Here is a 230,118-nt window from a genome sequence, read left to right as displayed (position 1 = left end):
TGCAGCTGTGTACATCTGTGTTAGGTGTGCAATACTTTCCACAAAGTCACATTGCTGACAATTTGGCCCAAGTAAAAAGGGCCATGATGGAGGACTGGGCTATAACAAATAAAGTAAAGTGTCTTGTGACTGACGCAGCACCAAACATGATTGCATGCGCTAGACAACTCCAAATTCGGCACTCAATTTGCATTGCACATAGTCTCAATTTAATTGTTAGAAAATCATGTGATCAGATCCCCACTCTTACATCCATCAGACACAAAGCCAGGCACATTGTCACATACTTCAGATCGAGCACCACAGCCAAGGAGAAGCTTGCTCAAGTGCAGCAACAGATGGGGCGACCAACCCTGAAACTTATCAATGAGGTGCCAACACGCTGGAACAGCACGTATGAAATGCTGTCAAGGCTGCATGATGAGAAGGAAGCAGTGTGGGTATCTCTGGCCTCTCTAAAAACAGATTTGACTCCACTTACAGCTGATGAGTTTACCATCATAGGAGAAACACTACTTGTGCTTGCTCCTTTCCATCAAGCTACAGTGGAGTTGTCTGCAGAGAGGCGAGTGTCAGGATCAAAGGTCATCCCAATGATGAAAATGCTCTATATGGCACTTGAGCGTAATGCTTCAACCTTGCACACTGACACAGCACGACACCTACATGAACACCTGAAGCGTCGAGTTACAGACACTGCTTCCAACCTGGAGTCATTAAGTGTGTTGACCCTGGCAACACTTCTAGACCCCAGATTTAAATCACTTGGGTTCCACAGTTCCTCTAAGTGCAATGAGGCCCTCAGCAGACTGCGGACAGAATGTGCCTCAATAGTTGGCAGCTCAAATGAGCCCCAGCCGGGAACATCTTCACAACAGCTGTCTGCCCCCACTTCAGGCATGATATTGAGCATCATTTCTTTGTTGTTTGTAAATCATGTACTAAAATACCTTTTTTTTTTTTTTTTTTTAGATGACCTTTGGGAACATTTTGATCTCGAAGTGGGGAGGCAGACCAAAAGTGCCACAGCTGATGCCATCCTTGAGGTGCAGAGATACATGGCAGAGGGCAATATTGCGAGGTCCCAGGATCCTCTTTTATATTGGAAAAACCAAAGGACGGTTTATCCAAACCTCTTCCGCCTGGTCTTAAAATTCTTGTGCACTCCAGCTTCATCTGTGCCGTGTGAGCGGGTGTTTTCCACAGCTGGAGAACTAGTATCAAAAAAGCGCAACAGACTGAATTTTAAAACGTTGCAACAACTTATTTTTTTGAATAAAAATTTGTAAAAAAAAATACCAGTGAACAAGCATCTTCATTTACTACATGTTTACTTGGAGATTATTACATTATGATGCAGGTTCTCATTATTCATTGACTGTGTCTAAAATATCAAATATGTTTTAATAATAATACAATGCATCATACAATGAATTGCATTATATTAGTGTATATAATAGGTCATCAAATCAGTGTCAGTTAACTCTGTCAACTAGGTTGCCTGTAGGGATTTTTAATGTCCAGCAGGTGTCAGTATTCAGTGACACAGTATCGACACTGTATCAATACAGTTTGGTAATGTGTCGAAACGTTTCATGACGCCTCATCAACCCATCACTACTAAAGCCCTCTTTCCACTGGCAGCTAGGATCCAGGACATGAACCAAATAAAAACTGAACAGAAAGACTGACAGAAAGACAAGCAATGATCTGGCACTGAATGCTCAGGTTGAACTGAATATAAACCAGAGGAAACAGGTGAGAGGAATAAATTATAATTGAGGCAGGGAAGGAAGAGGGCAGGTGAGAGGAATTACTAATTAAGGGAGAGCAAACAGGCCAGATCATGACATTTTATTTTATTCCTCCTGAGAAAAAGCTGCACTACACTTAAATTAAAAAAGAAAGTTGCAATAACTAGTTTTACTCTTTAATCCCATATCCTTCTAGATTAGTTGTAAGATTTTTTACTCTCTTTAAATTATGTTTTTCTTTTTTTGTTTTGTTATTGTTTCAAATAAATAATAGTAGAAAACCAGCTTCAGAGATTGTATTTGTGTTTGTTTCCAGGTTCATCTGCCCAACAGTGTAGAAAATTCAGACTCGAAGTAAATTCAGAAAAATAGACTACAGACTTATAGATGATTGGCGCTGAACTACTGAGCTGTTAGTCTGCTAATCAAATTATGTTTTAGTTGTTAAGGATAAAAAAAAGCCATCTTAAAGATATTTTACAATAAAGTCTTTCATAAGGTCTCTTTAAATGTGGAAAAGGACAAATCTGTGGTTAGTCCTTAATTGAAGCCAAACTGATTTTATGTGGTGTACAGATAAGCATAAGTCTAGTCATAAAAATCCTCTCAAGCACCTTAGACATAGAGCTTGCCATGGCTATAGGTATTTAGTTATTCATTACACTAAGTTAACAATTATCCTTTTTTTAAATCGAACCAATGAAAACTACAGAAGGGACTCTGGCAGGAGGCCATGAACCAGAAATTCTGTTAAAAAATAATTGACCAGTAAAGGATAAAATCTAGAACTGGTTATTTTCAAATGTTCAGGTTTGATGAATAAACCCATAAAACAGGGTGGCCTGTGCAATGCCCTGCAGGCACCACTGTTTAGAAGCCATTTAGACGCCACTGGCCTTTAAACATCTGTAAAATCCTTGGAAGTGGCATAGCTGAAGGTTCCACTGTACTTTGTTTCAGGTAAAAAGTCAATACTTATACCAAATGTACTACTGTGTAATCATCATTTAAAGCTTATTTTAAACAAGATTTAAGCAGGCCCGGACTGGGAATGATTTTCAGCCCCTGGTATTTTTCCATCTACACTGCCCTCCGCCAGCGCCACCGCAGTTCTCGCGAGTTCCCAAACAGGCTCCCCCTTGCGCTTTGGTGGGAAACTGCTGTTTGTTCCTAGAAATGCCTGACCGACGTTGCAGAAGCATACCAGGAAAACTAGTCCAGACCCTAGCAATATTTGATGTGTGCAGTTGCAGAAGTATATCTGCCATTAAGTGTTGGGGCCGGTATGATTTAAGGAGGGCCGTCCCTCGCACGCTGAAATTAGGACCGGCCCACCCGGCAAATGCCAAATATCATAGATTACCAGTTTGAGCCTGGATTTAAGTAAAGTTATTGTTTCGTTTGGTAGATTTGCAATAATTTGGGTTATGTGATTGTTTGATATGAACAAAATATGTTGTACTTCCTGTGTTAAAAAAGGTAATAGCCAGATGAAAGCTTTATTAAGATTAATACAGTGTTTGTGTTTTAAGCCTTTGTGTCCCTTCAATGCTGCATCTGATATAAACCCCAATTTTACAGAAGGATTAAAATGCAATGCTTCAACAAACTTATATATTACTGACCCATGTGGACGTGAGATACTGACATGGCTAAAACATTATTGAGGTTGTTTTATAAATTATTATATAAATGTAGAAGGGACGAGAGTATGCCTAATCTATTAGTGAACATTTAGTCCTCTGTGGGGTTCTCCTGTGTATTTGTATACTTTAATGGTTGATCTGGTGGATGAATTATTTTTGTAGTTCATAGGTAGGTTACTTCTTATCACTAGACAGTGAGATGTCACTCCATCAGGCAACATGACATTCAGCAACACTGAAAGAATTCAATGCTTTAAAAAGAAGATTCAGAGATAAGCAGTTTTACAGCAACCTCGAACTTTCTTCTTATAACAGCTTAAATATTTAAGCAATGAAAAAACAGCTGTCATCGACGACTTTATCTGGCCAGCAGCTGCGTTGAAATGATTGATGACACTTTCTTGGCAACAAACCCAAGTGAGTTGATAACGAAAGCTTACTGGCACCACTGTCAGTTAAAAAAAAAAAACACAGCTGACCGAAATACATGTTTGATTGTCAGTTTTTCTTAGGTATTTTTGTTGCATGTCATCTTTGTGGTTCCAATTAATCATATGAAAAAACCTGCCGAGAAAAGTCTTATCCTGATAAATCAACAGAACGTTTAGCTTAGAATGGCTCAATAAATAATGGCCATTCAGTTCAGACTCTTAATAAAGTATATGGCCTTTGAGAATGATTTGTAAGATAGTAACCATTTAAGAAAATGTATTGTATTTTTTTTTTTTTCTCTGAGAAACAAGAAAAGTGTAAAAAGTTTAGCTGCATATAAAAAAATGTTTTCTTTTGGAACAAAACGTGATTAAACTACAGTGAAACCGATCTAGAGTCATTTTTTAGTGTTTTAGATTTTCTGTGTATGCACATGGAAGTAAGAACAGTACGAAATTGATATATAATGTGATTTTTTTAAAGAAACTTTTGAAGTTTGTTCTTTTTTTGCATTCAGAAAGAGACATGTGCAAAGAAAACCACACAGGTGTCTTTAAAATCTGTGACATTTATCTTCACGTCATTAACACAGATCATTACCTTTAGGATATTCAAAGGAAAAAAAGCATGAAAATTGTATTTCACTTTATTTAAGTAACTGGATGATTTTAAAAACATTAAAGCATAACATTGTCCTTTTTTCTTTTACAATTTGCTCCAAAACTGAGGTTAGTAGCTTTCATTCATTCTCTTCTTGTTGTGTCAGTCTCAGAAAGGAATTAGAAAAACAAAGCACTAACTCAACTGAACGATGCAACCTGATGTGTTGATTAAAATGTTCTTTGATGATGAAAGCATGAAGTGTAACATGCTGGCTCATTCCCAGCAATCGGGGCCTGATCGTTGTTTCTTATTCTGTGTTCCTGACTTGCAGATCATTGTCTTTAAGTTTGAACTGGATGCCATAGTTCATGTTCTCATTCTCGTGGCCAGTGGTGAGAAGGTTTTTTTAAGTATTGTCATAGTGTTCTTGATCATGTCCTGTCTGTTATCTACTGAGCGTGCCCTGTTCATTTTTTGGGCTCAGTGGAAGGAGCTAGTTTTAATGTTCCATAGTTTTCTTGATATCATGCCTTGTTCTGCCTACTGAGCTTGCCTGATCCCATCCGAATGGTATGGACCAGTCTTTTCCTGTTCTGATCGGAACCCCTGACAGGGCTACGGACCCCCTGGTCTCAAAACTTTCCTGTTCTGAACTGTTTCCCTGACCTGGCTTGGATTCCTGCTTGTTCTCTGGGGCTGCAGCATCTGGTTCACTCTTGGCGGCTACCACTGCATCTCGTTGGCAGTCTACTGGAAGGAAGTTGTAGGGAAATGGTTCCAACCATTGCACTTCCGAATTCCAAGTGGTGCACGACTTTACAAGAGTGAATAAAGTGAATCTGATTGGTTGTTTATCAAGAGGGAAGGATTGTTGTAGCAGAAGGTTCCCAAGCAAGTTAGATTGTGGCCGGATTCTCGTAAGCATCTTGCTAACCAGTTAGCAAACTTAGTGGTAGTAGGTCCCAAATGGGAAATTACATTGGGACCAAGTAGCACTTAGAAACGACACTGTCAAGGAACGCTATGGACAGCGGAAACATGCAAGAAGAGGAGAGTTTTGTGTCGGAGGTCGTGAATGAGTCTCCTCCGTCATACATTTCTATAACTTATCTTAAGGAGGAAAGTTGGGACGAAGTTGTTGTGGAAGAGGACGCCTGGGCGGCAGAAGCTTGGTTTGGTGTAGAAGGCTTACAGCCGTACATGTTATAACGGCTTTTATAAAATCACTGTCTCGCCTTTAATATTGGGTCCTACCTCAAAGGCACATTGTACAAACAGATGTTTTCAAGGCTTAAGAGGCTTTCAGAGCTAAAAAAAAAAACGTGGACACTAAAAAGAATGTGTAGTAAGGTTTAAACTCTTTCACATAGAAATTCTATATAATTTTACTCAAGAGATCTAAGTTCATTTTAATTAGTAAGAGGAACTGATTTAACAAACTAAATTACTCTTGTCAAAAGATGCTCTTTTGTTTGCCTTATAAATTTTACAAAACTTATATTTTATTCGATTCCAAAACTTAAGTAAAATTTTATGATTTTTTCTTCGCTTTTATATTTAGTATTTATGTAAATTTCACTCTGATTATCTAAATCTCAGCTGTATAATATTTTCACTTTTTTTTTATTTTCAATATACACAAGTCATTCAATTAAAAAAAATTGGTATAACATTACACACCGTGCTAAACTATATGGAGATTCTTTATATCAACTTGAAACTGTTCAAATCAGACTGCATTAAAATAAATTCTCAATGAAAAGAAATCTGGTCAGATTCAGACAGTTACTATGCATTTGCTGATTAAGAAAAACAGGTAAACATCCATTCATCCGTCCTCTCCCACTTATTCCATCAGGGTCACAGTGAGGCCACCGCCTATCTCCTACAGTCTATAAGTGAGAGGCAGTCATTTACAGGGCAAAAGAGACACTCAACCATGCACACCTGAGGAGAATCTAGAGAAGCCAATCAATCCAACAGTCATGTTTTTGGACTTTGGGAGGAAGCTGGGGTAACTGGAGAGAACCCATGTAGGCACAGGAAGAACATGCCAACTCCATCCAGAAAGACCCTGGGCCAGATATTGAACCCTGAACCTTCTCACTCAAGGCAACAGTGCTACAAACTGTGCCACAATAATTAACCAATTTTTCTATTAGGCAAAGAAAAAACAATAAGCTTACTTAGTGCTTACTCCTAATATCCAACTATATTTTATTTGCACCTCTTAAATTTGGAACTTATTTCAAATGTTTTGTTAGTACTATTTGGTAAGATGGATTAAATGTACTTGTCTTTTGATGGATATAGATTTACAAATTAATTCTAAGTAACACATTAGATAAAAGGTAAGTTAGAAGTAAAGGCCTTTTACATGGCAATTTGCAGTACTTTTTAAATAAAAACCGAGGTCATATTTACAGGACCAAAAAGTTCCTTTTTTTAGGGTATTCAAGAATAAAATATTAAATGTTATTTTTAACAGTAAAAATACATTCATACAGAAAAGTGAGCTTAATAGCAGGTATGTCTGATACATGCTTAAAGGTGTCATTTTCTAAACTTACCTTTTAAAGAACCTCATGCTAATGCATATTTTAATTTACTAATAATCATTCCTCTAGTAATGTACAGTATTTACAAGACTGAAAATACTTGTTAGAAGAATCATTCTTTTATCAGTTTCACATCTTTTACACAGTGGATTTTTTTCTGATGAAATACTTGCCTTGTCTGTCAGTTTACATTCTGTTTAACATAATGATTTAAATAATATAAACTCATCAAATTCTTGGACAAAAATGATGGTTCTTCTAGAAAAGACTGAAAACAATGTGTCAAAGGGACATTTTAAATTAGGGTGTGTCCACTAATTAGCCTCACAAGTGTTTACAATCTAGTAATCAATTAGTCAGCCTTTATACAGGGCTACAGGTAGTCACTGTGCTGTTTGGTGACATGGTGTGTACCACGCTCAACATGGACCAGAGGAAGCAAAGGAAACAGTTTTCTCAGGAGATTGGAAAGAAAATTAAAGATGAACATGTTAATAGTAAAGACTATAAGACCATCTCCAAGCAGCTTGATGTTCCTGTGTCTATAATTGCACACGTTATTCACAAGTTTCAGAACCATGGGACTGTAGTAAGCTCCCTGGACGTGGCTGCGGGAGAAAATCAGATGAAAAAAAAAAAAAGATAGATGAAGATGAAGATACAAATATTAGAAAAAGAACCCAGAAATTACAAAGAGATTAAAGATTAACTTTGAGCTCAAGAAATATCAGTGTAAAATCGCCCCATATGTAATTGAGCCTACATGGATCTGATGGTAGACGACCAAGGAGGGATCCATTGTTTAAAAGACATCACAAAAAAGGCCAAAGCATCTATTAGAATGTCCTATGGACAGATGAGACAAAACTGTGAATCTGTCCTAAATTGAAATATCAGCTGTGCTGCTGACATCAACATCTCTGTTTATAGATGTTGGAGCTTGGTCTGATTTTTCGCTGTATGTAGTCCTGTTTCTCTGACTGTGACTAACTGTATGTGCTCTCTTCATCCTCTGACATGGGAGCTGGCTTGGAGCTCGACCTTTTTGGCAGTGTGTTTCCTGGACGGGGCCGTCTGTGGAGCTGGTTTACAGTTGCCTTTTGATTCTTTGCTTCTTTCTGTATGTCTCCTTGAACCCCAGTCAGCCTCAGCAAACGGCTGCTCACACTGAGCCTGGGTCTGCTGGAGGTTTCTTCCCTTTAAAGTAGTTTTATCCTCAATACTGTTGCTACATGCTTGCATGTTGTTAGGGATTGCTGAACAGTTAAGAACAAAATGGAAGCGAAAGTTTGTCCCTGCCAGCTCATCCAGAAGGAGCTTGTCTTGCAAAACAATGATTGGATGCAATTGACTGGTTTTCCTAACCAGTCTGACAGTATTGTCTTTGTAAAGGGCCTTGAGACACACAAATGTCAATGTGTTGTGAATTGGCACTTTATAAATAAATTGAACTGAAGTGAATTGAAAACGTTCGCTTCTGTTAAACAAATAGGAGGCTCTGCTATGTTTTAGGGTTACTTTGCTTCATCTGACACCAGACATATTGAATCTATGCTGGCTAAAATGTGATTTCAAGACTATCAAGGGAGAGACATGTGCTGCCAAATGTTAGAAAGCTTGGTCTCATATTACTGAAATGTATCTGTGGTTCTATATCAGTTAATTGTGTTGCTCTTTCTACATCTTTCCTTGCAAGTGATGAAGGAGACGGATGAAGTTTGGCCAATATCTCTCTTTTTCCTTCTCTTTCTTTCACCTTTTCTCGCTTTTTTTGTGGTGTCCGCATAAAAGGAAATATTCCCTACATATACCAAAACAAAACTATTTACATATGTAAATCAAGCAGAGCACTATGGTGGAAGCGATAATGCTTCACTTGTGAGAGTAAAACCTGTTTAGCTCTTTTTTGCATTAAGACAACAACTACTATTGCCACAATGCCAGAAAAAACACACACAAAAAAAGAAAGCTTGGTCTCAGCTGAAGGTCACAGGTCATGCAACACGAAATGACCAAAAACACACAGCTAAAAACAGCCAAGAGCAAATCATTGGACTATTCTTTAATGGCCTCCTATGAGCCTTAAACTATGTCATATTTAGCATATTAGGAAGGAGCTGAAACATGTAAAAGGCTCCCTTCAAACCTGAGACAACTGGAGCAGTTTGCTCATGAGGAGTGGGCCAAAATACCTGCTGAGAGGAGCAGAGGTCTCATTGACAGCTACAGGAATCGTCTGATGGGAGAAATTGCTTCTAAAGGGTGGGAAACAAAATATTAAAGTTCATATAACTTTTTTCCTCTCATGAGTTAGTTTTTTTAATGATTCCGTGGAAGCAAAGTTGAAAATCAATGCACATGCACAACCCTGTACCCACTCCCGAGGGGGAACGCCTATTTAGCATGTGCGAGAATCCTTGGAATTATATTTTGGACTTTATAGTTAACTCATTTAACTTACCGTACGGACACACACATCACTATTTTTTGCTCTGTTGGTCACATAACTCCTCCTCCACAGCGCAGTGCCTGCGCCATCCTTATTATTAGTCAATGCTGTCGGGTAGCGACAGCCTATGGCGACAGCGGGCCACTGTGACAGCAAATCCCATAATGCTTTGCAAAGGTAGCTCTGCGCGCAAAGCATATATCTGCCTCTTCTGAGGCCTTTCTTTTCTTCTCATTAACTTCGTAGACACTTTTTCTCTTACGACCTTTTCAAAGAAATGGTGGTGAGAAAGGTGAGCTTCAGTGACTGTCTGAAAGTGACAGAAAAAGATGGCTAATGGGGCGAGCACATAGGACGGCTTACTTAATCATATCACCAGAATGATTGACAGTTAGTAGGACCACTTATTTAGATGATCCACCCAGAAATAAAAGATCATCCTCTAAACCGTTAAGGGTATTGGTTTTGTACTTTTCTCTTTGGTTTGGTTCAAACACAACGTGCATTGTGAACATGTGCTGAAGGTAAATCAGACTCTCAGACTCACGTCTTTAAAAAAAAGACACTGTTAACTGATATGAAGTCTGAGCATATACATGCAGGGCTCTCTAGTTTCTTTTTGATTGTTTGTCTAAAAGAAAAAGAACACTGGGTGTTTCCTAAAGCGAAAGTTCCAGGAAACAATGATGTGAAAATATGAAGCCAGGCCAGTTTTTCACTTCTGCATCTTTAAAAAGAATCAGCCAGCAGGGTAATTTAACAAACACTGGCAAACATGTGTGTGCCAATGTTTCTTGTGTAGTTTGATAAAGATCTGCAGACTTATGGTGGATATTTCCAGGCTCCATTTCCTTCAAGCATTCTATTACACTTTAAACCTGAATGACACAAGTTAATTACCAATACTGCTCTTTTATATGGGGCAGCAGTTTATTTTATTCAAACCACATATTGGAATATTATCCTCATAACATGACAGTCCTGGTTTAGGAGTGAATTTTGGGGAATAAACTGCTTGAACTAGATTTATATTTCTAACTGTGCTTTCAATTTCTGGTGTATAATAATCACTTCAAAGATGTTTCCAGGTGGCATTCTTCATGTGATGAGTTAAATGTTGCTGCTCCAGTTCATCCATGGTCTGGCTAGCAACCTGGACCGGATACTTGAGGACCACATTAAAGCCATTTTCTGTGTCTGTGTTGCGTATCGCCCGTAGACAGCTGGAGATATGCTCCAGCATCCCTTGCTACAACTTATGATAAGCTCAATGGAAAATGGATGGATGGATGGATGGATGGATGGATGGATGGATGGATGGATGGATGGATGGATGGATGGATGGATGGATGGATGGATGGACACACCCAAAACACAAAACACAAACCTGTTCAATGTGCTATTCTATGAATAAAGGTGGGTAGATACTGGGTTACTTTTATGCCCAATGCACACTGCATCCACCTACTCTCCAGTCCAGTACGAATCCTTCAGTAAAGACAGAGAAAAGCCCTAAAATTGTCTTGTATTAACATATTCTCTGCAGGGCAGCCTCATCTGTTCATCAGATACAATTTCTACCCTGAAAACAAGCCTGTTTGAATGGTAAGACATTTAAAGGCTACCTAAACTAAAGGTTAGGATGATGTCAATAATGTAAACGTTCAGAACCAAAAATTGCTTTTAAAGCAGTGCTGGTGATAAAGTGTTACTGTGAATCACTCAGGATAAAAGTACAACCAGAACACCCCCCCTCCCCAAAAATACATGTTTTCAGTGAGATGATAAATAACCTCCTCATAACGTGCAACAATATCAGGCTTTTACTGAATACCAGATGCATTTGATGTTTTGATTCTCTTAGTATTCCTCATTGAGGTTGGATTGGAAGTGAAGCACGTCCTATCAATGTGTCTTTACAGCTCCTCCTGGGTGATTTTTGAAATCAGAGAGCTCTGGCTCTGCCCTGAGGGCAGCCAGACTTGCCTGATCCTCTCAATGTTTGTCATTTGATACTGTGCTTAGTCTCCCAAAATATGTAGCATTCAACAAAAGAGACATGACTCTGTCTAAGGATATTGAAAAAGAGAGAAATCAACTTATATGAACCAGGAAGTGAGTCAGCAGGTCTGTGAGATGGCCGTTTTTATACCTCATATTCACACAGTGACATCATGGGGTCATTAAGCTGCCGTTAGAAGTCATCTACATACAAACAAATTGGGGGCCATATTTATCAAACCTCTTAGAATGCTTTTTTACTCCCAATTGCTGAGAATTTGGAAAATGTACTGCTGCTGTCTAACTAAAGAATAAAAAGTATTTATCAACTTTCTAAAGTGTAAAAATCTCTCCTACTCCTCCAAATATTTAGAGACTTCCAGAGGTGTCTTATTGAAGAGGGTAGGAGACGCATGGACATGCAGGAGCTGAAGACGTTATGCCTGATCAAACTGTATTGTTTGGACAGAAGGAGTATAATTTGTGTTACTTAATAAAGGATGAAATCTACCAGTATCCACATGCAGCAGTGCTTCATGCAGGAATTAAAAATCATTACAATGCTCTAACAGGAAATGGAACATGGACTGCAATTCCATTACAGCTTCTGACAAAATAATATCTGATAACATCGGTTAGGATACAAATAATGCATCACTTAAGCACGTTTACAAGATTGGCAGTGGCCGTTGAAATCCTTGACGGAAGTTAATGAAGGTTGTAAGTTACAAACAGCTGAAAAATACATAAATAACTTGTGGTCCGTTGGTACTAATGGATGAACTTACAGCATGTCTGCACCTTGTCCAAAAGGAACTCTAAACCTGTTTTTGGAGAGGTTTTTTTATAGTCCTATGTGACTGATAAAACTTTTCCAATCACTCTGATTCCAAAGTTAATGCTCATAAATGAACATCATAATTAAAAAGGACAAACATGTCCATTCCTTTTGTAAAAAAGTGTTTTCAGTGATGATGTTCATCAAGAGGTCTTTCTTTCATTTGGGTCTTGGGTCGTAGGTCCTGCAATTCTGGAGATAAAACTGGGCCATCAGTAATCAATTCCATTTAGCAATTGATCAAATCAAAGGACTTAGAAGTGACATCATCTAAAACTCCATTTATGGCACCAGATACTGTTGCAACCCAAACTGAGAGTCACACTTAAGATCTTGTCCTACACTTTGCCAAAAAGTGTGATTGAGACACTTGATAAATAACTTTAAAGTCCAGTGTTTAACGTTTTTTGCTCTTAAGTCCACTCTTAAAAGTAATCCTTGCATTCATTCTTAGAAGTTTGATAAAAACAGTGTTTTTGGGAATCATGTAAAAATATATATATCTTTACCCCTACAATCATAAAAAAAGAGATATTTGAATTGTATTTTTTGCTTAAATTAGATTAAGTTTCTCTGTTTGGCAAAAAAAAAAAAAAAACTACATTTCATAAAAATAAACATTTCCAAGCAAAAGTGCCTTATACCTACTTAACTGAATCTACGTGCATATGGGATTCTGTATGCCTGTTTTCCTTTTTAAAGACCGAACAAAAATGTGTTGCAATGCAAAGCATCATCATCACTTTAAAATGCCAGCTTTTTATGTGAAAGCCAAGTGTCATCTCCTGTAGAGTGAAAATGTGTCATCACTGGTACTTTAAGAGGAAGAATAACCAGTAAGCAATGTTAGAATCTGCTGTAAAGGCTGATTTTGAATGCAAAAACAAGGAGTTTGAATATGGTTTGCTATGATATCATAATTAACAGCAAAAAACAACAATCCCACCATATGACAATTACCCTTCAAGGGGTTAAGGAAAAAAAAAAAAGCAGTACTCACGTTTATACCTTTTTGTTTTAGTTTCTTGTAATTGGATAAAAAGAGGAAGTCAGGTTGTAGTCCTGCAAAATTATTAATTGTCCCAACAATGTCTAAGTACTCCTGCTGTCAGACGTTTATTAAGTTGAACAGAGAGACACAGCCAACTGAAAGAGCCTGTACCTGAAAGTAATGGTTTGAAACTCTAAATTAGCAAAGAAATGTTTCATCAATGTTTCTAAGCAATATTCCTCTATGGCTCATCAGTCCTTAAGTTTGACAGAAAACATACCATGAAAGTGGAAGGGACGAGTGCATACTTTTTTTAATCCTTACCATTTGTTCTCTAATCTCCTTAAATGTTTATGTGACGTCCCTTATGTTTGCACCACGTTCAAGAATCTTTATTATCATATTAGGGCAATTGATTCCACAATTAGATTTCAGAAATAAAATTTAAAAAAACTGATGTGAAAAGCATTCCCTAAAACTAATCCCCTCCTATTAAAAGCTACTGAAACAATTTTGTTTGTCAGTCTTTTAGTCCTACATTTTGTCAGCAGATAACTGCCCTCCAATAGAGGCAAATGAACCTGATGGCACTGCTGGTCGGCTGATCTAAACCCACCAGAATCACCATGACTAATCTAATTTACCTCACCTTGTAAAGTTGAGTCAAATCATTTTATGATGCACCGCAAACTTTTATCACAAGAGCAATTCCTATCAATTTTTTGTTTTTTGGACATCAAAAGCCTGAACATGGAAATAAGGAGTATTTGCAGTGTCAGAAAAAAAGTTTTAAAACCTTTTTATAACTGTTAGGGGTTGCTTAATATGAATAGATATGTTTATCCCACCTCTTGCCCATTGACAGCTCGCGACCCCGCTTGGGAGTAAGCATGTAAGAAGATGGATGTTTATCCCATATGACACAGAAATTCAATACATTATCTTTTACATTCTGTATAAAAAAGAACAGTGGAATTATCCGGATGCATTCTATGTTCTGGTATCAGCAAGCTCTATGACTCATCCTGTCCTCTGTACCCATTTTACCATGAAAATCAGCTCAAACAATGCAGGCATTATACCCCTAATAATTAGAATAGATGATTTATTTCCTTTTATTGATACATTCTTTTCTGTAAATGGAAAACCCAAATGATAACACAGCTTTGATTTACTTTTACAACGGAAAATCTTTTAAATGTGTTCAGCCTAAGAGGAAACTTCCAACTGAATAATTGAACTATTAAACAATGCACAATATAATCATCCTGCTGGTGTGCTGAGGCAGAAAAAAATCTCCCTTCATACCAAGCTATTAAAGTATGAAGCCCAGCATGTTTTGCAACAGAGCAACAGACAAAAACACAGGGTGATGACAACATGCCCAGGGTAATTCACATGGTCGTGCGAACATGTCTGTTGACCTATTTTTTTTTTTTTTTGATTAGGATCTAAAGAATTAGCTTTCTTCTTCCTTATGGCTGCTGGCTCACGGTTAACATTTCTTTTGACTGAATACATTTGATGTTGCGTTCCAGGAGTTCCAGGCTTTTGGTCACAATCATTTTGCTGAACTTGTATAGTCCAAATGACATTCCCATGTTCTTCCTGTACATCCTGTTTAGACGGATCCCTGAGTCGATCCCTGGCATATTTATCACATGCAAGTAGGTATCATCCTTTTAGAGGAAGTGACTAATTTTATTATTGCAGATTATCTGACCGTGGAGGATAAGACCTTGGCACAACAGTACCGGAGACAGAGCATCACCTTATTATAAGCTTGTTTATAGCTTGGACCAAACCCTTCCAGTAAATATAAGCTTATCAGTCTTGTCCAAGGGTATAATTCTAGACTTTCCATTGTAGTAATCATAATGGTTTATTTTTCATTCCAGTTACCTTTTTTTCTTTATGTTCATTTGATAACAGATTAGAAAAGTAATCATTCTAAACGATGTGTTGCATTTTGTTCCTTTGAATGTAATAATAAAGGCTGCATCATTTCAATCTTTCTCTCTTATGTCACCGTGTCTGTTGCCTTTGTGGCAGAAGGGGTAACAACTGTATATTCAGTACAAAGCTTCCATATTTATATATTTTACAGCTTCTTACAATTACTCTCTGTTTATATATAACATTTATTATCCATGCATTTATAAGTCATTGTACACATGTAAATGAATATCAATATCCTGTGTAGCACTTCTGCATAGATACAAACTACATTTTGTTGCTTTGTACTTGTGACAGTGTAATGACAATAAAGTTGAATTATATTCTATGGAAATGGATGCAGTAGGCTCTGATTATATTGTTTTTTGACTTTGTGTACTTGGTGCAACCTGCCGTGTGCAAAATCTGTTGCAATGTCCGTTGGACTGCACTGCTATAGGAATTTCTCAACTTACAGTTTGGTATAATCTTCAGTGATTTTCTTACCATTCAGGTTTTATACCATTGTGCTCAGAGGCAGTAGAAAATATGCAGATCACTTCAGATAGTTTGGATTGTTGGAAAAACGTAGCACTGAAACTTTTTGCTAATCACTACCCATGTTTGTTTTTGCTGGTAACAAGGTTTGCTACCCGCCCTTACTAAAAAATGCAGGAAGGACAGCTGAACAGTCCAGATAGTTTACTTTTATCTTGCAGCAAGAAAAAAAAAACAAGTAAAGCTTTTTCTTTTCAGCTGCTGAACCCAAAAATGTACTTATGACTGTGTGTATGCTTTCCCAGTTGTCACATCTACCCTTACACTCTTAGCCTAAATGCTAACTCTTCCAGCCTAAACACCAAGTATTAGGAAAAAAGCAGGAGTGGGAGTTGACCAACTTAGGCCCCATCCATATGGAAGCGTCTGCATGCATCTGGCATAAGACTGTGAATGATAATATTTTAAACCAACTTCTGGGGTGGAAACATCTCCAATGACCAATTAAATGGCATGGGTGAGTCAGTCGTGGGTGAGCGGTTAGGGTGTCAGACTTGGATCTCAAAGGTTACCGGTTCGACTCCTGACCCGCCAGGTTGGTGGGGGGAGTAATTAACCAGCGCTCTCCCCCATCCTCCTCCATGACTGAGGTACCCTGAGCATGGTACCGTCCCGCCACACTGCTCCCTTGGGGCGCCATTGAGGGCTGCCCCCTTGCACGGGTGAGGCATAAATGCAATTTCATGGTGTGCAGTGTTCACTTGTGTGTGCTGTGTCACAATGACAATGGGAGTTGGAGGAGTTTCCCAAAAAGGGGCTTTCATGTACTTATATAGCGCCTTTATTCAAGTCAGGAGACTTGACCAAAGCTCTTACACTACATTCATTCACCCATTCACGCACACACTCACACACTGATGGTGGCAAGCTACATTGTAGCCACAGCTGCCCTGGGGCTCACTGACAGAAGCGGGGCTGCCGTACACAGGCGCCACCGGGCCCGATCACGATCAGTAGACAATGCAGGTGAAGTGTCTTGCACAACGACACAACGACAATGAAAGTCGGAGTCGGGGCTTGACCCGTCAACCCTTCGATTTCAGGGCAAACTCCTACATCCAAAGCCACTGTCGCCCCACTAAGGCGATTAAGTAATTTTCATTTGCACCTGCAAGCCGTGTGTTTTCTTATAAGATCCATCTCGCTCTATAACCTCACTCCTACAATAACAACAAACATGGAGCCTTCTGGTGTTGCGTCAGCACTTGGGCACATATTGGCTTTCCTTTTTTAGCTGTTAGAAGCAAGCATGTTCTACGTTACATGTCTTTTGCTAATCTGCTTGAAAGTCAGGTTTAACAGGCATTAATGTTTGTGTTTGGTTCCCCACCATTTTGTTGTGTTAATTTATCAACAATTGTCTGTGTGCATTTTTTTGCATGTTCCTGTGGCAGTGTTAAAGTGCCACGATGGGCCCAGCGTACATACAACAGCCTAGGTAATGGTGTTGCGTCCACACATGTGAACACAGTTTTAATAATAGTTTGAAGTTCTTCATGTTAATGTTTGATAGAGCAGATCTGTGGGCAAGTTTGTAGCTCTGAAAGTTAGTTAAAGGTGTATTTAGATTTTAGCCTTAGCTAGAATCTAGCTCTGTCTGCGTGTCACAGGACTATTTACAGAGCTGCCTTTAAAGTTGCATATGATGATATGATTTTAAAATACACAATCAAAACAGTTTTAAACCCATTCTGACAACCATTAATAGCAATCAACATTTTAAGCCCTGCTAAATGTAAAAGAAAAGTCAAATTATTTTCCTGATGGTACATATCTGTATTAATGCTCCAATTACATTTGGAGGTTTAAAGCAATTCTGAACAATAAAATAACACTACTTTGTTCCACCAAGGTCTGTTTTCACTTTTCTTTATACAGTACAAGATATATTTAATATTTTGAAACAGTAATTGACATCTACCTTTAGATTTTTAGGGTTTGTTTTTAACAATAAAAGAATTTATTCCAGGCGATGCTGAGCAGTAAACTTAATGTCCGGTTTACATAACAGTGGCTGTTTTTAATTTGGTGACTTTGTCATAACCAATTAGTTTTGACAGCATCTATAAACGTTTTTTTTTTCCTCACTTTGCAAAGTTTCAGTTCAGTTTAGTTTATTTATATAGCGCCTATTTACACTACATGTCATCTTAAGGCACTTCACAGTTCACCAGATCATACAGTCTAATTGATTCAAAGTTTTCTATCTACAGAAAATCAGTTGATTGCATTGACTCAAATGCAATCCCTCACACTAAGCATGCTTGTAGCGACAGTGGAAAGGAAAAACTCCCTTTTAACAGGAAGAAACCTCCAGCAGAACCAGGCTCAGTGTGAGCGGCCATCTGACAAGGCCCGCTAGGGTTCAAGGAGACAGAAGCAGAGATACAAAAGGCAGCTGTAAAAGGCGGCCCCGTCCAGGAATCACACAGCCAGGCAGACGAGCTCCGAGCCAGCTCCCATGTCAGAGGCTGAAGAGAGCACATCCGGCCAGTCACAGTTAGAGAAACAGGACTGCACTGACAAAACAGGCCGATCTCCAACATCTATAAACAAAGGTGTTGATGGCAGCAGCACAGCTGATATTTCTGTCCAGGATGGAGTCACAGTCAAACAGGAACAGATGAGGCGAAGCTACTATGAGAAACGACAGAGAGCAGAACGTTAGAGATTAAAGTAACAGATTCTGCAGAGTGAAAGAATAGAGATAGAATGAAACAAAATGATGAAAAAGGGGTCCCTATGTCCTCCAGAAGTCTAAGCCTATAGCAGCATAACTATAGAGATAGCTCAGGATAACCTGAGCCACTCTAACTATAAGCTTTATCAAAAAGGAAAGTTTTAAGCCTACCCTTAAAAGTAGACAGGGTGTCTGCCTCACAGACTAAAAAGTTTTAGTCCCATATAAACAATAAAATATAAAGCAAATGTCTCATGCTATTTTACAACTATGTTTATAAAATTGATAAGCTTATGTCCTATGGATATCTCAGTGTGATTATTTTCAGGGGCGTCTGAGGCAGGAGTTTGGAGGGTTGTCAGTTCAATCCGGCTTTCGGTGTCCTTTTGTTCTGGGGCAAGACATTTCGCCTTCATTGTCTACTGATGGTGGTCAGAGGGCCCAGTGGCGGCAGTGTACAGCAGCTTCGCTTATATCAGTGAGCCCCAGGGCAGCTGTGGCTACAGTGTAGCTTACCACCAAGTGCAACGCTCTAACCACTAGGCCACCACTGCCCTAAAGCTCTTTGGTTAAGTCTCCTGACTTGAAAAAGCACTATACAAGTACAGGCCATTTACCATTCGGTTAAAAAAAAAACTTTTCTAATAATAAATCAGCAAATAAATTTTCTATTCAATACAGTGTTATATCTATCTTTATTGCTGCATGAAAATGTTGAAATTCACAAGTCATTTCCCTTGTCAAAGTCAATCCTCAATTCAGTAGAAAGCATCAGAAACCCTTTAGACACAGCATTTGGTTTTGAATAAAATAATATACTAAACTGAAATGTATTTTTTCATCCCATACCAAAACATACAACTTTATTTATAAAGCACTTAATGCTGTCCAAAGGACAGAACAGTAAATTCAGTGAAGATACGCCTAATAACCTAAATGACCGCTAGATGGAGCTAGAGTCTCATTTTTAACCACGCGAGGAAAACGCATGTCTCCTCACTAGTCTATTAATCTCTATATAATTAGATTTTAATAGACAAGCTACAACCTCTTTGATTAAAAATAATAACTGCTACACAAATACTTGAAATAATGCAAGAAGAAATTGATTTATGATTTATAAGGCTTTAGCAGGAAATTACTATCCTCTGCGACATTTTATAAACATCAAATGTTGAAGTTTTAAAAGCTTTATTTTGGTAGATATGTAACTTCTACCCTTAAAATGACCAGATTACATGTTAAAAAAAAAACTAATATTAAATCACATGTAATAATTGGTATTATTATGTTCCTCGTGGGGCTGAATCAGCACGAACATAAATAAAACAACTCGACATCCCGCCTAAATCACGTGTGCTGCTTTTAGAACGAGGGTTTTGCGAAAAAGTGCTCCGGCGCTCAAAGTGAATAAGCGTGTACTTCCTGCCAGATTATGAGCCAGTGGAGCAGTAGATCTCTACAGCGTGTTCTCTAGCCGCTGAGACCCTCTGGCAGCTGGTTTAGAGAGACAGCGGCACTGCTGCTGGTTTAATCCACGGTTTCCAGTGAATATCAGTGATCGCTATGACACATTAAACCTAAACATCACATTCCAACTATAAACGCGCTGTGGAAGACACTGACCCTGGGTCCATATTGGGCTACGCTGTCTTAGACCCACTGCCACAGCAGGTAATTAAACATTTAATTAAGTCTTAATTGAGCAATTGTGTTTTGTTGTTTTGATTACAAGGAGTTGAATGCATGAAATCTGAAGTCTATTTAAAGGTGTATCAGTAGATCTTGGTCTGCCATTGTTCTCTGCAGTATCTTATTAAAACTGTGTTACAATAACAGCTGTAATCATACATTAAAGTTGGCGTTATTCAAGGAGCTCTAGTATATTTTCCCAGCCTTTGACAACAAATATTTTCAGCTGTTAATTTTTGTTTTGTTTTAAGTCAGTTAACTTAATTTGTAGACATTGCAGAACACAAAAACACCTTCATATACAGGAAGACCACTTTACTCTAGTTTATTCCAAATGATCTTTTCACAGCTCAAAGTCTTTCACTCTTATATAAGTTGAGGCAGTGGATATGCAAATTAGTTGAGATGCTCTTTAGAGTAAGAAATTATGAATAAATGTTTTAAGGCTGTTTAACATTAGAGAAAATAGGTATTTGCTTTGCAGTCTTTCCCATCTTTGGGATGATTTCATTGCTTTGTGGCCGTTGGCATTTTTTAGTATGGATGCTCCTCCAGGTCCTGCATAAGTTTGGCCTTTAAAAACAATCTGAAGCTAAAGTGTGACTCTAGAAATGCTTGGCCTAATGGAGTAGTGTTAGTTTTAAATAATGCACTTTTTATTTAACAAAGTTTTTTTTCCTTGTTTAATAGCAAATCATCAATATTAGTTAAAAATACACATTTTCTGAAATATTTTTTAGCAGCACATAAGTACAAAAAAAACCTATTTTAATAAATGTTTCAAAATTAGAAGGTAGTCGGGCTGTTTTTGTCAGAAATCTAATTTGTGATTATTTTTGACCAATATCACGATTGCGGTTTTATTCTGAATCTTTTTTTAACTCGGCACAAGTATGTAGATGGTTCACTCCAGGATTTCAGTTTTGAAAGCTTGCTTGTCCAGAGTCTATTGTTGCAGGATTTTCTTGTTACCTTTGCATTAAAGAGTCCTTACTTCTACTGTGCTGTATGGTTCTGCATCCTAGCTACAGCTCTCTCTTGCCTTCTGTGTGGCAGCGAGCCAACTTTAATAGCAGAAATTAGTGGGTTAACACAGGCTTCTCAAATATGGGTTGACCCGCTAACAATCAGCATTTGGCTTTCTTCCCATTTGCCAAAAAACGCTGGGTCTTACCCCCCGCTGGAAAACTGCTTTGCCTCTGTCCCCCTACTGCTGCATGTCTGGTGACGCCATCAAACTGGGTTAGCGTTGATGATGCCAACATTGCCACAGAAATCAGGAAAGTAAACAATGGAGAGCAACACAGAATGAAGCCTGGGTGAAGTGTTATTTATTGTTTCCTCCATCTGAATTAGTCTCACCAGTGCTGCACCATGTTAACTGAATGTAAACAGATTTTTGTCTGCTTGTTAGATCATACGCGACCGGCGCAGTATGTTGACATTCGTACAGTACACTGCGCACAATGTTATCATGTAAATTAGCAGGTCGATTCAGGTCTGATGTTTTCCACTGTATGCTGATCAGAGCCAAGCTGTTTATGGCAATTTTAACCCGGGTCGCTTAACTAGTTGTTTGACACGGGTCAGTGAGGCGTTCTCTCTGTCACTAAAAGCTGATTGGTATAATCCACATCACTGCAGTGTTATCCGCAGACTAGATAGACTGCATTTGATCTGAAAATATTCAGTTTAGTCTTAAGATAGTTTCACTTGTCTTGGATTTAAAAAAAAGAAACATCTTTGGTTTGGATCAGAAAAGGAATTTACCAGGGAAATGTGTTTTATTTACAATCTTGGACAGAACTTTGTTGTTAAGCATGTAACGTGGTTTCATAAACTGGAAAAACAATGAGCAATTGAGTTTGGATCTGTGACATTGGCCTAAAATCTGATCCAAAAATGATGTTTAGATTAGACCATTATTAACTTCCCTTTCAACTAGTGCTTCTTTAAAATGGACATGATAGAAATAGAAAAAAATTAAAAACTGTTAGTAATTTAAAGTCTTATTTTAAGTTTGGTTACTAAAGCAGTTTTTACATTTTAAAGCAGGCAAGTTGTTTTGAGAAATGTTAAACTTGGGGTGTTTAAATGGTGTTGTGGAGGTTTTAAATCCCTTCTCAGTAGATGCACACTAGCTTTGCTCTAGTCTGTGGGTATCTATAAATACAGATGTGGGAATCAAAGACATGTTAATAAAATCAAGGGGAATTGGCTGTGCTACACATGCCGTGAAAAACGAAAGAAATTTATGTTTAGCGACAGAATGAAGGCTGAAACAAAAGTCAGACACCTCTGCCAACCAAGTGACAGTGGGACTTTTTATGCTTTGTTATGGATTATTTAGCTTTTTCAAATCTCAGTGAACTCTGGCCATGTTTTATTCTCTGGAGGTGAAACACTTTGTGCAATTAGTCATGTTTTGACACATTTGCAGTTTTGGAGTACATGGGAATAAAACTGATCAGCTTTGAATTTTTTTTTTTCTCTGTCAATTTTCAGTCTTTATGTCCTTTTTTGATCTCTAGAATTTTATTTTTGCCCACTGTCATAGCTTATTTAGGATTCTGAATAGTTTTGTTAATTCTGTCTTTTGCCTCTAGATGTCCTCAGTAGTCAGGACATCTGCTTCCACCTTTATGTCCCTTTTATATTTTACATGTTTTTTGTTTTTCAGTTTGCTACAGATTGATTAAGCAAAGAACAGAACCCCTGTGGTTCTGTATCTTGGTTCTTTTAAGTTTTACCCTTCACATGACCCATAACTAATTAAATAATAAAGAATGCAATATTCTGAAAGTCAACTTAAAAGACTTGTATTGAATGAACAGAATAAACAGTTTTCTTTACCAAAAAAAAGACATAAAAAAAAAGACAAATAATTCTTCATTATAAAGGCAGAATAGTTATCCCAAGTAAAGAGACAGAAACAAACAGGCACATGTATAATGAAATAATGTCTTTAGAACTTTGTATTTGTATTCGCTTTGAAATATATTTGTTTGCCTCCAACCCTGAAGAACACTAGTCTCCAAAGCAAAGCGGCCTATTCCATCTAGTGCCGAATATTTCATGATGTCCCTACATCGAGGCAATTCTAAAAACTGAACAAAGTCTGACACCCCTCACAGCCAAAACACAGACCTACATGAATAAGACATTAGATAAAAAAGAGAGGTTGATGCTCTCTGCAGAGTAGCTTTTCCTAACTTTGAGCCAGAATAATCACACTCTGCCTCACATCCTTACTTATGAGGATTATCCAGAGATACATGAATCAAATGAAATAACAGTTTTGATGTATTATAACATAGTTAAAAACTCAAAGTTGATTTTTTTTATTATTACATAGGCCCTTTTAGATGTATTTTGAAAACCAGTAGTATGTCTAACATATGGTTTCTGAGGTATAAAGCCATTTTAAGAAAATGACAGAAAAAGCTTCTTTTTTTTTCATGAAAAGTGTTGTAGTTCATATAGTGATCTAAGACAGATCCTCTCCCATCTTTTGCTGTCCTCAGATGGCTAGCTGGCTGAAAGAAGGCTGTTAAACCTTTTCATTTTGCTTCAGAAAAATACATTTTGATTGTTGAAAGTATTTTTTTTTTTCATATAAAAACACCTCACGTTATTACAACGGAGTATTAGGGTCACGCTAGAGATTTTTTTTTATTTTTTTTTATTTTGAGAATTAAGTCATAACATTACAAGAATAAAGTCGTAACATTACACGAATAAAGTTGTAATATTACCAGAATGAAGTCATCATACAACAACCCCATTTCAGAAAGAAATTCTGAGCTCCGACCAGCATATGATGGCCGACCAGAACCACCAATCAGCAACTTGAGTCCACTTTGACCTACTGCCCAATTTGATGCTGGTGCTAAAAGATTTCCTTATTTGTCAAACCGGAGCCAAAGTATAACTTCACATAATGCTCGACATTCCTCATTTTGGGGAAGAAAGTGCTTCTGGTAGGAGTTACCAGAAAATACAACTTGTTTCTTGTAATTTTAGGACTTTATTCTCTTAATATTATTACTTTATTCTCTTAATTTTACAACTTTATTCTCTTAATATTATTACTTTATTCTCGTAAGGTTACGACTTTATTCTCATAATCTTACTTTATTCTGGTAATGTTACGACTTTATTGTCATAATGTTATGACTTTATTCTCGGAATTTTACAACTTTATTCTCGGAATTTTACTACTTTGTTCTCATAATGTTACAACTTCATTCTCGTAATTTTACGACTTTCTTATTTTCGAAATAGGAGAAAAAAAAAATTCTAGCCTGGCCGTTATACTTCGTCATTCGTTATCTATCTGAAAAGTAGGTCACTGAAGGCTGGGTACCCTAACAGGTAGCCCAACTAAGAGATAAGCTAATATTGGTTTGGTATACTTTTGCTACTCTGTAAAGAGTAAGAGGGTTTATTTTGATCACTTGAAAAATAATTTAGTAGTTGCAGTGTTTTATACATTGCTTATATGTAGAATAAAAATAAAAACAGAAACCAACCATTGTTAAGGCTGCTTAATATTTTAGCATATCTGTTTCCCTCATGGCTAGCATGCTATTTTCCTACAGACCTAATGATAAAAATTCACAATGGTTAAAGCTCTTTAGGCCGTGGGTGAAGATAACTAAAACTTTGAAATGTCTGAGTTACCTCAGTAATGCTCTCTGTTATGACTTAAACACTTTTAACACTGTTGATGGGGGCTGAAAATGATAATGTGAGGCCTATAAAAGAAAATTTTAAAATAGATGAAAAAAATCCTGTTTTGGAGTCATGTAATCTTAAGAGACTTTTACCCTTTAGAAAACTTGGACAATGCTGTAATATTCTTATGTTGAAAAATGTCAATATCTGATATTTTGTAACTAACTTGTGTACGACAGTCAAATGTACCAAGGACTTATCCAATCTGCTGGGATATAAAGTGGCTTATACTGATGGCCCATCTATCTTTTTAGACTGTTTTCCCTTATGATGAAGTCCATAAAAAAGGCATGTGTGCATCTGTGTGACTGAAACTATTTAACATACGCCCAACGCCTTGAATTTGAACCTGTCCAGAGGACACAGATGACTTCATCATTACCTCACCCTGCACTGTTAGAGGACTTATCAAAAACATGTGGCTCCGTTCTCCCTGCACACTTCAATTTGATGAAGCCTTGGAGTCTGTTTTCTGTGTTTGAGGACACAAGTTCAAAAGCAAGTGGATTCTATATTCTTGACTTTGATTATTTAAATGATCAGATTTAGGTTTATATGGTAAACAAGATATACTGTTTACCATATAGCTTTTTGTTTTTTTTTAATCAAAGCTTTGGAGATTTCTTGTGATGTTTTTCGGTAGTGATCTGTCCTGCATCGAAATGGACCAAAGTACACACTTTGGCTACAGTACTTCATACACTGCTCAACAAAATTTAAGGAACACTTTGAAAACACATCAGATCTTAATGGGGAAAAAAAACATGCTGTTGATTACTTATTATTATTATATACTGATATGCACTGGGTGATGTGTTAGGAACAAAAGGATGCAACATCATTTGATGGAAATGAAAATGATAAACCTACAGAGGGCTGAATTCAAAGACACCCCAAAAATCACAGTGAAAAAATGATGCGGCAGGCTGGTCCATTTTACTGAAATTTCATTGCAGCAACTCAAAATGGTATTCAGTAATTTGTATGGACCCCACCTGTATGCACGCCTGACAATGTCGGGGCATGCTCCTAATGAGATGACGGATGGCGTCCTAGGGTATCTCCTCCCAGATCTGGACCAGGGCATCACTGAGCTCCTGGACAGTCTGAGGTGCGACCTGGTGGCATCGGATGGATCCAAACATAATGTCCCAGAGGTGTTCTATTGGATTTAGGTCAGGCGAGCGTGGGGGCCAATCAATGGTATCAATTCCTTCATCCTCCAGGAACTGCCTGCACACTCTCGCCACATGAGGCTGGGCATTGTCGTGCACCAGCAGGAACCCAGGACCCACTGCACCAGCATAGGGTCTGACAATGGGTGCAAGGATTTCATCCCGATACCTAATGGCAGTCAGGGTGCCGTTAACTAGCCTGAATAGGTCTGTGTGTCCCTCCATGGATATGCCTCCCCAGACCATCACTGACCCACCACCAAACTGGTCATGCTGAACAATGTTACAGGCAGCATAACGTTCTCCACTGCTTCTCCAGACCCTTTCATGTCTGTCACATGTGCTCAGGTTGAACCTGCTCTAATCAGTGAAAACCACACGGCGCCAGTGGCAGACTTGCCAATTCCGCTGTTCTGTGGCAAATGCCAGTTGAGCTCCACGGTGCCGGCCAGTGAGCACTCTAGAGGACGTCGGGCCCTCAGGCCACCTTCGTGAAGTCTGTTTCTGATTGTTTGGTCAGAGACATTCACACCAGTGGCCTGCTGGAAGTCATTTTTTAGGACTCTGGCAGTCCTCCTGCTTCTCCTTGCACAAAGGATCAGAAAGCGGTCCTGCTGATGGGTTGTAGACCTTCTATGGCCCTGTTCAGCTCTCCTGGAGTAACTGCCTGTCTCCTGGAATCTCCTCCATGCTCTTGAGATTGTGCTTGGAGACACAGCAAACCTTTTGGCAATGGCACGTATTGATGTGCCATCCTGGAGGAGTTGGACTGCCTGTGCAACCTCTGTAGGGTCTAGGTAGCGCCTCATGCTAACAGTACTGACAATGACCCTAGCCAAATGCAAAACTGGTGAAAAACAGTCAGAAAAGGTGAGGATGGGAAAAAATGTCAGTGGCCTCCACCCGTAAAACCATTCCTGTTTTGATGGTCGTCTCGTTGTTGCCCCTCTAATGCACCTGTTGTTAATTTCATTAACACCAAAGCAGCTAAAACTGATTAACAACCCATTCGAAGTACCCCATTCGAAGTACACTTCGCTGCAGCAAACAGAAAGGGGCGGGGACGGACCACTGTCAGTCTCATACCTTATATGGAAATGGGACCATTTCATTCCGGAACTGACGGGGGCGCTAGTGACACTATTTCCTGTACCGACCGTTTCATAATAATTATAATAATAATAATAACGTATTTTATTTGACAACGCCTTTCAAAACACCCAAGAACACTTTCAACCTGAAAAATACTAATTAAACAGTAAAGAAATGGCTACAAAACGTGATATGTCACGGGGCATGTCTGTCACGTGGTATGTCCCTTTTTTATTTTGAAATCTTTATTTAAAATTATATTAGTAACAAACAATCTAAAATAAGCAACAATAAGGAATCATTATGGAGATGTATTTATCTATCCTTACACCCTATATATGTCTAACAAAAGTCATAAAAAATAAAATAAAATCAATATTTTGGAGACAAATGTACATTACATTAAGAGCACATTTATCCATCCATTAATTTTTATGAATTATCCTCAAGTGGGGTCATGAAGGCTGCTGACCCTGGACAGATCCCCAGTCCATCGCTGATTAAGAAAACAGATATAAACAAATACATGCTGGTGCTGAAGTTCAAATAATATATTTTGATGTTGTGAACGGTACTCTTAAAATAAATAAGTTAAAATCTAAAATATAATAGCCTTTGGCTTATTTAATAAGAACTAGATGGAAAGAGGTTTGGTCTGTAAAACATTTAGTCATTCACGGTGCACTTTTGTTGTTTATTTGCCAAATATTTTTTCTTATTATTCTCATTGTGAATATAATTTACAAACAAACCAAAGGACTTTTGAACTTTTAACAAGTGCCATTCGGTAACTAGAATATACTTGGTTGCAGGTGACCTGGCTCAATTATGATCATTATTGACCATAATGTCTCCTATAAGGACTCCAGCTCAACTAGTAAACTGACTGGTGTCCCACTATTCCATTTAGAAATACCATATAAATTTTATCAATTGTAATAAATTCATAAACTGCACTCCAAAAACATGAATATCCAATTGTAGCAAAACCCAAAGTAATTAATTAAAACCTTAAATGTAGCTTCAACCTGGAAAGACTCGCACAGAAAGTAGGTTTTAGAAAGTTCATTTGACAATAATCTTCAACTTTCTGATCCCGGCAGTAGACACTGTACTGGTAACCACCAGAGAATTATCTTTTTTCTACATGAAAACCTTTTTGAATAAAGTCTGTCTTCATCTCACCTGCTCAACCAATCACCTGCTCAAGTGCCTCCCTCCCAGCCTAACGGCGCCGGTCTCAAGTCCTTCACCCTTCATAAAGTCCAGCTTGATGTGTGCAACTGCTCCTCACCTGAGCTTCCATCACCTCCACCCTGATTACACCTTCGCTTTGCTCGTTTAATCTTATGTTTGTATCTGAACAATATGTTTCTGCAACTTATTTTTTATTACATAAAACAAGTTGATTCTAACTGTTAAAACATAAACAACTTGTCTGTATGTCAGGTTTGTAAAGAAAATTTGTATTGATTCCAGTCATTGTTCAAAAATGTATAGGAAACATTGTATATTGCAAGTTATTAGCTTTGCTTGCATTTAAAATTTTCCAACAAGATTTTCCAATTGTTAAACAACGCTGTTACAATATATTTACAACTACTTTATTGGTTCTACTGTCTCTCCAACAAATTACAGCCACAATGGAACTTTGTGGAAACGACACCATTTCTATGAAAACTAAATTATGTAAATCAACTGAGCTACAACAAAAGGAACTTTCAAAAATGTAAATATTTTTGAAAGAACACATTATGAAAAAGGAGGACTGCACAAGTCAAAAGGTAAATATTCTTTATCAGAAACGATTTCAAATGGCATGTCACAAAAAAAACTAACAATATGTGACAGATTGTGGAAAGCAACTTATATTTTCTTTGAATTCGATGTTGGCACTCAGGGCAAAGTCCAGGTATGCCATCACAGTAGTAACGAGGGTACTCTCCTCTCCTCCGCATCTGACAATAAAAAAACAAACAAAATAAAAAAACAGGTGCATTGCAAGACTGTCATACAGGAAGAATGGATGATACATATGATTATGAATGAATCTTACCTGTAAGATTGGCGGTATCCTTTCTACCTGCATGGTGAAGAGCATTAAACAATAATTAATACTTTATATCTCTCAGTATCTTATCCTTTCATCTCTAATGATATAAAAAAAATTGTCCAAATAATGAATTTTAATTTAAAAAAAAATAATCATTTAGGGTTTTAGTCTCATTTGCACATAAAGATACACAAATCAAAATTACTTGTTATGTGTAAATTAAAAAAATGAACCTCAATTTGTGCCTCGGCTCCTTTGGCATAGGTGTGGTCATCAGCACACAGAGTCTGTAAAAATACAGATATGTTCTAAGTGAAAGATGAATGCAAATCTAAATAACATCAAAACTGCTTCAACCCTTTTAATTCTTCTATCCTGATTTTCTTTCAGACTTAAAAAAAATAAGCATAGAACAAAAGTACACTGTGAATGGACATAATACAAATTCTATGACTTAAAACAACAAAGTGATGAATTTTAGCTACAGCTTACCTCACATTTTGCCCTCTCATCAACTTTTTTCCGCTTTCTCTCCTTTTGTAGTTCTTCTCTGGACCTTTTAAAAAGGACAAATTGAAGGTTTTGTTAAAAAACTGAATCTAGAAAAGCGTATTAATTTACTATGTGAAAAAAATTTTAAGAAGGTAAAATTACCTTTTGTTGATTTTGTGGGTTTTGCATTATGGATCGTGTGCCGAACACCAGTGCAAAAACTTTTCAAACTTCTTTCTTTCTTCTTCCTTTCCTCTTAACCTCGCGTCTTGGCATTTATACTAGTGATTATGAAAATAGCGCCCCCTTCATTTCCGGAATGCAATAGTCCCATTTCCAAATAAGGTATGGGACTGACGGAAAGGTCCGTCCCCGCCCCTTTCTGTTTGCTGCAGCGAGGTCCTTCTCACCCATTCTGCTACTTACCTGACCAAATCAATATCCCAGAAGTTTAATTAACTTGATGCTATACTCTGATTACAAAGTGTTCCTTTAATTTTTTTGAGTAGTGTATGTTTTGTAGATTAAGGGGTGGACTGTATGCATTTATTCTGGTATAACACCCTACAGTAATGATACCACAGTTCCATGGGGTTTCCATTAAAGTTTAAAGTGTACACTGTATGATTTAACTGCATTTATTTTAGTCCAAAAAGCAATCAATTGTTGTTTTGCTGTTAGAATAAGAGCATTTTGCAACAGGCCTGCACAATATACGGCAAATTTGCTGTTATTGCAGTATCAATGGACTGCTGTGATAATTATGTTATGTAGGTAGCATGGATTCAGGTTCTCTACCATAGCTGTTATATTTTTGTAATATTGATTTACCGTATGTTTTAATTCTATTCATAGTCTACAGCAAAGGCACGCTATAAACAGCATGAAAAATTATAGTTTTCTTTTGATTTTATGCAGTGTTTTATACCTTATATTTATTTGTATAGGGTTACACACAGGTATTTCTAGAGCTTCAGCCTGCAGTCATCTGCTGATAGATTGTGGACTGTAGGAATTAGATTTTCCCTCAGTCAGGGTGATGGTTGGGCCTCATCTGATGTTCATACCCAGATGATCTGTGTATCTGAGACAATTTTTTTTCTTCCAACAGAAAAACATGTCTGTCTAGGGAAAAGTGTAGGAGCCTCTGTCCTGCCAGCTGACTAACTGTGGTAAGTGACACGTGGGAGAGGAGGCAATACTGTGTAAGTCTATCCAATGACACTGTAAGGCAAAGACTTTGGACTCAAGAAATCATAAGCATTTTAAAAAATTAAAAAGTCCAATGATATTGCACCTATGGCTGCAGGATATCAGGAATATATGCGATTGTGAGACAACTGTTGAACATTAAACTGACCATAACAATTACAATTAACCAACCTTTAACAGACCTTTTCTTTCTTTTTATCACCATTTTCTTTAAACTTTGGTATCTCAGCTAACAGCACATACCGTTGTGTGCATCAAGGGCAGATGCAACCCATTTTTAATATCCAGCTTGCAAAGTTTATTGTTGGCATTCATAGCAATGATGAAAGGCAGTTGACATATAAACCTTAAGCAAATGCTGCATGCATGTGGTCCTTTGAAATTCTAACTTTACAAGGTGAACTTCTGTAATTATGATTTTAGCAATGATGAAATATTTTTGGCTCAGCTCCAATAATGACAGATGTGAGCAAAACATGCACTGTTTTATCTATCCATCTCTCTCTTCATTCTAACATACTTTGCAAAGAACAAATCAGAATATGAGAACCATGTCCTTGAATTCAGAGGAGCCAACTCAACACCTTAATCCGGTCGAGGTATTTCATTACTGCTGTGATCCTGGGAGATATGCTTTGCCCACCACTTGCGTCAGGAGGAGACCAGGTCTTACGCCATGGGAGCTGGATGGAAGGTGAAGGTGGAGACTAGGCCTGAACAATTAATGCCGTTGTAGGTACCAGATCTGCTCGGGGCCCTGCGCTTGATGATGACGTCACTTTATGGCAACACCACTCAGAAAAACTGTATCGCACTGGTTTCTTAAGAATCTAATCTCTTCTGGAATTTCAACTTATTATTATCAATATTTGCTATTATTTTATGTTTCTTTAGTGATCTAAGGTAGCTGGAAGTAGAAAACAATCATTCTTAGTCTTGAAGGCAAGTACTGTGTTCTAAGACAGACTGAGTTCTGCCATTTGACAAGGTGACACAAAATGTCTCAGTGCTTCTTTTTATTTTTCATAATCAGGTCTGAGTCCAGAGGAGGACAAATGGAACATCCTAAAAAAATTATTTTCATAGAGATTTTAGGCAAAGGAAAGTGATATTCTACTTTTAGTTTTCTACTTATACAGGTGCTGGTCATAAAATTAGAATATCATGAAAAAGTAGATTGATTTCAGTAATTCCATTTAAAAAGTGAAACTTGTATATTATATTCATACATTACATACAAACTCATATATTTCAGATGTTTATTTTGTTTAATTTTGATGATTACAAATGACAACAAATGAAAATCTCAAATTCATCATATCAGAAAATTAGAATATTGTGAAAAGGTTCAAAATTGATGGCCCCTGGTGCCACACTCTAATCAGCTAATTAACTCAAACCACCTGCAAAAGCCTTTAAATGGTCTTTCAGTCTAGTTCTATAGGCTACACAATCATGGGGAAGACTGCTGACTTGACAGTTGTCCAAAAGACGACCATCGACACCTTGCACAAGGAGGGCAAGACACAAAAGGTCATCGCTAAAGAGGCTGGCTGTTCACAGAGCTCAGTGTCCAAGCACATTAATAGAGAGGCGAAGGGAAGGAAAAGATGTGGTCGAAAAAAGTGTACAAGCAAGAGAGATAACCGCACCCTGGAGAGGATTGTGAAACAAAACCCATTCAAAAATGTGGGGGAGATTCACAAAGAGTGGACTGCAGCTGGAGTGAGTGCTTCAAGAACCACCACACACAGACGTATGAAAGACATGGGTTTCTGCTGTCGCATTCCTTGTGTCAAGCTACTCTTGAACCACAGACAGCGTCAGAAGCGTCTTGCCTGGGCTAAAGAGAAACAGGACTGGACTGCTGGTGAGTGGTCCAAAGTCATGTTCTCTGATGAAAGTAAATTTTGCATTTCCTTTGGAAATCAAGGTCCCAGAGTCTGGAGGAAAAGAAGAGAGGCACTTCATCCACGTTGCTTGAAGTCCAGTGTAAAGTTTCCACAGTCAGTGATGGTTTGGGGTGCCATGTCATCTGCTGGTGTTGGTCCATTGTGTTTTCTGAGGTCCAGGGTCAACGCAGCCACATACCAGGAAGTTTTAGAGCACTTCATGCTTCCTGCAGCTGACCAACTTTTTGGAGATGCAGATTTCATTTTCCAACAGGACTTGGCACCTGCACACAGTGCCAAAGCTACCAGTACCTGGTTGAAGGACCATGGTATCCCTGTTCTTAATTGGCCAGCAAACTCTCCTGACCTTAACCCCATAGAAAATCTATGGGGTATTGTGAAGAAGAAGATGCAATACACCAGACCCAACAATTCAGAAGAGCTAAAAGCCACTATTAGAGCAACCTGGGCTATCATAACACCTGAGCAGTGCCACAGACTGATCGACTCCATGCCACGCCGCATTGCTGCAGTAATACAGGCCAAAGGAGGCCCAACTAAATACTGAGTGCTGTACATGCTCATACTTTTCATGTTCATACTTTTCAGTTGGCCAACATTTCTATAAATCCTTTGTTTTTATTGGTCTTCAGTAATATTCTAATTTTCTGATATGATGAATTTGAGATTTTCATTTGTTGTCATTTGTAATCATCAAAATTAAACAAAATAAACATCTGAAATATATGAGTTTGTATGTAATGTATGAATATAATATACAAGTTTCACTTTTTAAATGGAATTACTGAAATCAATCTACTTTTTCATGATATTCTAATTTTATGACCAGCACCTGTAGCTGTTGACATGAAGGTAAAATAAGTGCAGCCCTGTCCTTTATTACCATGGTCTTGCAGTTACGTTGTTCAACGTAAACATATTTTTTAAGTTTTGTTGTCAATCAGGTCAAACTTCATCGGCCTTTAAACATGCTTACACTAAAGATATTCCTGACTCAGCACACGAATGCTGCATTATGTTATTATCGTTGTCCAGGCAACCACAGTGTCATCATGGCAATGTTCAGCCAATCATACAGTTTAACATCTCTAGCATGTGCAGGGCCAGAGCTGATCTGGTTTTAGCTACCGTATCATTCGAGTGAGCAGCTTTAAACCTGCTCTCTTGTCTGAAAATCATGTTCATTAATTCATATGTAGACGCAATGGTGTAACGACACAACAATAGGCCAGTAAGCAACATTATCTGGGTGGGCCCCATCCACGTTGTATTGTACAAAATAAAATACTCAAATACATTGTTCTTTTAAGATCTTTATTGTGGTTTGAAACATAGAGAGTATTTTTTACCAACCGTTTAATGAGCTATACACAGTTATTATCATAGTAATTAAAAGTACCACTGTCTGCTTTGCTATTGGTGTCGCGTTTAAAGGGCTCACCGTCATGTTAAAATCTGCCATGTGTTGGGTTATAAATAAGGTCCGGTCAGTCAACCTATTATCAGGTGGGTTTAAGAGGAATTTTTTTGCACCATTACATCTGCAAAGAGACGTCTTAGTCCACAGTTGCGTAGGGGGCTAACCAGGTGTCAGTGACGGGGCCCCTAAGAGGTCCGGGGCCCCTAAGCAACTCCACTCTCTGCTTACCGATAGTTACGCCATTGCGTAGACATTCTATTGTTCTCACAAGTAGCATGACTCTGCCGAAGCCATTGTCTGTCTAGCCATTTGCCAGCAGTGATTCCTCCCAGGCAGCTTAGAGGGTCTTGCATAGATACTAAAGTTGAGCAGCCAGGGTAACGAGGTCAAGCTCTCACTGCACTAGAAGGAGAGGTGACAGATTTTTGGCCAAATCATTTCAGACAACAGCGGTTCTTTTCATCCATCAACTCTTCCCCTATTGTCTTCTTATTAAAGTGTCTCTGCGACTTAAACGTTTCTCATCAAAAAAAGCCGACTTGGGAATGTTGACCAGGCTATACTTTTCTTAATCTCCTGGAGTGGTAATGATTGATTGCATCTTAGCTGTAATTACAGTTATTATCAAGTCAGCATTCTTTATTAACTTGAGCTATTATAGGTTAAAAGTCATGAGTTTTTCTTTTCTTTCAGCTTGTTTAAACTCTGATGGTTGTGATTATATAACCGTCTAATAATTCTTTATATGGTTAGATCCAGAACTATTTGAGACTTTAATCAGTTGGATTAGAATGTAAAGTACTGCGGATGAGGAGGGAATGGCACTACTCTGTGTGCTTTTTTGCCAGGATTGTTTTCCCATCATGCTGGTGAGTGTTAATTACTATCAATGTGCCAAAAGGGCCTACATTAATATGCAGATTAGATTAAAACTTCCAGGTCACCAATCCTTTCAGTTCTCAGTTCTCATATTTAGTGGCACAGCCAGATTACTTGCATGTAAAATATGTGATAAAGTACATGTATTAGTCAGGAGTTAATTTTTTTACAGTCTGCTGATGTGAGCTTTACATAAAGCCAGACATTTCTAGACCTGGGTTGCTTCATTGACGTCTGCATTATGGGTGTTGATCCCTCCGCTGTTTGGGAATGCATGAAGGGCTTCTATTTTTGAAAGTGATAGAAAGGTCCAGCTGCATCCATGCAATACACTCGTTGTAATTTAATACTTTAATCTCATTTCTCTATCATGTATCAGCCTGGCATGTTGAGCCAAAACATAAACAAGACAGTTATTTCACAAGAAATTGAAAAAAAAAAATGTTTTACGATGTAAAAGGTTGATGAAGTTACCACTCTTGGCAAAGTGGAGCTGCAATACAAAACACATGGAGAAAAGCCAATTTAAAGCGTTAAAGTGTTATGCAGCATTCCTTAGTTTGAAAGCCAACATCAGTTTCAATTTTATTCTGATAATAGATCTTAAGGCAGCCAATTTTACCTCAGAAAGCAAGAATATAAATAAAAAAATTCAATGAATTGATTAAATTTAAGTTACTAAATCATTCGTAACACAAAAGGGCCCACGTTAGAAGATTCATGAGTTTATAAGAGACAATAATATCAATCTACAGTGTGAGTGTTGCAGAAATTTCTGGTGAACCTTTTCTAAAGTTGCAGGAAAGCTCAATCTGTTCTTCCTTTAAGGACTTCCAGGACAAACTAACTACGTAGTTGACAGTTTTGCCCTTAGAGAATAGAGATTAGATAACAATACAATACAATGAAAAAGTATTGGTTTCACGGATTTTTATTTTTGAATCACATTTGATTAAACCAGACTGGCGACTTGTTCTGGGTGTACCCCGCCTCTCGCCCACTGACAGCTGGATTTATGCACCAGCATCCCTCGCCACCACTGTGGGCATAAGCGTGATGGAAAATAGATGGATGGATTTGATTAAACCAGACATTCAACATCAACATGGTGAATTCAACCATTAAAATTAAGCCAACGCTTCTTACAAGAATTTGCTTCAATTTGACCTTAAAGAAGCTTTTTTTCCCCAAGCATAAGGGTCGGGCCACTGAACCTGAACAGGATTTTAGCCCAGACTTTGACTAGGCTGCTCCAAATCTTCTTTTTCTGGAGCCATTCAGAGATGGACTTGCCGATGGCCTTTGGATTTATGACCCCAAACTGACTCTTCACACTCAAAAATCTCAAATTTTAATGAGTTTAAATATTTTTTCAAAAAAGGGTAGGCTAAAAAAATTCATCCACAGTGCTTCAGAAAGGACTGTGGGTGGCACAATCATGTTAGGCTCAGAGAGCACTGACTTTTTCACACAGATAGCCGGGTTAATTTTGATTATTTATGTTCCTAATAATTAGAATAATACTTAGAGAACTTATTTTGCTAATTACTCAGGTTATGTTCATCTTGTATTAAGCCCTGAATCATTAAATGGGGCGACCCTCAACCCCCCAAAACAGAAAACAAAAACAGAACAAAGCTGGGATTAATCAAATCTTTTTTCATAGGACCTTAGCAGAAATGTCATATTCCTCTTGTCCCAATTTTATTTTAAATTCATTATATTTTTATATGTATTTTCTGTCTGAGTAGTTAGCTAAAAGCTGTTTTGTCTCTTATATTTATTTAACGTAATGCTGATAATCCACTCAGAGTTTTGTCATTTAAACCATGTTTTCTTTTCTCTGTTGTGTGGTAGAAGTTTTTACCGTTGGCTCTGGAAATATTTGACTAAACACTAACAAAAGGGGAAATGAAAATCTTTGCTTGTTTGTGAACTTTCTTTCAACTTTCATGTGTCCAGGAAACACTCTCTGTTGCCTCTGTGGCCAAACAACTCTATTTACCAAATCATCTGCTGGGCACACCCATCTATCTGTTTCTGGATGTTTGCATACTCGCACACACACCAAGCTATTGTTAAATCACGTACTCTGTGACCAATCTCAGCTGGCAGCACTCGGCTCAGCAAGCTGCTGATTCCTGGTGTCAGAGTAGATATGTGCTCTTTAAATGGGTTGGCTTATTAACAAAACAGTCATCATGTTCATCACCAAGATGAGCTGCTGGATGAGCACTGCCTTGATGTTTTTGGTGTTTATTTGTTGTCCTGACTGATTTGGTCACGGGTTTTATTTTGATGAGCTGGGTTTGAAGGCTGGATGGGAAGCATATCTGAACTTTATCTTTAAAATCAGTGCAGACATTTAAGTAACAGTGAAAGTTATTTCATCAAGCCTTCGGTGGGCTGTTGCTGCTCTTTTGGGAGTCAGATATAATTTTTCATTCAGTTGTATTGCTGTTTATTATACAGGAAATACCTTTATAGGTTCCATTTAAGGTTAATGATATCCCTTCCAGAGAAGGGAGCAAACGTTGGTGGGCGGACAGGTAGACTAGCGTTGGGCCCGGAGGAGCAAAGGAGCGAACTGTCACTCAGATTTCCGATGGGTACTTGAACGGAACATATGGAGGTTTTCCCCTGCTCAGTGTAACTCGTTTTTTTCCTTCCAGGGGAGAGAAGGTCCAGGAATCCAGTATCACAGGAAAGCTTCCTGACGGAGAGCAAAGACAAAAACTCTTTAGACTCAGAGAAACAAAGCTAGGTTCGACTCAGCTAAACTCAGCTTGGTACCCAAAACTGGCAAACACTCTGCAGTCGAGGTAGTGACAGTCCACTGCTCAAATACTCCTCCACATAATGATCCAACGAGCCGCAGGTGTGCAGGGAGGGACAGCGAAGACAGGGCACCGCCTGGTGGTGGAAAACAGAGACACACACAGACCACACAACTGGATTCCTAAAAGTATAATGATGATCTGTTTGGTTGGGTCTTCCATTGTATTAATTACTTGTTTTCTACTTTATAAGTTAATGTTACAAGTAAATGTATTTTCCACCAGTCTCCAGTGTTTCATATTGAGGTCAAAGTATCAGTTTTTGTCATAAACAGTGCAATGATGCACTGAAAACTTTTTAAAAAAGTAATACCACCATTATTGGACAAAAGGATCCGTACAAATAAACCCAGCCATAAAGGATTAAAGGTGCCTAGTCGTGTACTATTACTTTGAAAAAATGTAAAAGAGCTTTTCCTATAGTTTGTTCTGTTGTTTGGAGTATTAGCAGGTATTGAAACGATGGTGAATTGTTATTTACAGTATGCTAAGCACACATAAAGCAGCTCCATCTGTCATAACTCCCACAGCTTACCTCTCACCCTCTTCTGCTTTGCCCGCACATCATTCTTTTTACATTATAAATATGAATCCAGTGAGCAAAAGCAGATATAAACAAGCTGAAGCATTATTCAAGCTGTCACACCCAGTGTTCCCAATGTGTTTCATGTTTTAGTTACTCAAGATGAAACATTGCATTACATCCTGTGCATTCAGATCGCAACAAAGCAGTTAGTAACAGAAAGATCCACCCTAAAACTGTTTCATGAACAGAATAAAAAAAACAAAACAGTTTGTTAGTTGTTGGATTTACTTTAGCTCTTACTCATAAGACATAAGAGTTTAGTTTGAAAGTTTTTTTTTTTTTCTCTTTATAACAATTTTATGATCTGTGAACCTTATATTTAGCCTGATAACAATCCGAAACTTGAATGTTTTTATTGGGATATTATGCAACAGCCCAACTAAAAGCAAGGAATAAATGAAAATTTGGAGGAAAATATCAACTTGGTTTTAGTTTTTTGTTTTCCAGATAAAAAAAAAAAAACTACATTTGTCCAGCTTTTGGTTCTAGTAAATACTTGCAGACTTTGTCTGCGTATAAATAGAGCCTGCTGCACAGACTCCCATACTGTAGATCCTTTTTTGTATTTTCCAGCTGTTAAGATATGCTGATCAGTATAAAGCCTCCTTTTAATGTTTCATTTAAAAAACAAATTAAAGGGAAAGAAAAAAATATTTTTAAAGAAATACTCTTCAGTTGGATTTTGAAATTAAATTTAAGTTCAAATCTTGTTATTCTTATTTAATTGAGGCACATTTTCATCCAGCTGTTTACAGGATAAGTTCACGGTCCTTTGAAAGACAGACAAAGTTTCCACTGAGGATGTGTCTGGTTGGGGCCAGGGAGAGATACCCTATCAGATGTGCATGGTGTTGTGTCACATGTCTTGGACCCTTGTCTCTGTATGGGAAGTATGCAAAGCCAGAGTTTCCTTTAGCTCAGCAGAAGAAATCATGGGATGAGATCCAACTTTTGTTTCGTCTTTTCAGGATGGTCACGGATAGATTTTGTGTTGGAGGTTAGAAGAAAATACATAGAAAGGAGGCAGTTAAATATCCAGCTTGCCTTATTTCTACATGCTGCATTAACCTCTGTCTTTGTAGGGTATTTCCCTTAAGGTTGGTTTCAGCTTTGTTAAGTTAAGTCGTCAATCTAGGGATCAGCGAAGCTCTGCTACTGTGGCTTAGAGTTGATATTTTGAGTTTCCAATGCTATACTCTGGAAAATTTGTTTCGTGGCCTTGGGGTTTAACAGACAGGGGCAAGAAGTAGTAACAGACTTGTTTAAGTGTAGGCGGTTTTTAACGTGCAATAATTTAATCATGGGCCTACCTTTGGTGGATCCAATCCCTCAGTTAGGTTAATTGTCATCACAGTATGAAAATCAGGCTCTTAAATATGTATAAATTCTTCCTCAACCACCGCCGGCAGTCTCCCTTTTTTCCTCCAAGCACGGGTCCTCTACCAGAGGCCTGGTAGATTGAGGGTTCTGTGCAGTATCTTTTCTGTTCGTAGAACTGCACTTTTCTGGACATATCTGATGTATTTCCAGTGATCTGCCGTAACCACTCCTCCAGTTTGGGGGTCACTGCCCCGAGGGCCCCAATGACCACAGGTCCCACTGATGCCTTGACCTTCCAGGTTTTCTCCAGCTCTTCTCTGAGCCCCTGGGTTTTCTTTAGTTTCTCGTGTTCCTTTATCCTGATGTTGCGGTCACTTGGTATTACTATGTCAACCACAACGGCTTTCCTCAGTTTTTTTCTCCACCACCACAATGTCCGGTTGGTTTGCCATTACCATTCGGTCCATCTGTATATGGAAGTCCCACAGGATCTTGGTTCAATTATTTTCTACCATCTTTGGGGGTGTTTCCCACTTTGACCTTGGGGTATCCAGCCCATACTCTGCACAGATGTTCCTGTATACTATTTCAGCCACTTAGTTATGGCACTCCATGTAAGCTTTACCTGCCTTTACTTTGCACAGTCTGCACCTGGGGTGTTGTCTGGTCCTCTATTTTTCTGGTGCTTAGGGCCTACTCCTGTGCAGCCATGGTGAGTGCCTCTGTGCTGTCCTTCAGTCCGGCTTTGTCTAGCCATGGGTAGGATTTCCTGATATTCGCCACTTTGGTCATGTTTCAGTGGTACATCCCTTGTTTGGGCTTATCCTACCATGACAGAGTCTCTGGGCTGCTCATTGGCGCAGTGGATAGCACTGCTGCCTTGCAGCAGGGTTCGATTCCCGGCCCAGGGTCTTCTTGCATGGAGTTTGCATACCCTCCCTGAGCATGTGTTGGTTCTCTCTGGGTACTCCAGCCTCCTCCCACAGTCCAAAAACATGACTGTTAGGTTAATTGGCTTCTCTAAATTCTCCTTAGGTATGAGTGTGTATGTGAATGGTTGTTTGTCCTGTTTGTCTCTATGTTACCCTGTGATGGACTTTTGACCGGTCCAGGGTCCCTGCCTCTCGCCTGTAGACAGCTGGAGATAGGCACCAGCACCCCTCACGACCCCACTTGGGATTAAGCGTGTCAGAAATGGATTAATGGATATTCATGGATGGACTGGCAACCAGTCACTGTCACAGATCCAATTAAATCCATAGATTTTAATGGTATAAACTTTAAAGTATGACCCATTCTATAATATCAAATCAGTAATAATTCAAAACAGACATAAACACAAAGAATGCATGTTGGTTTTATGTAGTGAGGTCCAACTGGGTCATGCTGGGTAGCTGGACAGTCATATCTGCCAGATCACCAAGGCCAGCACAATGGTCAGCAGAAAACTTGTTGTGTAACCCTGCTTGTTTTTCTCATATCCCCTCAGATTAGACTGACAGCATGTAAGAAAAAACTCCCCCAAAAATACATTTGTGCAAGAAACTTACAATTTTAGTCAATCTTCTATGTCTTGTGCTCATTGTAGAACAACCCTGGCCCTCAAACACCGCCGTCCTGCAAGGTTTAGGATTCTCCTCACTGACACACACCTGACTTATATTAGGTATGATTAAAAGGCTTACCAAAGGCATGAAGATCTTCTACTTAACTGTTTTTCTATGACCATCAACTTGAAGTGTTGTTATTGTAGACCTCTATTTTAAACCTCCTGGAGTTTTTCCAAATATTTTTGGAGTGGTATGACGGATTCATGCTAAAACTCCCACGGACCAGTTATCATCCTAATGGGATTAATGCGCAGTGACCTCAACAATAACACATCTCAGGTGTCATCAGTCAGCTCTCGCTCCCCCATGGGGCTTCCTGGTGTTTATACAGTTGGTGTTTTTGTAGATGACATAGATGATCATTGAGGGAAAACTGATTCCTATGGGCTTCCTGCAGTGTGACGTTACAGAAACTACAACCCACTTCCATCCGTGGAAACCATCACTAACTCTTTCACGAACAAACAGCGAAAGATTTTAGAAAAACAGTGGTGCAAAAGAAAATGTTAAATATTATTTTTCATACAAAATATTAGTACAATCAACACTCCTTATCTAAATTAACATGAAAAAAAAATCTGAATCCACTGAGCTTCTTAGAAATCCTCTAACATTAGTGCCCCACATATAATTCATTTAAATTTAAGTAATATACCATAAAGTAGTAAGGAATTGTCATGTTAGCAGAAAATTATACATGATTTTTTATTGTAATCTTTGAAATCGACTTTGATAAAAAAAAAAAAAAAATCTAAAAAGCCATAAAAACAGCGAAAGCATCTAAAAACTACAACCTTTTGCACAGTTAAAGATTATGGTACAAAAACATAGATTAATGGTTAAAAGACAAAAATCTAAAAAGTCCCCCTACACCTGTATATAATTACTCTCTGGTATGGCCAGACGACCAAGAAATGCAGCAGATAATGCATGGGAAAAATGGTTTTATAGTTGGCAATTAATTGAAAAATGAATGGGCAGATTAAGCATTAGTTACAAACCTTACAACATGACAATCATATACCATTTCCTTTACTTGCCCCAATTTTTATCCGTTTTTATCATCTCTGTCTTAAACTTTTGTTAAAGAAGATCAAAGCTTATGATGGTGTTGAAAAATTAATTGGGTATAAAAACTTATGGTTATGGGAATTAAAATCGTCTTATTTTTAAATTCGAAATTATTCTGGCTTAAACATGTATATAAATGTACTCTTTATCAGACCATATTGTCTCAAAAGTTAGAAAATTTCAATAAAAAAAAATCCTGTCTTAAAATATGTTTTTTTTTTCTCGTTATATTATATATGTCAGCTTTTACACTAACCATTTCCCTATTTGTGTTTCTTTTCCTCTGTATTACAAAAGTCTGAAAACACAGAATGGGCGAACAGTATTTAAAGTAAATACTTACTTCTGTCTAAAGTTTTGTCCAACCTCTTAACCTTAGATGCTCACTGTGGTTTAGAAATGTTAATGTTTGGTTTCAAAAGTCCTTCAACCCTGGAAAGCATGAGCAAAACATTTTTTTCTTTTTTCTTTTTAGCTGACAAGTCATGAATAGGAGGACATGGCAGTCTGCTTTTCATGCATCTTATCACACCAATTAAGCTTTCATACCTGTTGATGCTGCTCTGTTAAACATGTTGTTTTAAATTTACCAAGCAGAGCAGGATGGAAACATAGTAAAGGAGGAAAAGTTGAGACGAAGCGTTAAATGAAATGGAAAAGTTTGGCCTTTCCTCCCTCAGCCTCCTCTGCTCCTTTGTGGTTTCTGTCAAGGACACAACAGCCAAAAGCAGAGCGTGTTGGATTCTTTTTGAGAAAAGCCTTGAATAAATGACAAAGCTTTAACTAGTGGTTTACGTAAAGGCAAATTATTTATGTGCAGAAACCAGCTTCTTTTTAAAATCATTTCGATATCGACTCTCTCATTCCTAATATACTTTTAGTAAAACAGATCGACAGAATCTAAGCTTGTTAGTTTTAAATACTGCAGCAGAGAAAAGTATGTTGTGGAGAAAAATAATACATAAAATCCCATCAGTGGAATATTTCCTGCTGCAGCTTTGCTCCTTTTAAGGTTTCATCTTTTCATTATTTTCAGCTCAGATGTTTAAAAAAAACACTCATACCTAAATTCACCTTTCAGTGGTTGAAATCCAGTATTTTTTTCTAATAATTCTATTATTGGATAAAAAAACTAGTTTAACAGGAAAATTACTCGACTTTAAGTTAATTGAAGAGGGGAGAAGGGGGTATGAATAGTAAGTTTTACTTTACTTAGTTTTACATTAATCTGCGCCATTTCTCGGGCTGTATGTACCTACAAGTTTATTTCTTGGAGGATTTTATTTCTATTTATGTTCAGCTGAATTTAGTTTGTTTGGAAGTTGGTGTTTGGTTTGGTTGACATTAACTAGTCTCTTTTGTGTGTATTTGGTTGATTCTTTCATTCTTGTTTGTCAAATTGTCTGAAATAAATTCCCATTCATTCATTCATTCATTCATTCATTCATTCATTTTTCTAAGTTGTTGCATTAACTTCCAGGCTCAAATAATGCATCATGTTTTGTTTGCTCAGGGTTTCTGCGGGTCATTAAAAATCATTAAATGTCATTAAATTATTATTTTTTAAATTAAGGCCTTAATTGGCATTAAAATTCATTAAATGTGTTTATTGTTGCATTTAAAAACAATTTCGTCAAACATATTATATCACGATATATTTGTGTGGAAATGCTTCCGGTTGATCGCAAAGCCTTATGTTCAGAAAAAGCTAGAGAATGGGGGGAAAAATGCCAATTTCAACAAAAGGGGCTGGAAAACGAGGAAATTTAGACATGGCTGCAGCCTGTCGACGGCTACCTGTTGGTGGCATTAAAACTATTTCTAAGAGCATTAAAAGAACATTATAAAGGATTAAGTTAGTTATTCATTCCTGTATAAATCCTGTTGCTTTGGCCTAAAATACTCCATGTTCCCTTCATGCTAGTGAAGGTGAAGAGTATTTTTTTAAATATTTGTTTGTCTTAAGGTTTGGATAAGACTGTCATCTCTACCTACTGAGTTTTCAGTGGAACTTGCTCCACAACATGCTGCTTTATGGCTGGCAAACACAGAGCTTAATGCAGCAACTGATCTCACTCATCCAGATCAGAATGGATTTTTATCTTATATATTAACAATCACCATGGCTGCAATGAATTAACTCATCAGCATGTGCACTCAGCTGGATTCATGATTTACCTTGTTACACGGTGAAGCTTACATATTTAGGATTTTGGGCTTGTTTCCCATTTTAAATGCAAACCACAGCTAAGCTGCATTGCTAAGCCTCTAATGCTCCAATTTATAAATTACCCCACAACAGAAAGTGGATTAGCAGCTGTCGATGTAATCCCTTAATGAGTTTGATTGCTATTGTTCTGTTCAGTTTATCCTCTGCTGATGGCAGAAATTTAGATGTAATAAAGACTAATGAAACAACTCAATCGGCTTGGCTTTTGGCATGTTCCCTGTTTGACTTAGTAACTGTTTCTGACGTCTTTTTTCTTATTTCAGAATATACCATATTTTCCAAAATAATACATTTATAATGCAAGATAATTTATTCTCTGAAGATTTGCTTGGGAAAATTATTTACAAAGATTTAATAATGAGAATTTGTTATAGGTTTGTGAGGGATCGGACATTAGCAGCAGTTGTTTGTGAAATGTCTTTGCCTATTCCAAATAAGTCTTTCCTTTTTCTTTTTAGGGATTTCAGCACAAAATTGCACAAATTGCCAAGGCAGCGCATTTCACTCTAGTGAGCTTCATATTCCTCTTCTACTCATTAGGCTTCAGGATAGACGAGTCAGAGTAGCGCCATCTCACTGTGGAGCTGAGTCCGACATGGTTTTAAGACTTACAATGTGAGCATGTAGATCGCATCAGAGTGTCATGCTGCACATGCATCATGAGCTGTGCAATCACACTGACTTCTGTGTGAGCTATAGCTGCGTGCAACGACTGAAAAAACCGCAAAGTGTATGTCCGGCTTAAAGAATGCTACTGCACATCTTTAAAAAAATGTTTTTTTCACTTTTCTGAGACAATTGTGATGACTTTTACATTTTTTCCATTAAACTGCTTTTGTGACGTCATCATGGGACATGCTCAGAGAACTCTGGCAAAATATGATTAAACCATGTTTATCAGCATTTTAGTTGTTTCTTACTTTAGATTACACACTATATGCCATAATGTTAACACGAAAGGAAGAAATACAACTCAAAAAGACTAGATTTATGTTTAAATCCAAAGCACAAAAACTTAGCTGCAGGGATTAGCATAGGATCCCATTTCTGGTACAGATCGGGCATAGACCAGTGATAAAGGATTTTAAGGCATTCGTTTTCTCAGGAAATCCATAATTAACCTTTAACACATTATAGTTTAGTACGTTTACTATTTTTGGGAGGGGAAAAAACTTAACTTAGGTTTTTTTTACAACATAAAATCGAGGACAACCGGGAAGTATATCTGGTTGCGCATGCGCAAATGAGCCGATGGTACGGATCGTGCTTCCGTGACGAATCAGGTAGTGGCAAATCCAAAACTACATGAACATCTTCTGCAACAGAACCATAAATGTGAAGTCTACCGCTGCTGTTTGTGTTCAATCTTCGGTCTTGTATTCGATCGTTTATCTTTCCTGCATTCGCATTTTTTAAATTCTGCTTCTTCTCCCTTCTTTGCTTCTGTAGCCGTATTATTGCGCTACCCACTGGCATGGCATAAGCATTACCACGCCTATCACATCTCCTCCTTATTCAGCTTGGATTTAGCCAAAGTCAGGATAAAGTGACCAAATGAACGGTCAGATGAATTCACTTGTTCATTTAATGATCATTCTCTCAGTTCGACTGATTCCCACTGACCCATTCAGCTGATTATTTATGGTTTAAGCCTCCTTTCCAAGAACTGACTCAACACTGCTTCTCAGATACAAATTGTTTTAATTAAACTCTGAGTTGTGGGAGCTTTCCTGATAAGTAACAGCTGTCTCCTCTGTGATTCCTCCATGCTGACTTGTGACAGATTATGCTTAAGTGTGTGCGCTTGTGTTCATGTACTGGTTTGTGTTAGTGCTGTGAAGCCACATCTGATATGATTTGCTGTCTAGAGCTTGCTGTTGTGTTGAGATTAAAAAAGAAATTGTTGTGATCTTGCCGACTTGACTTCAAGTCCTCTGGTTCGTGGATGCATGTATGCGTGCGCGCGTCTTGGTTTTGTCGTGGAGTTTCAAATCGCACTTTTGATATCATTCAGTAAGAATGTAGGATCTCTGAAAAGAATGGACTTTTCTCCCTATTAGAGAACAGAAAAGCAATAACTAGCAGATTTAGATGTTCATGTAAGAATGCAGGCATGAAGACAGATTTGGACTCTCTCCTAATTTCACTTTCAGCTCTGGTGGCCTTGGGGGCTTTTGGTGAGCAGAGACGCAACAAATGACAGCTTTGTATTTTGGGAGGCTGGGAAAGTGGGGTAACACTGACACACACATGCATACACACAATCTGACAGTGTCAAAGCCAATGCACAGTTGTGTTCAGCTCAATAGGCTGATTCATTGAAGCCTCCTCATGACTCTGGAAGAGAAAATGGAGTTACGGTAAAGGGAGGATGGGCAGTCAGGAGCGATGCAGCTCAGCTCTGTGAGGCTGACATGACCTGACAGTGGTCAGTCTGTGTTAGATAGTCGACAGTAATGACCTGACTTTGTCTGCATGAGGAAAAACACACATTACAGAAGGTTTTTGAACTACAAATAATGGTTTTAATTGCATAATTGTAACAAAATGCTGGAAACTTTTTATTGGAAATCATTTTAATAGTTAACATTTTCCATAAACATGACATAAATTATTCAAACAAACCATACTATTCTCAAAAACAGCAGTGAATGTTTTGTGTTGAAAGGTATGATCTGAATACTTCATTTGATGCAGCTGGCACTCTACGGCACCCAGGAAGCATTTGGGAGCCGGGGTCTTTCTCAGAAACCCAGAGATTTGAACCAGGTTGCCTGCAGCCTTCCCTTTATGCAGGCCCTGAGCTCTAACAAACATACTCCTACAAATTAAATTTAGGTCATAAAAACCTTTCTGAATGTTATAACCTTAATACATCATGTACTTGCCTTTCTTATGGCAGCAAATCAAAGTTCCTCCCCACTGTGGGCCTATACATTAGCAATGTACCCATACAAAAGTACACTTTGTTGCCATAAACAAACCACTTTGCATCCATGTAATGTAACATTGCATAATGCTTTATTCCCCTCTTATGCACTAAAATAAGTCTATTACATAAATGCATTAATCCTAGAAATGTTTATATTTCTAGAATGTTTTATTTTTATTAGTAGGTGATATCACAACTATTTTGGACAATCAGTCTCTAGTGAAATATAAAAATGTAAGTCCATAAAACTAAAATTACTCTGCCTGACCTTATTTGATTAATATTATTCATTAAAGTACCCTCAAAAGACAAAGAAGACAGAAACTCTTATGTATGAAGTGAACATATGACAAAATGACAGGAATGTAGCAGAAAGACTAACTTCTTTAGGAAAAAGGAAAGTTAAACAAATAAAACTAAATGCTTTGTTGTAGTAATATGTTTATAAATATTCAAACAGGAGAGTAGTCTTAAGAAAACACAGCAAACCAAAGAATGAGGAAGCCTAAAGCAGTGAACTTCAGAAGGCAAAGCAGCTAAACCAGTTTCAAAAACGCACATAATTAAATCAGGCAGCAGTAAATATGAAATCTTTCTCAGATTTGCACAATCCTTAACAAGTATTTAATACATTTGCTGTTTTTTTTATGGAACATTTTTAACCAGATTTAATTTAAATTTGGTAATCATCCAGATCATGTTTCACACTTTGGGGGAAAATTAGCTGCTTGGCAGAGGTCTGTGCTCTCTGAGTGTTTTCTAGTTTTATATCATTGTCAGAGATGCTAACTAAGCACACCAACAACTTAAAGGTGGTATTTTTAAACCTCACAGATATCTGATCTTTCTCTGTGGCTTAGTTCTCCTTTCTTCATTAATAATTAAACTTTATTTTAATTGATGTTCTAACTAAAAAGGCTAAGAAATACCTTCTGTTTATTAACTTGTTGTGAAATGTTTTATTGAAAAAATCATCAACTTATTTCTAATCAGTTAAATGCTAAGTGGTATACAGAAACTTTAAAATACAATAACCGAATCATAGCAGAAACTTTGACAAAAAATTGACAAAATAAATATATATTTTGCATTTAAGGTGCACAACTTTCTTTTTTTATAGATATGCTGCCTCTAGAACTCCTTGGGTGTTTATGTTTAGCTAAACATCTCCTAGAAAAAATACCTTTTGCTTGTCTTGTTAGATTAAGTAAACGAATAAAAAAACAAGTCACTTTAGAAGAATTTAGAGGATTCTTGCAGTCACGATACCTTACTATCAGACCATTAAAGGATTAAAAAATGTTCCCTGCTGCTGGTTCTTGTTTACTCATTATCAAACATCTTAGCTTTTTTTAAATCTCTCATCTTTAAGTCATCTGAAATCTGTCCGTTTGGCTGCAGAACGCTGGAACCTACTCTGTACTATTGTTGTAAGCTGTTTGTCTGTATTTCTATTTGACTTGATCTTTTTATTTGTGTCTTAATGTCTCCCTGTGGACCGCCCTGAGATGAAACAGAATGTCGCTCACTTTAACAGCCTGTTTTAAATGAATCGAAAGCTTTATTGTTTGATTTGACAACAGTAACATGATGCATTATGTTTTTTTCATCTTTTTCCAATTGGTTTTTGTTTGAGCCGTTCCTTTAATAAAACGATCTGTTAGATTTAAACCAAATTATGGATTTAGAAATTCTAGATTTTAGGATAGTTTTATGAATCTTATTTAATGTTACTTCATATCACATTAATAAATACCTCCCAGCCTTGTTCCAGACAGAAACTGATTAGGGGAACGATGTTATTTCCTGCTGTCATAAAGTGTCACTGTCAACACTGAGAGTTAAAGCTACTGATTGGTCCAAAATGTAACCTCGCCTCAGAGTGATGGACAGAAAAATAATTGTTCTATTTGATTATAAAAGCCAGATGCTTGGGGGCATTTGCTGTATGAAATAATTGCTACAGTCCATATTTGCCCATGAATATTTCATTAGGGGCAAGAGATGTTAACAACTTTATATATTAAAAAAAACCTTTACGAGCTCATTAATTGATGTAATGAATAATCTAAAAATTATATCTAAATTGAAGTTTTGAATTTATTCCTGAAACACTAATTTTAACCAGGTTTGTATATTTTCTTAATTGTCAAAAACTAAATCCTCTCTTAGTCTCTTCATAGTAAAAAACAGATTTACTTTTGATTACAAAGTGTAGAGTTGTACAGTTAAAGGCACTTCTTTATCTGTACTCCTTTACTCATAGGATCACACATCAGCCAAAGTACAACACTAAACAGAACGGGAGATTGTTTTTGTTTGTTCATGTTTCAGTCTGTAACCTTTTGGTTGGATCCATATGGTAAAATATTGTGTGCAAGGGAAACAAGAAATCAGTAACTAGCCAAGATGTCATGTTGGTTTGTAGGTTTTTGAGCCACATGCAGAATCACAGGGAAAACCGGTGAATTTTCACGTCTTATTTACAAAAACTACAAGAATCTGGAAATGGAGAACTGCAGGAAGTCAGTTGAACTTTGTGGTTGGTCTGAGAGGAGAAAGCAGGCTGATCAAATAGGAAGCTCACCAACACCAGAAAAAAAGCAAAACCACACAAGAATTATGGCAGAAAATATTGGAAGTTTGATATTACATTTGAAAACCCAAATAAAATTCAACCCAAGAGAAAAATAGTGATTGTAAAGGACTCTAATGCTGAGTTCACAATAAAGCATGATTTAACCCCCTGGAGTGATATTATCCCCATATAGAGGGCGGCTAAGGAGCTGAGCGAAGTAACACAAGGTGAAGAATGAACTGAACACATGGATGCAAGTCTGAAACCTGATTACAAGCACTGCTAAACTGCATAGGTTAATCCCACTCACAGAGAAACTGCAAGATGGCAACGCTGCTGCAACGTGTGAGGTGATTTGCACACATTTGAAAACTCTTGAAGAGAAGTTGTTATTTTAGTTCTCTTTAGTTTTCACAGAATGCCATGACTGGGTTAGGAACTCATGCAGCTCAGTATCAGTTGCTGGAAAGGATCAGACTTTGAAGGAGCAAGAGGAACGCATTTAACTGAAAAAAGATTGTGATTTAAAGCTAAACTTTGCTGAACTTCCTTTGGACAGTTTTTGGTTTTCTGTTGCCAAGGAGTTCCCAATTCCGCCAACGAAGCTATTTTGACATTGCTCCCATTTTCAACCACGTGTGAGCTGAGCTTCTCAAGCTTGACTGCGATAAAAACTAAAATCAGAGACTGAGAAATGTTGAGGAAGAGTTTTATGTGCGTCTTTCTTCCATTCCTACCAGGATATCCCTTTTGTGTTCATCTAAACAAGACCAGGTTTCACACTGAGTATAAATACATATATAAATACATATATATATCTATGATATGTACTGTGTTACAGTGTCATTTTGTGTTATTTTAGTTGGTGGTGTGCTCGGATGTGTTTCCTTGCCTCCAGTGACGAGCGTGGCCTGGAGCTTCTGGCCAGTTCTGGTACTCTATCTGTTGGGGTTTTGCTCTGATTTGAGGCTGCTTTTGTCTGAGCATCAGAACCTTGTCTCACCTTACCTTTACTGTCTGGGTGATCCATCCTCAAAGTGTTAAGGCAAGGCAAGGCAAGGCAAATTTATTTGCATAACAAAATTCAGTGCAAAGACAATGCAAAGTGCTTTACATGATTAAAATATAGGAAAATAAGACAGAATCAAAGCACGTAGAAAAAAAATTAAATAAAAAATGCAGAACCCAAAAAAGAACATTAAAAACAGTTGGACTAAAGAAAATATAAAAGTTGAACTATGTTGTTCAGTTGAACTGTTTAACTAGAACAGTCGAAGGCAATCCTAAACAAATGTGTTTTTAGTCTTGATTTAAAGGAACTCAGGCTTTCTGCACTTTTACAGTTTTCTGGAAGTTTGTTCCAGATAAGTGGAGCATAGGAACTAAATGCTGCTTCTCCTTGTTTAGTTCTGGTTTTAGGTATGCAGAGCAGGCTGGAGCCAGAAGACCTGAGTGGTCTGGAGGGTTGATACACTGATAGCAAGTCTGTGATGTATTTAGGTGCTAGGTGCTCTGAGATACAGGGAGCCAGTGTAAGGACTTTAGAACTGGGGTGATGTACTCTACTTTCTTAGTCGTAGTGAGGACATGGGCAGCAGCGTTCTGGATCAGCTGCAGCTGTCTGATCCACTTTTTGGGCAGACCTGTGAAAACACTGTTGCAGTAATCAATTCGATTAAAAATAAACGCATGGATTAGTTTTTCCAGATCACCCTGAGACATTAGGTACCACCATTTCTTTTGAACCACCTTAAACCGTTGAAGATCAACTGATAACTGAGGTTTAGTTAGTTCAAGTTTGTGGTCCAACTGTTTTTATTTGCTTTACTACCCACTTTGATCATGTTTTTATTTTCATTTGCTTTTATTCTGCATTTTCTTCTTCTATTTTGTTGTTTAATTCATGTAAAGCCCTTTGAATTGTCCTTGTACTGAATTGTTCCACACAAATAAACTTGCCTACAAATAAACACACATTGCTTTCCTTTTTGCTAAGTCATGTTTTGTTTAAAGACCTGGCTCCTGTCCAGCTGGCCAATGCAGGCTTCTGCAGGTGAATCCCAGCAATAGCTCTGGGTTTTTAGGGGATTTTGGCTTGCATCAGCATTTACATGCTTTACTATCCCTGTGTGTTTGCTGGTAGTAAATCGAATGAATCATTGTGCATGCAGAACATTTCTAGGTGTTGAACTTTTGTGTGTGTTTTGCAATAAATACCAATGCAAATATTCATGCATATTTTGTTCTGGTTAAATAGGAGCATATCCTGAAAAAAACATGCTCTTCATTTTCTTTTATGTTGCAGCTCAGCATGCGAGAGTGTTTCTGAGTCTGTGTTTGTTTCTGTTGGCTTGACTCTGTATTTTCTTGATTAGGCAATGCTACAGATTACTCACATGTACCAGTGGAAAGAACCGCTGATTATATCCAAGAAACCTTCCCGGTTTTTCTGTTCTAGCTCGGGGACCATAACACATTAAACCTTATTCAAAATAAAAAGTGCTAATAATTTATAGAGGCTCTTTAACCGATCATTGATCAAAACAAACAAACAAAGCAGTTTTTAATGTTAATTTTAAAGACCTTTTGAAAGTAATAACGGTTTACCATAGCCCTTTACTCTCACAGGCAGTTGGATCATATCAAATTTAAATGATGTAACAGTGGTTTAACCTTTTGTTATGAATTAGAGCTGAAATATTTGCATGTGAATAAAGCTATCAACACATACAGTACAACATTCAGTACAACTTTTCTACTTCTGTTATTTGCTGTTGTTTCTAAAATAAAATGCATAACGATATTACAGCTTTCATTGATTTATTTCAAATTTGAAACATTGTCTAGCTTGTAAGGTAAAAAAAACAAAAAAAAAACAATTAATTGAATCGAATCGTATAGTGGTGTATTCTTAAGTATCGGAAATAATCGAATCGTTGGGTCAGGAAATTGATACTGAATCAAATCGCCATAATGGGTGTGATTTACACCCCTACTGACCAGTGGTGAGTCTCAGATAGTGGAAAAATTGCAAATCTTCCTTTGGAAAGTTAGCTTGTATAAGTGATGCAAGAAGCAAATTGTAAACAGAGCATGCACATACAGTTTTTTTTTTAAGTTGAGGAGGCTGGTCTTATCAAAACTTTGCGAAAATCCTACACTATACCTTTAACAATGTGAAACATAATTGATCTGGGACTGCTCCCAATGAATCTATTCCGGGAAAGGAGGGACATTCAACTAAACCATTTTGGCTTGATTGAGCAGAGCGACACATAGTGCTCTCCTACCTCCTTGGTTAACTGTAAAAAATAAAAAAAACAGCAGATTTCATGAGCAGCTTAAGCTTTTACTGTTCTTTTTTCAAATATAATATCACCGCTTCTTATAAGACAGCTGTAATAGCAGCAGCTTTGTGCACATTAACCAGCGCTGCCATGTTTTGCTTTGGTTGTGAGCTTGGCAGCTCTTATTTTTGTTAGAGCGATATATCCCGCTATCAGTTACAATACTGAAACGTGATTGGTCAAATGTTTATAGACTGGTTCTGAGCAGTTTAAGTTTGAGCAGTACAAGATGGATTCTTGTGTTTATGAATGCAAAGATACCGCTAGAATTCAGCCAACAGACAAGATTGGGATTTTGACTTGTGAAAAAGTGGAGCGACCTTAATGAAATATGTTTGAACATATGAGAGGCTGCTTTCTTAAGAAATAGGACCTGTATCGCAACACAACACATTATTAAATAAAAGCCTTTGCTTCTACATCCCTTTTACAGCAAACATGAGTGAGCTCAGTGGAAGTAAAAATATCAGATCTCTAACCTGACAGCACCATGTATCAGCATAAAGCTTAGGTAAGACTCATGTTTTTTATTTCCTTGAAGTTTCAGTATAACACCTCTGCAAATGTCCCAGATCACTTTAAATGAGCCTCCTTCATGTTTAGCTCCAGTAATAACATTCTGTATTCATAGTTTATCTTCCTACAAAAGCTTTCTGGTTGGATTTCAGCATTTGAACTCTTCTATAACCACACATGTAGCATTAGTTTGATAATAAAGGTTACCTTGCAGGCAAGATGAATTGTCGTGAGATTGGTGAATTCACAGACTCCTTAAAAAATACATCTTGCCAGAAGCCAACAGATATGTTAGCCTCGATACAGAAATGTTTCGGACCAGTGAAATGCATTGACGTGGATGACGTAAATGCGTCTATTTGACGTCAACACGTCAAATAGAGGTGGAAAGTTGAAGGAAAAAACATAACTGTGCCGGTAATGGCTGGAATAACCTCTATTTCCGTTTGAAGAATGAGCAAAAGAACAAAATTTTTGCCTTTGTGGATGGGAAAATGTTTGCACTCTCCTCCCGACTTGATTTGGTAAGAGTTTGATTTAGCAATTAAATCCACTTGTTGAGAAACAAATCATGAATTGTATTCGGCACAGCTGCTGCTGCTGTGATTGGATGAAAACTCTGCCACTCTCTGTGTTACCCAGTCAGCTGGAAGAACTGTACTGCATGTCCCTCCCTTTTGTGAAAACCTTCCACATCAGGCTTTCCAGATAGATACAGTTTATGCCAGGTTAATAAAGAGGCTTTTTTTTTTTTTATAGAAAATAGGTTTCTGTCTGTAAAACAATTTGGGACAAACATCTGTTCCTCCATCATCGTTTGAGAGCTACGATACTGTATATTATACAGATTAAAGAAAAAATACTGGATAGCTCAGGAATCATCCATACGTAAAAATTATTCAGGTTGTTTTTGAATTACAGAAGTGAACATTTTCCCTCTATTTATTTCTTTCAAATCCCTCTAGGGTGCCAGTTTATTAGATTTTCAAGTAAATTTTCTCATACAATTGTTCTCCTAATTTCGTCTCGCCTCACTAGATAACTTCCCATATTGTCACTATATTAATTAATTTGAACGAATGAAACTGATATACTTTTGTTAGCTTTAATATGGTCATTGAATTAATGCCCCAAAATCTAAAGTTAAAGTTTTTTCTTTCATGCTTCCTGCTCAACATATGTCTAGATTTTGGTCATGAAAATTAATATAACTATTCTAAATTACAGACTGAATCATGACGAAACATAAAAATATCCCTGTCTGTCTGGTGTTGAAATTCTCTTTTCCCTCTAGCAAGATCATCTACTATATATTGTCCTTTTTTTTTCTTCACAGAGCAATTATTGATAAAAATTGATCACTGGTGATTTTCATATTTAATAGAGATGTGCATCCTTTTGCTAGCAATGAAGACTGCAAAGTCCATGCATTATTTCTCAAAACTATGTGCTATAGTTAGACCAGGCATTTAGCTGTAGCTATGCTGCAGGAGGCCAGATGGTGAGGTTTATTCTGGGGCAGGTATGCTCAGTCTAAAAAAGTATGAAGACACGCTGTGAGAAGGTCTCTCTGTGGCTTTCTACGGGGAGCAATATGTTATTTAATGAATTCCTTTGTGTCTGACAGGAAAAAAAATGTTTCCCTGGGTTTTTATTTTTTTCAAACATATTTCTTGCTAACTACAAATTAGCAATGACAAGGAGTTCACTCTAGTTGAGCATTAACACACCACAGCTCTGGACAAATAGTTTCCAGCGTGGGAGATTCACTTGCTTTCAGGGTTGATGAAAGATGAATCCTCTTCTCTGAGACATAGGTTGACAAATATAAAACCACACTTACCTCACAGACAAGCTAGACTACTAGGGAATCCCTGCTACTAAGAAGCAAACAGCGGGTTATTCAGCACATCAGTGATCCCCTGTCTTCCAGTAATCCTAATTTCTGATCTGACATAAATATTCAGATCACAGCGTTTGATTATGGGTAGTGGGATGTTGTCTTGATTCTCATAAATCTGTCTGCTTTGCCTCTGCTCTAAACACTGATAAATTAATGGTTGACTCCCTAAATGGAAACATTTATAAAGGAAGCAACAATTAAAGACTCATTTCATGGATTTACTTGCATCTTTGATTGACACCAGCAATTTAGGCTTTATGTTACACAAGCTGAAGGTCAAGCTTCTCTTCATTTCTCCACTGACCTTTGAGCAAACTATCATGCATGAACAATAACATCTTCAGTCTTTTGCGGTTAGTTAAAGCCCAGCTCACAAAGGTCTATGGAAATGAGTGGGGGTGCACATGCTCATTTGGTAGGAGACGAATTTGGTGTCCATTTAACCATAAATGCTGTTAGATTTTATGCCAGGTACAGTTTTTAGTGATATAACTTGTTAAATTTTTATCATCTTGCCGGTGCTGGGCTTGTTAATACCTCTATAAAAGAAAGAAGGACGACGATGGAAAAGAGCGAGGGAGTAAACTGAAATCCCAAGTATGAGAAATTAGATGTTTGGATCGACTAAGAGCAAAACCAAACAGATATGCTAGAGGAGTAAAATACTTTGGTGTAAAATAGAAAATAAACAGAATAGCTTCTGAAAAACTACAGCAACTACGAATTCCACCGCTGTTGTTGTTTATGCTTGAGGATGGATTTTAAGGGAGAGAGAAGTCCGATGTTGGTTCGCTCACTCAAACCTACCAGTTTGTAAACACTTATATTGTTCGAGTTGTCCAGACAATGGATGGCTTCAAACTCTGGGAGCAAATTTTTTAAATTTTCTGTTACTTCGTCTAGATGGGTGCCTGTGTCCATCCAAGAGGTTAACCCAAGGTTCTCCTTTAAGAGCTCATAAAAAAAAAAATCTCAATTTTCAACCATTATTGGAACATTTAAATATTTAATATGAACTCAAAAAGGGGGACAGTAAAGTCTGCAACTACTAAGCTGATATTGAAAATCTGTCCATTATCAGCCAGAAAATGACTCTATCAGCCTGCATCTAAGATCTCCGATATCAGGAAGCTGATTGAAGCTGATTAAAGTTTAAGTAGCCCTTTGGTTAATAATAAATGACTTAGTTGTTCTCAAACTATTGTCTGTTTGAGTATAAACACTTGATCAGGCCTTTTCTAACAGGCCACAGTAGAAACCAAGTATTAAAAGTATATATGATTCATGCTGATATCTATTATGTAAATAATGGTATCAGAACTGAAAATGTTGTATCAAGACATCCTTACAATAAAGTTCAGAATAACAGTTACTGTTCTTAACTCTTATTTAAGATCTTTGCTCCTCATTCCAGAGCTCAGAGGAATAGAGAGGTTCAAGAGAGGCACATTTTGACATCTTCATTGGGGCGGTCTAACAAAAAGGGCCCTGTCACCTCACACTGTGTGATGAATGTGTGAATTTAAATCACCCCTCCCCCCTTTCCCCTCTCAATCACCCCCCTCTCCCTCATTCCCGGCATGCTGACCAGTCCATTGCAGTGCCTGCTGCAGATAACGCCGGGTTTTCCACCACACATACCAGGAGAGGCTGGTGCTTTGGAGAAAAACAGAAGAGTGTGAGAAGAAAAAAAAGAAGCTAGAGTGGGAGGGGCGCAAAGGGAAAGAGGGCAGCAACAGTTTTCCCTGAGTTCTGGCTGAATGGGAGAGGCGTGCTAGAGCCAGGACTCTCTGCAGTGCAGGTGGATCACAGCTGTCTGCTGAAGAGGAGGGATCTCTGTTTGGCCGTCCTGCAGGTTTGTTCAGAAATCCTCTACGTTAATGCATGGAAGTCGCCTTTCTGAGCATTAATCTCAATGAATCGAGGCTGTATTCCCAGCTGTCAGGGCTGCTGTGGCTTAACTGGCTGGACTGGGTTTTTATTTTATTTTATAGAGCTGCAGAACTGAAGAAGAGCTGTAATAGGACTGTTATAAACTCTAGCACCGTTTCAGCAACTCAGCATAAGTGTAATGTTTGCCACACCAGTCAGTGTGGTCAGTTAAAAAGGCTCTGCTGGTTTTTTGGGTCTGGCTTGCGTAGTGCAGCAGAGGCCATTTTCCCTCCTTTCAGACTGAGTTCTTTTACTGTGGAGAAGAATAGAGCTGGGAGCTTTGAATTGCTTTCACTATGCATGTGAGAGGTGCCGCCTTCTCAAGTAACAGCATGCTGCTGGGGAGGAGTAGGGGTTTGCAGGGGGGCTGGGCTTTATGCCACTATCTCCCACCCATAGCAGATGAGTTGTTACCTGCTTTCTTCCTTGTACATGTTATAAAATCAGTGATTAAACATTAGAGATAACTGAAGCTGCCTGGCTACTGTCCCAATCTTTAACTGCCACACAAAGGGGAGAGGCGATACAGTGAAATCATTTCCAAAGCTGTTTGTTATCTGCTGACTGAGTAAAGATAAGGACACTTTTATGAGGTGCAGGTTTCTTTCTGACAGTTGTTTTCTGCTTTCCCTCAAAAGAGCCCCTTAACTGGCTGGATAATTAACCCACTGATGGGAGGACTGGGCTGCTGTCCCCAAATGGCCTCTTATAATAAACTTGTTGTGTTAGAATTGTGATTTGTTGATCGACGTTGTTGGGGAAAAATGTATAAAGACAAGATTGATGTTTTCTTTTTGTTGAAACAGCGTCTTAGTCTTTGCTAATTAAACATTTCCATAACAACATGTTTAGCTTCCCCCCCACAGAATACAACGACTCCAGAAATTGCATAAACTGTTTTAGATCCAGTATATGTGATTTCACATCTGGGCCAACGCAGTTTGCCCATTTCTGCTGCAAACAGTTCATCTGACTAGGAGCCAGAAAAAAAAAAAATAGAAAAAAACCCGGCAGATTTGGGGCCCAAGTTCAATCTTGTTTTTCCTGGAGTTGTTTTGTAGGTGGCATAAAAGATCGACTTACAGCAAAATGTTCTGCCTTCAGAACATCCAAAGCACATCCTGCACTCACATTAAAATCTCTTCATGCCTGTAGGTTCTTAATAATGGATTTAAAGTCAAATAAAAGTTTTTATTTATAAAATCCACAATGATGCATCTCTTATTTGAGAGATTGATTCATTCCTCATGACTCATAAGTCATAATAGTCTAAATGACCATGAAATATAACTCATGGTGTAATAAATACACCTATCAGGGGCATCTAAACCATCAGTTAAGGCCTTAACCCTCCTGTGTATGTTTTGTAGATCCAACACCCAGACAGAGTTCCTGATGATTTCCTTATTAAAACAAAAGCATACAATTGGATTTGTTAATGCTTATGGTCTTGAATTTACTGTAACATATAACTGTAGCATGTAGGAGATTAACATGTGTTTAATGAAGTTTTTTTTTGTTGAAAAATGGCACAATCTGTGTTGTTCTTTCTATGGGATTACAATCTAAAGTCTAAAATAAATGCAAAATTAATAGTAAAAAAAAAAAAATCTAATTGTTTCATTTGGAGGGGTAGTTTCTCACTATCTTATTGCAGGGAACCACAAAGAATTATTCCAAGGGCTCCCTGGCTTTGCTTTGCTCGTCGTCCTGCAGGTTTTAGATGTGTCTCTGCTTCAATACACCTGAATCAAATTATTTAATTTCCTCCTCAGCAGCCTCCAAGGGCTGAAGGCCTGTTAATCCGTTCGTTTAAGTTGTTGTGAGGAAGGGAAACACCTAAAACACGCTGGACCGTGAGCCCTGAGGATCAGCGTTGAAAACCTCAGCTATATATCCCACATTTAAATCCACTACAATTTGCTAAGTGCAGAGGTAGAATTTCACGGTCACTTTTCCTCACATCTGATGTAAATCTTATATAATACACCTCTAACACAGAGGTGAGGTCATTGGGATGATTAGTAAAATGAGAGCATTGATTTGAAATTATTATTCATCAACATTCTTGCAGTATTGCGTCTCCCTGTTTGAACTAATTTTAAAGTTGTATGCTGCGTCTGATCTCTGTTTTCCCTCCTGGTTAGTACAGCTGGAGTCTTTCCTGAGCTGCTCTCAAATAAAATCAACGTTCTAAAGAATTTGTCAGATAGAAAACCTTTCAGTTGTACTAATTTCTTCTGTTTATCATCGTCTTTAGTTTGCTTTTATTTTATTCTCTCTTATGATGTCATACTCTGAAAGATCTTGCTGAAGTGAATTTTAATAACTTCATTTCTGAACACGGCAGAATTAGCTCCCAGATTCAGCCTTAAAGTACGTGCCTTGCACTCATTGGCATGGTGACGGCTTCACGCTTTTACTAATTTCAGCTCGTTTCATCAAATATTTGTGCAGCTCTTTTGCAAAGAAGCAATAAAGCCGGACTCTTGCTGCAGGCTTTGTTTGTTCTATTCGGAGCTTTTCACATTGTTTCATGAATGGCTCTGCATGCTGAGCTCTTGAAAAAAAAGATGTTGCTGCCTCAGGCTAAATGATTTGCAGTCCCACTGGCCTTGATATCATCTCCTGAGGTTCTCTACTATCCCCACTAATCTAACTCCACATGCCTGCTCTCAGGTCAAGGGTTTAAGATCAGAATACAGACCCGTTTTTCTCTGACTTATTGGAGTCCAGCTCTTATAGTTTGGATAAAACTGAAGAATGTGCTCTCTGCAGGCTGAGGGGATTATTCAGCAAATATTGAATGTTTTGATGAAATACAATCGTGGTGTTTAAAGCACCCTCAGTGCCTCTAGTGCCAGTTTAGTTTCTCCTTCTTATTTTTGAATTTACAACACTTTATATTTACTTAAAGTTTTAAACCAGTGTCCTCAAATGTGACACTGTTGATCACTGTTTCGTCAGATTTTTAAAATTCTCTCTGGACTTTATTTCAATGCTGTAATACAAGTAGAAGGGATTGTGTTGAATTGAAATGATGAGGTTACTATTTTTTGTTTTTTTTTACAGTTACACTTAGAAGTGATGGTTTTATGTAATGAGGCTGTGGTTATATTGTTTGTTGCCTGTCCATCCCATCATTATGTCATCACCATGGTTTCCAGATGGGCTTTTTTATAGCTTCTTCTCCAACCACTGACTGGGTTAGCTTGTGTCCCGTGTGTATGTGAGTGTGAACATGATCCATGGGATTTATCATTTTATTATAATATCATCCTGAGAAAGTTGACCTGTTGGACCAACAATAAGAGGAAATCTGTTTCATCTGAAATGCTTTTGTGTTTTTTTAGCTTTTTGTTTTTAAAAATCTGATTGGAGGGTTCTGACGAAGGCTCCAAATAGCTGGTTCGAAACCCAAAGACTAATCTGGGTCCCTCATCAAGACCAGAGATGCACTATTCCAGTTTTTTCCAGTTCAATTAAATACCTGAGCGTATCTGTCAATATACAATGCTGATCCAACTGTTGAATTAATTATCCATATGTCTGGCGATGTGAATGAGTGCTTTAGACTTGACATAAACATTGTTAAATATTGTAACAAATTAATACAGATATAAATGTACATTATTTATAAGCTAAAGTTTATAATAGCAGAAAAGGGAAAATAATAAAGTTTCATGTGAAGAGCACTGGATTAGGATTCTGATATTTGATCGACATTATCTGTTCGAGCTAAATAGTCGATATCGGAGCCAATATCCAATCCAGGTATCGGATCGGTGGATCCTCAGCCCAAGGTCCCCTCCCAGAGTGACATTTATATGTTTCAGAAAAATAAACCAAATCTTTTTCAGGTCCTTCCACAGCATCTCTGCAGGATTCAGGTCAGGACTTTGACTAGGCCACTCCTAAGTCTTCCATGTCTTTAGCCATTCAGCCGTGGACTTTCTGATATATTTCGGATCATTGTCCTGCTGCAGAAGTCGTATTTGTTTCAGCTTCAGTCATTAACACAAACGTGGCCGGACATTTGCAGAGAAATTAAATTCAGTTTATTTCTACAGCGCCAATTCACAACACGTGTCATCTCAAGGCACTTTACAGTCCACCAGATCATACAGTCACATTGATTCAAAGTTTTCTATCTAAGAAAAACCAGCTGATTGCATCGACTCATTGACTCGGATGCAATCCCTCACACTAAGCATGCTTGTAGCGACAGTGGAGAGGAAAAAACTGCCTTTTAACAGGAAGAAACCTCCAGCAGAACCAGGCTCAGTGTGAGCGGCCATCTGCCGAGGCCGACTTGGGTTCAAGGAGACAGAAGCAGAGATACAAAAAGCAGCTGTAAATGAATGGTTCCATTTATCACAGCAAGTATTGCAAGTCCTGAACCAGCCAAACAGTCCCAGACCATAATGCTACCACCGAGTAGAGTTGGATTTAAATATAAAGTAAGATAAAAATAGGAAAAATTCACTCAGTTTCACAAAGTTTGTTGTTTCTCTGCAAATCATTTTTCAGTTTTGAATAACAAAAAGAACTTTGTCGCTTTTGTTCTTCACATGATAACTGAATTTTTCTCACTTAACCAACACTCTATAGTCACTGTTTGAAAGAAGTCAATAAAAGCTGAAAAAACAAGTTTAAACTGGGTTAGAAAAATTGTTTTAGGCATAAATAATGGAGGCAGTTGTTAGATTTAGTGCACTTCTAGACCTGCACTGCTTTCTCCTCTCTGCTTTCTCTTTGCTCTCAGCTCTGGAGAACTAATTAAGAAATAATTGAGAAATAAATAATTTATACAAATCTACTTTACACCTCTGCCTTCAAGGTTTCCAAGGATTACTCATGCTAGTTACCCAACATTATACTCATGACACTGACACTTTCAAAGTCACAAAAGTGGTATTTTAGGAAATCAACTTTCCAGACTTCAAGTTGCAATTTGTTTATGAGTTTTAAATCTATCAGATATTTGCTGTTATTTAGATATTTCCTGATTAAAATAAACACTGACTGCATACATCAGCACATAATGAGGTGAAGCCAGTGGCTCCCTTCCAGCCTCTACAGCAATGAATTTAATCTTCATAATAGAAAAATGATGCTCCAAGTCCTTCAGGCAACTTTTACAGACTCAGCAGGTCATACTTTTAGTTTCTAAAAACATTTTTTGCTATTTAATCAATCGGATGAAGTAACATAACTTACAATAAAATGTTTGCTTGAACCAATTGTTGAATCAACTGTTAATGCATTAAAGATGCTGAAGTTGGGGGCACTTATATGCCGTAATGAAAGTGGAAGTGCTTTAAAATCCAGCTGCTAGTTTTGGCCATATGACGTATATTTATTTATGCTTTTTTCCCCCTGAAATTACACGTTTTTGCATTTTAAATATAGTTACGAGGACAAGATGTTGATAATTTATAGGTCAAAAAAGAAAAAGAAAAACGGCTATAATTTTATTTCAAACTTGAGTTTTTACCTGCGTCCTTTTGAAGTTTATACAGCTTTTAACTGTTCTAAAGAGGTTATATCAGTGGGACTGTGATTAAACCAGATAATGTTTTTGAAGGAAGGATATGTTTAAACCATTTAAAGTAAATCAGTGTTTGATTCTGCTGTATCGCTCTGCATCAACCTGATGCCATTCTGTTCATCTGGATGCAGTTTGTAGAAAAAAGAGAAAGATCACTTTGAAAGGTGTTTTATGGGCATTTTAATGCTTAATGGCTCGTTGGCTTTTACTATAATGTATTTCTAATGTCTTAAAGGAGCGCTAATTTCTCAATTCCCTGGGTTACTGCACTGTAAAGGAAAAAATAGGTTTTGAAAAACATAAAACAGACAATAAAGGCTAAAGGTGCAATTTAAGCCTGCGTTCATGGAGGATAATAATAGTTTTTGATCAGGTCTTCTTAAACTTAGTTTACTCAGTATAGTTATTAAAAAAATTTGTTGTAAAGTAATACGAAATCAGCTAATAAAGTTTATGATACATAGGGCTGAAACTAATAATCAATTGGCTAATCAATTAATCTGTCGATCTTTTTTTTTTATTGATCATAAATCCATTGGCTAAAGGTTCCTTGAAGGTTTTTTTTTTACAGAATTTAAACCAGATGAAACTAAAACTTTTCCATTTGAAGAGTTCTACATAGAGCACATTGACAGACAGTTTTTTTTTAATGATAAATCTAAAATATTTATATATATATTTCTTTTTTTAAGCAATTTTGGCATAATTACTGTTCTAAGTGGGTTGCTCTGTTGAATAAAGGCATGTTTTAGAGTCTCTGTACTCCAGTTAACGATTAACCGATTACTGAATTAGTTGACGATTATTTCAATAATTGATTAATCACGATTAATCCAATTGATACATTTTTTCACCCCTTATGGAATGGTGTCAAAATAAAAACATATTTTTTTTTATTCATAGGCAACAGTAATATCCACCTTCAGAACTCCTGCCTTGGTATTTATACCTTATAATGTTGCTGTCATTTTGTTTTTATAACCACAAACTTAATTGTATTATTATCATTTTTTTTATATGACAATTAGTTTTTTCGAGCTGAAAAGCAGCATCCCCACAGCATGATGCTGCCACCACCATATTCACCATGGGGTTAATATGTTGTCTTTCTGATGTGCAGTTAGTTGTAAGTACTTCCAAACATGTGCTCTTCGCCAGATCTATACCAACCAAAATCTTGACAGGATACATTAAGCATCATGATTATAAAGCAGGAAAAAAAACATGTTTTTACACAGTATGGATAGTTTTTAAAGCCACTATCAAGACAAACTATAATCATATCCTTAGCTTTAACTACAATTTCCCCCAAACCAGAAACTTCATCACTCAGCACAAGAGCCTTTTCCTCCTGTCAGATATTAACACTGATTTATACAGTTTTCTTTATAATGTGTCCTTTTCTACTTTACTTAAGCCTGGATGTCATTTTTGGAGTAAGAACTGGGGTTTTATCCTGTCCAGAAGAGATAAATAAGTAGACCTCATTGGTTAGACACTCCAGCTTAAAGTTCCACTCCCATTTAGGGAATTACATCAGAGTCGTGGAGAAGAGCTCATCGCTGAACCAGCTGTGGTTGACGTTTGGCTTAAACCAGATTTAGTTACTACAGCGGAGAAAATTTCCACCACTGCCTGAGTATTTCATATGGGACAACCCACCAAAAAAAAAAAAAAAAAAAGCTGGCAGGACATTTGAAGGAGAATGAGCCAATGGTTCATTCACATTTTACTCATTTTAGCTCCATTTATTGTAACTCACATCATTCAGGAAAGGGCAGTCAAGAATTTCCAGTGAAACTAAAGGGAATGTTGTTGCTTTGTGAGTACATGGAAAATGTGCAGGCTGTCCCCACAGAAACACCTGCAGAGCTATGGTTTGAACTGGACACCTTCCTGCTGAGTGTAGTGTGACATCATGCTACCATTGCGGTTTTTATGGTTTTTGTGGAAACGCATTTAGAGGAAAAGGTCTGGGGTTTCATTTATCAAGCTTCCGTCAGCTTTAAATCGGGCCTGAAACTGATGTACGCCACCGTCTACGCAAAGGTTGTGATATAAAAAAAATAGATAAATTAATAAATAGCAGCATAAACAAAAATGTTAGATTATGCTGTTATTTTCTCATTTATTTTAAAAGCAAACAGAATGACAATGTGCCGTACTTCGACCCATGCACACGGACAACGCACCATTTAGAGACAGAGCTGGTTGGTGAAGTTCATGTAGGGAATTGAAGCTAGATTGCATCATCATTTCTGCATGACATTTAATTTCACTCCATATAAAACTCTAATCATAGATCAACTTTATCAGATCTGAACCCTGAGTGTGATATATATCAGCCTGCATACTATTCTCACCATCTATTCCTCCCCCAGTTGATCAGCTTGTCATTGATCAACACATAAATCTGACAAGGTGTGAGGCGTTCACACTGATTGCTGTAAACATTTAATGTGACGCCCATGCGTCATGGTGGGCAGATGGCGACTGACAGCTGAAAAGGATAAAGTCAAGTTATTTTTTATTATCCAGTTAGCCTTCCTGTGATCAGACACTTTGTGTTGCTCCTACTGAAGCACAGTTCAGCTTTAGGTAATAATTACTGTTTAATTTAGAATATAACTTTCAGCTGCCTTGTTTTCATCTTAAAAACTACAATATGTCCAGAGAAGGCAGCTCTAGGCTAGTTACAGGCTTCTTTAAATTGGATTGTTGTCTTTTGTTGTTCAAATTTCCAAATATATGTGACCTGTGTGATCTCCTAAGTGAACTTTCATATAACTTATGAATGCATGCACAGTAGAGGATGAAGTAACGTCATGTGTAGCAAGTGTGTTCTGTGTGTACGGAAGTAAACATGGATGGTAGTGTTGGAGCACGTCTTGCGATCATTAATTTCTCCAAGCGAAGCCAGTACATGAACAATGCAATCTTTTCAAGAATGTCAAAAAGAAAGACCTCCACATTATCCTTCATGGTTGTTTTTCCTTCCTGCTGCTGCACATGCCGGTCATGTTGGGGGCGTGAAAAATTCACACCTGATTCTGATGGTGGCTGCACTCAAATAGTCGCCTGAACAACCATGCAGGTAAATTAAGACTTGCAATGTGAACATGGCCTTAGTCTTATAGGTTCATCTTTATAAGTTTGAACGGGTTTTAAAATCTTAAATCTCAAAGTCTGCAAATTATCTTGAGCTAAAGGCCACATCCGAGATTCTTCTTGCATGAGAGAAAATTTAGTCCAGAAAGGGAAAAGACAGAAGGATCCAAATCTGCATGAGTGTGTGAGCCTAGAGAGCAGCGTATAATTTTCGTGGGTCAAGGGTTACTACATGCAGCTGAACCGAAGAGACGTGCGAGATTAGAAGTAGGCAGGGGGTGTAGGGTGAGACCCTCGCAGTAAAAGAGCAGTTTTGCCTAGATAAGAAGAAATGAGCGAGGAAGATTTGGAGTTTTTTATGGGAGGAGATGTTATAAATATCTGTCCCCCCCAGTATTGTCATTTCCTCTGCAGCTGGTTCTGGGTTGAGGGGGGGGAAATAAAAACTTACTGAGGAGATCTTAAATCTAAACATTGGCCCCACCAGTGGGCTGGGTGTTCCCACCGCTGACATGTCTGTAATAAAACACTATGTCTGATTTTAGTAATGTGTTGCTAATGATGGAAATAAGCTGCCAAGGGGGGAGGAAAATACAGATGCAGCACAAGTTTAGTGTTTGAAGAATAGTTCTAATAGTTAAGCAGGTGTACCGGTATATAGACATATACCTACATTAAGGAGTAATTTAAATGTTGTCAGGTCAGTTGTTTGCTACTCTCTACCTCCCCGTATATGTGTCTGTATTTAGTCTGACAGCAGTAATTCCATTGATTTATGACCTCACGTGAGGCTCTGACAGAAAGCTCAATCAACCTCCTGTCTATTCCCCAGGTCAGGGGCTGACAGTCTGGAGGTCATGACCTCATTAAAACGTACCCTTAGCTGGGTTGTACACCTGCATCTACAGAATGCAGGTCTTTAACATGGATTCTAACATGTAAACATGTCAAAAATGGACAAATCTAGCACAGATACTGGAAAGAAAAGTGCTGTGTGTGCAGCCCATTGCTTTTTATTAATAGCAAGAGGAAAGAAAGGCTGAAGGATTAGGGTAATGGTAAAGAGACCTGTCCATCTCACTAACAAGGAAGAAAGAGTTTGATTGTTGTAATGCAAAGCAGGATTTTTCCTTTGCTTATTGAATATGATGTTTCAGCGTGTTAATTTTTCAAACAATAGACTAAACGTAAGCTCCATTTACACTACCCTTTTTAAACTGTGCTGAGAACGATCCAAGCACCGATCCAAGCATGGTAACCGAGACTGTTGAGTGTAAATGGAACACAACTGAAAGGACCCTGCGAGACAAAACCCAACTGCGCTAAATCTGGTACTAGTTCAACAGTAGGGCTCGGCACGGTTCAGTTGTGGCTCAAAGAGTGCATGAGCAGACCACGTCATCTCCTATTTACAGTCAGCTGACTCATTTTGCGGGTTTTCCAGTGTGTCCGGCTTTGCAATTAGCAGATCTCCTCACTTGTTCACAACACGAACCTCTTCTCAGCCTATTAACAATAACTGACATCAAAAGGGCGTGGTGCGACCTGGGATGAGGCTGAGACCTAGGCTCTCATTGAAATTCGGGCGGAGGACGCTATCCAGGCACAAAGTTCCTGAATGTTTTGGACACTGCCATTTATGTTTGCATAATTGCCGCCTTGAGAACTGTAGTATTGTGGACCGCCGATAGCAGGCGAGAAACCGTGCTAGCATGATGAGTAAATGGTCGTAAGAACCAAGCTCTGCACGGTTAACTGATCCAAGCTCAGCAAGTCCAAACTCAGCACAGATCAGTTTCAGAGGGGTAGTGTAAATGGGGCAATCGAAATGAAATACAGTTTTACATCTTTCGACAGATATGTCTCACCTCTGATAAGAAGGTAACTAACAAATAATTTGACATCTAAATTTGACGGAGTATCAATTGTTTTGGGTTTAGCTGTTTAATCGTTCCTATTTTAGCTCTTTCTAATTATACAGTCAAGTTCTCTAAGCACAGATGAATGAAATGTTTCACTATTGTGATAGCTGATGTGTCACACCTCTTTCCTCTCATCAACATTACTTCTATAGTAGAGTTTCCCCCGTATGTTAAAGGTGACTAGACAAATTATGTTGTTTTTCTTTGGTTCTTCATTTGCAGTTTGAACTTTCGCCCTCTATATCAGCTGATAGGCTTGTCCATTTGGCATCTCACTGATCAGGCCTCCTAGAAAGCTGCTCAGATCTCCAAAGGACGTGTTTTGGCTCAGGTTCACAAAGCTTGTCATGAACGCTGCTGAACAGCCTCATTCAATGTCCACCGCTTCCCTCGCGCTGCCTGGAGTTTGGCAGGTAACGAACCCAGAGATATGGAAGTCATTAAAATTCCTCAGGAACCCGTGGACACTTGTTTATTTTTCCGCCCATGCGGGAGGATGGAAAGCTGCCAGGAGGCTGCTCTGTCCTTCACTCAGCGAGAGGCCGCGAGTCCTGAGGAGGACCAACGAGGTGAAAGATGGATTTAAGTATAGGAAGAAAAGAGTGAGTGAGTGAATGAAGCTGTGGAAATGGTAATGGAAGGAGGGGGAATTGGAGGTGGGGGAGTGGGATTGGGAGGAAGGGACGGGACAGAGGGAGACACCCTCTACTGGATCCCAGAAAAAGAATCAGACAAATGAACGCTGAGATTTCATTCACCCGTACAGGATGAGGATTAGAAATGGATGGATTCACACAGACTGCTGGCAAAATAACAGAGCGGGAGGACAAAGGTGGACATTGAAGACCAAGGGAGACCAGATCAGGACAGGAAAAAGACACCCACAGAAAGTCAGATTTATACAACAACAGATTTTTTGTCCAAATATTTTTTCAGCATCTTTGTTTTTTATGTTATCTGTGTTTTTAGTATACTTTAAAAGTCTGACTGGGTCACTGGATACTTTTGTTTTCCTATGGTAATCCTGGATGGGTCATTTCTGCTGTTGTCCTCTGTTATTGCCATAAGCGCTTTGGGTCTTTAACAAGATTAACATGTAGTCTCATTTTCTGTGACGAGTTATTTCCTTCTAGTGCTTTATGTTGTCCGACTCTATCCACCTACTGGCCATAAATCTGCAGAGCTTTCCTTATAAACGTGGAGGCGTCCCTCAGTGCTCATTTTTAAACGGTGCATTTGAGACAGGCCTGCTGTGAAGGAGGGAGGGGTTGTGATTGGTTGAGCAGAGAGGGGGACTTGAAAGCCATACTGGTGCAGAGCGTGAACCCTGAGGACTCACAACTGTACTCTGCTGTGATCTAGCAGCTTAAGTGACTGGCCTGTGCGTTCCATCAGATGGCCAATAAATCAGCTCAGATTACAGGCTCTCCTGCCCAGAGATGGTGCTCTAACAGACCAACTATGATGACATATCTTATTTCTGTCTGCAATTTTCTTCTGTCGTTAAAAAGACAAAAGAAAATTGAAGGACATGGGGGGGGAAGTTAAAGGAGTCAGTGAACTGTCGGTTAACAACAAAGTTGGAGGTATTTAGTTCAAACAACTATGAATTTAACTTGGGAATACGGCACTGCATAGATGTGGTATAGCCTTGCAGAGCTAAGAAAATATATCACCTTAATCTCTCTCTCCGTCAGAACCTCCAGGAGACAGAATCTCACATAGCAGCCTGCTTTCCTGTGCTTGATTACGCCGGTTTGAAACTAACTGTGAAGCGTGGAGCCTCGGGGTGATCCTTGCCTTTTTCTGCCTCTTTGACAAATTGGTGGATAATCAACATGAAACCTGAGACTCGCTCTCTATAAAAGTTGTCTCCTGGCCTTTGAAGTCAATCAGATGGGGAAATTACAATTTGGTGATTTAGTTCAGTGTCTGGTTGTTAAATCTTCAGGTTAGTGAACATTAGTCACTCGATAAACATACAAATCTAATATATTGTAATTTCATACCCTGATTTTCTCTGTTTTTAAAACACATTTTGATAAAACCACTGCTTCAGTGGATATTTTCTACCTCAGTTCAACCACTAATTGTGATCTGCAGCTTAGATTATGGTTTGGTTTGGTTCTTTAGGTAGTGCTGTATTCTCTTATTTTTGCCATTTAGGGTTTGCCATATTTGTTCTGTTTGCTTACTTTTTGCCAGGTGTTTTCTTTTTTTTTAGATGAGTTTTTCTTATTGTTCTTCTGTGTCATTTCCTCCTGATTTAGTAATTTCTCCTGCAGTCAGACTCATCATTTAAAGGAGAAGTTCGTTTTTTTACACTTTAAGCCCATTTTCTGTAGTGTCCAGGATGAAATCGAATGATCGACACCAAAATTTTGACAATTGGTCCTGTCTCTGCTTTTTGGCTCATTTAGAATCAACCCCTGGCTGCTTTAGAATGGCTTGCATAGAGCATGTCCGATAATGTCCTTAAAACAACCTTAAACGTTCTTTTTTTAAAATATGCTACTCACCGGGTCGTCAGCGCTGTTCAATGACGTTCCAAAAAAAGTTTCGTAAAGAAAAAACGTTCCTGTAGTGTTTTATTTAGCATTTTGTAAATCCCATTGAGTTCTGTTGGAATAGTCAATATTCCGCTGCCACCGGAAACGGAAATGGAGCCTGTTTACACAGTTGTAGTCTTTTCGCTTCACTCTGTGTACTCCGACGTCGAGAATCAAGAATCCACCTTTCGTATTCCATTTTCAGAGTTTTTTAAAGTGTTTAACAGAGACGTTAGCACCTCGACGTCGGAGTACACAGAGTGAAGCGAAAAGACTACAACTGTGTAAACAGGCCCCATTTCCGTTTCCGGTGGCAGCGGAATATTGACTATTCCAACAGAACTCAATGGGATTTACAAAATGCTAAATAAAACACTACAGGAACGGTTTTTCTTCACGAAACTTTTTTTGGAACGTCATTGAACAGCGCTGACGACCCGGTGAGTAGCATATTTTAAAAAAAGAACGTTTAAGGTTGTTTTAAGGACATTATAGGACATGCTCTATGCAAGCCATTCTAAAGCAGCCAGGGGGTGATTCTAAATGAGCCAAATAGCAGAGACAGGACCAATTGTCAAACTTTTGGTGTCGATCATTCGATTTCATCCTGGACACTACAGAAAATGGGCTTAAAGTGTAAAAAACCGAACTTCTCCTTTAAGAAGAAGATTCTGTTCACCTGTGTTTCCCCACTGTCTGCACCTGTGCCCTGCTCCATTTCTTTTAGGTTTTCATGCTGCTGTTAGTATCCATTGCAACCTCAAATTGTTTCTTGTCTCTATGCCTGAGTTCTGTTATTTCGCTAAACTTTTTTATTAAATATCATAAACTCACCACTCACTCATAAACCGTCCAAGCCAGCGTCTGCTTTCTGGTTTAAATCAAAAACTTGTGACTCTAATTATTCTTCCGATTGGAAAAAGAGACTAAAAATGTTCCATTCATTAGGTTGAATAAAAAGTGTTTGAAAATTCAGCATATTCTTTTGTTGCTGCAGTGTCAAAGCCTAACAAACCCAAACACTGCTCTAATAATAATACTCATTAAAAAATGACTTAAGCAGTGCAACTTAAGCGCAAGGCGATCTCACAAAAACTTTCCAAAACCATATTTATTACATTGCATGTTTATGGAAGCACCATTAGACAAAAAGTTTAAACAGCAAAAATAAATGATTAAGACTGCAAGCTTTCAAGGTCTGCAGACAATATGGATTGAAGTTTACCTCATGATAGATCCCAGTACTTATTACAGCTTATTTACTGAGCTATGGCGAGACTAAAATATATCCTCCCCAAGATTAGTGTGAAGCTAAGGAGGTATTTCACTTTCAAAGAGCTTGAGACCAAAGATAAATGTTTAGAATAAAAGTGGAAACATCTAAAGATCTGGTTCATTGTTGCCATAGAAATAAAGATTTTTCCATTGACTATAAATCTGACTGTAAATCTCTGCTAAGGTGTATATTTGACATCTACAAAATCAAGGGCTCTGTCCGAACGTCCACCCTCATCCCTAGATCCCTCAATCACTTTATAGAGCGGGGGCTATATAGTGGTGTTTATATTGCACTCAGTTAACTGACCGTTTGGACAGATGATCACTACTTTCCTTTTTCCATTGGTCAGGTGACTCCACCTCCCTGCACCATCTTTTGTATTAGTTGCCGCTGTCGGGTAGCAACAGCCTATGGTGAAAGCGGGCCGCTGTGACAACAAATATCATGATGATATCATTCCGGGAAATATCTGCGCGTCTAGTGACCATAGATGATCACTACTTATCAATGTACAATGTGGGAAATTTTGTCCATCCGCTCATCCACTAGACATTCTGACACTCATCTAAAATGGCGTACTTACTATATAGTGCCCTATATAGTGGTTAGGAGGGACATTTGGACACAGCCTAGGTCATCACTCTGCCGTAACCAACTGGGAACTGACATGACATCACAGACCCTGCTAAACACATAGACAGAAAACCAGTTGTGGTTTTAGAGGGAAAAATAAGACCGTAAGACAGTTCATATATTCAATTCTAGCGATAACCTCTAATTAATGGCGCACTGCAAGATACAAGATACAGAATCAATGGTATCCATAGTGGAACAATTAGTTGAAAATGTCTCTCCTACAGAGCTATCCAACGCTGTGTGGATACGTTCAGAACGGTTTTCTTAGTTAGGCTGACCGATGTAAAGCTGGGGCGCTGTTGTTGCAGCTTCATTGTTATGCTTTTGTACCACAGCAGAAATGGAGTTAAGCGTGATGTTTTGGCACAAAGCAGAAATCCATTAAATAAATCCCAGCGGTGTTGAATTTTCTCATTAAACCACTCCTCCTCAAAACATTGTCTGCCTTGAATGGTTTACTTGTAAAAGGTGGAGGTGGCTTAAAGAAGGATTTTTCTTTGGAGCCATATTGCGACACCTTGTGTAAAGACCTGTTGTTAATAGTAGCGGCGTTGTTGCACCTTTTAATCTATGCTTTTTATGTCATGAAATGAACTAATTTACAGTGAGATTTTCAACTTTTAAAAACCTTTAGAGCAGCAAGGTATTCCTCTGTTTAACAATAACTTAAAAAAAATAGAAAAAGCTTAATATCTGTACTCTTAATTATTTTTCTATTGTTTCTACTGTAAAGTTTTGAATTTATAAGGTTTATAACCAAGTCTGTTAATCTTAAGTCTCACTAAAAAGTTTAGGTAACATTTCAGCACAAGTCGGCTCAGCTTGCTAATGCTGATTCATAGTGACGTGCTGTAATTCCAGGTAGCCATTAATTGGCGAGACTGTCTTGTTTTTCCAAATTAATGTCTTTAATCCTCATCCTTGCGGGGAAATTATCAGACATTTGAGTCTGAATGTCTTAAAGATAATCCCACGTGCTTTATGACCTGTCATAAGTTGTGTAATCCTGCCTTTACTGCTGCTTTGTTGCTCTTCTTCTACATTTTTTAAAAGTTTTTTTCCCCTCATTAGCTGTGGCGCTATCAGAGCTCTCTTTAGCTCCAGTGGTATGCCTCTGACTTTAAACTGACAGTGACACATGCAGTGGCCAGGCAGGCATCCTGTGAATTCAATGTGTGGAAGCTAAAGATTCTTATGTCAAGATGCCAATGAATGCAGCAAGTAAGCACAAACGTGCTGCCAAGCCTCCAGCTGCTTCAGCAGCTAAGATGTGAACTATATGATATCTTGAGCCGAGCGGCGAAGAGGATAAAACTTTAGAAAAGAAACACCTTTTAAGAATGATAAGTAAAAGCAGTTAGACATAAGAGTTTTTAATAGTGATATTCATGTCATCTTAGGTGTTTTATTATGTTTGGCCAGACAGAAAGAATGACAATGTTCCTAAATGGATAAACTGTTGGAAATGAAGGAAAGCTGCAGGAGTTTTCTTTCAGTCAGCTGGCTGGCACTGAATAGCCTCAGAGGAGAAGGGGGACGGTGCTGTGTGACAATAGCCCCATTTACGGTACCGTTTGAAACCGTGCCGAGAGGGGTCCGAGCACTGTAACTGAGATAACTGTTGAGTGTAAATTGCACGCAGAACTGAACCGGACCGTTCCAGACACAACCGAAGCGTGCTAACATGGTACTAGTTCATCAGTAGGGCTCAGCACGGTTCAGTTTAGGCTCGGTTCATCTTACAGTCAGCCCCCGTAATCAGGAAATTTCAGACTTTCATAAAAATAATGAATTCCCTACCATGCCACATGATTTCCAGTGATGAACCTCAACTCCTGTTTTTGTTTCCTGCGTCTATAAGCCCTGATTAGACTAATGTTTGTCGTATTCACCTCCCAAAATCCGACTCTGTTAAGTAAATTCACCAAAGGCTGCCTTCTTCACCTTACTCTCCGCAAACAATGAAATATCCTAATTATAAATCAAACTTCCAGAGTGTTTTGGGCACCACCATTTTGATTTGCTTCATTCCCTTAGAGGGCAGTAGTACCGTAGATCGTCAATAGGAGGCGTGGAACCGTGCTAGAGTTATGAGTAAATAGTCGTAAGGAACTGAGCTCGGCACGGTTAACTGATCCCGGCTCGGTCCGAACTCAAGGCGGATCGGTTTCAGAGGGGTAGCGTAAATGGGCCAAATGCTTTCTACAGCTGGGTCATGGCTGCTCAGGAATTAAAGAAGGGATGTCTCGATCCAACGTATAGATATTGCAAATTGGTCCATTATTAACTAGAGATTAAAACTTGAAATATATCGGCCTGCATCTAAAATCTCAGATAGAAGCAAGCTGATAGGAAAACTCCTCTTCTATCTGCTTCTGAGTAAAGTTTTCTAACCTGTTGTTTATTAATAAATAGGTTGGTTGTTTTCATACCCATTGTTGACTATTGTTCTATGTTTTAGTTATATCAGTAAATGAAGTCAAACAACAACATAAATAAAAGTATGCATGATTTGTGCTGATATCATCAAAGCTGCAACATTGTCATTGTGTTGGAAATGAATAAGTTGCATTGGGACACCCCAAATTAACAGCACCTTAAAAAATAGAATTAGTTTATAAAGTCGGTTTCTGGCACACATATTGTATGTGTAAGCAAACCTATACCTGTGCCTGTTTTATAAAACTCCATAAGCAGAATTCCTAAAAAATTAGTTTCCATTTGTGTTCAGCTGCCTTTACACTCATACCTTCCAATGAAGTGTAGTGTAACCAAATGCCTTCAAAAATCAAGTAATCAATCCATGGAGTCCACCTACGTATGTGAATCTCATCATGCAGTAAATGCAGCTCTTCTATGCAGGGTTCAGAGTTTTGTCAGAGAATGCTTAAAAACAAATGGCATTATTAGGACCAAGAGATACAACAGAAATATTGAAAGTCGGGTTTGATTCTAAAATAAAATCTCATCATCTCTAAAGGAACGAATATGAGACAGCTGCAAACCTACAAACACATTCTACCTAACTGGGTAGTAGAAATCATTATCCAGTCACAGTTTAGCTGGCCTTAGAATTAAGCTTTTAATAGAAATAAATCAATAGAGGTCTAATACAGAAGGAACAGCAATCACTTGCCAAGGTCGCTATCACATCTTGATGATTTAGCCAGCATATGTCGACATCCCAGAATCTCCTAAAACGCTGCAATACGCTTACGTTTCTAAGTATTTTTTCTTTCTTGATTGTATACATAGTGTATTTGTAACGAGTCCAGAACTTATGTCCAATGACAGCCTAACTTATGCATAATGCACGGCAGCGTAATGCCCATGAAATGTCACAAGCCAGTGTCCAGCAATGCGCCCATATTCGGCCTGCTTAAAAAGCACAAGAAGATTTCTCTAAGGAGTTCCACCATCAGATGATCATACATGCCAAGGTGCCATCCTGATCCATGGTCTGACCCAGTCCCTTCACCGCTGTTAATCTCTTCTTCTTCTGGCTCTATAAGCACACAACTGGAACAGAATCAAATTGATGAGATCATGTTGATGTTGGACGACAGCTAGTATGTATTCCCATCTCAGCCTCGCTGGATCCTCTTTTGGAATGTCTGCTCACCGTGAAGTCTGGAGGAGTACTGACGTTTTCCTCCCGTGAAACCCCTGTTATACCAAAACACTAGGTTTTGGATAAGCTAGAGACCACATCTTATTAGTAACTTACAGTTAACGTGTATCAATAATCTAATAACTTACCTGTAACTTCTGGCATACGCTCATATGTGGGCGTAATCGCCGTATGTTGACGTGTGACAGCATGCTTCAGCGTGCTTATAACTTATAGAAAACATACTCATAACTTATAAAACATACGCCAGCGTTTTTACCAAATTTTTCATACGTCTGCATATGGTGGCTAAATTGTCAAGGTGTGACAGTGCCATGAACCCAACAAATTTTTGTGTCACTCTCTCATTTAAAATCCCAGTAGAACACATTGAAGTTTGTGTTTATATTGAGGATGAATGTGAATAAGTAGAGCATGTACAAATACTTTAAGGAAAACACTGTATTTATTGTTTTTAAGTGCACCATTTTTTTCCTTTAAACATCTTTTGCGCTCTTAATGTATCTAATGTAGCAGAATCCAGTGTTGGCCTGTCATCTACCTAAAAAAACAACTGCAAAACTAAAAAACATCATATGAAAATGCTTGGGGCCTCATGTGACCGTGGGGAGATTACAATGTTCTTTACTTTACAAGTGATCCTTGCTTTCACCATCTGAGATTGTAAACAGTGTTTCTTTTTAACGCAAGATAAAGAGATGGACGTAACAGGCTAGAAATGAGGCCAAAGATCGAATGGATAAAAAGTTTCAGGGCCCTGATTCTAGGAATTTCTATTAGCCTTTTTATTTGTGATTCACCCTAGATAGTTGCTGTAAATAATATTCATGTTAGGTTCACTCTGTGGAAAAGATTAGAACTACCTTAACTGAAAAAATAACCGCTCTTAGAAATAATACATACCATTTAAATTAGTTGTTGACACTTTAAAGCAACATGGAGCACCAGTTGACTCAAATTATCTGGCATTCAAACCCTGAAACAGTTGATTCCAGCAGAAACTTGTGACCCCGGGTCTTGAGCCATTGCCCCTCTGCCGGACCACACATCCCGGCAGGAAGTTTGTCTTCCTAGCAAAAAACAAACACAAGACCCTGTGACTGTAAGAGAAAGGAGGGGATGTGGGCAGCCAGAAAATCACTGTGATAAGGCGACAGAGATAAAAAAGGAGGAATGAAGATAATAACCAAACCACAAATTAGTAAAATTGGGCCAGCAAGGGTGAGAGCCACAGATAATTAACATCTGCTCTCCTTATAATAAAATAGGTGCAAAGAAAAACTAACTATACATGTAATTATGGCCTGAAAAATATAAATTATAGATTACAGATTAATTACAAGTATAGGTTGATTTAAAAAGTTATATTTCTATCTTTTGCTTTTAATGACAGAACTTCAGTATATCAGCTGTTGAAAAGAGAAGAATCAGTCTGTTAAACTGCTATTGGTCTGGCCGGACCAATCACAGCGCAGGATGAAGGACTTTACGATGCGCAACTCTCTGCACCAGAATTACCCATTATGCATTATGGATAACAGCGCTTTTCTGCTCCGTAACAAGCTGGTTACTGTAATGTTTAAAATTAAGAAAATAGCAGAGAGCACATCTTATATCCTCAGATTTTTTTTAGACAAAACTGAAAGAAATCGTTTGCTGGAGAGTTTCTTCGATGGCCTGTTATGTTTTACAGACTGAAAAATTACAAAAACAGAGCGAGTCGCTTTGAGTTTTTCCTCACATTCGTAGTTATCTGATTGGTTCTAACCTGATGAGGCTAACAGGGTCAGCCTCATCAGGTTAGAACCATTTAACAACCAGATTAACTACGGAAAGATAAAACAATTACATATCTAGTACAGATACTTCTGCTTTTTATATTGAAAACTTATTTTAGCTGAACTATGAAACAGACTTCTAGTGGGCCTATTAGCAGCTGATCAAGCAGTGATCGTGATTTAAAATGAAACGCCTCATTCCTGCAGGAACTACACCCAACTTTCATCAGACAACATTGTTGGGATTTTAAATAACGAACAAAGTCATAGGTATCTAGTGAAAAAAAAGGCACAAAAAATAAGGTTTTGCATTGTCAGTGGTGAGCCTTCAATTCAGACACACATTGCCCTGAGCACATAGGGGGGTAATACAGTGCTAGAATATGGAAAAAGGCCTGTGGCTGACCTCTTGAGCAGCTGAACACAGCAGTGATCTATGGGACCACATGTTGGTCCGTGCAAAGGAAACTGCTTGCAAGTTTTCACATTTTTTTCATATTGACATGGTGTGTTAAAGTGGTCATAGAATGATTCTATAGGGTATTTGGTGCTGATCTTTAAGGTCTCTAAATAGGGTTTGTAACATTGGTTAGGATAAAAAAGGTATATTTGCTGTTCTATAAGCCGTAATGCAAGCCTGGTTAAAAGCCCTAGAATGAAACGACAGGTTTTCTTCCTTTTATGGTATGCTCATGAATATTTAGATGGGTTGTGCACTGCTTGGTTAGTTTGCAACGAGCGAAGCTGCTGAGCAAAGACGCATCATAGCAACAAACACTCACTCACTGAAACATCGAGATTGTTGATATGATAGGGTGACCAGATGTCCCCTTTTTCCCAGACATGTCCTACTTTTCATACCTAAAAGTGTTTAACAGTTTTTATAATACAAAGCTTTTTTAGTCCTAGTCCACATGACTGTGGCCATTAATCTTCCTCTGGCAGTAGAAGACCTTAGCCTTACACATTCATTTGTCTCTGGATGGCTTTAAATAATGCAACTGTCCTAATATAAGACATGTTAGAACATTGTTTTTGCCCGTCGGCTCTGCCCTAATATTGGCCGGTAAGGTGTAAATACCTCAGAAGCACTGTTTTGCTATCACCACCAATACAGCTATTGAGCTATTGAAGGTTAGTTCACCCCAATTTAACATCAATTTTATAACTCGAATCATGTTTATCGGAGGATTAAAAAGGATATTCTGTCATGATTTATTTAAGGATCTGATCCACAATGCAGAGAACCACTCAGAGAGCAAGGCAGAGGTTTAACAGGTTTATTGTGGTAAGGGTAGAGGGGGTTGGATCTGGAACTCAGTGTACTCAGAGGGCTGGTGAACAGGAACTAGAAGGTCTGGAGAGGGACCATGGGAATCTTGGATGCCATAAGGATGATGCTAGTTAGGGACTCACGTTTGGGGGTTCTTCTCTCGCATTGAATCCAGTCAGTGTGGGTTGATCTAGTGAAGAGGGGACTCGCTGGAGAGTGGACAGGTAGTCTTTCGTTGGACCCAGAGGAGCATGTGAGCGGACTGTCACTTGGAAATCCAGGAGGATTTGAACGGTACTTGTGGAGTTTAATCCCCTGTTTAGTGTGAGACTCATACAATCCTTCCAGGGGAAGAAGGCCAAACATCCAGCTTGCAGGATGGCTTCCCATAACTGGCAAACACTCTGGAGCCGAGGTAGTGACAGTCCACTGCTTAAGTACTCCTCTTGATAATGATCCAACGAGCCGCAGGTGTGCAGGGAGGAACAACGAGGACAGGGTGCCACCTGGTGGTGGAGGTAGAGACAAACACAAAACAACAGACCATACAAACTGGATTCCTGACATATTCATTAACTTTGTTAAGACTAAAATTTAGATAAGAGCTTTATGTCTTTTTTTATATAAGTTTCACTTGAATTGCTGACTGTTGATCTGAAATAACCATGATCAACACTATTGAATATATTTCTTATCAAATATCCTTTTATTTTAAACAATTGTTAATCTTTTATAGAGTACATAGAATAGAGGGACATTCTCTTTTTCCACATTTCTCTGGCAAACAGCAAAGACACAATTTATGTTGACAAAATGGCCAAAGTCCAAGTGGCCAAAAGTTCTTTTTCATCCATCATGACATCTAAACACTATGCTTTTTTTAAATCTGCGGATGTGGGCGTTTTCAACCTTGACTGAGCTGAGAGGTCACCAACCTTCAATAACCGGCCTTGACTTTGATACAAAGCTGTGCGTCTATTGTTAAAGCGCTCCCCTGTCTGTTCCTGTAGTACGAAGTTGAATGAAAATGTCAGTTGGGAGGCCGGTTCATGTGCAGTCTCTCTGTGTGCTCCGTCTTCGACCTGTGAGGTGGAATAACATTAGAGGCCTGTGGGATAGTGGTGGGATGAGGAAGTTTCACAATTTCTCAGCCTTCTTGTGAAATGAAGACTTTCTAGTGGGCTAAACAAAAGCATATGGTTTCAGTACGAAACCTTTTGAAGTTGAAAAATATAAAGATGGCTGTAGAAAGATGGATGCAGGATTAAAAGGGTTTCTTTTTTCTGAGTCTAACTGAAAAAAAGGTCTGTAGAATGAATAAACCGAAGCACATGGAGCTCCATATGTTTTCCTTCAGTGCTGCCTTCGTCTGCGCTCTCACTTTCTGTTTATTCCTTCTCTGTCTCGAGTCTTCTCCGCTTTCTGGCGGGGTGGGGTCATCGCCCAAATGGAGTGTTTGTTTGGAGTTTCTATAGAAACTCATGTGAGCATTTAGTTATTTGCGTCTTCCAATGTGTGCAGAAAATGGACTGCAGTTCTGCTTTGTGCACAATGATCTCATCCAGACACGGACTCTGACATATTGTATCCGTCTGTTTCCTCGGATTGTGTAATGGATAGTCCCAAAACACAAGGCTCTCTCTCTCTCTCTCACACACGCACACCCATACGTACAGGTGCTGGTCATAAAATTAGAATATCATGAAAAAGTAGATTGATTTCAGTAATTCCATTTAAAAAGTGAAACTTGTATATTATATTCATACATTACATACAAACTCATATATTTCAGATGTTTATTTTGTTTAATTTTGATGATTACAAATGACAACAAATGAAAATCTCAAATTCATCATATCAGAAAATTAGAATATTGTGAAAAGGTTCAAAATTGATGGCCCCTGGTGCCACACTCTAATCAGCTAATTAACTCAAACCACCTGCAAAAGCCTTTAAATGGTCTTTCAGTCTAGTTCTATAGGCTACACAATCATGGGGAAGACTGCTGACTTGACAGTTGTCCAAAAGACGACCATCGACACCTTGCACAAGGAGGGCAAGACACAAAAGGTCATCGCTAAAGAGGCTGGCTGTTCACAGAGCTCAGTGTCCAAGCACATTAATAGAGAGGCGAAGGGAAGGAAAAGATGTGGTCGAAAAAAGTGTACAAGAAAGAGAGATAACCGCACCCTGGAGAGGATTGTGAAACAAAACCCATTCAAAAATGTGGGGGAGATTCACAAAGAGTGGACTGCAGCTGGAGTGAGTGCTTCAAGAACCACCACACACAGACGTATGAAAGACATGGGTTTCTGCTGTCGCATTCCTTGTGTCAAGCCACTCTTGAACCACAGACAGCGTCAGAAGCGTCTTGCCTGGGCTAAAGAGAAACAGGACTGGACTGCTGGTGAGTGGTCCAAAGTCATGTTCTCTGATGAAAGTAAATTTTGCATTTCCTTTGGAAATCAAGGTCCCAGAGTCTGGAGGAAAAGAAGAGAGGCACTTCATCCACGTTGCTTGAAGTCCAGTGTAAAGTTTCCACAGTCAGTGATGGTTTGGGGTGCCATGTCATCTGCTGGTGTTGGTCCATTGTGTTTTCTGAGGTCCAGGGTCAACGCAGCCACATACCAGGAAGTTTTAGAGCACTTCATGCTTCCTGCAGCTGACCAACTTTTTGGAGATGCAGATTTCATTTTCCAACAGGACTTGGCACCTGCACACAGTGCCAAAGCTACCAGTACCTGGTTGAAGGACCATGGTATCCCTGTTCTTAATTGGCCAGCAAACTCTCCTGACCTTAACCCCATAGAAAATCTATGGGGTATTGTGAAGAAGAAGATGCAATACACCAGACCCAACAATTCAGAAGAGCTAAAAGCCACTATTAGAGCAACCTGGGCTATCATAACACCTGAGCAGTGCCACAGACTGATCGACTCCATGCCACGCCGCATTGCTGCAGTAATACAGGCCAAAGGAGGCCCAACTAAATACTGAGTGCTGTACATGCTCATACTTTTCATGTTCATACTTTTCAGTTGGCCAACATTTCTATAAATCCTTTGTTTTTATTGGTCTTCAGTAATATTCTAATTTTCTGATATGATGAATTTGAGATTTTCATTTGTTGTCATTTGTAATCATCAAAATTAAACAAAATAAACATCTGAAATATATGAGTTTGTATGTAATGTATGAATATAATATACAAGTTTCACTTTTTAAATGGAATTACTGAAATCAATCTACTTTTTCATGATATTCTAATTTTATGACCAGCACCTGTATATTATAACCCACATACACAGAGACACACACTCTTAGATCTCCATGGGTGACACTGTTTTGCCTCTTTGCCTGACCATGGACCAGTCCCCTCAATTTGAAATCAGGATAATTCCATAATTAGATTTCTTCATTTTGACATCACTAGACTGGAACCACAGAATGTATCTGATAAGAAAAGAGGAAAGACGCTCATGAACTCTCCATGAACTGCAGGATTTTTTTGGTTTTTTGAAGTACTTTGCCGTATATGAATGCTTTTGGAACATCTTCTCTACTCCCACTTTATCTATTGAGATTTCCTGGGATGCGGCAGCTCAATTGCAGTGATAGCCTGACTGCTGATGTGATTCTATTTTAGTTATGAGCCAAGCCACATTTTCTTCTTGAATCAAAAGAGAACGTTGCTGTGTTTTTTTCCACAAAGGTAAACATAATATGCTTTGAACTTCCTACTGTTGTTGTTTATTTTTGTTATCTGCGATGGTGCTCTTCCCATACAACTTGCATTTACGCGAATTTACGTACATTTTGCCTGCTTTTTTTGAAGTCCTCCTTTGACCAAATCAAATAACTTTTTTATGTAAAACGCTTTTTGTTTCTGATGCTCACATCAAGTTTATTCACTTAATATTGTGTTCTTAGGGCCAAATTCATGCATTTTTCCTCATTATTTTCTTGGCAATTGTAGCACAATAATACTCCTAACAGAGTAACTTTACTATGCTTCCTCACAATCACCGTTTTTTAGACTAATAGAAGTTTCTGCACCTTTACCATTAAGTTCAGTCTTGACATGGGAGAAGGGGTGTCATTCCTTTTATCGCATAGCAGCAAACTAATCATATCCAGGTGTTTAGTGGGTGCAACTCACATAATTGCACTGCAGTTTTGCACAAAGATTCTGCTGCTGCAAATCTTCTAAAGAGCTCTATAACTATTCCTTGATGTGTACAGTTGGAAGAAATCAACATCACAGTCAAAGCGTGCTTTTTACTGATCTCTTTCAGCTGATCGGATTCAGAGTCTGAAATCTGAAGTAAATTTTTAGTTTGATCTAATGATCAAACTGCACAGGACCACAGTTCATGTATATGCTCAGGGCCGGAAATTCAATGCGGGATAGTAGGAATAGAGCATTATCTTATCCATCCCCAAAAGTCGCGTTTTTATAATGCAGTGAATTCCCTCTTAAAAATCTTGGCAATGTGTAGCTACTGATGTGGACATTTTTGGATTTAGACGATGAAGAAAATCTCTGCTACTCACTGGTGCATGCTCCTGTTCTTTTCTTTTTTCTTCTTCTTCTCTTAAAGCGCATTTTAGTTTTTGGCGAGCAACCCAGTGGTTATCATATTTAATGTCTTTAAAGGTATAGCGGAGAGAGTGTTCTTTTTCTGGGTGGATCATAGAAGTAAGTGGTCCTCCTAGGGGGTTCAATGCAAACAGCAACATTTAAATAGAGCTTTCACAAGGAGAAATGGGCTCGTGCACGCTCTCTCACGTGATTTTCTTTTTAAGTGGAGAGGGCGGGTTTTTTCAAAAATTTGCAAAAATCCTCCACTATACCTTTAAGGAAAGACAAAACTACAAAATCAAAGAGCATGAGTGTTAGTAAAAGTCGATAAATGATCTTTGATAGCTCTCTAAAGTCAACTCTTTTCTTCCTCCTCTTCCTACTAAATATCTTGGTCACTTATTTACCAATGGTCAGTTGTTGTTTTTAACTAATTTTTGAAAGAAAAAAAACATTTGAAACTCAGTATATAGGCGTTCCCCTGTTGAAATAATCACTAGACTGTAATAGTTTATTTCATTGCAACTAAACTAATTGTAAACACTGATAGATTGGGAGAACATCTGGTGTGGATTGGGAGAGCGTTTAACACGGAGTCCATAAAAATGATGTGTGTGAAACTAGTGGTAATATAACATCTGTTTGCAGGACCAACCAGATAAGCTCCATAAACTGTAAATAAATGGTGCCTGTGTGCCAGGATCCAATATGAAAGAGAGGGAGGATCAAACAAATACTGAGGAGGTGTTTTAAGTGACACGATGACCTGGAACAAACCTTTTCTCTGCCATTTTCATCTTTTATTTCTTGCATCACAGCAGAGCAGGCTCTGTCATCAGCTCCTATCAAAGCGTCAAAGCTCTTTGAGGAAAACAAGCATGTCGTGTGACTTTTACTCAGCCTGGTTTCTGTTTTCCCTTTATAAAGGATCAGCATTACTACCCCAGAGCACTTATCAGACTGTAGATCATTGCTGCTTATTATTACAATGTGTCTCTGTGGTTATTAGCGTATAATTTTGCTACTTTAATAGTGTTATAAAAAATAATCAGTAACAATTTCAAATACAAATCTTTTATACCTGTTATTTACTTGTTGATTTTATTTGTATTTGTTTTTAATTTTGGTAAGTTAGTTTGGCATTTCCCCTTGCTAAATCTCTTTTATGTGTTAGGTGAATTTTCTTTGTGTTAATTAGTTTGTTCCCTCAGCTTCCTTTCATTTTGTCGCAGCTGTTCCACATCTCCCCAGATTATTTAATTTGGTCCCTTTGTCGTCGTTCACCTCTGCCTCAGTATTAAAGCTCCTGCCTTTTCATTGTGTTTATGTAACTCTACCAGTTTCTGCTCCATGTCCTGTTGTTATTTTCAGATATTAGATGTATCAGTTCTTTCAACATTGTTTTATTTCAAAGATCTCCTATAAGTTTCTCCACAGCCTGATCCTAGACCTGTCTGCTGTGTTCTTTGATCAAATCATAGAAGAGTTTAGTATAGAATTGAAATAAATTGGACAAAGATGGACTTAATTTACAAATAAAGCGACTTCCTAAAGTAATTTGTTACTCTAGACTTCTTTTAGGGACGTCTGAGTAAAAGAGGCGAATATGTACGGCAAGCATTTCAGATATTTACTTTCAACTAATTTTTAAAATTATGTTGTATTTTCTTCAAATTCACTGACCTGCACTTTGTTTTTTAATAACACAAAACACCTGATAAATAAGTTAGTACTTTTAATGTGACAATTAAAAAACCAAATAAACTTCTAGGGGTAATTACACTCCCTCAAAGCACTGTGAATAAGTCATAGCTCATCACCATTAATATAAATCTTCCAGTGTGGTGGTTGCTGATTTTCCTACTTACGGTATACTTCATTACAGCTGTCTAAGTGTTTGTTCTCTTAGCTAAAGTGGCAGCATGCTCTGTTACTTCAGTATGACTTAACTGCAGTGACTGCCTTACACTGAGTCCCTCTCAGTGCCTCTTTCTGCAGCTGCCCCTGAGATTTCCAGTTCTAAAATAGTTCTTTTTTTTTGTCTGAAATGTAGGACAGGGGCTTGTTCTTGTCTTCTACTCATTTGTATCTTTTTTTTCAGTAATGACATCCATCCGACAGCCTTTCAGAATCTAAAATAGGTTGCTCGTTTTAAGGCCAGAGACGTGGTTTTGACTCACAATGACTTGGTCTTGATTACGTGGCTCCAATTGATTTGAAATGTTGATTGTGTATGAATGAAAAGACAAACAGAGGAATATGAAATTGAAGCTTTACTCAAGCAGCCTTGTTTAGGGCATGTTGTCAGATGGTCAAACAAACCTTTCCACTGGCCCGTCTGGAGACTGTTTTTTCTGACCGATTTGGAAACTTCAGAGACAGTCCGACACTTTTGAGGTCCGAGACCACCAAGAAAGCTGTTTGATTTTGTTAAATTGTGGAGAGGAGGAGATAAGGATGCTGAAATAAAGAGTGATGCTTCAAGGAATCAATGCACTTTTCACAGAATCCTAAGGCGCTGATTTCAGAACGATTTTGGAGGACATGTCTAGTTAGCACCGACGTTAACTCAGCGTGCAAAATGTGACGGCGGTGCTCAGTAGAGGAGCAGCTCGGTTCACTTTGGCTGCTTCACAGTGGGACTCAGGCATTGAAGACATACGGAAGCAGTTAGCAGCTGAGACACCCGGGAAGGAACTGTTTTTGTTTGCGTGGTTGAAGCAAAGTGGGACTTTTTCAACTGTGTCTGTGACTCTCTCATTACCATCTGTAATTACAGGGTGATTATCCTGAGCAGCCACCAGTGTGTTTGGGCCTGTGTGTTGAAGGTTCATTCTGGTTTCATTTGGGTTTATTTGTTTGTGGGTATCTTTAAACTGTCACTAATTGCTGAAACATTAGCCTATAAGTGACTAAGTAACATAAAAAAAAAAAATATATATATATATATATAGTGCTGTCAAAATTATCGCGTTATTATCGCGTTAACGCGAGGCCATTTTAACGGCGATAATTTTTTTAACGTGAGATTAACGCTATGTGGTTTTATGGTACAATTTTCCAAGTACATCCCGCTGCAGCCTGCGGGAAGGCGGGGCTATTTTCCCCCAGTCTATGCATTTCTCATAGGCTTCTAGAGCGGAGCTCCTCAAGGAAAAAAGACGCTCATACACTGGGTGACGCTAGTGCCTTTTCTTTAAGCCCCACCACCAACAAACAAGTTGAGTGTCTGGTAACTAGTAGCAACCTGAAATACGCTGAGAAAACAGATTACTGAGGTGAAATGGAATCTGCTACGGCACTATTGCTGTCTGTGTACGCCACAGGTCGGTATCGTGTGTGTGGGTGGGTGGGTGTGTCTGTGTGTGGGTGTGTGTGTGTGTGTTCTCATTTTTGTTAAGAGGCTGAAAAGTAACTTTCTAGAGCATAGACTACCTCCATCTAGTGATGTCGGTCTATCGATTTTGATGTATTGATTGAAAATTGTTCATTATTATCTTGGTTAATTAACATCTTATGTTAACTGTACTACATTTTATAGCAGTAGGGTAAAATGCTTGTCTTTGTTCAAAAGACTGTATTAACTGTAAAGACTGTCTTTTACATCAGCCTGTTTTCAGGGCCTTTTTTTTGGCTACATATTTGTTATTTTTTGCTACATGCCTCCCCATCTTCTTGCCATATGTTTCTATGGCATAAATCAGTGTCTGTGACCTGTTTTCATTTTAAAAAAAGAACATTGGCACAAACCTAGCCTGTATGTATTTTTTGTATGTCATCGAGAGTATTTAAATGATTTTCAATCAGAAAAAAACTTTGCGATTAAAATGCGATTAATCGCGAGTTAACTCAGGCATTGATGCGATTAATCGCGATTAAAAAAATTTAATCGATTGACAGCACTAATATATATATATATATATATATATATATATATATATATATATATATATATATATATATATATATATATATATATATATATATATATACATATTGTTATGTGCTTCGGGCACATTATGATTTTTGTCCATTTCTTTTCTTTGTTTCTTATAAACTTTAGTTGAAGGATCTTTTGTTAATATATTTTGGGATTCTTTTAGCAAGTTAATTATGTTAATTTGTGGTGCTGTCGTCCGCCTATAAATAGGCTGGCCTTCAGCACGTTAGCGCGTTCCTTTTCCAACCTCGTTTGGACGCCACTTCCCACCTGCTTCATTTGCTCCATCGTGCGCGGTGCGCACTGGTCTTGTCGCTGCGGCCTGCAGCGGACGTTCCAGCCTGCCATGTGGTATTTTTGTTACCTTTTTCTTACTTTTTTCTTGAGGTTTTTGGCCTGGCGGGACCGGTAGTCCTGTTTTCGATTTTTCTTTCGCTTAGGTTATTTTTTGCCTTTAGTCCAGTACCAGTAGGGGCTTCGACGGCCCTGTATAGGGTTGGCCCCCTGCTGTACCGTTTTATTCTGTTTGATCGGCCTGCCAGGTCCAACTTTCTGTTGTTACTTTGGGTTTCTTTTTTTATTTTTTTGGGGCACGGGATTTGAGGGCCGTTAACTATTTTTTCTCTTCGCAGAACATCTGAAGAAGCCGAACAAAGAACAACTAAAACGGAGAGAATTTATTAATAAAATATCTTTTTTTGAACCCTCATTTTTGTCTCGTGTCCTCAAATATGTTGTGTCCTTGGTGGGCGTAACATATTTTTGGGGGCTTGTTTAAACAAAGTGTGCCTTTTAGAGACAGGTCGTGTCCTACGGTTGGTTCTTGTTTGTTGGCGGTTGTGCTGGGTTTGTGTGTATTTTTGCGCAGCTGACGCGCGTTGCGCTGATTAGTTAGAGCATTCGGTTCTGGTGGTGCTGTAGCTTCATTTTTGCAGAGGTGTTCCTGATTTGGTGTGGCTTGATTCCAGGGGTAGACATGGAGTTTGACCTGGATGAGTTTGTTCGAGGGCCCACGTTGGATACTTTGCGTAACTGCACAAAGGATCAGTTGCTGTTAATAGCCGAGCATTTCAAGGTTACCGTAGATAAACGCGTTAAGAGGGGAACAGTTGAAGCTGAGTTGTTAGAAGCGCTGGTGCAGATAGGAATTTTTCCTGCTACAGTTTTTCCGAAAAGTCCTGTTGGATCGCCATCGAAGGCTTCGTTGAAAGATGACCCGGTGCGTTTGAAGGAACTGGAAGTTGAATTGGGTCGGCTTGCTTTGAGAGAAAAGGAGCTGCATCTTGAACAGCGACGATTAGAGATACAAGCCGAACTGCGTTTGAAGGAACTCGAGCTTGGTGCTGAGTCCTCACAACCCAAATCGACTGATTTTGACGTGAGTAGAAATGTTCGCCTGGTTCCTCCATTTAATGAGCGGGATGTTGATAAATACTTTACTTTATTTGAAAGAGTGGCACTCACACTTAAGTGGCCCAAAAATGTGTGGACTTTGTTGTTACAGTGTGCATTAAGTGGCAAAGCGCAGGAGGCGTATGCGTCTCTTTCTGTGGCTGATAGCCTTGATTTTGAAAAAGTTAAAAGTGCTGTTTTGAGGGCATATGAACTAGTACCAGAGGCTTATCGTCAGAAATTTCGTAAGTTAAAAAAACGCTACAATCAAACTTATGTGGATTTTGTTAGAGATAAGGAAATTCTCTTTGATCGTTGGTGCGCTTCTAAGAAGGTTGCCGATTTTGCGCAGCTTAAGCAACTTATTTTGTTGGAAGACTTTAAAAATAATTTGCCTGAGAAAGTTACCACCTACTTGAATGAAAATAAAGTCTCAAATGTGTCAGAAGCTGCGGTGCTCGTTGATGAGTACATGTTAACGCACAAAAGTAATTTTGAGCGCTCACATCTCTTTAGTAAGTTTGACCACTCTGAAAATAATGGGAAGGAGTGGGCCAAAACTGCCTCGCTTGTTGAAACAGATGTATCTGCTGCGCTCGGTGGCGTGGGAGGCAAATCGGATAACAGGTTGGAATTAAAAACTAATGGGACATGTTTTTATTGTAAAAAGGGTGGACACGTTATAGCCAATTGCCCGGTTTTGCAGAAAAAGAACACTAAGCCCGTCGCTCTAATTAAAACTGTGAAAGGCGATGTTCATCCGCTTTCAACACAGCCTTGCGAGTATGCTGATTTTAAGCCTTTCATTATGGATGGATTTGTTTCTTTGTCTCTAACTGGTGAAAAGATCCCTGTAAAAATATTACGAGACACTGCTGCCTCTCAATCTTTTATTATGGAGGGAATCTTGCCGTTGAATAACGACACTGCGATTGGCTCTGATGTTCCAGTGCGTGGTTTTGGCATGCAAGAAATCTGCGTTCCTCTGCATAAAATCGTGATCCAGTCTGAGCTGTGGTCTGGTGACGCTGTGGTTGGGGTGCGTCCTAGTTTTCCAATAGCGGGCGTCTCCATGATCATGGGCAACGATTTGGCTGGGGGTCGAGTATTGGTTACCCCAGAGGTTACACCTGTTCCGGTGTTGAGCGACTGTCCAGATGCGCTCGCCCGTAAATTCCCAGGTGTTTTCACGTCATGCGCAGTTACGCGTGCAGCACTTAAACGTCATCAAGCCGAGAGGAAAGATGAGTTTGACTTGAGTGGAAGTTTTTTGTTCAACGCTGAATCCGAACATGTTCCATTGAAGCGAACTGTGGAGGATGACATGTTGGATGTGAATACGCTATCATGGTCTAGGAAGCAGTTGATCGAGCTCCAGAAAAGTGATAAGAGTTTGGAGTCATTGTTCGGCGATGCATTAACTGATAAGCCTGACTCCATTTCTACTGGCTATTTTTTGGATGATGGTCTTCTGATGCGTAAATGGACCCCTTTGAATGTGTCTCCTGTTGAAGAGTGGAGTGTGGTGAAGCAGATTGTTGTTCCATCTCCATATCGTTCAGAAATTTTGCGGTTGGCACATGATAATCCGTTAGCGGGTCACCTTGGCATCAGAAAGACCTATGATCGCATTTTGCGTCATTTCTTTTGGCCAGGATTGAAGAGCGATGTCGTGCGCTATTGTAATTCGTGTCACTTTTGTCAAGTGTCTGGAAAGCCAAATCAGACGATTTCTCCTGCTCCTTTGTATCCCATCCCAGCCATCACTGAACCATTTGAGAGAGTATTGGTTGACTGTGTGGGTCCGTTGCCTCGAACCAAAGCGGGGAATAAATTCTTAGTAACGGTGATGTGCACCTCTACTCGTTTTCCAGAGGTTTTTCCGGTGCGTAAAATAACTACGCCCGTAGTGGTTAAAGCATTGACAAAGTTTTTTTCATTGTTTGGTTTACCTCGGGTTGTGCAGACTGACCAGGGGTCTAATTTCATGTCTAGAGTTTTTGCACAGGTTTTACGTCAATTGGACATAAAGCACTGTCATTCCAGCGCTTATCACCCAGAGAGTCAGGACGCACTCAAGCGTTTCCATCAAACTTTAAAAACAATGCTTCGCACCTACTGTTTGGAGTTTGAAAAAGACTGGGATGAAGGTGTACATTTACAAATGTTTGCTATTCGGGAGGTGGTTCAGGAATCTCTGGGGTTTAGCCCGTCGGACTTGGTTTTTGCTCACACTGTTCGCGGCCCTTTAAGGCTGTTGAAAGAGAAGTGGTTGTGTGACAAATCTGACCTGAATTTGTTAGACTATGTTAGTAATTTCCGGATGAAGTTGAATCGTGCGTGTGAGATTGCTAAAGAGAATCTTAAAACTGCACAGGCTAAAATTAAGTCCTTGTTTGACAGAAGGGCAGTTTTGAGAGTTTTTCAGCCTGGGGAGAAAGTGTTAGCGTTACTTCCGGTTCCTGGTTCCAGCTTGCAAGCGCGCTATAGTGGGCCTTATACAATCACGAGAAAGGTTGGTAATCGTGATTATCTGATCTCTACTCCTGATCGGAGGCGCACTTCACGCTTATGTCATGTGAACATGCTGAAGCCGTACGTCGAACGTGCATCTGCTCTGCATAAATCTATCAGTTGTGTTTCCAGTGAACGAGATGACGCAGATGTCGGGGCAGCTGCAGATGCACGGGAGGAGCTGTCCGGTGCTGAACCTGAAGATGATGTTTTCTCCCCGGCTGTTACTGAAGGGAGGGTTCCAAATTCAGCGGTGTTGGGGAACTTGCCTCTCTTGTTGTCACACCTTGATTTTTCCAAGCAGGCTGATGTGGTTCATTTGATCCAGTCTCATAGGTCTCTGTTTGCAGATATTCCCACTCAGACTCGTGTGCTCAGTCATGACATTGACGTTGGTGATTCAAGGCCAATTAAACAACACCCGTACAGAGTGAACCCAGACAAACGGCGCCGTTTGCAGACGCAGGTGGAGTACATGGTGGAACATGGACTTGCTGTTGCCAGCAGTAGTGCGTGGAGTTCACCATGTCTCCTGACTGTTAAAGCCAATGGGGAGGACCGTTTTTGTACGGACTTCAGGAAGGTAAATGGGGTGACTAGGCCGGATTGCTATCCACTCCCTCGTATGGAGGATTGTGTGGACCATGTGGGGGCTGCCCAGTTCGTTACGAAGCTGGATTTGCTAAAGGGGTACTGGCAGGTGCCCTTAACGGCGAGAGCCCAGGAGATTTCCGCCTTTGTCACACCCGATGATTTCCTTCAGTACACCGTGATGGCTTTTGGGATGCGTAACGCCCCAGCGACGTTTCAACGGCTAATGAATGTTGTTTTGTCGGGTTTATCATTCTGTGAGGCTTATTTGGATGACGTGGTGATTTGTTCTGCTACCTGGACTGAGCACGTTGACCATTTAAAAACTGTTTTTACGCGTCTGAGTGAGGCTAATTTGACGGTTAATCTTTCTAAACGCCAATTCGGCCACGCGACGGTGATCTATCTTGGAAAAAGGGTCGGGGGAGGTCAGGTGCGCCCCGTTGAGGCTAAAGTAGAGGCTATTCTTTCTGTCCCGGTGCCCACCACTCGTACTGAGCTACGCCGCTATCTGGCGATGGTTGGCTACTACAGGGGGTTTTGTAAAAACTTTTCCTCTGTGGCTGCTCCGTTGACAGACCTACTTAGCCCTAAAGTGGCTTTTATTTGGTCTGATCGGTGTCAATCTGCTTTTGAGCAAACTAAGCATTTGCTGGTTAATGCTCCTGTGTTGTCTGCTCCTCGTTTTGATGTACCATTTAAGTTGGCTGTGGACGCTTGTGATTCTGGTGTCGGAGCTGTCCTGCTCCAGGATGGTACTGATGGGGTGGAACATCCGGTTTCTTATTTTTCTAAGGAACTGGATAAGTATCAGAGATGGTACTCCACCATTGAGAAGGAGGCATTAGCGTTGATCCTTGCTTTGGAACATTTTGAGGTGTATGTTGGAGGTTCTAGCGGATCTGTGGTTGTTTTTACGGACCATAATCCGTTAGTTTTTCTGGCTCGCATGCGGAATAAAAACCGCCGCTTGATGAACTGGTCTTTGCGACTCCAATCCTTTAACATCTCTATACAGCATGTTCGTGGTAAAGACAACGTAGTGGCCGACGCACTCTCGCGTCTCTAGTCCCGTTTGTTTTTTTTCTCTGAATGGGTTGGGGTTTTTTTTTACTTCAGACCCCATTCAGAGTCTTTGGGTGGGGGTGTTATGTGCTTCGGGCACATTATGATTTTTGTCCATTTCTTTTCTTTGTTTCTTATAAACTTTAGTTGAAGGATCTTTTGTTAATATATTTTGGGATTCTTTTAGCAAGTTAATTATGTTAATTTGTGGTGCTGTCGTCCGCCTATAAATAGGCTGGCCTTCAGCACGTTAGCGCGTTCCTTTTCCAACCTCGTTTGGACGCCACTTCCCACCTGCTTCATTTGCTCCATCGTGCGCGGTGCGCACTGGTCTTGTCGCTGCGGCCTGCAGCGGACGTTCCAGCCTGCCATGTGGTATTTTTGTTACCTTTTTCTTACTTTTTTCTTGAGGTTTTTGGCCTGGCGGGACCGGTAGTCCTGTTTTCGATTTTTCTTTCGCTTAGGTTATTTTTTGCCTTTAGTCCGGTACCAGTAAGGGCTTCGACGGCCCTGTATAGGGTTGGCCCCCTGCTGTACCGTTTTATTCTGTTTGATCGGCCTGCCAGGTCCAACTTTCTGTTGTTACTTTGGGTTTCTTTTTTTATTTTTTTGGGGCACGGGATTTGAGGGCCGTTAACTATTTTTTCTCTTCGCAGAACATCTGAAGAAGCCGAACCAAGAACAACTAAAACGGAGAGAATTTATTAATAAAATATCTTTTTTTGAACCCTCATTTTTGTCTCGTGTCCTCAAATATGTTGTGTCCTTGGTGGGTGTAACATATAAATAAAAAGAAATAGACAAAGAAACTTTAGTTGACCAATTGTAAAGTATTGGTTAGTTTACATGGTTCAGATTTAGACGACTAATGTTTATCATCTTTATTATTGACTGTTTTTCTTTAAGTCTGACTGTTATCTTAGTTAAAAACACCTCTAGTGATTTTTCATTTAGCAAATTATAAGATCCAAATAATGATAGCAAATGTATTTCTGGCCTTTGTAGATGGGATTTAAAAAATACTGACCTTATAAATTCAGCTTTGTAAATACTGGGAAGATTAAATTTCCTAAGAACTTATGGTTTGCACTGCAGCAAAAATGCTGCTGCAGCTTATGAGCATCTGATAAGACAAAAAGCAGAAATCCGTGTGAAAAAATGTAGCTGGTCTTGTCTACGCTGGAAGTGCAACATCTTTCACAATGTTTATACCTCAAACGATTAGGTGGTAACCAACCAAACTGGCCATTCAGAAGGGAGGCTGTTTAGCTGTAATTTAATGCTTTGGGAAATGAGAGAGCAGAGGTTTGACTATCTAACTTTAAAAGCTTCCTGGCCTTTTTTACTACAAATCATTTCTACATTTACACAAACCTTTAAATCTAATTTTACAATGTTTACAAACTCAGATAAACAAGGACAGAAGGTTTTTGGCTCAAACTTATAATCTTAACTTTTGCATTTGCTTGAGAGACCCTTATTAAATCACTTTACAAAAAAATACTATTTCATGGAAAGAGAAACATCAACCTAGTAACTAAAATCACTATAAACATGTAATCCTTTGCTTCAACCTTATTTTTTTTTTCAGTCAGGAAAAGTTTCCAGGACAACGGGACTCTTAAATGATATAGATATAGATGAATCAGTTAAATCGGGTAAACATGATAGATCAGCTGATGCTGAACCAGAATGACCGATGCTGAAGGTTTTGTTGTCAGAGTTACCATGGTTACACAATGGGACGTGCAAAGAGGCTGTCTCATCTGTTCATTCCGGTCTAATGGTGGATTGTTTTATGCTACTTGCACAAAGTAGCTAAAATGCTTCTCAAAGCTTTGATTCAGAGGAATCGGGCCGTTGGATGTGAAGCTTCAAAGCGTCTTTTTGTCTCCTACCTCACTTTCACAGTAGCTGCCATGGCTTTCATGTTACATTTCCTCCAGAGTCTTTTCATGATAATGCAAATGACTGCAAACCAGTACAGCATGTGATTCTAACCACTGTGTTATTTCCGGGTCAAGCTTTTTTAGTTATCTGTTTGATAAAAGGTGACGTGTTTGAGATGAGCACAAATAATGGCGCCTAAGGGTCAATAAATGACAACCTCTGTTTGGGAAAACAACCCTGATTGCAAATATTAACTCAATACTTCTATGGCATCTCATCTAAGACAGCAGTTTAAAGGTTGTTTGGTTGGTTGTTATGGCTGTGGAGACAGTGTGATTGAAAGTACAGATAAACTTGTGAGAAAAAAAAGAAACACCAGCTGGAAAAACAGCTTTTCTAAGACTCTCGTCTGAGAATTGTCAACCTTCATGAATATTTCATCTCACATAATAGCACAAGTTACTCACCTACATACAAATTTTTTATCATCTTATCATTTTTTCCACATTCCTAAGGTGAGTCATTGATTTGTTTCAGCCCAGATTCTTCACTGTTTCCAGTGTTTCATGTTCGAGAAGTTTATGCTTCAAAACCACAAATATTTTCCCTCATGCTGTTTTTAAACCTTCGGGTCATTTTGATAAAACTCTAGAAAAAGTACTCACTGTAACGGAGCAGTAGCAAAGTACTAGCATCAGCACCCCAACCACCCCACCACCTGTTGCTGCGCACTGCCATGCAGCTGGCTTTAACAAGGCTACTGCTTTTAATTAGCTTTCTGCAGCAGGCTCCTAAACTTTTCCATCAAGAAAGATGTATTGAGACATTGAAAAGAGTATTTTATGTTTTTAATAGTGGTGAGCATAGATTAATTACATTTTTAATGTGGATTAATCTCACTGTAATCTTGGAATTAATCTAGATTAATCAAGATAAAAATGGCTCATTTTAATTCTGCCAAGAGCATCATGAATCAGAATCAGAATTACTTTATTAATCCCTTGCAGGACATTTTTTCTTGCAGTTTAACAGTTTACAGAAGTGAAAGATTATTATTATTAAGATTATAAGATACAATAATAAAATAAGATAAGGATGACACGTGTGTGCAGTGGCGGCTGGTGGAGTTTTCTCCAGGGGGGCTAAAAAAATCAAAGTAGACGTATACCAAAAACCAATCAACTGTATACTAAGTTATCACACAAATGTATTTATTTGAATGCCAACAACAAAAAACATTATAAAAACACTTTATGAAAACAAAACATAATTTCATGTAGAGGTTTACTTTTTGTACATAAATGTTGCGCTTCTGAGGCTTTGTGAAGATAAATTTGTGTTTTGCATGGGCCAATATTGTGTCACAAACCTAAATTTTTTTTTTTACCAGTTTAATAATGGGGAAGCTGTTACTCAGCTTTATATTTTTTTTATATATAAAAACTATTTATTTTCTTAGATTGTGTTTATTTAAGAGCAACTATGCAAATTAACAAACATCTAGAACATTATATTATTTTCCATGTGAATCCCAGATTGTTCATTCTTCTTTGTCTTTTCTGAAAAGTGCTTTAAATCTGGGGAGTCAGGGAAAGCAGAATAAAGCGTTTGCCTCGCTGCATGCAGTTAGCCAAGCCTTGTTGCTAAACCAGGTCCTGGAAAAGAATGTCTCTCTCGCCCTCCAATGCGTCTACAACTCCCATGACTTGACCTGTCAATCACCCGCAAAATGTCTGCGCTGGGGCGGGAAGAGGTGAGTAAATACACTTCCTGTCAGTTTGGGGCACAGCTCGGGTGTGCCCCGAGCTGTCCTACACCTTTCTATTGCAGAGGACCTAGTGCGCATGTACAACTTATAACGAGAGTCAATGGGCGAAGATTTTTGCGCCCCAGGGCGGAAATACGTCATCAATCCGATGAAAAATGGAATGACACTACTAGTCATTAAAGATTAAATATTTATCTTGCACATCTGCTGGGTAATGTCAAGATGGGGAAAACATCACCAATTTTATCCTAGTTTTGTATTAAAGAGGGTTGCTTACGTTGGTAGTCTGTTCACGCTAAGCTAACATGGTCTGGAGGTTGCAGTTGTAGTTGTTAACACTGGCACCACCGGAAGAATGTTTCACCAGTTGAATATAAGAGAAAAGCATTTCTTGGCTTTTCTGTGTTGCATGAATAATAGAGCCTTGTTAACCGTCTTAATGACCTGGAAGGGACCCGTGTTAAAAGTCTAATGGCCTCTTTAGTAGGCGAGACCATGCTCTTGATGCCTTTTGGGCAGGGTTACTATTTAACTTTATGGGACATTTACCTGTACTATTGGTGTTTAATTTATTTTTGTATATGTGTCTTATATAACAGCAGATTTATAATACCCAGATACATCAATTATAAACTTAGTAAAGGGTCTTTTTTTAAAGGTATTTTAAAGGGTTGTTAACGTTCCAGAAAATGTGTATATTCCCTTGTATATTGAATTTACATTTCTAATCTAAAATCTAATTATGAGCTACACAGTCTAGCAGGGGGTAGCGTTATGGCCCGCAGCAAGAAGGTTCTAGGCATGTGAGGGTTCCCTCTGGGTACTCTGGCTTCCTCCCACATGACTGCTAGGTTAATGGGCTTATCTAGATGTCCTTAGGTGTGAGTGTATGGGTGGAGGGTTGTATGTCTTTGTGTGTCTCTGTGTTGCCCTGCGACAGACTGCCGACCTGTAAAGGGTGTACCTCGCCTCTCGTCCATAGACTGCCGGAGATAGGCACCGGCCCCACTAAGACCATGAGAAGGACTAAGCGAGAGAAGAAAGAAAGGAATTATATCAAATCAGCAATATAATTCTTAACAGCCTTCAGATTTTCCAGTTTGACCATGGTGGGGTACTGGGTGGTAACTTCCCATGTAAACATCCAGACTCTTGTTTTACTTAAAGGACACAATCTCCTTAAAAGACATTCATAATCACACTGGAGGTCCATGTATTGTTTTTTTCTCATCCTACATTTGCTCAAACAGTAACCACATTGTTCCCCCGCTGCTCAGTGAATATGAACCCATTTCGGTGCGTTAACCATTAACATGTCTTTAAATACCTCTTTCCTACTCAGATGTGGATTAGTGACAACGAATCCTGAACAAACGGAAACCTAGATGGGCTTATCAGTATTTAACTTTTTTAAATACTTGGTGACTGAAAACAGAGATCAAGGTAATAGCTATTTAAAATATTATGAGAAAAATCTCACATGCTGAAGCTGTACAAAAGGCTTGAGCAAATAGGTTTGACAAAACCTTTGCTTTTGGTCAAATTTAGTTAAACTAAGTCCAAAAACCAATGTTAGAGGCCAACATTTAGCTCCATGTTGCCTTCAAGGGCCCAATTTGACCTTCATGTAAGGTGAGAAAAGTTGAAGCAGTCAAAGCAAGCTTATTGTGTATCACAATCCAAAGAAAATATTATTGTATTATAAGAAATACCACAACTGTTGTATTTCTCATTGTGAGGCCTCCAGTGCATTTTTATTCCTGTGACGCAAACCTTTGAACATTCCTAAATCGCTGCCATCACTGGACATAGTCCCGCACTTCTCTCATGTTACCGCCTGGCATTTGATACAACATGATCTAAGATCAGTGGTTTGGCAGTAAGACAGTGTCAGTCTTGCAAAGAGTTTAGCCCTTCTCTCTCTTTTTCTTTATGTTTTTGTCCACAGTTTATCACAGGGCTCAGGGAGTGAATGACCTCAACAGCGAGGTGGTATTTAAAAGTGCTGTGGTGTGCAAAGGACTCATTAATCATTTGAGTTGATAATAGTGGAACAGTAATGGTAGAGTATGCTGCAAACAAACTGACGGCAGCTGAGATTAGTTTGACCATGTCTGTAATATGTCACATGAGTTAGGCAGAAGCAAAAGCAGTTGTTTTGGCTCTTGCCGGGGTGCAATTACTCAATGTTCAGAGACAAGCCGGCTGTTATCCACCTCTAAGGCCAAAGACAAAGACAAGCTCAGGCAGTAAATGCAAAACTACTTGATCAAACCCATGTATTGTTAGCATGAAGCTAACATTTTAGTGGTCTGTAAACTAATACATTTGTCCTAAATTGAAAATATTTCAAAAATTCAGTGTATGTATGTAAACCAGTGGGTTTTAGCACCCAATAATGAAATAAAAATAACTGTATGAATAAAATGTGATTTGCCAATAAGCTGTTAATCAGTTGAGATAGTCCCACCTAAGCTGTGATTAGCCTAAGAAAAAGTGAAATCATCGCCTCATTGGTTAAAGATTATGAGCCAGCCTTCCCCTGAGAAGTGCACACACGGAAGTGCCACCTCTCTGTGAATATTAATAATATAGGAATCTTCATGATCTGACAGAGATCTTCTGGCGTACCAAAACTTAGAGGAAGCGTTCGCAAGGTTTTTTAATTGGCGGATCCTGGACTTGGATTCTTGCAAAGAAGTTGGCGAGCCATTCCATTTAACCAAAGCCAGAAAGCTGGTTGCCCTCATGCTATAACTAATCTCGACTGTGCAGTAGGACACAACTGCAACACTTTGATCTTTGGTTCTGCTTTAACTAGAAACCTAACTTAAGATGGCAGGAATATTTATTTGAGCTCAAATAAGGACACTGGGTATTATTTTATTTATTAATAATTTTTTATCATTGTTTCTTTCAGCATTATTAAAGCACTTAATTTAAAGCTCCAATACTGTTCAATACAATTCAAAGCCACTTAAACTGTGACTCCAGTCATTCATTGGCACTCACCTTTAGCCGGGTATACACTGTGCGATTTTTTGGCCCTTTTTGGGGCGATTTTCCAGTCGTGAGATAATTTTTTCAATTGGGCCAACTTTCTGGCTGATCGCGCGTCGTGTAGTGTACATGGTAACGAGGGGCGATCAGCCTCTCACGACCACCTCCCGATCACGAATAGTGAGGTCGGGAGGTCCTTTAACATGTTAGATTTTCTTCCGACTGTTGTGGGCAAATCGCTCAGTGGGCATGCGCAAACAAGGATTCTTCTTGTTCTTCTTCCTCTCAGATGAAAACACAGAAGCATGGCGGGGGTGCAATGGGTGAAATGGAGTTCTGTCTGTAACATTGACAGACCGTAGTAGCCACGTTTGCTCAGCCCTGTCTTTGTCCAAATACATCATCGCCTTTTCTTTTTAGGGCTTTCAGCACAAAATTGCACAAATTGCCAAGGCAGCGTGTTTCACTCTAGTGAGCTTCATATTCCCCTTCTACTCATTTGGCTTCTAGATAGACGAGTCAGAGTAGCTCCATCTCACTGCGGAGCTGAGTCCGACGTGGTTTTTAGAGCGTCGGGCTGAACATGCGTCATAAGCTGTGAGCTGTAGCTGTGTGCAAAAATTGAGAAAATCGCAGTGTACGCCCCGCTTTAGCCCTCCCTATGAGCCTAACCATTGGCCCAACCTCTTGTTTATTACTGTTCTAGGGTACAGGTGGTTCTATGTTTACTGCCTCTTTGCGTTGTTACCTCGGGAACTCATGTTATTGGCCCACCTTTACAAAATTGCACTTAGAAAATTACATCAAGAACGGTGCAGTACGATGTCTTGCACATGCCGAGAGCCCTTCAACACTTTTCTCCGTCATTGTTTTTTTTTATTTCCCCAATTATGATACAATAGCAAGGTTGAAAAAAAAATTTGTCTAGCTGTGACTGTCATTGTACTGGGGTCTTGGTGTTTGTTGGTGGACAGGTGGTGGTCCAGCTCTTGAAAAGTAAATACATATTTAAAGCCATTTGTTTGCAATGCAAAACTTTTGCCTTTATTTAGGATTGATAAACTTTGCACTATGTTAATAAACTTCATTTTAACATCTCTTAAAAACAGCTTTAGCTGCTTGAGCTAAGCTGCTGTGTACAAATAGAGTTACCTCCCTTTTCTTGTAATTTGATTTCATAGAACAGCTGCACAAGCAATCCTTAAGGGAAAAATGTTGACGAGGTCAAAGTTTGATGGAAAAGAGAAGAAGTCATGTGGTTGTCCTTGGTTGATAGTTCTTGTTTATTGGTGCAAACCATCTGCAGCCCCCAAGCAGTCGCCCTGCTGATTCCCTCCACATGCATGTGATGCCATTCAGAGAAATCTGTTGCCAAATATGGGGTGTATCAAAGTTATATATGGCATACTTGCATGAATAGCTCTAGAAGTTTGTTGTATGTTTTATTTGTTGAATTTTTTATCTCTATTTTTGGGAGAGAAAAAATGAACCCATAATCTCCAGAGCATAATTGAAAGAAAGACATCTATGCAAATTAGATATGAGTAACAGCAAAGCAGTACTTTTGATATATTTATATCTATCTTTACATGAATAAAAATGAAAAGTTATTGTTTTTACTAAATTATTATTGTCCCTAATTTTAATCAGAGTATAGAAAGAGAAAGAAAGAAAGATTTCTTCCATTCTTATCCATAATTTAAAAAGGACTGATCTCATCTTCCATAAATGCATTAAATAGAGGGAAACAAAATGTATAATATTATAAATAAATAAATAAACAGAGGCAAAACCTTTTATAGTTGAAGGATTTGATCCCCTAAACTGAGAAAAACTGCTAATCAGATTTTGGTTGATTGGTTTTAATCTGCGAGGATAGCCTGACTTACTTGGACATTGACATCTATTATTCATTATCAACAACATGCCGTTAGTAATTACATAAGTGTTGTTTTCTCCTTCAGTTTGTTGTCATACCTCTTACATAAGTGAAGTAATGACTAATTGTCGTCACTTTGTATTCTGGTATAGCACACTGTGGTAACTGCAGAAGCATGTCTGAGCTGATAACAGAAGTCAAGACCAAGATGTCACTAAACCATGCAGGTTTCTGTGCTGGCGGGGTTTCAGACTCTTCGTGAATCACCCGATAGTCTCGCCCGGCATCTGCTGGGGGTGTTCAAGCAGTTTATCTTGCAGGAGCTAATACAAAAACTCCTTATCATCTACGATATCAGGTGATATGGTCAGAATGCACCGTAGCTATTTATTACTGAAGACATGCACACCAACAACATTCGGCTTGAAACCTGACACCCGGGCAAACCTTTGCATCAGTACAATTCATTATTCTGTCAGGATTAAGGTACAGATAGTTTCCATTTAAGTCAGGGAAACAGTTACCAGTCTTTTTCTGAACATGAGCCAAGAAAATGTGGGTCATACATTCCCAACGCCTTCGGCAGGTTTCATTTAGCTGTTACTTTCATTTACAGTGCAGCTTTGTGCCGTTTTATTACGTCACCTTGTATTTATTACCACATTATTTGAGTCTTATGGTGTTCAACTCTCTGTAAATGAATCAACCTGGTTGCACACGCTATTAGTACAATTCAGAACAAAGCCAAAAGACTGCAGGCACATCCTTGGAAAAGATAATTAAAGCTAACAGATATTCCCATATGCAAGAGAAATTTATTTTTCTTATCAAAAAGTTCCTTTATTCTATATTTTTTTTACATTAAAGGTTTTAGGTCAAATTTTATACCAAGCTCTATGTAACCTGAGTAAAAAGTTGCTTCCAGTTTATTTGATTTATTAAGAGAAAAAGTTATCCAAACAACCAAAAAAGTTTTTCCCTCTTTTCGTTAGGTAACTATAAATAATAGAATTATTGGGGTTAAAAGATTTCAAGCCAAATCCACACCTGATAGTACCAGACCTCTAGAATCAGGAAATGACTTAAATAAACTTTGCCTGGCAACATGAAATAGACCAAAAGGTGTCAAACCGGCATATTAAAGTGTAGAAGCAAGTGTGCTTGTCAAGCATCATCCATAGACAAGAGTAGTTAAACATGTTTTATAGGGAAAATAAAAGTAACTGACTTCTATCAACCTGGAAAGATTTACAAAGAGTTTTTTATGTTTTGGGAAGCAGGGAAATCCCAGTGAAATTCATTATCCCAAACTGGGAAAAAAGTTAGTGGGGTGTAGCTTCCAAGAAGTATTTTATCATATCTTGGTTCAATTCCAAAATGTACTTTTTAAATGCAAAGAAATCTGAAAAAGGGCAAATATGCTTTTTTTGTTCTTTAAGATTGTTAAATGTGTATTTATCTAAATGTTACTGCCGTTAACTCATAAAGTCATAATTGTAGGTTTTCGGCTGTATGCATTATTTTTTTTTTATATAGGCTTAAATTATGGCGTCTGAGAGACAGACGTAGGAATCAGAGAGCTGCTGAGATGAATGAGTTGGTGAGTCAGTTTGAAGCGAACAACAGCACAGTAACTCAGGAATACGCTGACAGGTTGCTGACAGATGTTCTTAGCTGCCTGGATTGTTTGTTTCCTCCTGTAGTACGTGACTTATGAACTGGATCCCAGTCAGTTATTACTGAAAGGAAATATGGGCCTTGTGTGTCCCACTGGCACACTTACCTGTGACTCGGCTTCTTGCCCACAGACGGGGCTCTGGAGGTCAACATGCTTTACATTTTCAATTCCTTTCTTCTGATTTGTCATTTTTCAATTTGTTATCACTATATCACATTTGGATGTCAGCGTGACTTCAGATTAATTAGCACATATTTATATTAGGAGTAGGATACTGTAGTAAATAACCTCCATGGAAGCAGCCATTTACTGGGAACATAAGATAACGCTGTTTGCTGACCTTTGTCTTATTTGGTTTTAAATTCCTTCTTTTGTGAAATTTTCACTGCACTTTTAGAGCAGCTTTTCTTTTTTTTCTTACTGTTCTGTTGAAATCAGTTGATAATATTGTATGTTTACAGCAAAGGCAGTATAAGACTCTTCTTGGGGAGAACAAAATAACATTGGGTGTTTCCAGACTGGGATGCACTGGTCAGCAACATAGGGAGGACATCAGTGCAATGACTGCGTGTGGGACTGACTACATAAACATAAACTGTTTTCCACAGGATTTTAGGAAACTGGTCGCAGGATCTCTGAAGTCCCTCACTCAATCAAGCAATCTTTTTAAACATTTTTAACGAAACATTTTTGGACTAGCTATTTACACTCTCCACACCAAGACTGCAGACTTTGGTCTGACTGACAGATTTTTTGTGAGGCTGCTCAGTGGTGCAGTGGGTTCTTGAAGCAAGAATGTTCCGGGTTCGATTCCCGGCCCGGGATCTTTCTGCATGGAGTTTGCATGTTCTCCCTGAGCATGTGGGTTTTCTCTGGGTACTCCGGCTTCCTCCCACAGTCCAAAAACAGGACATGTTAAGTTAATCGGCTTCCGTGAGTGTGTTTGTGAATAGTTGTTTGTCCTGTTTGTCTCTGTGTTGCCCTGCGATGGACTGGCGACCTGTCCAGGGTACCCCGCCTCCTGCCTGTAGACAGCTGGAGATAGGCACCAGCATCCCTCACGACCCAGCAGGGATTAGCCTAACAAAAAAAAGGATGGATGGATATTTTTTTGTTTGTTTACATCTTTGAGTCATATGTTGCCGTCGCAGTCCTGGCACTTAATGGGAAACACTGCACTTTGGATCACAAGCTTCTCATGGAATAAGGTAAACTTCAGTTTCAGCACTTGATTATAACTTGTAAGAGGAGGCGGTTTGGCTGACATGAACAAATATTAACAAACTAATGCGTCTGACAGCTGACCTTCAAGTCAGACACTGAAGTGCATTCAGCTGCTAGGTTGTTGACCTTAACTCTGACCTTTAATCTTAGAAGTGTGTCATTTCTATAAGAAAAACCTCAAGATGTTTGTGTTAATGATCCAGTCAGATAACCCTGCCTTGTAGTTACAGGCACAGCAGTAAAAGGCATGCAGTTGCCTCTAGTATTGCAGGTTTGCGTGGCTCGGCAGCCAAACTCATAAACACTGACCTTTAGTACAGTTGCCCAGAACGGGGTTAGAAGTGGGTGTGAGAGATATATTTAAAGGAGATGGATGGCAGGGATCGTGGAATGCAAGGAACGGACCAGAGAGGGAATAGATCAAGGCGGTAAAATTAGTGTAGTAGACAGAGAGAAAGAGAGAGAGAGAGAGAGAGAGAGAGAGAGAGGAGGAGGGGTGATTAGTCTCTCAGCCTGAGCTCTGATTGGTCCAATGGTTTGTATATGTGTGTGCCTTTGCCTCAATGTGTTTGTGTGGCTCTGTGTGTACCTCTAGGCCAGTGGGCGGAGGATTAAGCTCCAATCACGTGGTCCGTTTAGCTTCTTTTCCACACAAACACACACCCTCATTCTCAGAGGACACACACACTTACAGAGACCTCTTCTCACACACTCACAGCTGTTGGTACTCCTCTCTCCGATGAACAGCGTTGGAGAGCAGAGCCTGAAGGAGTCTGGGAGAACCTTTCGTTAGTTGGCAGCTCATCATGTGAGCATCTGGACGGAATAACTGGAGGGACAACTGGAGTGACTCGCGTTTTTCTGATCACCTACCCGCCTGTCCGTTCCGGGTTCTCTGTTGGAATCTGCTTACAGAATCTGAAACAACCGCAGAGTGGGAAAGAGAGACATGAGTTTTACCTCTGCCATCTGCCACTACTGCCTGATTTCTCCCATTCACTAATCCAGGAGGGAATACCAGGTTGGTTGGGCTTTGGGTTAAAGGTTTAAACGCTGATCTTTTGTGTCAGTTCACTTGATTGAACCGGTGTGATTGCTTTGCCTTATTTATCATATATCTACACAATCAGCACCCTTATAAACCTATGCAGTCTGCAGCTTTGTACCAGCTGTGTGGTAGCTGACTTCTGGTCTTAGCTGCAGGAGAATTCCTTGTTGGTATCATGCTCCCATTGAGACACTCACTCCTGCTCCATAAACACGCTTGGCAGTAACAGTGCAGTGAGTGTGAGCACCAGAGAAGATTAGCCCTGCTTATTATCTCTACTGATCAACTCTGGAGGTTGTCTGGAAGTAAGACATTTAAGCACCTCTTGGAGGGTCACTGGAGCTGTAGCAGTGAGATACTGATGGAGTTTAGAAAGAAAAGATGAAATAAGGACAATTGTACACGCTGAATAAGAGCTAGATGATGCTCTGAAAGGAGCAACCCACCTTTAACCAAGCATTTCATTGCAGGAAGCAAACTTGCTAGGGTAGAGTTGCAGGATCTGAGTGTGTGGCGCGCTCTTTTTCTTTGCGTTTTCTATGCTGGACCTGTCATGTAGGCATGTTTAGGCACGGAGCACGCCTACCTCCTGCTGAATTTAAATTAGCACTGCTTTGGTCCTGTATTCTGGATAAAATCGGCAAAGTAAGGATTCTTTCCTGGTATTGTTGCTGTCGGCTTTGTAACATAACCCAAATGGGGGGGTTCATCTATTTATAGGGGTGACAGAAACACAAGCAGGCTGGCTTTGAAGATATGAGGGGTGTGTGTACATGAGAGAGAGGGCGATGGGAGGTGTAGGTTGATGCCCGTCTCTGGGAGTTTCGCTTGTTGTTTTTTACAACTGGCTGCACTCTCAGCACTGATTATAGCGGTTTGAATCTTCATCATCATACAGTTTTTACAGCCTTTGGATGAAGGACTGTTTGTATTTTAACCGTTTTTGGAGTCTACAGGTTAACTTCCCAGATCGAGGTGGCTGTTTGAAGGTGAATGTAGATAACTAGATGCTGCCTGAATCAGTGGATCATATCTTCTGGTTCCTGTCACAGAGGGAAACTAAAGCATGATGGTTGAGCAACCCTATCTGGGAGATAGAGTGGAGATAGAGATCGAGGGGTGGACTATTTCTGTCAGCCAAATGGAAACGGAAAATTAAAAGCAGCCATGCATCAACTGGGTGTAACTTCTTTGCTTTTGTTTTGTTCATCGGTACCACCCCTATGATAGAGATAAAAATGGAGCAAAAGCAGATGAAATTGTTTAATAAAGCGGGGGCTGCTGTAAAACTGTAAAGTTGGTCAATGTATTCTGTTTGCAGGTTTTACCAACAGTAGTACTGATATCCACATGCCCTAATTGTCCAATATGATTAATACTGCCTGGTATTTATGAAAAAAGAAAACAAAAGCAAGTTTAAAAATAAAACTACCAAAACAATAATCAAACGGATAGTAATTTAAAGCTGCTTAAACAGATATTATTAACGTAAATAAAGGGTTAAAACAGTACAAACTCAGTCAGTAAAATACTACAGCAGTTTTTTAATGAAATGTTTTCCCAATTTAATAATATGTAACATTTATTATTTTTTTTAAGGAAAATAAACAATTATCAAGGTGAAGCATGTAGACTTTAAAACAGGCCACTTGCTGAAGGACCAACTGGCTCACTGCAGCAATTTATCCAAAACTGCACAAAAATATATATACTTTTTATTAATTAAGATAGAAAAAACTTTTGTCTGTGAATATGTTTTATAGGTGCTACCCTTATTCTTATAATTAAGGGTAGGACATCATTAACACACATTAATGACTCTGTTAAAGTTCTCCTTTTGCTAAAATAACTATATTGCAAGAGAGCAATATGTATTTGTTGTAACCATTGGTAAAGTGTAGCTGTCCTCTTTCTATCAACTTATTGGTTGTGTTCAACAACAAGTAGGAGAGGGGCAGTCTCTGTTTTCCATACACGTCAGAACAACCTGGCATGTTTCAGGAAACAATTACCCACATATATAGTACTTATCTGAGGGTTGAATACGCAAATGTACATTAGTTGATGTTCAAAATCTCTGGAACTTCATATTGTGCTTAAGATTGCCCAGTTGAGGCTAAATCCTAGAATGATTTCTGATTTGTCGCTCATCAGGAGGAATAACAGGACCAGATTCTGACCTGATGGAATCGGTACAATCACAGCAAAAAGAAAGTTCACTGTATGTCAGTTCTTGGATTATGACTTGAATAATCTGGTCATTACTGGGTTCCCCTTTTAAATCTAACCTCAAATTAACAAAACCACATACCACAGATTATGTCATGAAAAATAAAACTGAAGCAAAATGTGCTTTAAAGAATAAAGAGATATTTAAATGTGTCCTACATGTTCTACCTTAGACCTATACGGACCTTGACCTTTTCACATATTTTGTTCCTTTTTTCTCATTACTATAAATACCCCATGTTTAATGCCTAACTGACTCGTCTTGAAGTATGCTTTTGGGATCTGCTTTTCTGCACCCATCTCAATGCAAACATTTCCAGAAAAAAACAAAAAGTATTTTAACCATAATTTTTCACTGATTGGTTGAAATGATCTTGGTCTTGCCTTTTGCAATATTCTTGGTTCAGGTCAATGTAAATGTTGATTTCCTTTAACAGAAATAGTAAAGGCAGAAAATAATGTCCTAGACCAAAGGTCCTTTCTCAACTGATATATATTCACTTAACATTTGGGTAAACAATCCTGTTCATCATCTGCACTAGCAAAACTCTAAACCTTAATTAAACTTGTAGTTTAGGGGAACTCCATGTTTTCTCGCTTGCGTGGAAACAGAGAAAACAAATCTCTCCTCTATACAGCAGTTTCAATGCAGTGAGCATAAGAGATTATCTCTGGTTATTATGTCTAATGTGCAACTCTGGAGGTTGTCTGGAAGTAAGACGCAAGGACTCACGACCAGCAATAACATCCAGTTTTATCCTTTGTGATGTTATGACGTAATCTCTCCCTGTAAAGCTGAGGAGATTGATTGTTTTTTCTTACGGCTTTAAAGTCACCTAAAAGTGGATGAAGTCTCTATGAAAAAACAACCACACCAAAAACAGATATAAATTTACCCTTGTCTCCAGCAAGACCCTCTAGGTCATATTGGGGATCTCAAAGTGTTCATAGGCCAGATGGGATATATAGTCCCTCTAATGAGTTCTGGGTATCTCACAGTGTTTCCTACCAATGAGAAATGTCCGGAAACTTGATCAAGTGCTTGGACCACCCTAGCTGACTTCTTTTCTCTGCTTTGGGTTTCCCACAGATGGCAGAGTTTGTCATCTTATCTCTAAGATGAAGTCCAGCCATCCTCCAGATGAAGCTCACTTTGGACACTTAGGTCCAGCATCACGTTGTTTTGGTCAGGATCTAAATCTCATGACTGTAGGAGAAACTGGAAACTTGGACAGATCTGGAAACCAAGAACTTTGCTTTTTGACTCGGCTCTTTATTTCTTCACAATAGACCAGAGCAGCGGTGGCCTGTGTCAAAAACCAGATATGATCAAGTTGGTCTCTGGCGTTGGTAACGCCTTATGAAGGAAAAAATACATGGCCGCATGTTAGGGGTTCTGTTCTTACCTGTTAAGCTTCTTACATCAAATTCAATATAGTATCAAGTTTCAGACAGATCATTGGATAATAATCCAGACCTCTCATCCTGATTTGAACCCGTTCAAATTTCTCTTTAAGAACTATAATATGTAAGAAGTTTAGCTTTTCTATCATTCTTGCTGAGTGTAGGAACTCACCTTAGCTCTGAGGTGTTGTAAAGGTGTCATTCATTTTAGCATGTTAAATAACAGAATGCAAAGAGCAACTTTTGTGTCGTCCATGTAAGCCTTGTTATTATCTGCTAAAAGTCTTGCTCTCTCTCAGCCTAGCAGCCTATATGAATGTCAGATATATCCCAGCATGCTTTAGAAAAGCACTTGCTTTGACTTTCTTTCAAACACGTGTCTGAAACTTTTTTGTAGATGATTTTGAGTCCTCTTTAGTCAACAGCCTTGTTTCCATCTTACTTGGCTGTAATAAACAGAAAGTAGAGGTAGCAAGCTAGTAACAGATATGTTGTTTTATAAAGACATCCATCTTTTTTTAACTAATAAATCACTAAGAACCCAACATATTGACACTGTGATTGATAATGCATGTTGCATTCATGATGCTCTTAGTTTAATATTTATTTTAAATTAAGAGTAATCTCTTGTTGAACTCTAAATTTTAATATATCCTGAGAAAGATAAATGAAGATCTGGCCATGTGTGCTGAAAACGCATGAGAGCGATGCAGAAAGCATCACTGAGGGCCACAGGGTCAGAGGTGGGGGTAACCTTGCCTGGGGCTCCAATTGCTCTCCAGCACCCTTCCGTAAACACAGCCTGCCTCATCTATCAGCCACATATCTGCAGAGTTCAGATCAATTCACATCCAGCTCTGCCCTCCAATGTCAGTGGGCAGCTGTTTATGTCATTTCCAGTAGGTTATTGACCATTATTTGATCCAGAGAGGACTTCCTTTGTTCTTTAACTCCTGTATGCTCTGTCTATGGAACTAAACACCTGTAGAGGTGCGGGAAACACAAACAAAGCTAAAATACAGCAAAGAACCTTCTCCTCAGCTCTGAAACATACCATATTGATATATTATTGGTAACGTGGTTCTCTATTGACCCGTACTTTGGGAGGGGGAGTGTGTGGGTGTTTTCAGTTCAGTTCAGTTTATTTATATAGCGCCAATTCACACACATGTCATCTCAAGGCACTTTACAGTTCACCAGATCATACAGTCAAATTGATTCAAAGTTTTATATCTAAGGAAAATCAGTTGATTGCATCGACTCGGATGCAATCCCTCACACTAAGCATGCTTTTCGGCTGAGAGATGAGTGTGTGTCGGGATTTTGGTGAAGCTCCAGCTGTTGCATTCAGCCATGCAGATTCCTAAACACTTTCACTTTATGTTTATTTTTGTTTGTTTTGTTTATTGCTTTGATTAATTCTAAAATAACTCCAGCCATTGAAAATCTTAAGAAAGTTTAGATCCACTGCAGTTTTAATGCTTAAGTCACCATCCAGTTTGTTTTTATTCTTTTCGCTTCGGTTTTTGTCTCCTTTGTTAGCAGAGCATTGCAGGCAGGAGGATGAATTCTGGATCAGGTTGCATAACTCAACGCTCTCCAGCTGCCTTCAATTACAGAAGGATTCTTTCCTTTTTTTGGTGGGGGGCTCAGATGCTTTTGTGTCTTAGAAGGTAAATAAGGTCTAAATTATAATGTTTTCCGTGTTCTTAGTTTTTGCTTTGAAATAAAAACACAGAGTAATACACAAACTACTTAAGGCACCATCCACCCTCATGCACATTAGCCACATTAATTAGTTAGATCAAAGCAGATACACTTCTATTAATTTCAAACATAAGTCTGACTGTCTGGTACTTTTTGGATCAACTCCACCTTGAGTTGAATGACTGTGAACTAAGAAGAGGAGGATGGTTTTAACATTTTTGTATTTTCACAAAAAAAAAAAATTATATATATATATATATACAGTATATATATGTGTATATATATATATATATATATATATATATATATATATATATATATATATATATATAGTGTATATATATATGTATATATATATAGTATATATATATATATATATATATATATATATATATATATATATATATATATATATATATATATATATATGTATGTAGTATATATATGTATATATATATGTAGTATATATATATATATATAAGGATCTAGTCAACCTAAATCACAACTAAGCTGAACTCCCACTCCTTGTCTTTTAACTGATACCTCTACCAATGTTAGTCAAGCTATGCCATTAAAGACCACTAGAAGGTTTTGCACAACATATTTGGCCAGTTTTCTTTAAAAATAGTCTATCTTTGTCAGACTGAATGGAGAGTGCCTTTTTATTAGATTTGTTTACTGTTTAAGGGCAATATAGGCTTTTGCCATAATTAAGGAATCAGGGATTTTAACTCCACCTTTCTGTCTGTATGTTCAGGATTGTCATCCTACTGGAAGTAAGAACTTCTCTCTTGGTCTCATGCCTGCAACCCCTAAAAGTTTTCTTTAAGGCTTGCCTCTTAACTTCCTATTAAGTCAAAGCCGCTTTGCTGTCCCTGCTAATTAAAACCATCCCCACAACATGATACCACCGCTGCTATGTATCATCACGGGAATGTGTCTTCATAATCGCAAGTGTCACACACAGTGACACACACTCTTCATATCTAAGTCTCACTCCTTTTTCTGTCTATTTGGTTCTTTAAAATATGACTTTCCTATTACCTGTACTTTTCACATGAGCCAAAATGATGGAGTCCAAAGTAGGAATGCAAGGCATTGAGTGATTAATTAATCTGCAGTTGATTGGTCTTATTAATAGACTAATGATTAATTGATAAGCAGCCATTTTCTTAAAAACCTGAGTTTTCTCTTGTGTTTCAAGAAGATCTTTCCATAGAACAAAGTGGCTGAATATTTTTTCCAATATTCTGAATTTTAAAAAAAGTACGTCATTATATTTTTAAAATGATTAGTGCTAACGGTATTTAATATTGACTAAACAGATAAGTGTTTTCTTATATTAAACGGAAATGATATAACATTGAAATATTTTAAACACTTATGATTTCCAATGTAAGGAGATGTAAAGCTATCATAAATGACAGGGTGTGTCGCTCTGATATACTGTCAGACTATTTGCCACTTCATTTTAATAAAGTGGATGCTACTGTAACTGTTATTATTGTATTCTGGACATTGTGCTGTTTGCAACTCTTTAAACGAGGAGTCTAGTTGCTCTCAGAGGAATGTTAAAACTTGGCACTATTAATTACAGTGACTCATAAAAGCCTTCCCCGTGTAACGGGCTTATTGCCAGCATGTGCTTTTCTATCAGGTTAGAAACATTTTTGTATAATGTCTTCTACTTTTCTATTATCACATCCTCACCTCTAGAGCAAATTGGAAGAGTTAAGGGCTGTGTATACTCCCGCAGCACTGTGTCGCAGGTATGACGCAGATATTTTTGATTTATCCCCAATTTTGAAGGGTGGTCTGCGCTATGTTATTCCACGCCACAACGCAAGAGGCTCAATCACGAACTATCAAGGATTGTGGGTGTCCATGTGTCGGTTAGACAAGCTTATTTGCCGTCTACAACCCACAGAAACACACAGTTCACCCATTTTCAGAATGACTGGCCGTAGCACTGCATGTTTTGGCTTCGGGTGCAAACCAACAGACCGTCACACAGAGCTACAAACTAGTATGCTGTACTGTGTCTGGGATAGTGCCCGAGGTGTGCCAGGCATTGCGGATGGCACTACAGCCAGAGTTTCTGCCATTAGGTACCAAACGGGAAACAGCATAGTGTAGAGTGGATGTAGAATTGACCAATCAGAGGCCTGCTTTCTCTCCTCTCTGCGACGCTATCTGCGGCACTCTCTGTCTGCGGAAAGGGCGGGGGCATATCTGCGTTAACTGCGACACACACGCAGACGACCTGGTTTCTGAGCATAAACCAGGCTTTAGGCTGCTTCACCATGCAGCATGGCTAAATGGGCACTATTTAGGTGAGAACTTAAGAAGAATAAGTGTTTATATTTACAAACAGAACTGCATAAAGTGAATTCTGCATCCTTGTCATCATTAAACATAGCAAATGATCCCGTATGAGACTATGGGAGAATTTTTGGCTCTAGCAGACCTCCGCTCTGGCTTTACTTCTCTTGCAAATACCAGTAAGACTCAGATTAAGAATGAACAACAGTGCCTTCTAGTGGACGGCAGTAATTACAACATTGTAAGGCAACAACTTATTAATAAATCAGATGGCACAGATTGAAATCTAATAAAACATTCATCAATAAATAATTTCTATTTGATTATTTGTTAACATTCCTAGTTCTGTGTGATTATTGCCATGTTAGCATTTTCTCCCACATGAGTAGTTGGTGTCTGAAGCTCCTCCAGCGTCACTGTGGCTAAAGTATGAATATTTTAGCAGGGCATTTTATAATGGAAGTCAATAACTTTTATATTATTAGGCCAGGAACTAAGAAAGGACTGCATTTAGAGAAAAAGACAACAGGATTATGTTTGATTTAAAGTCCACATGTCCAAATATTTGACTATAGATGTGTTGAATATTATCACAGAATGTTAGTCGTGCAAATAAAGTAAGGCAGTCTTGTGAAAACAATGCTTGACGTATTAAACTGTTGTGTGGGAAGGTTTATTTTGACTATGTTGTCTGTGTGCGACGCCTTTGCTCTACTACCAGAGCTACGTGTCTCTTGGATAATCTTGGTCGTATCTATAAGTGGCATTGGAGCAGAATGAGCTGCTTAGCATCTGTCAAACCAAATAACCTCTTTTACCTTCTTCCCACCTACTGAGGTGGCAGCAGTGAGGTTGTAAAGGGATGAAGAAGTAATTTAAGAGTAATGAGTAAACTGCAACCATACTGGGTCTTTGAAGACATAAATCAGTGGGATCTCTTTCTTTTATTCTCTTCTGCATTCTTTCTTCCATTGTTTCTACATGTCAAGAAGCCATCTGGCGGCGTTCTTATTAGCTCCATCTCTCCCTAATGCACCACCTGGTTATTTACAGCAGCTTTCTTTTTCATAGAGTCTCCTGGAAAATCTCTTTCTTTCATTTCCTTTACTTCTTTTAGATATGAGCTTGTTTATAAGATTCCTTGTTTGTTGGACTTTATCTTCTTTGCTATTTTCTTTTGGCAAAGCAACAAAGACTTTTGCATGTGTTGCTCTACCTTGCAGCAATTCGTGCATCCTGTAGAATGCTTGTTGTAATGCCAGCTGACCCGAGAATGACCAGAGGGAGTAAACCAACTTCCATATTGGTCAAGGTCTGCTTGTCCTCACGGTGCACTTTGTAGGGTGAGCTGTCACAGTGACCTGCGCGGACCGGTGACTTGTATGTGTGCAGAACAAAACCTCTGCTGTTAGGATATGGCGTCAAAGCAATGTGAAGTACCTCTCTGAGGGCCGATAAAAGGCCATGTCCACTTCCTGTTTGACGAGCACACAGAGCGACGCTGTTTGTCTCATCTGGTGATGACAGACAGGTCGTTACGTTGTTTGCTGTTAAATCTGATCCTATAACTGATGTTTTCCATTATCCTGGGTGAGCATGACCTAAAGCTCAGATGTACAGACATTTGTAGTCAATGTGACTGTATTTGGGTGCAACACAATAAGCAAGTTTTAATGTTTCCTTTAAATGTATGGTATGGTTTTTCAAAATGTTTACAGATAACAATCTAAACTGTGGCAGAACTGCTTAATCTGGCGCCTAAATAAAATCCAGTGCAACCAACTGTACTTAAAAAAAGCTCATCTAGCTAGTAAAAAGTTCCCACCTGAGTAATTTGATCTCTGTATACAAAAGAGGGATGTTGTAGAACGTTGGAGCGAGAACGGGGGTAGGAGAGAAAGGGAGAAACATCTGGCAAAGGACAACTAAAGACGAAAAAATAAACAAAGAAAACAATCATCATACTGTAGATCAATGTACAGTCTCACTGTCACCCTGGAGGAACTGAAGAGATCCAGCGCTCAGGTGGGAGAATCTGTTAATACAAGTATCAGCTCTCATCTAACCACATCTGGTCTTTATAGAAAAGCATCTATAGATAGTAAGATGAATTTCAGCAAACCTGATAAACCCCAAAAGGTTCCGAGCTCTTATTACAGGCTAAAGATAATCTATGCACTGTACAGAGGATTCAGTACAAATGTATGTCACACTTTTCAGATTTTTCCGCTATGGATCACATTAAATCTCAATTTAAAATGTTGAATTTTCTATTCCTAAAAATGAATAAGTATGGAGAGGTGTTGGGGTGTTGGGGGTGGGAATACTTTTACACTGCACTGTCCAAGTCTGTTATGTTTCTTATTAGCCTGTAGGTAGGGCTGATTGATTTAGCCAAAAATCAAATTGCAATTATTTTCAACCAATGTTGCGATTAAAATTTTATTGTGATAATCCTTTTTACTGAGCCCAAGCATGTTGGTGTTTTACTCTAGGATTTCTTGACCTTGAAAGCCTGCTTGTCCGGAGTCAGACTTTACTGTTAAACTTGCACAAAAAAGCTCTTATTTCTACTATCATGCGTTAATCTAGGTGCTACTGTAGCTGCAACTTTTTTCCCTTATGTGTGTCAACATACCCACTTTAATTGTATCACTGCCACCTAACTGTTTAAGAATTTTGAATAAAAATTGAGTGCCTCCGAGATTTTTTTTTAAATAGCATTTTGCTAAACTTCAAATATATTAAAAAAGCCATTAATTGCACAGCCCTACCTGTAGGTTTGTGGTTGTTTTTTTGCACCACAGTAGCTTAAATATAAATACAGATCTTTATGAACTCTGGCACATTTCTTTGTTTTTGCATTTTACTCGCTGCAAACAAATCTGCTCTATATATGATGACTGCAGGATTTGCATCCAACATTGCTGTAGCTCTGTTCTTTTCTGTTATCTCAGATTCTTCCTCCCAGCAGCTCTTAGACTTTATAACCATCCCTGCTCCCAGCTAACGTAATAAGTTGATGCTTTTGACAAAGGTTTTTTTCATCTCTTGAAAAGACTTTGTTGTTTTTCAAGCACAACTATGTAAACAAGTTTTGTGTGCTTTCCTAATCCCTTTAGACATTTTCACATTTCTTTAATTACGGCCTTAACTTTCAGAGTTTTACAGTACTCAATCAGGCTTCTTTTTACAGCTCTGATTTGATCCGAAGATATAAAACCTGTCATAGTTTAAAGTCACCAAACCAAAACCTGCCGTGGTTTCAAGCTGTCGCACCCAGACTGTGAACATTTCCTACTTTCCTACAAAGTTTGGCTTCTGTAGATGATTTTGAAAAGCAGCTGAAGCCTTTTTTATTCTAAGATACTATCAGTTAGATTTGAGTTTTTTCTGATATAGATATGTGAAAATGTGCTGTATAAACATGTCTCCTGCTTACATCTCAATGAATTTCATTTTGGGAAATTAAATAACTGCACTAGTAGTTTCCTTACGTTGTAATTTTTTTTCCCTTAAAGTAATCTCTCTATCATCACACCTGAACAATATCGTTTTTTCTATTCCTCCATTTTCTTTTCAACACCACTCCTTTGTTTTGGGAGAACCAGCCCAAACAGTGTGTTGTTGTTCTGCTAAATGTAAACATTGTCCAACCTTTTCATTTCTTTTGGTTTTCAGGTAAGAGGGTCAAAGCGGCAGCCATAGAGGCAAAGCAGCAAGGTGTAGCAGGCATGAGTGCAGACAGCCATCAGGGGGTGGTGACCACTCCTCCGCCACCCACCGGGGGGACCAAGGAGCGCTATTTTGACCGGATCAACGTCAACGATCCGGAGTACATCAGAGCCAGAAACATGTCGCCGGATCTCCGGCAGGACTTTAATGTCCTGGAGCAGAAGAAACGCGTCACACAGATACTACAGAGCCCAGTAAGTGCAAACCAGGAACTACTTATAACATATCAAGCGCCTCTGATTCTTAATGGCGCCGCTGCTGAAGTTAATTCATCTTTAATTTAGCTGTGACATAAAGATTTAAAGGTGACTCTTAACCACTAACATCCCATCAACCAGGAATCAGAATAAGAAATACTTTAATAATCAAAGTGCGAAATTACTTTATAAATATGACATATTTAATAGAGTGACTATAGAACTCACTTGATATAACACAGTTTCATACAATTTATATAATTAGTGGGTCCCCGCTCCATCTCACCATCAGTTTGGGGGTCCTTGGCCTGGAAAAAGACCCCTGGCTTAGTGGGTTTACAGAAAGACTGATCTCTGACCATGGCAAAAATGAAAGGTGGATAGGAATCATTTTCATGTGGATTTGGATTCTTGCCTCAGCATCTTATACCATTGATCAGACAGTCTACAGTTTTCCAGGAGATTTTTTTTACTTTTTATGTCCTGGATATTTGTAAGTTTGCTAACATGCAGGAGCAGAAACAGGCCCTCACCATCATTAATCACCCAACCCACTATACAATGCACATGAGCTATCTTTCCAATAAGCCATGTTGTATTTTTAGCTATAACCATTTAGTCATAATGTGGTAAAAAGTTTTATCTTATGATTACCTGACACTGGAGCTGCAACTAACGATTATTTTGCAAATCCATCAGTCTGTCGATTACTATTTTGATTAATCAATTAATAATCGGATAGCAAAAGGTTCCTTAAAGAAGATGTTTACTAAATTGAACCAGGTGAAACTAAACTTTTCCACTTGAGGAGTTCTCGATAGAGCATATGGACGGATGAAAAAAATTTTTTTTTCTTAACTGCAAAATGATCATACTTTTTTTTTTTACAATTTTGATATAATTGCTGCTCTATGTGGGTTGCTCAGTCAGCTAAGAGCATGTTTACAGTCTACACTTCAGTTAACAATTAATCGATGACTAAATTAGTTTATGATTTTTATCAATAATCGATTAATCTGATTGATCTGATTTCAGCACTACGTGACACACAGTTTCAGTTTAAATCAAGAGTTTATTTGCAACATTTACAATGGTGGGAATTAAATGTTTCTTAGAGTCTGGCTTCAGCATGAAGACTGCATCTAAAGATGTCACTCTTATCTACCATTTATTTAACACAGAGCTTTTAGGGCTCCTTTTTTTTTTTTTTTTTACATCTTTTACAATCCTCATATCTCCTCTACCTTGTTTTTTCCTTTTTTCAGGTGCCTTATCTCTTAAGGACTGAAAAATGTTAGAGAAGCATGTAATGGTGATACGTCAGTAGCAACAAAAGTTTGGGAACAGCTGCTTTAGTTGAACAATTCAGTGATGATGCCAGCTGCAATAAATCATCCTATATCTTATTCTTTTACTGCTCATGGTGCCTCCAACATTCATTTTGATCATTAGTATCTTCATCATTATTACTTCCATCAGGTGTTGGAATCTACTCTAGTTATAATCAATCTTAGCAAGGATGTATGAAACCAAGAATATAGTATTAATGGAAAATAGTTGCAAATTGAGCCATCTTTAATGTTTGTTCTAGGTTGGTGTGATGCAGATTGCAGATAGAAATTATGTGTTCTGTCTTTCTGTTGTTAATTGGGTACACAAGCTGCGTCCCTAACGACAGCATACACTATAATAACTAACATCTGCAGCTGTGATGTCATTGAATGATGGACTTGTTGTGGATATGAGAGCTATAGCAACACTGCTTGTGCCCGGCTGCAAGCCCTGATGTGATTTTTATTACTTTTTTATTCCTCTCACAATGACGCTCTAATACACATAGGATGATCCAATTTGTTTGGGTCCCTGTCCCGAGGACCACCAATTTCAGACAATGTCCCCCGTTTGACTCATTCAAGTGATGAAAACTCATAAAGAAATACCTAAAAGATGGTTATAATAAATGTAAAGAAAGTGGAGCTGCAGTCACTGTCACAGCGGCACAAAGGCGGTCCATCCGAATACAAAGGCAGCAACCCACGTCATGACTAACCTGCAAACAATGCTTTTAAAACAGGGCAGGCAGAATAAAGCCTCTGTAATGGTTTCTAACTGAGATAGGTCAGTGGAAGTTGATTCTCAGAGAGCTCACTGAGAAGTTTCCCAGAGTTATTTTTCAATACGGAAGGGAGCCCAATAAGCCGCATTTGATCCTGCATCGTCCCTCTTAAATGTCCTTGTTGTTCTATCTTTGTTTTTTAAGTTCAAAGAGGATTTTACTTTATCTGTTTTCTGTTGTGTTTAGCCCGTACCATGGATAAAGTACACTTTATATTGAAATGTTTTACATTGAATGGCTGAGTCTGACCTGCTTGCTGTGTAATTCCAGATGGGGTCAACTTGACTGGTTCCCTTTGAGAAATTGAGATTTTATTTTACCGCAGTGTCTTTCTTCCTGTCTGACCTTTGACATTACTAGTTAGAGGTCCTAGGAAACATGGACCAAAATATATTAAGTGTTTTTCCTGGATGGGGCCGCCTTTTACAGTTGCTTTTTTTTTTTGTATCTCTGCTTCCGTCTCCTTGAACCCCAGTCAGACTCGTCAGATGGCCGCTCACACTGATCCTGGTTCTGCTGGAGGTTTCTTCCTGTTAAAAGGGAGTTTTTCCTCTCCACTGTCACTACAAGCATGCTTAGTGTGAGGGATTGCATTCGAGTCAATGAGTCGCTGCAATCAACTGGTTTTCCTTAGATGGAAAACTTTGAATCAATTTGACTGGATGATCTGGTTGAACTGTAAAGTGCCTTGAAATGACATGTGCTGTGAATTGGCGCTATATAAATAAACTGAATTAAATTGAATTGAATTGATTTCACCACAAAACAAATGTACTCTAACCTAGATTTTTATTTTTACCTTCAGTGTAATATTGAGCTACTGCAAGAAAAGAAACATTTATTTAGCAGCCCTTTATACCTCCATACCAGGAATGTTATCACAGGGTCATTTAATTTTCCAACTTTGATCAGACTGGGAATTACGGCAAGTTTCCAATAAGTCCTCCTATTAATATTTGGATAGCAGAGGCAGCACGATTACAGCAGAGGAACAACCCCACTTTTCAGGATTAGTTGATCATCACCTACGTTTTTGTTTGCTGGATGAGACTGAGGTCATTGGGTGAAAGGGCTCAGATACCTTCCTTTTTATCAAATAGTGTAGAAAACTATAATAAAGGAAAGCTTTAATTTTATAGAAGCTAATTAAAAGCTGCTTGCCAGCATGTTGGTCCAATGTTGATTTTATGGTGGGGGAGCACGTAAGCTAAGCTTTGAATAATTACTAATGGGATGAAAGTGCTTTGAATGCCACAGATGTTTTATTTGGTGGGGTTTGCATGCCCTGCCCGTATCTCTGTGCTTTAAAATCCTCGGCGGAACCAAATACTTGCCTCAAGGTGTAAACATTTACTGCCAAAATATTTGATTTCCCCCTGTCTGCTGGCTGAAAGCGTTTCAATGCCATCGAAAACTTGAAATAAAAACTAAAGTAGAGAATTCATATATCTCAGTTTGTTCTCCAGACTGCAGAGGGATCGATGAGGCTTTTGGATAGTAAACGGGTTACCCCACCCATTAGTACCTGTTGAAACGTTTCCTGTCTTTCTTTCTCCTAGTCAGTAGTTCTGTCCTAATCAAGACATGTCTCAATAAGTTTTAGCAGCGACTGCATCACTTGCGCCTGTGTGTAACTGCCTGTGTTGATGTTGTGACACGGGCAAAAGGAACCGCAGCAGTCAGTGGTTTTATTGAAACCATAATGCAACCACCAGCCACCACGCCCTGGCTCAGTCTGGCTGCTGAAACTCCCCGAATGCTCTGTGAGGCAGAAGCGCTCATGTCAGGTCATGTTTGCTCTGTATTGATTACTTTTAGGATCACAAATACAGTGTTTTCCCCTCTTGAGATGGGATTATTAGGGCTTACATTCTGCTTTAAATCCAATTTTTGGGGGTAGGGGTACAGAGCAGTGCAGCTGTGAAACCTCAGGCTGTATTTAGAAATTTGCATCCCTTTCCCTTGCTTTTATGAAATTTCTTAATACTTGCATCTCCTCTATGCTATATCTGTGCATTTGTGCCCATAAATCATGACTTATTCCCAGCCACATGTAAAGACAAGAGACCATTATGCTGTTCTGTGTTGCGCCCTTTGAACCGTTGTTCGGAGGTTTTACAACACGCCCACCATCTTTGGATATTTACTCTGTCATGTTGACTCAAGGCTCGTCTCTACCTGATGAGCGCATTGCTCTTAAGAGCTGGATTGAGGTGTTAGGTGTTTGGTGTCTCTGTGTCCGGTTTTAAGGATGTACTTTGAATGGCGTCAGGGACAGATTTATGACGTTTAGGATGGAGTGCGTGTCATAAAAAGCACAAATGGATACAGTGCCTGTATTCAAACCTCATGAACTGGAAAAGAAAAAAAAACTCGTACCACATCTAAAAAGTGATACATGCCTATGGTGTTAATACTGTGTTTCTCCACATTCCGTAAAAAAAAAAAAAAAAAAAAAGATCCACTGGACTTGGTTTTCACGATTTCAAGACGTTTCGCCACCTCTCCAGGAAGCTTTCTCGATTCAAATGTCTGGATTGAGAAAGCTTCCTGGAGAGGTGGCGAAACGTCTTCAAATCTTGGAAACCAAGTCCAGTGGATATTTTTTTGAATTTTTACGGAATGACTATGACCTGGCTGACTGAGAACCTTCATCAGCATGTGTTTCTCCAAAGTTTCTCCCAGACATCACCAGTTTCCTGAATCTTACTTCTGGACTGGGCCGTTGTAACACATGAATATACCCTAATCTAAACCATCTCACTGTAGTTCTGTTCGGATGTTTAGGCTTAATGTCTTGCTTGAAGGAGAACCTCTGAGCCATACCGAGTTTTCTGCTGCCTCTGACAAGTTTGGATCCATCATTGTCCTCTATTTTAGCCATTTTAGCTGGATGTTGCCATCAACGTACATCACCATGGAGATACTGCTTTTAGGGTACTTTGCAGTTCTAGGTTTTTGCAACAGACATCACCTTAAAAGATTGATTTGGTCTAATCTTTGCAGAGCATTGTGTGGGTCTCTGCAGACTTACCTAGCCCCTTTTGCCTGCTTCTCTGGTTAGTTCCTTCCTTGCTCAGCATGTTTAGGTTAGATAGAAAAACATGTAGGTTTGCAGTTAATTCAAACTTCCCAAAACATTTAGATATATGCTGGTAGAAGAAAGTTCATTGTAATGCATTTTTGTAGGGGTGTCAAAGTAAAGGATGCTGCAGACAAATTCACAACAAACGTGAATGTGAATACTTCTGGTGGGTGCTTTAAGTTGGACTGGACGTTTCTGTGGAGACTTTAAAGTTACCTGTTCTGTCTCTGACCTTAAGAAGTAATCAGCTTTCTGCACATGCTCAGGCGGTTTCCTTGGCATTCACTGTTTGTCATGGTAATCTTAAAGGGAAAGTACACCTCCCTGCTGCAGGTTTCCATTTCACATTTTGCTGATGTCCCTGATTTAGGGATTCCAGCAGAGCCAGCAGCTGAGTGCATCTAAGGGCACTGCCCGAGCAGACAGTTGTCTGCAGGCTGCTGTTGTGCCATTGTCGATTGTCTGTTCAGCCGAGCTTCAATAAAACTTTATGCTCTGCTTCTAACAAGTCAGCCGCCATGACATCCTTATCATAAGGAACTCAGCTTCTTGAGTTAGTGGGCAGATTGTTGGTGGAAGAACTAGTGATTTGACTCTAATATTAGACACATTCACCATAATGACCTTGAGTTTTTGCTAGTGTTGCGCCGATGCCATTTTTTGGCCACGATACCTGGCTGTGCAGTATTGGCCGATACCATCTGTTTGAAATAGATGCGTGTGTGTGTGTGTGTGTGTGTGGGCGTGTGTGTGTGTGTGTGTGTGTGTGTGTGTGTGTATATATGAAGAACTGCATACTACTTGGATGTAAAATAATGGCTTTGTCAAGCTGCTGCCTACCTTTGTGAAGCAGGAAAAAGACTAATAAAAAGTGAATCCAGTAGAACTTTTTATTGCCTACCTGGAATGGGTGACAATAGCTGAATAAACTTTTCGGCTCTCAAAATGGTATTGGTGCCCTATTTGTTGGTACTTGTCGATATCGATACCACCATTTTAGTGCTACATCGGGGCCCCGCCCCATACTGGTACCGGTGCAGCTCTAGTTTTTGCACATCAATAAATTAATATTGAAACAAGCATTGTGGGTCTTGCTGCCTTGCAGTATTTATTGTACAACCGAGGGGAAAGGGAGACCTTTTCGTGTTGTCTGGAACATATCTAGTTCAGGCAGCAGAATGGTACGGCCATGAAGATGGTGATTTAAAAATATGGTATTAATGCACGGTTGCAACGCTTCATACTGACTAAATGAAAGAAAAATTGAAAGGACAGGACATTACGAGACAAATCTTTCAACAGTAGATAAAGCTTTCGGATTAGAAAATAGTGCAAAGAATTGTCTAATCAGGTTGGATCTCCTGAACTTGTTGATTTGGATGGATGGGTAAATAAATTCCTGTCTCCCGGCTGTGACCAGTGTATTGATAAAAAAAAAAGCTGTGAAAAGTTGGGTTTTCTGTTTATTCTCCTATCCTGCCTTTAGTCCAGACTTGCAGACTCCTTTTTCCAAAACTATAATAACTGTTGTGTCATCGTTTGACGTTTAGTTGCGTCACTGCTTTGAACTGCACCACAGTGCATTTGTGTCCGTTGCTGTGCCTGAGTGCTGCACGTGTGGCGACACACTGCTGCGTTTGTTGTTTCTGCTCCGTGTGGTTTTGAACGTGAGCCAAACAGTTATGAGGCACCAGTGAACAGGTGGCTCCCTGTAGTGATCGCACACAGACCTCTGGCCTCTCAGGGCGGCTTTTCCAATATTCAGACACAACAATAACTCTGGTGACACCAGCTGGACGTGGCATTATGTCTGCTTCTCCAGCTTTCCCTTTTTGAAGGGAAAGCAGCTCATCATTAGCTGGGTTTCCTCTCCTTTCTTTTTTTCCATCTATCCTTTCTCTGATTGTTTTCATTTTCGTTTTTATGGGTCTGCTGGCAGTCGCAGATTACATGTTGCCACTGCTCAGATGGCAGGTTTTATTTTAAGCTAGAGATGAGAGCAGACTGGATAAACTCTTCCCTCCTCTTTCAGTCCTTGTGTACGTCAACCTTCTAACTAAACTCAAACTTTTCATTTGTTTTTTCAATTCACAAAGCTTTCTGGAAAGTTATTTACCCAACAACAGGAGTTAAAGTCATACCCCAAACTGGTAGATAATTAAAGAGAAAATGAATTCACACCCTGCTAAAAACAGACATAAATATTCACATCTCTTGGACTTGGACACATTATACTTCTAAGTTCTGTATAACTGGGAAGCAGAAAGAAATGAAATATATATCCTATTTTTGCAATTAAATCTAAAAGGACCCACCAACACCACCATACCACACACACATCTTTTTCTCTATCCTCATGGGGACTTTCAATTGACTTCCATTAATTTCTAACCCATTTCTACAGCCTAAACGTGACCATTTGCCTATCCCGAACCATTACAGGTTCATACCTTACCCTAATACTTACCTAAACTCAATTCACACCTTAGTCCGAAACCTAACAGCTTAGCCTAAAACAGCATTTGTACCCATAGGGATCAGATATTGGTTCTCAATACAGCACTCGGTGGCCATGATGTGCTAAGATTTATAGAAAATGGTCCCCACCATGTAATAGATACACATCTACAAACACGACTAACTGCTTTAGCTGCAGAGCTCAGGTTTAATTTCTACCTGATTGAACACCTGGAGGTCATTTGAATTGGATAATTGGATATTTGAATTGGATAACTTAATTTTTCAATTTTTCCACCACTTTTCAGCTGGATTTAAATCAGGGCTTTGACTTGGCCAGTTTAAAACATTAAAAGAAAATCAGTGGGCACAACTCCAATAAAAAAAAAAAAAAAGGTGAAGTAAATGTCTGCACGGTTATACAGCAGGGTAACACAAAAAAATCTGGATAACCAGAACTCAGATTTTTTTAAAGGCAAGAACTCTTCTCGGTTGCATCATGTTGTCAGCTTAACAGAAGCACGTTTTTGCCCTTATTAAAGCTACAGTGTGTAATTTTCAGCGACATCTAGCGGTCAGACTGCAGACTGCAGCAACATGAACATCCCCCCCCACCGCTTCTCCCCCCCAACAGTACAGCGAGCGTTACGGGACAAAATGTCTTCCACGACGTCCGCATCACCTACCTTCTCAAGTGATGAGGTTTGTTTACATAGATAATTTTACAGATAGTATTTCATTAGTCTGTGTAGGGTATAGATTTCATGTAGACTTCAGATAATAATTATACCCGTTATTTTTTCTACATCGTTGTGACGTTTTGGCGATCTCGCAATCACTAGATTGTTGGCTCTGCGCTGCCGTAGCGCAAAGATGTCTGCCTCCATGGCTGCGAGACCCGCTCCTATGTAATTATAAATAACGAATTCTAAGGCAATGCAAATATTAAGGTTAAGAGGCTGAGCTCGTAGATGATGATAAATAACATAGTTAGTATAATATATTACATTTCTGACTGTATATCCCTGTAATTATTACACACTGTAGCTTTAAATTAATAAAGAACCTTAGAGTGCTGGTTATCCACTGTGAAGCATTAACATGTTGTGCTTGTAGCTCTGGCTGTGTATGAAGGGCTGTGTTCAGCTGGAAGGTGAAAAATGCTCCAGTACTGTTTTATTTTCTTTCTTTGGTACTAAACAGCATTCAGCTCCATCTACCTTACTGTTTTTCACAACATGCTTCCCCATTTCTGCTAATGAAAAGCATCTTCAGAGCATAATGCGGCCATCACCATGTTACTAGGTCTTAATTTTTTTAATCCCTGAATTCACTAATCTGATTAATTTTGAAGCCATTGCTGTTTATTTAGCAGTATCTAAGCAAACAGCTGTTGCCTCTAACCTTTACCTTTTCAGATTTTTATTTTCTAAAGAAATGCAGACTGCACAAATTGGCCTATTTATCATTTCAAAGTTATATGAAATAGGCTGACGTTTTAAGCGTTAAATTAACAAAGGGTAGGATGAATATGATAAAGCACAATATTGCATTAACTTTGTTTTTTCTTTTAATTACGAGATTCTGGTGAAGTTTATGGAATTAAATAGGCATGCATTGTTTAGTATTATTTATATTTGAACAAAGTTTAGATTTATTCATGTATTTTATGGATTGATGAATTTAATTGTAGTGCTTTCTAAATCTAGATCCTTCTTGGGCGTTGAAGTGAATTTGTCTTTCATGATTGTATCTGTGAGCGACTGGTTTGAATGATATAAACTTGATGAAATTTGGCTTCAGGTCTTTTATGAGGCTCTCTGAGGTTTTCTGTTACACAGAAAAGAGATTTCCATGCACACAAGTTCATAAAAACAGATTATTATTTTTTTGTGTGCAGAGTCTAAATCAAGGTATTAATGTGTTTTTGTTATATTATGCGGAAAGCCTCTCTGTGTTTATCTGTAGCGGCTGGGATTTACCATAACTGAGTGTGGGAGGGTAAAAGCCATCACGAGCACCAGATTAAATTTAGATGAAATTTAATTTGACTTGTTCCTCCACATGCTGCTTCTATTTTAAGTATCATGATTCATCCTGCTTTTATTTTCCTACTATCCCCTCGTTCTTTACCCCAGTCTTTACATGTAAAGCATGTGCTGCTGTTTGTTCTCTGTGATTTACATGTATTGATCCCCACCTATTTGCACTTGTTCTGAGACTTTCGTAGAAAGTTCACCCCTCACTTTTTCCAGGGATGAAAAGCAGATAATTTATTGGCCATTCGATGGGCTCTTCTGAAAACCCCCAGATGTAAAGCTACTGTCACAAGTGTTTATAATGTCTTCCCGCTTTCTCTTTTGGGCCCTGAAGGTCTCGTCTGATAGAACATTAGTGGCTTCAGAGGGTCTCTTTAAAGCAGCCACATTTCCTCCCTGAACCAAGCTCTGGCAGCTGTGTTTTCTTTTGGGAATTTCAGCCAGTTGAACTTCCAGGAGTCCTTGAAATACAGGACTCTCCAGAGTACTATTTAAAATCTCAGAAAGCAGTCTTACTTTATTTGAGTTAGGGTCAAGTTTTAACATTTTCAACCCAGATTGGTCTGCAACGAGCTATAGTTATTGTTTTTTTTTTTGTTTTTTTTTTGTTTCTGTTGTTTAAGCAATTCTTCTATAAAACACCCGATATAAAATCAATTGGTGAAATAAGGTATGATTTTCTGTGCATCTTTCATATTTTTTAGAAAACAATACTAGTTTAAGTATTTGTTCATTCAATTTGTATATTTTTGAGTTGAAATAAAACACCATCCATCCATCGATTTCCGTCACACTTTATCCCTGCTGGGATCGCGAGGGTTGCTGGTCCCTATCTCCAGCTGACTATGGGCGAGAGGCGAGGTACTGTCCACCAGGTTGCCAGTCCATCAGGGAGAACATGCAGAAAAACCCCTGGCCGGGATTTGAACCCGGAACCTTCTTGCTGCAAGGAAGCAGTGCTATAAACAAGATTATTCTAGCTGTGGTAGTTATTCAATAAGATAATTGTGGCAGTACTAAAAATAAGTTTTTTACTGTTCAATTAAAGCTCATAGAGCATGTTATGTGTTTTGGTTTCAATTGTTTGTGTAAAAGCATTGACTCTGTAGTATGTCTTGTTAGAAGTATAGCAGTTATTTGGAGACTAGTTGATAACACCCTGAATAAATCTGACTTTTTATTACTAAAGATCATAATTATTTAGCCTGAGGTAGTCCTACTCAATTCTAGTCAGAATATGAGTCTGATACTGCTCCATAGAGCTGTGATTATGGGGCGTGTTTCGAACGAACCAGGAAAAAAAATGCCTCTGCACTCAATTGGATAGACCTACAACCAATAAGAGCAACGGAGTGCGTGATGTATGTTAGCGAACGTACAATGTTACCTACTATGTTTACAACATGGGATTAATATCACAACATTGCGAGTTATTTAGTAAATCAGACAGTCAGATGATCTGTTACCATTTGTAAGTTAGATGAACTTCTTCCACGACGATACCCATAACGTTGGCTTGAAAAACATCGGAGCCTAGCATGTCCCTCCACTTATTGTTCAGCAGCCAGGATTCCGGGCTTCCGAAAAGGAGCTGGCAACGACCGCTGGCTATATCCACCTCGTCGTTCACGCCGAGTTGCATCGCCGTGATGCCCATTTCAGTTGCTTCTTTCACTTGGTCCTCCATGAGTGCGACCAAAGGAGAAACAACAATGACCAATGGGTTTTCATTGTGTCCCATCTTCTTAGCAACCAAGGGAGCCAGCTGATAAATTAAACTTTTACCGAATCTCGTAGGAAGGACGCCAAAAACATCTTTCTTTTCAACAAATGCCTTGATCGCGTTTCTCTGTTCCTCTTTTAAAATTAATTTGCTAATAGCAGAATCTACACACCTCAGCTCTCCAGCGGCAGCCATTGTTGTTGTCACCCAAGCGCACTTTGGTGACATGGTTGATTACGTTACTGTTGATCATCTGTCCATCATCGTATAAAGCCCACCCTGACAATTTGATTGGCCCGCCAGATATTGTGCGAGCATACTCGCGCTACTATTGAGCAATGCCAGACCGAACTTCCCCACCTCGAATGTTGTGGGCGGGACTAAGTTCGGAATGGCACCCAGGCTAATATTTATTTAGGTCACCAGCTACATTTTACAATCTTTGAGTTAAATTAAGATCCTTAAAGGTATACTATGCAACTGGTGTTGATTTTCCAGCGAGGCTCCCCCCAGAGGTCGAAAGTAAAAGTGTACTGTCGTAAATATGCACAGCTCTTCTCCTGGTTTCTCCGTCAAGCCAGGCGCGGTTGTTTTGAGCTCAGCAGACAGGCAAACGCAACGAATGACTAACACAGTGAAAGTATGAACATGCACACAGAGAGAGAGAAACCATTCCAATGTTACTTACAATCGCATCAGCAGAAACGCGAGGTCCGCGTCAGCCTTGCAGCCTTCTTTTTATTTTAGCTCTCACCATTCGGAAAAAGCTTGCCCGATGTTCACCCGTGTACGACTCCTCTCTCTGTCCGGAGCCCTTTTCCTCCTTCTTGCCTGCTCCGACATGGGCTTTCGCTGTTTTCACGCTGGTTCCGCCATGATAACTGCACAAAGATTGCCACTGTGCTAGCAACGAGCATGTTTTTAACTGGGGGCGTGTAGCAGTTCTCGCCGTAAAGCAAGACCGACTCTCGCGAGACTTCTGAGCCTGTGGGTGTGGGCCGAGGGCTCCTGCAATTGCAAGTGCGGTATTTCCCCCACAGACCACCAGGGCGGTCGAAAATACCTTTTGTTCAACCTGAAATGACTCATTTAATCATCCAAAACATTATGGAACACATTAATTAACTGAAAAATGTTGCATAGTGTGCCTTTAACTCGATCCAAGAACCGGTCTAGAGTCTAGACCAACCTGCGTCTCATCAATGGCTACTGTAGATATGCACCAGCACTTCACAACCATTTCAAGGATAAACGCTGACAATTATATGATGTTGTAATTAATAATGAAACCTTAAATAATCCCACTAGTGATTCATTTTTGTCTTTTTGTTTTCTGTAAAGGTTAACAAGTGCACTGTGAAAGGGCAAAGAGAGTCGTCAGATGTAGCAGCTGCAGTCTTTGGGCAGTTTCACTGACGCACTCCCTAATGAAATGGGAAGATCGATTCTCCTCTTTCTAACACTGTCACGTTGGAGGCTTGAAGGAGCAGCACTGTGCTTATATAACTGGGGAGACAGTGTCTGAAATTATAGGCCTGATCTGCCCTCAAACTGTTTGTCTTTTAGGACATAGCTGCAATGTGAGTCCTTGTCGAGGCTTATTTCTCTTTTCTGTCTCTCTTCTCTGATTTGGAGTCTGCAGTTGCTGTCATCAGTTTTTCTTTCCAAGTTTGGAAGATAATAAAAATCCAGGTCATTGTGTTCTTTCAGGTGGACTAGGAAAATGTTTTATGCTTGAATGTCTGTATCATTGGGAATTCTGCAGGGCTTATAAAAGTTACATTTACAAAATTTCCCCCAAGTGATCTTAATCTCAGTTGATCAGAAATTAAAAATCCTTGTTTAAATGGAAACTAAATAAAATGATCATGACATGTGTATACATGCACCAGGCATTCAATCACATGGGACTGAGTTGTAGAAAAAGAAGCTGCCTGTTTTGTAAACAAACCTGTATTTCATCGCTCATCCTCAACTTTAGCTACTCTTTGTTTCTGCGTTGCACATTTATGTTTCTTCATTTTTACTAAAAGCAGTGAGGGAAAATGGGCTACCTCTGTACCGCCACTCTGGTATAAAGTGCTGTGCTGTGCGGCAGTTGAGGCAGTAACAGTGAAAGACATGGCCTGACTCAAACCCCAAACAACATGGATACCAAAATAACCAAATGATCAATATGTTCTGATAAACATATAAAGTAGAAAAATATTGAAATCTATAGTGATATTGCAATATGATGATAAAATGTTGCACTTGTGGAAATTACCTGCTTTTGCTTTATTAAAAGGGTCATAAAATACAAAGCCGAGTCTACATTTTGTTTGTTCCTGGTGTTGTTTAAGCAATTCTTCTATAAAACACCCGATATAACATCAATTGGTGAAATAAGGTATGATTTTCTGTGCATCTTTCATATTTTTTAGAAAACAATACTAGTTTAAGTATTTGTTCATTCAATTTGTATATTTTAGAGTTGAAATAAAACACCATCCATCCATCGATATTCCGTCACGCTCTATCCCTGCTGGGATCACAGGGGCCGCCTGTGTCCAGGCTACCGTCACCGGGTCGGGTTCGGTCGCTACATCCCCCGCTACGTCCCCCGCTGGGAGCTCACGGCTCGGTTCTGCTGCACTATAGTTGACCAAAATCCCGGACATTTTTTTAGGTATGAAAAGTAGGACATGTCCGGGAAAAAGGGATGTTTCAGTGAATGAGTGCTTGTTGCTATGATGCGTCTTTTTCCTCAGCAGCTTCACTTGTTGTAAACCAACCAATCAGCGCAGAGCTCATCTAAATATTCATGAGCATACCATAAATGGAAGACACAGTGTTGTTTCATTCTTTTAACCAGGCTTGCATTAGGGCTCATAGAACAGAAAATATGCCATTTTCAGCCCAACCAATGTTACACACCCTATTCAGAGACCTTAAGGACCAGTATCAAATACCCTGTATAATCATTCTATGACCACTTTAAGTAAATAAGTCAACCTCTGTTTCAATGTTGTTATAGATATACTAATACTAAAAAGAAAACATTGATATTTATGCTTAATTTTATCATACAGTCAAAGTCTGGCCTATATTAAACCGTCTTAGTTCTAAATCAGCCACGTTTTGTTGTTTTTTTGTTTTTTTTTTAAGATAACCAGTTTTAGGGTATTTTAAAATAAAACTATAAAAAACATCCTTCAACATGAAGACAGTGAGGATGATTTCATGCTGAAACTATTGAAAGTCACACAGCTTTTGTTGAAGACGCAAGCAGAGACGTGTCAGGCTGGCTTCATTTCAGGAAAGTTGAGAAAAGTAACACAATTTTTTTCTCCATAAGGATGATGTGGAATAGTTTGAGTGTCACCTAGACTCAAAAGGGCGAAGTAGTGCAATTGGGAGTGTTAAAGGTTTTGAATGAGCCAACAGAACAGCCATTCAGAGCAAATCAGGTTTCACTTCACCTAAAGGCATCAATATGGTGAAGCACCTGACAAACTGCTGATTTAATGCTTCTTTTATTTTGAAAGAACAATATGTTTCCTGTGAATCTACATCAGGTTACATAGCTCCTCCATATTGTGTTTCAGCCTGTAATTCGACTCTGGCAGTGCATCTGATATTTGTCTTATTTGCTGTAATAAAGTAACTGAATCTGATTTCCTGTTTTTGATGTGAAAGAAGCAGATGTGATGAAAGGCTTCTCCAAACACACCACAGCAGCTGAAAATCCCAGCTGCCATGTGATGTTGTTTTCACTGCTGCAGAAGTGTGTGTGGGCTGGGGTGGGTGTCGTCTGAAATATTAACGATACGATCCGCTACATGTTCAAGGATTAATCCGTTTCATTGAGAGGAATCAAATCCCTGCTGCCATAAGCTTCCCGAGAACTCACACGCACATATCAGGGAGCAGATGGCTGCCACTTTAAATGGTGCTTGACATGTCTTGTCATGGCGCCTCACATGGTTTCTGATCGGTAGGGCTGTAAGATGATAAAAGTTAAAAGTTAACTTGGTGCATAAGAGAAAATGGGCATTTCTTTCTTAGATTCGGTTCATTCTGAAGTATAGTTGTGTCTTAACTAGAACAGCATCACTCATCTCTAATATGGTGCATAGACGTAAAAACTCACCAAAAACAATTATTTTTATTCTAAATGACAAATTTCTGTGAATGAGAGATAATTTTACCATCCAGAAGGAGATTAAGCCTCATGTTGTCTCTTTCATCTCTTTATTATATGCTGGCGTTGCAGATGAAAAGATTCAAGGATATTAATGGAAGGTTTGGGGAAAGAAATAGGTTTGCTGGGAAAGGAAAAGGACCTGAGGAACGTCAGTCTGTGGGTTGTTTTCTACAGGAAGAGGAAAGAAAACAGCTCGACAAATGTAGGCAAACTGAAAGCTGCTAATTTCCTGAATACTGGAACTGAAACAATGAATCGGATTAATCATGATTAATCGATTATTGAAATAATCGTCAACTAATTTACCAATCGATTGATCCTTAACTGGGGTATACAGACTCTAACACGTCTTTAGCTGACAGAGCGACCCGCTTAGAGCAGTTATCATACAAAATTGTAAAAAATAAAATAAAATGTAACCATTTTGCATTTAAGAAAAAAAAAAATAATAATCTTTCAATATGCTCTATCCAAAACTGCTCAAGTGGAAAAGTTTTAGTTTCACCTGGTTAAAATTTGCAAAAAATCTTCTTTAAGGGACCTTTGACTATCCAATTATAAATCGCTTTATCGGAAAAATAATCAGCAGATTAATCGGTTTGCAAAATAAATGTTAGTTGCAGCCCTATTGAATACCAAAATGAACTACAGGCTTATCAGTATAATGACATGCCGTGCTGCATTAATTCTTGCAAATAAATGTATATATGCATTCTGTTCAGTTTAATCTTTATATAATATTATTTTCACCTTTTAAATTAATTTCTTGATCTAGATGCTTTATTTTAATGTAATATGAAATTGGTCTCTGTTAGGAAAAACAGTGCCTTTGTTGCATTTAGCTCCATTTAATGGTTTTCAACCGTTCAGCTCATTGTCTTGGTTCAACTTCAAATGGTTAACTCAAAGCTCTTGTTTCACTTTTATATTCTTTGTCAGCTACCAAAGCCCAGATATGCGCTCCAGTTCTCCTAGCAGACCCAATGTTGTTGGAATAAATCAAATGAAGCTGTATTTACAGTCTACTTTTATGCAAATCCTTGCTGTCAAGTTGAACATGTAGGTTTAAAAAGCTATTGAAATGGAATTGCCCTACTCCTTTGCAAAACCAGTTTAACGGTGTGGAGTTATCAAATTGCAGAAGCAAACGGAGTAAAACATACTGGCAGATTATAACAGTCAGAACTCTCCAGCGCAGACTATCGAAAAAAAACCTTGCTTCTCTGATAAGAAGCAACAAGTTGTTGTTGTAGATCGTTTTACATTCATCTCTAAAATACTCAGTCAGCAACAAAAACTGCAAACAAAATGTTAAAAAAAAGTTCGACATCCGCAACCAACCAACTACCACGGCAACCTGGCCACCAGGGACTGAGGAATGTCTGGCTGGTGTTCAGAAGCAGCAGTGATCTGGGACTGTATGTGTCCTGTCACGGTTGGGCTGCTCTGTTTCTTACAAAAACACGCCCACAGAGGCATAAAACCAGAGAGCCGTCTCTGTTGGTGGTACATTAATGGAGCTTACTCATGGGTTTACTGGAGGGATGGAGGAAGAGAAAAGGGGGGAGTTAATGGGTTAGACGTGTTTCTGTGCTCACATGGAGCTCTTTTGGGTGCATGTCATCGGTTGCATGAATTATTAGATAAAACAAGGGCAACAATTTAATATTTGGCACACAAGAAACCTTTCTGGCCTGTTTTCTTCAAACAGAACTTCTTTAATTACTGGATCCTAGGTCAGACCGTACTATAGATTTTTTAAATCTTTTTTTATTTTTACAGAAAGGGTGTATTTTAATTAGCTAACTTAGGAATAATGGCAATTTCTAGAGAATTGCTTTTTCTTTACTGTTAAAATTCAGCTCTCAGATGTGAAGGCTTCTGATTGGCTAATTCACAAAGTATGTGGGTAAATTGGTAGTATCCTGTGGAGTGAGCCCACCCCTCTAACACAATGCTTCCCTGTTTGATATCCTAGGAAAGTGAAAAGACATCAACATAGATATGTAGAAGATAAATGTGGACCTGCACAGGTCTATTCTACTGCTGGATACAATATCCTGATACCCAAAGGTGCCATTTATAAACCACAAAGGGGTGTCCTGCCTTCATATTGTTCAGAAGGAATACATGTTCCTAGAGAGGATTGTTTTTTATGTCAGGATGTGTGGAGGTTTTTAGAGGACCCAAACACAGAGACGGAAGCTGAGGTGGATTCTTGAGGATTTAATGCAGATCCAAAGGGCAACAGAAGAAAAAGTCCTAAAGCAAAATACAGAAAACCAAAAGAACCAGGAGACCTCGGGTAAAACAAGCATGAGGAGCAAACCAGCAAAGAGAAACTGCACAAGAGGAGAATAAATGGGAGACTGAATAAAGACTGGACTAATTAGCCGATGAGGAGCAGGTGTGGATGGAAGAATCTAGAAGAGAGCTAGGGGGAAGAGACTGACACAAGGGGGTAAACAAGAAATACAATATCAAATGCAACCAGAAAGCAACACAAAATGGAAATAAAACCAATGAAAACTCAAAAGGAAAACTGACCATGGCAAACTGACATTTTAGCAGAAGAAAAAGACACAGAAAAGGTAAAGTTGATAAAATTGTGTCCTATGTACAATGAAAGTAGTTCTATATAGACATGGGCTGGAAGTGAGGGTTAGGTGGAGGACCTTACTTCAAAAGCAGCATAAATAAAAATCTGATTACAGTTTGAATATGCTGGTTGTTGGAGTTGCTGCAGCATGTTGTTGCAGTAGCATTTTTATTGTGTTTCCTGCTGCAGGTGTGACTGATGCACCTGACAAAATAGGGGATATTATGAGAAAGGAACATAATATTGAAATGTTGAGGTCACATTTCAAGACATTAATTTGGGTAAAAATTGTTGTTAAAATGGATGCTGGCAATGATCACACAGCAAACTATTCAGAAAAGCTTGAGGAAGGAAGCAAAGCATTGGTGTCAAACAGCTTAAAGGCATTTCTACCAAACTCTTAGAAAATATAAGTAAATGAAGTAATTCTGTCATTATTATGTCATTAAGAAGCTAGAAATACTTTTGCAATCTCAATAATCTAAAACAGATCTCATGTCTTAAGTTATTGCGACAGTGAAAGATAGAATTGTTTATATATTTAGGGTATGTAAACAGCTGGTTTAAATTTATAAAGTAATGCAGCAGAGACAGCCTTCATGGTATTGACTGAAAGTCTTGTTTTTTTCCACTGCCTAAAAGAACTGCAGATCTTTTTTTAATTGTCATCCTAGACATTTTAAACTGATTATTGCATCTTTCCTTCTTCACACTGATGGTTAGTTTCGACTGGTCTTCACTCGGCAACAGACTCAAAATAGAAGAGTGTAGATTTTGTTAGAAAGCTCTGGTTTCGCTAAGCTTAGATTATGTTTATTAATTAGAAAAGGTTATTGAGTTCATTACTTGCAGGCCTGACCTTGATTTAGCTGTAAAATTATGACTAATAAAAGGTATAATGTGTGGAAACATGGTTTTCTGTTTAGTTTTCTTTATTGATGTCTCTCTCTTCTATTCAGCCTTTCTCCACAAGTTGTTTATTATGACTCAGTTTTAGTCTGTTAATTTACACCAATTGCTCCTTGCATCTGATAGTTAGGCATGGTTACCATAAAACGTCTTTATATTCCTCATTTTGTTCTACTAAGTACTCTAAAGTGTAGCAGCAGAGAACCCTCTTGCAGCTGGGCTGTTTCCAAATGATACCCTGGAATTTTAATGGGTAGGTGGAGGCCCAGCTGGTGAAAACCTGAATAAATGTTGAGCCTAACTCCACCAACATTAAACAAGAGCAGAAACAAAGTGATTTCAGCTTAAGTTAGTGTCTGTAGACAAGCAAAGCAAAAATTTTTGAAACACAGTTTAGATGGAAATCTTTTTTTTTTGTTTTTTTGTTTAATGGAGCCCAATAGTACCATCCACCCCGATTCTGAAAACACTTTCAGTAAAATAGGATTTTGAATGTTTGTTTATGAGCAGGCCTGAGTTTACTTGGAGCTTAGAGGAGCTATCCAAATACAGAGACAGTTACTAATGGTGCCTTTTAGTGAATGTGTGTTAAATAAAAAGAACTAAAAAAAACCCTGAAGTGATCATGAATTTCAATAACATAACCTCTCTTAAGTCTTTATAAAATTGTCATGATTATTGTTACCCTCCCTTTAGAAGAAATACAGCCAAACATTACCCTTTTTTCTGGGGTACAAATATGATGTAACTAGGGCTGAAACAATTAATCAGATTAATCGTGATTATTCGATTATTGAAATAATAGTCAACTAATAGTAATCGATTTATCGTTAATGTGATCGTAGACACACTAAAACACTTAAGCTGACAGAGTGACCCACTTAGAGCAGTAATTATAGCAAAATTGCAATAAAAATATTAAAACATTTTTCATTTAAGATTAAAAAAAGGTTTTCATGTGTAAATATGCTCTATCCAGAACTCCTCGAGTGGATATTTTTTAGTTTCACGTCGTTTAATATTGTAAAACATCTTCTTTAATGAACCTTTGGCTATCTGATTATTTTTATTATTCGGTTAGTCGAAAAAATTATCGACAGATTATACAATTTGTAAAATAATCATTAGTTGCAGGCCTAGATTCAATCGATACAGTCCCTTCACTTTTAACCACCTCAACAGGTCTCAATTGATTCTATTAGAATGGTGGTTGGCATAAGAAAAAAATAACTGTCCATCTTACTATCACAAAATGTAAATGTATAAAGTTTTCTGAGTTTTCATAGAAATAAAAAAAAACAATCCAGGTGGATTTGTGTGTAACGGAGACAAAGTGGGATAAAATCTTTTGCTGAAGGCTCCTTTAACTTTGTTAGAGCATTTTATAACAGTCATAAGGGGCAAGGATCAAAAAAACGTGGTCAAATAAAACATTTTAACCTCCAGGGGTACCAATGGTGATTCCTTCAGGGATTTTTCCTAGCATGGGACGTCCCCATCCCATAGTGATTATACCAATGCAATAGCAAATAGATTTTCCGCCCTTTTTACACATCTTTATCAGAGGCAGCAAACAGGGTAATAGCTGTCTGAGTTTCAAAAGGGATGCATTATTTTAAAAAAGAAACACTAATGGGAATATCTCCAATAAGCCTTGATGACATCATCAATCCGATCTAAAGACTTTGCCTTGTTTTAGATATTATGTCAAATGTTTATGAGCCAAAAAGACAAAATCGCTGCATTTTTTTTTTAACATCACACTCTTGGTTTTTACTGAAGAAGCAAATCCAGATACCTGTTTCCTTTGAATTTGAATTTTAGATACGCTGTAGATATGATTGGGTTTTCTACTTTTAAAAACAGCGATTAGGAAATTGTCGTCATGAAAATGTAACCATTTAAAAGCATTTCTGTGCATCTTAACCTCCCAGATTGTCAGATATTACCATAGCCCTGTGTGTTTGCCTTGCGATCTAGTTGGATAATCCTCTGCACCGGTCACAGCTTTAATGACATTAGCAGGTAAACAAAGGCTGGTGCCCCTCCCTGGAAGTTGCCTAGAGATTCCCTGGACATAAAGTATCTGATGTTGTATTTTCACGTTACCTCTGCAGTCTGAGCTTTGGAGGCATGTCTAGCTTTGATCTTCACATTTCCAGACATGTCTCATAACTGCTCTTTGAACCTATATTTCACATTTAATAAAAGTAACATTAAAATCATCAGCTATGTTTGTTTCTCCACTCTTACATAAGGCGCTGCTAGAATGCAGCATAGTATATGCTGTCCCTGAACTGATCAGATAACCGTGGCCTGAACATGAGGATTAACAGGAAACACACATACTCATGCCACAAAGCCAATCACAACCAAGAAGAGGGAGATAACTGCACAACCAATCCCAACACGTCTTGCTCTGGGGCAGCCAATCCTGATCCTTCAAGGGGGGAGTCAGATTGACACCCATGGAGGATTTCTAATCTATGATTAACGCATCTTCGTCAGTCGTCCTCAGTTCCTCCTGTTGACACGGCTTCTTTCTCCGTGTCTCTGCTTCAGTCTATCTTCTTGCTGATGATAGTGGTCCTCTCCATGTGTTCTCTTGGCCGTTTTCTAGATCTTTTTATTTCTCTGCTGAGTAAACTTTCTTATTTTTTTAAGGATGCAGTATAGGTCCTGATCAACGTCTTTATGTTGTTATACCAGTCCAATTCAGATCAGGTGCTTTCATATACCAAGTCCCATATGAAAATTATATTTGTTGCAATCATTTGGTTAAAGTTTTCTTTTCTATAGAAATGACATAAAGGTGCCAATGTTCCTAAAGGTAAAACATGTAATTTCAAGATTTTTGCCTGTATAAAAAAACAACAACACAAAAATCCTAAAATTATGTGAGTTGAACAGTTTCAGGTTGTGTAATAAGCTGGTCTAATATAACCAGTTATAAACAAATCTGTAAAATAATGCTCTGCCTTTCTCCAAAAATCCCAGTCTGTTTTCATGGTCATAATTTAGGGAATTTATTTATTTATTTTTTATTTTTTTATTTAGGAGAATTAGGGAATTGTGAAATTAAATGTCTTAAAACCCTTTTTAAATCTGTAGAAACTAGCCAGGCTGGCCAGTTTAAAGGATAAATCAGTGTTTTGCTACAGATTTCTGTTCTCACAGCTTTTTTTCACCTCATCTCTTTTTGTCTGTAAGGCTTTCAAAGAGGAGCTGGAGTGTCTGATCCATGAGCAGCAGAGAAAAGGGAACAACCCGACCGGACTGCTGGCCCTCAGGCAGATCGCAGACTTCTTCATGGCCAGCTCAGTGGCCGGCTTCAACACGTCTCCTCTCAGTAAGTGCTTGTTGCGCTTTGGTCCGTTACCCAGGGGAACCAGACATAAGGCTTTACAAGAACAAGCTGTTGCTGCCCACAGAGGAACCACTTTGGAACAGCTTCAAAAAAAACAAAAGGAAAAATGTCACAGTGTCAGTATTGGGAGAGAAGAGATCCATATCCTTTGTACGCTTGAGGGCATTCATGCTCTTAGACAGCCAAACTCCAGACTCCGGAAGAGCTGGGAATACTTCACCGGGTTTAGATCCTCTGTGAGTTTTGTCCAAGAGTCCATATGTGAAGTCTGTTTCCAATCAGAGCAGAGGAATGCACAACTAATGCAGAATTAGACGTCAAAGGCAATGTAGCAGTTCATTTTAGATCCTCCTTAACAGATACTCAGATTGACGGGCGAGGAGGGGCTGGGGTTGAATAACATCACAGAGTAATTTAGGGTTCCAGCGTGGAGCCATATGGGTCAGATGATAAAAATCCAGATGTTTTTAGAGGGGTTTGTCCCTGAGTGAAGTTCATTTTTCTTACTAAAACTATCCCATCTGCTCAACCGGCATCAATAACCTTCATTTTCTTTCCCCCTTCTCTGGTTTAACTGTGATCCTGTAGGTCTGGGGATGGTGACTCCCATTAATGACCTGTATGGGGTGGAATGCTCCTCTATGGTGAAAGGCGAGAAGCTGACGCGCTGTAAACTGGCCAGCCTCTACAGACTGGTGGACCTGTTCAGCTGGGCCCACTTCGCCAACTCCTACATCACAGTAAGACCAGTCTTTCACTATGCCAGAGTTTAAATGTCTCCAGTACAATTCCACACACCAAAAACAGAGCTAAAAGGAAATAAAACTTTCTGATAATAAACATATTATCCCATAAATGGGTGATTTTGCACTTAAAATAAGATAATTAGATATTATCCACTTAAAATAACATTTTTTTTTTACTTTAAAAGTAAATCATCTTGTTCCATTTGCAAACTGTCTTACCTGCTGAAATCAAGAAAATTCTCTTATTTCAAGTCTCACTTTGATTTCTAATTTTTTGCAGTGCTGTATAGTTGAACAAACTCACTTTTAATAATAATTTAACTTTATTGATCTCACATTGGAGAAATTTACCTCTGCATATAACCTGGGCTGCCATTGTGTGGCGCCTGGAGAGCAGTGTGGGTTTAAGGGTCTTGCTCAGGGACATAGAGTGGCAGTCTGTGGGAATGGGGCTCAAAATCAGAACCTCAGGATTCCAAGCGCAATGCCCAAACCACTAGGCCCCCTTTCCTAATTCATATGGTTGAGGCTGTTGCATCCTTTGCCCCATAACATCCACAGGGTCTAAACCACAAGACTAAGGCCCCGTCCACACGAAGCCAAACCCTGGCCTAAACGCACAAATTTTTCACCAAACCAGCCTGTCATCCATACGAAGCCGGCGTTTCGGGGGTCTGTAAACGATCTTTTTTTTATTAAGCCTTCAGAGTGGGAAGATTTTGAAACGCCGTTTTCGCGTTTCCATCTTTAAGCTCTAACCGCATTTTTTTTTTTACACGCATGCGTCATAGCGTCGCCTCTAAACACGCATGCGCGACACAGTATCACAACAACAATGGCGCCGTACTGTGTTGAATGGTTGCTGCTCATGCTACTCACCCTGCTGTCGGGCTTACAACAGAATCTTCTTCTTCTGGAATATCTCCAGGAAGAACAGAGCAATATCGACAACATAGTTCAGCACCTGAATTTGACTGAACCACGAAAATGGACCCGCAGGGCAACCATGTATAAATATTAGTGCGCATGCCCAACATTTCGTCGCCACTTACAGGCCTGGCATACATTTTGCAGGGTTTTCATGCATTCGTGTGGACGATCACATTTATTTTACGTCTCCGTCTTTACGACAAACGTTCTGGAAAATATTAGCGTTTCGTGTTCGTTTTGACTTGGTGTGGACGGGGCCTTAGGAAATAAGTTTCTAACCCTTTTCTTATTTGTGAGTTCACACACTGGTGTTGGATGGGAGGGTGTGGCCTGAAGCTTCCTCTGTTTTGAGGTTTTAAACTGAGGACCCTGTACAGGCCAGTCAGGTTCCTACACACCAAACCTTATCATCCACAAGTTTATTGACCTTATAATGCACACTGGATAACAGTCATGAAATAGCAATGAGCCAAGCAAAGTTTGGATTATCAAACGTCCGTGAACATGTCGGTATGCTACAGCATTAGGACTTCCCTTCCCCTGAACTAAGAGGATCCTGCAAACATGCTGCCAACCTGATGTGTTTCCTTGCAGAAAGATCTCCAATGCTTCTGCACTACTGTATCTCCAGAAATTTGATGACCTCCGCACCCAACACTAGTTAGTATCCTTTGACATCGCTCTGATTAGTCGTGGTCCTCTTACTGACATGACGCGAGCAGAGACTGTAAAGCACGCAGTGATACCTGAGGCTTTTGGTGAGGCGTTTCTGCCCTACCAGGCAAAGATGACTCGTACTTTAGCTCAGTGAAGTTGTTTTGAGTCAACCATTGACAAATTGGAGTTGTTGTTTTACACAACCATAGAACAAAGTCACATCTGGCTGTGAGGAGAACAGATGTGTTGCACAGATTCAGTGGTTGCAGAGGCGACTGAGTAATTACTGAATTTATTGCATAAATGAGCTTGTGAAAATGCAAACCATGTTTTTTCATGTAATTAGGCTGTTGGTGAATATTTTCACCACATTGCCATAAAATTCTCCCTTTGTTCATAATCTGCACACATTAGAAGCATTTTAACTGCTGGTAGAAGCAGTCTGCATACCTTGGTGCTGCACACCTGTGGCTGTGGAAGTGGGTGGACCGCCGTAATTCAGGGATTAGTACAGGGTTTGTGATTGTTATTAACATTGGGTGACCTGGACATGCAGAGCTATGGTGCAGGTCTCCAAGAGGGCGATTTAGTCTTCCTGCTGTCTGTGCCATCTGACAAAATTGATGTGCGCCCTTATTCGTCAAGACTGGTGGCTGATTTCTGCTAGATATAGGCCTCAGTTTCATCATTTATGTACTCAGAGGAGAGAGAATTTCTCTTATTGTTTATTTGAAGTTTCTATAAAGTTTCAATCAACACAAAAAAATCTGGTGGAAAAACATGATACAATAGAAACATAAACAAATGTCCAGTTGCATTTATTTGATCAAATTTATACATAAGCCAATATTAAATACCAACAACAATTATTTCTTAACATAACCACCTCCACCCCCCAGCTGAACAAATGTGCTGAAAATAAATTCTAGCTTTTAATTTCAACATTATTATGCTGTTAGACTAACATTTTAAAGCTTTTCAGTCATTTTAAACGCCTGCAAAAGCACGAGCCCAGTTAACTGACCGTTCGGACAGACGATCACTACTTTTTGCTCCCAGTTGGTCACGTAGCTTCGTCTCCTCCTTCACTGTGCAATGCCTGCGGCATCTTTGTTATTATTCACAACTGTCGGGAAGCGACAACCTATGGCGACAGGAGGCCGCTGTGACAGGAAATCCCATAATGCCTTGCAAGGAGAAGTCTCCCTGCAAAGCATTCTGGAAAATATCTTCCTTTTCTGAGGCCTTTCTTTTCTTCTCATAAACTTAGTAGACACTTGTTCTCTTACGATCCTCTGCCATTTTCAAGGGTACGGAAGAGGATTAGGGCCACTGAAGGAAAAAAAAAAGTTAACTGATTTTTAAATTTTATTTCAGTTTAACTTGGATCATCTCAGAATTCTGACAGAATTCTGAGAAAAAAGTCAGAATTCTGAGATTAAAGTCAGAATTCTGAGATTAAAGTCAGAATTCTGACTTTTTTCCCCATGTTATACTGAAATAAAATTTAAAAATCAGTTAACTTTTTTTTTTCAGTGGCCCTAATCCTTCAATGACTGTCTGAAACCATAGCTCACTACAGATTTACGCCTGAAAGTGTGCCTGCGTAGAAAAAAAAGTGGCAGAGCTACAGAGGGAGGCTACTGCTGCTTTAGAGCAAGTGCTTTTGGTCATTGTGGTCGTTCAGTATGTCCCGATAGTCAGATCCGGCAATTCAACCAGTTTCCCGCCGGCAGGCTTACAATGTATTGCAATGCAAACGCACACCGCCCCCTACCGAACAACATGGGTAACCCGGTCAGCAAGGACCTGAGGAAGAGCAGCTGTTGATGATACTCTGCTGCCCCCGCCGCTCAGAATGTTTTTTCGTTTTTGTGTTATGGACAGTACTTTGCTGGCAGACCACGAAAACGAAAAAGCAATGTCTGCTGTGTTTTCTCTTTGATTATGGCATAAAATGTGCAGTCTTAAAGAAAAAAATGCAAATGCAAATAGGATTGATTACGATGATTGATTACTACGGTAATTTCATTTATGAGTTAAACAATGCAGCCACGTTCTTAAAATGAAAAAAGGATTTCTGGAAATGCCTTTACATTTTAAGATTTACATTTCAAATTGAATTTTGGTATGTATTTGCTCGGGTGCATTTTGAAAAATAAATCTCAACTGTCTTTTTCTTTTTCATTTTAATTAAGTAAAAGGATGAGCAGTGTTAAAGAAGAAATTGAAAATGCGAACAGGATTATTGATTACTAATTTAATTTACTAGTCAAACAATACAGCCACATTCTTAAAATGAAAAAGCATTTCTGAAAATACTTTTTCATTTTAAATATGGTAACGATTTGCTTCCATAGATAACAGAATGAGCACATAGGATGGCCCTACGTAAACATATCACCAGAATGATTGACAATTAGGAGGACCGCTTATTTAGATGATGCAACCGGAAATAAAATGTTGTCATCTATACCTTTAAGTTTAATTACACTAAAATCCAAATATATATATATATATATATAAAAATTTAAATGAAGATAATTTGCTAATTAAAAAAATCAGGGCTCACATACAGCCCTTAGCTACCAGTGATTTAAAACTCCCCATGACTGTCCTATAGATGGCTCAGTATTATAGATGATGATTTTTAGGAGGACATTGGGGTTTTTTTTTTTTCTTAAGGAATGATATAAAAAAAAAATTTTTAAACATGACCTTCTCATTTCCACTTAGGGCCGAGTGAGTAAAGAACAAGACCACATTCTCATCATCCCCAGAGGTCTGTCATTCGCTGAAGCTTCTGCATCCAACCTGGTAAGAAACATCGGCACATTCAGGCTACCTGACACTTTATGCTTTTATTTCTTTTATTTGATTCTGCAGACTGAAAAAGGTCCATTAAACCTGATATTAATCTTTTATTATGGGTTTCACTATCTGTTGACATTAGTGGAGAAGTAGCTTGTTTTTTTATGTCTGTCAGCAGGTACTACAAACAGGAAGAGGGTAGTTTAACTTTAGTTTTGGTTCAATGAATGCAGCACGTCCGTGTTTTTATCTCAAACATCTGAGTGAAAAGTAGTCAAGTGTAAAATGATCTGCTTTAATTATTTCTCCGTATTTTTTTATTAACTGAAAAGCTTCATGGGTGTATTCAGTCCTTTATTAGAGCTTTTTTCACTACACTCCGAAAAGAAGGATTATCTTTTGCTTGCTAACAAAGGTCTATGTGTCGCTGCCCTCAACCTCTATATTTATCTTCTCTGTGTGACCTGCAGGACAGGTTGGCAAACAATGATTACAATCTTTGTTGTAGTTTCTACTGCAGGCGCTGAACACAAAACCTTTTTATTGGCTGAGAAAACAGAACTTTAGCTTTTCGTCTTTCTTCTTTTTTTCTGGTAAAATGCAGTTTTATACAGCCGGGATAATCATGGAAAGTTTAGAATTTTATTTCGGTGTTTTGTTTTGATTAGGAAAAGGATGGAAGTATGGAAAAAAACATATTTCAGAATTATTTTTCTACTTCTGGGTCCAAATCTTCTTCCTTTGTTTTCCTTCTTTCTTACCTCATTTCTTCCTTACATGTTCCCTCCCTTCCTTTCCTTGTGTCCTTCCTTCGTTTTTTTCTTTCCTTGTAGTTTCCCTTGCTTCTTTCCTTCCATCCTTTCTCTTTATGTACCATTTTCTTTTTCTTTGCTTTAAAATGTGAAGCAAATTTCCCTGCCTTACATGTCGTGTCACAGAGATCTTTTCAGTATAAATCTGCAGGATATTACAGTTGCAAAGTACTACTTGCATGCAATCAGTACTGTAAGTTACGATATTTCAGTGCCAGGAATGTAGGATCTGCACTCTGACAACACATCTGACCCATTGGATGGACTTAAAATGCTCACATCTGATATAAAATTGCTGCGTAGAAAAGCTCTGGGGGGGGATTCCATAGCGATAAAGACAGAAGTTGAAGGAAGTTGAGTTTATTGGATCCGTAGCATCATTGCCATTTTTAGGAGCTTCATCTAGTATGAGTAATCTGCTTATATTGTGCAGAACTAGAAGTAAATATGAAAGTTGTCATTTTAAAATGTTTGAGCATAAAAGCCATATTCGTATTAACTTCAGATTTGCAGTAACGTGTGTGAGTGTGAAGGCGACTGATTAAAGAAGTTGGGGTTAAATAATGAGGTGTAGCTCTATCAGATTTCTCATTTCAACTCTGTATTGCTGCCTTTGTATTATTGTCTTCATTTTTTCCCTCTAATCTCCTCCCTCTTTCACTGTTTTGATGCATTGAGGTCTCTAGCTCTGTGGTTGAGTAGGAGAAGCATGCAGGCTGATTAAGAGGAAGTGATCCGTAATAAAGACTGTGGAGCTTGCATCAGGGTCAGATGGGTGTCAGAGAGAAGGGCGGGATCCGCCTCTGCCCAGATCAGCACAGCTTTCAGACAGAGAGAAAATAGGTGGGAATCCAGTCAGAAACCCTGACCTTGGCTGGATTATTTAGAATTTTTAAAGAATGTTCTGTCCCATGTTTTTTTATATTTTAAACACTGGGTACTGACGTGCGTTAGCAAGCCAGAACCACACATTTTATCTTTATAAAACGAACTCCTCCAGCTGCATTAAAACAGTTGCTGCCACACACTGCCTGTCAGCTGGCTGATAAAAATTATCCAGCACTTTTGCCTTGCTTAGAAAAACAATGGGATTCTTAGGAAAAATGTTCATCAGTTTAAAAAAAAACATGATGTGAAAATGAAAGCAGCACCACCCATGACACTTTTTGTTCCTCTTTAGGCACTGTAGGTGAAAGCAGCTCTTTGGGAAACTATAAACAAAATCTCTAGCATGTTAAAAAGCCACCATTGCCATTAAACACACTTTACCTGCAAAGAGAAATACTAATTAACCTTCCAGGCAGGTTTTTGGTTTGTTTGTGGAAGCCAGAGTAACTGGAGAGAACCCATATATGATTCTGGAGACTTACTAACTCCAAGCCAAGGACCCCAGAAGGGGATTCAAACCGAGGACCTTCCCCCATGCAGCCCATTTTATACATTTTTATTTAAAATATTAATGTGGATGTTTTCAGCCATGTATAATTGAGGTTTTTATATTTTTAACCCAGTCTCTACCCTTCTGTAAGTTGAGTTGTTGAGTGTTTAAAACCCATGATTAAGTCTAGCCTGAACACAGTGTTTTATCGTCCTCTTTAACTCCCAGCTGGTTCAGGTTCTTTCTAAAAATGTCCGTTGTCATGTTTTTTAGCCTTTCTTCCTGTTTATGTCCAACAACCAGAGATGGGAAGTAACGAAGTACAAATACTTCGTTACTGTACTCAAGTAGATTTTTCTGATATTTTTACTTTACTTTACTACTTTTTTTTATGGCGACTTTTTACTTCTACTCCTTACATTTTTACACAAATATCTGTACTTTCTACTCCTTACATTTTTAAAAATTGGCTCGTTACTTTAGTTTTGAATCATTTCAATGGAGTTACCGTTATTATTTTTCACGTCATCAATACCAAATTCAATCTAATTGGATGGGAATCTACGTTGCATTTGACGCACCACTACAAGATGAATCGACAGATTCGCCGGTATTCATTCGTGGCAAATCATTGCAGCTTGGTGGCGGTGGCGTTAGCATAGTAGCATGGACGACGAGATGATTGAAAATGAACACAACGGAGATCTAGTCCTATTGGAAAGACCCAAAGCAACAGAGAACATCATCTCCAGGTGAAAGTACTCATGTCTAATTTAGGATCTAAGTTATTATGAGAGAATAATAAAGGCAAAAGTTTGCATTTACACAGAAATTATTGTGTTGATGGTTTTTAGCTGGTCAGGAATCGGCGATTAATCATTTCAGAAACATTTACTATAGTCTTAATCAAATAAAACATCCACTTCAAAGGACATGATGACGTTTATTCACATTTATTTTGTGATGATTACGGTTTGAGGCTCATTCTGACAACACTGGTTCATTGACCTCAACAATAATCATCTTATATCTGCTTTGGTTTTCCTAATCTATGCTCCCTAGGGGCTTGAAGACAAGTTTGGGTTTGGCGTCATATTGTTTAGGTCGGAGGTCCTGCTGGAACAAACTGTAACTTCATGAGGTCATAAAGCTGTTTACTGTAAATGTTTACTGACATGGACTAATTTATATGAAAGGCACTAACATTGGTAAATAAATGGAGGAGAGAAATAGAGAAAAAAGCAAACCGATAACAGCGTTTCTCTGACAAGGAGGTTCGGTTGTTTTCTTTTGTACTTAGTACTTTATCTAGTTTAAAGCACTTTATAGAGTTTTTCTTTGCAGAAATCAGAGAATATGACACATATTGCTTTTTGGCTCAGGGTCGCGCTCCTTCAACCACAGATTCTGCACTATTATATCCAGCACATCCTCTTTGCTGCACCACCCTGACTATGTTTGTGAATGTGTTCACATCTGCCTACATGATAAATGGCTTCTCCTGTGCTGCAGGACTTTGTGAAATAGAAAACCGGCTGCGGTTCTGGATTATATCATAGAAACGTGGTTACTTCTATGTAAATGCCTGCAGGCAAAGCAGAGCTTCAGGTTTTTTTAGCCTGTTTTTTACGGTGACAGCTAGAATCAGGTCTGTTATTGCTCCTGCTTCAGGTTCAGCTGTTTGCTTCTCGGTTTGTCTTCATGCTGACTCACTTCCCCCAGGCCTCCCAGCTCTACCTTTCCCTTTAAATCTCCTCCGTCAGGTAATCTAATAACTCCTAATTGACTGGTAATAAAGTTGTTCATGCAAAGGACACCATGTCCACTCCCTGACTATATTAGTTTACGCGGCACTTTTCCGACTCCTTTCCTCTAGAGGGGCAGATAATGTAATTTCTCTCTTATGCTTTTTAATTTTGATTTATGCCGGGCAGTTAGATTGATCCCCTCGTTAAGGGGATGGATCCGGTTTTGTATCCGTTATGTGGGCATGTTTTGATTTTAAAATGCTTCCCCTACATTTATTCCTTTAGACCCTCTGCTTTTCCCTTAGGAGATGTAGCAGGATGTTTATATTGCCTACATTATATCTCCTTTAACAGATTCATAGGATTGCAGTGAATATATTTGGATTAATAGAAACCATACTACTAGAGATAGCCCAGTGTGTACATCCATTGCTCTGATTTTGACAGTCTGATACTTGATGGTCTGCATTGCTAGAATTTTGTCCAGTTTATCCCACTAAGTAATGTTTATCATGCTCAAAGGTTTTATTATTTATTTATTTTGCAGCAAGTGAAAGTGAAAGCCCTTTGGGAAACTCCTCCAACTCCCATTGTCATTGTGACACAGCACACACAAGTGAACACTGCACACCATGAAATTGCATTTATGCCTCACCCGTGCAAGGGGGCAGCCCTCAATGGCGCCCCAAGGGAGCAGTGTGGCGGGACGGTACCATGCTCAGGGTACCTCAGTCATGGAGTAGGATGGGGGAGAGCGCTGGTTAATTACTCCCCCCACCAACCTGGCGGGTCAGGAGTCAAACCGGTAACCTTTGGGATCCAAGTCTGACACCCTAACCGCTCACCCACGACTGCCCAAGAGACCTTTCCTGTGAAATTTTGATATAAAAAAATACTTTTTTTATTTTGTTTAATCATATATTTCGGAGTCAGTATATCCCTTTAGCTGTGACTCAGAACACATGAACAAAAATGAGAAATAATAATAAAGGTGGTTATATCAGTGCTTCTGGGTGAGTCTGGGTGATATCTGCTTAGAAATTCTATAAAAGAGTGATGCTCATGATTCATAAGTGTGTTTTTTTTCTGCAAGTAGTTTCTCTATGTTTTGTATTTTTTTCATAAATATGGAAAAAAAAACAAAGAGTTTCTCTCTCTAAAAGCTCTTTTTAATTCTTGAACCAATAATAGAAATATGAATAATTTGAAATCATTATTCGTCCCTATGTGATGTGTTTCTACAGCTAAAATAGGTTTAGGCTGAAAATATTAACAACCTCAATGCTCGGTTAATGCTAGCATGTAACCCTCATTGTTTGTTACTGTTTATTTCTGTTTAAACTGCTTCACTGTAATGCATCTTGTCCTAAAACACTGTAATATTGTGCTTCCTTCGGGACACCTCTCACCTGTAGAGCAAGTCACATGATACTGACAGGGAGCTGCAGCATTCACTATAGTCTTTTTTGCAGCATCTTTCTAAGATATGCATGGTTTGTTGACAGTTTTACAAACTTTGCACATTTTAATATGCTCTGATTTATTCATATTTCCCTCTAAAAGCTCATTAACTGTCTCTCTATTGGTGCAACTGACAGTAGAAAAACAACAGAGCCTTGGAAGTCGGGTTTAATGTGTAATTCCATTTAAAATATCCCCACATGGGGACCCAGATCTGATTCTCAGGACCAGATCCACTGACCTTCTCGTTGTCCTTATCCTCTCAGGTGAAGGTGAACATCATCGGGGATGTGATCGAGCAAGGCTCCACAAACCTGCGGATCGATTCGGCCGGTTTCAGCCCGCATGCTGCCATCTACTCCATGCGACCGGACATCCGCTGCATTGTACATGTGCACACTCCCGCCACGGCGGCTGTAAGTGAACATTTCATCTTTCTTTGTGTGTCCTTAAAGCTACCACCTGTTGGACTCTTCTGCTCCTGTTTTAGCACAAACATAAAGACTTGACTGAAAGACAGTAATTCTTTACAAGAAGAAAGTGCACTGATAGAGGGGCTCTAGAACAATTCAGCTCCTAATCTTCTGTGTCCACTTTTCTCTTTTCTCCTCCAATTCAGGTGTCCTCTATGAAGTGTGGCATTTTACCTATTTCCCAGGAGGCATTGATCTTGGGAGATATTGCTTATTACAACTACCAGGGCTGCCTGGATGACCAGGAGGAGCGCAGAGAGCTGCAGAAAGCCCTTGGTCCAACAGCAAAGGTTGGGTAGTTCTCATCCATTTGATTATTTGGTCAAAACGTGTGCAGGATCTCAAGTGGTTTTAAAAATATCTGCAGTAAAGGAAGTTCTATATCTGGGGCTTGAAGTTAAGAAAATAAAGAGGCAGTTATCAGGGTGGAGTGCGCTTGAAATAGGAAGCGGTGTTGCATCCTGTGGGAGTATCCTCTGTGTTTGAGTTCATTCATCATTTGTCTTTCTTAACTAAACCATGCTACACAAACAAATCCAACTGTTTGTTCTTAATGGTTTCTGTGTCTGCTGTAGATTTTGGTGCTGAGAAATCACGGCGTAGTCGCTCTGGGGGAGACCATCGAAGAGGCCTTTCACTACATCTACAATGCCCAGTACGCCTGCGAAATCCAGGTATGCGCTGTTGGCCACGGAGCCTGCATAACATTCCCAGCTCCCCTCTGCCTCCCTATACATTCAGCTGACCAGCAGGACGGCAGCTTTCCCAGCAAATCTAATCTCCCACCAGCTGCTTTCATATTGTCCCACTCAGACTCTTGTAAAAACACTCAGTACGCTCATAATCTCTTGCCATGCGGACAATGTTGGCAAAACACAGTCTTATAATTAGACTATTAGGAGTTTCATGAAGGGAGGGACAGTCTGATGTGGGTTTTTTACATCAAGCCATGCTACAACCACAAACTTAAACGTGTTTTATTGGTGTATTTATGCAATAGACTGAGACAGAGTGGGGCATAGCTGTAAAATGGAAGGAAAGCAAAGCATGGTTTTAATTACACTGAATAAAAGTTTGGGGTTTTTATGTAACAAATCATCCACCCATCCATCAATCCAACCATCCACCGCATGCACAGAGATATATATATATATATATATATATATATATATATATATATATATATATATATATATATATATATATATATATATATATATATATATATATATATACACATACATACCTCAGAGCGAAAGAAATATGGTGGAGCGCACAGCGGTTTTCAATTCAAAACCTGGAGGGAGGTTTTTGCTCCGTTACAATTCGCTCCGACTTTATTTAAATTCATGTTTGACTTAAAACCTAGGCTAATGCCTATGTTGCAGTCTGTGCCTATAACCTGTGTTATATATAACCTGTGTTATATATAATCTGTGTTATATATCTGTAATATGTTTCAACTTTATCGCGGAGAGGAGGATTGGATATAGTTTGATTAAAAAGTGGGATAAAGTATCATAAAAACATACACTAACTATACTTAATACAGAGTGGGTTTACATAGCATGATCCTTGTGGTAAGAGCCTGTTTTTGAAAATAGAATGCATTGCATTATACGCCATTATCTCATTTTCAATGGGATGCGAAGTGACCTTTTTGAATGTAGTCTAGTAACATAAATTAATAATTAAATAGGAAACACGGGGCAACATGAATGGAGCGAGGTGTTACGTTCACAGCTGGGAAACAGTGCGATAATTTACCAGCCAGTTAAGTAAGACGATACACATTTATCGGTCATATCATTAAATCAAACGCTGTGTGCCTCAGGGCCCTGGCATAATAACATGAAAGGAAAAATGTCAGAAAATTCCTTCTCCTCAAAATTTGAGCGAGTGTGGAATGATTTCGCCGGAGCGGCAGGAAAATTTGGGTGAGCTCGGAACGGTTTTTGAGCGGAGCGTCCTGGCGCAACTTTGAGCAGCGGAGCGGATGAGAGAACATCCTCCAGAGCGGGAATTGCGCGGCCGTCCACTCAGTTATATATATGTGTGTGTGGGTGTGTGTGTGTTTATGTTTTGCCCTTCCTCCCCTTGTTCTCTAATATGCCACACCAAATCTCCCAAATGACTCTCACCCTGTCAGGAAAAAGAAAAACATTAATCCATCTTGCAAAGCCTGGCTTAAATTCTACAAATAAATCCCCTGGGATGAGTTCGCTGTATGTCGAGCTGTGTATCTGCTGAGCTGCTTTCCTCTCAGATTCTGTACAATCGCATCTTTAGTTGTGTTGAATCACATCCTTCCCTCATGCAAAAATAAGCTCAGTTCCAGTTCAGCGTATGATCTAAGCGACAGACATCAGTCGATAACAGAAGCTAATTTCTTTCCAATCTTTATGGTTTTCAGGTGAATGCTATCTCGTGTGCTGGAGGGGTGGACAACCTCATAGTGCTGGATCCTGAGAAGTATAAATCCAGAGTTTTTGCTGTGGCTAATGCTGCAGCCGTCAACATGTCTGGGCAGTACAAGTGGAAGATCGGGGAGCTGGAGTTTGAGTCCCTGATGAGGATGCTGGATAATCTGGTGAGTTTATGGATCTGTTTGGAATCAGACAGCTGATGAAATATCTGCATGGCCCGTCTCATTAATTAGCTGCCCTGATTGAGGAAGTTAAAGCTTTACTGAATCTCTGCTTCCTGCAGGTCTTGGTCAGGATGCCTGGTTAAAAAGTGTTATTTGAAATGCTTCTAGAAGCAGTAGGTGTTCTACTACAACCGTTTTTAAAGTTCTTTTCTAAGTAAGTTTCTAAGTAAGGATAAGGCCGGTAAGGGAATTTTTTTCAAATAAAAACCTGACAAATGTTTCTTTTTAGCTCTGTTTGAAGCTTCATTTAATAAAACTAATCAGGTGTAATCAGGAGTCTGTGTTAATAATAATGTAATGTTAGTATAAACTCAGCTGTAGTGTGGCTTAGTTTAGTGTATTAGTTTATTTACCATGGACAGTGTAAACCAGAGTTAGCTATGGCTTCTTCCAAAGCAGGGACACACATTTAAAAACACATTACAGTGAATCTAAAATACTAAGAAGTACAGTAAATATAAATATATAGGCACATCCAGTTGGAAATTTGTTTATAGTTTAGCTGGGGGGATGCTGATGTCTGATGATCTTAAAATAGAACAGAATAGAAAATCCCTTTATTCTCCCACAATGCGAAAAATCTGGAGTTTAAAAGAAAAGCTTTTGTGCAGAGGCAGATATCTTTGTGGAATGGAATAATTTCTGAGAGTGTAAAGTATAATGAATTGTTTCTGTAGGGGTGGAGCTTCTCACTCATCCAGGCCATAGTGAATCAAAAAAAAAAGCAAATAACAAACCACTGGACTTTGAAGTTTGGAGCATTTCGTTTCCCATCCAGGAAACAAAGTCTAGTGATTTGTTTTCGACTTTTTTTGGAATATTTTGAAGACTATTCTTAAACTTGTGTAACAGATTAAATGATTGAAACTGGATATTTTGTATTAACTGATAATATTACAGTGATGATAATGGAGAGGTCTTTTTATGGATTATCTTGAGCCTGATTATAAAGCGATCCCAGAGGTTTGAGTGCTGTCTAATTGGTCTGAGCCCAGCAAGACAAACAGCAGGTAATGTGAGCCATGATGATGGCATTTAAATATGTGAAAGAAAGCCTGAAGTTCTAGAAACACATTATATAGATCAGAAACAAAAAAACAAAAATATCCCACCTGTAAAAGTCTTTCAGAGGACTCGGGCCATCCAGTTAAACTGACTAAGAGGCACCTGTAACTCTGGAGGAGCTGCAGAGTTACAGCTGCTTAAATCATGTAATCAATGCATGTCTCTTATTCCAGAGTGGTGAGTAAAGCTGCCTGTAAACATTGCCCTCCTTATTCTCCTGACTCATTGAGTCTGTGGAAGTTGTTGGCCTTGACTCAAGAGGCCGAGACAGTGATGAGACAGAGCGCGACAGAGGAGGAGTTGTTCTCCTCTTGATTTCCAGCCTCCAGCTGTGATTGTGTCGAAACGTCGGCTTGGAAAAGCAGGATGTTGCCGGAAAAAGGATCTCTGCCAGCTGAGCTGGGCGATGAAGCCAAGTTGAAAGGTCAGCTTTGACCGCGGGGAGCAGATGAAAAGAAAAGCTGCGTGTGGAAAGTTGACTGAAAAAAAACAGCAGTGGCACAACCGAGTGAGAGGAAATGGGAATGTGTGAGGGGATAATGGAGGAATGAGGATGAAGTGAAGGGCGAGTGAACAGCGGGGCAGAGCGAGATGGACGAGAGAGGAAATGAAGCTGAGGCTGTCCTCTGCTGCGTTTGAAACCCTGCAGCTACCGCGCTACTTTGTGTTTGTTTTTTGTCCTTGTGACTCACAACCTGAGAAAAAACCAGCTTAATAGGAAGGTGACGTCAAAGAATTACCCACAATACTGATAGTAACAGCAGCAATTAGTAAAAGAAGTGACTGCTGAAAGCTGTCAGCTCCCTGAAATGTTTCAAAAGTCTTTATCTTTTACAGCCACAAATCTGCGTGATTTTAAAGTGTAAAGGGAGAGATGATGTGTTTTGGGGAGTGGTGGCCTAGTGGTTAGGGCATTGTGCCTAGAATCCAGAGGTTCGAGTTCAAGCTCTACTCCCACATTCTGCCACTCTGACCCTTAACCCCACATTGCTCCACAGGCACCGCACAATGGCAGTCCACTGCTCCCCAAGGGAATGGATTAAGAGAGTTCATTTTGATGGGCTGTACTTATGACAGTGTAATGACAATATAAGCTGGAGAAAAAGAGTAAAATTTTAAAAATTCTTAATTGATTTAGTTTTATGTGTATTTTTACCTCGTGCCTTCCTGTATCAATTCTTCCCTGGACTTCCAGCTGTAGTCGTCCTGGCTCGCCTCTACCAGGATTAATCCGTCTCCTGTTTAAAAACAGCTGAAGCTCTGTGGGTTTGAGAAGAAAGTGTCTGGGAAGATACTTTTAAAAGGTTTGCCAGGTACTCTAAACTTGCAGTTAGACCCATGCTTTGACTAGGCCCCTCTAACAGAAGAATGTGATTTATTTTACTAGCGGCTCTGGGGGTTTTGCTTAGATTCATTGTCAGACTGGAGCTCAAATCCTTTTCAGCCTCTAATAGTTTTTTTTCCGTCTCGGATCCTCTTGTATTTAGCTCCATCCACCTCCCCATGATACGGTCACCTCCATGTTTCGTGGTGGGGATGTTGCTTTATGGTTCAGTGTTAGTTCTTCTTCCCACATGGCCTGTTTTCCGGCTGCCAAATGGGTTTTGTTTCATTTCTTTGCTAAATGGAGCCTAGGCGGAAGTTCAACTGAAGAAACCATTACTATTCGCCTTTGTCACGGGCCAATCAGCATCCATAGTTCATCTTAAAAGGGACTCCAATCCACATCTCATCAAAGGTGCCTGAAGTGCAGGCAGTTGCGCTATAACCCAATTCATCCCGATTTAACCCACCTCCATCCCCTTCTCCACCCTCGTAGCTAAAGCTTCATCAGAGTGTCATTCCTACTGGACTCTTTCTGCTTTCATTGTCCCATTTCAACCGGTCCAGCAGAAGACCGCCATGTTGAGCCTGGTTCTAACAGAGGTTTCTTCCCAAAGGGGAGTTTTTCTTCTCCACTGTCGCTTCATGCTTGCTCATCATGGACAGGGTCTCTCAACCTGTGTTATCCAAGCTGGACTTCCATCTTCCAGGTCCCAAAGTGAAGCACTAGTATCAGCTGACGCAGCACACCGGAGTTCTTCATACAGCTCAAGCATATTGTCTCGCTAACCAGCAGTCTACAGACCGACCAACTTCATCCTCTCCACTCCGCCACCAGTTTCAGGCCTTGGGTGAAACATCCCTATTTACTCCTGTTTATGCATATCAAAGCAAATTCTGCACCAGTGTTTCCTGCCGAGGTCTGAGCGCCAAAGACTGAAGTAATTGTATCAATAAAACTCTTCTAATTGTCTTTTCCTTCCGTATGACTTTTTTAGATTGAAATATATTCTGAAACGTGCATCATTGTATTTCCAATAAACCACAGTGCCCCAAAATGAGGGGCTGTGTCATAAGGAGAAGGGAAAGGTACTGCATACTTCATAAAAAAACCTGCAGGAATGAAGTCATTTCTGTCCTTTCCCATCCTCAGGGCTACAGGACGGGTTACGCCTACAGACACCCCATCATTCGAGAGAAGCCGAGGCATAAGAGCGAAGTGGAGATCCCCGCCACCGTCACCGCGTTCACGTTTGAGGAGGACGGTGACGCCACTCGGCTGCCCTTCAAGTTCCTACAGCAGCGACAGCAGAGGGAGAAGACGCGCTGGCTGAACTCCCCTAACAGCTACACCAAGGTCAGCGTGGAGGCCGGAGAGGAGCGCTGCAGCAGGACCACCACGGTGAGCACAATGAGGGTCCTGCAGGCAAAGCAAAGCAGTCAGCCCTTCCTTCTCAAACATAGAGCTCCATCTAGTGGTGGAACAGGAAACTACCAACCCGACACTGAGCAAAGAGATTCTTCTTCTTCTTCTATTAGTTTAATGGCAGATTACAACCTTGACTTTTAGGTGCATACCACCACCTACTATATCAGAGTATTTAGCATATATATATATATATATATATATATATATATATATATATATATATATATATAAGGTACTTTATAACAGCTTTCTGTATTTTCTTTATCCCCTCTCCTGTGGTTAACAAAACAATTTGTTCTTGATCCTAATCTTCTACCTTTCACAGTGGATGAAAGCGGATGAAAGCGGAACTCCGATCCGCATTGAGGACCCCAACCAGTTCGTCCCTCTGAACACAGACCCCACCGAGGTGCAGCAGAAGAGGAACAAAGTGAGTTCAGCTTCTTTTTGTTGGATTCTTCCAAAATATGTAGCTTTAGCTCAGTAACCGTTTAAAAGGCTTCCATCATGAGTACACAAAAAGAGATGTCATTTAATCTACGCCTGATTTAAAACTCGACTCTGAACTAAACAAAAGGGCTTCTCAGACATTTAGTCAAAAAAGAAGAGATGATCATTGAAATTACCTGCACTGGAGTGATAAAAAATATCCAATAAGGGGGTGAGGGAGGGAAGGAAGGAAGGGAGGGAGGGAGGGAGGGAGGGAGGGAGGGAGGGAGGGAGGGAGGGAGGGAGGGAGGGAGGGAGGGAGGGAGGGAGGGAGGGAGGGAGGGAGGGAGGGAGGGAGGGAGGGCAAAACATTTAAACAATAGAATAATCTGGAAATGCTGAAATTATTTTGTCTGATTCAGGTTTTTGTGGTTTTATTTATCTAATGCAGAACTTTTCAAATTTTTAGGAACCCTGAAGTCTCCCATGATTAAGTTAAACATTATTAAATAAAGACGCAGAAAACTTCCTCTGACATTTTGTTTTCTTCCAGGCCTCTCAAACGACTAGATAGCAACTAGGCAGCATCTAATTGTTATGTTTGAGATTTGGAGGCTTTGATGCCATCCTTCCCATCATACAAAACAACATGACAAACTTTGAGCTCAACACTCATCCAGGCTACTTGCTCTAGTTTTTACATTTTGATGTCCAACACTGATACTGATACATGAACCAGTTTCACATCATGTGTTTGAGCAACAGAACCAACTGAACAATATCAAATGTAAACAAACACAGCTGATTTTCCTTATCAGAAAATGTTCTATTATTTTAAGTTATTAAAGATATATGATTTATATATTAGGAGGAAATAGTAGTTTTACTCTCTTCGAACCTGCTGATATCATCTCTGTTTTTCATTTGTTTGTCCCGTTCCAGATCAGAGAGCAGAACCGGTTAGATGTGATGACATCAGGCCCGCGGTCTCAGCACCTCGCTGGGATTCCTGTCGATCAGCCGCGCCAGGTGAGAATGAGCTTCTAATGTAGATAAACGCCACAAACATTGCTCCACAGAGAAACTCTGCACCTGTGTTCTTTTTTTACGGGTTCTGTAGCTCAGAACCAAGAGACAAAGTAAGAAGAAAGGTTTTAAACAAGACAATGTGATTTTATTCAACTTATATTTTATTTCACGTTTAAAAAGTTTATTGAAAATGCACAATTTAAGGATTACTGCAGATCTTGACAATTGAACAAATGTTCTGGTCACATTTTTAATGAGATTTTGTGGATTTATTTGTTTACATTAAGTTTAAATTTATTACAATCTGAAGCAATCTGTTAACAGCAGTGCATGAACATAAGGAGTAAGTTAACATTCCAAATGCATCCAAGAATCAGGTTAGAATTATAAAATTGACCAATGAAGACGATTTAGATGTAATACAGGAATGCAGTATAAGTTAATCTGTACATAAATGTACCTGCGTATTTGGTTACATGAATTGCTGCATCATTGCAGCGTTAAATGGAGGTGATACGTTTAGGAAGTCCAGGTTTTTGTTAAGTTTCCTGACAAACTGATGCACTGAATTTGGACTTAATACACACAGTGAACACCAGCAGATGAAATAACTCCTGAAAACATCACTGACTGTTGAAATCTTTCTTGGATTTGGTCCCTCTAAGTTCTTCCTCCAGACTCTTGTTTTACATTGAAACTTTATATCCATCCAAAAAAAGGACTTCAGAGCTTTTAGCAGCTACTGTTCCAGTTACCTCTGCTCCAGAATAGGCTTAAGTGAAGAAAGGCAATAGTTGTACCCAATGTTCTAATCTGCGTGTGGCGACTCTCTCTAGCCCTCCAAACATTGTAAATATTTATAACAGAATTTTCTTCACAATCCTCTTGAGGCTGCAGTTGCCCGTTTACAAACCCTTTTTATCCTTTTATTCAACTTTCCTTTTTTCCCATTTATTCTGGCTACAGTGCTCTGAAAAGCCAGCTTCTTTATGTGGCGGGTTCCCTCCATGTGAAGGGAGTTAATGAATATCTCTCTGCAGGACAGTTTCTCCCTCATTTCTGTTTTAATTTTTTCCTTTAGACAATATTCTATTGTTAAGATTCACATTGATGGACACCGCCACCCAAAGCTTTACAGGCCTCATATAACAAGTTGGTCTTTTATCCATTATTCTCTTAGGCCACTAGGGGGACACAAACAATCATGGAAAGCTGGACTAAAGCATTACAAACATATAAAATAAATCTCTCAGCCACACATTTGGGGACTGATTCCCTGTTTTTTCTTCTTCTTCTTTATTTGTGTTTTGCCTTAAAGGAAGCTGGGCAAATAGGCGCGCCGGTAAATATTCCCAGCATCATCCTGTCCATTGTTGTTTGCAGTTGCTTTTATTTAATTTAGTTTTCTTTTGGAACATCGCATGTAGTCGTGCCTGGAGACTGACTTTTATTTTTCTGTGTTTGCACCAGTGTTATGTTTATTTTGGAAAAGTTTCCCTCCTTATCTGGACTTGTTGATCCACGGTGTTTCTTTTTAGAGCATGAGAAGCGTTCATGACCTGTTGTTGAACACAGATGTCAGCAGATGTGGAGCGCTGTAGCTTGCTGTATGAGTTTGATGAAAGGATTACCATGTATTGGATTATTAGATGCACTCAGATGTTTGTGGTGAACAGTCAGCGTTTCTGCTTGTGCTCCTGCGCTCACCCTTTGCTCCCCCTGTCCTCCCCTCCTCCTCAGCCATACGTGCCCACAGAGGAGGAGCAGATGGCTCCTCTTCCTCCCAACCCGTTCAGCGAGCTGTTGGAAAAGGAGGAGTCCCACAAAAACATGGAGAGAAGGCAACTTGGCCTCAGCGGTACGACACACAGACACACACACTAATAAATCCATGCTCACACACGCTCAGCTGAACTCTGTTCATTGTAATGAATGCTTGCTCCCTTTTTTTGTGCATCATTATAACCAAAGTAAAAGATCTTGTTTTGAAGATATTTTTATGCTAATTATAAAGTAGTAGAAGCTGAGAACTGGAGACCGATGCATATGAAGGAAGAACTAACTAACTAACTGGCCCAAACATTTCATTCTAAACAAGAACCCAGAAGTCCAGTCCCTCTCTGCAGCACAGCACCTTCAGGTTTCTCTGAAGCCACACAAAAAGAGTAAAACACTTTTAAAGCTCTTCGTTCTAAACTTTACTCCTTTAGTTTACGTATCTTTACAAAAAAAAAAAATTCTGTCTGATCCATGTTTAATGTTTCTGACAAATTCACAGCAGTCATTTGTTGCAGTGTGTTTAAAAACTAATCTTCATGCATTCCTGCAGCCCTGCTGAAATCTGTTCAGCGTGCTAACTGGCAGATCAGAGCAAACATCTGGAGCAGATTTCCAGATGATCTTTAACCTAATCTGGATTAAACTGTGCTCTACAGTACCCCCTCACCCCTGAATGTCCACATACAGATTAGTTTCTCCCATCTTGAATCAGATTTGGTTCCCATAAGCTCTGCACTGGTGGTAAACCTGAAGCTCTGCATGTTAAACAGCATTCTGATTGATTCTGACAACTTTAAAATCCAAGAGTTTGTCCTTATAAACATTTCTACTTCTATAACCGTGTTCTGTCTGCTTACGCTTAAAGTCAATTTTAATCATATTATCTCTTCAGAAAGGAAAGCAGAACGTCAATAGTAGGCAGACAGTGGTGGAGGGGTTCACTCTGCAGAGCTGCAGGCGCATTGGACCAGATTGAAATGTGGTTGTTTCACGTGGGAGTGTGTACGACCGAGGGCATGTGTTCATGCATGTGGACGGTACACGTCCAAATGTTCTGTACTGCTGTGTGCATATGAAAAGGCCTGCGTGACTAAGATGGCAGACTGAACCGACAGCAGGTCTTCACACCCGCCACATGAGCGCAGCCCGTTGCTATGACACTGTTACCCCCCACAGCCCCATGAATCCCCGGTGACCCATCTGGATGCAAGCTGAAGTCCGTCTGGAGAGGCCTGCACACATGCAGACACGCTGACATGCACCGCTTTGATTTCTGATTGTCTCCTGAACAGAGCGACTGCTCAGCATTTAAAACAGAAAAAAACATGTGGTTATAGGATATGTAAGAGCATCTATAAAGAGACTTTGTTATAAGATTAAAAAAATGATGGTACTTCATCTCTTCAAATTGATTATGTAACCAGTTTCCACCTTCATGTCCCACATGGAGAATATGTGATGAGACATCTGAACCGTACGAACCAGGTTTCTGCACAACCTCTCTGTAAATGGTGCGTTAAGAGGAGCTGCAAAGGACAGTAATAGATGTCAGCTGAAGGTGGAAGTTGCTAATGGATAAACTATAAGCTGAGTTAAGAAATCTTTTTTCACCAAAATCCCCCACAAGTAACGTCCCTTCAAATTTCACAAAAATAAATACCATTAAGGCATTTTTTAATTTCCCTAATTAAAGTTGACTGGATTATTTTGAGGTTATAATATTTAATCCAGAACTCACAGGCTCATCAAAGCAGCAGTGTATGTCCTGCAGATGTTCTGTATGTAGATCTTAATAAGTCAGAAAACTGGTATAAGAACACTTAGTTGATGTTACTCGTATTTATGTATGAGGAGCTGAAATTACCTTGCCGCTATGCGCAGTCTGCAGGATGGTAAGAGACGTTAAAAAAAACTGCTATGTGGCATCTTGGAGTCAGAGAGTCTGCATAAGAACCTTTACACCAGGGGTGTCAAACTGGTTCCAGAAAGGGCCGAGTGGCTGCAGGTTTTCTTTCCAACCAAGCAATAGCAGAGCAGACTGCAGTCATTTCATCAAGTCATCATGTTCAGATTGAACTCACTTGATGAGATGAATGGAGTCTGGTGTGCTATTGCTTGTTGGAAAGAAAACCTGCAGCCACTCGGCCCTTTCTGGAACCAGTTTGACACCCCTGCTTTACACTACCTACAAGCTGGCTGTTTCTAATCTATGCCAGATTAAAATCTGATAAGTACAGAAAACTTATCAGAAGCTTGATGGTAGGAGACAATATTGGGACCATTAGACAGAATCAGACGGGACTAATTTAAAACAGCGGATGAAACATTACTTCCTGCTTTACAGTACAGTGGAGGTTCTGTTATGCTGTGGGTCGAGTTACCCTTTAAATATTTGTTATTCATCTTAGATCACTGCATAATTTTTAGGCCTTATAGCAGCTTTACATGAGGATCACATCAATGCTCAGATCAGTGGTGCTGGAAAGCATATTAGGGCCTAGCGTGTTTCAAGGCGGACTCATAGAAAGGTGGCTGGAGGAAAGAGAGCCTGGTGATCAACAGACAAGGGAACCTTTATTTTGAAAGTTTTGTGGGAAAGCAGCTGTGCATGGCCTGATTCTAACATGTGTCTGTCTGCCTCTGTGTTATGACTAATCTCTTCCATCTCAAATCCCTCCACCCTCTCATCCCACTCATCCCCTCTGTCGTCCCTTTTATACCAACCCACCCCCACTGCACTCAAACACCCTCCTGCAACCCTAACCCCCCCCTCCACCCCACCGACCTCCCTGCAGATGGCGAGCACGAGCTAACCTCCGACGACGGCTCCACTCTCTCTCAGTCTCTGTCTGTCACGCAGTCTCCGCAAATCACTCCGGCTAAAGAAGGTATCGCTCACACAGAGAGAGGTCGATGCAGAGCTGTTTGCCTCTTTAATCTGATGTTTGCTAATACTTTGGCATGACTGTGAATTTTAAACTACTTTTTTTTTTTTTACATGCAGGGTTTATTCTACATATTCAGGTTATAGCTTAATTCTGAACTAATATTTCAGTGGAAAAAAACATTTTCAGATGAATATGATACTTTTTGTCTGTATGTTCACACCCAAATGCAAATAATTGTGTACAGTAAGTTATTTTGTCAAAAATAAAACCATTTATCATTTGATTGGATTCATTAGGAGAAAAGAGATCAGTTCTATCAGTTGGAGAAGAGAAATCCAACAGGCTAGCAAATTTAAAACCTTTAAAAACCTTTGTCATAGATATCCGTCACTAAGGAGTTGGATATCCATTTTTTTTTTCATTATTTAAAGGTGCTGGTCATAAAATTAGAATATCATGAAAAAGTAGATTGATTTCAGTAATTCCATTTAAAAAGTGAAACTTGTATATTATATTCATACATTACATACAAACTCATATATTTCAGATGTTTATTTTGTTTAATTTTGATGATTACAAATGACAACAAATGAAAATCTCAAATTCATCATATCAGAAAATTAGAATATTGTGAAAAGGTTCAAAATTGATGGCCCCTGGTGCCACACTCTAATCAGCTAATTAACTCAAACCACCTGCAAAAGCCTTTAAATGGTCTTTCAGTCTAGTTCTATAGGCTACACAATCATGGGGAAGACTGCTGACTTGACAGTTGTCCAAAAGACGACCATCGACACCTTGCACAAGGAGGGCAAGACACAAAAGGTCATCGCTAAAGAGGCTGGCTGTTCACAGAGCTCAGTGTCCAAGCACATTAATAGAGAGGCGAAGGGAAGGAAAAGATGTGGTCGAAAAAAGGGTACAAGCAAGAGAGATAACCGCACCCTGGAGAGGATTGTGAAACAAAACCCATTCAAAAATGTGGGGGAGATTCACAAAGAGTGGACTGCAGCTGGAGTGAGTGCTTCAAGAACCACCACACACAGACGTATGAAAGACATGGGTTTCTGCTGTCGCATTCCTTGTGTCAAGCCACTCTTGAACCACAGACAGCGTCAGAAGCGTCTTGCCTGGGCTAAAGAGAAACAGGACTGGACTGCTGGTGAGTGGTCCAAAGTCATGTTCTCTGATGAAAGTAAATTTTGCATTTCCTTTGGAAATCAAAGTCCCAGAGTCTGGAGGAAAAGAAGAGAGGCACTTCATCCACGTTGCTTGAAGTCCAGTGTAAAGTTTCCACAGTCAGTGATGGTTTGGGGTGCCATGTCATCTGCTGGTGTTGGTCCATTGTGTTTTCTGAGGTCCAGGGTCAACGCAGCCACATACCAGGAAGTTTTAGAGCACTTCATGCTTCCTGCAGCTGACCAACTTTTTGGAGATGCAGATTTCATTTTCCAACAGGACTTGGCACCTGCACACAGTGCCAAAGCTACCAGTACCTGGTTGAAGGACCATGGTATCCCTGTTCTTAATTGGCCAGCAAACTCTCCTGACCTTAACCCCATAGAAAATCTATGGGGTATTGTGAAGAAGAAGATGCAATACACCAGACCCAACAATTCAGAAGAGCTAAAAGCCACTATTAGAGCAACCTGGGCTATCATAACACCTGAGCAGTGCCACAGACTGATCGACTCCATGCCACGCCGCATTGCTGCAGTAATACAGGCCAAAGGAGGCCCAACTAAATACTGAGTGCTGTACATGCTCATACTTTTCATGTTCATACTTTTCAGTTGGCCAACATTTCTATAAATCCTTTGTTTTTATTGGTCTTCAGTAATATTCTAATTTTCTGATATGATGAATTTGAGATTTTCATTTGTTGTCATTTGTAATGATCAAAATTAAACAAAATAAACATCTGAAATATATGAGTTTGTATGTAATGTATGAATATAATATACAAGTTTCACTTTTTAAATGGAATTACTGAAATCAATCTACTTTTTCATGATATTCTAATTTTATGACCAGCACCTGTATGTCATTTTTATTAAGTTATGTGAGGAGCTGGACTAAAACGATGAATATTTAGGATTTAGGATGTTAGATTTACAGTTTGTCTGCTATTTTAAACATTTAAAATAATCCAGCTGGAAATTATGACTATGAAACCACTTTCACATAAATAAATTAAATGAACGTTATGTGTTTAAATGTTTTAAAGGCTTTTATAAAAAAAAAAAAAAGGACTCTAAAACAAATAAAATAAAGAAATAAATTTGTTCCAACCATCCTGGCTATCTGAGTAAATATAGTCCCCCCCATGAAAATCTTAATTAAACTTTAATTTTCCCCTCATCAAAGTGGGAATTTTCTCCAGAAACAAGTTTTTAACAAACCATTTTGCAGGTGAAGTTCCAGGTTTAAAAAAACAACAAAAATCTACCCAAGCATTTTATAAAAACACAACTCAGAACTTTGATCAATTCAATTCAGTTTATTTCTATAGCGCCAATTCACAACACAAGTCATCTCAAGGCACTTTACAGTTCAACCAGATCATCCAGTCAAATTGATTCAAAGTTATGATCACTTGTCATAACATGAACCCTGATCTCAAGCAGAACACCATGAAAGAGAAGCTTTCAGTTTATGACCCTAACATGGAGCAGTATGACGTCTTCCATACGACAGCAGCCACTCGGTCTGCCCAGTCCAAGTCCAGAAGCAAAGCAGGCAGTTTACTCTGCTTTGTATTTTTAGCGAGAATGAAATGCATTAAATTATTAACTATACAAAAGGAGCCCCATGCATGCAACTAAATCATTTAGGAAATGCACATGTAGTCTGTTTAGTTTATTTTACAACCAAATTGAAGTCAAAAGGAGACAATTTGAGAAGCTTTTTTTCTCAGAAAATAACTAATTTTATATTGTAACTAAACACGTGTTTGCCTCTAACATTGTGGGGAAAAGAGGCTTTGTTTACCACTGTTATCATGATCTGGTGCCGGCTACTCTGTTGACTTACAGTATTTTCTCCTTTAACTCGTCGCTTCTCACATCTGACACTTCACACTGGTTAATGCCCCTCAAAGAGACACAGAGATCCCACCAGGCCCATTAGCAGTGGTAAATAATAGCACCCTGGGATTGAGTTCCTGTCAGCTTCCTTCCAGCGCAAACACGCAAAACCACACAATGGCAATTACCCCTATGACAGCCTTCTAACTCAGGGGACCCGTATATTCTGACGCCACCTTCCAGGGTCAGCCGGTTCTTGTGCTGTGCTCATTTGAATCACCATGTGTTTTAAGGTGTAAACAAACAGGTAGGTCGGCAGCGCTTGATGCTGTAACATTATATCAGCGCCCTGGATCCTCTGGCCTGCAAAGAAAAGGACACGACGCTGAATCAGAGGCGTTACGTGACCTGTTATTACGAGAGTGGGTTTCACAGCAATGTTTTGTTCATTTGAAAAGAAGGACAGACTCTGGGTTATTGGGTCGCTGTTTTTTCGTTATTCATTCATTATTTTAATGAAGGGATATTAAAAAATTTGTGGAGCATGATAAGCGGACATTCAGCGCGGGTTGATGGGAATTAGTGTATCTGGGTGAAGATGGCTGCTGAAATGGCATAGTGGACAAAAACTGTTTAGATTTTAAACTGATGCTTTTCACAGTCGGGTGCAAATTTTCTAAGACTGAGCTTTTTATTTTCCATATTTTATCCAGAAACATTGAGAAAAAAGCATTTGTATTTACAGAATAAATGCTCCATTTTAAACCAGCCGTCCTGCTTCTGAGTAATCGGAGCTGCTCTGTCCTCGTTAACACTTAACCCTGAGCTAACAGGAAGGTCACTGAAATGATACCAGCAGACCATTTTGCAGCAGGGCTAAAATGCAGTACAATTCAACTTCTTAGAACCCATTTTTTTTCATTTTATGATCAAATTGTTTACCATAACATTTTAATGCATTAAAGTTTGTCTGAGAACTTCTAAAGTCAAACGCAATGCCATTTCTTAAAGTCATTTCTCACTGATCAGGTGTTAAAAAAATCCGATAACCATCTGCTGATATGATGATCATGTTTATTTAGGGGCAAACTAAACCTGCTTAAGCCATTTTTATTGAAAGATAATCTTGTTTGCAAACATTTGCTTTTAGAGTATTTTAGGTTAGAACAGTAGTGGATAATCCATAGTGGATTCTAGCCTATTAAACTCCACCAGCCTGCCAGCGACCTATTATATATAAATGCCTATTAATCACAACAGTACACATGAGCTCAAACTTTTACCAATATAGACATGTTATGTAATTTTATGGACACCCTCAACACTAAAGCACAATTAATAAAGATACAGCAGCATATGAAATCAGAATTTTTTAGGCTTCCTGCCTTTTAAGAGATCCTGAGGCGATCTTAGATTGAATATCATTACCATTTATCCGTAAGGGTCCATAGATTAAAATAGATGGATTATAATCCAGCATATTCATAATAAGAATATTCTGTGATGAGAAAATCATCACATAGAGTTAAAAAAACAAAACAAAAAAAAGGGCAATAATACATCGTTCGATATATTAAGAGAGCCAAAGAGGCACCTGCAGCAATTGGCAACTAAGATATAATAGATCAAAGTGGAGCGGCTAATTTTTAGCAAAATAATTATTGAAATGAAACTGTAAACTGGTTGAATTAATCAGTTATAGTTTCCATGACAGCGCTTATCCTAATTAGACATTTATTTAATATTATGTCTTCAGTATAAGGGCCATAACGGCGGTGAGGACCAGTTCTATAGGGACATTGGCCCCCTGTTGGACCCTGTCTAGAACCACTAATCATAATCCAGATCCTGGAAATGAAAATCCTGTACAGAGTTTAGAACCATTTTCAGCTCCATAACACAGAAATGAAGGCTGATTGGTTAACAGGAAGAAGCCAAACCTGTCAGGGTTTTACTAACTGGATCTGGATCCTCGTCCACAGGGTAAGTGTAACTACACCCACCGGCCACTTTATTAGGTTCACCTGTCCAACTGCTCGTTAACACTTAATTTCTAAGCAGCCAATCACATGGCGGCAACTCAGTGCATTTAGGCATGTAGACATGGTCAAGACAATCTCCTGCAGTTCAAACCGAGCATCAGTATGGGGAAGAAAGGTGATTTGAGTGACTTTGAATGTGGCATGATTGTTGGTGCCAGAAGGGCTGGTCTGAGTATTTCAGAAACTGCTGATCTACTAGGATTTTCACGCACAACCATCTCTAGGGTTTACAGAGAATGGTCCGAAAAAGAAAAAACATCCAGTGAGCGGCAGTTCTGTGGGCGGAAATGCCTTGTTGATGCCAGAGGTCAGAGGAGAATGGCCAGACTGGTTCGAGCTGATAGAAGGGCAACAGTGACTCAAATAACCACCCGTTACAACCAAGGTGGGCAGAAGAGCATCTCTGAACGCACAGTACGTCGAACTTTGAGGCAGATGGGCTACAGCAGCAGAAGACCACACCGGGTGCCACTCCTTTCAGCTAAGAACAGGAAACTGAGGCTACAATTTGCACAAGCTCATCGAAATTGAACAATAGAAGATTGGAAAAATGTTGCCTGGTCTGATGAGTCTCGATTTCTGCTGCGACATTCGAATGGTAGGGTCAGAATTTGGCGTCTACAACAAGAAAGCATGGATCCATCCTGCCTTGTATCAACGGTTCAGGCTGGTGGTGGTGGTGTCATGGTGTGGGGAATATTTTCTTGGCACTCTTTGGGCCCCTTGGTACCAATTGAGCATCGTTGCAACGCCACAGCCTACCTGAATATTGTTGCTGACCATGTCCATCCCTTCATGACCACAATGTACCCAACTTCTGATGGCTACTTTCAGCAGGATAATGCGCCATGTCATAAAGCTGGAATCATCTCAGACTGGTTTCTTGAACATGACAATGAGTTCACTGTACTCAAATGGCCTCCACAGTCACCAGATCTCAATCCAATAGAGCATCTTTGGGATGTGGTGGAACGGGAGATTCGCATCATGGATGTGCAGCCAACAAATCTGCGGCAACTGTGTGATGCCATCATGTCAATATGGACCAAACTCCCTGAGGAATGCTTCCAGCACCTTGTTGAATCTATGCCACGAAGAATTGAGGCAGTTCTCAAGGCAATAGGGGGTCCAACCCGTTACTAGCATGGGGTACCTAATAAAGTGGCCGGTGAGTGTATGTTTTCACCATAAGATGGGGTAACTGGGCCAAACTGGAATCAGAACCACCATATGTGGAAATACGGGGTAATTCTAAGTCCTCAGGAGATAAATAATGCATGAAAAATTATTTCAGACTTGGTATTTTAGGATTTCCTGTCTCCATATTTGTGATCAAATTTAATGGTGTAGCTTCATAACTACAGAACTGTGTTTCTTTAGAAGCAATGGTCATTAGATCAGTGTGTAGCAGTGGGCGCTACAATATGGCTAACAGGCCAACTGACCTCAAAGTAAAAATAAAAATAATAAGTACTGCCTTTACAATGTCTTAAACCTTTCCCTCCAGAGAACCACACGGGCCTGATGAACGGAAAGGACAACCACGACGAGGAGCTGTCCAAGCGGGTCAGTCAGCTGACCACCAGCATGGAGAGCGTGGAGATCACCATGCGCTCTGGTGAGAAGATCGAGGAGACGCTGTCCCCCGAAAGCTCCCCCTCTAAGTCGCCCAACACCAAGAAGAAGAAGAAGTTCCGCACGCCGTCCTTCTTGAAGAAAAACAAAAAGAAAGAGAAGACGGAGGCCTGAGAGAAGGGAGCAGGCAGCACGGGGAGTCAGGAAGAGCGTCCGCGTAAAGAGGAAAGAGGGGCCCGATACTCCTCCTTTCTGTCTTTCTTTTGTCTGTCCTTTTATGTTTTTTTTTTTTTTGTTTTTAATTATATTTGATTTTTTTAACAAAAGGTTTTATGTACAAAAGGCAGAAGAAAGTTTAAAAAAATGGGATAAAAAAAAAAAGTAATTTTTGCAGAGAAAGAATGTTTGTGAAGTTTCTGGGAGGGCAGGCGTTTGGGCCCCCCCGATCAAAGCTGCAGCAGATGTGAGGAAACATGCAGGTGTTGGTGTGTCCACACACCTGATAACTCATGCAGTGCTCTAACAGGGCTCCTGGAAATGTCACTTTTTAGATCCTGAATAACTGGCTCCTCTTCTCGTTTTTAACCTTTCTCAAATATAAACTGGAAGCCTCTTTTGTTTCCCTTCACATATGCTTTTTTTAGATATATTTCCAATTATTTCTGCACAAAGGAAAGCGGAGACGCCACATAAGTTTTTACATCACACTGGAAAACCTGGAATAAAAGCAGCAGGAGGCTTTGAGCTGATGTGTGGCTCTGGATGACGGTTTTCTCCTCCAAAGATTGTTGTTAAACCACCGATACGGTTAAAGGTTGTTGGAGTAGATGGTGCGGACGAAGGCTGGCTGTTTCTAACTACATTATCTCATATTTATGTAGCGTTTTTATACCATACCTTCTTCATCTCTGTTGTTTTTATTTGCCAAAATGACTGGGAGAAAATATCATTTTAGGGAAGCATCTCTGTTTCTCATGGGTGGTGATTGTTCAGACTGAATGCAGTTTTATATCCGTCGGCCTCGTCTCGCTCTAGGCATGGGCCAGTTACCGGATTAAAGGTTATAAAGGTGCATCTGGATCACTTAAATTATTATTAAAAATTCATTTGTCAGAGTAACCCTTTTAATAAGTAAAATACATCATATAAACTACTTCACTACACACTGTTAGTTTCAAACCATATTTACTCTGGTTCTAATGATTTCAGCTTCTACCTAATACAATCATATTAATTATTAGAATACTGCAGTACAATTAGTTTTATAAAGAAATGTGGTTTTAGTAAAAATGCCTGCTAAAAAGTTATTTTCAAAGGTAATTTCAATCGGAAGAGTCTCATAAAACATAATTTCTATTAGAATAATCTCTTTATTTAAATGTACTCACTGGATTTCTGGTCCTTTCAGTCAATATTATGCTAAAACATTTTTTTTTTTTTTTTTTTTTACAAATTTGTATTTAAAATCTGTTGTAAAAATAGACCAAAAGAATCCAGAAAGGACTTTAGCAAATTAAAGATGTACTTCAGGAGGAAAGAAACAGAGCTCAGTTTACAACTATTGTGCAAAACATCAGATTGATATTTTTCAGTATTGTTCAACCTAAAGTAGCGTCAGCTGTTTTAAAATACTGAAAACCTAGCAGTTCTCTAATCTTTATCTGCTTCGGTTTAGTTATAAAAATGAGGTTTCATAAGTCAGAACAATCTGTTGCGAACGTGATATTTTTTTCTGTAGACATTTTAATAACAATGTGCATGACACTAGAAACATTATCAATGCTGGATTTGCCCTGCCAGGCCACTAGTTGGCAGTATGTTCTTCAAAGCTCAACCACATGATCATGCAAAATGTTAGCATGAAACAATCCAGCACTAGGGCTGCATCCTTCGCTCAGGGCTCTTTAGCCAAAGCAGGAGCGCATCAGTGGTTTCCATGATAAGCAAATCCCACAATCCTTTGCATGACAGGACATATAGGCCTAGAAAACCTCGCAGGAAGCAACAAAAGCAGATTATTTCATGACCCGCTCTGTGTGAAACATGAAAATCTACATACCTTCACAGGTTCTGGGTTTTATAATGAGGAACAATAAATGTTCACTACATTTGTGTATCTTGTGTTTTTGTAGTTCGCTATATGGAAAGCTGTAGTCCCATTTAAATTAGCATCATTCATGTGTTTTTTCCATCGCCTAATGATGGCTAAAGGCTGCCCAGAATAGGCAAAGCAATCAGGAGGTTTCTTTCCTACCATGCAAAGTGTTCATACTGCTGACTTCATGAAAGTGGAAGGAACAGGAGCTGGTTTGCTGTGTTCAGATACTGTAGAGTCACAGCGTTTTCCTGTAAATACAACAACAGATACCAGGATGTTTGTTTCTCTCAAAATGTAAAAAAAATTATCAAAATGTTCAGATTTTATCCCTTTGCACAGAGCATTATAATAATATGTCAAATAATGGTTTCTAATTAGCATTAGATGATGGTATTTACATCATGCACAAAAAATCCCATGCTGCCCCATGCCGAGTGCAGAGACTCATTCCCAAACTTTTGTTGTGGCACGTTATTCTGTCTGAGCAACAGCTGGATATCCTCGCTGACATCGTAATCCCTCGGAGCACGCAGTTACTATTTAGCATGATGGTTTTAAAACTGGATATGCTGGCTGTATGTTTTGTAACTTTGTGCTTTAGTTTGTCGCTACGCAGCGCTTCCCTCGCAGCATATGATGTTTGTGTTGCGGTTTTGTTCACAGGCGAAGGAGATTATAAAGTAATTAGTAGAAGTCGTGTAAGTGGCAAGCGAGGCATGGTGTTCAGGAAAGGTCAGGGCCAAGAAAGTGAGCGGAAAGAAAACGGGAGGAATAATCTCATGTGACCTACAGATATTGGTCAGATCCTGTTTCGTGTTGTTGCATTTGTTTTATTTTGTTTTTTACGAGCAGCTCAACTCAAGGCCCCACCTGGATGTTGATTTAAACTCTTTCTTTTCTGTTTTGATTTTGAATACATTTTTAGCTGCACATTCTGTCAGATTCCAATCAGAAACACTGTAATAGCTGTGCACCACCAGCAGGAGGCTCCACTGCCATTAATGAGTACATGAAAATGGAACGGAAGATACCGAAGGAGGCTAAAGCAAATAAAGTTATTCATTTTTCGTCTGAGCCGTCAAACTTCTGTAAGGTTTAATCAAACCAGACAAAGCGAGGCTTGCAGAAAAACCAACAACTTTATTGTTGTTGAGAAAGCTGTAAGAACCATAATCCTCCCACCACCGTGTGGTGCTGTAGGGTTATAGAGTTTTCATTTCGTCCTCTAATTATAAGCTATGGCTAAAGAGCTGTAGTTTAATCTGGCCATGGAAAGTCAGGCCATATGATGCACCCTGACTCTGCTTAGTCATTGTCACTTCAATTAAATCTTCTGGTTTTTTTTGTTTTGTTTTTTTTAAAGACATCTTTAACTGGTTTATTTTCCAGCATTATCTCTGAGCTTCCTACCTCTTGCAGGCGTTTTTTTGTTCAATCTTTGTCTATAGAAATCCTTCCTCTTAAGTCTAAATTGACTTGTTAGCATAAAGCTTTTCCTCAAGTGGCAGCTTCTATCTTTATTCAGGTCGTAAACATACGGAAATTGGGAGAAAGCCGTAAGCGTTATCTAGATTTCATTTGTTTTGATCCGTATGAAGCACCCAGTGTGAGTTCTTTAAGAAGGCAATTATGCAACCTCGTAAATTTTTAGGTTTAACTTCCATTTGATTGAAAAATGAACATGCTTCTTTGAAAAGCTTAGAAAAAAATATATTTTTTATTAAAGAACATTACATTTTCCACAGGGCTAATAATTCTGATATACACTAGAAAAGTTAGTTTTATAAATCTCCACATTGAAAAGCATAAAAAAAAACTCAGTTTGCTAAATCCCTTGGTTAGATATAGGGCTGGTGTTTTCTTTGATTGTGGTTTTTTATACAGCCATAACATATTTTGTCCAACTTTATTCAGACAAAGGTTGTGATTCTTATCTGCCTGCTCAGGCTCCATGGCTCCTGGGTGAGACGTCTGTAAAATCCCCCCAGCACTGGCATCGATGCCTCTCCCGCTTCCAAAAAATCTCACTTCATAGCAGATGCACTCTCTCCTGTGCCTGATTCATCCTAATTCCCTTTAAGAACTAGAACATTACCAGACTGATGCTGTTATTTGTATTTGATGCCACTCTAAACCCAGTAATGTCTTTCTCAAAGCCTGCCCTCAAAAATACGATCATGCTGCAACAGTCTGATGACCCATAGCTGAACTCTGCTCAGCCCAAAACGACGATGGCTTGCCGCATATCACCCCACCCCCTCGCAGTTTAAACAGATGTACCAATATCCCAGCAAGCAATGTGAAGTATTGGATTTGGAGGGAGGGCAGGAGGATGCAAAGGAGCATCCTAGGCTATGTTACATGACAGCTTTCTGGCTCTGGGGGAGGAAAGGGGAGGGTTGTGGGTGTGTCACGTATCTGGTGGGCGGAGAAAGGAAGAGGGTGTGAGTTTCTGTGCTTAACTGGAAGGCGGACTGGACAAGCTGACACTAACACACCATGTTTTTATCACTCAGATTGTCTTTTATTTCTCCTTTCATAACATCTCTCCTTTTAAAAATGTTTTTTTTTTGTCCATCCTCCATTTGTACCAGAGTTATCTATCTTTTTCTTTTGGTTTACAGAGAGAGGAGGCCTCCTTTTAAGTATTTTATGAACTGATCTTGCTCTCAGATGAACTGAATGTGCATTTCATCCTTTTTGTTCCCTCCTCATGTGTTTTTTAACCGTTTGCACCTTGCTTTACTAATGCCTCTCTATCCATTACATTTTTTTTCAGTCAAAAAGAAAATTCATTTTGCTTTGGCGTGTCAGATTGAGCCCAGCTTCTCTGTGACCTGTGAAAATCCTATATAAATGGTTATCTAATGGAGATGCTTTTAGATGTGTTGCTAATCTGTGTAAATTCACAAATAAAAATCGTATTTTAAGAAAAGGAAACTCTTTTTTTTTTTCTTTTTTTTTTATGCTTTGTGCATCCCGAATCCATTTATTTCAAGTTGAGTTTGGCATAAATCATGCTCTTGTTTAATTTGCCATTTTAACTTCAGGGCAGCTTACAGCCTTAATAACGGTCTCTTCCAGTATATGTGTTGAATATAGATTTAAACTGGGGGCCTTTTGGCATCAAACTGTATGATTTTTGCTTAAGTTTAAAGGTTATAGGGGGAAAAGAAGAGAAAGACAGTAAAAACAATTTAAATTAGAGAAGATATTAAATTTAAATGATTTTGTAGGTCTATAAAAAAAAAGCACCCAGGAGTTGCAAATTCAACGTTTTTGGTAGCTTGCATTTATTTAATTTTGTTGCTGCTTGAAGTGTTTCTTTTGACTAGTTAGGCTACCTACTGACTCACAGGTATGACTATAAGCCCTAATGTATCTTACAAATGAGGATAACTTAGAAGAGACAGAATGCACAACAATGGGCTGAGTTTTGCTGCTGGGGTATTTCAATACTATTATACATACATATATATATAAAACAGTATAGAAAACAATGCCTACGTGTATTCAGGTCCCTTCCCTCTGATACCCCTCAATAAAATTCAAAGCATCCAACTTCCTTCCAGAAGTCATTTAGTTATTGAGGGAAATGAATATGATCACAGGAAAGATTGAGCTGGTCTTTGAAGCCCTCAGAGGTTTGCTGTTAGTCATGCAGTTTTCCAGTCTGTCAATTATTTAGATGTGGCAAGGAAAATTAGTTAGAAATCCTGTTTGAAGTTAGCCACAAGTCAAATGGAACAAAGGAAACAAACAAAGAGGGCGCCCTGGTTGGATGATAACTCATTTTTAGTAAAGCTTTCAGTAAAGCTCTACATATGATCCTGAACTCACCACCCCCAGATTAAAACATGATGGCAGCATCCTGCTGTGAGGTTTGGGCTGAATACTAGAGAATCCTGGAAGAAAATCTGCAGTGGAGCTTCAATAGAATTAATTAGATCAAAGATTAAGACTTAAGATATTTAAAAAAAAAAAAAAGATATTTTTTCATTCATTTTGACAGAGTTTCTGTTATGCATAATGGGCGAACAGCTTAATCTAGATGAATAGTCAGTTAAAACAAAGAAGAAACCCTTAAACTAGGGGGAGATTAACCCTTATAAACAAATATACACTAAGGGTTGATATTTTCATTTCTCTTATTTTAAAATTAGCAATATCTAGCTGCAGCTATAAGCTAGAAGAGGATGAAATGTGAAAAAATTCAAAGAATGTGAACAGGCCATATGGCAGTTAGTAGATTTGCTTTCCATCAGGGATGTTGCTTTCATAACAGTGATTAATAGTCTCTGTGATAAAAGCTCCAGCTATGACTCACTGGTGCCAGTGTTCATATAATTGGTGCTCTGTTTTTGACATGTGCAAAGAACATATTGTTAGCTAACGTTAAATATATCAAACAGTGGAGTCAAGATGGCCGCAGCCTACTGGAGAAAGTAACTCTCTGCAAGCATGGAAGCTGTGAGTCTTTAACGTCTTTGTTCTTGTATTTCTCTCTATAGGGTTTATACATAAACGCTGTAAAATAAGTGGTACAATCTTTCCAATGATGTTTTCATTTGACTTTTGCAACTAATCCATCTCAATCCAGGTTAAAGGATCAAGCAGCAGCACCTGAGATCCAACTCAGCTGTCAAATCAAATGTAATTTCATGATTTCTGCCACTTCATCCTAAAAGCCTGTTCAACCCCAACCTAAGAGAAGCGATGTTTGAAGGACAACACAAAACCTAGAAGAACATACACTTTCTGCTCAAGTGACCAACTGATGCTTAAAAAATGACAAAGATCCCCCTCATGTTTGCAACATTTTATCTCAAATGCAGAGACGTAAATTAAAGGTATAGTGGAGGATGTTCTTTTACCGGTTGGATCATCAAAATGAGTGGTCCTCCTAATTGTCAATCATTATGTTGATACCAGTTGTGAGTCTGACATTGTGGAAAAATTGCAAATCTTTTGGGAAGTAAGCTTGTATGAGTGACGCAAATGGCAGCTTTTAAACAGAGCGTGCACGAGGAGAAATGGGCTTGTGCATGCTCTTGCATGCGTTTAATAGGCGTTCCCTCAAGAATGGGTACAGAGATGTGCATATGCACTTTTTTAAAGTGGAGAGGGCAGGTCTTTTCAAAAATTTGCGAAAATTCTCCACTATACCTTTAAGCTTAACACATTTCCAGAAGCCACAGAATGTATGCAATCAAAGCATTTCTCAGCCTGGATATTTCTTATCTTAATGGATTTGGTTACAAACTTAATTAAAAAGCCAAAGAAGCGGGATGTCATTAAAATAATGAAGGAGTCCTTGTCTGTAACTATCTGAGTTTGTTGGGTTTATTTCTCTTTCTTTGCTGAGAATCACTGATGAAATGTGACTGTACTGTGAAATATAAACTTTAAAGACAAATGACTTGCCTGCTTTCAGCGTCTTTAGATATATATCCACATTCCCTGGTATTATCAAGCATTGTCTGCTTCAAGCTGCAAGGGTCTTGGTCTCAGTCACAACACATGATGTCATCTGCAGGATCCAAGCTTTAAAGCAACAGATGGCCAATGAAAAGCCTTTGTGCCTTTTCTCAACTTCTACTGTAAGATTAACTTGAAATATACAAAAGATGCCTTAGATGCTGCTGTTCCAATGGGTGTTAGAAATGAGGGAATATGGTGCTTTTTGTTAAGGTTAACACTCAAAAACTTAGTGACACGTTTTATTGGAAATCTCATTAGTCAGTTATAGAGTCAACAATCCAGACCCTACTGGGATTATAACAATTATAGGAGCTTCCACTGATTCCCGTTGGAGAATATAAACTGCTATAGCTGCTCTGTTTGGCACTTTAATATATATTTTTATTGTTTAGATGTTCACAAGGAGGTTAGCTTTATTATACAAAAGCTGATAAAACACAAGATGTTTAACTGGATATTTGTCAGGAGCCAAATGAAAATCTCTGTTGTGAGGATGCTGGAATAAAAGGAAATGGTTGATTTATGTTTCCTTACTGCAATGCTCTCTATGTTTTAAATACTGCTAGTAAATGTATAACAAACACTTTAATCTATCCCAGTGTCAGTGAATGTGATATCTGCATACTGCACTTTATATGTCAACGCTCCTGTTAGAAAATAAAGTTGTATAAACCATGCTAGAGCTGTGCATTTTGTTGTTATAGAGCAGGGGTCACCAACGTGATGCCCGCGGCCACCAAGGGGCCCTCAAGGACCACATGGGGTGCCCTCAGCATCTTATGAAAACAACTCACCAGTGGACTAAGTTTGCAATGTTATTTTTTGCTGCTGCTGGTATGTTTTATCATTTAATAGAGCATTTCATCATATCAATAATTTAAAACATATAAGCATTTACAGGGATTTCAAAATGACAATATGGAGAAGCAAATTAGAAATGTAAAGAAACAATAGAAATATGTTTATTATCTATGAAGTTTAGGTGAACGCTGACTCCTCCAGTTCATATGTCAATATTAGTAGCCCATCCTGTGACTCAGTACCCATGAAGTAGCACTTATTCTTAAAAAGGTTGGTGATCCATGTTATAGAGAGAACCTTTTTGGTTTCTTGATGCAGAAAACTGCAGTGACATGTGATTTTGCTGAAGTTCTAATGTTTCAATCCTATTGTTTTCCACAGAGTATGAGGAAATAAAGAAATATGTACAGACAGAATTATCTTAACTTATTTTATTAAAATAAAAAGAAAATCCATCTTTGTTTGATTCAGAAATCATATATCTTCTGTTATTTAACTACTTTTTAAAAATATGAATTCACATATAACCTTCTCAGTAGGCCTGTCACAATAGCGATTGATGCTGTACGACAAACTGTTCTAGAAAATGATTGCTATAAAAGATAAAAATCTTTTGTTCTCCTCTTTTCTTCTATAATTAAATGTTGTTAGTCTTTATCTTGTGGTTTAGTTAGATCCTTTTGTGCCGTCAATTCCCTCTCTTTCCAATTATAAGTTAATTAGTTACCTTCCCTCAGCTCCTCCGTTTAGTTTCTCATCCAGCTGCATTTCTGTTCTGCATTTTTCTCATAAGTATTTTCTTGTTTTTATATCACTGATCTACAGTTTAAAGTCTGTGAAATTCCACTTTTTCCACTGATGACTGTATGACCTGTAAATTATAGCACATCTTTCTAAATGCTCCACTTCTTCTATCTAGAAAAAAGAACAAAAACATTTGAATTTTTAAGTATAAGTCCAGCTGGAAGTAGTGGATACTTGTGATTGTTAAGAAACAAATTTATAATTTATATCATTTGCTCAGATTGATGCCCTCCTTACCTCAGTCCTTCGCTTCAGGTGGACAGTCATGCCTTCATAGATCAGCAGTTGTGCCTCACTTTTGTTTTTATCCCATTTCCAGATTATAAGCCAAATTATATCATGTTTAAGAAAGATTCTCCATTCTAATAGGTAAACTTTAAACATCTCCCCAGCTGTTTCTTCGTCTATATAATCCTGTTTGTTGGCTCATGTTCTGTTTATTTGTTTAGGTTCACCATTAAGGCGACAGTGGCATCGGATGTAGGAATCCTGCCCTGAAATTGAAGGGTTGACGGTTCAAGCCCCAGCTCTGGCTTTCAGTGTTGTTGTGTCCTTGAGCGAGATATTTCACCTGCATGGTCTACTGATGGCGGTCAGAGGGACTGGTGTACAGCAGCGTCGCTTCTCTCAGTGCACCCCAGGACACATGAAGCTACAATGTAGCTTGCCACCATCAGTGTGTGAGTGAATGGCTGAATGTAGCGTAAAATGCTTTGGTGAACTCTCCTGAATATATAAGTACAGGCCATTTACCATCAGTTTCCACTGGGTTGGTGTCTAACCTTCCTGGTGACCAGTTTGTGAAATACACCTAGAACAATATTAAATTTACCATAGAGTTTCAAACAGTCATCACAGGTAAAACAAATGACATATACTGTATGGACAAAATTGACATATTTTTGTTCAGGTTTTCTTAATCTTAGGTTATTTATTCCATTCCTGAGATAATCTGTAAAAGACAGATTATTTTAAAAGTTAGTTTTAGTACTGTTTGACAAGAGTTTAGTTGTAGAGTGAAGTAATTACAGTATGCATCTGATAAAATAAATAAGCTTTTCAAAAAAAGATTTTGGGATGCCTGTTAAAAAAGATTTTTTATAAAAATGTGTAAATAATACTGCAAATTATGGTGCATTTCAATAACACTAGTAGAGTATTGGTATCTTATTACAGTACTAATCGTGCAGCCGTGTTTTGGACTAGCTGCAGCTTGGATAAATCTGATGTGATAAAAAACTTGCAGTATTCTAAATAAGACAGAAAAAAAGCATTGTAGAACCGCTGTAGGAAATGGCTGACACCAGCAATTCATGTTTTCATTTTACTAATCATACCGTCGATAGGTTGAGACCATGACAACTGATCGTTCACTGTGATAGTCATTGTTTCCATTAGTGCAACTTGCTCCAATAAAGCTCTTTGTTTGAGGATCAACTTCACTTTAACTTCTGGTTAGCATAGATCTAGTTTTGTTAACATTCAGAATCATACTATTGTTGTTCACCCATTTCATGTAAATCCGTCCCCATTTCCAATCCTGTCACAAGCCTCTAAGGAAATCATCTATTTTTAATCTCTCATCTATCTAATAAAAATAAATTCATATTTCCTATTTTTCTGCAGAAAAGGAAAAAAAACTTCAGATTTAATGATCCACGGGTTTTTGTGTTTTATTATGAGTTTAAGTTATTTCTGATGTTTGTTATTGTTCCATTTAGGTCATTCGTTTGTGTTGGGATTTCATTTCTTCTGTTTTAATCCCTGTTTAGACCCTTGATGAGAGTCTTTTTTTTCATCTGACTTTGTCGTTATTTCTCTGTTTATTAGTCTTTCCCAGACTTTCCTTGGCAACTAACTGCATTTTCAAAATATTATCATTAACTAGAAGACACCTATTTTCTAACTCCAGCCCTTCATATCCTTAAAGTGGGTTTACTGCAACACAGAATGGAAGAGAGAGTTGCAACCCGCTCAAAAATCCATGCATGAAACACTTTTTTATGCAACAAGTGGTGCTACGTAGAATTCTGGACTATCAAGCTGTAAAGATAACGAAACCATGGAGGGAAACATCTACATGCTCGTGGTTAGTGCAAAATAAAAATCTAAATAAAATCACACACAATATTGGTTGAAAAATAAATCCTAGTGGAAAAATCCTTCAGCCCGTCTAATCCCTCTCCATTTGGTTACTCACCTGGCTTCTCTGTCCATCCTCCTCAATATTTAAGCTCCTTTGTTTTCATTTATTGTGCTGTTTCTTGTGTTGCCCCTGTTCTCATCACATCAAACCTGCAGGTTTTTACTCTACTATTAATTTTTATCCTTACCGCCATGATCCTCTGGAATCAGCATTTTGGTCCCATTAAAAAAAAAAAACACTGTCACGATAAAATATTTGCTGATGATTTTACTTAATAGGCAAATAAAAGCTTGGCTAGTTCACATTAATAGACTATGTAGTCACACTGTGTGGTTAAACCACCATCAAACCTGCCCTGTTTCATCATGTTTTAATTTTTTTTTTTTTTTCAAAGGGTGAAGAGGAGGTCCTCTCCAGAATGCAGTGAGCAACGGGTGCCAAAACAATAAATCTACTCACGTCCAGATGGATGCTTTTTTTTTGAGGGGGGTGGCGGGGTGAGGAAACCATGACGCACACTCTTTGAGACATACACACACATTTCACCCCACCCGCCATACCCTGCCAGACAATCCGCCCCTCTGATCTTCACAGCTCACCCTCGGCTGCATTAATGCCCAGATGCCACAGAGATGAATTACGGAACGATAACATACGGGGTCATTTAGGTCTTAGTACAAATACTTACTCCCACCCCCTGCCACCCCATGGGACCACCCACTCACACACAAATATGCAAAGTCATAAAACTGCAGCGAACCTGTGCTGTATATTCTCCTCTAACTGCAACTGAGGCCACATGGTTATACTGAGGAACCCTGAGGATCTATTGGCTGTATTTCTTTTAGCATGTGCTCTTTACTTTTCTCCAAGACAAACCCAGCAGAGACTTTATCTGTTTTTTTCAAACTAAAACATCAGAAAAATCAGATTCTTTTACTGCTGCTCTGCTTTGCTCCCTTCATAAAGACAACTAAGACCAGAGGCAAATGAACCAACAGTAGTGATTTTATTCACTCATTATACAGACAGTGCAATCAATATATCATCATTTCTGCAGACTAACCATTTACCTTATGCAAAGTGCAATAGCTAAACAGGCTTAAGCAAGTTTTTAACAGTCTTCTGCACTCATTGGACGAGAGGCGGCCACATCCTGGACAGGTCGTCAGTCCTTCACAGAGTAGCACAGAGACCCAAAGGGCAACCAAAGGAAATTTAGAGAGACCAATGGATCTAATTGACATGTTTGAGCACCAGGCAAGAACTATGCATGCACCAGGAGAACATACAAAGTTAAGACAGTGGCAGTTTAGGGTGGGATTGGGATGTTTAAATCTTAAGGAGGAGGAAAATCATGCTCAGAGGTTTCCACTCTGCATTGAAACAGTGAAGAAAGAAAAAAATACAAACTATTTGTAAATCAAATAATAAAGACTCATAGCAGCCCAATATTAAATACCCCCTCCTCTAATTTCTGCTTGATTTATTCTCAATATTAAGAGAAGTTTGTGACAAATGCAAGAATTGATTGGAAGGAATAAGAGGCAAAGATTGCATTTAGCCACCGTCTCATTTGTTTCCCCAGCTATTGACTGCCTGCTAAAGGTTATATATAGTCCACTCTGTTATCTTCTCCTATTGTACACTGAAACCAGTATCCCCTCCCAGCTGGAAACCCGATCCTCCACCAGAGATCAATAGCATCCTATTTCCCCTGCACTTGTCAATGATTCAATAGTAGCATGAAATGGACTACGGCTCAGTTTCTAGTAAAATTCAGCACATATTCAATACTAAACACAGTGCCTGACCTCTACATATATATTAATGAGTGTCCAAGCAGTGTCCTGCTGACCTGATCATTTGTCGGTCCTATGGTTGAATTCCTTTGAGCGTCGATGTTCTCTTACAAGGAAGATGACGGAAGTTTGTGTTTGTGCAATCTCAGCAGAAAAAGGAAGAGCTGGAGCTACTTATTGTGATCTATAGTGCATTGTCAACAACAAGCACACAGCATCACCTCCTTATCACCAGAAACCAGGGATTGCAGGAAGGAAGAGATGGAGTGGGGTCTGAAAATACGTTGATCCAAGCTCGGTTTGGCTCGGTGTTTGTTGAGGGAGATGAAGTTAGAGTAAATCAGAGTAAACTATTCTACTGGACTGGGTTCAAGTGGAATAAAGTGGGCTTTGTTTGCTCTGATTGCCCTGGGCAAGACTCCAGTCAATGAAATTGACCTGAAGAGAAGAAGAATGAGCTGAATGAAGCTGAACTTGATTTGGTCAAACTGCACTTGACAGGGCTTATTTGGAAGTGTTGGTCTGAATTTCAATGACTTGGGGAAAACAGACAGTTTGGTCTGTTTACTTTCTGGCACAAAACAACCAAAAGTGAATTTTTTTTAATGTGCAAAGTGGTCAAGAACTGACCGTAGACTAGTTAATGCTTCAGCTTAACGTAAAGATCAGCATTATGAAATTAATCTCTACATATAGAAATATTGTATAACTCGGCACTAAAGTGCTGTTGCCCAAAAATGACCATGTGTGACTGTGAGCCTAAGGTCTGTATTGGAAAGAAAAACAGGTTTAATGCGGCCTAGATGGACTAGTTCAGACCATTCTGTTTGGTAAATGGGTAAAATCTGGTCTGATTAAACAAACCTTTGAACAACAGTTTATTTATTTTGGGGGTGATTAAGCATCTTTAGTGCACTGGAGAAAGAAAAAAAAAAACATTAAAATGCTAACATATAAAACTGTAATTGTAAGCTATAATCTGAAATGTTCATACTGTGTCATATTATGAGTCCCATTTCGGGCCAGTCATCTTTATGAAATGTCAGATTGTTAACCCAGATTAAAACATATTCCAAGCAGCCTGCTGCTGATTATATAAAACATTTCTTTACCACTTATTGTTAGTAAATTGCATGTTAATTATATAAACTTAAAAGTATCTAACATAATTGCTGTGTTATATAAAGTAACTGATTTGTTGAACAGAAAGGCCCTTTATCTATTATATGATTTTAATTTGTTCAATATCTGACCTTTTGCATAGAAATAAGGGGGAATACATATAGAACATACATAGCACCAGTCTTTATATTGCAAAAACAGAGCAATAAAAATGATTAATAGTAAACACAGAGTTCGATCTAATGCTTTATTTCTTGGATTACAGATATTAGAGTTTTATGTTTTAGTTGATTACAGTATTCTGAAATTGATGCATCAAGCTCATAAGACACACTCACAAAATAATATTCAGAAAAGATTTCACAAAAAGTTAAAGTAACTATAATGTCAAAGGATTTGAAATACTTATAAAATCAAGGTGCTTAAAGTATTGGAGAACGTCTTTCTGTGTATGGGTCAGTTTATGGCAACGTTTTGCTAAATATATTAAAAAAGCCAAATCTATTACTGTGTTTAAACAATATGTAAGAGACAAAATGTTAAGAAAACATAAGAGACTGGGTTAGTTTATTTTGTGCTTTATATTAATTCTTAGAAATGAAACAAAGCGTAAAACACAAAAATGTTCCCAGAGCTGATTATAAATCAGCTGGTTGTTGGACTGTTTCAGTAATATTATTGGTTTAACTATCAGGGTTACGGGGGCTGATAATAGAAGCTTTTCTTCATTCTGCTCATTTTCATTCAGTTGCTTTAAATTGTATTTTTTGTGACGTGTTTTTTGTAATGAATGAAATAATTTGATTTAAATAAAATTAAAAATAAAATAATTTTAACATTTCCATGTTAGAGTAGATACAATGTATCATGGAGGTACACTATATTGCCAAAAGTATTTGCTCACCCATCCAAATTATTGGAATCAGGTGTTCCAATCACTTCCATGGCCACAGGTGTATAAATTCAAGCACCTAGGCATGCAGACTGTTTTTACAAACATTTGTGAAAGAATGGGTCGCTCTCAGGAGCTCAGTGAATTCCAGCGTGGAACTGTGATAGGATGCCACCTGTGCAACAAATCCAGTCGTGAAATTTCCTCGCTCCTAAATATTCCACAGTCAACTGTCAGCTGTATTATAAGAAAATGGAAGTGTTTGGGAACGACAGCAACTCAGCCACGAAATGGTAGGCCACGTAAACTGACGGAGCGGGGTCAGCGGATGCTGACGCGCATAGTGCGAAGAGGTCGCCAACTTTCTGCAGAGTCAATCACTACAGACCTCCAAACTTCATGTGGCCTTCAGATTAGCTCAAGAACAGTGCGCAGAGAGCTTCATGGAATGGGTTTCCATGGTCGAGCAGCTGCATCCAAGCCATACATCACCAAGTGCAATGCAAAGCGTCGGATGCGGTGGTGTAAAGCACGCCGCCACTGGACTCTAGAGCAGTGGAGACGCGTTCTCTGGAGTGACGAATCGCGCTTCTCCATCTGGCAATCTGATGGACGGGTCTGGGTTTGGCGGTTGCCAGGAGAACGGTACTTGTCTGACTGCATTGTGCCAAGTGTAAAGTTTGGTGGAGGGGGGATTATGGTGTGGGGTTGTTTTTCAGGAGCTGGGCTTGGCCCCTTAGTTCCAGTGAAAGGAACTCTGAATGCTTCAGCATACCAAGACATTTTGGACAATTCCATGCTCCCAACTTTGTGGGAACAGTTTGGAGCTGGCCCCTTCCTCTTCCAACATGACTGTGCACCAGTGCACAAAGCAAGGTCCATAAAGACATGGATGACAGAGTCTGGTGTGGATGAACTTGACTGGCCTGCACAGAGTCCTGACCTCAACCCGATAGAACACCTTTGGGATGAATTAGAGCGGAGACTGAGAGCCAGGCCTTCTCGTCCAACATCAGTGTGCGACCTCACAAATGCGCTTCTGGAAGAATGGTCAAAAATTCCCATAAACACACTCCTAAACCTTGTGGACAGCCTTCCCAGAAGAGTTGAAGCTGTTCTAGCTGCAAAGGGTGGACCGACGTCATATTGAACCCTATGGATTAGGAACGGGATGTCACTTAAGCTCATATGTGAGTCAAGGCAGGTGAGCAAATACTTTTGGCAATATAGTGTAGTTAAAAATGTATGCATGAGCAATCCAATATATCATGTGACAGAAAGATCTATTTTACAAATTAATAAAGAAAAACTGCATCAACAGAAGTCTATAAAGTTATCCTTTCAGTTAGATTGTTAGAGTAGGAATTGTTCAAGAGCAACTCTGTTCGTTCACTTTAAATTTTAGGCCTAATTTCTAAATTTCCTTCTTTTAAAAAAATTTAAAGACGTTATTTTTAAATCATCTAGAAAAGTGGCTGCATCTTTATATTTATGAGTCTTTTTTCAAGTCTTGCCATGGGAATAAAACGGCACTTCTCAAGGTGTGCAATGATCTATTTCTTTAACTGCTGACTATTGTGATTCTATTGTCGTATTTCTTTTTAATGTTACTGCTGCATTTCAGAGTTATGATTTGCCATTTTATGTAGTCATACTGCTTCTCCTTCTTATGGACCTTAAAAACTAAAATCTTTGTAATTTTCTCTTTACTTTTGAGTCCATCATACTCTAAAATCCATTAAGTGAGCAAGTACATTTAAATATATTAAATTAGATATATCATATCTACACACATCTTCATTCATTCACTTAAAACCTTTATTTAACTGCATAAAAATGTGATTTTGGGGTTCAAATCAATATGTTCCAGCAGTGGTTTGCTTTAGTTGTTTTTGTTGCTCAGTCAGATGTCATTTCTCAATTTTTACAACTTACTCAAATTGGAATACTAAACTTTAACCATTAAACCTAGGGAATAATGCAATGTCTTCTGAATTGTATGCCATTAATTAACTTTTAGCACATACAGTAAATCATTATTAAAAAAAAAAGAAATAAATGCCATACTTTTATTTTATGGATATGACATAATTTTTTGAGCGATATTATATTTAATAAAGAAGTGAGACACTGGCAACTAGTGGGTATGAACCGTTGCAACAAACAGTGTTACAGAACATCTCAGATGGAGTATCGGTCTCCGCCAGTCACGTGACATTTGTTGTTAAGATGCCATTTTCGGTGTAAAAGGCGTAGTGTAAACAACCGCAGCATAGCTAAACGAAGGACTAAAGGCCCGTTTACACAGCAGCCTGTCCAAGATAAGTCATTACAGTTAACATAAGCCTGAAAACAGGGGCGGATTCAGGAAAATCGGTCTCCGCCAGTCACGTGACATTTGTTGCTAAGACGCCATTTTCGGTGGAAAAGGCGTAGTGTACCGCGCCCGAGGTAAACAATTGACGTCACTTGGCGGAGACCAATTGATGTAAATCACTGAGAACGCCTTAATGAAGATGCTGCATTGTTGTCTTTTGCATTCCTTTTTCCTTATACTCTCTTTTCTTCCTTCCTTTCTGTCAAAACTCAGTGCAAAAAAATGGGCATGGGGGAGGAGAGGTGAACGTCTCCGACAGAAGCCTCGTTCCTTCACAAAAGGGGTGCATCTGCCATAAAGGAGGGGGTCAACAGGAGCAGGCCGGCTGCTGGGAGTTGTGTCTTGTGGCCTGATCCTCCTTCTTTGTGTCAGCCACTATCTCTACAATGGAACGCTAATGGGAGGCTTGGTCTTCCAAGTGACACTGATTAATGGTTGAGAATGTTGGCTAAGATCCTGCTCCCCATTATCAGTAGGAGCCTATACTTATCTGGCCTTGAAGTTTCAAGTGAAGTTGGGGCTTCAAAGGAATGTTTTGACTTTCTGGAAGCAGAATTAAAGTTTTACTAAGCTTCCAGGGTATCTTGGGGAATTACAGTCACTGGAATTGTCCAGCCTCCCTCGTTTTGTGAACACAACAAAGTCCTAATGGTAATGACTGGAATATTTTCGCTAGCAATAGCCATGCTCCCAATCAAATGTCACGTGAATTTTAAACCAACTTAAAATGTCGGGAAAAAATTATTTTAAAAAATATGTTTTTTCAAACATCTATAAACATCTATATCAAATGTATCACATGTTCAGGTTATGCCTGGCTGTAATAAACAGGAAGCAGAGGTAGCCAGCTGGCACCGACCACATATCAGAAATAAACCAAGGTTTTAAAGACTGTATCAGCGTGTTGTATTTAACTTCATCATGTCTGCTATTATTAGTTATGTTACAGGCTATCTAAAGATGCTGAGAGAGGAATTTAAAGCTAAGACTTACATTCAGGACCCTGGCAGTGGAAACAGCTAACCAGTCACATGAGGTAAGTATTCACTTCATCAGAACTTTTTGAAAAAATGCATTTCCATCTCCTCTTTTTGACCACATTGCTCTTTTGCATCAAAACTTTTATGTGAAATTTAGTAATGTTGGAACTTTGAATCAACTTTCTACTTAAAGGAATACTTGCGTGGGTTCTCTAATTGGTTCCTCTAAAGCCGGGCATACACTGTGCAATTCTTTCTGCCCTTTATGGGCCGACTTTCCAGCTGTGCGAGAATTTTCCGATCGGGGCAACTTTCAGCCAAATCTTCCGTCATGCATCGTGTAGTGTACAGGGGGTTACAGGGGGCGGTCCGCCTCTCACGGCAACCTCCTGATCAGGAATCGTGAGGTCGGGTCAACCGTCGTGGGCAAATTGCTCAGTGCGCATGCACAAACAAGGACTCTTCTTCTTCTTCCTCTCAGATGAAAACCCAGAAGCATGGTGGGGGTGCAATGAGTGAAATGGAGTTATTTCTGTAAAATTAAAAGACCGCAGTAGCCAGCCATGTCTTTGTCCAAATATGACTTTTCTTTTTAGGGCTTTCAGCACACAAAATTGCACAAAGCTAAGGCAGCATGTTTTACTCTAGTGCGTCATATTCCTCTTCTACTGGTTTGGCTTCATTTCTCCCTAGGTATGAGTGTGTGCGTGAATGGTTGTTTGTCTTTGTGTTTATCTGCGATGGACTGGCGACCTGTCCATAGTGTACCCCGCCTCTCACCTGTAGACTGCTGGAGATAGGCACTAGTACCCGTCGTGACCCCACTTAGGATAAGCGTGATGGAAAATGGATGGATAATGGGATACTTTAAAATTACAAAGAAAAACTGACATTGATAGAATTACATCTAACAGCATGTATTTGTGGCCATCAGTCCCTCTGTCCTTGTACGTCGAGTTTAGTTTAATGATAACTTATTCCATAGGAAAAACATCAATACTTTTAACTAAAAAATAATTAATTGCCTAGAATATGTAGATCAGCTATAAATAGATAAACTGCTTGACTATAGGTTTTCATAGGAGGACTTGCTAAAAGTGAAATGTTTTAGTAAATTATTTAAATCAGTAATAATGAAACTTAGTTGCTTTAACCAACAAAATTAGAGTATTGCATCATTACAGGGACAACTAAAGGTTTATAATGATGATACATGCAGGATCAACAGCTAGTGTAATACTTTTGTCTAAATCTATGAAAGCAGATCTTTGCTTAAGCATTTATTCGTATAAGCATTTAACATCAAGGCCACATACCTTTTGATTTTTGAGAGGATCCAGAATAAACTTTAGAAACCAATGAGTGACAGTGCTTTCGCACCTAACCTTGATAACCGTATCAGAGCCTGGCATCTGGAGCAGATCGCACTGCTGGGAACCAAATTCAGAAATCTGAAACACACCCTGGAACCGTTTCAATAAAAAAAGACCCCTGAACGTTTGCAAATGTCCTCCCAGAATACCAAAAAGCTTGTAAAAAGGATGGGACACAGGACGACCAGCACATTTGAGTAGTAGAAACCTTTCATGAAATCATTTCTGCATAATTGGATATTTATGGTCAATTCAAGTAAAGTATATAATGTAGTTTAACAAGCTCACAATTCCTGTTTGAAAAACAAAAAAAAGGCCAATTTAACCTTTTTTACAACATGATTTAATTTGTGGCGAAGAAAAAAATTAGGAAAAGAGGGTGTTTGAGCAGGAAATGTGAGACCGCCTGCAAAAAAAAAAAAAAGTTGAAGCAGAACTGGACCCTGCAACATGACAATAACCTTATAGAGTAAAACCACTAAAGGCTGACCGACAGTTCACCAATAGAGAGCCTTGCTGAGTTGAAGTCGAGAACTTTATCTGAGAGATAATGTGGTTCATATTTCTAATCCTGCTAGACATTTCATAGGTAGATTATTTACTATCAAACATGTGCAAAAAATCATCCTGGGAAGCAAGGCTCATTTTGCCTGCTCTACATCCCTCTTTTTTTTTTTCCATTTCTCTTAGTCTCTCAAAACACTCGACCCGAGCACTGTGCCAAAACCTGATATTAAAAAAGGATTACCTAAAAACAACATGGGGAACTTCCTGTCCCCTGCCTGCGTCTCAGCTCTACTCTGCCAGCAGAGCTTTGGAGGTGTGACAACAACAATAAATGGAGGGAGGGTGAAGAGGGTTTACCATGGGGGATTCAAGTTTAATACTCCGTGTCCCACTCAAACCTTCCGTCTTCTTACAAAATAGATTTAGAGGGAAAGGACATCAGGCTATGACCTTAAAGAAAAAGAAGACATGCATGTGTCCCTACTGACCAACTCCTCTAGGAACAATGAAAAGAAGGGAGAGAAAAATGGAGACAATAAAACAGAGGTGAAGAAAACAGAAGCAAAGTTAGCAAAGAAAAAATACACATTTAAAGGCTACATCTATATAACCGGAAGAGATTGCAGAATATAGCTCTAATGAGACAGACACCTTAACTCACCCCAGCATTAAAAATGTAGGGCAAACCAGGCCTCGTGTCATGAGGGTTTGTTGTAGTTAAACAAAATACAGTCAAGATGAGAAGAATTGTAATGAAAAGCAAAGCAGAGTGAAAATAAAAAACCAATGGCTGCAAAATGATGTTCAAGGACTGAATGAAAGAAGAAGGTGTTTGACTAAATGTGGAAAAGTTGGGAGGAAGCATTAACTTAAAGAGTTGATTGCTAAAAGACAAAACACCAGTAAAACTCAAGGAGACCATGAAGATTGGCTAAAAAAACCAACAACCAACAACTCAGAATTGAATAGAAATGTCGAGCCATTATTAACAAAGACTCAATCTATGAACATGTCAGACTGAAGATTCTAATCAGGAAGAAATTTTATTTTGAATGAGAGAGGTGTGTTTTTTTCAGTGCATTTTGGAGTAAAATTTTCTCCACTGTGCATATGTGCAATGCCAGTGTAACTTTTAATTCTTTACTAAGCTTCATGCTCTGTCTACAGGTCCTCCTTGGTGGAGGAGGTGGCTTTAAATGTAAAGCATGGATGAACATGGCTTCCTGCTATCTACCGTGGTATGAAGGAGCGTTAACAAAAAGTACTGTAAGCTGTAGAATGATCACAAAAAACAAAAGAATGGATACAAAGATTCAAAGAAGGCCCATGATAAGAACTACATCAACAGACAAGACTAAAACACTGTTGAAGATGAAAAATCAGGAACAAATAGTAGCTAAAGTTGAAGATGAGCGGACAACTACAGGTTTGTTTACACAACTTTTCAGAAAATTGTTCACACAACGTTTGCAGAAAATTAAACAGCTCCACGCGATTGAACGCCTGGTGCATGAATACAAACATCCCGATCAGATAATTTTATTTAGGCATTTTTATTTAGCTTTGGCAACATTTGGGTTTCTCCTTACCAATTTACTTTCGTCTAAAGGCGATAATCTGAAACTCACATCAAAAGGACTGGAATGTTTTCGCTGTCGGAAACACCTTTATTCATGCTGGCACAGATCCTTCAAGGTGTCAAAAAAATTCTTATGAGATTTTGACGTAATGGTCTTACTTAGTTACTCTAGATATAGAATGCAAAGAGAGGTTGAGGTTGAGGTTGAATTTTGTTTAACCAGGAAAAAAACTAATCAATCTACTCTGCATGAAAAATGGGGTCATTCAAATAAATCAAAATCCTATGATGATTAACACAATGAGTATGTTAAGTCCTGCATATAAATGTGTAAAATTAAGCTTTTTGTTAAGAAATATTGTGTTCTTGGAGACAAGACGACATGGAAGAGAAAAGACAAAAAGCATAGAAGATTCCTCCTCTCTGCCCGCCATGTTTTCCTGCTGCTATGATGCTATTCAGTATGGAGTTACACTGACCTCATTTTGATGGTTACAAACGAGGGCTCCAGCACCACTCAGTGTGGCACTCTGGGACTCCGAGACACAAACACGTACTTTATAACACAACTGAAACATCAACAACAAAACAATCGTATGCATTTCTGCCTTTGCATGTAGATTACAACTTACACAAACCTTCCATTATCTCTCACTTACGACAATATGGCTCCCACATGCTCCAGAACACATGCCAACGTGCAGTACGCACTCAGAATTGCAAATATTCCTTATGAATATTTCATATATACGTCTGAGATTTTTGTACAATACGTATTCGCATATGGACAGATTTCTATAGCTAAGAAGGATCCCCCTGATACATAACATCCTGCATGTGAAGCTTAAACTTAAACGTTGTTTTTAATCTGCTTCCAGATATAAACTGTATTCTCCAGCAATCCAACAAATGTTGAAATTATTTTATCGATGAACCCTTACACTGACAGGCAAACAGTTCACTATTTATTGTCTCTCATGCACAGGCAGACCATTTTGTCTTTCCGCCCTCTCCTCTGTCTCTTGTCCACCAAGTCATCTCTACTTTCTGCACAGTTTATGGGACAGCTGCCAAGTCTCATACATACATTTCACTGTTCTTCATAATGCAGCATACACTGTGGTCAACCCCCCACTCCGCTTGGATGAGGAGTGGGTTGAAAAGCATCTCACTGTGCCTGAGGTTCAACCAGATAAGCCATTGTAAGCCTTTCAGGATGACAATAAAGGCTCTGCCCTCTGTGAGGCAGGATATGGGTCATTGGGTCAAAGGGACTAAGTGTTGTGTATTAGATAGGAATTATGAATGTGGCTCCACTTTCCCTGTCTCTATCTACTATAGATAATCACCTGCAGATTACCCCTCATTGGATCCTGGCCTTAATCAAACTCTTCTTAGACAGAGAGAGAGACAGTGTTTGTTGACATGTTAGGGTGTGGCTGAAACAAGAGTGGGAACTCTGCTAATCAGTTGGAGACGTCCAAAGGTAGAGCGAGCCTTCAGATATAGGTTAACATGACTAATACAAGGTAGTGTGCTGTGGTTTAAGTGTACAGTGAGATAACAAGGATTAAGCATGCAAGCAGCCTTCTTCAACATAAAACTGAACGATAAACAAAAATAACTATAGGCTAGAGTGGAAAAAATTTAAATCTAGATAAGTCGTTTTTTCTTAAAATAAGTGCATTTGTTCTTGGATTGAGGAGGTAAAAGAGACATTTTGCCAATGGAACAAGACAATTTACACTTAAAATAAGAAAACACAATTGCATTGTATTATTTCAAGTACATGTTATCTTATTTTAAGAGTAAACATACTCATTACATTTGCCTACTCAAATTTAGGGTAAATGCACTTAATTTAAGGAATTTTTTACTTATTTTTAGATCGTTTTTCCAGGCTACTTCTTCATCGGGGCAGTCAACTCATGATTTTTTTGGGATGATTAACAATGTATAGCTGAGCTTAGAACATATATAGTTCAACATGTTGGTTGGTTTTTCTCTTTTGGTCGTGAGGTTTGCACATGTTGACCAATGTAGCTAAATCCAGCTCAGCTTATCTGAGCATGAAGGGTAGAATTAGGGCAAAACGGCATGCATAGCCCTGTATAACATGCTTTAATATGTTTTTATCTCATTTGTTTAATCCTGCATACAGAAAATCTACATCTAAATCTGTGCTTATTTAAATCTACATACTATAATTCAGAGTGAGCAGATTAAACTGAAAAGTCTCGCAAAGATGCAAACTGTCTATTTAAATCACAGATTTTACTCAATACAGTGTTTACAGTTGTGAATAATTAACCTTTAAAACAAGAAATTGAAGCAAACGGTGGTAAAATGTTTTTTCATAACTGCTTTTAGCATCAGTTCACGAAAAATAAATTATGTAATTATAAAGACAGAATGAAAATAACTCCATTCCACAATACAACCTTGTCTGCCATCTTTTGGAAAAAATAAAAGGTTTTAACTAGAAGTATTACTAAACAGGATAATGTAATAGTACTTTTAACTGGAAATTATACTTTTAATACAGTTAAGTATATATAAATTGTCGATATCCGCGGTACTCATAACTGATCTGCTGTCTCTTGGGGCCAGTTCTGAATTACTTGTGTAACTGATTAAAATATAGACATTTATTGTGGTTTGAGAAATGACTTAGTTAATACAAATTGCAATAATATATTAAAACTTTTGAAATATTCTTGTGGTTACTTCATTTCATGTTAACAGCTGGTTTCAATATTCAATTTGGCAGGTAAATTAAGAGATAATGAGTGATAATCCAAAATGGTTATTATTCATAGTTATCTAAAACATCTTTTGTTGTGGATATATTTTGATTGGGAAGATACGTCTTATTTATTTATTTATTTTTTGTTGTAATTTCAAATGAAATCATATATTAATACCAATAACAAAACAAGAATAAATGAACACACCATAAATGCAGTCAAAAGATCCCAGTGATATTTTTTTTTTTTTTTGCATGAAGAATAAACACCATTCAGAGAGACCACAGGATTAGATCTTCACCCAGGATTTTCTTGCAAGCAACATATTTCTACAGTAACTGATCCATCACGCACCCCAGGGAGTATGAAGAAATCCTAAGAATCAATTTCATTCACATTCTCAATTTTCACATATCCTTGTATTCAAAAAAGTCCCAGTAGTGCTGCCGATGCATTTATGCTCACATATCAAAAAAGCACATGGCTTGATATCAGCATGTCCTTCACTTCATCTGTTTCTTTGCATTGTTCAGGATTGCAGGCATAGATTTCTTATCTAGCTGTTAGTGGAAGCGAGAAAGCCTAGGTCATAGGCAGCCCATTAAAGGCCCAACATTAAGGAAGACAAGGCAGGTGCATCAACATGTTGGACCGTATGAATAAGGAAGGTTATTAAGATAATGTGTTACTTCCATAAAAAAAAAAAAAAAACACAGCTAAGAGAGAAAGTAAGTCTGAATAAATACAAAATCTAGATTTCTAATGCTGATTTTCCGCTAACAATGAAGTGAGCTCTATTTTCTTTGTTTGTTTGTTTTTTTTCTTAGTAACTTTAAAGGTTGTTAGAAACATGACTGACAGGTTTCAGTTCATGCCACCATCTTATTTAGATTTAAGGGGGCAATAGTCGAATTTTCACCTCTAGGTGAGCTGTTGAGAACTGTCTGCAGAGCAAAACAAAACTACTATTTAATTTGAGCTTTCTATCAAACTTAATAACATGACACAAGAAGTAATTTGTTTATATTAATAAATAATAAGCAATGTGATCCATTCCTCCAGCAAAATCCAGATTAACTGCAGTTTTCTAATTCTCTCTTGTAAATAGCCCTCCGTTCCCTTCATTGCATTAATAAATGCTTTTAATTGTTTGATTGTACAATGTGGTATCCACAGTTTCCTTCGTCTCCCCAGTTGGATTTACAATCATGGAGAAAACACGCTCAATGTGCTGTCGCTGTAAAGACTCAGAATACACAATACTGAGACAGTATTGATGCTACTGACATACAGTAAATCTGAAAACCTAAGGACCAGTTATACAATTCATTTTAGGATTATTTGTGAAAAGTGATAAATGTAAATGCACATCATAGTGGGAAGAAAGGAATGGTGGGAATACTAGCTGCATTAGCTGGGCTGCAGGATACAGCTTATATAGCAGTAATGTTGGCTCCATTGTTGGTCAAACTCCAATAATTAACCCATATAGCACAATTGTAGTATTACTTGAATTAAACATAGCAACACAAGTCTATCAATACTGTTAGACCAACAAAAAAAATGTGCCTTCATGCTGTGATTCAGCTGTCCACGTGGAGAAAAGCTACTTTCAAGTCAAATTGTAGATGCCTGTGCTCTCAAAATGCTTTCCACATTGAAACACAAGGCCAATGTTAATCCCCATTTTCTTCTCTTCCTTATCTGACAGCTTCTTTGTCAAAGGCTGTTGGGGTTTTTTTGGTCTGCTGGATGAAATGTCTGCCATTTTACTCCTATACTACGCAGGCAGCTAAGCGGCAGCTCTTATATACATAAGCTCTGTCAGCCAGCGCAGATATGTAAGCAAGAGACTGGAGAACACTGCAAAGAGATGGTATGTAACATCTTAGATTGTCCATTGCAACAAATTTTCAGTTCTTTTTTTCTAAAATGATGAAAATTTGCTTTTCTGCACCCTTAAGTCAGTACTTTGACTTGGTCACTCAGAAAATTTTTATTATTTGGATTCATCTGAAGTGGAACTGCTTATATAATTTGGATTTTGTTGTCCTGGTCTACAACTAGGGGTGCCAACCATCCCTTGAAAAACTGAATTTTTCTGTATTTAAAAATAGAATTACCTTTCCCGTATTCCTTGTCCCGTATTACTGTGAGGGTGTAAAAAAATAGTTAGTAAACAGATAATGGAAAAAGAAGAACAAGGGCACATTAGATACAAAACTTACAGTAAACTTGTTCCCTGTCCTGCGTTGTGATCAATGAACTGACAACATCTGTAACGATCCAGAATATCCTCATCCCATTGGTCGAGCCAAGTGTTGCTCACTGAGAAGATGGCGGGAGAAAACAGAGCAGTATGGGGGACAAACTGAGTAATTTAAAGGGGAACTCTGTTTTTTTTTCTACATTGGGCCCTTAATTTTACGTTATTACATCATGTTCTACTTACCCATATAAGTTTTGTGTCATTTGGAGCTGTTCTGAAGATATTCTGTTAGGTTATATCCAAGTAACGTCTTCCTATGGGCAACGACTTGAAGGCACAAACTAAACTGTTCATAATTAATCATTTATGGTACGCCAGCATTCATAACATGTAGGCGAATCACTGTCACCCAGACATCCGTGGTTATATTTTTTATATTTATATTTTTTTAAAACAAAGCCGAGTGTGTATGACGTCATCCGTGCGCTGGACTGGAGTTGTAACAGGCAGCTCGGGCCACAGGCGGCTACGCTCTACCCCTTCTATTCATTCGGCTAGCTAATCTGAATCATTCAATACCATTTCGAGAGCGAGATCATCTGTGGTAGTAGCACTAGACATCTTGGCATCTTGGCATGTGAGCAAAACTAGCAGCAGTTTAGCGGACAGGATGAATGAATGGTCGCCGGCGCGTGTTTTGCATCGTCAGCAGTAAGCATTTACTTATAGTAGGCTTATTTTTATTTGTTAAACTATTTATTGGTTGCCACCTGAGCTGTAATCTCAAAGGCTTAGGGATGCATTTTTCGCCCTTTTTTTTCCAAATCATAGATGTGACTGACTTCTCTTCTGTTTTTGAGTTTCTTTCAATTAACGTTTCATGTATTGCTTTAAAAAAGTGATTTTATTCTGCTTCTACAGGTCAGTCAGTAATCAGGTCAAGGTTTTCGGTGGTAAATATGAACCAAAAAAGTATGGTTACTCATATTTTCTTAGTTATTTCCTAATTCAATAGAAAAATCCTCTTTTGAGTGTTTTTTAATTCACTCAGGTCATCTTTGTCTGAAATCTGTTTGATCTGACATGTGAGGGAAACACTTATTCACAGCTTATAGGTCAGAAGGATGAAAGAAAAACACGCTGATCTGCTTAGTTTAACGGTTCTCATATCCAGGTTGTACTTCACTCTGGCATTCCTCCCACCTTCATATCTGCACATGCTGACCCGGTGAGTTGTAAAGGGTCTTGGGCCAGTTGCAAGGGGGTGTTGGGCTGTTGAAAAAGGGGCCGGGTTCAGGATGTCTGAGCTCCTCTTGTTTTAAGCAGGGCCCCCCTGTCTGCAGTCTCTTTTAGCGGGGAGCTGAAATGAACTCCATGGGAGGGCGCGGTGCTCCGTTGCAGGCGTCTGCTCGCAGCACCCCACCCCAAAGCCGAGGAGGGCCAGCTAGCCATCTGCGCCCTTTGTCTGAGAAATGGGGGATAGTGGGGCTGTTTCTTTTCTAGACACCCCTCTGCACACAAGTACGCAAACAGGACGGACAGCAAAAGAGGGGCACACTAAAAGATTAACTACAAGGTGGAGGAGGTGGAGAAGATCCGGCTTCATTCTGTTTATCGATTATTCACGTTCCTTTTCATTAGAACGACAGAGAGAAGGGAAAACTTTTCCCCCTTTTCTCACTCAATCAGAAGAATATATCAACACTTGGCTCTTCTTTCTTCCACTTAGTTTCTCCCATCACTATGGCACACAATGAAGGCCTCTGTCTGCCTGGGAGTAACCAATTGACTCCAAAATGGTTCACATAGCTCATTGTCTTTGTCCAGACGTTTCAGAGCAAGAAAGAAAAATCCTTCATCCCCACCCCCATCCTTACTCATTTTGAATTATTCAGAGAAATACCTGTTGATAAGGAATTGTGTTGATGCAATGGTAAAAACTTTAACATCCTCCAAGAACCAGGACAAATATGATATTAGACATGCAACTGCAAAAATAACTGTTTTTAAAATCTCCATGGAGAAAAAAAAGCACTTGAGTGCAGTTTGTGACCTCAGGTTTAACAAGTTATAGAGTGTCAGAGGAAAAAGGAGAGTTTGCTCCATAAAGATTTGGACCAACCCCTAAAATAAAGATAAACAAAAAACAACTTGATTACATCTCTATGCCGAGATGGCTCATCTCTGTATTTATCTGGGGTTTTTTCACTCAAGGTTTGACCTCATGAGTGAACAATCATTTGCACATTTCTAGTCTGTGCAAATCATCTTAACAGCAAAGTTTCTACTCCTGCACTCGTTCACCCCCATCCAGCCCTATTGTGTGCAGAGAAAGAAAGACCTAGTTTTTGGCTGTGGATGTTGGAGGACCCTCTCCACTGCTCCTTCCCTTTAGCCCTCTTTGTTTGGCCAGGCCTCTGCCTCGCTCGAGGCCCATCCTGGACCTATTTACCCAGAAACAACCAACTGCTGAGGTCACCCTATTGTTTACTAATGGTCAACACGAACAGAAAAATATCTGTCTTATGGTTTTCACATAGGTTTTTAAATAGGTGGTAAGGTTATTTCAAGACAAGCACTATTTAAGTTGTGTAAAATATGTACTGGTCATCTTCCTACACCTTATTTAATTGTTTTTATTTTTCTATTGTATATACTGTGTCTAAACATCCTCTTTTTTCTTGTATGTGCAATTTTTCCTGATACTGGAAATACAATTTCCCGAAGGGAGTAATCCCAAGGGATTAATAAAGTCAAGTCTAAGTCTAAGTCTAATTTTCTTCCAACTCTGTATTGTTTATTTATGTTTATGGTTGTTGTTTTTTTACCTGATTGTTTGACTTCTAAACAAATTTGTCTGCTACAGTATGTTGCATACTTACAATGAATCAATAATTAAATGGCCTGATCCAGAGGGGGATAATTCAGTCTGGACAGACATTTCTCCTGGTTCCTGTCTTTCTCATACATTGTTTAAAATTGTTAGGTTTTCTGAGCTATTTTCTATATTTATGCTGCTATAAGTTTTGGCTGCTGGAAGACATAGGGACCCCTTTTCATCATTCTGTTTCATTCTATCTCTATCCTCCCATTCTGCAGTATTTTTTACTTCAGTCTCTAACTTTAAGCTCTCTCTACTTTTTCTCATCGTAGTAGCTTCATCTGGTCTGTTACTGATTTTTTCCAATGCAACCCAGGCCGCTTGGCTATGTGGTGTGAATACAAATCTGATCTTTTCAAATGCGACCTGTGTCTGAACAGCCAGGTCGCATTTATCCGACCTAAACGCCATTTATACCCGACAAAGGTCACTATTCTGGGTCTTGCCATGAAGAAGCGGTAAGAAAAACAACAACCATGGCAGACGATGATGCGGACAGCAGTATTTATCTTTAACCATTTTGAAAAGATTGTGTTATTATGTTTGTGAAAGATTGCTAGATGCGCTCCGGCACTACGATCCGTGTTTACTTCCATAAACACAGAGCATGCTGGCCTGTGATGTCATTGCATCCTCTACTGTGCATGCGGGAGATCACATACAAGTCGCATATATCAGGAAATGTGAACGGCAATGCAAAAAAAAAATGGATTTCAGAAAAAAAATATCGGAATTAAGCATCAAGGCCTGCCTTGTGAACGTAGCCTTTGGCTATGACACAATCCGGTTTTGAAGTATCAGCTGTGCTGCTGCCATTGATATCTCTGTGTATAGATGTTGCCACTTGGCATTTTTTTTCTGTGTAGTCCTATTTCTCTTACTGTGACTAAGTGTATGTGCTCCCTTTCTTCCTCTGACAAATAGCTCGGAGCCTGTCTGTCTGGCTATGCCTTTCCTTGACTGGGCCACCTGTGTGTCAGGTTGTGCAGAGGTTTGTAGAGAACCCAAATGCAGAGATAGAAACTGAGGTGGTTTTTTTGCAGATTTATAAACGAGTGGTGGCAACAGAAGCATAAATCCAGATAGAACTATTCAAGGAACACAGGAACCACAACAAAGGGGAACACATAGGTAAAGCAGGGAATGAAGAGGATCCAGCAGACAATAACTGCAGATGAGGAGTATATATGACAAACAGAACAATGAATGGAGTATTCAACTGATTAGGAGCAGCTGTGGACAGAATTAACTGGAAGGGAGCTAGGGGGAAAGGAGACTGGCACAAGGGGGCATCAGACAGTAACCAAGAAATACAACAGTGCTTAACTATAACTGGAAAATAACGTAGATAACACTAAATGGAAATGAAAATAATGACTTAGAAAACACAGAATGACATAAATCAAAGTGTAACTGAAATCCCAAAGTGAAACTTGGAACAAAACCAAAATCCTAAACAGGAGATCATGATACTGTTGAGTTGGTTGACAGTTACCATTGGTATATCTGCCTTATTTTGTATCTCTGCTTCATTTTGTATTTTTGCTTCTTACTCCTTGAACCCCAGTCGGCCTCTGCAGACGACCACTCACACTGAGCCTGGTTCAGCTCGAGGTTCCTTCATTATCCAGCAAGTTAATGACTCGACGCTATCAACTGGTTTTCCTTGATAGAGACCTTGACTGGGTTGTCTCTGTAAAGTGCTTTCAGATAACATGTTTTATGAATTGGCACCATAAAAAATAAACAGAATTGATTTGAATTAAATAGTCTGCCAGATGGATATTTGATAACAACTTTACAGAAAATGTAAATGGAAAGAAAGTTTCTATAATTTATCCGCAGTCAGCTGTAAGGAAGAGCTGCTATAAAACTCAAATAAGATTTGTTTACCAACAGGAGGACGATTCGAGTTTTTTAGGCTTGATCAGAACTCGTTATCTCTTAGACGTTGTTTCAGTCCAGCAATTCAAATAGTGATCAGAACGTTGCTGGTTAGTTTATGCCACTATGTACTAGGGGTGTAAATAATAATCGTTTTGTATCGATGCATCGATCCAAAAGGTGACGATCCGATGCATCGACACGTCCGCAAGATAATCGATTAATGTTTTTTTTTCCTCCGGTCTATTTTTATCCATTTGCTCCTGGGCGTAATTCTCCCTCCCGTGCTGCGGTGCCGCTAAACCTATTTTGCCCTCCTACCGCGCTTCCTGGTTATACTCTTACAGCAGTTTGTTGCAGCAAGCTTCACACAGACATTTTGAAATTATGCTCAGTATTGAAGCGTGGTCTGAGCTACACACTGTGGGTCTAGATACGGCCGAGGCGGTGAGGAAGTGGGGACGAGTTTAGTCCGACGACGGAGGGACGCGAGGGCCAAAAAGAGCGGAGATTCAGCTGGAAAAAGGGTCCCAGCGTTCTCGCGCACCTCGCTCTTCTAGCGGGTCAAACTTCACGAGTTGTTTTCCGCAATTTCGGTCATAAAAACAAAACAAGCCGGCCTCCTGTCTGGTGCACTGTTTGCGGTCAGCTACAATCTGGGAGAGGTGCAGCGGAGTGTCTCTCAAGGGAGCGGTGACGTCGACACTCTGGAGCCTTCTTCTTCTTCTTCTTTTTTTTAATGGCGGTTGGCAAACTGTCATGATGGGTTCACTAAAAGCGACCCAAGTATGCAGAACACCACTGACGGACACAGGGATGAAAGTTTAACAAGTTTATTTTGCTCAAGCACACAGAATGTACTGGTTCGGGTTCAGGGCCTGGATACTGGTTCACCGGAGTCTGCGTGAGAGACAGTTCAGTTAGCGTTGCCAACAGAGGTTTGATTTCCTGAGGCCTACTGATTGTACCTTGGGGGTTCTTGAGGTTTAGCTTTGGGAGAGTCTCTGTTGGATCTGGAGAGGGGTTCATCAGCAGAGTCCGCTAGCTACTTCAGCGTCTCACTTCTAGTAATGCACAGACCTTGGCTTTAGGTTTTCCAGCTCTTAGCCCTGAGCTGCTTGGAGGTTCTCTAGGATTCTTCAGGTTTGGCTAAGAGGGTCGGCTCAGCAGGTTAGCTCTTCCTGAGCTTCTCAGAGGAGACACTGGTTTCCTGGAAGACAGAGACAATGGTTAGAATCCAGGCTGGATTCAAAGTCATAAGTTTCACTGAGGATCAAGGCTTAAGCGCTGACCAACTGGAACAACACTGCGGCGTTGAGGCAAGGTCTGAAGACAGCTTAAGTAGTGGATCCTCTGATGATCTTGATGAACTGCAGCTGTGCAGGAGGCTCCCTCAGAGGATCCACGGCGGACTCTGCTGGAGAAAGGTGGAACTTCTCCAGCTCCCAACAGTACCCCCCCCCCCTCAACGACCGCCCCTTGGCGGTCCGGAAGAGGTCGAAGGGCAGGAACGCTCGTACTCCTCGATAAGGGCAGGATCGAGGATGTACGAGCCCGGAACCCACTGGCGATCCTCCGGTCCGTAGCCCTCCCAGTCGACGAGGTACTGCCATCCGCGACCTCGTCGACGGGAGTCCACGATGCGACGAACAGTGAAGGCCGGATGACCATCGACCTCCAGGGCGGGTGGCGGGGAGTCGGACGGTGGGCACAGAGGGCTCGAGGAGACAGGCTTGATCTGGGACACGTGGAAGGTAGGGTGGATTCGGAGGGACTGAGGTAGTTGGAGACGGACGGCTGAGGGATTGATGACTCGGGTGATCTTGTAGGGGCCAATAAACCTAGGAGAGAGCTTTCGAGACATCCCCTTGAGGGGAATGTCTCGAGTAGACAGCCATACCTCCTGGCCCTCAGTGTACTCGGGGGCGGGACGTCTCCTGGCGTCGGCGAAGCGTTTGATGGACACAGATGATTGGTTGAGGGTGGCGATGGTTTCCCTCCAGATTCTCTGGCAGCGGCGGATGTGTTGATTAACGGACTGGACCGAAATCTCTCTCTCGTCTGCGGGGAAAAGTGGAGGTTGATAGCCGAGACTAACCTGAAAAGGTGATTGACCAGTGGATGCAGATCTGAGGGAGTTGTGCGCGTATTTGATCCAGGGGAGAAATTGGCTCCAGTCCACGGGATTGTTAGATGTGAGGCAACGAAGGGTTGATTCCAACTGCTGGTTCATCCTCTCAGTCTGACCATTTGATTGGGGGTGGTATCCAGAGGTCAGAGAGGGTTTGCAGCCGAGAGCTGAACAGAAAGCCTTCCAGACCTGGGAAATGAACTGAGGACCCCGGACAGAGAGGATCTCTTGGGGAATGCTGTGTAAACGAAAGACGTGTTTGATGAGGAGCTGGGCTGTCTGAAAGGCCATGGGGAGTTTCCTAAGGGGAATGAGATGGCAGGCCTTCGAGAAACGGTCAACAATGGTGAAAATGGTGGACATACCTCGAGAAACGGGGAGGCCGGTGACGAAATCAATGGCGATATGGGACCAAGGACGCGAGGGAACAGGAAGCGGCTGAAGCAGGCCAGAAGGAGGTTGGTGTGAGGCTTTATTACGGGCACATGTGGAGCAAGCCAACACATACTCCTTGACGTCTCTATGGAGGGTGGGCCACCACAAGCATCTTGAGATCAGGGCTATTGTTCTGCTGACTCCTGGATGAGCAGAGAACTTGGCGGCATGCATCCATTGGATGAGACGGGACCTGACGGAAGATGGAACATAGGTTTGGTTAGTGGGACCGTTACCTGGATCGGGTTCAGTGGCCAGGGCGGAGTTGATGAGGTCAGTAATTTCCCAGTTGACCACCCCCACAGTGCAGGAAGCCGGAAGAACAGGTTCAGGCGTCTCGGGATGATCAACAGAATAAAGACGAGAGAGAGAATCGGGTTTGACATTCTTGGATCCGGGTCTGTAGGAGATGATGAGGTTAAACCGAGAGAAGAAAATTGACCACCTGGATTGGCGAGGATTTGCTTGCTTGGTTGACTGGATGTAAGCTAGGTTCTTGTGGTCGGTCCACACAAGAACCGGATGCTCAGCTCCCTCCAGCCAATGTCTCCATTCCTCCAACACTAGTTTGATGGCCAAAAGCTCTCGGTCTCCCACATCGTAATTCTGCTCTGCTGAAGAAAGTCTACGGGAGAAGAATGCACAAGGGTGGATCTTTTGATCCGAGCCTAGTCTCTGGGATAGGACTGCTCCAACTCCAGAATCTGAAGCATCCACCTCGAGAATAAACTGCTTCTCTGGGTCAGGTTGCATTAGCACTGGTGCTCTGGAAAACAAAGACTTTAATTTATCAAACGCAGCCTGAGCCTCAGGCGTTCACTGAAAGGTGCGCTTGACAGAGGTCAGAGAAGTTAATGGAAGGGCGGTCTGGCTGTAGTTCCTGATGAAACGACGATAAAAGTTTGCAAAACCTAGAAATCTTTGTAGCTGTTTGCGGTTCTCTGGAACTGGCCAGTCTAAAACTGCCTTTATCTTGTCCTCAGATGGTTTTACCTGGCCGCCCTTGAGCACAAACCCCAAAAAGGAGACTGAAGGCTGGTGAAATTCGCACTTCTCGGCTTTCACGAACAGCTTGTTCTCCAGCAGTCTCTGCAAAACAAGGCGGACATGTTTCTTGTGTTCATCGAGGTTCTTGGAGTAAATGAGTATGTCGTCAATGTACACGAAAACAAATACATTGAGAAAGTCTCTGAGAACATCATTTACGAGGGCCTGGAAGCAGGCTGGAGCGTTAGTTAGACCAAAAGGCATTACCAAATATTCAAATTGGCCCAATGGTGTCTTGAAGGCTGTTTTCCATTCATCTCCTTCTCGGATCCTAAGGAGATGATAAGCGTTCCTTAAATCCAGTTTCGAAAACACTGTGGCTCCCTGAACGGGTTCAAATGCAGAGGCGAGGAGAGGGAGTGGGTATTTGTTCTTAATTGTGATCTGGTTCAAACCTCGGTAATCAATACATGGTCTCAGGGAACCATCCTTCTTCCCCACGAAAAAAAACCCGGCGCCCAAAGGAGAGGAAGATGGGCGGATTATTCCTGCAGCTAATGATTCGTTAATGTATTTTTCCATGGTTTCTCTTTCAGGCTTGGAAATATTGTACAACCTGCTGCTAGGTAGTGGAGCACCAGGTAAAAGTTCAATGGCGCAATCATATGGTCTGTGTGGAGGTAGGGACGTCGCACTGACCTTACTGAAGACAGGGGCTAGGTCATGGTACTCAGAAGGAACTGAAGAAAGGTCAGGAGAGTCCATCTCCCCCCCACCTCTAGGAGACCCCACCAAGGGGGCAGCTGAACGAAGGCATGTTTCATGGCATGAGATGGACCACGATTCCAGGTGACGTTCAGTCCAATTTATGTGAGGATTATGCTTCTCCAACCATTCGAAACCAAGCACCAGCGGGGAACATGCAGAGGGAAAAACAAAAAATTGTTATTGTCTCTCGGTGGTTACCTGACAGAAGTAGCTCGAGGGGCTGAGTTTGATGGGTAACTTGATGGAGTCTCTTTCCGTCAATAGCGGATACACTGAGAGGCTGAGTCAGAGGAATGGTTTCTATTTGGATTTGTTGGACGATGTTAGAATCGATTAAGTTCCGTTCACAGCCTGAGTCGATGAATGCAGAAAAAGAGAGGCTTTGGTTAGCACAGAACAACGTGGCAGGAAGTAACAGTCGAGGAGATTTCTTAGTGTTAATGTGGCCCGCCAGACTCCTCAGATCCTCTGGCGGGCCCAGGCTTTTGATTTAGCCGGGCAAGAAGCGATGAAGTGTCCACTCTCACCACAGTAAATGCATAATTTGCTTAGAAAACGCCTTTGCCTTTCCTCTGGGGTGAGCCTAGTGTGTCCCACCTGCATGGGTTCGACATCTCTTTCGCCCGAATGAGAGGCCTGAATGGGCAACGGAAGAAACTGGGACTTAGGTCTCTGAATGGACGGCTGCTCTGTAGAAGAAGAACAAACAGTCACGTTATGTGAGGCAGAAGAAAGTGTCCCCTGCTTCCTTGAACTGTTTCTGGCACGAATTCTATTGTCCAATCTAATGGAGAGACTAATTAGATCTTCGAGGGTAGCTGGTTCGTCGAGGGTTGCAAGCTCAACCTTAATGTGCTCATTTAATGCCATGAAAAAGGCTCCCTTCAGAGCGCTTTGGTTCCATCCGGAAGCTGCAGCTTTAACCCGGAAGTTGATGGAGAATTCAGCCACCGAAGAGTTTCCCTGTTTTAGATTGAATAGAGCTCTAGAATCAATAGTTTGGTCAGTTTCTTGGTTGAATACCTGAGTAAATTCAGAGATGAAATCAGAATAATAGCAGTTTAAGCTATCGTCGGCGGCAAATCTTGCCTGAGCCCATTCCAAGGCTCTTCCTGTTAACTGAGAAAGGATGAAGGTTATTTTCTTGTAATCCGTGGAAAAGCTGCCGGGGGAGTTCTGAAAAATCAAACGACATTGAAATAAAAATCCCTTGCAATCTTTCATGTTACCAGAAAATCTTTCTGGAAGACTAGGACGGAACTCTGATGACGTCACTGCTGGTGACCTCGGAGGTGGAACTGGACCCGGAAATGGTTGTGGTACAGCATTAGCGCTGTTCAGATGATTCGCAAAGCTCTGTAGCATGTGGTTATGAGTGTCAACCAGGCGGTATAACTCACGGAGCGTTTGGGTTTGTCCCTGAATTTGGGCATCCTGCTCCTCCAATCGACGGGTGAGGTGATCTGCTGGGCCTTGAGTTTGGCCGCAGTGTTCTGTCATGATGGGTTCACTAAAAGCGACCCAAGTATGCAGAACACCACTGACGGACACAGGGATGAAAGTTTAACAAGTTTATTTTGCTCAAGCACACAGAATGTACTGGTTCGGGTTCGGGGCCTGGATACTGGTTCACCGGAGTCTGCGTGAGAGACATTTCAGTTAGCGTTGCCAACAGAGGTTTGATTTCCTGAGGCCTACTGATTGTACCTTGGGGGTTCTTGAGGTTTAGCTTTGGGAGAGTCTCTGTTGGATCTGGAGAGGGGTTCATCAGCAGAGTCCGCTAGCTCACTTCTAGTAATGCACAGACCTTGGCTTTAGGTTTTCCAGCTCTTAGCCCTGAGCTGCTTGGAGGTTCTCTAGGATTCTTCAGGTTTGGCTCAGAGGGTCGGCTCGGCAGGTTAGCTCTTCCTGAGCTTCTCAGAGGAGACACTGGTTTCCTGGAAGACAGAGACAATGGTTAGAATCCAGGCTGGATTCAAAGTCATAAGTTTCACTGAGGATCAAGGCTTAAGCGCTGACCAACTGGAACAACACTGCGGCGTTGAGGCAAGGTCTGAAGACAGCTTAAGTAGTGGATCCTCTGATGATCTTGATGAACTGCAGCTGTGCAGGAGGCCCCCTCAGAGGATCCACGGCGGACTCTGCTGGAGAAAGGTGGAACTTCTCCAGCTCCCAACACAAACAACTTATAGGTGCATTACCGCCACCTTCCAGAATGGAGTATGGACCAGACAAACTATTATATTCTCCCTAAAATACCCGTTCTTCTTAGAAAATTAAAAATACTACCAAAAACTAAATCCCCAGATGACCTTTGAAACAATTCCCTTATATGTAGTTTATTTTTATTCCTGTCTAACTCTCTACGCAACATCTCTCTTTCCTGAGTATATTTATTACATTCTAAAAAAATATGTTGGACAGTTTCTCTGGAGCCGAGGTATTGCATTGAACTCATTACACTGATATTGTGCAGTATTTTTTCAGAATTTTTTGATGCATCTTTTCTACTTCTGTTATTTGCTGTTGTTTCTAAAGAAAATGCATAATGATATTACAGCTTTCATTGATTTATTTCAAACTTGAAACTTTGTTTAGCCTGTAAGGTGTAAAAAAAATAATAATAATAATAAAAAAAAAAAATTAACCGATTAATTGAATCGAATCGAATCGAATCGTGGTGTATTCTTGAGTATCGAAAATAATCGAATCGTTGGGTCAGGAAATCGATACTGAATCGAATCGCCATGATGGATGTGATTTACACCCCTACTATGTACCTTAGGATCTTTTGTTAAAACAATGAAATAAAGGCTTTTAAATCTCAGATTATATAACCAGAAACAACAATGACCTCTTCTATAGTGGTATACGTGCTCCCTCTTGAAAATTAGAGCACCTAGATATACAGTTTTCTGCAAACTTTCATCAAAAGGAGTTGCAAGTCAAATAAATGTAATCTGCCTCCTTTGCAGAACCTCTGTGAGTTTTTATGCATAGACGGGGAAATCACCCTGTAAAAGTCACCTTTCATGTAACAGCTCCACCGCAGGGTGCAGATTCATTATTAATCACAAATTAGATCACCAGGTCAGATATCAAACAGAAAGCTGAACACCATGACATTTCATCGCTCCCACCAGATAGACTTTTAATTCTTTCAAAATATTCAGTTTTAGATCCAGTGCCCATAATTATAAACGAATTAAAAAACAAAGAAATATAAGTACCCCAACAGATTAACACGGGCAACACAAAAACAAAACATCTCTAAAAGTCTTAAATTCTATTTATTGATAGTTTCACTTTGTTCTAGTTTACAAAAAACACTTTTCTGAGAGAAAACCAGAAGGACCTGAAGTGGGGATGGTCATGAAGAATGATGTGTGCACTTAGGATGACACTTGATCTTAATCAGCCTTGTAACCATGGATCACAAACTGGCATGCTCCAGTCTTAAGTCTAATTCCATTACTGGTCTTTTATCTGCGTTCTCCAGTTCATCCTGTTTATATGTTTGCTTCAAACAGGATATTAATCTTCCAGCCAATACTCTGCTTGCTTTACAGCCAATCATAACTTTTGAACATCCCATGATATTAGATTTGAGGTGAGAAGGTGTTTTATTTTCTCTACAGCAGTACAGAGAAATTCGACTTACAAGGATTTGTGATGATCAGGGATGTATTTGTCCAGGGTCTCCCTGTGTGTGTGTGTGAGAGAGAGAGTGTGTTTATAAGTCTAAGACACTGTTGCTAGGTTTCATGATAAAATGTCTTGTGTGTATAAACGTATCCACCACACTTCCCTTTAGGTTTAAATGAGGCTCTTTAGCCATTAACTTCCTCCCGCCCCCCCCTTTCCTACGTTTTTACCCACACAAACATACACAAAAGGGTGCTAAATGGGGCATTTAAGCTGTCACGTTGATGAGGGCTTGGAGGGAGTCCGGCTCCACATGATGATGTTGTAGGGAGGACTCTGAGGTCACCATCTCCTCACTTTCAGGATGACTCATCTGCTATTACACTCCTTTTCTCCCACTGATGCTCAACAGGGGAGCTCAGAGACATGTGGCTGTAAATTACCAATGTTTGTCTGAAAATGGGTAGTCAATGTCACACCCACATACATCTGTATGATGCAGTTGATTTATTATACACAATGCAAAGTTTGTGACTTTATTTTTTTAAACCATTCATGTTCATGTTTCGACTTGCAAGGATAGAAAAAAATACTGTTGGGGTTTGGTTGTTAATGTGATGGTTTGTTTGCACTTCGTATCCTTGTAAAAGTGATTAGCAATCTCTATTTTTTGTCTAGAGAAATAGAGCTAGATAAAAAAAAACTAATTATTTAAAAAGGTACTTTTTCATGGGACTCATCTCTCACTTGCCTTATCTAACCCTTAGTCAAGCTAAGTAAAAGTTGTTTAGAGCCATAAAATATTACAAGACTTTTTAAATAAAAAAAATTATTTTAAAATAAATAAAGTGATTCATAAAGATACAGCATGGATTTTCTTCTATATGGTATTATTTGATGTAAGAAAAATTATAAAAATAAAACACAATTTCCAAGCTTATTAAAAGAACAATAGCTCTAAAAACATATTTCTGGTTCTTTTAATGTCATTCCGTTGTGAAAATTCAATTAAGATATTCTTGATAGAAACCACTTAAAATTGGTGTTTGTTTCTGTAGTACAGTAGTTAGTTTTTATATCATTTTAGCCACTATTAAAGATATAGTGGAGGATTTTCTTTTTCCGGGTGGATCATCAAAATAAGGGGTCTTCCTTATTGTTATTTATTCTGGTGATGTGTTTATGTATGGCTGTCCTGCGTGCTAGCCTCATTAGCTATCAATTTATGTGCATGCAGCCTTTCAGGCATATATCTGTGGTGAGCTACAGTTTCAGACAGTCATTGAAGCTCATGTGGGGTGATGGTGAAATTTCACCCCACATCAATGTGAAACTTCACCTTCACCCAGTAGAAGGTAATATTGGTGAATACAAATATTCTTATTTCATTTTATCATGACATTTTTAAGTTCCAATACAATCTAAGACTACATTCCTCTAAAAGTTCCTTGCATGGATTTCATCCCCGCAAAAGATCTAAACTAAAGCTCCAAGCAGCATTAGACAGACTTCACAATTAAGCAAGTGCTGCAGTGACTGTGGGAGCTATGCTACCTTCAATCAGACAAAGCTCAGCTCCAGCGAAAATGGTTGAAAATTTGGGTCAGATCCAGTCTTCCTGATGGAAGTGGTGTTCCCTTCCTGTTCTCTGCGCTCAGGTTTTAAAGTGATGTAAACTTATGATCAAATGAGTGCAAATTTTAGAAGTTATGGCTGTTCACATGTTCTATGGCAGCAGATGAGTCAATTTTATATTTAATCCATTGGAACTCCAAAGTTGTCTAAGATTTATAAAAAAAAATCTGAAGGTAATCTGACCATGTATGTGTGAGATTATGGCTCTGTTCGAAAACCTAGGACGCATCCTTAGAAGACCGGATTCGAAGGCCGATTACGTCATATCGCGGCGCCGAGGTCTGGTCGGATTCCAAGAGTCCTTGTTATGCGGCCTTAAAATGCGTCCTTCTTTTTGCCCGATTTGAAGGACAGGTCCGATGTATCCTCGGTATTCTTGGATATCCCAGGATTCATTGCGAGACCAAGCAAGCTGTGATCAGAGGAAAGGTTACTTGGCGCCGAACAGTGGTGAAAATTGGAAGTTCAGTTTAATATAATACAACTCTGTGAATAGTTCCGTCTGAAATGAATGAAAATAGTTGTTTTAATGGTTACTGAGTCAGATATGTGGCGGTAATGTTTGGTTTATCTAAAGGTTTTAATCTGTTGCTGTGTAAAAGGGTTTGGCTGTAATTTAAGGACAGATTCTAATATATTTGCACTAGGGTGGGGACTATAAATCTGATAGGATTTTTATCTTTTTATTGCTGTTTTGCACAATATGCTTAACTTCGTATTTTTTGTTGTTGAATATTAGAGATTTTGCAGATATATTTTTTTATAAATATATTGTTTAGATTTACTTATATCTTTCTACCCCTTTTATAGAATATAAAATCCCTTTATTTTCCCACAATGGGAAAATTTACAGCAGCAGAAAGATTATTGAAAATGGTCACACAAATGTGGACCTTAGAAAAATGTATAAGAATAACATAATAGGGAAGAGTTAAAATATAAACAATAAAATACTGTAAAGTGTTTTAACAATATAAAACTGAGAAATAAATAACCAATATGCAGCTATGGACATTTTTACAGTGATGGATATTTGAAAATAGCAGCAACATCAGAGATGTGCAGAATGACAGCAGCACGTTATTTAACTGACTAAGGTTTCTATCATTACATTTGATTTTATTTGTTCCTGCTCCCGGTGGTTGGAACCTTTATTCCACTCTGGATTCTTGTGAGTGTAGTCTTTGTTCACTTTACAAATAAAAAAGAAATAAATAAACAGTTTTGAAAACTTCTGTATTCATTCTTTTCCTGCTTTGTGTGTCAACGTTCACGGTTGCTAAGCAACAGAGCATACGGCGGTAAAACCCGCCAAAGGGTAGACCTGGTCGAATTTACAGCCTAAACTCTTCCGGTCTCCTTATTTTCAAGGACTTCGAAGGACCCAGTCTAGGTAGACCGCGTCCTTGGAGGACCCGTCCTAGGTTTTCGAACAGAGCCTACATGTTTAGAGCCAATGTAGATCAGCTATATGAATGGCGACATGTACAAATATGACTATCTGCCACACCTAAAAGATGCACCTAAAAGAACTGTATGTTTAGATCAGTAATTCAACATCACTTTGTTCTGTTCCATTAGAAACAGCGGGAATCTTGTATGAGTGAGAGTGTAAAAGATGGACAGTGAAATAAGTGGAATAAGTTTATAAGTGGGGCTAAAGTAATGTATTCATGTGTTGAGTGCTGGCCTAAGATGACGATCAGAAAATCTGGTAAAGCTCTGACGTTTTTTAACACCCTGATGTTTTATAGCGACAGATTCAGAGGCTTGAGCTTTTCCACGTGGTTTGATGAAGAGCAGACATCTTTAGTTAACTTTTGATCCTGAGGTCTATACTGAGTCATTCTGAAATATGACTTCAAAGCTGTAGGAGTTTGTTCAAACACAACATGAGTAAAAGAGACGAAATGGTGGGTTTTGATCAAAATCGCTGATTCCTTTGTATTTAGACAAAGACTCCAACAGACTTTATTTAGGTCCTAAGAAATTAAAATATGTATCAAATGCCATGATTCTCTGTCAAAGCATGACATGGGGCTGTATCAGGGTTTAGTTGTGGTTTGAGGACCCAAATACAGAGGCAGAGAGGCTGAGGAGATTTCTTGCAGTTTAATGGGGCAAAAACAGTAAACAAAGGAAGGAAACCAAAAATCAAACTAATAATGAAAAGCAAACCAGAACTATGGAGACATCTGGGCAAACCAAACACGAGGAGCCAGGGAGAGACGAGGTAGGTGGACAACAGCATGGGAGGACAGCAAAGACAAGGAACCAACAAAGAGTGAGAGCAGAGGGAGAGCATATATAGCAGACAGAGACAAAGGGAGGGCTAACGAGCTGACAAGGAGCAGGTGTGAGTGGAAACAACGAGGGAGCCAAGGGGAAAGGAACACACACACACACACACACGAGGGCAATAGAGGACAACAGAAAAACATGAGAACTAACATAAATCTAGAAATTACAACAAAAAAATAATTAAACCAATAAAACTAGGAAACATGGAGCAAAGTAAAGCACAATAGAGACAAGACCATGACAGGCTGATTGTTTAAATGATCCTGGAGGTACTGTGGAGTAACTAAGCCATTCACACCAGATTTTGCCTAGATACCGGATTCAGATTCTTTTATCTATGTATAAATAAGAGCCAAAACGTATGGCTAATATAATGACCTCCTACCTCCTTCGCTGAAAACTCTTTCTTTACTCTAAAGCAAGTAGGACTAATATGTAAACATCTGACACAGAGTAGTGTGATGAATTAATTTACCATCGATTCCTCATTTCATCAACAATAAGAGCCTATTTAATGTATTTTCTACACAGACGTATCAACTCAGGGTGTCACACATCCAAAATGATACACAATGGCAGGGTTTTTTTTCTCCAATATGTGATGTTATGGAAAGGAGCTATGATTCATTTTGACTTAAGGTTAATTAACATCCACGAGTTTGTTGAAAACTGTCTTTTTTTGGTGAAACTGGAGTTGAATCCCTCCAAACTCAGTTGGTGTTAAGTAATTAGTGGGATCCTTTGCATGATCAAAACAGACAAAACATTGGCAAAGGCTGTATCTTTTCCCCCTTGCAATGATTAATAAATGCAACTTTAATGAAGACTGCAATATTGTTCTTGTTCAATAAAGCCTGATTTATGCTTGACACATTCACTAGGTCCATGTTACCAAATCCCATAATGTTTAGCTTCCACACCCCTCCGTGTGGCTTCTATGTGGACAGAATTCTTACAGTGCACTGTACATACCCCTTTGGAGCCGGTCAAAATGGGGGAAAATCTTGCGTCCGGTCTGACAGAAAATTGTGTCATAAAAGGTTGTGGCGTTTAGTGCTCATTAAGAGTGTAATGGAATGATCACACCGGACACAATTTCTGCAAGGGGGCTTACGTAGCTCCTACTGAGATAGACTACAAGTCTTTTTTGGTCAGACTACGCAAAAAATCTGCAGCACTTTCATGGGTCTGACAGGAAGAGAGATGCGGATACAAAGAAAAACAAATCTGCTTTGGGGGAAAATACAAAATAAAATCTGTAAATGGCAACGGAAGCCATGTTTTGAAGTCGCACAGTTTATAAAAAGCAGGCGGGGCAGACTTGTACGTAAACAGTCAATTAAACATTTTTAAAAAACTGAAAACTTTACCCAAGATAATAGTTCAGGAGGACATAAAACAGATAAAGTAAAATGGTGATCCTCTTTGAGCATTTCAAAAACAATGAGGGGCAAAAAATTGAGGTATGTGCAGCTCATCACTCTCCCCCCTTAAATAAAATAAAATTTTAAAAAATATTCAACAAATTTTACAGCTCTCTCCTTGAGAATCACCTCTCACTGCCTCACCCAGTACCTTTATAAACCATCCCACAGCTGTGTTTTCCTTTCTTTAAACATAGTTTCTGTTATATGTTTGGTATATACCTATAAAAAATATCTCTCTCTTCTGGTTGCTGCACAGACTTGTGAAGTGGAACGTCACTTTGTAGCTGTGCTGGCTGTTTTGATTTAGTTTTACTTTTTTATAACTCTTCATAATCAGACCAGCTGAATGCAGGGCATTGTTTTACTTTGTGATGCACAGAAAAAGAAGTGAAAAAAACCTGCACAGATCGAAATCTGCTCACCCTACGTAGTTGGAGCCTCAATATATGTATATTCCCTGTCACTGTGACAAATTGGAAAATCGGATTGGAGATTGAAAAGCCACAACCCTAAGACCTTATTTCCGATAATACTTTAATTAATAATTATTTCTAGTCAATGAGGTCAAAAGTAAAAAAATTGCTTCCTGTCCTCCAGAGACTGGTTTTTGATGATCTTAACATTTGACCACATACAAATTTTAAGGTTGCAAACTGGTAGTTTTCAGGTACATGCTAGTTTTGAAACCAAGCAGTTGTTTTTCTTTTCCTGTCATCATCATAGACAGATAAAATAAAGGAAATGAGAAGCAGGTTCTGTGGAGGATGGCAGCAGCCTTGAGCCACACCAGTTTGAGTCAGAGGTTCAGTGATTTTTTTGTGGCTGCTCCCTTCCTCATCATATGTTCCATCAATAAATATTTGAATGAAACACTATTATAATAGCTTTCCTGTGATGAGAATAGCTTGTTACCTGTTGAGAAAAATGGAAAACATCCCACTATGACCCCACGTGGCTTACTTCCTTCTGTCACCATGTTGATGCTGATGACTGGCTTGATGGTTCATTCTATCCAGTTTCTCATTACCTGTGTCACCTGCACCAGTCTCTATTTAACCTGCCTTCTTCCAAAAATCAGTGCCAGATTATTCTAGCCTTTAGTAAGAGTTCTCAAGCATTCCTGGGTGTGTTCTGATTGCCTGATCCTGACCCGTTCTGTGGATCTCTGAACCTGCTTGTTCCCATTCTGATCAGCGTTTGCCTAACCTGTCTTTGGACTCCTGCTGGATTCTGCCTGTTTTCCGAACCATGAACTGCTTGCTGACATCGACCTGGATTTCCCTTTGGTGCCACTTTGGATCTCCTATCATCTGGCCGCGACTCCTGTGAACCTGCCTTCCTTCGTCTACTTTGATCTGACCTTCTTCAAGTTCTGTAGTCTTCAAGGTTCACCTCTATGTGTTGGAAGCTGTTCAGCTGAACTCCACCTCCTTCTCTTGGCACGGACTGAACTTTAAGACCAGGTTAGTGACTCAAACGACTCGCACATAATCTTCCTCTGCCAGGTGAACATGGTCCCTAATATGTGTTTTCCTCCTGCAGAGGTTCCTGCCTTAGACACCCAAGCTGCCCACTGTGAATCCACAATTTTAGATAAACGCATTTTGAAATAAATATTGGGTCCTCTGCTCTGAGCCTTGACACCTTTTGGTTCTAGGAGACACCTCCAGGAGACTTTTTTCTGGATATGGATTTTAGATCTCTATGGCGTATGTTTTGCATCTTATTTTACCATTCACTGTGGAAGTGTTTGGCCAGTCCCATTCTCATTTCCTTTAAAATAGGCCTATTTTTAAAAATGTTTGGCCACCATTCCGTTGATAAAATAATAAACATTTAAAAAACAACTAGTAAGCTGTATTGTGGTTCATTTTGTAGCACTGCTGCCTTGCTGCAAGAAGGTTCTGGGTTTGATTCCTGACCGAGGTTCTTTCTGCATCGAGTTTGCATGTCTCCCTGTGACAGGGTTTGGTTGAGGTTTGAGGATCTAAATGCAGAGGCGAGGAGGCAGAGGCAAGTTCTTGAAGATTTAATTTAGTACTCACAGGCAACTGAAGTAGCAATCCAAAAATCCAACATAAAAGGGCAGAGAAAACCAGAACCATAGAGACATCAGGGGGAAAAAGTATGAGGAGCCAGGAAAAGACGAAGAACCAGCACTGAGGAATTGCACAGGAAGAGTATATACTGTATGGGAGACTGAACAAAGATAGGACTGATTAGGAGCAGGTGTGAAAAGAGGCTTCTAGAAAGGAGCTAGGAAAAAGGAGACCAACACAAGGGGGCAACAGAGGGCAAGTTAAAAAAAACCTAAGAACTCAAATATATCCAGAAAACACAGCAAAATAGGAATTAAACCAATAAAACAAGTAAACGAAGAAAAACATGAGGATCAATGTGAAACTGAAAACTTAAAAGAAAACTTAACAGAACCAAGACCGTGACATCCTGTGCATCCTGTCTTCTCTGGGTCCCCCTGCTTCCTCCCATAATCGAAAAGAGGAGTGTTAGGTGAATTGTCCCCTCTAAGTTGTCCTTAGGTGTGTGTGCATGGTTGTATGTCTCTTTATTGCCCTGTGATGAACTAGTGACATGTCCAGGGTGTATCTCGCCTTTTGCCCATAGTCTGCCGTAGATAGGCACTGGCCCCACCAAGACCGTGACTGATGAAGCAGGAGAAAATGGATGGATTGCAATTGGCCTTTTGGTGTGGATCTAATAATAAAAAATATACGAAACAATGTGTTCAAAGGATTATACCAGATTAATAAAAGTAGATATGTATTTAAAATATACTTTTGCAGCATTTCAATTATATTAATAATCACATGTTGAAAATACAAATCCCTGCTATATACAGTATATATATATATATATATATATATATATATATATATATATATATATATATATATATATATATATATATATATATATATATATATATATATATATATATATATATATATATATATATAGCAAAACAACAGGAAGTGTGGCAGGTTTCTTGATTACTGATGAATTTCTCCCAAAAATATTTTGTTTTTCCCCCTCCCAAAACAACGACAAGAAGTTAGATGTTTTACAAGGCTAAAAACTTTGGAGACTTTTTAGATGTATTTATTTTTTAACCACAAAGCAAATATGCACACCAAGCAAGTAGATGAGAAATGCTTGTCTAAAAAAATCTGAAAACATTTGCACCTGCCAGATATGGGCACACATGTAAATAGTTTGACTTTTTATTCTCAAATTAATGGAGCTAATCTTCTTTCTGTCTGTCTAAATTTGGATATTTTTTATTTGGAAAAGGTTTTAAAATAATGACTTAGTAGCATTTTTAAATATATACTTTATTAAAAACAGGGCTTAGAAGTAAATTTCTAAAATCATTTTTAAGTGTGTTGCTTCGTGGGTTTGAAAATGAGTAGGTTAGATATTGTATGTGTAAAGCAAGGTGACTGAACTGGCTGAACAACTGATAGCCCTTAAAATGTAAAACCCTTGACAAGCTGTTTGAAACAGCTAATGTTTAAGTTTAATCTTTTATTCTGTCTTACACCCCCTCTCCCCTCCCATACACACAAACACAGACACCCATCACCTCCAGGCAGCATGCCCCATCCCGCTGGGCCCTGTCTTATCCTAATGGGATTGGCATGGTGGAGGTCTCCTAAGAATGAAAATAATGAAATCCACTAAGACCCAAAGAAAGGTTACTACTTCTCACAGGCAGCATCCCAGCCATGCTGCCAACCCCCCTTCTCAGAAACCCTGCAGACACACAACAGAAAACCACAAGGGGAGAATGGAGGGGTATGTGAGAGGAAGATGTTCACAGGCGCTCGGTTAGAAGCAGTGGGGAAGGAGTGAGACATGAAGGGGAGAAGCAAAAAGATTGAAGTGTCTGTCAAGAAAGAAGAAGGTGCACAAAGACAAGATGAGATAAAGGTGTCTGATTCTGTTTGCTGAAACTGTCAGATTACTAAATTCTTGTAACCAAAAAAATTCATTGTATGTTCAGTTAGAGCTCACAAAAATCCTATAGGATTTAATCTGTGATTTTTAAGTTACCGGTACATGTTATATTAGCAATCAATACAACCTTGGTCTTTTTCTTTCCCAGGTATCAACCCAAAAATAAAACCCGGCTCTCCATTCTATAGGCTGTAAAAACACAGACTGTAAGGAGAAATGCTGGGTGTGTTAGCTACTGAACACGGGAGTTCCTCTGGGACAGGAAATGGGAGCAGTGACAACAGGAAGCCAGTGTGAAAATGACAGAGGCAGCATTCCCACAGCATCTCCTGACATGTATACTCGCTTTCTTCCTACCCTCTGGCTGCTCTCTTTTACCTCTGCTTTGGCTCCTCTGAGTCACCATCATCTGTGGTCTCCAGGGCTCTGAAGCCAGTCACGGCCACAAGAAAAATGAAAGCAATATCAACATTCACAGCATGCCTCTATAGCTAAATATTGAGTAAAAAAACTTTGCTTTACAGTGGCGGTTGTTGAAGGTGATAATGAATACTTTTTTGTACCAAAACCGCAAGTCCTGGAAATTCTTGAAGCAATATCATCTCCTTTTTCCAGGGAAGATTTTAAAACAATGAACTTTTAAGCACATACACCACTTTATTAATAATTTTGGTTTGTATAAACAGATCGGTTTTAATTTTTATCCAGTGTGATATATTAATGCAGTGATGAAAATTTTATGGCCACCTTCCGACTATTGTTTTTGTAAAGTTTTGATCTGCCAAACATCTTTACATATTTCTCTCTAAGTGAAACATGAGCTATGAAAAGTCATTATGCTCGGAGCAAGCATGATGTCTACCTTGGGTGTGAGAGTTTTTTTTTACAGAGGTTTTCTAACATTGACCTCAGCAGATATTGGTTAGCCAACTACCATGCTGTCTTCACAAATTATTGTATATCTTTCATCATAGCAGTTTCTTTTTCTGCAAAGTCCACAAGATTTTGTTTCCAAAAAAAAATGTACAAATCCAGACCTTCTGCTCAAAGCTTATGTAACCGACTATTTGTAGTCTGCAAAAAACTTTGAACAGCAAAAGCAACTCAAGAACTCCATTCTTCTTTAAAATAAATGTTTAAAACATTAATAAAGGAGCTGTTTCCAAATTCGGGGACAGCATCCTTCAAAGGACCAGGTCCTGAGAACGCCATGATTAAATGGTTGTGAATTTGGACTGTCTTGCTCTCACTAGCTGTTCCTACTCTCACCTTAGCAAACTGCTGTAACCTCTGCCTTTCATGATAGTGTGAATCACAGAATTGTGAAACAGCAAACTATAAATGGGATATAACATTTGACTGATTTCTGTTTATCAATTCACTTAAGAAGCCCTACAGTTATGCATTGATCACAGTCATGTGTTAAAGATAGAAGAAAAATTGATAGAATATCCCTTTATTGTCCCACAATGGGGAAATTCTGGTAATACATAAGAAAATTCATTACTTTTTATCTATTTTTATTTATTATTAATTTCAGGCAATTATATGCCTGGAAAAAACAAGTGAATGCCACTTTATCAATTTAAAGTCATGACTCATAGTACCAAGTAACAAAAAAAACAACACAAAACAGGCCTAAAGGGGAGTGGGAAGAAGAAAACTTATGAAATCACACCCCACTGCTTATTCATAGTAAACATATATATTTCCAACTACTTCTGTTACCTTTATATATACATATATATATATATATATATATATATATATATATATATATATATATATATATATATATATATATATATATATATATATTCCCATCATACTCTCAAGCTTGAGTAAGACGTTAAAGTAATACATAATTTTCCATTCTATCTTTTTAATCTTAGCCGAACAAGTTTGCTACGTCAGAAATGAAATGTTAACAAGAACCAAATATTTACCATCAGATATCATCGGATAAAATAATAGCTGTTTTCAACTTCCATCAGAGAGACTTTGAAAATGAAAGGTCAGAATTAAGGCTTTTTTTCTGGGTAGAGTGAGCCTCACCGCTGAAATCAACATCTCCACAAAACACTGAAGGACTTTTTACAAGTTACCAATATCTTATACAACCCAAAAGATATTCGAGTTTAACACAGCCACATTCACATCTGAAAAATATCTTAGAAGTATATATATTTTTTTGTCGTAGAAAGGATAATACATCAAACTTTAATCCCAGTTTTTACCTCTTTCTTTCATTTGAACAGTCTGCTTAGACCCATATTGATTCATAAGATGGCTCAGACCACAAAGGATACACCAGAACCAATGTTCAAGTCTTTGGGAAAAGAAGGATTGTCTAAAATATTTGGCCTAATAAGTCTTCACCACCTCGGTGATAGCTCTTTGACCACTGTGACGAGAAAAGTTTCTCATGACATCTCTTCTCCCCCCAACCAGTCTCAGGTCATCTTAAAAGAGCCTCCCATAACACACAGCCACCCGCTCTCCCTACCCTTTAATTTGCAGAGGACGCATACTGCCCCAAAGCCTTCCTGGCTAATTTGGCAATGTCCCACATCAGAGACGTGGGCGGGTGACTTTAACGGACGGTTGTTTTAATATTGAAGGGGAGTTAGGTGCCACACCTCCAGCAGAGCAGCAGACAAACACAGAGACAGCAGTCTGAAGCCCCTGTGGACAAATGACAGCCTCAGCATCCGGAGTATTTTCTAATTGGTGTCTCATAAGATGGTCCTGCTGGGAGAGGATGTTTGATTTGCGTGTTTCCCACACTATTACCTGTGTGTCTGACAGAGAGTGTTTTTGTGTAATATTATCAAGACAAACCTAGGATCTTAATGCGTATACTTTTAACCAGTCTCTTGTCATTATATACCATCAACACTGAGCTTAAGCAGCAACTCTACATCAACTTTTTTGCAGATAAACTCTATCAATGGGCTATATGCCCCACTTCACTACTTCCTGAACTTCAGCCAGCTCCTTTGTTTCTGTCTTTCATGACTGAACAAACTGATTAATCCAAGTGTGTCCGGCCTAAGTAACCATGACGAGAATGGCCAAAAACACCTGGAATAATCAGTTTGTCCAGTCATGAAAGACAGGAAACAAAGGAGCTGGCTGAAGTTTAGGGAGCAGTGAATTTTGGGCGTGCAGCCCATTGGGGCCGTAATAATGCTAATTGTGCACATTTTAAAACTTTTATGTAAACCTGTTGAGCTCTGAAAAAATAATCTTAACCTGTTATAGCGTTGACCCCTATGGTTTAAAATGTGGCTACTGCAGTTTTTCCCTATTGGTCGAAACAGTACACCTTGGTACATGTATACTTTATAGCTCTGAGTTAAGAACCCTGAACTGCAAAGTTGGATTGACCCATTCACCAAGTTAATAGCATTCCAGTTTCCCTGTTGTGGACTCTCATACTCTCTATTTTTAGTATTTGGCCACTACAGCCTCTGTTACAACCGTAGCGATGACAAGAAGCACTCTACAGAAGCACCATAGAGAGCGTTTTGACCAGCAGTCTCACTGTGTGGAGCGGAGGCTGCAGCACCACAGACTGCAAGAAAGTGAGAAGAGTGGTGAGAACAGCAGAGAGGATCAGCAGGCCTCCTCTTCCCTACATAAAAGACATTTCATCCCAGTGCTGCGTGTCCTAAGCCTGTAACATCATCAATTTGTGGGACATCATTTCTTTTGAAGGTTAAGCGTTATAACAAGTTTTATCTTGTTGTTAATGACTTAGTTTGGCTTATTAGAGTTCCAAGTAAAAACAGAACAAGTCTGCAAGGGGTCAAATATTTATTCTCTTCTCTCTGAGTATCTATATGCCTCTGAGTATGTGTGCTCCTAGATTCCTCTGTCCCAGTTTAGCCATTGTCTCCAGATGCTAGTCCATGGGAACACAGGCAAACAATGGCAAGAACCAAAAGGCAGTCGCCTTGGGAAGGGGTAGCAGGTTTATATCTTTTCTTCAGGATATTTGCTGGGTGGAGGGGAGGCATGCTGGACACAAGAGTGGTTTGAAGAGTGGTGAAAATATGCTCTGCTGAGGCCGCTGAGACAGGAAGTGAGAATTGAGACAGAGCGTCACAGTTATAGCTGCATCAGCATTGCTGATTTCAGAGACAGGGTGGGGTGCAGCTGTATAATGTGCTGTTTTGATACTGTATCACAAGGAAAGGCTGCAGAATATCCTGGAATAGAGATAATACCCAGAGAGCATTTCCCCCTAGCGACTGCTGAGTTTGTGCCAAACAAAAGAAAAGCTCCGCTGCAATCTTGATGGAAGACAGATAAGTATCGCAGCCAGAAAAGCCCTGACAAAGCAGAGACCCACACAGCGTGTGGCCCTTGAGAAAACAGGCACCCTGACAGTAGTGCAGCCCGCAGTGTCAACAGGGGGTCACCAGTAGAGGCTCTGACCGAAAACAAAATGCTTTGTCACTTTCCCACAGCCGTTTTTCTCAGACGTTCTGGGTGATTGATGTTGTTTTTAAACAGGCACCAATTAAAAACAGGCACCTGTGCTGTCTCAGCATCTGTTTGCGGTGTCCGTTTTGTAAAGATGAAACGCACAGATTTAGGGTCTTTACTTTTTTTGCTGCAGAAGAATAAAGACAGGGATTTGTGGTGTTGCGTATGTCAATGTAGCAAACCACAGCAACAGGTTCACATTTAAGCTATCAATTACAGTAATTGATCCGTCAAGGGAAAACGGCATGACTTGTGTTTGGTGTTTGGTGCCTAACCTCCCATGGAGAGCAAACACCTATTGTTCTTGTAGAGAAGAGGACACGAAGGCTAACAATCTCTCTGCTGACCACATGGGTGAGAAACAAAAAGAAAGTTTCTTGGAGGTCATATAGGTCAGTGCCTCTCTAGAGCTACTGCTTACATGTGAGTATAAACCTTCAAATGTGTTCATACTCTTATTTATTACTTTCACAAACTTTTTATTGTTTTACTAAATAGTTATGAGATTGGCCAACCCAATCAGTTAATGGATGTGGAAGCAAGTGTTTTTTAATTTATTTTTACTTTTGGTGTGCCTTTTTATCCAACCAGACTTATGTAATTACTTTGTTGAAACACTTTTGACTGCAATTAAAGTGGATGCATTGAGTCAGACAGACTGGATTGAGAGTGTCTTTTCGAACCATTTCAAGACTTGTTATACCTTAGATTTAGGTCTGGGCTTTGACTAGGCCAATTAAACCCTTAAATATGCTTTAATTCCTCCAATAAATGCTGATTGTATAAGCATTTTAATATATTTCACATTCAGCTTTAGTATTTTCTTTTGCTTTAAATCGTTATGTATAGTTTTCTTTGTCTTTAAATCAGGCTGCCTATATTTCTTGTTTGTTTGTTTCCATTTCACTCCCACTCTCCCACCCTGAATGCAGAATTTCACTCAGTGGATGTTTCGTAATTACCTATGAGCAACAACTCCCGCTGAAGTGGTCCTCTGAGGATGATGTAAATTAGTGACATTTATGAAAATGTCAACGAGTTTTCCAGGAAAGCAATAATCGGTGATAACCATTATACCAAAGATTTTAATGTGGCAGTATGTCTACCCTCTGTTTGTTAGTGTCTCTAAAAGATTTGAGAGTTTCATTTTGTTGCGTGCTAATATGGCCCCTGCCTGCTGAGACTCTTAGAATGGAGCTGACTCAGCGATGACGCATTACTCTCTGCAAAACAAAATCTGTGGAAATTTGCATAAGGGCCAACTAAATGAATGTTCCTACTTGGAAGTAATTTTGGTTTTATTAATGCTGGAAGATAAAAAAAAAAAACAAATCCGATAGATATCTACAGTGGCGTTGGATGAAGGAGGAGTTTGCTCTGCAACCGGAGGGTTGTCGGTTCAAGCTCCGGTTTTCAGTATCTTTGTGTCCTTGGGCTAGACACCTCACCTGCATTACCTACTGATGGTGGTCAGATGGCCAGGTGGTGCCGGCGTATGCCAGCCTCACTTCTGTGAGTCCCGGTGTAGCTACAATGTAGCATGACAACACTAGTGTGTGAATGAAAGGCTGAATGACTGAATGTAGTGTAAAGCACTTTGGTCAAGTCCTCTGGCTTGAAAAAGCACTATACAAGTACAGGCCATTTACCATGTAATCTAGGGAAGCATGACATTTGAGTTTTGGCTCATATCCAATATGACAATATTCTAAAATTCAACTGGCTGATGACAGAAAAGTATATTTTTACCCTAGACCTATTTACAAAGTCTATGTAATCCTGAGCTCTTAGTGTAAATAGCACTTCAGCTATCTGTTTCTAAAACTTTCAAAAACATTCTCACTACTAATCATTTTACTTCAGCCCTTCTCCTATAACAGACTTGTGCATTATCTGGGTTCATGTGACCCGCTGGCGCTGCAACCATTATCCTTACTAGTCTGTCTCCAAAATATTTTTTTTATATAGGTTATATTGGTGGACATCGGACATTGACCGATAATAGCCATATCTCAATCCAACTGAAATGTGAATTTTAAGCAGACTTATAAAAGTTAGAAAAAATGTAAATGCAGTGTTTCCATTTGGTTTTAAGAGAATCAAATAGGCAACGCAAAGTGAAATGTCCTCATACGTGGTCGTCAATATTACATAGTCAAGCATGGCTGCAATAAACATTAAGTAGATGCTGCAATCTAGCACCACTGATCAGTAATGGAGGGAAGTTTTAATGAATGTGTTGCAATCAGGGAAGTTGTTCTTACATTAACGTGTCAGTTAATAATGGTGACTTGCTTTTTAGGAAGATTCAGGAAGTTTGCGACAGCAGACACAGCTGATCAGTCATGTGAGGTAAAAGTTTGCCACATCAGAGCTGATTTGTTTTTCCTTCTCTCGTTTTTTAAAATTAGGGTTGGTAATCCTGTTCAGAAACACTTTTTTTTATATTGAATGAAATGGTCCTTCCATCCTGAGAGTAGCCAATACCTTATGTCATGATCGCAGCCCCTGTAGCTGATCTGATTACTCGCTTCATTCACCTGCTGTACCCTCCCCACTCTAACTATCATCAATCTTATTCACCTGCTCCCTCTATTCCGTTCAGCCCAGCTATCAAGGCCAGATCATTATTCTTTGTTTATTTGCGTTATGTATTTGTGTCAGTTGTTCATGTTTGTTTTCAAGCTTTACTTAAGTTCCTGGGTCATGTCCTGACTCTTGGAGGCCAGTGGACTAAGAGGGTTTGGTGTTTGTCTATTGTCTCCTGATCGTTTCCTGGCTCTTCTCCACTCTCAACTGAGCCCTCAGGGTTTTGGTCTGGAACGCAGTGGAGGCATGTTTTGATTCCTGTATTCCTGGCTTCAAAGTGGAGTACAGTTTAAAGTTCGACATTTATCCTTGTACCAAGTCTTGTCTCTGTTCATCTCAACCACTGAGCCTGCCTGTATCCATCTGTCTGTGTCAGTCTGAGCCCGCTGCTGGGCTCATGGAACTCTGAACCTGCCTGAATGCTCTGTGGGTTCCTGGAACCCTGGATCTGTCTGTTCCTATTTGGATCGGAACCCCTGTTCAGGCTATGTAGAACTCCCAGAACTGTTCTGTCTGATCTGTTTTCCCAGAACTGGATCGGTCTCCTGTCTGTAAACTGCGGCTGCTGCATCAGTATGCTCTGGAAGGGTCAGCGCCGCATCTCCTTGGCCGTGCATCGGCTGATCCTGCCTTTGATGAGAGGATGGACTGAACTATCAAACCACGTAAGTGACTCACACGGATAATCATCTTGTGTGAAATTATCGTGGTCACGTAGCTGTGCTTCTCCCACATCCAGAGTGCCATTGATGAGCAATGCTCTGCCTTACCCCTGCAGCTGCTGCAGGTCCGCTGATCCACAGCAGCTTGCGTTTCTGTTCCGTTTTATTATTTTTGTCATTAAGTGTTCTGAAACTTCCCACTGTTTGACTCACCTGGAATACTGGGTCCATCTGTCCAGTTTTATGACAGAATGATCTGCCCTGATAGCTGGGATGAACCGTATATATAGCAGAGAAAGCAGTGAATAAGATCAGTTATAATTAGAGAGCAGGGAGGGTACAGCAGGTGAATGAAAAGAGTAATCAGATTAGCTACCGGGGCTGTAATCATGACACCTTATGCATTCAGAAAAAGGAAAAAAAAAAATCAGATGTCTGTGAGAGCTGCAAGCCTGTAAAAACTCTGAACCAATCATTGCCATTAGTACCCTGGTGTAAAAAACAATCCGAAGCCTTCATCTCTTTCCCTCATCCAAGGATGTGGTAGACTGTTAGAGTTTTATGTCAGACTGTTGACAACTGCATTAAGTATAGTATGTTCTTTTGTTTTTTGTTGCTTTTAGTTTGAAAATGATTCCAATGGGCTCTAAATCAAAATGGATGTTTTTGCTTTTCCAACAAGCTCATAATTTCATGACATTTTTCTTTTACAGTTCAGGGAACCAAGCAGGACTCCTTTGGAACCACTTTGTCTGGACTGGACTGCCAATCTGACCACATCAGATACATCCATCTTTGTGTGGACAGGGACTTTTTTTCAAAGCTTGTACAGATGGGATTGTCTCCCAAATTTGCATTTGTAAACAGGAACCTTTATATTTAGTATTTCTATAGTATACAACTTTTATCTAATGTTTTAATTTATACTATATAAACTTTATAGTTCATTTCAATTTCAAAGAAGTTTTTTTGGAGACATTATCTAGTCTTGGACTCTTGCTGTTTATTATTGGGGATTTCCTTTTTACATTGCAACGATTCCAGCTTAGGTATTGAGTAATAGTCGCTCTGTTGAATATTTAATTCTATTTTGAATGACAATAGCATTCAAATGTTTATTTTTCTTCTTACCTATCCAATGAGGTGATATGCACCAAACTTGAAAGACCAACTCCTTTACCTGTTGTTTGTCCTCTGCTCTTGTTTTTGTTTTAGATTTTTAAGCTGCTTCATTACACTTTGACAGAAGCACTGATGATCATAATATGGGCTTTAAACTGAGTGATTCTTAGGTTAGGAATAGTTTGACTTGACTTTTCTGCTTGTAGGACATGCATACCCAAAGTACTAGTCTCTCATAAATATTAGCCTTTCCTCTGTTACCAGTATTTGCCTTTTGAGACACATGACAGCAGCATTTCTTAATTCTCTCTGTAGCCTTTCAGATAACTCACAGGCTGAACAGAAATTGCTGTAGTCAGATTTCCTAAGTTTCTCACACCTTCAATTTGCTATATGAGATATCTAAGATAGCATGCACTACAGCTGGAGGACAAGTAGTCTAAATATCGCCACCTACAAGCCTTCGATTTCTGAGCCAAAATCCCAAAGAAACTGCAGTCAAGTGCTTATCAAAATCCTCCATTTTGGACATGTGTCTTCTCGGGCGGCTTTTACAGTATAAAAATGGGCCAAGTCAAAGGGGTTGCCTTCCTCTACAGCCGCCCCTCACAGATGCTTTGGAGGTGAAGGGGCAGCAAAGGAGGAGGAGGGGGGACCTTCAGATATTCCCCTTGCGCCGGACTTGAAAGTTTCTGTTTCTGTGAACTTTACATCAAACAAATATGGGCTGCTGCCGGCCCCCTTTGAAGTGGCAAGTGGGGGAGGAGTGGGTGGAGAGGTGGTTAGGGTGGGCTGTCAGGACTTAATACAGACCTCTGCCTCAACACGCTCTGTGGCAAAACGGACCCCGGTGCATCAAAAGGTCTGCTGGAAAAGGCACGAGATCAAGAAAAAAAACAAACGGACCTCTGAGTTACCTTTTCTATTGCATACAGGTGCATCTGATGCTACAGGGAGATCTCCCCGCTCCTCTTTGTCGCCCCACTTTCACGGCTTAGTCTTTTCTATGAAGGGGAAATCCTAAAAGACCAATGGATCAAAAACATAAAAATACCAACTTAAACTGCCAACATTTAACTCTGATCTTATACTATTGTGGAAAGGAAAGAACATCACAGTGGAGATAATAATGTCTGGCTTCAGTCTGCACAAATGAGTCGTTTCAATCAGTATTAACAACAGCCTGCAGCTGCTGCTGCTCATACTGTAAAATATGATCCTTAGGAATATACAATAAAACCCTGTTCCCACCCTGCTTTACAGATATATCTTATCTCGCATTTAAGAAGCCATATGTTGTTTACATGAACTCAAAACTATATTGAAACTAAATATAGATACATAGTTTTATATAGGAAAGACTTAGGTTTAAACTACTTTTTACTATAGATCAGACACAAGGACATTATCATATATACAGGGTGCTACATATTCATTAGTCCCTCTCAGAAAAAATTATAAATTAAACAAAGTAATGTAGAGTAATATTTTACTGCAGTGGGGATCTGATATGGAAGAATGTTTTATATGATTAAAAAATGCCTTTAGATGCTGTACTGATATTATCTTTTTGGGGAAAAAACGTCTTTACAAGTCCTGACCATCAGTGTATAACTCAAAATTTTTGAATGCCAAGAACAAGTCTTACAAGTTTGCTTTCACAAT

At 39.2% G+C, this 230,118-nt stretch overlaps 1 protein-coding gene and 1 long non-coding RNA gene across 8 annotated transcripts; one reads left to right on the top strand and one right to left on the bottom strand.

Moving 5' to 3' along the window:
• The first annotated feature begins 19,910 nt into the window (after window positions 1-19,910).
• On the top strand, window positions 19,911-171,263 carry add3a (adducin 3 (gamma) a). Of its 7 annotated transcripts, XM_038291285.1 has the most exons (17): window positions 19,911-20,119; window positions 30,798-30,858; window positions 117,614-117,861; window positions 140,189-140,327; window positions 140,934-141,085; window positions 145,415-145,495; window positions 151,155-151,304; window positions 151,508-151,651; window positions 151,937-152,035; window positions 153,775-153,951; window positions 157,553-157,801; window positions 158,154-158,258; window positions 159,200-159,286; window positions 160,605-160,628; window positions 161,027-161,144; window positions 163,861-163,953; window positions 170,529-171,263. In XM_038291285.1, exons 3-17 carry the CDS (start codon window positions 117,667-117,669, stop codon window positions 170,768-170,770), a joined length of 2,055 nt encoding a protein of 684 aa, XP_038147213.1. In that variant the 5' UTR covers window positions 19,911-20,119; window positions 30,798-30,858; window positions 117,614-117,666; the 3' UTR covers window positions 170,771-171,263. The 7 variants fall into 7 exon arrangements, with proteins under 7 accessions (XP_038147213.1, XP_038147221.1, XP_038147204.1 ...); XM_038291293.1 differs by lacking the exon at window positions 30,798-30,858; XM_038291276.1 differs by lacking the exons at window positions 19,911-20,119; window positions 30,798-30,858 and adding an exon at window positions 57,676-57,895.
• On the bottom strand, window positions 28,919-29,951 carry LOC119787450. The gene is made up of 5 exons (XR_005281322.1): window positions 29,849-29,951; window positions 29,687-29,750; window positions 29,428-29,481; window positions 29,198-29,224; window positions 28,919-29,099 (listed from the first exon to the last, which is right to left on the bottom strand). It is a non-coding gene; the product is annotated as an uncharacterized LOC119787450 (long non-coding RNA).
• Window positions 171,264-230,118: the final 58,855 nt, after the last annotated feature.

The sequence above is a fragment of the Cyprinodon tularosa genome, unplaced genomic scaffold (genome assembly GCF_016077235.1).
Source record: "Cyprinodon tularosa strain WSP-4 unplaced genomic scaffold, ASM1607723v1 ctg108, whole genome shotgun sequence".
Taxonomy (NCBI): Eukaryota; Metazoa; Chordata; class Actinopteri; order Cyprinodontiformes; family Cyprinodontidae; genus Cyprinodon; species Cyprinodon tularosa.
Note: the sequence above shows the minus strand (reverse complement) of the source record. Positions and strands in the feature narration are given on the sequence as shown.

Bases quoted from the DNA above. Each gene is read 5' to 3' on its own strand.
- add3a (XM_038291293.1), top strand. From the start codon at position 117,667: ATGAGTGCAGACAGCCATCAGGGGGTGGTGACCACTCCTCCGCCACCC. The intron at 151,305-151,507 runs GTAAGTGAACAT...CCTCCAATTCAG, and splicing joins ACACTCCCGCCACGGCGGCT to GTGTCCTCTATGAAGTGTGG. The intron at 152,036-153,774 runs GTATGCGCTGTT...TATGGTTTTCAG, and splicing joins AGTACGCCTGCGAAATCCAG to GTGAATGCTATCTCGTGTGC.